Raw genomic sequence first — 288,358 nt, forward strand, 5'->3', positions numbered from 1 at the left:
TAAAAATTTTCCATCTAAAATGTTGTACAGCAGTTATAAAAACTTAACAAGTAGATTTGCGTATTTGAAGCAATACTTTAAAGCCAAAATTGTATTCAATTTCTACTGAAATCAAAATAAATATTCGGAAAATAGTAGGTCTAATCTTTAAACTCGGCGTTATCAGTACAGCCGACATTGGAGCGATCAGTCAAACTTCGCTTAACCCGAAATGCTGGAGAAAAATAATATTGAATCATTCTGAAAACCAATCATTTGCTCTTCTTTTTCTTTCCCAACTTTTTATTCTTTTGAAATAAATGCTTAATTTATTCGGATGAGCAGTGTGACTATAGGTTATGTAAAAGCACAAAACGTTTATTTGTTTATTAGGAAATAACTCATGGAAGAGTAATAAGCTCACCAAACAGTGGCGTAACATGTCAACTAATAAGTGTAGTAAGAAAGAGATCAAAGACATACAAACCCTATTTTAGATTGTGTTACGTAACATTTGAATGTATTGTAATACATACAATTTGCTTAGCATTTATTCTTGTTTTGATGGGGGACCATTGCTTGTTTACATTTGAAACAGCAGGATAGTGGATTTGTTGCCAATCTAGAAAAACGTAGCTTCGTAACAACAAAGATAACGCCTTCATTTATTATTGCGAATTAAATCATGCTTAATCCTTTCTGGAATGTTTTCGAGGAAATAAGTGTTTAAGATTTACTTCGTAATTTTTAATACAGATATTGAGTTTTTATGTATTTTTGCCTTGTCGCGAAGTAAGAACTGAATTAATTGAATGAGAAATACTAAATCGTTGGGAAAAACTGCTTCTTTTTTGTTTTGTTTGCTTAATTTTTTTTTATACATCGTTCTAGCTTTATTATAGTATTTGAATAGAACATATGGCAACGATTAGATAATTCTTTAAGTAATATAAATTTTGGGCATTCTGAGTTATAACATGAACGAAATATAATACTGTTAAGTGAACCCAGCGCCAGAATGTCGCTTTGGTAAACAAATAAAGTGAATTTTAAAGAATGCATTTATTCTATTGTGGTTTATGCGCTGTCGGCGAAGTAGGTTTAATTCAATCCAATAAGTTTAAACGAAATGCAAGACAAAATGCGTATAATTTAATATTCCGTACAAGGAAGTCATGTGGTGTACACATCAGATTTTTTTCTAAAGGCATACTTTAATGCTCATAAGACTTTCACACTTCATATTTGATTCCCATAACGGCAGATAAACAAACTTATCTTCCGGTTGAGGTTTTTATGCCTTTAGTAAATCTGTATGCAATATTTTTACAATTATCAACAATTACAGCAGAGTAGTGGATTTGTTGCCGATCTAGAGAAACGTAGCGTCGCAACAACAAAGATAACGCCTTCATTTATTATTGCGAATTAAATCATGCTTAATCCTTTCTGGAATATTTTCGAGGAAATAAGTGTTTAAGATTTACTTCGTAATTTTTAATACAGATATTGAGTTTTTATGTATTTTTGCCTTGTCGAGAAGTGAGAACTGAATTAATTGAATGAGAAATACTCAATCGTCTGTGAAAAACTGTTTCCTTTTTGGTTTGTTTGCTTAATTTCTTTTATAATTCGTTCTAGCTTTATTATAGTATTTGAATAGAACATGTGGCAACGATTAGATAATTCTTAAATGATATAAATTTTGTGCATTCTGAGTTATAATATGAACGAAATATAATACTGTTAAGTGAACCTAGCGCCAGAGTGTCTCTGTTCTCGGAATAGACAGGGTGAAATGTTACTATAAATAGCTCATTCTCCTTCTGGATAAATGAGGTTCGATAATAAGCGCTTACAAAAGATTCACTTAACCGAGCGGTTTTTAGAATGAGAAATTTAAAGAACGAGTACAAAAGCAAAGAAAAAAAAGATTTTAAAAAAGTCAGGATAAATAGATAGTCAGATGCACTTGAACTATGAAAGTGTGGGACAAATGGATGCAGTGCAAACTTGCATAATATTTAAACATGATGCTTTGAACACCATAATGAAGACCGAAGGAAATATTTAAATATAATATCAAAGAGCATTCATTTTCGACCAACGAAGAAAATAATATTTCATAAAAGAATGCCTTTTTCTTAACCAGTTAACTGTGGCGCCCTCGTTTAAGAGTGTACACCGTTTTGTGTCGCCGGATTCGAGCCATGACGAGTCTATTCGTCCATCACAGAGTAAGTTGCGCTGGTAAGATATTGGATGAAAAAGATGGGTTTTTTTTATAAAATTGAAAATTGCTAATATTTACTTATTGGGTTAACATAAGCATATATTACATACATATTAAACTAAAAACGCAATCAATTAAATTAAATATTATACATAAAGTAAGAATTTAAATTCCTGCTGTGGCGATATTCAGCGAAACAGGGAAATACACAATGGGACTTCGCAAATCCAGTAACGCGATTCCGTCCTGATCTTACGTTTGTACCTTCGCGTAGGGAATTTTTTTCCCCGATCTTCCGGGTATATAATCCGAAACACGACTCCCGCCTAATTGGTTTAATCCCGCCTAAATGGCGAATTTGTGTCGATTTACTTCTTTCAGTTGGATACGTCGCAAAGTGTCTTCCATAAATTTGAGCAAAAAGTTCATATACGCGGTAATGTTCCATTATTATTTTTTTTATATAATATGAATGTATTCAGACACATAATGTCTAAGAAATGGAGAAATATCTTATTGTAGTACTTTATGACTCGTTTTCTTGCTATGGAGTAAGCTACGATATTCGCTCATATCCGTTCCACCCATTTTTTTTATTATAATCAATCACTAGCTCCATTCTCTTTGTTATTATTTTACTTTTCTTTGTTTCTATTACGTTGTCATTATGTACAATACTTACTAAATAAATCTCCCTCTTATCTTTCCATTTCATTACACACATGACGAGTATACTCGTCAATCACAGTTAACTGGTTAAGGAATTTATAAAAAACTAATTATTCAGGACAATGGAAAAAGAATAGTTTCCCTGTTGGACACTGAAATGATGCTAAGCAAGACTAAAACTTGATTCACGTTTCTTGTTAAAGGAAAAAGTATTTCGATTGCAATTTTTCCCGTGCTACTAATACATTGTTCATTAAATATTTATTTACGCGCAGCTTTGGATGTAACGCAATAAAATTTTTACCCTGCTTGTTGTCCGCGGTCAAATTTGACTAATAATCGCGAACAACTTAATTGTCCCACAAAATGAAGTATCCATCATCGAGACGAAAGCGTTTTCTTTATAAAAGTGATATGTAAGAGCAGGGGAAAAAATTCTGCAGAAACTTAAAAACATGTGTAATGGATAAAAAGAAGACGTGCTGCCTAAAGAAAGAAATGAAGTCAAAAAATAGCCTAAAGCTTTGAACCACTGGACATGGGCCGCGAAGTCCGAGGCGTCTAGTGATCTCCCTGCTGGCCGAAGTTAAGAGGGACAGGTAAATCCCCAAATCTGTTTTAAGAGGTCTCGAAGGGCTTAGACAAGATCGGCTGACATCTGGGTTATAAGGCCACCGCAGAGCAGTCACATGACCCATTTGGGTTGTCTGCTCTTTAAAGATCCTTAAGGTGGTTCACACTGGTCCTGCGATTCTCCTCTGCAACTGCCGGTGCCTTATTACAATAGATTCCGATTTTCTAGATCTCGAACATTTTATCAGTTGAATGCGTCTTTCTCTCTTTGCTCCAAGTCATGGAAAGGTAACCGAAATTAATTGGGCTAAAGAATACCGAGCCATTCACTTGCTAAACATAATGAAAGTTTCTTCTGGGCAGCCAGTTTTAATGCAACTAAAGCCACTGCAATTTAGTTTTCTTTCTTAGTTTCGCAAATTCCTGTAGAGATAGCGAAATTCTTCAAGGCCTATTTCTACTTGGAAAGTTCAAAGCTTTTTCTAGTCAGGACGAATACGTTTTCATCCCCCATATACGTTTTTAAACAAAAGAATTACTTCTTTCTTATCTTTTTTTTATTGTACCTTTATCAGAAATTGCTTTTTTATTTTTTTTACTGTAGCTTTATTTGAAAATTTTTCCTTTCATTTTTTATTTACTTCTATTTGAGCTTTTAAGCAGCTTGCACTTTCAGACAAATTTCGAACAGATACCGAAATAGTTCGTGTAAAATTACCCTTTGAATTATTTGAACGTTACTTGTTTAGTTGCTTGTTAGTTAGTGGTCCTAGTGCTGATAAGGACCTCGTCTTTCTGAGACTCCTTTGCTTTATTTTTCTTTTTTTCCCCCTTCTCTAGGAATTTCGTTCTGCTGAGGAGGAGGCACCTTTAGCTGCCATCGAAATCTGTCGAGTGTTTTAATATACTTACGCTAAATACAAGGTTGTTATTGCGATTTTAATTGTCACTGTCACATTGGCGTGTTTCTCTTCTATTTTAAATATAGATTTCATTGTGGGAAGTAGCAGAAGGAGGAGAGAAAATGTAGCACGAGCGCTATCGGCAGGCATTTTTGGTAGAGGAGGGTTTTCAGAGCCAGACGATTTTGATTGGTCCCTTATTATTTTTAAGGGTATTTGGACAAATGAAAAATTAAGTCCAGCTATTAGACAAACCTCTGCCTTCGGTGTCTTCCATCTAACTGAGCTGAATTCTCGTGAACACGGTACTGTACTATATGTAATTTTGTAATTACTCTCTACAGTTGTTTGCACACGATACTTTGCTATATGTAATTACTTATCACTAATATTTATCACTAGTTTCTGATATTCAAAGCAAACTGTACAAGGCTATTTGTGCATACATTATAATCAGAAAGTAGTGATAAATATTAGTGGTAAGTAATTACATCTAATGTATGCACAAATAGCCTTGTACAGTTTACTTTGAATATTATATCTAATCACTGCACTTGATTATACACAGTTTGTACTAATGTCAGCTTTACTTATCCACTACTATTATACCTAATCAAGTACTTATGTTTAATGATCCACCATTACATTATGCAATCATGTTCTGTAACTTCTGAATGCACATTGTAGCGCGAAAGTGCAAAGACGTTTATGTATACAAAAATTGTGACTCTGTAACATTTTAAAGCGGGGCGCAAATATTCGCTATTGACATGAAGGCGAGGTTCAGAGCCATACTTTTAGAGGGTTGGTAGAGCCGAAGAGGGAGAAGGGGTTTACTATGTCACATGATTATCTACATGGACCTACTAACCAGTGGGTCTATGATTATCTACTGCTGATAATCATAGACCCACTAGACTAACCCAGTGGGTTTATGATTATCTACTGCTAGGAATTACAATTTTTTCTAAGTAAGAGTATTAAATTTAAAATAAAATCAATAATAAGAAATTACTGTTAAAAATGAAAGCTGTAAGGCATATTATGAAAATATGTTTCCAGAGAATGCTAAATAAAGTAAAATTAAATAAAATTCTTCATAATCATTAGTTTAATGCCCTTAGAATTTCTCCTGGCCTTCTGGCGTTATTAATTTCATTATAATCGTAGCTAAGTAAAGGAATACTCTCATTCTCAACCTTGTGGATGTTCTTAAAGACTTTTCTGGCAATTTTGGCTATAAACGTTTTAATTTCTAGAACTTTAAGCTCATTGTGAATATCTGCATTCCTGATAAACTGCATTTCTGCATGTAATATCTGCATTTCTGATTCATTAATTAAAAATTTTGAATTCCAAAATCTTGTTCGATAACATAAATATTGGTTATAACTTTGTTTAAGAGAAAAAAGATCGTTCTGACATCTATGAATTGCACAACGATATCAAGTAAAATGTGAGGTCATTTTTCATTTTATGAAATTTAAGTTTGAAACATAAATATAGATGCAGTTTTTCTCTTTTAAATTTAAAGTTTCATATCAGACAAAAAGGAGTTTTCGACCTTTAAATATAAAATTATTTTCATAAATAAAAGGTAATTTTCTTCTTTTAAAGACTAGTTTATGTTTATAGAACATTGTAAAATCATATTTCTTGAGGTGATTTTTGGGCTTTGTAACGAACAGTTAAACTTTTGTAATAAATTAAGAGGTCTTTTATGACTGTTCTAAGTTAAGGTTTTGTACCGCATAAAGATGGTGTTTTCGACTTGTTATTATTTTCTTTTGATATAAATAAAGGTAATTTGATTTTTTTTGAAGCCATTTGTCATCAAAACATGACAAAGCAAAATAAAAAATAAGAAATGGGATAAGCCAGAAGTTAAAATCAGTTTTAAGATGAAATCCAGTTATTCTTTCTCGCATACAATCTCGTTACATGCTTAGGTTGCAACATTTTACCCAGGTTGTGAAGGTAGAGCATACATCAAAGAAAATTTTATATCTTTTAAAATATCATAGAACACAAAACGACCCCGAAGAGCTTTTCTTCTGCTTCGAAGCTAGTCGTTTTAACTAGTGCAACAATGCCTGTTTCATCTTTTCCATGTACTATCAACGCATTTCAAGAGAGTTTATCGCTATGCTGCTAGTGTGTGAAAGTGAAGTATATCTTTAACCAAATTTTTTCCAGTAGCGGGGAGTTGAGTGTAAAATGTCTAAAAAAATATCAGGTTTATAATCTGAAACTCTCTCTTTTAATTCCTTTAACCTTAAAAACTTCTCCTTTCTCTATGGTACTCGTTTTATTTACTTTCGATACAATCTCAGGTGTAAGTTATTCGATTGCGTGCGATTTTGAAACGCTTGCGTGTAAAGAGTGACCTTTTCACTGTCGTTTAAATTAGACATTTCTGAGGACGGATTTCATTTGTTAGTCCAAATCAGATAAATGATTATCTACTAGACGTTGTTCGTGCTCAAAATGTTCATGCTAACGTGTTCCATTGAATAACAAGGATAGTGCAGTTATTGCTGCTGGAATAATAAAACTTAAAAACCCTTCGCTCCTTTGAATCCGAAGTTGACGCTTTTTGTACAATGGAATTTTTCTCTTTCGCTAACTGGCGCAGTTCTTTTTTATAAGGCGCAAAATTCTGTTTCTCGTTTTCAGTCAAAGGAAAATTCCCTTGCAATCAATTCATAACTTATTCACGGACAGCTTTAATTAGAGGATTTGTATAGTTTCGAAGAATATTTGCTTTCCTTTTAACTTTTAGATAATAGCTCTAATTCATGTAAGTGTTGATCTGCACACGTTGGCATATTGACGGAGAAGGATATCCTATATCTTAAGTCACTGGTACTATATATTTGAAATAAATTTTGCGAAAGTAGTTGCCTTGAATAAAGCACAGTGCGAGTGATTTGGAGAATGAAATCTGCATTTAAAGGGATCTGGCAGTAAATTATTCACCTTGGGGCAACAAAAGTTATCCAGATTTAAAATTTATGATATGGCCAATTGTTCTAAAACTTTATATTTTTCAGATCCTTTTACAAATACTCTATGATAGCGATCTAATAAATAACGTAGAATGGCTTGAAGGTTTTCGTAAGGAAATTCCCTAGAATTCCATAGCATTCCAAGTATAGTGCGTTCCACCCATGAAAAACGGTTTTCTGCTTTGTGCTGAGCTTTTCTCATTTTTCTTATTTGTAAAGTTGGTTTTATGCATGGCTGTATGAAACTTTTTATTAAATTACTGAGTAATTACTTTCTCTTTTATTTGATTTTCTTTTTATTCCTTTGATTTGTGTTTTATTTATTTATAATTTATTTATTTATTTATTTTAATTGCTACCAAAACGTTTTAAGATTTTGCACGTAAACTAGAAAACAGAACGATATTTATGTAAATAACCGAAAATGCGTATTATTGTGAGGTGAGGTCATATTTGAAAATAAAAAAGTAATTTTGAATTTTTTACTTCTCTCAGTTTTTTAAAAATAGTGAAGTTATTGCAACAAAGAGTGCTATGATAGAATGAGCAAATTTTTATTACATTTCAAGAAGTATAGTTAAGGTTTCTTTTAATTTATCAATTTAAAAAAAAAAAAAAAAAAAAAAAAAAAAATCAGGTAGAGCACGAGAATGTAAAACAAAAAAACTATCAAGGAAATGGTTTAAACTACGAAGCATTACCAAATTAGAAATAAACTGATGGTAATAAATAAATAATATTTTTCATTTTTGGAGATATGCTGCAGAAAATACTTTGTAAAATGCTACCCTTTGAAGGAAACAATCAAAAAGATAAAATTTTAATGAGCAAGTCTACAAGCCAAAAAGATAAGATAAGCGTTTAAAAGTGTCTGTGAGAATGAGTTTTTGTAAAAATTATTGAAATATGTTGGGCAATTTAAATGATATTTTGTAAAACATCAAGAATACTACCTGATACATAAATTTATGAAAACATTAATCAGGTGAAACGCTCAAAAAGTAACAGCCTAAAAGGAGAAGTTCCTGCGTTGAGAATTTTCTAGAAGTTTCTTACAAAAGAAACTCGAATATACGTTTACCCACGGGCAAACCCGAGTTGTAAGCTCCAGATGCAGCCAACTGCCTTTTCTGTAATCGGAATTCGACACTAGGACATGATAGTAATTGCTGGGTAGCTTCAGTTGCTTCATCAGTATGCGTGTGAGGGGGGAGGCTTTATTAATGAGCAGGTTAATTAAGAAAGTGAAAGGGTTCCCTGTGATAATACAATAACATTAAAATTAGTTTAATGACTGTTTAACTAATGACAAACAACTCTAGACTGCATTAACAATGAAAACTGCATATTTTCCTATAATTTTACTTATTATAGGCTATGCTTTTGGAAATGATAATATTTATATTAAGAGCGCAAGACTAATATTGATTAAATGACTATACTTCTCTCTCTGTTTATTTATTTTTCTAATTATGGTAAATGTTTTTATCGTTCGTACGCTGACTTTTTTCACTATGTCTTGTAAAATTGCTTTATTTTGAGCAATTGTTTTTTAGTGAACTAAAATTATTTTAGTAACGCAAGTGACAAACTTATCTCGCATTCATTCACTAAAGATAAATTGAAAAATGTCATTTGTATAATGAGTGTAAAACTTAAATGTAAGAAATAAAATACCCTGCCATATTTTTCAGGTTTTTTCTGAAGTTCTTCTTGAAGTGCAATCAGAATTGTCTAAAAAACGCAGAGAATCCCAAACACATGCGGCGATTTCAGGTAAAGATTTTACCTCTTTTCTCTTACTATGACTAGAAACTCAGTGCAATAATAAAAAATGTAAGATTGTAAGGTAGGAATGCATACAATTCCACTATTGCCAAGTAAATAATAATGATAGGTTTATATCGAAATGCTTCTCAGTGAAATTCGTCTCAACGAATGTTCCATTAATGATATTTCGATTCGCTGAAATTGGGGTTAAGTGTCGCTCATTTCCGTGTTGTTGTCTCGTACTTCGGGGGTCTATCTCTACTTGTACAAGTCTAACATTTACTCGTAAGAGTGAAATAACAGGGAAAGAAACGGCGAACACAGGATTGGATGCTGTCATCATGCTTATTCCCGCTACTTTCTTACGCCTAGGGCTGCGCGGAAGAAAAGAGTCCGCCCACCCAAGAAGATGGATGAGCAGACGCTAGGTTTCCCAGTAGGGCTGTGAAGCTTCGAGATAAGAGCTCTGTTGCGGCTAAAGAGGTTATCTTCTGAGAACTGAGATTCTGGTATCACTGGTTTAAACGGGAGGATTCCTAGAAAAAAGATCCCCGCCTGAAGCGAAGTCCCGCCTAGCTACGAAAGCAATGTTGCGGCTACGCGGGATTTTTTCAAACCTCACCGAAAATATCTCGGGTCCCGGGTAGAGACAACCAATCAGACGAAAGTTCTGCTTCTGAAGGATCACGTGACCCCGCTTTGAGCGATAATCGATTACTGTTTGGCGTTCAAATCTTTGTAGTAAGTGAGAATGGTAACCTAGCTACATGTGTTTCCTGGAATTGCGCTGGTTCTGAGAATGGTTCCTTTCGACGTCAAGTCCCGCGTTGCCGAAACATAATGTGATGCGAAGTAGGGAGAAATTTGTTGCAGCCCCCTCCGAGAGTCTTTTCTCACTTATTCGACCGACGATCCAAATTTCCCAGGGCGTTCATCGGCACCCTAGTATCCTTGATTAGTAAACGTAAATTTTAGAGAGGTCCCGCAGGTAGAGCCTAAGCTGTCAGCAGCGGGGCTGTTTATTTATGCGTTTCTTCCCCTTATTGGCGTCTGTGTCCTTACGAGCCACAAGGGAACAAAAGGCGGGAGAGAAATTGTTGGCGACCAAACTGGGAGTGGGAAGGGATGGGAAGTGCCTTTGTATGCTGATGTGTCGTGCGGTTTGCGCAAACGCTCGCATGCCATTGAAAGTGTCGAAAAGAAACACAACTTGGGATCGAACTCTTCATTACAGATGCCAACGTCGTGCCGAGAAGACTTCCCCAAAGAATCCAGTAAGTAAAGAACAACTATCGCTCTACTCGTACGAAAAAAACACAATGATGTTTAACATTTTTCTCCTTATCGTATTTCGGCAGTTGCTATATTGAGTACGCTCTGCCTATCTGGCCTCTTCTTCTCTTTCCTTCCCTTCTGGCCCCTTTTTTTATCTCCTTGACGGGCGCTCTACGATAAATATGTGCCGAATGGAGACGTGAGTATTTACAAAAGCAGACCCGCCATGCTAAGAATTGATAGAGGAGGGACAAGAAGGAAAAAAAAAGAAACTTGGAGAAAGATAGAAGAGTGTAAACGAGTTGCGAGTTAACAAGAAAAACGCCTCCAGCTTGGGGGCTATTGTAAAGGCTGCAGTTAACAATAGCTGTAAACAAATCTGGATGTATAATGAAGAGATTTTTCGGACTCATATTGCTTACTTATTTTACTTATTATTTCAATTTAACCAAGAATTTATTTAGTACTGTGTAGTGCTTTATAGCAAAGACTTTGCTTACAGTGAAAAATTTTAGTTCGCGGTCTTATGACTCCTTCACTCGCTACTGGCCTCCTCGCATCACATAGTGGTACTCTGCAACTTTAAGGAAGACTCAGGTGTTAGAAACACTTGTGAGCAGGCACCTGGGTTATAAAACCACATCCTGTGTAGAACTCGTACGAAAAAGGCATATCTTTTCTAACCTAACGTGACAAAGTTCGTAATTGAGATAAAAATCCCGTGAAAGAAAGTTTAAGGAAATAAATTTTCTAGCATGATTTATTAATTGTACAGTACCCGAATTGTGTTTCTGAAGAATAAGGACATTATTATCTCTTCAAATTCACCTTTTTGAGCTTCTACAGTCCTATTTTACGTTTTATTTAGCAGTTTTATAAAACTTAGGACTTATTTTGCATCAACCCTCACGTGACCTAGCACTCATCTCCTCGCTCACTGATGCCTCTCTCTCATCTCAACTGTTGCTGCTATGAATGATGATACTTGCCTCTTGGACTGCTACTGACATGCCATTTAATTGCATTAAAAATTACTATTTACTGAGTTTATCTCATGACATCGATCTCGCTTTCGGGCGTGGTGTATTTTTTAATACACCTCTTATTTTATTATGATTACTAAGGGCCTTTGGTAAAATGTTTAACTACTGGTTAGAACTCTTAGAAGTTGATGCCAGAAGAAAAGATACGATGCTAGATCCTCTGATGCTTCGATTTTCAAAGCTGAAAATTCACTATTCTCAATTGAAATGGATTCTTCTTTTTATCTATCCATATACCCAGATTGATTTTTAAAGCAAAAGTGGACGATGTACTCACCATGTTTTCTTTTTATTTCTTTGTCGTTCGCAACAAGTACAGAGTATTCTGATTTCATTAGTTCAGTAATAAATCTACATCATATTTCTGAAGCGAGAATATGTTTCACTTTATTTCTTAAGAAAATTTAAATAATCGCCACCATGAACCAACTCCTTTTGAAGCACATATTTTTTTAAAGTATTTTCGCAATTTTCTTTCTTATCAAAGGCTTTCAGAAATCACTTTTTTAGCCATAAAATGTTTCAAAATGCAAGACATCATGTTTTAATTTTAATTTTTTATTTTTGGTTTGACGTTGAATTCAAGAGAAAACTTATTATGCATTTAAAGTAAGCGAAATTAGTTTTATTGGTCACATCGACTCATTTTATGATTTCAATTTCAAATCTTTTTAACAAATGAATTAGTATTTCCATATGTTTGGCTATTTTGGAGAACATGATTTACATGTAGTTATCATATTTTCTCATGTACATTTACTTTCTGTTCTTTTGCCGTTACTTTAAAATTTTCTTTTGCTCCATCTTGCTAGGTTATTTCTAAATGCTAAAGCGACAGTTAAATGCTAAATGTTAAAATGCTAAGCAACAGTTATTTCAAAATGCTAAAGTGACAGTTAAATGCTAAATGTTAAAATGCTAAAGCAACAGTTATTTCAAAATGCTAAAGTGACAGTTAAATGCTAAATGTTAAAATTCTAAAGCAACAGTTATTTCAAAATGCTAAAGTGACAGTTAAATGCTAAATGTTAAAATGCTAAAGCAACAGTTATTTCAAAATGCTAAAGTGACAGTTAAATGCTAAATGTTAAAATGCTAAAGCAACAGTTATTTCAAAATGCTAGAGTGACAGTTAAATGCTAAACGTTAAATTGCTAAAGCAACAGTTATTTCAAAATGCTAAAGTGACAGTTTCAAAATGTTAAAGTGACATTATGTGGCGTACATTTATCAGAATATTTCTATATAGCATGAGCCCATTGCAATAAAAAAATTAGAATACATTTTAGTATAAATCCAGATAAAAAGCATATATTTCCACCTATTTAATGATTTTAAGAAGCTGTATTTATGACAAAAAGATTAAATCATGATGGGCTAGCTAAAAAATGCCTTTCCGATCCAATAGCTGCTCAAGAATTTCTCAGCCGTTATTTACCTGGATCTTGTAAATCTTTATTCCATCTACAAACCATTAAAATTAAAAAAGAATCATTTGTTTAGGAAGATTTAAAACAAAAATTTAGTGATTTAGTGTTCTCTATGAAGACGAGAAATATTCAGAAAGCTTATTTGTTTATGCCTTGATAGAAGCCGAAATTAGCCCAAAGTATTGGATAGCGTATAAGTTATGGAAATACAACTTCCTCTTACTTAAAAGGCATAAAACAGAAGAAAAATCAAAATTATCAATAGTAATTCCGGTGGTGGTGTCTCATGGAAATAAACCCTTTAATGTACCAAGAAATCTATGGGATTTGTTTAGAGAACCTAGTCTTGCTAAAGAGTTTATGGGTGGAGATTTACTTTATAAGAGAATCCAGTAATAGTCCTTTATAAAAAAAACTTTCCTTGTTTTCTCTGAATCAACATATTAAGTATTTTTTCTTCTAAACAACATATTAAGTCTTTTTCTCCTCTTTTTCGGTAGTAAAGCGATCTTTTCCTATTGCAATCGGATAAAAAGTATATTCAAGCGTTATCAATTATATACAGGGGTTGGACAAAAATATGGAAACTCCTTTAAAAAAAACATGTTTCTTTGCTTAATATGGTGTAGGAAACCCGTTGGCATCCAAAACAGCTTGCAGTCTTCTCGGAATGGATAAATACAGTTCCTGTATGTTTGCCAAGGGAATATTATACCATTCTTCCTGCAAAACGGTGGCAAGTTCAGATAACGATGTTGGCGGTGGTAACGAGAACGCACTTTCCGTTCCAATGTAGACCACAAAGGTTCGATAATATTCAGGTCTGGTGACTGTGGTGGCCAGGGGAGATGGGACAACTCATCCTCGTGCTCAGAAAACCAGTCCTGGACAATGTGAGCTGTGTGAACTGGGGCTTTGTCGTCTTGGAAGACACCATCACCATCGGGGAACAAAGTTTGTACCATGGGATGAACTTGATCGGCCAAAATGTTCACATAAGTCTTGGCAGTCATGTGCCCTGACACAGTTATCATGGGGCTAGCAGAGAACCACGATATGGCTGACCAAACCATAACAGAACCCCCGCCATGTTTCACTCTTGGCAACAAGCAGTCTGTATTATTATAGGCTTGAGATGGCGTTCTCCAGACGTAAACTCGGCCAGAAGTGGGAAACAATGTGAAAGAAGACTCGTCAGACCCTATTACTCGCTTCCACTGCTCTATAGTCCAGGCTTTATGACTTAAACACCACCTTTTCCTGTTACGGGCATTAGCATCACTGATGAGTGGCTTCTCAATTGCAGCACGGCCAGCAATTCCCTGTTTATGAAGCTCCCTTCTAATTGTTTTGGTACTCACAGGGTTCGGTAACACAACATTCATTTCACCAGTAACTTTTGAAGCTGTGGTCTTCTTATTTTTCGTCACAATTGCCCTTAATGATCGTCTGTCACGATCACTCAGGACACACTTTCGTCCGCGCTGTGATTTAGCAGATGATGTTTTTCCGCTTTTCAAATATGCGGAATAAATCTTCGATACAGTACCTCTTGAAACACTAAACACCTCGGCTACCTTGCTTACGGAAGCACCTACCATACGTGCTCCAACAATTTGCCCACGTTTGAAGTCTGTTAACTCTGACATAATGCAATGACAACCTCACATAACAGTACTCCGACAACAACTGAACTGTTTAGCACATTTACGAAGTTGTATAGGTGGCGTCAGTAGTCAAAAACGCCACCTACATATTTCATTAAAATCAATCTTTCTTCTCAAACATGCATTTCACAAGGTGTTTCCATATTTTTGTCCATCCACTGTATGTGTATTTTTCACTTGCCATATAATTTTCATACGTAGTCTTACGCCAAGAAACATGTTTCGGCGTTACGCGATTATTATTATTTTGTTTATTTTGAACATTATTATTATTTTGTTCTGATTAGCTTTACATCTGATTTTATAATTTTGTTTACGGTTCCTACAGAGATATTTAAATATATTGCAATAGCTCTTTGGGGGGGGGATTTTCCTTTCAAACATGAGTACGTATAAGAGCAATACGTACCTTTGTTGGGTATGCATATTTTGCCTTCTACCCAGTTATATGCAAACGTTGACGTTTCGTATTAATTGCGTCACTCATTTTACGTGTAGAACTTTAAAATCGTGATTTTCACATCTTTTTTTAATAGTTGAATAAAAGTATTCCTCTTCGGACAGCGCAAAAATTCTTTCAATCGCGTAGTGAAATCCTCACAATTGCTTGGATTTGATCTAATTACGCAATGAAAAGTTTCAGAAGAAATCGGGGATGCTTTAATTATTTTGTACAGAAAATTGCGTGGCAAACTATTTTCAACCATCTTGCTTAAATCTTTAAGCACGTGAAAGGTCATGTTGATATGACAGAAATATAACTGGATGCCCTTTGGTCCAACCTAGAAGCCACTCCTTCGATGGCTACACAGATGTGCACTTGCAAAATATGCTAACCGTCAGACCACGAAAATATGCAGAAAGGAGGGAGAAAATATCTTATAAGTTTCCTTTTTTTTTCGAACTTATGCTATATGCAATTCAAGAGGAAAATTACAATAATTTTAAAAGCAGCATGTGTTTAGAATACCTGATGCAGTGTTAAGTGCTGGTACACATTATTTTTTTTTTGAAGTATTTTCTCCGTTTGTCCTGTATTTTATTGCTTCCAGAAGCTTTACTGATTCCGCTTGGAATAGTATAAGTGGAACTTTTTTTCAGAAGCTTTTCATGCATGATGATGCTTAACCCTTTGCGGCACAGTGTGTCCGGTCTGGGCACATCTAAAATTTTCCTTCTGTACGCACAGAAAAATTGAATGAAAAAGAATTTATAGGTTACTCTGAACCTTCTTTATTTAAAGTAGATGGCAGTTCAACACAAACCAGTCCATATATTTTAGCCATGTTTAGTTTTTTAAGAACCTCATTTTTCAAAGAAATTTTCCAGATTTATTTTAGGGTATAAAAAGAATTCTTTGAAAAGAAATTTCTATGTTATTTTTTTGCCTGTATGCTAATCTCCTTATTCTATATTAGTTTTAAATTTTTACCTTGAAATCTTTTCTAAAATCAAACGGCGAACCCTAAGTGTACCCAGACCGGGCTCACCGATAATGTAGGACAACTGAGAGTCTGTATTCTTTGTTTCTCCGCATCTCATCGGTCAGTTCATTGACAACAGTGCTCGTTTCAGCACTCTTTTCGAAGCTCTATTCAATCAGTGTATGATGTTGCGTGGCCCCAACTGGTCAGCAACAGTAGTAGTGACTGCTATAACTGCAAATTATACAAACTCGTAAGAAGGGTTTAAATCCCTTTTTATTTCACTTTAGAAATCACAGTTGCGTTCACTTGACGCTCACAAACTACGCCGACCCGGCGGTGTAACAAAATAGAAAAATGCAACTAAAAATAAATGACAGGATGAATAAATAACGAGGTCACTACCCACGAGGCTCTATAATCGTAACTAACTTAACCGCGTTCTAAGATACAGCTGAGATTCAGCAAACGTTCTGATTAAGAAGTTGAAAGATTCAGCGAACTGCCGAAACAGGCACACAGGCCGAAACGCGCGGTTCTTAAATTTCTACCTAGCAACCTTCACGCTCGTGATTCAAGAAGCACACTTACAATCTCGTTTCCCTTCTATTTAACTCAATTTAATTTACTTCTGCTAAAATTTGAATACTCTGTGCGTTTCTACTACGATTTACATACTCTGGCATTGGCAGTTCTAGGGGAAAGTAAAGGCTTGACAGGAAAGATAGCTTAAAATAAATGTTAGTTAAAATAAATATAAACCCTACAAGTGTGCCACTTTGGGCACATCCACAAAATTAAAGGATAAGTGCTATCTTCACAAAATTTTACTTGTCTACTCCTCTAAGCCTAATTAGACTGCCTACCTTTTTTTTTTTTTAAATCAAAACTCCAACTTTAGAAGGTAACGTGCTTGGAAAGGGTTAAGTATTTTAGAGAGTTAACCATTTTCATTCTGCCTCCTTCGATTTCGAATCCTGGAAGTCTTGCTACGTTTTACGAGGGTCTGTGGATAATTAGGGCGTGGGTTTTTTTTCAGAAATTATTAACTTTTACTGTTTTCGTAGAGAATTGCAATTTTCTACTTTGTTGCTTACATTTCTTTGTAACTCGGCTCTCGAACAATCACTCATAACAAAAGTCATCAGTCAAAAGTTCATCGTCCATGAAAGCTATGCATTTAGAGTGTTAAGGCCATTTGTGCTTAGTGATTTTGTCAAAAGTTCATCGTCCATGAAAGCTATGCATTTAGAGTGTTAAGGCCATTTGTGCTTAGTGATTTTGTCAAATTCCAGATTCTAAAAATCTGCACTTAGGCATGAGGCCTGTGGACAGACTCTGACATTTTCAGTCATACCGTGGTTGTTAGTTATAATTACACTGCGTTTGTTAGTGAAGTAATCTTGAAAACTTTCATAATTGTTTTTTTTTGGACAGTTTATATTTTTTAATGTTCCTAGAACCTCCGGCCAGCAGCACGAATCGAAGGTTTTTTGGATGTGTAGGCACATCAAAGCCGATTCTGCACTTTATTTTTTCATCTGCTGTAGAACTTCATTGATTGCAGGTACAGTGCTTTTATTGGAGAACAAACGGTATTGGTGTGGGCTTGCTGTGTTGGGCTTTCAAATATGATGCCTGAACTGGTACTTGATATCCAGATTAGGCTTGTCATTTCGTATTTAATTTTAACTGCTACTTCTCCTGGCATTAAAAAAAATTAGGCATGGAAAGATATATTCAGTGGATTAGCTGTTTCTAGAATATTTGTTAAATTCTAAATAACGTTCGAAAATCCTGCGAAAGACCTAAGGAATGCAAATTCCCCTCCCCCCCCACTCACAAGAAAGGACTTAATAAGCATTTTAAATACCGAACTAAAACAAACTGATAACGATACAAAATGTTCATTTCCTAAAACTTGAATAACTTGCGTCTGCTGTGCCTTATGTTGGAGTAATATTAGTAGAGCGAGTTTGACATGGATTTGCAATGGGGAATTCTACTTTGACTCGAATTCTTTTTGCTTTTCATTTAATGTTTCAGTTTGTAATTTTGTTTTTGTTGTTTTACATTTATTATTTCTTCATGAAACTGGTTCAGGAAATCCTACTGGTCTAAGAAGAGATGTAGATAAGGTTGCATTTCATCCTTAATTTAGAATTAAGGATGTATTTGGGTTGATGGTTGTATTTTTATTTTATATATTTATTTATTTTTATTGCTTGGAAACGCCTTATGCATTTTATGAATGTAGAAAATTTTATTCTTCCCAAGCTCCTCTTTTCTTAAAAAGCAAAAATTTCCGCCATAACATCAGATTCAGGGCTTAATTTCTAAAAGTAGAAGTACCGGAGCCCTATAGAAGACCGGCAGGAAAGAGAAACCAAGAGTAAATAAAGGAATAAAATGACTATTAAAATCATTAACAATTTAAAAACTGAATAGTTAATTAATAATTATGTAATTGTAGAATGGATGTTAACAATGAATATTTATTAATAATTATTTAATTGATAATTATTATTGAATTCATAGTTAATTTAATATTGTTTATTAATTGAATAATTAAGGATTAAAGTAATTAAATAAAACGCAAAGAGGTATATTAGAATTTAATGATCAATTTGTAATATAATTTTGCTAAAAAAATTTTTCGAGATCCCATTTCTACTGAAATTGTTGTTCAGTTATATAAAAGAAGTGAAGCCTTCTTATTTAGGGCTGCGGTGCACTCCGGCTAAAATTAGAATTTATCCCCAAAACTAAGAAGTATCGGAGCTGACCTCCGATGGGCTCCGGCACAATTTGAACTCTGAACAGTTTTGAACAGAGATCTGTGTGAATAGCTTATCCAAGCACCTTGAATGGAATGAGAGATCCCATTCAAGTTCTTTTGTGTCGCAAACTGTGTTTACTGTGTATTTTGGTTCTCCAAAAACCAGATGTTGTATCTGCTCAGTTTAGCTTTTGTTTGGAATGTATAATCCGGTAATTTAATTTTGGGAGGGGGGAGATGTGCCTCCTAACATTCAAAATTTAGATGATTTTTAAAGAGTAAGAATGCTTTACTTTAGTTAAAAGGTGTAGAAATTCTGAAAAAAATCATAAAAAAATTTCATTCATAGAAATCCGCAGAGTTCTTTAAATCTTATTTTTATGCAATGGAAGTTCGGTATAGAGGTGACGTAACTTTCATAAAAAACAAAGCTGATAAGATAAAGTTCATTGTATTTTTATATATATTTCTGAATATCATGATTTGCACGAACGTCAGTAATTATCAGATAACATTAGACAGCGGATGCTCTTAATAAATGTTTCGTAATAAATGGAAGACCTCAATATGCTTACAAAGGTAATTTGTTTTAATCATTAAATTTCCTTAACCCCTTGGCCTACACGATATCTGCCAATTACGCGAGCTATAGTAAACAAGAAAGTCGGTCCTGCGCCGTGCCTTTCAACTGTTGAGCCGTATATCCGAAATACCTTTCATGGGCTAATCTTTGGAATATGGTAACAGGTAGTTTGGCGACATTTTGGTAAGGCGATAAAGGTTACTAGCTAGGACTTTAGCAGTGTACATGGATAAAGTAAAGAGTATGCGTAATGCCATTTTTGTGCAATTCTGGGATATTTTTTTAAGTGAAAATAGGTCGACGTCTACATGGATGATACCGTGTATGTGCAATTCTTAAAAACGCGGCAAGCAGTGGGCGATTCTGCACTTTCTCCCAATTTCGCACCTAATCTTCGTCATGATTAAGCACTTTTGTTCCATAAAAGTTCTAGTATAAGTGTAATTCGGCTAGCAGATTGTTGGAAAAAAAAATGTTGAGTTTAAAAAAAAATTGCCTTTACTTCGTGAAAACAAAATGGCGTCCAAACAAAAACTAGCAGTTGCTGTAGCAGGGTTGGTCGCCAAAGTTTCGCCAAAAAATCTCCAAGTTACCATAATTCAAAGATTAACCCTTTCATGATATATATATATTTTCGTGTAACGAAAGGAATTGTGAAATAACAAACAATGTTTAGGTACAAATAATCATTTTAAGAAGTCTAGGGTGTAATCATAATCAATTGATCAGTTGAGAAAAATAATTGCATGATGGTATGAGAGTTTGGCATGATGGGTATAAGAGTTTAATTCTTTATACGAAATTATACCTGAAACGTGTGAACGTAACGGAGCTATACGAGGAAGTAACAGATCATCCAGTTTCGTCAGAAACAATTGAAAAAAAAAAAATACGTTGCAATGAAATGAAAAATATTCGATGTAGAATAACTCCAATTGCTTGGCATTTTACACACAAATTCCTCACCACGAGTCAGACTCGTCGCTTTTGCTTATGGCAAAATTCTTTATCACGAATCAGCCTCGTGATAGGCTGTTATAGGCCAGAGGGTTAACAATATACAAAAGAGCTGGATTTTTGTGAAGAATGAATTGAATTATAGGAAAAATTTAAATATTTCGAGTTCATAAAATTAATTTATAATTATTTTCATAAATAAAGCAAGTTAATATATTCTACAAAAATGAAGAGGTTAGAGGCAAAAGTCTAAAATTTTTAAACGACGATAAATTTAACTGATGACTTGATTTTTAAACACCACAAAAATATCTTGATGAACTGATTTTTAAACGGCTAAAAAATATCTTGATGAACTGACTTGTAAACGCCGAGATGAACTGATTTTTAAACGCCGAGATGAAGTGACTTTTAAACGCCGAGATGAACTGATCTTTAAACGGCAAAAAAATATCTTGATGAAGTGACTTTTAAACGCCGAGATGAACTGATTTTTAAACGCCGAGATGAACTGACTTTTAAACGCCGTGATGACCTGATTTTTAAACGCCACAAAAATATCTTGATGAACTGACTTTTAAACGCCTAGATGAACTGACTTTTAAACGCCTAGATGAACTGACTTTTAAACGCCTAGATGAACTGACTTTTAAACGCCGAGATGAAATGACTTTTAAACGCCGAGATAACTGATCTTTAAACGGCAAAAAAATATCTTGATGAAGTGACTTTTGAACGCCGAGATGAACTGAGTTTTAAACGGCAAAAAAATATCTTGATGAACTGACTTTTAAACGCCGAGATGAACTGATTTTTAAACGCCAAAAAATATATTGATGAACTGACTTTTAAACGCCGAGATGAACTGAGTTTTAAACGGCAAAAAAATATATTGATGAACTGACTTTTAAACGCTGTGATGAACTGATTTTTAAACGGCAAAAAAATATATTGATGAACTGACTTTTAAACGGCGAGATGAACTCATTTTAATACCAAAAATTATCTTAAAGAACTATTTTTTAAACGCTGAGATGAACTGATTTTTAGACGGGAAAAAATATCTTGATGAATATTTAAACACAAACAATAAAGACTCACAAAACCGAAAAACAAATTTATTTTTACTTGTACAAACCAGGTTACTACAACATTTGTAGTAGAAATAAACTTCAAAATAAAGTCTAAAGCTTGCGAGCCCCTTCCCGGGTGGCACCACTTTCCTCTTAAATTAATCTCCTTCTCTCTTTTTCGGGGCTATTTCGTGTGCCACCCGGATGTTTTCTTCTTTCGTTTCCTGCCTTCGTTCTTCTAGTTAGGGGCTCCTTTTCTTTTCTCAGCTTCCTCTTTCGTTGAACCTGTAACTTACAACAATTTTCATTATTATAACCCATGCCCTCGTATATTTATATTACCTACTTTTTATCACGCATTATTTTACATCTAACAGTTATAATACAACATCTCTTACTTACCGAAGTCAGAACTTGAGACCTTTCTGTAGAAGCGAAGTGTCTTGCCAACCTGTCTCTGGGGCCCCGGAAGAAATTGATTCTCTTACATACTTCAGCTTAAACCGCTTCATTGTCCTTATCTTTCGTATTTTCCCTCAATCACGTGTCTAATTCTTCTTTTTTTTCTTCCGGTTCCCGTCGTTACTTTGAACAACAGTACGTCCTATAAAAGAACGAACATGTCCTCTTCTATACAGGTGAAATCTACCCTACCCTAACGAGGTTCCCGCTTCAAGAGCTCTGCATATAAAGTAAGTCCTTTTTTTCCTTCCACTCTTCAGCAATCTGAAAAAAAAATGTTATTAGTGGTTAAAGTTATAAACGAATATCTAGATTGTGAAAACCGGACCTTCTTCCCCTCCGTACTTTAACGCTCAAAAGTACGCAGCTAACATGTTCCGCAAAGCACTAATACCGAAATCTCAATGTATAACCATGTTTAATTTAGATTTTGAGCATTGTCATTTATCCTAAGCTGTCAAATAAAAGACAAAACTCGCACTTCATTCGTACGCACATAGAGGTGGTATTTCAGTAACTTCAAACCGCAATCATTCAATTAATAGACAGATGCATCAAAGATGTACGGTGTTAACAATTTAATCCGAAGAACATTTGCTTTCATTGTCGAAGCGATTGAAAAAGATTTGGTGACACCGAAAATTCCAATCAACTGTCCTATCGCTGCATGAAGTTTGACGTTGTGCTTGAAAAACCGATAGTTTGCATCTCACTCTCTCCATCTTCTATAACTACCCCTTTAACATGGTACCCTCATCATACTCAGTACAGTCAAGAGGAATGGGAGCTTGCACTGTTTATTAACGACTCCAAGTAAAAACCTGAATTGCAGCTCTAGGCAACTGGAAAGAACCAGAAACACTCAACTTGCCTTACCTTGTTCATACAAATCCAGGGAAGCCGTTGTATGGTTTGCAGTGGAATCATCAAACATATTTCTTTCATACATCAAATATATGAACGACGTCTTGGAATCATATGTAAGGCTTTTTAGGGATGCTATTGGCTCAGAGTTTTGGTAATGACTAATAATGCTGTTCTCAGAATTTTCGGAAACGGAAGATATCTCTCCAGTGGACTGAACAGTCTATTCAACACACTTCAGTTTAACTAAGCATGCATTGGATAACAAAACTGCACCGACCCCGATGTCTGTCAGGATCTAAATAGTGCACATTCTGAAGACCGGCGTGGAATTCCAAAGCAATTCACTAAACTGTCTGAAGATCCCATATCCTGTCCGAAGTCACCATACCACATATTGAATAAAGATTTCTCTGTCGGTTCCTATAAATACGACTAAAAATTTAATGTTTTGAGATTGATCAATTGGCAAACATGGTGATTTAAATCAAGTACTATAAAATCCCTCATAACTGCCAATATCAAAATAAAGGTACTTTCGAAGATCTAAATTTAAATCCGAAATTTAGGCCTGTGAGATAAAAAATATATGAAATGGGATAAGAAGAAAATAAGCTGGCTACTAATATATAAAAGAATGGGCTAAGAAACATGGAAAACATCTGTGTTGCGTTTCTGTCGCCCACCATAACAAGTCTATCCAACCAATGAATTATCCAGATTACAAAGGAACGAGCGACCAATTCCATTTTTGCTCCTTGATGTACGAACTCTGAAGGAAGAAATTTTATCTCAACTGTAATAAAAGACCTTTGTAATTTACTCCGCATAGACAAAACCCAAACGACTCCTTTACACCCACAGCCATGGTAGAGAGGTTTGACCGAACTACCTTTAGTAACCACTCGCTAATTGTTTCCAGAAATCAACAGTACTGGGACCACACGTTAACTCTGCTTATACTGGCCCACCGTAGTGCTATCCCGATCTCAGACGCTCTTCGGTCGTCACCTTCGTCAGCTTAGTGATTTATTGTTTGATTGCCCTTCGTATCGCCTGAGGTGCCATTCTCCAGACATGGTTTCAAATGATGCTCAATTTTTCTCGACAGCAAGTGACGGAGAAGATAAAGGCCCAGTTCGACACGAGAGCTACAGGACATCAATTTAACAAAAATGACAGAGTGTGGTTATGGAATCCAATTGAAGGAAAGGAGTTTCTCCTAAACTACAGTCACCCTCGGACGATCCTTACACAATCCTGAACAGGTAAACAAGTAAAAGTGCATGGGAGCACCAACAATTTCACCACCGAATCAAACAGGTATTGCCCAAATACACTAACCAGCTAGAGTATGAAATACTTGAACTATTTCTAAGTAATACTGAAGTTATACATCGGAGTTGTTAATTTAAACATAAGAAGATAATAACATAAAATTACATACAAAGTTACACAAACTGTTTAGAATACTCTTTAAACTATTTGATTACGTAAATATAGTAGAGCTGATATTTTGAAGATCGTTGTACTGGAAATTTTACATTTTTATGGAAGTATACAAACAAACGCGATTTGATTTTGCTAATATATTGGGAGTCTGATTCTTGTTATGTGACATTTGTTACAGGTAAGTAATTAGATCTGAGCTCAAATCTTTCAAAGTTTATAAATAAAGCTCATGGTCTCAGCTCAGTAAGTTAGGTATTTTGGAGCAATATGGAAATTATTAATGTATCGCGGAGTCAATTATTCGTGAGTGACTTAGACATTGCTCTTTCGTTTCGGCTTTATCGTTTTCGGACTTAACTTGTGACTCGGCATAGGTCCAGTCCTAAAGCACCGAGCTTTCTTGCGTACCTTCATGATTTTTGGATATAGGTTGTGTTGAGCTATCACCAGTCTTCTAAACTTTTTTTTTCCAATGGCAGATTATGAACAGTAACAGGAAAAAAAAAACAAGAACATACAATACAGCAGCACAATGGAAAAAAAAACAGCTGTAACAGAGTCCATTAATCTAACATATCTCTTGCCTCCCCGTAACGCTCGGCGAAAAAAGTCTTGCGCAGAGTAGGACAATGAGATAGATCTGCGGCATCCATCATCTCTCCAAAGCTGCACAGAGTGCATATCGGAGAAGGAACAATTTTGAAACGCAGTCATGTCCGGTGGCTAGGCGGAATTCAACGACGGGGCGGAATTCAACGACGGCTATACGCCTTGAGCCATTACACAAATTCGGGATAACATTCTTCCAAGACTTATGAGAAACACGATTGTAGAGATCTTCCTGAGCACGTACTTTGATAGATCTTTTAATCTTTTAATAAGGTCCCTAATAGCATGGAAAGGCAAAGGACGAGAAATATTCTGCATGATTAAAGCACCCTTTTTTGCCGAGAAGTCGGCTTTCTTGTTACCTGGAATCCCACAGTGGGTAGGAACCCACTGCAGGACTATAATTTTCTCAAGCGAAGCAGGGCTTGTAGATAATGTCGACAATCCAATATATCCTGTGATATAGGATTTTCATCTGAAACGATAACCAACAGAGCAGCTCGGGAATCACCGAGTATAACAACTCTTGTGAATTTTTCCAAGTGGCATGGTAGCTGGTACAGAGCTGTGCGAATCGCAGAAATTTCACTGTCAAACGCAGTACCTGGTCCCATAGGGATGTAAAAAGAGAAAATTTCCAGTCTTTTAAGGGGACTCTTACACCTTAAAACCCACAAGATCTTCGATTATCTAACTGTTGCAAGAATGGGGATAACTTATTTATTTTAAAAGCAATTACTTCCAACTTTGTACAGCTGACTACATAATATAGCTGCTCTCTGAAATAGTAATGAGAAAGTTTGTGTTGCCACAAATATTTTTATAATTTAATACGCTTTGTGACACAATTTTTCGTCATGTTTCCACCTTGCGCGCACAGTTTAAAACATTCTGTTGCATATTTTAATTCCATATTTAATATATAGCTTTTATAACATTTGGAAATTACTATGAACCAAAAATTCTAAGAATATCATATTAAATTTTTATTTTTTTGGAGTCGAGTTTATAAAATGTATTTTATTAAAAAAATTGTAATGTTTTCGTCCATAAAATTTTTTAATATTAAAATATTCATCAGATTTTTGGTTCCGTTAGAAAATAGTGTCCATATAAAGAATTCCATCCAATTTCAAGTATGTACCATTAGCCATTTTTAAAATATCATGCGCACGAGGTGAAAACATGGCGAAAACTTTTGTCACAAAGCGGATTAAATTACGAAAATATTTGTGGCAACACAAACTTTCTGGTTATAGCTCCCAAAGCAGTTATATTACGTAGTCAGCTGTAAAAAGTTGGAAGTAATTGTTTTTAAAATAAATCAAATATTCCAATTCTTGCAGCAATCACATATTCCAAGATCATGAGGGGTTTAAGGTGTATGAGCCCCCTTAAAGTTAGAATTTAGATTGGTGGGTTTCCGAATGTGTGAGACGGCAGAAGCATAGATAATGGTCTGCATCTCCTTTGTCTCTACACACGCCATTTTCGCTATTGGAGAGGTTCCTTTTCAGAAAATAATCTGGATATGGGACATGACCGGTGAGATAATAAGTTAGGAATGACTTGCAGCTTCTAATTTCTATGCCGATGTTTGGGAACAACCAAGCTGAACGGCGACGTAGTTCGGATCCATATGTCATCAGATTCTAAGTATAAATCGTTCATTACGAGAGGCTTGTCCCTTTCTATGGCCATAGCGTATATAATGTAAATAGATCATGGTCCTTCGGTTATATGAATTTGTAAATGTGTGCATTTATTTATTGACTTGGTGTTTGATTTGTTGTACGTTATTTACTGAAATTATTATTTTAGTATCGCGTTGGTGTTCAGTTATTGATTTTCCTTAGTTGTAATTATGGCTACTTGTCCGGGAGTCTCACTGCCCGGGATATGCAGTCTTTCGGAAGGGGAAATCCTATGAATTTTGTACATATGGTAAATAATTTTAATGAACCTATGCGTAAATTGTAGTACTTCCTGTAAAATGTAGCATGAAAGGCCTCAGAGGGCGAAACATCGTCGTTCGGCTGTCTTTCCAAACTGGCGAAATAGCGCGAAGGTGGGATATTGTCGTCAAGCTTAGCGACATTTTGGTCCGATTTTTGTGTAACTGTAACTGAACTCTTAACTGTCTAAACCTTCCAGCAATTTCAAGAAATCGAAGGTACTGGAAATTTTTCGGCGGGCAGAGGAAAACTATATAAAACTGGAGAAAGCATTAGTTCTTCAATATAATTTAGAGTTTTGTTCAGATCACTCTGCGAGCTTGTAATATTAGCAGTCATAAAAGTGGCTTGCAATCTCAATGATAATAATGGATTTACCTTTTGTAATATTATTTTATTATTTAAATTTTATTCCGCTAAATCAGCAGGAAAAGCTGAAGTTCCAGTAAATTGCTTTTGAAAAAATTAATTTCAACAAGCTATCATCGGTGCGCACATAATAATATAAAGAAGAGTGTCCTTTTGTTTGTAATTCACACAAATCTATAATTTTATTCAGTATTTCGTATTTCTACATGGCTGAATTTAGTTGGTCAACATGTTTGATAAGCGAGAGCTGTCAGGCCAGTCAAGGACATGTTGAAGACATTGTTGGAAAGTCATGCTGTATGTGGCCGAGCATTGCCCTATCGAAAAACAGAACCTGGACCATCAGCTAGCACAGGCAGTACGATCGACTGCAAAATTTAATCAACATATCTTTGAGCAGTCAGAATACCTCGCAGCATGACTAATGGTGAACGGCTGTCTTATCTGATCGCTTCTCAAACTATCACACCCTATGTTCTGCTCGGTTATAAATGGTGCATTAGATCACTCATCTCTCCGTCTTCGGACACATACACAGCAGTCATCAGTCATTGACAAAAAGTGGGATTCATCACTGAATATCACTTTCTCCGATCGGCCACTGTCCAGCTTCAGCGACATCGGCACTATGTAAGACGATATTGCTTATGGTGGACTGTCAATGGTAAGCATCTTAATAGACGTAAAGATCGTAACACGTTGAGCGCGGTGCCGAATTTGTTGCCCTTTCCGTTCAGCCGGCAGCAAGCTAAGCCGTATTTTTGTTTAGAATGTTTCAATACATTTCATTAAAACTAAATTTTATCACATTTCATTAAGACTATATTTATTTTTTAACTTTAATACTGTCGGTCCCGCGGGCCGTCGCCAGTCAAACGAAAATTCCAGTTCCGGTCCCCAGGGACCGACGCCGGCCACGCGGAAAGTTCACTGCCAGTCCCCAGGGACCGGCGCCGCACCTCAGCGTGTTAACCCCAGCGTTCTAGTCTCCTGGTAATTGTATCCCTGGATATCCCAGAATCCCTGCGAGTTTCCAAATGGCATTTAATCACTGATAGCATAACATAGCAACGACCACATCACTCTGACCAATATTCAGATCCGTTTATTCAGCCAACCTGCCTCTTTTAGCCCTATGATGCGACCCTTCTCAAAGTCTGACAAATGTTTGTAACGTCGTCGAGTACGTCTCAAAGGCATCTTTCATTGCAATGCCACATTACAAATTTATTACAATCTCTATCCAAGACGTCAGCATAGCAGAGATTGTAAATGCTCGTCCCTCATCACACCTACCCTTTAACATTCTACCAGCTGTAAACTTCAGACGCGCACTGTATCGCTCCTCAATTCTGAATGATGCTGCAAGTTTAATCATTTACTTAACTTAACAAACCACATTTGCATGCTGTGTTTGGAAGTTCTGGCTCTGTTTTCCCTCGATTGCTTTTATTTTTTCCAACAGTTTTATGTTTACAATGTTCCCACTGAATATAAAGACATCGCTATGTGATTTCTTTTAAAAGAGATGACACATATTTTCATGAACCAGATTTCTGAACCAGAAACTATGGAAGTTTCCTGAATCGTAGCTCTCGAAATAACAAACAGGGGGGGGGGAACATACAGAAACTGAGGAAAACTTAATCAAGCCGTGCGACCTGAAAATTGATAGACTGAGGATGGGGTGGAGTTCTTGGTGCATAACCTGAAAGATTATATATGCCGAATAGACGTAGAGACACTAGGTAAATTTGAAGTAGGAAAGAAGTGAAAAATGAGCAGTGCCCTAGCGGGGACTCGAGCCACGGACCTCTCATACGCGCCGAGTGCGCTGGCCATTACGCCACGAAGGAATAGAAATGCGATTGTGCATGGAAGATGTATATTATTGTTATTATATACTTTTAATTTTTTCCTGGTTCTTTTTTGCATAACTCCATAGAGCTAATGTTAATTTTGACCCCTAGAAAATGTTGTTATCAATAAGTGACTAATTTAATAACTATATAAAATTGTTCCTTAGCACTCTTGGATTAAATTATTATAACTAAATTTTCTTAGTTCTTTGTTTGTCTGTAATTCTCAATTTATTGTTTTTCTGCTTTTTTCCTGTGTATCATAACTCTTTTCCTTTTCTAATGCATTACTACTACTGGTATCTGTCTTTTTGAACTTCTTAATTGACTGTAAAATTGTTCTGCCGCATATTCCCATATATTGCGGGAAGCCGACTTTACAGGTATTTTTACAGGATTTATTCATAGTATTGGAAATTCATAATTTAGTTTTTCACTCTTATATTCGGTTTTTCACCTTGTATTGTAATCTACTATAAATATTTTTGCTACATGTACTGATTTTAATTTTTCATATATTCATTAAACTTTGATGATTAGGTATATCTATAAATTTTTACTATACTTAACATACGAAATATTATAACAACATTTACATCAACAACATTTTAAGTGGTTTTTTTTTTTTTTTTTTTCCATATGATGTATATTTATTATAATTGCACTATATATAATATATTTTTGTTCCATGTACTTTATATTTTCGTCTTTCATATTTATTAATTGCTGGTGTTGCTGATTACGTATCTCTTGAGTTCTTATATTGTTTTGTATCATTCTCTTCTTATTGCACCTTTGATCCGCTCCAGCAATGCTTGTTTTATTACTGATATACCTAATTTTGTTATATGGCTACAACGTTGCCATTTTACTATTTTATGTTTTTAAGTCTTCTCGGTTCGTTCAATATGTAGGTATTACTTATTTTAATTTCTTCTTCTTGCCATTTTATTATATATTGTACCTTGGATACTTAATACTGTGACATGTTTGAATATCAGATATCGTATTGAATACTATATTGTAAATGTAATGTATTCTCTTTGTTAGTTTAGATTTTATATTTATTTTACTTCTATTATTTTTAATTTCTTTTATTTCCTTATATTTAATCATGTATTTATTCTCAAGTCATATTCATTGTGCTATTGCTGTGCAGTTTTAAGCCCTTGTATTATTTGTCTTTAATAAATGCCCGGACTTTGGTTTAGTTTGTCTGGAGGGCGCTTTTGGTCTGTTGGACTGCCTTCTGGATGGTCCGGGTTCTGGGCTTCGGTTCCGGGTGCGGGGCGCCCGTGTGATCTCATCTTTCGGCTCTAGACATTGGTGGGCACGGTGCTTATACCGATTAACCATTATGATAAAGGGACAGTGACCGTGCCCTCCGTAACCTGTAACCTATATACTTTCCCCTTTTAAAGGGCGACTGGAGATTAAGGGACCCAATCGCCAGATCCTGGTGGCGGAGAATCATCATCCACCACCTTTTTTAATTCGGGCGCCACTGCAGTGACAATAGGTAAGTTTTGAAAGTAGGAGAGATGAAAAATGAGCGATGCCCTCGCCGGGGCTCGAACCACGGACCTTTCGAATACGCGCCGAAGAATTGAGGAATGAAATGGTATAAAACGTGCACCAGTTTCATTATTAGACAATACAGACCAAGGAACGATGAGCGGTATGGTCATGGGTATCAAAATGTTGTACAAAAGACGAAGGCCATTTGGCTTATTCTTTATTTCAAGATGATGACAGTCGTAGAATAAATTTAGTTGTATGTGCACTGCTTGTTGATATATCTTTGCGGATCAGACGTTTAAAACGGAATTAGATATAACTAGCTTGCAAATGAAAATGAAGCAGCAAAGTAGACTGGAACTTAAACATACCTACTACGCCGTCTCAGATTTGGTCGGAAAACAATAATTGCAAATTTCCATTAATTTATCCAAAAATTTAAAAAATAAATAAAACAAATGCAAGCATAAACATAAATAAGAATCTCATCCTCCTCCTTTAGAGGCTGCAGCAGAGTTGATCGGCACAAGCCTTTTGTTGTTGTTATCAGATGTAAAAAAACAACTGCAAACGAAAAGTTACGGACGCCTTTAAAATCACTGAAATGAACTACAAGTTCTCCAGATGAATGAATACGATAATTTTAAAGAATAACAGCTATTTTATTCAGTTAAAATACAGCCTTAAATTAGCATTGCTAACATAAACATCATCAAAATAAGAGAACAATGCGTTCTAAACATTGCGTAAAAAGGGAGGAGGAAAAAAAAAAAAAAAAAAAAAGAATATTTTTCTTAACAATAGTCTTTGCCATTCAACCACAAGAAAAGTAATAATAAAAGTAAGTTGAAAATCATAGGTGAAGTAGTAATTAAGTTTAAATAAGTTAAGTTCTGAAGTTGCACAATTTCGCTCTTTAGGAGGAATTCTGTATCAACCGACAGACTCGTTTCGACAATGTTTGTCATGGACATAACTTGGCAAACTGCCAGTTTTCGAAAGGCCTGCCATTCGACGCCCTATAAGATCTTTAATGCGTGTGTGCGACTTACCTAATTTGCTGATTTAAATGCAATGTGGTATACTTATTAATAATTTTAATTTAATCTTTAGTGATATCTGTAACTGTGTAATTTATAATACATGGAAGTTACATGAATCTCTCGAGATTTGTAATTAACAGAGTGAAAGTATTCATAAACATTTGCATTCTTGAAATAAATAAAATATGATTCTTTAGAAATAAAATATTTTTCTTATACCATCTATCACATACTTTTGTATGGAATAATTGTTTGCACGCCCATTTCCAACCAAGTTAATATTAACCCTTTGACAACTAACGGAACATGTATGTCCCACTGAAAGTTTAAAAATGACTGCTGACATGAAAAGTACTTAGAATCTTCTCACTGTTGGGGATCCTCTTCCAATAGATGGAAAATCGAGACGACGCCGCACAAATGAGCGTAGCGAAAAGAACAAATATGAGCTGCCCAATGTTGGTTTTTGCAAAGAATGATTTTTACCCTGTACCTTACAATGTAAATCTATTTCATATAATAATGTTTTCCAGAATAATAGGTGTGCTTACAGTAAGTTGAACGCTACGTGTGGGACATTAACTACGGCTGTGACGGTAACCGGAAAAATGCTCACAGAATCATTCTCACAGGTATAAATGCTCACAGGAAAAAAGCTCACACAGAAATATGCCCACATAGAAAAGAAGCTCACAGGGAAAAGTGCTCACTTAGAAATATGCTCACAAGGAAAAAAAGCTCACATAGATGTATGCTTACACGGAAATAAGCCTACTGATAAATAAAATACGTAGAAATATCGTTAGATTAATCAATCAATAAGTAATCGATTTGAATATCGTACATCTACGTGAATTGCTCATAGAAAAAATATTTAAATTACCAAAATATCTATGGTATATATATATATATCAAAATCTGTATAACTTATGTGTATATAAGATTATCTGTTGCTATATAAGATTATCAGTTGCTATATAAGATTAAGAAATGGGCCGTTTTGAATTAGGAAAAGGAGAAAAATTAAACAGAATATAAGTGAAAAATTATTACAATTTTAATTGTTAAAAAAAATAAAATATTAGTAAATATAAGTTACACATTAAATTAGCATTGCTAACATAAACATCATCAAAATAAGAGAACACTGCGTTCTAAACATTGCGTAAAAAGGAAAAAAAAAAGAATATTTTTCTTAACAATAATCTTTGCCATTCAACCACAAGAAAAGTAATTATAAAAGTAAGTTGAAAATCATAAGTGAAGTAGTAATTAAGTTTAAATAAGTTAAATAGTAGTTAAGTTCTGAAGGTGCACAATTTCGCTCTTTAGAAGGAATTCTGTATCAACCGACAGACTCGTTTCGACAATGTTTGTCTTATTTAGAAGAGTAAGCAAACATAAATAATTATTTTATTTAAATTACGAAAGTACCTTATTATATATAAATCACAAATATATATTTCAAAAGTTATGAATACATAAACGTGCTGAATATTAGCTAATATATGTCAATATTTAATTTTATCATCGATTTCATCATATTTTTTTACATGGTTCGCGATTAGCAAATATAAATTTTCATATTCCCCCCCCCTTTTTTTTTTTTTTTTTTTTTACTTCAGTACGCCGTGTATTCACAAAAGCTAATAATAAACGTTGACAGACTAAATCTTTTATGAGTCCGTCAAATAAAAACCACATACTGGGATGGATACAATTAAATAATGAATTTAGTACCTTATGAAAGCTTTCGTAACAATTTTTGGTTTTAGGAGATTTTCCGAAGGCTGCATCATAATGAATCCACGCTTCGATTGAAAACTGTGGTCTTCTAGAACTTTTTTGGCTCCAAACTTAAATAACTACATTCAAACACCAATTTCTATAGATACATATCAAAACTATGCAAAAATAGAGTAAAAAAAAAAAACAAAAATTAATTGTTGGCGGTTAAAGGAATAAAAATGTCGTACAGGGGCAGTAGTATAAAATATTATAGTACATGCAAAAGTTTACTATAGTTTTCATTCTTTTATATACCGCCCCTGAAAAGGTTTATGTGAGCATTTGTCCAATAATTTTTTCAAATCATCAAATAATTTTTCTTTAAACAATTCAAGTATATGTACGATGTTCAAGATTGATTAATGTAAGGATATTTATTTCTACGTATTTTATTTATCAGTGGGCTTATTTCCATGTGAGCATATATCCGTGTGAGCATATTTCTAAGTGAGCATTTTTCATTGTGAGCTTTTTTCTACGTAGCCATATTTCTGTGTGGGCTTTTTTCCTGGGAGCATTTATATCTGTGAGCATTTTTCCTGTGGGCTTTTTTTCCTGTGGGAGTTTTGCTGGGACATACATGTCCCCAGCCTTTGGCTTCAAAACTATTTGTCAAAAAAATCCTAAATGCTAAATTTACCTTATTTATCACATATTTTGTCCACTTGGATAGAAAACGAGATAAAAACAATTTTTTTTTAAATGTGTAGTCAAAGTAAGAGAAACACCCAGCAAATAAATTCTGACATGCTTAAACTGAAATTATATTGATTGAGTGAATCTTGGTTAATCAATGCTTAGTTTTCTTTTACATGAAATATTATGAAGCAAATTTTTATTTTTTGTAGGTTGTACTAATACTGTCTCATTTGAGGACTTAGTACAGCTTCTCTAACGGCAGGAAACAGAGATCAGCAAATGTGACGGAAATGGTGACCATGACCTTTACCTTTACCTTCTATCAACGAAGTAAGATTGGAGAGCGATATGTTCGTGACGCGTCTCGCGTTCGAATTTCGAGTGGCAAGCTGTGACCCAGATAAAGCGGAACTTGAAAATAAATTTCAGTAGTTACTGTTGCCAAAGTTTTATTCTAATTTTTCATTATTTCTTTCCAGAGTGTCAGAACTGTTGGATTACACAGCAGACGAACTGACGGGTAAAAGTGTGTACGCACTTTGTCATGGACAGAATGCACAAAGATGAAGGAAATGTCACATTGAAAGTGGTGAATAAAAGGTTTTTCTTGACTCGAATCCATTATTTCTTTACAGAAAAATATACGTAGAAAGCTATAGATTTTTGCGTATTATCAGTTCATTTGTAATTGTATTAAAATATATTTTCGAAATCTTTCTCATTACTTTAATAGAATACAAAATGAATGAAGTCAAGTTAAAACTAATACAACAAACAACGGTTGTAATAGCGGATGCCTTCTGACCCTGCATAATTCTTTTTCACATATCTATAAGTTCGTGCGCATTAAGAGTGTGCGTGGAATTCACTATGACGCATTTACTAAAACAATACAATTTTCAACCTGTTGAAACTTGTCATCGTTTCATTAACATATTATTCAGTTCATCACCAACTTTCGTAAATATCGAACGCATTTTAGTACCCCTAGTTGATGAATATAGATAATCAGTACAAACCTGCCGTGCTACATTTTTTATTTTCGTGTGGTGAATCGGCCAGGTTTGCAGCGATAAAAATTAATAGTGTGCATGGTGAACATGCTATTAGTGTAAGGGCTGTCCAGAAATGGTTTAAAAAAATTTAAAGTTGGAAAAAGCAGCATTAGTGATGAACCTCGTTCAGGACTTTTTGAACTCTTAGAACCAAATCAAACGATTCATTCAGTAGTTTATAGTGAACGACTTTGCCGTCTAAATTCAGAATGGATCAAGAAACGCCCACGATGGGTGAATATCAAGAAAGTGTTGTTTCATCGTGATAACGCTAGTCCGCATACGGCTCGAACAACGTTTCAAAAAAAAGAGTGAATTTAATTGGGAGCTTTTGCCACATCCTGCTTACTCCCCAGATATTGCCCCAAGTGATTTTTCACTTATTTCGTGCCTTACAAAATTTTTTACGGGGAAAAAAATTAAATTCTAAACAGGATGTACACAATGAAATTTCAAGTTTTTTTGTATCAAAACAGCAATGGCTGTCTTTCTACAGCAATGGCATAAAAAAGCTGCCTGTAAGATGGCGAGACACTGTAGATAATGGAGGAAAATGTATAATTGATTAAAATGTTAAATTGTGTTTTTTTTTGCCAAAAAATGCGCACAAATTTATGGACAAACCCAATATATTTTTTGTTAAGCTACTGCATATCTTTCTTGAACAATCCATATAAAAAAAAATTGCTGATATTTTGAAATGAACACGTATGTTGTCAGGGTGTTTCCTTGAACTATAGTCAAAATCTGGCCGAATGTCTAAAGCAAATTTTCAGTAAAACATTATATACTAACTATTATTACATCATAAGTATTATACACTAACTTAAATTGTAATAATTTTTAATAATAGAGTAAAGCATTATTATCTGGGTACTAAAAGAAACTTAGATATAAATATCATAAAATATGCAAAAAATAAAAAGAAATTTCGGTCTTTCAACTGAGTCTCATGAAAAATATCTCACGAGACAGCTAAAGTGTTTAAGATCTGCAATAAAAATGAAGTGCTTTGATAATTTTGAAAGTTTCATAACCTAAGATTACAAAAATAATCTAGAGGAGCGATTCTCAAGCGGTGGTATGCAAGAGAAAAATAGGTTAAGTATTTTTATCTACTAAATTACAAAATCTCGTGAAGATTTGATAGACATTTCCTATGATCTGAAGATTTCAAAAATAGCACACATTTTAACTTTTGGCTGAACCGAAAAAAATAATTTATAAGCATTTCAAATAAAGCTATTAAATTTTTATTCCCTTTTTGCACAGCCTATTTATGTGAACGAGGATTTTCTTCCATGTTATATTTAAAAAATAAATACGGAACAAAATCAAAAGCGGATCCTAGTTTATGGTTAAAACTAAGTGAAATAACAAACATAAAGAAATTGAACTCTCTTTTTTTGATTAGGCCCAAATTTCACAGTGAATTTTAGAATTAAATTATCATAACTTGAATTTTGAGAGTAAAAATGGTAATCACTTTTTAATCTAATATTTTTTTATTCAAATTTAATATAAATAGCCAATAGGTTGTACAAATGGCAAATTATTTTTTTTAATATTTCTATTCAGAAATTGAAAAATAATCATTGCTAAATGTACTAGTGGTACTAAAGTTTTTAGTTTTTGTTTAGATGGTACACGTTAGTCAAAAGGTTGAGAACCGCTAATCTAAATTATGATTTCAAGGACAAAAATACGAAATACAGCAGTGCAAAGCAATATCTGAACTACTCACTTTATGAGTTAAAAATTTCAAATGAGATATAAAACAGCACGATATTTTGATTCCAGGCATGACGACAGCAAGTACGTGGTGTAACTGCTACAAACTGTTATCAGTATCTTTACATGGAGTTACTGCCTCAACTGTGGGAGAAAACTTTTCACAAAAAATTTAAGTTTTCCAAAATAAAATCTTCCACACTATAGTTAACTATTCTTGATACATGAGAAATTCCCAGATACACACGAAACAAATAGTCCAAACTCTGAATATATTCTAATGTATTTCTGAATCCCTACAGGGCCCAACTTCTTCAAAATGAAGAAATACTCGACAATGACACGAATTATCGAGTATGATTCTACAATCGAAAATACCGTCAAAAGAGTGACAACTACTCACCATAATGCCCACAAGTCATTTTGTATATATCTGTATATTTTTCATTCTACTCTAGAATCAGTTTATTCTAAACCGTATTGATTCAGCATTTATCATACTATCATGTCAGTGAGATCTTGATGCGGACTTAACAGCGCAGCAGGAAGAGGAGCACTTCTCTAGTAGGTCACGAGTTCTGTACTTGGTCTCGAGAACTTTGTGTTTCTACTATTATTCTGGACGTATTTTTGTATTTTATCTAATGACATAATTTTCATTTATTTATATTCTGCGTCTATGTTTTATTATATATATATATGTGATGTACCAGCTTTAGTCCGGAGCGCCGTAGCCCTGCGGAAAACCGTCAACAGAGAGGAACAAAAGTAAATAAATAAATATATTAAAATAATTATAATAATTAAAAATTATCAGATTAATTTATGATTACTTAATTAAAATTTATCAATTGTTATTTAATTAAATAAAAAATATTTAATTAAATACTAAGGTAATTAAATAATTAAAATAAAAAGTAAAGAGATAAAACTAAAATTAAATAAGCGATTTTTAATAGAATATTATTGTAAAAAAGAAAATTTTCGAGATCAAATTTCTACTAAAATTGTTATTCAGTTGCATAAAAGAAGTGCCGGAGCCTTTATATTTAGAGTTCCCGTGCGCTCCGCCTACAATTATGATTTATCTTAGAAACTAAGAAGTACACGAGTCGGGCTCCGGCGCAATTTCAGCTCTGATTATACCCACAAGTGGAGTACTACCACAATTCACTTTCACGCCAACAAGGCAGCACTAACAATGTCAAGATCTTATCCTGTGCATTACGTTCCTTCACTTTGTCACTCTTATGACATTCTATTTTTGTCCATTTGGATGACTGTACGATTGCGCTTAATTTTTAAATAACCTAAAAGGCCCCAATATGTCTTATACCGCTTTGCCTTTTGAGCCCAAAGGGATTTGAATCCCGAAGGACTATTAGTTTCGTTTTGGCATTTTGCGTCGGACTCATAAATGTCGGTTCACTTTTCAAACTGTTGCCACAAAATGTTAGAGTCTTGCATTATATTTGAAGAAATTAAATAATGAAAAATCTGCATAAATGTATGTATATTTCTCGTATTGTGATAAAACAACGGTACATAGAGTCATCGAATTTTGAATAACGTAATCCTCCAACGAATATGAGCATGTGGAAGATCGAATTTGAAATTTGAAATTTGTTTTATGATCGATTTCCTATTTTTTAAAACTTTGACGAATTTTTGATTAACAAACTCAAGGATTTCAAAGCGAGCAATGGCAATGTTGTGCAGAAAAAACATTTTTATCTCCAGCGCGTGAGTCTCTGTATCGGAAATTCTAAAGATATGCTCGTTTTAAAACTATTTTGCGATATTGCTGTTGCACTGGATCTTATGGTTTAAGTGCGAGGAACATGATATTTAATAAAGAAAGGTAACACACAAAATGTTAAAAAACGCCCCTTTGGACGTAATTTAAAATCTGAAACATTTCAGATTTTGTTTTTATTTTTATTTTTTTATTTATTTATTTATTTATTTATTTTTTTTGGCAGACAAATTGTACAGAGACAAACATCGTGTTTACTTCGAGACTCGGCTACAAGTCTACCTGCAGGGTAATCAGCAACCATTTATTTATTTATTTCCAAGCTGTAGATTTCGTGATATAAAGTATCAAGGACTTTTTCTGTTATTAGACTAATAATCAGTATTCGGAAAAATAATAACTTCATTTTTCGATGTCACATGATAAATATGTCACACTCGAGAATATAAAAAGATTTTTCCGTTTAAACGTTTCCTGTTCATTATACATGTCTGCAGTGTTTCCCGTGCACTTGATTTAAACTTATTCTCACTCAATCAATTCACGTTTTTGCAGTACACAACAAAAAATATGTAAACACAAAATACACAGCACAAATTATACCAAAAGTCAAAACATCTTCAGTAAAAATAATAAAACACAGGTAAACTTAAAAATACTAATAAATACATTTAAAAAATTTTTTTTTCACAATTACAATTAGTTTCAGTCTGAAAACAAGCAACCCATCCAAAGGGCACGAATATAAAATTTTCAGTTCACAAAAATTTAACGTTAACTTCTGTTCCCACTGGACAAAAAGACATTGAAATTTGCAGCACTAGCTAAATTAATTCACTATACTACTAAGCGTTTCAAATGTAACTGAATAGCCACCACGCTAGGGTTTAACGCCAATTTGATATTCATCATTACGATATTAACTAAAGGCACAAAAGCTTAACCCTAATGAAAGAACAACAAATTTCAATCATTTAAAAAAAATCTAAATTAACCAACATATAAGAATAAAACATATAAGAATATACATATAAGAATAAACATATAAGAATAAAAAACAGAGCTCACCCATCCGAATAACAGGGTGAGTACAGCTATAATATTGTAATATCTTGTTATTTAATAAATAAATATAATTATTGTTGAAGTGGCAATTTTACTAAGAAGATTGTCTGTTATGTAAATTCCTGCAAAATACATTACAGTCTTAATTAATTGGAGGTCCCACCGAGATCCTGGAAATTAGGAGTGCAATTATCAATTTCGATGGTGCTGGTCTCCTAATCCCAGAAATTTACTGAATTTTTTAGAACAAGTTTGCTAATACCAATTGCCGAGTTTGTTTATTTCAAGGAGAAATGGATATAAGAAGTCTGCCGTTTTAAAGCCAGATTTGAAGCAGATCATTCAATGGTTATCTTCTGTGCTTCTATAACTTGCGTCCGAGCAAAAATCTGTCAAAACAGGATACTGCTGATCTCTGAAGATAAGATTAACTTTTGGTTTTCTTAAAAAAGCTTTTATTGAATTTTAATACTTTATTTCATAATTATAGTTTATCGTGTAAGATTTTGTTTAAAATAACTGACCCCAAATTTATTCAGCTTAAATTTATAATTGATATTTGTGGTAAAGAAGTATTTTAAAATTATTATTTATGCTTTACTTTTATTTGTATTGAATTTTTATGTTGATAATTGATATGTCTAAGCCATCCCGGCGTTTATATATATATATATATATATATATAAAAGAACTGCTAGCTGAATTTTGAATTTGTCGCCAAGCAGGCGCGTGGAAAATAAGTAGAAACGTCAAACTGACGTAGTGTGATTTGATTATACTGCAGAATTGCCAAAAGGTTTTTTCTTAGTTCTCGCCATCCAGGCGTGTGATAGATAGTAACGTCATTCCGACGTATTATAGATTGTATATTCTAAAAGTTGTATTGCCAAACTGGCAAAAATTGTCTTTGTTATCGCCAACCAGGCGTGGAGATAGATAGTAAAGTCGTCAAACTGACGTGGGTAAAATTCCATTGTATTGCCTAACTGGCAAAGGTGTTTATATAGTTATAGCTAACGAGGCTTGTGAATAGTGAGTTAAAACGTCAACCCGACGTAGTATTATAGTATTTTTTGCCAACCTGGCAAAGTTGTTTAAATAATTCTCTCCAATTGGTTAGTGTGAATTTCGTATTTGAGAAATTAAGTCTCGCCAGAACTTATACATTTTTAGTACAAGTACGATCTTTTAGATTCCATTTCAAAAGGAAGCCTAATAAAGGTAACTTGTGTCAACATGTCATTCTTAGCTAGGAGTAAAAAACAGGATTTAAAAGTACTAGCAGAAGAGTTGGGTTTAACCGTGAAACCTAAATTTAAGATTGCTCAGTTGCATAAACTGATTACTGAAAGTCCCGATTATGATGAGGAGTTTACTCGAGAAGTACTGGCTTCAATTAGAGAAGAAAGGGAACGAAAAGAAGAATGTGAAAAAGAAGAAAGAGAAAGAGAAAAAGAACGCTAAAGAGAAGAAAGAAAATAATAGAAGAACGCGAAAGGGAAGAAAGAGAAAGGGAACGCGAAAGAGAAGAAAGAGAAAGAAAAGAAGAGCGTGAAAGAGAGGAGCGAATTAGAGCCTTTGAGCTACAGAAACTTCAGTTGGAAGCAATGGCTGCAACAGCACAGCCGGTAGAAACTACGCAGTTACCTGAGCAGCCTTTAAAAATCAGAATTCACGATGTCATGCCACGTTTCAACCCTAAAGAAGATAAATAGGTTTATTTCTGGTGTTATTTCAGCATCAAGCTAAAATAATGAATATATCTGCTGAAAATCAAGTGACTCAACTTATTTCATTGCTGCCTCCCGACATTGTTCAGCTTATTGCTAGAGAACCAGAAGAGGACGCGAAAAAGTATGAATATGTACAAACTTTACTGTTAAAACGATTTAAATTGAGTGCGGACAAATTTCGACAACTATTTAATAAATACCAAAAATCTACTGAAAGTACTTCGTATGATTTCTACTATGAATTAAAGAATTATTTAGAAGGATGGCTTAACGGATTAAACATTAAAACTTTTGAACGGCTAAAAGATCTCGGTCAATGCTGGTTGATCAAATAAAAAATCGTACTTCTCCTCATTTCAAAGAACATTTTATGGATCAATGGACAACCATCATTTCACCTACTGAAATGGTTAAGAAAATTGAAGATTTTGAAGATGTGAGAAAAACAATAAAACCAAATTTTTTGCCAGTCAAACTGAGAGATTTAACAAAGGATCAGTTAAACCTAGTTCCGATAAATTTGCGAAAAAAAATAGAACATCCGCCTCATTTTAAGCATTCTGATAAATGGGATGATTCAAAATACCAGAAAGATCATCGGCATAGAAACCAGTTCCAAAACAAAAACCAAGAAAATTTATATGACAAAAGATATCGACCACGTTGTTTCGAGTGTGGGTCATACGAACATTTTAAGCCTCAGTGTCCTCCCTTAAAACCAAATGAAAAGATAAATTGCGTATTTTCGAATCATGATTTATTAAAGACGTATACAATTAACGGTTTAGTTAATTGGTATGAAATGACTATTCTTCGAGACACAGGAGCCACAGTAGATGTTATTTCTCGAAAATACGTAGATAAAGCAAAAATGATTGGAGAACATGTCTGGGTACAATATCTCTTAAATGACCATTTTAGTGTGTCTACCGTTAGCTGAAGTTGAAATTAATTGTGAACTTGGTCATATAAAAACAAAGGCAGCTGTTGTTACAAATGATCCTGGCAGATATGTATTGCGTAAGAAAACTGCTCAGTTGTTCAAAGATAAACAGTTCTTAAATTTAGAAAGGATAAATGCGGTTTTGACACGATGTCAAGTAAAAAGATCTCGTGAAGAAGATCGAAATAGAGAAAACGAAATGGAGAAACTAGAAGTAAATTAAGAAAGTGATTAATGTTAATTCAAAGGAATTAATTGAATCTCAGCATGAAAGCAGAGATCTAGCGTCATTGCTTAACGAAGCTAAAAATGAAAATTCCAGCAAGACAAATGCTTTCAAAGTAAAAGAAAACGGATCGTTGGTGAAAAGGAAAATAGATAAAAATGGAAATGAAAGGGAATTAATTGTTATTCCTGAAAAATATAGGGATCAAATGCAGAACTACACAACTTTGATTCAGAACCAAACAAATAATAGTGCTAAAGCTCAGGGTAATTTGGTCAATACTCACCCTCTTAAGAGTCAAGCCTCTGTCAATGGTTCACAGAAATCAGGCAAACAATCTAAGCGTTCATCTACTAATGAGAAAATTGAAGTTATTAATATGAAAGCTGACTCACCTTGTTCACCTGGTGAACCACCTTTTATGGATAGTGTGTATGATTATTCCTCTACAAGTTCATCAGTTCCTTCTTCCCCAAAAAGTAAAGATGTGTTTGACAGTTCGTTAGCAGCAGATCGAAGAAATTCTTATAAAAGAACTCATGAAGATGCTTCTAAAGCTGAGAAATTAAAAATACATTCAGAATACAAGCTCGCGTCAGAAAACTTAGCAAAGAGGCATAAACATGATAAAATGTACTCAAAGTTGCCCCATTCAATGAGAATGCAAGTAACAGATAAGAACAAAGGTTCATCTCGCAACAAGCAAAGACTATCTGAAAAGAAAGAACTGACAAAATTAAACGATTCTCAGTTAAAAGCTCTAGATGAATTGCCAAGTTCTGGAGTTGATATACAAGTCAAGGAGAAGTTTTCAAACAGACAAGAGCGAGTTGTTGAAGTAGTAAAACTGCCGCAAAAGCCTCTATTACACTCACCTGATTTCAATAAGGAGTTCGGTTTGCAAATTGATGTTTCGGACTCTGGTATAGGTGTCATTTTAGCTCAAAAAGATGAACGAGACAATGAACATCCAGTATTATACCTCAGTAAGAAGTTTACAGAAACTGAAAAAAGGTGCTCTACCACAGAAAAGGAATGCGCCGCCATAATATTTGCTGTAAAGAAACTTCAATGTTATTTAGACGGGCATACTAAATTCCTCATCATGACCGATCATAATGCCTTAGTTTGGCTCAAAAATAATGTGAGTCTAAATCCACGACTTATGAGATGGGCACTAGTACTGCAACCCTACAATTACTCGATCGTTCATCGAAGTGGTAAAAACCATAAAAATGTAGACGCATTAAGTCGTACTCCCTGGCCTGATTAAATAATTTGTTTCTCTATATAGATAAAAAATATTTTGTTCCTTCCTCTCTTCCTCAGTGTATGTTATTATGTTACATCTTGTATTTCAATTCTGTATTGTGCTGATATTGTTGTTTTGGGAAAAAAAAAAAAAGACCGTAAACTTTAATTTATAAAAATATAAATTAAAGTTTATCTGGAGGGAGGAGAGGTTGTAATATCTTGTTATTTAATAAATAAATATAATTATTGTTGAAGTGGCAACGCCGTATTTGTATAAAAACGTCAGCAACGTGAGATATTGTTTTAAAAGATAGAATTCTGAAGATTTTTACAGCTAGGAGTAGTATAAAAATTTTGTCACTTAAGAATTGTATAACATTTGTTTATCACCGTGAACAAGAAATAAAATTTATGTTCTACTAAGAAGATTGTCTGTTTTGTAAATTCCTGCAAAATACATTACAATATATATATAAAAAAGACAGAGCAGATATAAAATTCTGTATTCGTTTATAAAGCAAATATAAAATTAAAATTTAATTACGAAATTTTAATTGCAAAGAAATAAAAATAATAATAATTATTATTGCTGCGACCTAATTTACAATATCATTTAAATTCTAAGAGCACATGTAAATTAATTGCACTTACCTAAAACCATGAAAAAATATATTATTCCAAACAATTTTTATTATTCATAAAAATTGCGTAAGTGAGTAATTGTTGAGCAGGCTGGAGACAGACTTGTCAAGGGGAAGTTGCCCCCATTACTCAATTCAATTCTCATTACTCAGTTCAATGACTCAATTCGTGTTTCCTCGTACAGTGGAGCCTCGAGATGCTAATTTAATTCGTTTCAGCATTGAGCTCGTATGGCGAATTTCTCTTATCTGAAAACAAACTTCTCCATTTAAAATAACGGAAATCCATTTAATCCGTTCCACACCCCCAAAAATATGAACATCCATTTTTCTAATATATAACACTGGTAAATAATATAACCGTCGTTTACCTTTATGATAGCTTCCGACCTTAACTGCTTCTCATTAAAGACACACCAGCAAAAGCTTCTAGGAGTTTTGGATGGTGCTAGGAAGTAATGGTATCTTCCTTGACTACATCAAGTTTCTTAATTCGTTCCTGCTTTCTCAGAATAGTGCAGATCGTCGATGTCGAAAGGCCGTAAGTCTTCGCCAATTCTCTCACCCTACGCTACGTTTAATTAACGATTTCTTCCTTTCTTAATTTCAACGGCCATGGCTTCCTTACTTTTCTTTGCAGCACTACCCAAGGCAGTCTTGGGAGGCATCGCGAAATAATTATTTTCACGTTAAATGTCACGTTAAACAATTAATTCACAAGCGCACAAACACGTAGATCAACGAACATCGAGTGATCTGGCGAGGGGATTACCCGAGTCGAGACGGATCGGGAAATGGCACCACGCATGCCCACAGCCTGTCTCATTGCTCGTTACTGGAGTCAATGCTCGTATTTAGAGACAAATGTTTCGCTCATACTTTCCTCGTATCCCTAATTTCCCGCATATACAGGTGCTCGAGGTTCCACTGTATATACTACATACACTGGCGCAAAAGTACCTTCATGGTTTTAATTTCAATAATTCTTTCTGGCATTAATTAATATTTATTGAGTTTCTCGTTTTTTAGGTTAAAAGAAATATTTGGAAGTTTCGATATAGAGCGAAATGGATAAACATCATAGCAATTTTGTTTGGAAAACTGAATAAGCATTATTTCTATGCAGAAAAACTTTCGTCGATATTGTAATGTCAAATATGCTCCTTCTAGCCATACGATATTACAACTAGTAGTCAAATCTGAATAGACAGCATCAATATGCGATGAGGGATGTTACACCACCCTTTATCATTGAGTTAATTGGTACAGCGCCACGTCCACCTTTATCTTGAGTTTGGCTATTAGAACAATGGGAAATTACATAACATATTTAACAATGGTATTAAGGAGTGCGCAGCCAAGAACATACAATACTCATTGGTAATACATATAAATCATAGGTAAAGGTTCAGTTGGCCTGTATATATACCACAAGACAATGACATATTCGTGTATGGTATGATAGATTCACATAAAGCTGCGCCATATATATCTGCGCATTAGGATATAAATTACTATATTGCAAATATCTAGCGGTAATTAACACAGACAGAGGAAAGTGGACAATGATTCTGACATTACAACGTTCATATTGACAACACTAATTAGCTCGGCATAGGGAAGTGAATAATACTGTACCTTGATAAATCACATTCACTGCAATTAATATTAAGAAACATATGATATATAATAATTATGGTTGAGGAATTGTGCTGAGATTACATTGAACACAAACATTGCACTACAGATACGCACTAATATTAAGAGTACTGGTATAAAATATTGCCAAAACAATGCGGCATAGGTCATAACTCATACATGCAAGTACATTTGTGAGAACTGTTTGTTACACATGCATTACATAGTATGTAGTACACGTGCAATTCCATTAATATAAGGGTTCAAGTAGCTAATGATAAAAAGTAATGTTTATTTATGTGCATATTGATGCGATTTCGTTCCAAGATTCCGTTATCGTGATTACACTTGTGATAACCAATTTCTATGTTGACATACACAAAACTTTTATGTTGATATACACAAAACATTTATGCAATAACAACAACAACAACAAAAAAAAAAAAAAAAAAAAGGTTGCTATTAATAGTTATAAGATGCATGAAATTTGACATTAAATGTGTACTAAAAACATAAAAGGGGGTAACTTGCCTTGCGGTTGTTACCACATCGCAGACTTACAAGTATAAATGCTAGGACAACAGAAATCGTATTTAACATACACATATATATGGCAGTTAATGGAGTGATTATAATATCAATAGATAGCAAGTAGTAGTTATTAAATATCATTACAGTCACATAAATATTGTGGCAGCTAATATTTATGTTGAAATGCACCAAACACAATATAAAATTTTGTAGATAGAAAGTATTGACATTCACACTACTTCCCCAGTGGAGCGGTGTTTTGGTACACCAGGGTACCTGGGCCGAAGGCCCTACCCCTTGTAGAATATTTTAGACATTACGAACAAAATTACAAAAAATTAACCTGACATGAAATAATATATATATATATATTTATATTTTTAGTTTTTTAATTTTTTAAAATTTTTTTTCCATAACAATTGAATTGCATAACTAATCCAAGCTGAATTCTACTTATAGCTGTTAAGAGCAGAAAGCCGCTGAGCTGTGTGTCCTGAAAGATAAGGTGTTAGTGGCACAAAGAGTGCAAAAGTGTTACATGCCCTTGATCAAAATGGAGAGGTTGCAGGTAAACAAATAAAAGATATATATATATATATATAACAGTGCAATACAGTATTAAAAAGTAATTATAGAATAATGCTATACAGTAGATAAAAGTAAGTGAAGGTGCTCAAAAACAAAACACATAAATATGATATCAGAAATGCATTACTATGCTATGCGCTTACATTATCCATTCGTTGAGAATGGCCAGTGGTCTGTCTTTATTGTCAAGATCATACTGGTCGTAGTTAGGAATTTTTATGGCTGGGTTGTTAATTGCTAGCTGCCTGCTATGAAATCTCTTGGCAATTCTATAGTAAAAAGATTTGAGGGGGAGTACGCCCAGTTCCTGGTGTATTCTGTTATTACGTACATACCATGGTGCGTCTACAATTTGACGCAGCATACAATTTTGAGCAACTTGAAGTTTGCCTCTGTATCTATTACATGAGTATGCCCAAACAGGGCATGCATAGTATAGTAATGGACGCAAAATGGATTTATAAATGAGTAGCTTATTATCTATTGATAAAACAGTGTTTCGAGCAATTAAGGGGAAGAGTTTAGCTTTACGTGCTCGAAACTTGTTGATAATATTTGTAATGTGTGTGTTCCATGACAAAGTTTTACTGAGGGTCACCCCAAGGTAAGGGACTTGCTTGGCCCAGGGAATAGAATTGCCATACATCACCAGATTTTTCTTAAATTTCTCCTTACGAGTAAGGAGAATGGCTTGTGTTTTGTTTATATTGACTTGTGCATTTGCTGTGATTTTCCATTTTACTAGCCAAGCCTCTAATGCTTGTATGTAATTTTGTAAGTGTTGGATAGCTGAACCAGCAAATGCACATTGTGTGAGGATTGCTGTGTCATCTGCATACATAGCCAGTGTTGTGTCGTGTGTTGTAGGGATGTCGTTCACGTAAATATTAAAGTAGGTGGGCCCTAAAACGGATCCCTGAGGTACCCCAGCCCTTATGGGATGCACAGTAGAATTTGTTCCTGAGACGTGAACGACGAAGTTTCTACCTGTTAGGTAGGACTTGGTGATGTTTGTGATGTAATCTGGGAAGCTTAGATTGTGTATTTTGTAGACAAGTGCCTCCAGCCAGACCCTATCAAAGGCCTTGACTATGTCAATAAACAGTTCTCCCGTAACTTTTTTCTTGTGGAAGCCATCTGAGATCATCTCCACCACTAGGTACAGTTGATTCGTCGTTCCCAAGCCTTTTCGGAATCCAAATTGACTTGGGATGAGGATGCTGTTGCTGTTTATGTGGCAGTTGATTCTCTGAAGAAGGGTTGTTTCAAAGAGTTTACTCAGAGATGATAAGAGACTTATCGACCGATAAGTAGTTCGACATTCACAGTAGAAACACTGATGTTAATATTTGTAAGATTCATGCAATTTGACATTAGATGTGTACTATATACATTAGAGGGTGAGTTTGCCTGAGTAATCCAGCTATGCAACTTAGGCCACATCTCAGACTTACTAGTATAAATGCTAGGACAAAGGTACATCCTATTTAACACATACATATGCAAGGCAGTTAATATTGTGATTATAATAACAATAGATAGCATTTAGTGGTTATAAAATATCGTTAGGACACCGTCACATAACTACATTGTAGCAACTAATATTTATGCGAAAAGGGAGTATTGACATTCACAGTAGAAACATTGATTTAGTACTTAAAATGTGCTTGACATTAAATGTTTACTATATACCGGGTGGCCATAATTAAACTGGCAGTGCTCACAGTGTTCTGTAGCGCGATCTATTTGCGAGAATGACGCCACATTTTGTAGGAAGATTAAACAAGACGGGGGACGAAGGATTCCGCGAAAAACAAATTAGTTCCAAAAGTCACGGCTATGGGAATATTTGGCTCTGTGTAATAGAAAATAGAGTGTTAACAAATGCAAATTAATACGGAATAAAATTGCCTTTTATTATGGATATGCCTTACTGTACGGTATGGAAAATCTTACGAAAGATTATCAACTTCTATTCGTACAAGATCAGCCGTGTACAGGAGTTACTGTACCCCGACCATGATAAGCGATTGACTTTTGCTCTCAACTTTCTTGCCAGAATGGAGGTGGATGATGCTTGGCCGTGGAAAATCTTATGGGGAGAATAGGCCCACTTTTACCGGAATGGAACTGTGAATACCCAGAACTGCAGAATTTGGGATGACAAATCACCACATGCAGTCACAGCAATTCCCTTACTTGTGGGTAATTCCCTTACTTGTGTGTACAATTCCCTTACTTGTGGGTAATTCCCTTACTTGTGTGTACAATTCCCTTACTTGTGGGTAATTCCCTTACTTGTGTGTACAATTCCTTTACTTGTGGATAATTCCCTTACTTACAAAGGTAACTTGTGGGTTCACAGCGGAATTTATCGTAGGTCCATTCTTCTATGAGAACATTACCCCGACAGGACCGGAAACCTGTTCTGTTACCGGAGAGAAATATCGCCACATGTTGAACAGCTTTGTTATTCCGACACTTCAGCAAAGACAATGCATGGGGGGAATCATTTTCATGTAAATTGGAGCCCCTTCACACGTTGCTCTACGGGTGCAACAGACGCTACGACACAAATTCACAACAGACAGAGTCATTAGCCGCTACTTTCCAACTGCATGGCCACCTCGGTCGCCTGATCTTACCCCATGTGACTTCTGGTTATGGGGTTATCTTAAGTCCAAGGTCTATCAAGGAGTGGTCCAGGACCTGGCTACGTTGAAGGATAACATATCACGGACTGTACGGGAGATTCCTGCAGACATGTTACTTTCTGTTGTTGTGCACAGAATGCAATATGTGGTCCACAACAACGGCAGCCACATTGAACCTCATTTAAATGCAAAATAAAAGGTAGTTTCCGTGTTGATTTGCATTTGTTAACACTCTATTTTCTATTACACAGCGCCAAATATTTCCCTAGCGGTGACTTTTGGAACTAATTTTTTTTTCGCGGAATCCTTTGTCCCCCGTCTTGTTTAATCTTCCTACAAAATGTGACGTCATTCTCGCAAATAGATCGCGCTACAGAACACTGTGAGCACTGTCAGTTTAATTATGGCCACCAGTTGCATTAAAAGGAGAATTTGCCTAAGTAATCAAATTGCAGAAGTAAAAATTACATTGTCACATCGTAGCTGTGACCAAAAATTCATGATTATAAATATATACTGTATAACAACAGATACAGGTTATTACTATTACATTGTCACATCATCTCTATGACAACTGAAGTTCATTATGATAAATATATACTACAGTATAACAACAGATACAGACAAATATTAATAGGATTAGTTATGATAGACTACTATATGAGATATTACCTATGCGATGCGGCTTAGGCCACATATCAGACTTACAGGTATAAATGCTAAGACAGTTATATATCATATTTAGCACGCAAGGCATTTAATGTACAGATTAACGGGAGATAGCAAGTAGTGGTTATTTAAAACATTATGACACTGTCACATAGTTGTCACATAGTGACACGCTGCAAATAAAATTTATATTCACATAAACTAAGCATAATATACATTTATTAAAAAGGCAGCAATGATAGGAGGACGATTGAGAACAGCAAGAATCATTCTGCTATTAAAGAGCTGGTTGTTTGTTACCATGAAAGGGTACATCATTTTTCGTAAATAAAAACTTCAAGAATGACGCTTTCTATTATGAGTTTCAAAATATAAATTTACTTAACTTTCGATACTCTTCTTTAATTTAAAACTGTGGAGCTACTTTTGGGTCATCCTGTATATATATATATATATATATATTTACATATTAACCTTCGTTATATGTTTATATACGTTTAGTATTATTTTTACTCTATTTTTTTATCATTCTTTGATTAAACCATCGATTTATATATTGGTTATTTTATACTACTTCTTTTATTATTTCGCGTTCAAATTTCTTTTTAAAAGGCGCTCTTTTAAGTTTTTATTCGCAAAACATTTTTCCTTATATGGTAATTTTCCGTTTCGCCGGCGCAATTGGCGACAACACACAGTATACACATAAAAATGTTAACAAATGTTAGTTCTAAGAAATTTTTATTTCGAAGGCATAAACATTTTAATATCGTTTAAAATTTTGTAAAAATACATTAATTTAAGAATATGCTATGTTTTCATGGTACTAAATCCCGATTCGCCGTTTTATATCACGTGATCCGAAGTGATCTCATCTCACGTAAACTACGCTACAGAAACCTAATTCTCTCCAAGTTAAATCTGAATTTGGGTTACAAGTTTAAATGCAAGAATTATATCAATTCGTAAGACGTAAACAACGTAGCTTACTCAGAAATTATGTAAAACTGCAGTGCTTTACTTTGCTAGTGCATTCTCATTAGAACTGTTCTTTCTGTCTGAATTGAATCTTTCTGTCTGAATTGAGGATGAATTTAACCCTTGACTTTGCCTTTTCCATATTTTCGAGTGAACGGTGTGATTGCATCCTAATTGACTTAATTACTGCGAATGGCCTTAGGGCATAAAATTGAACTATCTGGTAAAAATTCTATGTAATTGTATGACAGTATCTAATTAGAAATGGATGCGACTTGTTTTGAAAATGATGCGTAAAAGGTTACCAGCGAGGAAATTCCGTTTGGCATCGGTTGTACCATATTTGGCGACTTACCGCTTGCGCCGGCAAAATAGAAAAGTATCCATTATATTTATACCCATAAACTTCATTATCTTCGTATTTTACCCAAATGTCCAAATTTTTCTTATTTCAACTGTCTATGCTTATTACGTTATTATTATTTATAATCTTCATAATTTCTTTCATAACATTCTTTCTTTTTCCAAATTTCGATTTAACTCCTTACACATGCAATACGTATAATAAATCCATACGTATACCTAATTTCCTGAAATTTCAACAACGATAATAAATCCAATAGTATAATAAAAACACTTATGTATCTTATCACACTAATCTAGTTATCTGAACACTATCTAAAATCCTGCAATTTAACGTTTAAGTTATAAACTCAGTAACAAGGGAGGTAATTGCTAACGAGGTTAAAATACGAAAATAAATATAACGAGGCTAAAATATAGGCTAAACCTAATCTTTAACAGTTTAAGTTGAATCCTAATCTCATCTTAAATATGAATGTCTTCGTTCAAGGGCTTACGTGTGAGCTCATTTTTCTTCTTTATATCTGCTTCAATTCCATGTTTTAATCCATCTTTTTTTTATTTTTTATTTTTTATCTTCCTTCTCCCTTGAATATCCTGAGTCATTTTCGATGTTTTCAATTACTCCAACATCCTTATGTATTTAACTGGTCTTCTTTTATTTTAAACAAGTCTATTTTCATTTGATTTGGGTTATTTCTAGTCTCCCAATTTAATACATTGGTTTAATCCAGTATTCAATACCTCGACTACACATTTCGAAATCCTTTTCTCCCATAAGATTTCTGCCACTTTATCGAATTCATTAATTATCGCAAAAATGTCGTCCTTTGAAGCTGGAACAAGTTAAAAATATAAAAGCTCATAATAACTTGACAATAAATTACAAAATTTTTTTTTAAAAATACAGTACAAATCCAGTCCAACTTTTACAATAATCAGTTAATTTTTGTTCCAAGAACCATATGATTAATAATTTCGAAAAAAATTCTCTGCAGGCATGTATAAAATACACAATAGTGAGTCCAAAGGACTATTGTTTTCCATTGTCCAAAGGACTATTGTCCCTGAAGGACTATTGTTTTCATTTTGTCATTTTGTGTTGGTTCACTATAAATGTCCGTTTCACTTTTCTAACTGTTGCCACTAAATGTTGAGAGTCCTGCATTATATTTGAAGAAATTAAAAAATGAAAAATCTGCATAAATGTACGTATATTTCTCGCATTGTGATAAAACAACGGTACATAAAGCCATCGAATTTTGAATGACGTAATCCTCCTACGAATATGGGCGCGTGGAAGCCCAAATTTGGATTTGTTTTATTATCGATTTCATATTTTGTAAAACTTTAATGAATTTTTGATGAATAAACTCAAGAATTTCAAAAGAGCCATGGCAACACTGTACGGAAAAAAACATTTTTATCTCCAGGGCGCGAGACTCTGTATCGGAAATTTTAACCCTTTGCAATAAACGCGCTTTTCTGTTCACACTGTCCATTCTGAAGGTTCAGTCTCTTCTGTACAATCACTTTGGCTTCCAGATTCACTATCGATTATTCGGATTTTTGTCTTCCTGCTCCCCTAACGTCGTCACTATCTTTATCACTTCCGTCTTCGTTCTCATGGGCAAGCTGTCTATGTAGTGATGTAATTTCGTTCGTTATTGCCGAAAAATTAAACTCGTCTTCGCTAGAAGTAACTTCTTCGTTGTGTTCCATACTTATTGGGCTCAGTATCTTTGAAAGAAATACTGCGATTGGCAAGAAGGTTGAGTTCGAACTGATGTCGAAGACAGAGTCCTACCCGCGGTCGCAAGTATTTTTGAGATAAGACATTTAATCGCGTAAGCATTGCGAAGACAACCTTTATTTGAGATAAGACATCCTTATAGCTATTCAGACATCTCGTAATATGATCTACAAAAGGCCAAGTAGATCTCTCAAGCGATATTCCTTAGGTCAAACACAAATAAACACATCGATTTGAATGGTGCCTCTCAGGCACCGCTCGAGTTATCGAATCACATGCAGTGGTACCTGAGAGGCACCGCTCGAGTGCAAAGGGGTAAAGATATGCTCAATTTAAGACTATTTATTATTAAGACTCTTGAACTGAATTTTATGGTTTAAGTGCGAAGAACATGACGTTTAATAAATAAAGGTAACAGACAAAATGTTAAAAAAAAAAAAGTCCCTTTAAACGGAATTTAAAATCTGAAACCTTTCAGATTTTTTAAAAAATTATTTTAACTTATTTTAGTTAAATCAAATGCAGTTATGCTCTTTAAATTCTTTAAGTCCGTTTTCTTTCTTTTCAGCAACGACTGGGACCATATGACCCGTTCATAGTATTGCAACAAGTATGGTTTGGTTTGGTTTGGTTACCTCGGGAGTGGGGACCGACATTTCAGACATTATCGTTTGTTTAAGATGCGGCAGGGGTAGCGTCCGGTAACAGTGTCGCTGTTGCCCAGTGGGTGCCGCGAGGGTTGCGTCCGCGTGGATTCTCTCCGGAGTATGTATTCCGATTCCTCAAAGGCTAAAGTGCTGGTGCGGGAGTCCATCTCTGCTGTTCTGCTTCTAAACCTAATCGACTCTACAAATCGAGCATTAAACTAAACAAACTGAAAGAAAATCTCATACAAAATGGTAGCCAACTCTGCTGAAGATCGATTATCAATAAAATAATCAGTTAATAAATTTTAAATTCCGTTAAAGAGATTATTGTCTAAATTTCTCTTTGAAAATGTAGCAATTTCTCTTTGAAAATGTAGCAAAAAATATTGTACACTGGAATCCATTTACATTTTATGCTTGTGGATTTTAGGTTTCTCGTTTAAAAAACATTTTGAGTTAAAATTACGGTTTAAAATTGTAAAATTTTGAAATTATTAATGATTTTGTTCATTAGCATGAAATTTCCCAAGATTATTTTTCACCTTACGGATGTTTAAACGAGGAAAATATTTTAGAAGGAAAATTATGCTTTCCTTTGATGTCGTGATTCGTTAAGAATGGCTACAATGTTTCAACAGGTATTGAAGTGATTCAACAATACTTTGCAAATGTATTTCTAGCTTATTTAACCATTAAATTTGGTTACGTTAAGAAAACGAATATAGGGCGAAAACGCACTCTTTTCCTTGTTTTCAACCATTCGCCCTTTTCATCAAATGAAACACAGGCAGCTTGTTTGCTTAGCTTTCTTGCGAAACGCATGAACTGTAAACGCATTATAATAAATGACAAAAAAACATAATCATTTCAAATCAAGCCCTACAAGTGTTTAACCGGAAAACCTGATGCTTGATCTAAACCCGACAAATTTAATTTTGAACAATAACGAAGCACATTTGTACTAATAAAAATCTGTCTATTTGTTTGTGACATCATCTTCGAAACGGCGGGGAGTTGAGTTTCGAGAAAAGTACTCCCGAATTCCAAAAATTCGTTGGAAGCCATTTCGATCATTCTCATCTTTGTAGGGATTGAATCAGCGGATAAATTAATTAAAAGCTCTCATTTTCGCACTCATTTATCCGAGTGGCAACGGTCTCGTGCGCTGAAGATAAAATTCTGCTTTATTTCGGAAAGTGTTGCCACTGCTCGCGTTCAAATTGTAGAGTTTGTTAAATAAAAATTTGTATATTCTACAAAATATGAAATAAAAATAGAATTTCCAAACATTAAATATATTATTATAGAAGGTCTTTTTCTAACGTCGAAGAAAGCATGTGAACTGTATGTCGAAAATGTTTTCTTGTCAGCATTTTAAATAAATAGTTGCTGTTGGCAGCTTTTTTTTGTTTCGGGTTAGGATAATTGACACGGTACGTTATTGCCACTTTAATTCTTTTATCGATATTGAGAAAAAGTTTAGCACATTAGATTTAGCTATCTAATGTTATATTCCATTAGATTTAAATCATGATGTCATACGTACATCTATTAACCTGTGTCATTTTTTTTTTTTTTATTTTGGTTTGGCAACAAAACATTATTTAGAAATGGGTTGTTGCTTTTGAAGAATAAGCGGATTTCATTCATACTGAGATGTTTTTAAACATTTTCTTTTCATGTACACATAGAAATGGGCCGCTAGTGTTGTTATACCCCAATGTGATTTCATTTTAAGTCCTTTTCGTTGTTACATATTAAGCATTTTAACTACTTTGTGTAAGGTTCCCTATTTTCATACTCTAACGCTAAGCATATTTTATAATTAAACGTATCAAAAGCAATTGTCCACCAAAGCTGAAGGAATTAATTTGAAATGAGTACTTTCGCCTTTTCTCTCTTTGTAATGTGAGTCAGTTTTCTTCCGTACGTCTTCCATAACAGCATCTTTTGTCTTTCTATTGTGCTTTGCTATAGTGTAATAAATCCAATACACCCTTCATAAGCAAAGATGTAAGTAAATAGTGACCCATTAAAACAACCCTTGCCGAAGGCGGTCTTGAGGAACCTGATTTTGCGAATACGCGTTATTTTAGTTGTTTCTCTTTAATTTGGCCAACGCAAAAATTTCAGTTACACGTTATTCACTGTTACAACAGCTCTCTTTAATAAATGGAAAAAAAATAAATAAATAAAAAAATAAAATAAATCATTCTTTAACGAAGAAAAACATTGCTTAGAACTGCAAAACCCGAGCTTTAACCCTTTCGGTCCCACAGGTACATATAGATCCCAACGCACACCAAAATATGTACACCGGGTCATCTACGTTCTGTTTTACGCGGAAAACAGCGGGTGTTTCAACTACTGGTGACGTTTTCGAAATGTTTTCAAAAGAAAGCAGAGACACCTCTGCGCGAGTCAGTATGTTTGTAAACAGCAACGGAGCTGCATATGACCTACTTTTTATCCTGTATTTGTGCATATATTGCAATTCTTGTGTCATTTTTTTGGAACGATTTCCTCGGGAAAGTTGGTCGTCTCTTTGAGTGACATGTTGTGACATTTATTTATTTTTGATTTACCACATAATTGGATGTGTCCCAGAGGCTATGTGCCTAAGAGACATGTGTCCAGACTTTCATTTTGTAATACATAAAACCTCTATTTTGCCATTGGGACATATATAGCCCAGTTAAAAATCCCACTGGGATACATTTGTCCCATCCTTATTTGCACCTGAAATGTAAATATTTTCACTTTTTTGAAATATTTTACCATATTTATTGTTAAAAATCCATATTTCCAAATAATCTAAAACCAAAGAAAAAACATTGGGTCCCAAAGGGTTAAGGTTCTCTAAATTTCCGATAATATTCCAGGACATGGTATTGAAGCTTTCAGGTTTGGTTTGGTTTATTTAATTATGGCAAAGCACACTAGGCCTATTTGCTTAAGGGGAGGGATGCTTTCGTGGAGGACTTTCTAAGGGGAAAATGGGTCGTATACACGTTACACATGGGGAAAACCACGAAAACGCCCATGCAGCCAGCCCGTTTGCGGGATTCGAACCTCGGACTGAATTACCAGCGTTCAGATACTTTACCGCTCGGCCGCTGGTGGGCCCACCGAAGCTCTCGGAACAATGCGCCTAAATGCAGAGGTTTTATTCCTTCCACCAGACGCCAATCCAACCAATGAATCGAGGAGCCGTAAAAGAATTTAACGTTTACTATGTTTATAAAACACTAGACGAAGGAAAACATGACACACTAATGACATTTGGAAGAAATTCATCACTGCGTACAGAGGCGTAGCTAGGGTTTCCGGCGCCCGGGTACAACTAAAGATTAGGCGCCCCTTTTTCTGCGCCAAGAAGGGAAAACATTTCATTCGAAAATTTCGTAACATCAATTTCGCACCCCCTGAATGCTGCGCCCGGGTACAGATCCCCCTTGCCCCACCCTAACTACGGCACTGACTGCATAGAAATGATTAAACTCGCACGAGAACATGCTAATTCGTCAACAATCAATGATTACTGGCATCACTTCTGCTTAGAAGTCGCCAACAATTTTAGGGAATTTCCATCGACTGAGCTAAAGAAATCGTACAACCTGCAAAAGCAATAGAGTGCAAAGAATTTTCAAATATGGAAAAAGGAGAAACCAAAGAATGAGCCGAGAAGGACGATCGTGAAATAACAAATTAAGAACTAGATGATCTTATAACAGCAGCCAGATGAAAGAAGATAAAGAGCCTTACAAGAAGTTAAATGAATTTTAAAAAAGTAACAGGCTGATTTTTTTAATAGAGATTGACCCAAATAAAGAAAAAAAGAGATTACTTTTTTTCTTTATTTGGGTCAGAGTAGAGAGTAGTCATTAGGTTATTTCGAAGCATGAAATATCAAAAATGTGCAATGCCTTCGTCGGCTCTCGAATCTGGACTTCTCGAATGCGCACCCAGTGTTCTACCGTTACTCCACGAAGGCATGCTGGAAGTACTATGATATTACTTTTTTAGTCTCTTTTTGTCAGCGTCTCATTTGCCCCATAATGGGTATATCACGCGTGTTTAACCTTTTTTTTTATTTTTCCGCTAATGGGTAAATTACATGAGAAGCTTGCTGGAATACTCCTTATATATTCCCACTTTTAAAGGACGACTGGGTATTAGGGTACCCAGTCGCCAAATCCTGCTGTTGACGAATTATCGTCAACCACCTTTTAGTTCGTGCAAGAGGTCATTAGGTTGTCATGATGTGAAAAATGTGCAATGCCCTCGCCGGGATTCGAACCACCTTAGAATACGTGAAACCTTAGAATACGTGCCGAATGCGCTACCATTGTAAGGATCCGAAGTTTTACTAACGTTTATTTTATTTTAAATCTTTACTATCACTTCTTATTTTCTACTTCCGGCCAGAATTAAAAGCTTTTAACTTATTTATGCAAATTTGTCTTGCTAACGCCAAGTACTTAAGTTGTGGCTTTTTGCCAAGCAAGAGAGAGGAAGGAGTTATTAGAAGCAGGCCGCTTGCCATAGTAGTTTTACTCGGTTGCTGGTTGCCTTCAAGGCCAGAGGTTTAATCCTCTTGATAATTTTTTTAAACATATCGTAGTTTTAGCAGCTCTCTGTACTACATACGGCTTTTTGTTAATTTACGGCCAATCTTAAAGTAGGCACTTGTATATTAATCCAAAGTTAGTTTAGTTAGTAAATCTTTGGATTATGGTAACTTGGCGATTTTTCGGCTGAAATTTGGCTTCCAACCCTGCTACAGCAACCTGCTAGTTTTGTTTTGGTCGCCATTTTGTTTTCACGAAGTAAAAGCTTTTTTTTTTTTTTTTTTTTTTTTTTTTTACTCAACATTTTTTTCCAACAATCTGCTAGCCGAATTACGCTTATGCTAGAACTTTTATGGAACAAAACTGCTTAATCATGACGAAGATTAGGTGCGAAATTGGGGCAAAGTGCAGAATCGCCCACTGCTTGCCGCTTTTTTAATAATTGCACATACACGTAATCATCCATGTACACGTCGACCTATTTTCACTTAAAAAAACATCCCAGAATTGCACAAAAATGGCATTGCGCACACTCTTGACTTTATCCATGTACAGTGCTAAAGTCCTAGCTAGTAACCTTTATCGCCTTACCAAAATGTCGCCAAACTACCTGTTACCATATTCCAAAGATTAGCCGTATTTTGATCGGAGGTTGGAATCCCGCGAACGTGCTAGCTGCACAGACATTTTCGTAGTTTTCGCCATGTGTAACTGGTTAATACGAGCCAGTTTACCTTAGAAAGTTATCCACGAAGACATCTCTTTCTTCCGTGCAGGGAGAGATGTTCTTAGGGGGGAACACGTAAATAATAATAGAAAAGGATTACAAAAATATTAAATATCTTAACGAACACAATAATAATCTCAGAATTTCATTGCTTGTGCCATTGAAGATAGCAAAGATAAATCTTCTAAATAAATTATTTGAAATCGGCAGATTAAATTAATAGGTTTGGCTATTTTTTGAAAATGCAGAATCATCAAACCAAATATTCAAATTATTAAAGTATATGTTAATAAATGCAAAAATTTGGTATTCAATATTCCAAACCAACATTGAAAAATTCAAAATTACCAACTAAATATTTTAGCGATTTTTTAAAAAATTCTCGTTACAAGTTCCTAAATTTAAAATTTCAGAGTAGGAATAGTAAAAAATAATTTAGGGGGGTCATTCCTTATTCCGAAATTTTTTTTCTGCTTTATACTATTACCAATGAATCAATTCTTTTAATAGTTAAATATTCTCATATTCATATAATTAACAGAACAGTGAAAAAAGAAATACATAGGAGGAGAAACAGGAGTAACAGATAAATCTGATGATTGATTCATTAATTTTTAGTCCAAAGGGGCGATTTGCCTAGAAAGACTATTAATTTCATTTTGGCATTTTGCGTTGTCTCACTTTTTAGATTGTTGCCACCCAATAATATAGCCCTGTATTATATTTAAAGACACTAAATAATGAATCTGCATGAATGTATGTATGTTTCTCGCATTGGGATAAAACAACGGTACATAGAGACATCAAAATTTGAATAACGTAATCTTCCATAGAATATGGGCATGTGGAAGACCAAATTTGAATTTGAAATTTGTTTCATTATCGATTTTATATTTTGACAGACATTTAAGAATTTTTTTTTAACATACTAAAGGTTTCAAAGCGAAGAATGACAACACTGTACGAAAATAAAAAACATTTTTATCTCCTACGCGCGAGACTCTGTATCGGAAATTCTAAAGGATATGTTCATTTTAAAATTATTTTGCGATATTGCTGTGTGACTGAATTTTATCAGTTAAGTGAGAAGAATATGATATTTAATAAATAAAGGTAACACACAAAATATTAGAAAAACGTTCCTTCGCACGTAATTTAAAATCTGAAACCCTTCAGATTTTTTTGCTATTTTTTTAAAAATGTTTTTCTTTGTTCAAAGTCCACATTTTCCCAATGCTATACACCGCGAAAATGACATCCGTCCTAGTTCGTGCCGTACGGAATTGAACGTTATTTCTGCGGAAATCAGTTACATTGGCATACAAGGCCTGTACATATTATTTTCTTTTGTTACAAGATATTTTGAATAGCACAATATTACATATGAACACTCTTATAACATAAATCAATACTATATATAAATGAAATTATATTGTTTGTATACACATATATGCTTTTGGCAGTGCATTAAGTGAGTACTACATTTGGTGTATAAATAAGTCAAATGGGATACATTTAATACGGTTGCATTTTCAGAAAGTTAACTTATTTTTCTCAAAGAAATTCGAAATCAAATGCATTTAGAACAAAAATAGGTAGTCTGCTCTTTCGCTTAATTTTCATTCCATTTACCAAATTGCAATTTTTATCTTCTTGCTGCTATATCTGTGAGCACCATAAGAATATTTTATTTGCTTTTAGCTTAATGTTTACGTTGTTTCCGGAATTTTCCTTTTATATATGCATATGTTTGCAATAACAAAACAGACACTAAAACTTCATTAACGACTCGCGATCGACGGGTACTAAATTTATAGCTCATATGATGTTTTACTCAAGTCAACTATACTAATTAAAACTCATACGAAAAGTTTGTTTCTTAAGACAAATTATATAAGAGAGTATTTAAAATTTGGGAATAAGTACCTTTTCATCCAATTTCCTACACCATATTTATCTGTTACTCCTGTTTTTTACATCATTGTATGAAGTAAAAAGGAAGTATTGTAATTGCGAACAGTTTCAGGTAGCATATTTCAAAGAAAATATCTATTTTGACCTCTTTACAATGCAATTTAACGATGTTTTTGCGTGATATTTGTACGTAGCGACAGAATAAAAGATTCTTTTCCTCCAAAAAATTATAAAACTGCTTTAAAATTTCTGAATTCTGAAGAGAACGTTTCATGGTGTCTACACGTACGTACGTATATACGTATCTCGCATAACTCAAAAACGAGTACCTCAGAACGTTGAAAAAACGGCGGCACCAAAGTATATAAATATGTATATATATATATATATGTATATCCACTCTGTTACCCGGCTCAGTTCAGTTTCTTTACTCTTATATGTTTGTAAATTGGGCGTTTTTTACTGTAAAAATCATTGAATTATGTTGTTCTTATCTTCCGATTAAGGTTTTTATGCCTTTAGGAAAACTGCCAGCAATATTTGTAGAATTATCACACTTTAAAAGCAATATTTCTAGAATTATCACACTTTAAAATCACTTTAAAGTGCGATTAAGACTGATTTTCAAATAATAACATGGCGGACATATATGTTTACATTTGAAATAGCAGAATAGTCGATTTGTTGCCAATCTAGAGAAACTTAGCTTCGCAACAACAAAGATAACGCCTTCATTTTATTATTAAGAATTAAATCACGCTTAACCCTTTCTGGAATTTTTCGAGGAAATAAGTGTTTAAGATTTACTTCAAAATTTTTAAGATAAATATTTTATGTATTTTTACTTTGTCGCAAAGTGAGAAATGAATTAATTGAATGAGAAATACTGAATCGTCTGTGATTAACTGTTTCTTTTTTGTTTTGTTTACTTAATTTCTTTTATACATCGTTTTAGATTTATTATAGTATTTGAATAGAACATGTGGTAACGATTAGATAATTCTTCAAATGATATAAATTTTGTGCATTCTGGGTTATAATATGAACGAAATATAATACTGTTAAGGAATCTAGCGCCAGAGTGTCGCTATGGTAAACAAATACTAGAGTGAATTTTAAAAAATGCATTTATTCTATTGTGGTTTATGCGCTATCGACGAAGTACATTTATTTCATTCCAATAAGTTTAAATGAAATGCAAGAAAAAATGAGTATAATTTAATATACCATACAAAGAAGTCATGTGGTGTACACATCAGTTTTTTTTTTTTTTTTTTTTTTTTTTTTTGTAAATACAGTGCTTTTTACTTCTTTGCACGAAGTAAAAAGGAAGTATTGTAATCGCGAAAAATTTCGGGTATCATATTTCAACGAAAATACCCATTTTGACGGCTATCAAATGCAATTTAACGATGTTTTTGCGTGACATCTGCACGTAAGAACAGAATAAAGGACTCTTTTCGCCAAAAAAAAGTTCTAAAACTGATTTTAAATGAATTCTGAAGAGAATTTTTCGTGGCTTCTCTGCGTACATGCAGTATGTATGTATCTTTCATAACTCAAAAACGATTAGTTTCAGGACGTTGAAATATTGTATATAGAACTGATATAACATGTAGATGTGCACCTCCTATTTTGGTTACAATCGACCGCACCAAAGGTATATAAATATATGCATATATGCACTCTGTTTCTCTGCTCAGTGATCTCAGTTTCTTTATTCCAATAGGTTTCTGAATTGTGATAACTATTTTAAAAATGATTGAATTATGTCGTTCTTATCTTTCTATTAAGGTTTTTATGCCTTTAGTAAATCTGCATGCAATATTTGTTGTCAATAATTTAAAAGTTTTTTAAGTGGGGCTAAGCCTAATTATTTTTATAATAGCGGCTATATTTGTTTACATTTGAAACTTAGCAGAATAGTGGATTTGTTGCCAATCTAGAGAAATAAACTTCGTAAGAGCAAAGATAGCGCTTTCTTTTATTATTGCGAATTAAATCATGCTTAATCTTCTCTGTAATTTATTCGAGGATTAGTGTTAAAGATTTACTTCGTAATTTGTAATATAGATATTTTGAGATTTTGTGCATTTTTGCCTTATCGCGAAGGGAGAACTGAATTAAATGAATGAGAAATAGAGACTCATCTGTGTAAAACTGTTTCTTTTTTGTTTGCTTAATTTCTTTTATACATCGTTTTAGATTTATTATAGGAGTTGAATAGAACATGTGGCAAAGATTACATAATTCTTAAGATCATATAAATGTTGTGCAAATGAATGAAATGTACCGCCAGTGTCGCTATGGTAAACAAATATAGTAAATTTTAAAAAGTGCATTTATTCTATTGTGATTTATGCGCTAACGACGAAGCAGATGTAATTTAATTCAATAAGTTTAAATGAAATGGAAAAAAAAATCGTATAGTTTAATATTCCGCACAAGAAAGTCATGTGGTGTACACATCACATTTTTTAATTACATGCTAGAATTTAAATAACCAAAATATTATTTAGGGACCATTACTTCAAAGATCTATAATTTTATCACAAAGATAAAAGTGCAAAGCTTGATTTTCCGAAATAGAATAAATCAAGCATATCTCTTTTGAACGAAGATTTATTATATATATATGTTACCGTGAAAGACCGAAATTGGAGAATGTCGACTTTCACCGGAGAATGCCAACATTCACCATATGCGTTGGTGAAAGATCGAATATTGCACTACATTCTTATACATCCGGACCCTCACCGGTGTATGTCGACAATCACAGATATGCTCTGGTGTAGGTCGAAAAGAGAGGAGTATATGTACATGCTGTCATAGCAAAAGGAAGTGTTCCACAAATAAATGCAGTTGTAAAAGCAAGGAGCTCTAGTGCAATTCAAAGTGTCATAATAGTTTATGTTGTTGCAATAAATAAGATTGGAATCACATAATTTATTAAGTTTTTAACTTCTATTATTTTCCTTTCTCATTTTGAATGTACTGTGTGTTTTAAATTCTTATATTCTTAAGTTCTTATTTTAAGTTTCAAGTGCTGTTTTTCGAGACTGAATTACGGAGAAAAAAATATAATATTCTTGTATGTTCAACATTCACCATTGGCACATGGTGAATGTCGCCGTTCACCGGTGTAAATCAGAAATAAGAGTGTTTGGAAAATATTTCGGACATATACCAAGCGACTATGTAAATATCGACATTCTCCAGGTTTCGGTGTTTCACCGTAACATATATATATACACAAGGATCTGCTCGTAAGCGTATGTTTCCTGTTTCACAGATTTCTTTCTAATTATGTACAAGCCCGCGCGAAGCCTATTTGGTGCCGTCGTGGAAATGTCTTGCGACGCCTTAATGCAGTGACGATATTAAAGGATTAGGTTAGGTTATTTAGTTACGGCAAAGCCTCGAGGGCTATCTACCTAAGGGGAAGGATGCCTTCGTGGAGGACTTTCTAAGCAGAACTGTCTCGTATCCTGGTTACACATGGAGAAAACCACGGAAACACCCACGCAGCCATCCCGTTCGCGGGATTCGAACCTCGGACCGAACTACCAGTGTTCAGCGACTTTACCGCTCGGCCTCTGGTGGGCCCGGTATTAAAGGGAAATTGCTTATATTTAACACTTAAAATGAAAGCATTATTAATATAATATGAAAAAAAAATACATTTTATCTTTTAATTTGTCTAAATATGCAAACATTTTGTGCTTTATTAAAACCCACACTCAAACATATTTATTGAAGAATTTACACTAGGTTATAAAAAGCCGGACAACCGGTATAGAGGTTAACGTTGCTGACTGCCGTGCCGAAGGGGCCGGGCTTGAAACCCGGAGAAGACATGGATGTTTTTAGTTTCCATGCGACACGGGCGCGCTCTAAATTTATGACGAGCCCAAAAGTCTTCTCGAGAGGTTGGGGGTAAGGGAAGACGGTTACGAGAGGTTCGAATAACACAAGAACACGTTCAAATAACACAAGAAATTTCCTGCTCAGACAGGCAGAGAAACGGACTGCTTGTTTGAATGATTACCCAACGCCATTTTGACTCGGCGCCGTCCTGCGCCGCACGACCCTGCAGCTATTGTCGGAGCGGGCCTGATCGTGGCCTTCGAGAACTTGTTTCCCTAAGGTCACGGCCTGATTATGTAAAGCATCTATTCCCCGAAAACGATCCCCTTTCAGTTTTTATAACTGAGGTCTACGGATAGAACGAGTCACTGTCATAAAGCTATCGCAGAGCCACTTGATTTACTCGTATGGAAAGAATACTGCTTGGTATACAAATTTCATAACGAGTTGCCTCATGGCTAAGCGTTAATTTGGCTAAGTGGATCGCTGCAGTCAGTCAAATCTTTAAAACACTAAGTCACAACCTATTGTGAATTTTCGAAAGCTTTTGACCAAAGTGTGGGTTTACGCTTTCCTCGGCAAATAAATGCTTGGTTGAAAGTAAAATTTAAAGTGAACGTTTAGCAATAAACCTCAATTATAGCTGTATTCAGAGTTTTAGCACATTTTTCAGACGATTTTGCTTTGCTGTAAAAAAAAAAGAATCTTCTGCTTGTGATTATATTTTTTAACTGAAACTATAGTTTTGAAGGTAGAAATTATCGTCTGCTTGTTGACAGTTGTTGTCATGCAAAAAAAAAAAAAAAAAAAAATGTCACTTTTAAAGAAGCAATTGACAGAAGATTATGTTTGTGTTCTTTCCAAAGAAAATTATTCCTGTCTAGTTATTAAAAAACATTGTGAAAGCCATGGCTTTTCGATAGCTAAAGCTTCGAAAGGTAATGTCAGCAACAAAAGAGAAAAATGTCAAAATGTGTCAAATGCTTCAAGTGGGAAAATTGCTCTAAATACCTATCCAAGGGAAAAAAAAGGAATGTTTCGAATGTTTCAAAACAAAGATCTTTAATGTTAAAAGGAAATCCTCCAAGTTAACCCTTTGCGGGACAGTGTCTCCGGTTTGGACACATCTAAAAATTTCCTTCTGTACGCACAGGAAAAAAATGAATGAAAAAAAATTTATAAGTTACTATAAGTTACTCTGAACCTTCTTTATTTATAGTAGATGGTAGCTCAACACAAACCAGTCCATATATTTTAGCCATGTTTAATTATTAAGACCCTCATTTTACAAAGAAATCTTCCAGATTTTTTTAGGGTATAAAAGGAATTGTTTGAAAAGAAATTTTTATGTTATTTTTTGGCTGTATGCTAATCTCCTTATTTTATATTAGTGTTAAATTTTTACCTTTAAATTTTGCCTAAAATCAAACGGCGAACCCCAAGTGTGCCTAGCACGGGCTCACGAATCACCTAGGACAACTTAGAGTCTGTATTCTTTGTTTCTCCGCATCTCATCGGTCAGTTCATTGACAACACTGCTCGTTTCAGCACTCTTTTCGAAGCTCTATTCAATCAGTGTGCCCACTTTGGGCACATTCACAGAATTAAAACGATAACTGCTATCTTCACAAAATTTTACTTGTGTACTTCTCTAGGCCTAATTATACTGCCTACCTTTTTTTTAAATCAAAATGCCGACTTTAAAAGGTAGCTTGCCGGAAAGGGTTAAAGGACAGTTGCCAAATCACTAAAATGCTCGGTGTCAACTTTAAACAAGTGATTAATGCTAATTTGAATCTTGAAAAGGCGAAAAAACATAATGTGCATAGTCTTTCTCCACCACATATCGCCAAACTCAGACCCCGCTGCAGAATTCTTTATGCTAAATATCTATCCGGACAAAAATGAAGAAGCATTATCATAACAGACGAAGTTTTAGTACGCTTAAATGACTGCACTAAAAAAAATCCATTTATTGTCATCAAAGATAAGAAAAACTCTTAAAACATGATTCAAGGAATTTAAAGAAAGTTTTTGTAAGGAATTTACGATTGTTGTTGAATTTTCATATAACGGCAAATTAAAAATAAAGAGAGGAGAGAAAAATGTTAAGATCAACTCCACATATTATCAAAAACATATTTTATACCCAATTTTCAAATATGAAATACCTGCTCTTTACACACAGTGCGATCCGTTAGTAGAACTGCAGCAAGACAAAGCAAGTAGTCACATGTCAAATTCTAGTGCTAATTTCTTGGGAAAACAATGGAACAAGAAATGGGTATCAAGGCCAAATCCCTTCACTCCTATCCGTACTAAATCTCCTAATCTATCACCAATGTATTTTTGTGCTTTTGGATTTTAAAAAAGCAGGTTGTCCAAACATCAACCTACAACCTCTGTCGCGCCACTATCGAACTCCATGAGAGGTAAGTTTCTCTGTTACGGAATGGCAACAAGAGAGATTGTTGTTCAGAAAAAGATGGATGATCGAACTGCGTTGTAAGGATCATTTTTGTGGATGTTGCGTATTGTAAAATGAACCTATTACACTGTGCTAAATAGTATTAAAATACTATATGTTAAAAGATCTTTCATCTGATCTAAATTTTAATAAACCGTTCATTATTTTCTCTTAAACTCACAATGTTCACGACAACCTCCTTAGTCTTTGGAAAGCTGTTCGAAAGCAATATCTCTTCCAATACTACAAAAGGCTTTATTGTCTTGGAAATTACGATGTACGAAGATAGCGAAGAATAAGTATTATGTAACAAAACATATAAAACATAAAAATGTTGGGTAAAATATTTTTGTAATTACAATGAAAATCGTCTAAAATTGTGCGAAAAGCATCTTATTATATTAGTTTGCTTTCAATATAGGGTGCAGGAACTGCTCTAAAAGCTGTAACTCGGTTTTATGAAATGGACAAATTAATAATATCAGGTTGTAAGCGAAAATTTAGGCACAACTCAATTCTTTAATTTTATTTAATGAAATATTTCAATTCTTAAGCACACAGAGATTGCCATTACATGCAGCCTTTCGGCACGAACCAGTAAAACGCTTGATTCAGCAACAATCGAAGGAGGTACCTGATAAATTTTGGACAAACCTTATTTCAAGTTTATCCAAATGCCCAGAACGGATGGAACCACTCTTCACAGTGCTGAATCAGAGCGTTTTTTCCCTTACCAGATCTGTATGAATTTTCGCCAACCACATCATCGCCATCTACCTTTATTTGTATTCATTAAGCACTCGTAAATGTAACTGCATTTATTGACGCATCAGATCTATTTTATAGCTAATTCTTCGTTAATTTTGGTATTTCGTAAATTATTTTAATTTACTATTTTCGGTTTAATCCTCAGCCCTCTGTCTCCAATTCGCTTTTCGCAACTCCTGACAGGAATTTCGCCAAATCCTTTTTTAAATTCAATTAGTGTTTTATAATTCCAATGAATGACAGCCGATTAGAAACAACATACACCCTCAGATGTTAACATAGAAATTTCTCGGAAATTCTAAATAAGTGCGCAAATTCTCACGATTGGTTGATCGATTGATTTTTAGTTCCTGGCACAAAACCCAACGAGGTTATCTGCGCCAAACAAAAGGTAAGAACAATGAATACAAGGTAGTTATAAGTTTCGGACGAACAATCACTATACATTTGAGGTGAGGTAAGAACAGATCACAGTTTATAACTTCAATAAAAGTCAGTGCCCTTTAAAAACTGGAACAATTTGTGATGATGGCTTTTCTCTATTTTGGTTTAAATCCAATTTTAATCATTTAAAATGTTTTTGGAGAAGATAATTAAAACTACGACATTCTAATAAAATATGGCGAACTGTCAGATCTTCATGACAGTTTGTGCAGCGAGTCAAAATAACTTATTTCCTTTGCTGTGGACGGCCAGCAATCAATTGTGGGTTCAACATTTCGGAACTTATTATCATTTATTGATCGTCCTAATGCCTCTGCTATTTATTAAGAATTTTATGTTTAATCATCGTACTGATATCTGTAAGTGGAATCTGGAGATTAGATACTGTAGTATCAGTTTTAGCTGTAATGTCCGAAGTTCATTCGCTTTTATGCCAACCCGGCCAAGGATCCAGGAATGAGAAATCTGATATCCTCAATATTTTAAAGTCTGGTTAAGCTTCAGAATCCTGGTAATGCTGGGATGTGAGTTAGGCTTTTTGAATGAAGTTAGGACATTCAAGGAATGTGTATAGATAATGAAATTCTTATAACGATGTTCTGACAGAAACGTTAGAGCATTCAAGGAATGTGTACAGATAATGAAATTCTTGTGACGATGTTCTGACAGAAACGTTAAAGATACTGATAAAGTGTATAAGTTTAGAGGTAAAGACAGAGCAAGCCGGATATAATCGAAACCCCAAGAATAGTTTTTTTACTACTACAAAGGCTGCACTAACGTGATCTCGGTATTTTGAGCCATCTGTATAGAGAAGGATATAATTTCTGTATTACTGTCTATGTTAAGCAGAGATCTGCCCGTCAGCGACATCACTTGTACTAGATTTATCGCAGTGTTGGAAGGTAGCTAGAGACTGAATTTTCCTGTCTTCCCATAATGACATCTCAAAGGGATTCTCCAGCTGTGTAATAGTCATATTATACTGTTCTAGTAAGGTGCTAACTCTTAAACGAAACAATGGGATACATGATGGGCGTGCCTGGTTTAAACAACAGCATGAATCATTGAGTAAGCAAATTCTCACGGAAGAGCTAGATATTAATAATAGCCCTGGTTATTCCTGGAAATTGCCCACCAGCGGCCGAGCGGTAACGTCGCTGAACACTGGTAGTTCGGTCCGAGGTTCGAATCCCACGAACGGGCTGGCTGCATGGGTGTTTTCGTGGTTTTCCCAATGTGTAACTTGGATACGAGACAGTTTCCCTTAAAAAGACCTCCACGGGGCATCCTTCCCTTTCCGTGTAGTGCCTAAGGGCGGAGCACGTAATAAGTAAAAAAAAAAATGCACTACATAAACCTGCAAGTGAAAGAAACCAGTTTGAGGTATTGCTAAGTCCCATTGAGTAGCGACGTACACTACTAACAAAAAATTAAAGGATGACCCTCTTTTTACAAACAAATCACAGTTACTGAATATGAAGTCTCAAAGTAATCAAAAATAGGTTTTTTCCCTAGATATAACATCAGTGATCTCATAATACGTTAAATATCGGAGTTTAAAATTATGATTCTGGAACGAGAATCCCATTTCATATGCTTTTGCTTCTCTCTTAACGACGTCGTAATTGCAGAAGAAGTTGGAACTCTATCTCAGCCTCTTGGCTCCCTAGTGACAGAGCGTTAAAGTCACCGAAAACTGGTAGTTCGATCCACGTTTAAATCCTAGCGAACGGGCTGGTTGCATGAAAGGTTTCGTGGTTGTTCTTCTGTATTAATGTAGATAAGAGCTAGTTTCACTTAAAACATACCTGCACGAAGGTACTCCAGCCCAGACAGCGATAACCCTCGAATGGCTTTCTCTTAATCAATTAACATAACCTAATTTACATCAGCTTCTTGGTTTACAAGGATCCATGATTGGCGAGATCTGGAAATTCATGAATCATACAAGCAAGTAACGAATTCGTTTGGCGTGACTGAAAGTATTTGCATTCGTGGTGTATTTTCTAAGGGAGTTAGCTCGTATTTATACGTTACACATGGTAAAATCCAAGAAAACGCCTAAACGCAGCCAGCCCGTTTGCGGGATTAGAACGTCGAACCTAACTACCAGTGTTCAGCGACTTTACCACTCGGCCGCTGGTGGGCCCAGACATCGATCTTAATTCGGCGCATTGAAGCAAAGCAAGAAAACCTGAAAAAGGAGATTCAGGGCTGCATGAAATTGTACAAAATCGCCATTTGTATACATGTAGACCTACATTTTTTTAAAGAAGGAAACCGGGCCAGTAAAGATTCTATATGTTATACGTAGTAGAGTGGAATCAATTCGCTTCTAAGACGAATCAATATTCTGTTTCGAGCCCGACGTTTATCGTATCTTCATATCGTTTTCCTCCTCCAAAAGACACACATCAGCAGCTTAAGCGTTGTTAGCACAGCTACTTTCTTAATGGGACTGCAAGTTGTAGAAAGGGTGAGAGATGAAATGGTGAAGGAAATACTTCGGATTTTATAACTGAGTTTCAGGCGAATATAAATAATAATGGACCTCAGGCGATCTTTGCAACGAAAAACGTTGCATAATGAATATTTTTGCATTAACTCAGCAAACTAGACTTAACACTAGTAAGAAAAAGAAAATGACACATGTTTAATTTTCAGATAAAACCGACATTTTTCACTATAAAAATAAAACTACTTTTTCCGTTTAAAATCGCGGAAAATTTCTGGAATGAAAAGATGCGCGTCATTCTGTAAGGCACTGAAATTCCGTAAACGAAGCATGAATTTATTTAAAAAAAATTTCTTAAACCTATGAACCTATTCGCTATTGTTCTAGATACCTATAAAATACCAACTAAGTGTCTTATCATAACTGTAGTAATCTTAAGGAATAATAATTACGAACTTGGTGGCTACAGAACACTGGAGGAAGATCGTTGTATACCAGGGTTTTTTAAACTTTTTTCAGTCGCGACCCCTTTTTACCACAGAGATTTTTTCGCGACCCATTTTGTGGGACCCCATAAGTATTGCGCAAATCCAACACACGCGTGAGTGAAACTGTCAACGTTTTCTCTTGTACTGTAATATACTATTGCAGTTTTAAGTCATTAACTTTCATTTCTAATTTTAAGAAATAGAACAATGTGAAACTTTTAAATAAGTAACAGACGAAATGACCACATCACATGCAAAGCAAGAAAAAGGAACGTTTATAAAAAGAATGCGTCGAAGCGTTTTCGTTTTTTTCTTTGTCTGTATTGTCTTATCTTTATCTATTTTCAGATACATTGTGTCAAAATATTTGGTAATTGTAAAATTATCATAATAAGTTAAAGTAATATCAAAACTGCTGAAAGTTTTGGCGACCCACATATTAAGAAACGGTTGGACCAAAGGACCTCTTTTATACGGTTGGACCAAAGGGGCTTCCCAGTCTGGTGGTATCGGTAGCGGCAGGCCCATCCCTAGGCCATTGTCTGCCCGCGTACTTTTCGAAGATTGTCGCCCCCCAAACTAAAAAAAAAATGCTCAATGATGAATTAAATTTTTATTTCATATTCATTAAGTACTTACATGTGACAAATTGTATGAAAAGTACTGGTACTATTCAGTTTTGAGGACCGTAAAAAATCGCCAAACTATTGTTGATACCAGTGCTGCCAAAAATAATTGTGGCAACCCTAACGCAAGAAAGGAAGTATAATAGTAAACTATTTAAAGATTATTGTTTTAATTTATATGAAAGGTTAATTTCATATAATACCTTTTTATTATTATAATTTATATAAAAAAAGGCTAAACATAACTGATTGGAAGCATAAGAGTAAATAACTATTTCAGATCATCATTATAATGTATATAAAAATAGCTAAACATAACTGAATGGATGCCTGCATCGCTATTTCGCTACCGAGTTATCGCTAAAGATAATTTCATCTCGTTAGTTGTTCAAACATAATTTTCTATAATGAATGATGCCTTTTCTTTAAAAAAATTCTATTGCAGACTTTTCGTCATGGGCAATTTCGAAATTGTTAAATTCATACGATATCAAAAAAGGATTTAAAAATTTAACTAGTATTTCAATGGCGACTTAAGAAGTATAGAACTTATGCAATCTGAAATCAGCGTGTATGCTAGATTTCGCGCACTTTAAATGGGACGTTTGGTAGATTTGGCGCTTTTGCGTGTACATTTTTGCTGCAATTTTTCACGGTCCTCAAAACGGAATAGTACCAAAGTACTTACATATACATATGAATTTAAAATATTTAGTCGCAGTACCGCGAGAGTCCAGCTGCCGTGTAGTTTTACGCCCTACACCCCCGCTAAGAGCGGCCCTGGGTAGCGGCCATAGCTTGCCATTTGATCCGAATTCCGTGTAGTCCCACGTTATCAGCAGCGATGAAACGGCCATTCCATTGTTTAACACCGTCTTTCCTTCAGTGCAGAGCTGCCCGCATAGAACTGGCAGGAACACTTTGACGACAAGTCAAATCTTCAGGCCAACACAGCCGCATTTCTGGTGCCTGATCGCCAGGAATGGTGATCGCGGTCGACCAGTTCAGCCATGAGTTTTCAGAGATGGCGGCAGTGTAATGAATTTTCTTAAGCTTTCGACGGGAGCTAATTATCTGACAGATCCACATCCCGCCCAATACCGAAGTTATAATTTGGGGTACGGCTTCGTTGTGCGTCTACCTTAGATCGCCGTAGCAGCTGTACATAAACATACCTATAAAACTCAAAGAAAGAATTGTATTTACTTGAGCAAAATTCACATGCGTCAAAAAATTCGATTGAGCCGTTTTAGTTTACCTTCATTTTCAATTAAGGAATTAAATTATATTGAATTTTAATAAACTTTCATTCTAAAAGTACAAATGTCACGTAACTTATTTTGGTAAATTAAACGTGAAATTGCACGAACTATAAAAACACCATTAAATATTGTTTTAAAAGAAGGTCACCCTCCTTTTCTCGTAAATTAAATACAACTTACATCCTATTTAATTATTCTAATGATATTATGAAATAATTTCTAACAAGGAAGGTTTTCTAATCTTGATTTCTCAATTTTTCTGAAAAAATGTTTATGATTTATATGTAACAGTAAAAAAACTACCTGCTCATATTCTATTGATGAACAAAAAATTACAAAGAATAACGAGATTTGAAGACGCAGCGCTCTTTTATTTTATTCTCTTCTAATAAATTTTAAAATTTTCAAAACGTAGGTTTGAAAAATCATCCTTAAGTTGATCGATTCACGCAGGATAAAAAAAAAAAAAAAAAGTTTTCAGATTTTAAATTAGGTCCAAAGGGGACTTTAAGGTTTTGTGTGTTACCTTTATTTATTAAATATCATGTTCTACGTACTCAAACTACAGAATTCAGTTCAACAGCAATATAGCAAAATAATTTTAAAATGAGTCTATCTTTAGAATTTCCGATATAGAGTCTCGCACGCTGGAAATAATTTTTTTTTTCGTACAGTGTAGCCATTGCTCGCTTTCAAATCGTTTAGTTTTTTTTAATCAAAAACTCTTTGGAAATGTTACAAAATCTGAAATCGATAGTAAAACAAATTTCAAATTTAAATTAGGACTTCCGCATGCCCATATTCTATGGAAGATTACGTTACTCAAATTTGGATGGCTCTAGGTATTGTTGTTTTATCACAGTGCGAGAAACATGCCTCCACTTATGCAGATTCTTCATTATTTCATTTCTTTACATATAAGACAGGGTGATAATATAGGGTGGCAACGATTTGAAAAGTGACACAGCCTTTTAAAGTTTTCGACGCGAAATGCCAAAACGAAATTAATAGTCCTTGAGGGCAAATTGCCCCGTTGGACCAAAAAACAGATTTATTTTGGCGGTCAGTTCATACAAAATAAAAGATTTAATAGAAGTGATGAAAATTTAATCCTTGAAATATTAAGTCAAAATACTAGAAAATCTGGAATCATTTTACTGTGGAAAAGATGACTCATATTTTGTCATTTTAGCACTACCACTACGATTCGTAATGTTAAATATTCTAATGATGGATCGAATGTATAGCTCAAAAGAAAATGCAATAAAAAATTTATCAAAATAGCAATCTGTTTTACATCGGTTGACACCGGTTGGTAGTTAGTGAACTGAATGAAATTACAAAAGTTTCAAAAATCAACGCCACCAGCAGTCGAGACATTTGATGAGACATTTTTATGTTTGGCAGTGAGAGACATTTGCCCGGTGAGTAATGTAAATACTAGCCATCTCCTTTAAGAATTATTTTTTTTAAAAGGCTACAATTTTTTTCACTTATATAATTTTATTTTGAACACATTGCACGCTACAATTTGAATTTTTAAAATAGTTTCTTTTATTATGTCTCAGAATTTCACTACTTTTTCCCTTATAATCGCGTAATACAGAATTAAAGCTGTCATGCTTTTAGCCCGAAAGAGCTCTTAATCTTCAAACTGTATTTTGCGTAGAATCACCAAAATCGTTAAATCACTTTTCAAATTGTTGCCACCAAATATTACTGTCCAGTATTGTATATAAGGGGTTCATACACCTTAAACCCCTTAACACCCTTCGAATATGTGATTGCAAGAATTGGGATATTTTATTTATTTTAAAATCAATTACTTCCAACTTTTTACAGCTGACTACATAATATAGCTGCTTTGGAAACTAGTAACCAGAAAGTTTGTGTTGCCACAAATATTTTTGTAATTTAATCCGCTTTGTGACAAAATTTTTCGTCACGTTTCCACCTTGCGCGCACGATATTTTAAAAATGGCTAACGGTACATACTCGAAATCGGATGGAATTCTTTGTATGAGCCCTATTTTTTAACTGAACCAAAAATCCGATGAATATTTTAATATTAAAAAATTTTATAGACGAAAACATTACAGATTTTTTTAATAAAATACATTTTATAAACTCGACTCCCAATAAAATAAAAATTTAACATGAAATTCTTAGAATTTTTGATTCACAGTAGTTTTCAAATGTTATAAAAGCTATATATTAAATATGGAATTAAATTATGCAATATAATGTTTTAAACTGTGCGCGCAAGGTCGAAACATGACGAAAAAGTTGGTTACAAAGCGGATTAAATTATGAAAATATTTGTGGCAACACCATCTTTCTGATTACTATTTCAGAAAGCAGCTATATTATGTTGTCAACTATAAAAAGTTGGAAGTAATTGCTTTTAAAACAAATAAGTTATCCCAATTCTTGCAACAGTCACATATTCGAAGATGTTATGGGTTTTAAGGTGTACGAGTCCCCTTAAAGAAATTAAATAATGAACAATCTGCATGAATGTACGTATGTTTCTTGCATTGGGAAAAAAAACAACGATACCTAGAGCCGTTCAGTTCTGAATAGCGTAGTCCTCCACCCGAACATGAGCATCTGGAAACCCAAGTTATTTTTTTAATTTCGAATTTGTTTTATAATCCATTTTATATTTTGTAAAGAATTTTTTATTTAAAAAGTCAACAATTTTATAGCGAGCAGTGGCAACACTACGGAATAAAACATTTTTGTGTTCAGTGCGCGAGACTGTCTAACGGTTTGGTTTGGTTTATTTAATTACGGCAAAGCACACTAGGGCTATCTGCCAAAGGGGAGGGATGCCTTCGTGGAGGACTTTCTAAGGGAAACTGGCTCGTATACACGTTACACATGGAGAAAACCACGAAAACGCCCATGCAGCCACACCGTTCGCGAGATTCGAACCTCGGACGGAACTACAAGTGTTCAGAGACTTTACCGTTCGGCCTCTAGTGGGCCCTGTCTAAGGGAAATTCTACAGATATGCTGCTTTTAAATATTATTAGCCCAAACGTGTAGGTGTATGTAAATGAAGAAAAGCCCCTTCGGACGTAATATAAAATCTAAAGGCTTTTAGACATTTTTTCCCAAATTCATTATTTGACAAAACAACTGCCGATTCCCTTTTAAATTTGCCACCCGAGTTATTTTCAGAACCAATCACTCCGGTTGATTTGGCGAGAATGGGTCCTATAGCTTCGTCAACTGCAGTTCCCCTTAGACTGTCATATTCTTTTAAAGTCTCAGCAATAAGATTTCTCTTTCTAATATACCGTATTTGCAAGCAGAAGACCGACAAGCAGATGTTCAGTCGTTAGAGCTTGTTTTCCTCGAACAGGACATGAGGAAGCCACTTGCCCAGTTCCCATATTATCTCAAGTTTATAAAGATCGAATGGTTTCGTCAGATACTACAAATCTGTATTCAAGCTCCTGGCATTTTTAAATGGGATTTTACTTGATTTTGTCAGCTGGACTTTACCGAAGACCAACACAAAGTTTGTCTTCAAGACTCTCGTGTCCAGATGAAAATCAGCTGAATCACGTTTCAGCAGTCTATTATCTCTCTAACGTCTCTCGAAGTACGCATTATATTCTTTTAACGGCCTCTGCAGCTTTACTTCCGAATTTGTACTTGTAAAGCAAAATAGGCTTCAAAATCTCCTTTTCCAACGACGTATTTTTTCGAAGACTGCGATTCCTAACAAAACCGATAGCGAAACGTGCGATACACTGAATCTCTACTAAATAAGGTTTGAAAGGAGTATAAACGTATGACGTCATCAGAATCAGTTTGATCACACTAAGCACAGAAAGTAACTGTTCTTAAAAACCGCACGAACTTTCTTGGTTACTTGCTATAATTTATAATTATGTAAAGAAAAATATTAAGTTCCTTCATTTACATTGAATAAACACTTATTTTTCCTATTCAAAAGGCAATGCAGTTGTCTGGATTGGTTGTCATATTAAATTCGAATGTTATAACTTTATATTTCTCTAGGAATGTTACACATGAAATAATTTATAAATTATTGATAGTGTGTTTTTCTTATTAATTTGTTTTTCCTTCAGTTACAAGTTTTATATTCCAAGAATTTAAAATAAAAACTGAAAATTGAGATCTTTTATCATTTTGCTAAAACTGCCCATTTGTTAAGAGATTCAGTTCTAGTTTATATTTAAATACATTAAAGGATTAGGCAATTTTTTTATTAGTTAATTCAGACATCCATGTCCAGATTTTAAATGTAATTCGGGAAATAATCCCACAAAATAATATCTATTCTAGTAATAGTTTTTATTTTATTCGATATCTAATATACGTATAAAACTATTTACAATTTAACGAAAGCAGTATAAATAATTCATGGCTTTATAGCCATGAATAATAATACGGACAATAACTTAACTGTTAAAATTATTTTAAATAAGTACTATTCTATATTATGAGTGCTAGATTTTAAGTTTATAAATTTTCACACCCAGTGATTGGCTTCTCAATCTTTCCTATGAATAAACATTAAAAAATTTTAAATCTAGATCGTTGCATGACGGTAGGAAGAAAAATCTATTGAGATGATCTAGTTATTAATTTTCAAATATAAAACTCCTAACTTATCTAGAAATAAATTATATTAAATTGCATTTTACTTGATGTAAATTTTTCACTCTAAAGTCATAGCACATTCGGAACTTGAATATTAACGCAACCACCTTGGCGCAATTTGGAAATATTTTTACACATAAGAAAGTAAAACACATGGGGTGAAAGTTCGTGGTTTTCACACCTTATTAATAGAAAAATTCGAATAAAATCCATAATGATCATAAGTCGATAAACATTATCAATGTATACATTATCATTATCTTCTACATCATATTATCTTCGAGATACATTATCATATAAAAAAAATTAAAAATATATTTACGGGTGCCCCTTAGCGATTTTTGGCGGAACATGGACACCGAGTTTGTGCAATTCTTGGACTTATTATTTTAGATTTGTATAGCTGCAATTTTTGCGCCAAAAATCGCTACTACACAAATCCAAGATAAGAACCAATTCAGAAGTCAAACAACAAAAATCAACAAATTGATTTTTGTTGTTTGACTTCTGAATTGGTATTTATTCGGCGTGTTATTGTGTCCAAAATAAGAAGTCAAAGAATTGCAAACTTGGTATCCATGTACAAATCAACCTATTTTCACTGAAAAAACATCAGAGCGTTGCGCACCCGTTGACTTTGTCTATGTACACATCGATTTATATTCACTTAAAAAGTCAAAGGACCAGCCAACAAAAAATATATAATCTCAATAAACTACATTTTAAATCAAACAATGAAATAACATAAAAAAGGAAATTCATCTTAGCACTACATGAAGGAAATATCCACTTACCTTATTTACGTGTTTTCTGCCAAACAAAATTCTTTAGCAGCATCCAAAAACTTTCTTCTTATCTGAACTAGAATCTGTACTGGCTAAAAAAATAGCACAAGTAAATTAAACGAGATTCTTGCATGAAGAATGTTTGTTCAGTTTTTTCTTATTTTTTATTCACATCACATACAAAAACACATTATACTGAAAACTCCAAGTGCAATTAATCCGAGAAACAAGAAATAAAGAGCTAGCCTAGTAAGCCAAAACTACGTTACATAAAATTCTAAAGATTCGTTTACATAAACATTTACCTCAAGGCTTGCCGGGAAAGAATTCAGACGACCGTTAATCACGCCGCCTGATTACATGATCCCTTTATTTTTAACAACTTCTCGCCCTCCATGAATCACAGGCGTTCATCAAACTTGTATATAAACAGTATACACGCGTACAAAAAAAAAAAAAAAAAAAAAAAAAAAAAAAACACGAGTTCCAGACACAAGGGAGAATTTAAATGGAACATTAGGCAATTTAAATATAACATTATCCAAATTCAAAAAAGCAATATTCACCTTTTTTAGAAGATTATTCAATGACCCCGTAAGAGAATACTCACAAACAATGTACTCACAAAACATATTTGTAAACACTGAAGATGAAACTTTAGTTCTGAAGTTCTAAACTGTGCAAAAGTTGTACACGACATCTGATAACCGATGACTCTGTTTTTACCTAGCAAGCCCTATTCGAGATACAAAACGTCGAAAGGCAAGCAAAAAATGAATCTGCCGTCGTATTACTAACCACTTCCCAGATGAGCAATGGTTATCAGTAGAATATATTGTTGTTTTTATTCTTTCGTTTAGGAGGAAAAAGTTGAACAGCTTTTACCCAAAACTGTTCAGCACGATTATATTCATCAGCAGTAAGAAGACCCATTGTACTAGTTTTCCTTCAAAGAACATCAACAAACCGTAATACCCAAGAAGTCACCTTCAGTAGTTTGCGTAGTAGTTTGCGTAACAGATAATTGATGTTAATAAGCAATTAACTTATTAACATCAATTATCTGTTTGGAAACAATTGCGGAACTACTACTTACAACACAAGCTTTATATTCAGCTTCAATCTCCTGGTCTATTGAGTCATATTCAAATCTCTTCGGCTGGAGCCAAGTATTCTACTGGTACAATAACCATTTTGGGTCCTGCCACCATTTTTTGCAGATAGCAAATCTTTACTAGTTAATTCTCCTGTTAACAAGTCCGCAGGGTTATCTTTACCTATACAATGTCTCCATGCACTGGGATCTGTAGTTTTTTGAATTTCTAATACTCTGTTTGAAACAAATTGCTTCCACTTAGATGCCATGCCTTTTATCCAGAGTAGCACAATTGTTGAATCACTCCACAGAATAATCTTTCTAAATTTTTAGGAAGATTTTTACAATATTTGTCTGTTCTTGCTGCAATTTCTGCACCCATTAATTCTAGTCGAGGCAACGTCACGTTTTTAATTGGCGCTACTCGTGGTTTAGAAACCATGAAGCTAATTTTAAAAGTGCCATGCGGTGTCTTGTACTTAAAGTATGCAACCGCTCCAAAAGCTTTTAATGAAGCATCAGAGAACATAACCACTTGTGACAAAGGCTCTTGCCAACGGGCGCAAATCTTGACTCCTAACCACCTTGAATTTCGTGGGCGTGCTTTGATTTCAAGAAAAGGGAAATTAGTAACAACAACCTCGCATAAAATATTTGAAATTTTAAGCAAGAATTATTTACTCAACAGAAAACAAAAAGAAATTTCGTAATGTTTAGCCCGAAAGGTGTTAACCCAGAAGGGCTATTTTCGTTTTACTGTTTTGCGTCGATTCACTCACTGCGTTGATTCACTTTTCGAACTGTTGCCACCAAATATTATCGCCCTGTATTATATTTAAAGAAATTAAATAATGAAGCATCTACGTAAATGTATGTATGTTTTTCGCATTGTAGCAACGGTACCTAGAGCCATAAAATTTTGAATTTCGTAATCCTCCAGCGAATATGGCCATCTGGAAGCCCTAATTCGGAATTTGTTTTATTATCTCTTTCATATTTTGCCACATTAAAAGTTGTTGATTAAGAAACTCTGATTTCAAAGCGAGGAATCGAAGAATGGAAGTACTGCGGAAAAAACATCTCCAGCGCCCGAGACTGTGTATCGAAAATTCTAAAGACAGGCTCATTTTAAACTTATTTTGCGATATTACTATTAAACTGAATTTTATCGTTTAAGTTCGAAAAACATGATATTTAATGAATAAAGGTAACACACAAAACATAAAAAAACTTCCCTCTGTGCGTAAATGTAAAATCTGAAAAAAGCTTTCAGATTTTTTTCTTTTTTAAAATATGATTTTAATATTCCTGAAGAATAAAAGAATAAAAATAATTATTTTTACCTTAAAACACATTTTTTTTTTCAGAATTGCAATGCAATGCAAGATCCATTTGCTCTCCTAGAAATAGTAAGTGTTTGCAGAATTCCTTTAAAAAAATAAATTTTATAAATATTTTCTGAATTTTATTTGCAGGAGAGTGAGTGAGTGAGTGAGAAATTATGGCGCAAAAACCAAAGATGATTATAGCACGCCAAACATGAGATGGGATGATTACAATTGATGATTTAAAATTCAATAAATAAACAAGCAGACAAATCTACCAAACCCAGAGGATGGAGTCATATAAAAACAAATTAAAAGCACATATTAAAATTCAAGACACAGTCTTCAAAACAAATTAAATTTGGTAATAAAAGCCAGTCTCTTTCAAATAATAAAACAAACCACAATTGACCTCTCTTCCGATTAAACGGTCGAGAGGCAAGTCACAGCTATTAAAATATTTCTGGCGAAGCCTATTAAAACATTGACACTCAATTAAAATATGACGAACAGATAAACAAACATTACAGTTAAAACAAACAGGCTCATTTTCAGCTTTTAAAAGGTAGCTATGTGTCACTCTTGTGTGACCAATTCTGAGGCGAGTCAAAAGAACTTCCTCCTTACGATTTTTGGTTAATTCCCAGTGCTCAATTCTAGGTTTTACATGTCTTAATTTATTATGAAGCTGAACATCCCAAAGTTGCTGCCATTTTTTTCGGATCTTTTGTTTCACAACACAACAGATGTCTGCAAAAGGGATGAGACGACTGGACAGTTCAACAGCACATTTTGCTGTGATATCTGCCAGCTCATTCCCTTTTATTCCCACATGCCCGGGAACCCAGCAGTACAGGATTTCATATCCACGATTCATTAAGTTTATATGTATTTTGAGAATATCCACTATTACTGGATTTTGAGTATTAGGAAAAGCTTCTATTGATTTAAGAGCACTATACGAATCTGTATAAATTATAAACTTTTTGTAGCAGAGCCTTGAGATGTATAAAAGACTATAATATATCGCAGTTAATTCGGATGTTAAGACAGAGAAAGCATTGTGCAAGCGTCTGCCCTCCATGTGGTCTTTAATTACATATGCCATCCCCACATGATCTTTTGACTTGGACCCATCTGTATAAACTGGAAGATAACTGCTATATTTGTTCCTGTGCTCAGCGAAGAGTTGTCTGTAAATAATCTCGTTAGTGCTTGCCTTCACATGATACTTAAAAACATCAAGAAGCTGAATCTGTGCATTTTCCCAAGGTGGGATTTCAAAATTCTGTACTGCTTGGGGGTGCATATCAGAGAGGGAAAGTTCCTCAATGACAGGGCGAACTCTTAAAAGAAATGTAGGAACACAAGATGGACGTGTTTCAAATAAAGCGTTACACACATCATCAAGTAAGTACAGCTTATTGGGATGTTCAGGTTGGGATAGAATATTAAAATATTGCAGAAGGGACAATTGTTCACGCCTCAGATGAAGTGATGGTTCATTACAGTCAACATACAAGCTCTGGACAGGAGAAGTCCTGAAAGCTCCTGAACAGATCCGTAGAGCTTGATGATGAACAGGATCCAGTTTTAACAATACTGATGACCGGGCGGATCCGTAAACAACTGAGCCATAGTCCAGTCTAGAGCGAATTAGAGCTCTGTAAATGCGAAGCATGGAGCAACGCTCTGCACCCCAGGAGGTGTTCGCCAAGACTTTTAGAATATTTAAAACTTTGGTACACTTTTTTCTCAAGTTTAAGACATGAGGAAGGAAAGTCAATTTTCGGTCGAACATCACCCCTAAAAATTTTACTTCTGATGCAACTGGAATTACAGACCCATTGAGGTATAATTCAGGCTCAGGATGCAGACCTCGCTTTTTACAAAAATGCATGCACTTCTTCTGTTTTGAAATGCATGCACAGTCTTCTGTTTTGAAAACGTAAATCCTTGTCTTTTTGCCCATTCCTGGATCCTGTTCAAAGCGATCTGGAGCTGCCTCTCTACATGTCTCATATCCGCACCCCGACAGCTAATTTGTAGATCATCAACATATAAAGATCCTGAAATGGTGGGAGGAAGTTCTTTTAATACAGAATTTATTTTTAGGCTGAACAGAGTTACACTGAGCACACAGCCTTGAGGCACACCCTCTTCCTGTTCAAAAATATCTGAAAAAACAGAGCCAATCCTTACTTGAAAAATCCTAGTATTCAAGAAATTCTGAATGAAAATTGGTAGGTTGCCGCGCAAGCCACTCTCGTGAAGATCCCGAAGTATACCGTATCTCCATGCTTTATCATAAGCTTTCTCAATATCAAAGAATGCCGAGACTAGGTGACTTCTTCTTACAAAAGCTTTTCGAATGGATGTCTCTAAGAGGAGCATATTATCTACGGTAGTCCTCCCCTTTCGAAAACCACTTTGATAAGGCGATATAATATTATTCTTTTCCAAGAAGTAGACTAGGCGGCTGTTTACCATTTTTTCAAACAGCTTGCATAGGCAACTCGTAAGGGCAATTGGCCGATAGTTCGAGGGATTCCTTGGATCTTTCCCTGGCTTGGCAATAGGAATTACAACAGCTCTCTTCCATGCACTGGGAAAAGTATGCTCCTTCCACACTCTATTGTAAAGCGTGAGAAGGGCATTCAGTGACTTATAGGACAGATGCTTTAGCATATCGTAATTCACGCCATCGAGACCCGGAGACGACCTATGTGTCTGTAACAAAGCTCTCTTTAACTCTAGCACAGTAAAATCTCTATTATAAGGCTCAAATTTGGAAGAGTTGAAAGCGATGGGATTTTTCTCAGAGCGTTGCTTGATAGAAAGAAATGCAGGTGAGTAATTTCGGCTGGAAGAAACGGCAGCAAATGTCTCACCAATAATATTAGCAATTTCTTCTATGGAGCTAATCACTCGGCCATCTTTTTCCAAAAAGGAAAGTGAGTGGTCTTTATATATTCCGCATGCTTTTCGAACTCTTTCCCAAACCCGCTTACTCGGCGTAGAGGATGTTATTGACGACACATATGAAATCCAGGAATCCCTCTGGTTCTGCCTTCTTACTTTTCGTGCATTTGCTTTGGCTCTTTTAAAGGCTATGAGGTTTCGCAGGGTAGGATATCTACGAAAAATACCCCATGCTTTTTTCTGTTTTTTCAGTGCTTCATGACAGTTGCGATTCCACCATGGTCTCGTATATTTAAACATTTTTCCTGATATTCTAGGAATCGAAAGCATAGCTGCCTGAATAATAATATTAGTAACAGCTTCAACAGCGTCATCGATATGCACACCTTCTACCATTTCCTCTGTCAGCTCTGCAACGGAAGAGAAGAGTTCCCAGTCTGCCCTGTCCAGGATAAAACGAGGGACTCTCGACACGGGGTTTGCTCCTCTTCGTGCAAGAGACACAAAAATAGGATAATGATCGCTGTTGTACAGGTCATTTCCGACACTAAAAGTGCAAAATGGCAACAGAGATGGTGAACAGATGGCAAGATCGAGAGCGTGGAATGTCCTTGAAGGCTCATGGAAGTACGTATCTTGCCCATTATTCAGGAGACAAAGGCTGTGATCTTCGATCATCTGCTCAATTTGTCTTCCTCGGCAATTTGTATCTTTACTTCCCCAGAGTGGACTATGGCCGTTAAAATCTCCTATTATGATAAAAGGCTCAGGCAGCTGCTCTATTAGATTATTTAAATCTTGCTGATAAATGTGCTCATTTGGAGGCAAATACAAAGAAACAAATGAAACAACCATATCAAGATTTATTTGAGTAGCGACAACTTGGAGGGATGTCGTCAAAGGAAGTACATTCGAGGGATAATCCAGTGAGGAGAGGAGACCTACACCTCCACTGGCACGCTCACCTGCAAGGTTATCCTTCCTGACGAAAGAAAACCTCCGAAGTTTTGCATGATGTTCGGGTTTCAAATTTGTTTCCTGTATTGCTAAGCACACAGGATGATACACATTTATTATAGATTTGATGTCCAGCAAATTTCGGTGGAAACCGCGACAGTTCCATGAGACGAGGGTGGCCATTATGACTGATTTTTGTTCTTTCTGTGCTCTTGTTTGGTTTTTCGTGGAAGTAGATGCCTGGGAACTTCTAAACCCTCTTCTACTTCCATACCGTCTGAATCCGCAGATTCAGAAATCATATCGTCAAGAGAGCTATTGCTAGGACTTCTATTTTTATTAATTATTTTGTGACTTTCAGTTTTAGGTTTACTTTGAATGACTGTTTCTTTTTTTGTATTAAATGAGTTGCATTTTCCGTTTTCTTGGTGGATGTGGTTGGTTGGGTTTTATTTGGTTTAGTGTGCGTGCCTATTGATGTTTGGGTGGCAATGCTACGTGTTGTTTTAACTGCACTGGCATAAGATTTGTTTGATTGGAGCTGTGTGCTTTGAACTAGTTTTCTGGCTTCAGCATACGAGATGTTCCTGGTAACTTGAAGAGTCTGTACTTCTTTTTCGGATTTCAATTTTGGGCAGAGGCGTGAAAATGCTGGGTGCTGACCCTTGCAATTTATACACGAAGGCGCAGCGGTACAATTTTCAGAATCGTGGCCAATCTGTGAGCATCGGGCGCATGTGAGGCTGCCACGACAAGACGTCTTAGAATGGCCGAAACGCTGGCATTGGAAGCATCGCATAGGGTTGGGAATATAAGGTCTTGCAGGAAAATTTAAATATCCGGCCTTAATATTCTTAGGCAGATCAGGCGTGTTGAAGGTAAGGATCACGTGTTTCGTATCGATCAACTTACCTTCCTTACGCATCTTGATCCGCCTAGCACCGCATACATTTTGGTCGGATAGCTCGGAAACGATCTCTTCTTCAGGAACGTACAGAAGGTCGAATTCCGATATTACGCCACGACAATAATTCAGTGTCTTATGTGCTGTTACAGTGACATTCGCTTGCCCAAGTTTAGTTATTTGAAGTAAAGAAGCAGACTGGATGGCTGAGATTGTATCAATAAGCAAGTCTCCGGAGCGGAGACGCTTTATATTTCTCGGCTCACCAATACAAGACTGGATGTATTTGTTTATTACAAAATGAGATATCTTATGCATTTCGCCAGAAGGACTAGAGATGACTAGGAAACGGGGACTATTATTATGATTTTTTTCATTTGTATCTGTTCGTAATTTTTTTGCAGTAGACTTTTCAGAACTAGGTTGAGTGACTGGTTTAGCAGTAGTCGTTTCAGTACTAGGTTGAGTGACTGGTTTAGCAGTAGGCATTTCAGAACTAGATTGAGTGACTGGATTGACTTGAGTGACTGGAGTGACCTCGAAATCTTTTATTAAGTATATATGTGAGTTAGCCATAGTGAAAGAAAAAATGATTCGGGTCCGACGGCCCCGCCCACCACGGAGCCCAACAAGGGAACACAGATTCCTGTGTTAGGGCTAGCTGGACCTATACGCAAACTGAAGCCCCACAGTCGGCTTTCCCGAAAGCAGGTACTCCCGAGAGCTTGACCCCAAGCCACTGACACAAGGACTAGTGACCAGCCGATTGACACCCGTGAGGACGACTAAGGTGCCTCCCGTTTAGCTGAAGCAGAGGCCAAAGCAGTGTGTTGGGGACAGTACCTCGCCCCTCAACTACCAGGACCCTCCTTTCCAGCGACACGGGTCTCCACGCACGGCAAACACGTGGACAGTTTTCTCGCCACTCGAAAACTAGAAACAAGGTCTGTTCCAGCCTCTCGTGACGAGCCCCAAACTCCGTAGAGAGAAACCACAAGGGAGAAGGGAAGGGAAAAAGTACCAGCCAAGAGGAGAGGAGACGGAAAAGAGGATAGATCACTGGGGCTCCAGGATCGTGACACCCGTCTCACCAAGAAGATGATCCCCTGAAGGGCTAGGGTACCTCGGGATTGCCACACCCGTACTCACAAAAGTGAGCCCCCTGAGGGATTATTTGCAGGAGAATTATTTAACTTAAGATAAATCTCTCTAACATGAATTAGCAAAATACACTTCTGGCTGAAGCAAATTATTACAAGAAAAGAATATGGTATTTAATCATTAAAATTATTGTATTAATTATTAAAATTATTGTATTTAATCATTAAATACAACTGAAAAATGCTCTGTTGAAATTACTGTGTTGAAAGATAAAATTTTACTATTCCTTTGTTATGCAAGCCGCGTATATGATGAAATTTTGTATCAATACTAAATTTTTCAGATTCTACAATTTTATTGTTGATTCATTATCTTTGGAAAACTTTAGGAGTTTGGGGTAGATTAAAATCTTCTGTTAATTTTAATAGCCATAACAATTCTTGCGATAGTGCAACATATTCAGCTTCTGCCGAGGGTAATGAGACGCATTTTTTTTTAAACCACGAAATACAATTTTTGCCTAACAAAATTACACTTCCTGATGGGGATATTTTCTATCTTCAGTATCTTGTCCCCAATCAGCATCTGAATAAACTGTAAGATTAGGTTCTACATTCGACGAAATTTGCACAGATAAATGCTTTGTCGTGTTTAAATAGCTCATGATTCTTTTTACAGCATTCCAGTCTTTTTGACGTGATTATTACACTTTCTGCTAAGTATGTAAGTTGAAACTGTGATATCTAGTCTTGTGAAAGACGATATATAAAAAAGACTTCCAATAAGCTTCAAATTTCTCATTTGAAATTAGGAAATTTTCTTCCTGATTTAGACTATAATAATTTGTTTCCATTGGTGTAGTGTAGCGAGTTTCGCTTCTTCAAGTTGAAATTGCTCGACTAGTTGATTTATTTTGTTTTTCGGAGATAAGAGATAACTTCCATCTTCCTTTCGATTTATTTCCATGCCTAAGAAATATTTAGCTTCACCAAGATGTGTTATTTGATAACGTTTCATTAAATCGTTAATTACTTGAAGAATGAGTGCTTCTTCTGTAGAACTTATTAGAAAATCAAGATATACAATTCAATTGATTCTTCGATGACGATCCTCTTTTGTGAAAAGACACGGATCTGCTTTAGTTTCACTGAACCCAAGATTCTTCAATGTAATTTGAATTTCTGCATTCTAGCCCCTAGCTGCTTATTTGAGACCATAAATCGACTTCTGCCATTTACAAACTTTATGTCTTTCTTCCGGAACTACGAATCCGTCTGGTTGTTCCATATATATTTCTTCATTTAAGTTGCCATTCAAAAACGCTGTTTTAATATCTAGTTGATGTACCTTGGCATTATTATATGCTGCCCATGCTTAGAAAAATCGAATTCTAGTGTGTTTTGCTACTGGTGAAAACGTTTCATCATAATCACTGCCGTATTTTTTCAGTAAATCCTTTGGCTACTAATCGTGTTTTGTATTTTATATTTTTACAAGTTTCAACATATTTGGTTTTAAACACCCATTTGCTGTCTACTACATGTTTTTCTGGTGGTAAATCTGTATAAATTTCGTTTTCTTTTAGAGAGTTTATTTCTTTTCCCGTCGCCTTGATCCAAGCTTCTTGTTCACATTTTGGTAAGTTTAGAATTTCTTCAAAGCTTTCTGGATCTTTATTTTGAGATAATGTCGATTCTTCGTCTTCTGCTTTGCAGAAGAATCTTTCCGGTGGAACCCCTTTGGTTGATCTACTAGAAACCCTTCGTTCCACATTTTCTTTACATTAACTCTTCAGATCATTTTGAATCTTCTGTAAAGTCATCACAAATAGACATTTCTTCATAATTTTTTTCATCGTTTTGAGAGTTGTCGAGATGAATTAATTCCAAATCTTCAGCATTAGTTTCTACATGTTTGTCAAATATAGGTGAGTTTTCTGAAAATTTAACAGTTCTACTTACTATTATTTTCCTTCCAATTACATAAATCCTGTTATCCTTTGCTTCATAAAAATCGTATCCTACGAATATTCCTTCTTGCGCTTTGTTGGCGAATTTCCGCCTTTTTGTTTTTTCACATAATAATAGGCTGTGATAAGGTTACATAAAAGAAGAAGAGACAGAAGATTTATATGGACAAGGATGTCTCGTGAGAATAAGCTGAAAATTATTTTTTTTTTAAACTTACGAATACGTTTTCAATAGTTGTTAAAATAGTCTTTATTAAATTAATTAAATCGTTGGCAATGTTAAAAACGCAAGCTCGAGAGCCACGAATTGCTCTCGCACGTAAAATGTATAGAATTTGATTTTTGAGTTAGATAGGTTTTTCTCTGCAGAATTGTATGTAGCCATTTTTTTTTGCGTTCAATAAAATTTTTATGCCGTGTTTTGTTTTGAACCTGATGTCACAACCCAGGTTTTGCATAGCGGTTTCGGCCACTAAACCACAACAGTAAATATTAAAAGTTGGTGGCAGCTTTTAGGGATTGTTCCTGAGAGTAAATTTAGGAACGGACTTTTTCGCCTGTGAACTCGAGTTTTATGTAAACAGTCAAGACTTTCTTCTCCTCAAGAAGATCTAATTTTGCGTGCAAGGACAGTTCGCGTGGTGAAGCCTCTTCAGTGACAAGTGACAGTGTGTCAGAAGGGAACGTCGGCGGAAGCGTGATCTAGTGCCGCAAAATAGTGAAATTTCCCGGAAGAATATCCAAGTAGTGCCAGGAGAGTCAATCTTTTTAAACAGCTTCCATTTAGCATTCCAGCTTTAAAACAGCTTCCATTTTAGCAGAGAAAGGCGTCTTCAAAATTGGTGAGTACCATTTTTGTGATTTTGGAGAAGTTATGCCAGTTATTCGAAACTAGGCTTATTTTGGATATAGAGCAGGAAAAGGTTGCCTCTTAATTAGCATTTTTTCATATACGCTTTGTTTGTAGGCATAGGTATTATCATTAAGCGTTGTAAGGCAATTTTTGTTCAGAATTGTTAGGGAATTATTCAGTTTTGGAGAGATAAACCTGTTGTTTTTGTGTTACTGTTTTTCGGGGTAGGTTATTTTTCTTTAATTTTCCATAATGGGTGAGTTAATGAGGAAATTTACTAAAACTCTGCTACTGGAGTTAGCGGAGGAGTTTGAAACAAATGTGACTCAGGCAAATAGAGTAAGAGAAATTAGGCAGGCTATTCTAAATGCCAAGGACTATGAAGAAGCTGCGAAAGAATACGCGGCAAGAATTTGGGCTGCGGCTGAGCAGAGAAAAGCAGAAGAAAAAGCCGAGCAAGAGAGAGCAGAACGGGAACGGGAACGTGAACAAGAGAGAGCAGAACGGGAACGTGAACAAGAGAGAGCAGAACGGGAACGTGAACAAGAGAGATCAGAGCGAGTTTTTGAATTGGAAAAGTTAAAACTGATGAATGTGGAATGAATGATGACTAATAGCCTAGCTTCCACAGTTTTGAAAGTTGAACAATCTAGAGAAAAAAAGGTTAATTTGAAAGACCTAGTACCGCGTTTTGAACCGAGTAATATAGATATTTCATTATTCTTTATGATATTTGAGAAACAAGCTCAAAAAGAGAACGTTAATGAGATTGATTGGGTCTCGCAATTAATTCCTTTATTACCTTACGATGTATCCCAGTTAATAGTGAAAGAACCAGCGGATAAAGAAGATGATTATCAGCATGTTAAGAAATTACTCATGCAGAGATTCAAGCTTAGTTCTTGGGCACTAAAAACAAAATTTGAAGAACATTCTAGAAAAAACGGAATGTTATGGGTGGATTTAGTGTATGAATTGAGAGCGTATTTAGAGAGTTGGTTGGATTCAGTAGAAGTTCAAGATTTTGAAAGTCTTAAGGAACTTATGCTCACTGAAATTAAGCGGCGAGTCCCTCTAGAAATAAGAGAGTACTATTTAGACAATTGGGAAGAATTTAAAACAGCTTCCATTTTAGCAGAGAAATGCGACAAGTATGAGGCTTTGCGAAGAGATACGAGGAAGTTAGAACAGAGAGCGGGGTTAAAGAAACCATTTGAGAAAGATAGAGAGCGGTATGTAAATTCTAACTGTAGTTATAATCAGAAAAGTAGTGGTCATCAAAGAATTAAATCAGAGGAGCATAGAAAAGTGGAGGCTCCTAAAAAAAGCAAGTTTTCAATGAAGCAGGTTTCGAGAAAAAGCGGAAAATGAGGTGTTACCAATGTGGAAAGGACGTACATATCCGACCTAACTGTCCTTCGCTGGAAAAGAATAAGGCTAATCTGGTGAATAATCTAGGAACAGAGAGTTTAGGAAAATGTTTTGAGCCGTATTTCAAGAAAGCGTTAATTAATGGGATAGAGAGAGAATATCTGAGAGATACTGGAGCTGGTATAGATCTGCGTAATAGTACTTGGATTGATACTAATGACTTATTAGGGGAAACTGTATGGATGAAACAGCCTTTGGACACAGAATGTAAATGTTTACCTTTGGCGAAAGTCACCATTGAAGGTGATTTTGGTGTGATCACTACAAAGGCAGCGGTTACTCTGGTAGAGTTAGATAAAGAGTACTATTTGTTAGGGAATAAAACTGCACAGTTGATTGAGGAAATTAGGAAACGACCAGTTCTCTTGAATGTTGTGGAGACTCGTAGTCAGACGCATGCGCGCAGGAGTTTAGAGAGAGAGAGAGACTGCAGAAGACTGATTTCAGATTGGAAGAAGAGATAGAAATTGAAATGGTTGTGAATAATGAGCTTTCGGAAGTAAGGAAATTAACTAGTAATACAGAGGAGGCCATTAAAATTCCAGACATCAGTATAGAAGAAAGGGCTATCCTTGTGGATGTTTCGCCAGCAGAATTCTCGGAAGCACAAGCAACAGAAACTCATGATAATGTTCAACACCAAACAAAATTTATTATATCGCATACTGAAGGAACACAAGATCTGCAGAATTCGATATTCGAAAAACCCACAACCCACTTCTATCAAGACGTTTTCTTCTGAGAAATTGCTTCCAAATAACCTTGCTGTAAAAATGATGTTCAATTATAATGCTGAATAAAATGCATATGCTATATGGCGTACAATGTATAAGGAGACATTACCAGCCATTGGCGAGTTTTCTTTGGATGAACTGACAAATCATAATGTCAGGAAAAAGAAATTGGGACCTCATCCAAATATAGTTGTAAATGTTGAAGAGTGTCCTATCTCAGTGATTAATTATTCGACATCAGATCTACGGACAGCAGGAACTTTAGCATATGAAGTATATGGAGGAGTCAATCCTTTTTGTTCTGTAAACTGTTGTTTGAAAAATGATTTTTGTAGCGTTTTGAAATTATATTTTTGTAGATTTAAATTTGTTTGCATTGTGTGTTTCTTATTCAAAATGGTTAGAATCAAATGTTTTGTGTTACGTATTAGCATTTTGTAAACTGAAAAGGTACTTTCAGATTCAAAATTTAAATCTTTTTGTTGTATTTATGCAATTTTGTTATCTAGAAATAAGTGCAGGGTAATGTAACTGGCTTCTCTGTTATCATTTAAATGGTTACCACTTGTGTTTTGAAAGCAGTGAAATGTATTTAGAATTTTTCCTTCCATAGTCAAAAATTTCTTTATGAGGGGAGGAGCTGTGATAAGGTTACATAAAAGAAGAAGAGACTGAAGATTTATATGGACAAGGATGTCTCGTGAGAACAAGCTGAAAATTATTTTTTTTTTAAACTTACGAATACGTTTTCAATAGTTGTTAAAATAGTCTTTATTAAATTAATTAAATCGTTGGCAATGTTAAAAACGCAAGCTCGAGAGCCACGAATTGCTCTCGCACGTAAAATGTATAGAATTTGATTTTTGAGTTAGATAGGTTTTTCTCTGCAGAATTGTATGTAGCCATTTTTTTTTGCGTTCAATAAAATTTTTATGCCGTGTTTTGTTTTGAACCTGATGTCACAACCCAGGTTTTGCATAGCGGTTTCGGCCACAAGGCTTTACAGCCAAATACTCTTCAGTAACTTAAGTTTGGTTTTCTACCATTCCACAGTTCATACAGTGTTTTATCTGTGGCTTTAGTTGGCAACCTATTTTGGAGATAGGTGGCAGTGGCTGCTCTTTCAGCCTAGAATCCTTTTGGTAATTTGGAATTTATTATCATAGCTTTAGTCATTTCTATTATAGAGCAATTTTCCATCTTGAGACGCCGTTTTGTGCCGGACAATAAGGAAGTTAAGTTTGATCAAAAATACCAAGTTTATTTAAGTAATTTTCAGTAGTTTCATTACAGTAGTCTCAGATGTAATAATTTTTATCTTCTTTCTAAATTTATTTGTTGTCGATGCTTTATACTATCTAAGGTCTGTCGAATACTTCATCCTTTGAAATAATAAAATAAATTTGAGTATAACGCGAATAGTCATCAATGAAGGTTACGAAATCGTTTTTTCCTCCTGAGCTGTTAACTTCAATTGGCCCACACACATCTATGTGCACTAAATCTAGTGGATTTTTAGATAAGGTTTATCTGTTAGTTTCGCTTTTATACAAATAGAACTTTCAACACCATGAGTGTATTTATTAAGTTTAATACCGTCTGCCAAATCATTTTTCTCGAGTGTTTTTATCGCATCTATATTTCTGTGGCCTAATGTTTGATGCCATTTCAGTATGCAGTTTGTGTTACAGCATGAAATGCCATTAGCTATGTATCCTCGTCAATTGAGCTCGCTGTCAATTTATATAAATCTTGTTGAGCATTGCCGTGGGCTATGAGTACATTGTTATGCTTTATGTAACTAACTAACTAGGATTTTTACCGCAGCTCGTGAACCCAATCACATTCTGGGAACGGGAAAAATCCCGAAAGCGTCACCCACCGATGACTTGAAACACTCCTGCTGGGCCCAGGCTCCCACACCCCCGAGACACCAACAAATTTATGGTACCCTCTATTAATCGCTCAACGATTAAAAGCCCACCGCTAAACACGGGCCGGTCAAGACCACCATCCCGGCCGGACCGAGACCACGGTGGGGTGGGAGATGGAAACTTAGGGTCGATGACCGGCCGTTAATTTGGGCTACCTGCCAGTCCTACACGGGATGCCCCTCTCCTTAGGCTTTTACATGGAATACCAAGGACAGCAGGGACCAGACGCTCAATGGCCCAGTTTGCTATTTGGCTACCAATACCCTGGTGGAAGGGTCTTACACCTCCCGGCCCATGAAGAGCAAGTATAAACCTACCCCATGGACCATCGGGAACCGCCAAGTTCATAAATTATATACCCCCGTGGCCGAGACTGCCTAGGTACAGATCCTAGCCAGTAGCTTCGCAGAGTTCTCTACGTCGACCCCCGGGGGGATGCTTTATGTAACACTTACTACTATCAAATGTAACAATACAACCTTTATTCGTAACAGATTGAAAAGAAAGTAAATTACAATCTAAACCTGGTACATGCAGTACATTTTTTTATAATTTAGTACATTTTATAATTTTAGTTGGGTAACCTGATGCTTTAAAGTTTGAACTTTAAAATAACCCTCACCAATACCATAAGAATTTAATTTAGTACTATTAGCTACAGTTACAATTTGCTTATTAGAATCATTTAACTGAGAGAAAAAAACTCATCACTCGTCATATGAGTTGAGGCTCCTGAGTCGATAACCCATTCTACGTTCGTGAGTTTTCATGTTTATATTCCACTTTTAGAACTTGATTAAACTGCACTTGTGATTTTCCAGTTTCAATACTTTTAAGATTCTTATTTTCTTTAACTTCTTTTATGTTTTCTACACGTTGTGTATTTGCTATTTGCCCTGCATTACTTTTATAACTTTGAGAATAACTTCTTACCTTACTGTTATTTACATCTGTTTTCGGGGAAGTTCTAGCATTGCGTTTTAAATTAAAACAGTCATTTATCGTATGATTATTTCTATTACGATAAGTACAATATCGTGTAACATAATGCTTTGATTTATTTTCGCTTTTACCTTTCAAAGCAATTGAATCGTATTTTTGAACTTGCTTAGTTTCCACACGCCTACAGTACTCATCTATTAATTTATTTTTAACATTCTATCGACAATTCAGCTTCCGATTTGCGGTTATTAAAGAGTTGTATGAATTTGGTAAGAAGCATAGTAATATTGCTATTAAGTTATTTTCTTTAATCGCTTCACCTGTACTAAGCAGCATTTCAGCCAATTCTAGAACTCCTTTGATACGTTCCTACATTTTAGAACTTTCCTAATATCTAATAGAATATAATTTTCTAAGAAGAGTGTCCGTTAAATTAACACGTTCATGAACACATTTTAACTTCTGCCATACGTCTTTTGCAGATTTACTATGAAAACGTGGATGATTTGCGAATCTAAAATGTTTTAGGCACATTAAAGCTTTAGCTTTACGGTCGTTTTTCAACTAAGTATCAGAAACAGTTTCGGATTTTTCTTCGAATACGACAGAATCTAAACTTTATTTTATCAAAAGTTGGTTCTATTTTAAATTTACAGGCTGAATAATTTTCGTCGGCTAACTTCTCTATATAAACTGTTTCTTTTACATTATTATATGTATGCACGTTATTATACGTATTATATAAACTTACATTCTTTTACATAATTATTCGTTACAGTTATTCTTTTAAATTTTGTAAATTGTATTTTCAAAAACAAGTTTTAACACTTTATGCCAGTGGAATCTTACAATATTTCAATTCTAGAATTTCAATTTTTAGAAGCATTTTCACAGGGCAATTTTCTCAAGCTTATTAACTTACTCAGTCTCATAATCAACTGCTGTCTTATGCATGTGTACGTTTCCTCTATTGAGCGCAGTTTTAATCAAAGAATTAGAAGTCAAAATAACTACGGAATCTGTATTTAACATGTGTGAGAATTCTGCTTAACTTAAGTAGAACACCAATTAAAGATAGTTTCACAGACATTAAAAAAATTGAAGTATTGAAAGAATTAACTTACATAGAATCATCATCAGTCCTCAATCATCAGGCTTACCTATTTAGGCAAGGAGAAACACGAACAATACTTCAACACATTACCTGAAAGAGAAAGTAACTGAATTAGACCTTTAGCCAAGTACCTTTGGCCAGGTAGCTAAGGTGAGAATCGAATACCCCGACCTTTGCTTTCTCTCTCACCAATATATATTTTGGTGCACGTTCGCTTTTATGTTTTTGAGTTTCATTATGAAAAATTACCTAAATTTATGCTAACAGTCCTGCTTCCCTTAGCTTAGATTCTAAGAGCCGTATCACACCTTCAAAACATTTCAAACTGTAGTTATTGTCTCTCATTAAATTGATTGACTGTACTTACAATTTCGCTATTTTTTAAATATATTGTTGAGTGCTGTGATACTTCTTTGGCAATATGAAGCAACTCCAATGTTGGAACACAGAAAAAACTTTATTTAGCACTCAAAATGGCGACATACAAAACAAGAAGAAGAAAGAATACTAACATTTAAAAATAAAATTACATTCTTCATCGAAAGTCGCACGTGGCATTCGAGTCTGGTTTCAAATATTGCCATTCACAAATACATTAATGTTCATCTATTTAAATTATTTAAACTACAAGATTTTAATACTATTTAAAGCTGTTACAGTGCATACGGGTTCGTAATGGGTTGAATGCACACATCTCCGATGAAAGGTTGATAAGATTTATTTTATCGAATGAAACGTTTCAGAAATCTGGAACATTCTACAAAGATAGTCATACAACTCTTCACGATATCACAGAGTACAATCAGTAGTTGCATTTCAAAGTACTATGAATGTTAAACACAATGCAATGCAAAGCGCAGTTCAAGAGAAAGCTACCCGGAGCTATCTCAGTACTCCGAACTCACGCTGAGCTAACAGCCAACAACAACATCTTCGGAGAGCAGACGCTCTCTCCGGCAGAAAAACGTTAGCTATCTTACTGCTGGTTTCAACCAAACCACTCTCTTGACTAAAAGAAGGAAGTTATTTAACTCAGAATTTTCGATTACAGCTAGTAATAGATTAGTGACACATAAGAAACAAATAGCGTGATTGTCGATAACGACGATGCAATGCTGCAGAATTTCGAATTCAGCAGAAGAGTTTCGAATTCTAAACTAAACGAAAGCTCAAATGGGAAAGAACTTTTTCCTTTAGCTAAGTGCTACCTTTATCAAATTAAGTGCTACCTTTATTTTTTTTTAACTAAGTGCTACCTTTATCAAGAGTTGCAGATAGATCTGAATCCTCCACAAACTTATGTGCAGCTAACAACTTCATTCACAGCCAGACTAAACAAATCTCTAGATCAACTGTAAACCTCATATTTTTAACTCTAAGCCACTGTAGCTCTAGTCGGCTTTCATTATGTTGGTTTATGAAAGCTCTGATTTCAAAAACAAGCCAGCAGCTCTTCTATCACCAATAACATTTCATTTATCAAGCTTTTAAATTTGGACCATAATAACCTTTGGTAAGCTAGAAATCAAAAAGGAAACTAACAAATTCGTCCCCATGGCTTATATAATAGAAAAATGTTCCAAACTTCGGGCCGAATAAAACCAGAAACATTCTGACAAACCTCTGAATGCCAATGGTCTTGCTGAAAAGAAAGAAGACTTAACAGCGAATCAAAGAAGTATTCGCGTAGAACAAGACTTCACACACTTTTTGAAAGAATAATTAAATTTTAATTCTGAATTATTTTTTATTAAATGGAATATCGTAGAGACGAACGAAACCGAGAAATTTTGAAATGAACTAAAAATAAAAAAAATATTAAATTTTGCACTTTTCGCGTGCAAACAAAAAAGTAATGGTCAAAATTTTATCGGGGCACACAAATATATTTAAAAATAAAAACTCTGTAAAAATTTCTATGATGGTATTTAGAATGGTATTTAGATAGAGAGCAATAAAAAAAATCAGTTTGGAAATAATAGCTGAATTTTTACCACCATTTCTTCGAAATTTTCTTATGGAGAGATAATTTTTTTAACTCACATTGAAATACATTACACTAAAGAAATAAACGAGATTCTCGCATGAAGACCATGTTGTCCAAGTTTTTCTAATTTTAGTTATTAACACATGAACATATTAGACTGAATTATAAACCAAATATAATTAATCAGGTAATCCAGAGAAAAAGAGTTAAGAATAAACTAAACGTAGTAAGCAAATGTATGCGTTACATTCAAAATTCCAAAAATTCTTAACCAACTTTTAACGCAAGTTCTGCCGGGAAAATGATATCAGAACGCACGATCGCCCTCCCCCCCACGATCCATAGGGGTTCAGCAAACTTCTATATAAGCTGTTTAGTTTAGTTTACGAGTATGCTGCAACCCTCCTGGCCGATAATAATCGGCCTCATGGTTAACGCAGTACACCCCACGCAGAAATAATCGACTGCGAATTTAAATGGAACACCAAACAATTTAAATATAACATAACTTAAATTTAAAATTTTAAATATAACATAACCTTCGAAGGTTATGTTATATTTAAAATTTTAAATTTATTATTAATTTAATTAAATTTAATTAAATTAAAAATTATATTAATTTAATTAAATATTAATTTAATTAAATATTAATTTTTTTAAAGTGGTCGATGTGTACATGGATACCGAGTATGTGCAATTCTTATAAAAACGCGCCAAGCAGTGGGTGATTCTGCACTTTCCCCGTGAAGTTCTTCCAAGTAATCGAAAATATTCAAATATTCATGTTATGAATCTATATATCAGGGAAGAAAGGATAACGTGGCGATGTAATGTATGGCTGCCGGCAATAGGCAAACAGTTTCCATGTGAAATAAACACTAAATGACATTAGCAACGTCACTTCTAATTTTTTCATTGTCTTATTAATTATCGAGTGCTATCGTATCATATTATATGTTCTTATACGATACTGCGAGGAGATAAGCGGGAAACTACCGAATTTAATTGCTGAACGTTTGGAATCAAGAATAATTCAGAATTATCAGAAAACTTTTAAGTTAAACTTTTCAGTCATCCCCTACATAGCTTGAGTAAAATCCTAGCAAGGCCCACACCCTTGGCAATAAACTGGGAAAGTTCGCACTGGTTCGCGCGTTTCTCAAAATTGCCAACTTGAAAATAACAAATCAAACAATTGCAAAAACTCAGTATCCATGTACGCATCGACCTATTTTCACTTAAACAAAAATCAGAGAATTGCACAATCTTGGCATTGCACACTTCCTTTGTCCATGTACACATCGATGCGCGCTGTAACCAAATTCATTCGCGCCAAGGGTGTGGGCTCTGCAAGGATCAAATCTATATCTTGTATATTTAATGAAGAGAAAATATAGAAAGAATTAAGCAACCTTTCCTAAGAAAACTTCTAATAGACCGCATCTTGATATTTACAGAGTGTAAGTACTTTAGCGGAGTTCTGTTTTACTTTAATTATAAGTATATTAATATTAAAAAATTAATACAGACATTGGTGGCATTTCAGTTCATGAAAATGAGCGATCACTTAGAAGCACTACAAATCAAAATGTACAGTACACTCTAACATATTTGTACTTTTTACAGAAAAACACATATGTACCCTTTTTTATAACACAGAAAAATTACTTCATTTTAATCGTCTGCTGTGAATGTAAATTTGCAACAAATAAATTTTATTGAATAAAATTGTTTTCTTCTAATTCATACAGTGGCTCCTGAAAGTGTCCGTACACTTACGAGTTTCAGTGAAATATTGCTTTGTTCATTAATAAAAATGAATATTTGAGAATGAGAAGTTTTTAATAACATCTATAAATTTCGCTTAGCAAAAATACATTAGTTATTTTATGAACACAGAAAAATTTGTTTGGGAAAATTAATAATCAAAAAGTAACAGAAAATTTACCTCTTTGTATTCTTTAAGGAAATCTGCACATATGTAGTATTTTTGTTAACATTTTGTGGGTTACCTTGCAGCATTTATGGCATCTTTCAAACGTCTGGGCATAGAGCTGACCAGATTTATTTTAATTTTATTACTGCAAAGGGGCTTTTGTGCCTGAAGGATTATCGCTTTCATTTTGTCATTTTGCGTTGGTTCACTATAAATGTCCGTTTCCCTTTTCAAACTGTTCCCACCCATTCTTAGAGTCCTGCATTATATTTGAAGAAATTAAATAATGAAAAATCTGCATAAATGTATGTATATTTCTCGCATTGTAATAAAATCACGGTACATAGAGCCATATAATTTTGAATGACGTAATCCTAGTGCGAAGGCCAAGTTTGAAATTTGTTTTATTATCAATTTCATATTTTGTAAAACTTTAACGAATTTTTGATTAACAAACTCAAGAATTTCAAAGCGAGCCATGGCAACGTTGTACAGAAAAAACATTTTTATCTCCAGCGCGCGAGACTCTATAGGAAATTCTAAAGATATGCTCAATTGAAAACTATTTTGCGATATTGCTCTTGAACTGAATTTTATGGTTTAAGTGCGAAGAACGTGATATTTAATAAAATAAAGATAACAGACAAAATGTTAAAAAAACGCCCCTTTGGACGTAATTTAAAATCTGAAACTTTTCAGACTTTTTTTTTCTATATATTTTTTGTAATATCTGCATCGCAAGTTACTGAAGTGGTGCTTTCAGAACTAGTGGACAATTTTAGGCGCACCAAAGGCAAACGTTGATGGCCACGCCCTTAGGATCTTTACCCTGATAAAAAGAAGTTGTTTCCAATACCCAAATTTTGGGTGGGTAATTTTAAATTATCTTCCAATATATTTAAATAAAGAGCATGGTTCATGATGCCATCAATAAGTGCCAAACTATCTAATCCTGATGCTGACATGCACCCACACTCCCACCGCCATGCTTTACTGTTCCAACCATGTTCGTGGGATTAAGTTTCTCATTTTTTCTTCTCCATACACTTATATGCCCATCGGAAACAAAAATGTTAAATTTGCTTTCATCTGCAAATAAGACATGGTTCGAATACGCTTCGGGCTTATTTACCATTGAATTTGCGAATGAATATAATCTTTCTATTTTTTTCACTTACCGAAAAATTTTCATCGAGTAAAGCCTCCATGTAAATGAGCTGATCTAAGTATTCGTTGAACAGTTTCAGATGAAACTGAAGTAGAAAAGTTTTCAATAAATTCTGTAGAAATCTCTACAGCACTCAAACGTGAGTTCTTCACAAATTTTCTAATTACAAATCTCTGATCACGTTAACTTTGCCGGACGACCTCTTCTTACTTTATTTTCGATCCGATTTTTTTAAAGCGTTTTATCATATACTGCGTCGTAGAATGGGATAAATGTACTAATTTAGCGATATCCCGGATCGATTTTCCACCTCTTATGATGAAAAAATTGTCCATTTTCGTATGACATTTGTTGTTTCCTTACGACTACGACACTTTTTAAATATTAAATAAAATATAACGAAGCAAGCAAGCAAAGAATAAAGACAAGCGAGTTTTTAAACGTCATCAAACTGCAAAAATTAAAAAATAAATTAATTTAAAAAAAATCTGGAGGTCTCAGATTTTACGTAACGTTGAAAAGGGCGCTTTTTTAACGTTTTGTGCGTTACCTTTATTTATTAAACATCATGTTCTTCGCACTAAAGTCATAAAATTCAATTCAACGACAAAATCGCAAAATAATTTTACAATGAACATATCTTTAGATTTTCCGATACTTGAATCAACCTTTGCGCGCTGGAGATATCCCCCCCCCTTGTGCAGTGTTGTCATTGCTCGCTTTGAAATCGTTGAGTCTGTTAATTAAAAATTCGTTAAAGTGTTGCAAAATATGAAATCGATAATAAAACAAATTCCAAATTAGGACTTCCAGATGCCCATATTCGGTGGAGGATTACGCTGTTCAAAATTAGATGACTCTAGGTACCGCTGTTTTCTCTCAATGCAAGAAACATACATACATGCAGATTCTTCATTATCTAATTTCTTTAAATATAAGATAGGGCGATAATATTGGGTGGAAACAATTTGAAAAGTGAACTGACGTTCATAGTGAACTAACTGAAAATGCCAAAACGAAATGAATAGTCCTTTGAAGGGGTAAAAAAAAAGTTGCAGACAATAATTTTTATTTATGAAATTTTACGAAAATATTTCGGTGTACGATAACTTTTGTGGCATGCTTTTATCTGCGCCTTCTTATATTTTTCAGTTTTAGAAAAAGAAATTAAGTCGGTATTAAAAAAAGTTTAGTTTTATTCAAAATCACATGGAGGTGATATGAAAAAATATTGGCCTTTACATTCGAATTCAGTTCCAGGCTACAACGTTTTCAACAAATTCTTTAAGTGTACGAACACTTTTGGGAGACACTGTATGTGTAATAACATTTAGTAATAACTTTAATAATTTTTAACTGTAATACTTAACTGTAATAACTTTTGCATATACTTTCACACACTACATATAAACAAGTAAGCCAAAAGGGGAAGAAAAGCACTTATTAAAAATGAGATTGATTTTATTGTACGGTGAACGGTGTTTAAAGTCATTCTATTCTCTTTTGTTTAATCTTACTATCCGGTCTTTTTATGTTGCTTTATAAACAAAACTTCACAGTAAAAAGAATCCGAGAGTGACACTTTTTTGACCCGACTAGAAAAAAGTTATCGCATCATCGTTTGGACGAATTTTCGCCGGCAAGCGTAACTGTCAACCAAACGGAAAGCCACAAATTTAGCAGCTCATGGCAATGCACTTCTTCTAAAAATGAGTTCTTTATTTTTCATACTTCTATATTTGTCCGTTGAACATGCAATCTTAGAATCTTGATTACGAAGAGTGCACTTTCAAGTATTGGGGAAAATACTGAGCCTAGATAAGGAGCCTAAGCTTTGAATATTTTATAACAAGGATGATTTCTTTCCTCAAAAGCACATGGCGTGCTATTTCATACCTTTTATCATAAAACATATAGCGTCTACAAAACTTTAATACCAAGTTTCGTGAAAAATATAAAATTGAAGAAAACATTCTTACTTAATCTTCATTATACAATCTTTGTAAATCTACACGCGCTACACTTCATATAATAATTGCTTAATTCTTTGAACAACAAAAACAGATTGCATCAGCTTTATACATTTTATAAGCACTTATCGTATTGATTTTGCTAATTGTATATAATAAATTTTGACACATTTAAACAACCTTAATTCAAACATTTTTATATTAGGTTTAATATATGATTACGAAAGATGTTAGAGCTATTTGCGTAATGACAGAAGAAACCTTCGCGGAAAGAATTCTACAGGAAATTGTTTTGTATTCATTTTGCCCCTAAACGTTGGTGATATTTTTTAAAAACAATTCCCAAATTATCAATATTTATCTAAGTTGACAAACATTATTAACATATGAAAAGTCAACACATTTCAGAAATTTTAAAAGTAAACTTTAATTGTTAACTAAGCATTTCATAATTGATTTAAAAGTAAAAAACTTACATTCGTCTCCAAATCTTTCCGTACTTCTTTTTGCGATATTCTTTTCCGTCAGTAACAGCGATCTGTTTTTGCTTAAGAAACATCAGAGAATTGCACAGACTCGTGCGCAAGCTTCGCAACGCGTCTCTTTGATGTTCTGTACAGATTTTGGGGCAAAATCCTGTATTACTGCAGAAATTTTACTTAAGTTCCTTCCATTACTCGTAAATTCCACAAGCACATATTTTAAAACAAAGTTTAAGGAAAAAAATATCACCGTTTGTTTATAAAAACCGTTAGAACTTAGAATACAACAAAAAGAACACATACTAAAATGTGGAAACGTTGCTTGACTGAATGATTGATATAAAAATGGTTACTTGAAGAGTGGTTAAGCGCATGGTTACCAAAGTTTGACACATTCTGAAGATTTGGTGACTATTACAGTTATTGCGAAGACACGGTAAGTACCTACGAATATTTCTCGTCGGAAAGCGTATAAACATATTCTTCAATCTGCAGCTTGTTTGCATGCGGCATTTAGAAAGAAAAGTAAACTTAACAGTAGCAGACGATATTTCTCATTTCTTGCCAGAAATTGTTATTCCAAAATATCTTTTTATTTTTAATTCTTTATCAAAATCATTCTAAAAAAATGTGTAAACATCCTTTGTATTTCGCACTTATTCATTTAGCAGCATGAAATGTAGTACATCATACAATATACTTTATTATTACTTTATTTAATGTTGATAATGTATCAATAAAATTTGATGGATTAGTTTACTCAAATAGTCTGTCTTTTGCAGTATTCCATATGATTTCAGCTACTTGTGTTAAATAGGTTACATTAGTTGTGGCTACAGGGGCACCAGAGTAATTTTTTCTCAAAATAAATCGAGGAAATAAAAGTCTGTGGCATAAAATTTTTGTTCAGCATCCACAAATAATTCTGTGATGCTATGAAGAGTTTGTACATAATAAAAAAGATTCTTTTATCCCCCAGTAATAAGCAAAGCATTTTTAATCAATTCCTGAACCTTAAAAATATTAAGCCACTTAAAGCTCAAAATAAAATTGTGCAACAAAATATACTATTAAACAATAAAATAATTATCTCTTATAAATATTGGCAGCTTTATGACATGAATTTTGAAATTTTAATGAAAAAATAACGTTTATAAAAACACCAAAATGTTTATTTCACAAGTCAAACAATACTTAATAATCAGAGTTTTTTTCTCTCTAAGTCACATGTAGTCCAGCTCTATTTCAATAAATGCAGGAGTCATATTCAAGTTTCGATGCAGATAATGCTTAACAACACATATTTAATATTTTACAGTTAGGTTTGCCAACTCATTCAAGCTTCCAATTTGTTCTGCAGCCTGGAACGTTCAGTATCAAGGACTCAAATCTGCTTGCCAACAGTAATTAAGAAATAAAATATTTTATCGCCCCCGCAAGTAATGCATAATAAATGCTAAAAAACAGATAAATTCATAATTATTGATTTGCATAACATATTTAATATTACAGCATAACAAATCTTATTAGAAGAAAATACATTTAGAAGAACTAATAAAACAGTACCATTTAAAACCTTTTTAACGTAAAGTAAGGCAAATTATATTAACTTCCATTGTCTTTATACAACAACGTCTGGATGAAATGATGGTTATGTATATAGATATACTATATATTTATACTTACTTATATATTTTCTTATATATCAATACTTTGCCAATCACTTCAGCACAGAGATAAAAACAATGATTAAAAAAATGCATTGTATAATGTGTATACTCTTTACTGCTGTAACCACAGTCACAATATGCTTCGGGCATATCTCATTTTGATTTATTGCACACATATATACTACATCTGTCAGATACCCAGACAACTCCTTAAAATGAAATCATAGATTCAGCCACAACAGAAAATGGTTCATTTCAACAATCATACCACGATCAACAACAATTATCTGGTGAGACAATTCGTCTCACCAGATAATATATATATATAAGAGGATTAGATAAATTGCATCAATAAAAATTTAACAGCTCATAAAGAGCACGAGATAAAAAGAGTTCAATGTATTTTGACATCATGGTGAAAAATATTGAAAATCAAGGCACAATCAAAAGTGAAAACTGCACAAGAGTTTGATTTTCATTACTTTGTAAATGATAAAAACTTAATTATAAATAAGAACAAATTAAAAAACTTCATGCTGTAGCAAGTTCACCATAACTATCTATAAAACCATAATATCTTATAAAATTTTTGCTTTTGATTTTACATCTAGAGCGAGTTCAAAACTTAAACTTTTAAATAGCAAACTCTCACTTTTAAACAATGAAGACCTATTAACACAATTTGAAGCAATAATCTAATCAACAGACTAAAATTTATTTTAAGAGGAAGATAGAAATGGTTTGGTTTGGTTTGGTTTGGTTTGGTTTATTTAATTACGGCAAAGCACACTAGAGCTATCTGCCTAAGGGCAGGGATGCCTTCTTGGAGGACTTTCTAAGGAAAACTGGCTCGTATACACGTTACACAAGGGGAAAACCACGAAAACGCTCATGCTACCAGCCCGTTCGCGGGATTCGAACCTCAGACCGAACTACTAGTGTTCAGCGACTTTACCGCTCGGCCACTGGTAGGCCCTAAATAAAAATGGCAATAACTTGTTACAGAAAAATACACTTATTACTAATTTAGAAAGTTACATAAATATGTACTTTAAACACAATTACTATAAACGTAATTTCTGTACTCTAAACAAAAGATTTTAGTTTGGTTTGATTAATTATGGCAAAGCCTGGAGGGCTATCTGGCTAAGGGAAGGGATGCCTTTGTGGAGGACTTTCTAAAGGACACTGGCTCGTGTACACGTTACACGGGAAAAAACAAAAACACCCATGCAGCCAGCCAGTTCGTGGGACTCGAACCTCAGACCAAACTACCAGTGTTCAGCGACTTTACCGCTCGGCCGTTAGTGGGCTAAACAAAAGGGAATTTAAGCTGAAAAATGGAAAATTTTATTAGTTAAATCTATGGAAATGTTAAAAGAATAGCAATACTTTTCTTTGTTATATTTAAATATAATAACTGCAATAACAAAAATCTCTCTTGTAAGTTTCAGTATATAAACACTGTTTTAAAAATACAATGCATTATAATTGCATATACATACAATACAATTTTGTTTAATACTATTTGTATGTTTTGAGACTTTAAATGCTTTATAATAAAAATATAATTGACTTTTTAATTTACGTAACATTCAGTCTCGAATATTATTTATATATTTCAAGACTAAATGCTTTAAAATGAAATGAAGATTAACAACTAATTTTTTAATTTATTTATGTAACATTCAATCTCAGAAGTAAAGCATATTAATAACTGCAATGCTGTACATAGATGTTTTCAAAATATTTTATACCTTACACAGCTTCGTTCAATATTCTAAACTGAAATTATCTAAGAATATTTTTCAAGTACAATATCTTTTGCTAAAATTAAAATTCAGTGAATACTTTTTTTTAAATAAAAGATACAGACTGCATTTCATTTGAAGAACTGGTGAACATATTACACATGAAGCTTTGTAAGTAAGTGGTATAACATATCATTCTATACTTAATGCTACTATATGGAATGGTAGTCATAGATGTTTCTTTTGGAATTATTCATAAAACACTCATCTACTCTGCTTTTATAAAGTTTAAAAAAGAGCTTACAAAAATTTAGCCTAATAAATATTCATCTATTCAACATAAAATCTATACACATGAAATCTCACAAAATATTTTCAAAAGAAAATTATACCTAAAAGCCACAACAAAAAAGGTACTAAAAAGGTAAATAATCTATTAGTAAAGAAAAGGTGGATTCAAAAATTTGAAGCAGATTTCTGGATTCAGGGAAATTTTCTTGAACAATATTTTCTACAATATATGGCATGCCATAGAACTATTTGAGACACACAAAGCAGTTTCAAACTAAAGCACACTTTGTAATGGGAAACTGAATTGCTATATACAAAACTATCTATAGATTTATAAAGATGAAATTTTACAAAGAAAGATGAAACGAAAAATGTACAAATATGATAAAATGTATTTCTTAAGACATGTCAAATAAATGCCCATTTCAAATAGTGCAAAATATTTGCTAGAATAATTGTTCACGATGACATACAAGAAAATCAATTCTATACATGAAACTATACATGAAATGATATACAATCCATTAAGATTGCATACTCTACGAAGTGTGTTCCTCGTTTTATTGATATTTATAAAGAAAAAGCGTATGCAAAGAGAAACAGCCAAATCGGAACAAAGTGAGTTAAATTATTATCTTTTTACAATCATAATTTAGTGTATTTTTATGTCTACAACATTGGACCCACAAGTAAAAGATCAACAAGACAGGGAAAATAATTAGCATTTTTTAAAGTTCTATGAGTAAAAAGGTAGGGAAATAGCATTAAAGTTCTGGAGCGATAAGTTAAAATTCCTACTTACCATATAAAACATTACCTCTCTGCAGTTTCATCACAAGTAAAGGCAAAGATAAAGAAACAAATCATGTGCCTACATATTTCATTATAATTTCAGCTCTTGATACAAATGTATCTGAGGAACAAACTAAAAAATACGTCTTAAATTATTGACTGACATTTTTAACAGTGAAAGCTGTTTGAAACAGAATACTATGCAAATGAGAAAAATCCCTTTTTCACTACAAAGGGATTGATATATATTCCTCAGTTTATATGATACCAGAATGCTGATGAATGACATTGTAATTCATCTTTTACAAATAGTTATTAAAAAGAAACCTTCACTTTCATTAAAGTTCTAGAGGATTTTTCTTCTAGAAATTTCTAGGATGTCAAATATTGAGGTAAAAGCCTGCTTTTCAATGGGCATTTGCAGAAGAATGTTATGATGCTAGAGCCACAATGACAAGAAAAAATAGTATTTTGTGCGAAATAACTGGCCCATTTGTCCACAGGAAAATCACTTTCATCTAGAAAGTTCTAAAATGTTCACTTTTCTTGGTCTTCTTCCATGGGTTCTTCAATTTCAACGGTTTCTTTAGTTTCTGCACTTCTGTAAAATCATACGATGATAATTGTACTGATTAATGCAATCATATTATTAAAAAAATCAATAAATGGAAAACATAATTGAAGTTTTAAATCTTTTTTTTTAAATACATTTTTTTGAAGAATGCTGATGAAATTGGCTTAGGAAGTTTGAATATGGAAAAGGACTACCTGCTTATGGAAAGGTATGCTTTTGTGGAGGACTTTCTAAGGGAAATTGGCTGATCAAACATTGCTCATGGGGAAAAACACAAAACCAAATTCAGATAACCCATTTGCCTGGGATCCAACATGGGCTGAATGCCACTACTTAGTAGTCTTAACAACATAACCACCGACAGGGCCCTGATAAAATTTAAATAAATACATGCAGGGATGCTTGTGAATGAAAGCCCTCTTGCTTAAAATAGTTAATAAATACCTGTAAAATGCTATGTTAAAAGAAATCATGCTCACTGAATGAAGAAATGCATAACTCTAATTTAACTATTTTTCACTATATCCTTCCATAATTTATTAAGTCATAAGGTATTTCTCCCACCTTCTTGCCATGTCTTCGTGGTGTGGTGGTCTGCACACTGGGCGCGTATTCCAGAGGTCCGTGGTTCGATTCTCGGCGAATGCGTTGCTAATTTTTCATCTTGCCTGCTTCCAAAAATACCTAGTGTCTCTACAGTGGCGCCCGAACTAAACGTGTGGTGGATGTTAATTCTCCCCACTCAGTATTTGGCGATTGGGTCCACTAAAAACTCCAGTCGCCCTTTAAAAGGGGGATATATAAGGTATTTCTCCCGCCTTCTTGGCATTCCTTCGTGGTGTGGGTATATTCCAGGGTGGGGTATTCCAGAGGTCTGCGGTTCGATTCCCGGCGAAGGCGTTGCCAATTTCTTATCTTGCCTTCTTCCAAAAATACCTAATGTCCCCACAAGGTAATTACACCAAAATTAAAATTTCAATTAAAGACATACAAATATGATTTTTCTATTACACAAATAGAATTTTCCTGCATTTTTTAGATAGAAGGCTGTATATAATGTAGTTAGAATAATCTTTTATTTTCTCTTCATACTATGTTTTCAACTGCAAAACCTTTTCTAGTTTCCCTACAGTTCTGCAAAAGTCATCTTCTTAGTAAATGTATCAAGGCAATGTTCAAAGTTTCCCTTCTTTGTTTGAGAATACTTTTAGATGCCTTTAAGATAGTAATTTTTCTCTTATATTATCTGTGACTTATTTTATAAAGGCATAAGAGCAGATCCTTTATTAAGCATATAAATCAGGAAACAGATGGTGATAAATTATGAATTTAGCCTCTATTAAAATGATATTTGAGTCACATTATTTAAAATTCACTGGATCTTAATCAAAAATAGGCTGCAATTAATAAACTGCAGTAATTGAAAGCCATGATAATCGAAACCGTCTTAAATGAGGCAATCCCGTGTTTAAAGCAGAACTCAAAAAGACAGCAATAGTTGAATTTCAGATTTTTAGAGCTGGACTTGGAACTGGACTTCGTGCAATCTTTCCGCAACAGCGGCTATCTAGAAAATGAATTCCCTCGTAGTCCCTTTAGAAAATGCTCAGTAAGATTCTGTATTACTGCCGAAATTTTACTTAGCTTCTTCGATTGCTAGCGAATTGCACACACTTATATTTTAAAACTAAATTTAAGGCAAAAAATATCACGATTTGTGAATAAAAGTCGTTGGAACATTAAATACAGCGTAGTAGCAATCATAAACCAAATAGAACGAATGCGAAAATGGCAGCGTTGCTTGATAAATGATTGTTATGAGCATGGTTGCGGAAGAATGGTTATGCATAATAGTCGCCAGAGTTTGGCACATTCTGAAAATTTGGCGACTTCTACTAAGATGGCTGCGATAGTACGTAAGTACCAAGGTAAGCACTCAATAGTGAAAACACTCTTTCAGCTACTTCAGTTCTTTTGCTACTTCAGTTTAAACACATTCTGTTTCGGCCTTACTCATTTACATAATGGCAAGGAAACACGAGAAAAACAAGGAGTGATAGGAGAGCCTTAAAAATTAAAATTATCAAAAATAATACAAACCCGATATCTTAAATTAAATGAAAGCCATCAAGATTATTAAAACCAAAATCATTTATAATGTATTTCATTATATGCCAGTAGAGAAGGCAGCATTCATCAATTAATTAATCTAAATTTTTAATAGTTTAAATCAGGGGTTCTCAACCGGTGGTACGCGTTACCAGGGGTGGTACACAAGAGAAAAATAGGTGGTACGCAAAGAAAAAGTATTTTTAACTATTAAATTTAAAAATCTCGTGAACAAAAAGAAAAATTGATAGAAATTTCCTGTGTTCAAATTGAAGATTTAAAAAATTACACACTTGTTGACTTTAATCTAAACCGAAAAATAACTTTAGAGGCATTTCAAATGAAACTATTAATTTTTTATTCCCTTTTTGCACAACCTATCTGTGTGAACAAAGATTTTCCTCCATTTAATTCAAAATTAAATGCAAGACAAATTTAAAAGTGGATCCTAATTTCCTGTTAAAACTAAGGGAAATAAATTAGGTTAGGTTAGGTTAGGTTATTTAATTACGGCAAAGCCTCGAGGGCTATCTCGCCTAAGGGGAGGGATGTTTCGTGGAGGTCTTTCTAAGGGAAACTGGCTCGTATACACGTTACATATGGGGAAAACCACAAAAACGCCATGCAGCCAGCCCGTTCGTGGGATTCGAACCTCAGACCGAACTACCAGTGTTCAGCCCACCGCTCAGCCGCTGGTGGGCTCCTAAGGGAAATAGGACCAGACACAAAGAAATTTGTCTCTCTTAAACGGACCCAAATTTAGCAATAAATTTTAGAATTAAAGTATTATAACATTAAATTTTGATAATAAAAATGGTAACCCATTTTTAATCTAATATATTTTTTATGTATGCATATTTAATACAAATATCCAATAGGTTGTGCAAATGGCAAAATATTTATTAATATTTCTACTGAGAAATTGAAAAATAATCATTGTAAAATGTGGCGGTGGTACTTAAGGTTTTCAGTTCTTATTTAGATGATACGCGTTAGTCGAAAGGTTGAGAACAGCTGGTTTAAAAAATTCACAATAATAATATTAGAGAAATAGAAAAATTCGCTTCAGTGAATTTTGAAGGAACTCCGATTCCCATTTACTGTTATTTATAAATACAGCAATGTTTTATTTAATATTCTAAACGCCACTGAGTTTTACTTCCTTGTACGAAGTATTGTAACCACGAAAAATTCCGGGTACCCCATTTCAACGAAAATATCCATTTTTAATGCTATCGAACTTCTCTACGAAAGGACACAATAAAGGACTTTTTTTTTTTTTTCTCCCCCTTTCAGACGAATTATAAAGCTCATCTAAAATGGATTTAGAAGAGAATTTTTTTCGTGGCGTCTGTACGTTCGTACGTATCTCGCATAACTCAAAAACGAGTAGCCTCAGAATGTTGAAGTTTCGTATATAGACGACTATAACATGTACTTGTGCATCTCCCTTTTTGGTTGCAATCGGTCGCACCAAAAATATATAAATACATATATACCCACTCTGTTACTCGGCTCCATAAGCTCGGTTTTTATTCTTATATGTTAGTAAAACGTGCAGTTGTTTGCTTTAAAAATGATTATGTTGTTCTTATTGTTCGGTTAAGGTTTTGATGCCTTTAGTTAATCTGCATGCCATAGTTGTAGAATTATCAACAATTTAAAAATTATTTAAGTGCGGCTACGCCTAATTTTTGTTTATTTGAAACTTGGCAAAACAGTGAACTAAATCTTTCTGCACTTTCATTGTCGTTTTGCCGAGTGGTACCAAAAAGAAACTTAGTTTTATGTACCGAAAATAGGCCTGCAGGCCGAATTGTTTGTTTTTGCGTAGAAACTGCGATTTTAAGTGTAAAAATTGTTTCTTAATTGTTTTAACTGTATTTGGTGTTTTATGTTTTTCTATAACTTTTTAACAATTTTTAATGAAAATATTTTGAGTTTTTATGTGTTTTTTGCCTTACCTCGAAGTTAAAACCGATTTAATTGAATGAGAAATGTGTCTAAAGAAATTCGAGGAAGTAGGTTTTAATGAAATGGAGCAAAAACTGCTTATAATTTAATATTCTGTACAAGGAAGTCATGTGGTGTCCGCACCAGTTTTTTTTTTTTTTTTTTTTTTTGACAATAAAGATTAGTAACAAGAAATAACTACTTAAGTTAACATAATACCTTTAAAGCCTCATTAAACATTTCACAGTTTAGATGTTCTTTTCATAAAATTTGATTTCAGGTAAACCAAAGAACGATTGGTTAGCAAGTGCTACTCTGTTAAGAATTTCAGGTAGTGTTCTCTAATATTAATTACAGAGTTACGATATGTGAACGACTTCAAATTTAGAAGACTAGAATTAGTATTATACTGCATTTATTCCTTTGCAAGGCTTATTACAGTAATTTGAATAATTAATTTTAGCATGAAATATCACTTGCAAGTCTTCTTTTAAGGGGACTCATACACCTTAAACCCTTCATGATCTTCGAATATGTGACTGTTGCAAGAATTGGAATATTTTATTTATTTTAAAAGCAATTACTTCCAACGTTGTACAGCTGACTACATAATATAGCTGCTTTGGAAACTAGTAACCAGAAAGTTAGTGTTGCCACAAATATTTTTGTAATTTAATCCTCTTTGTGACAAAATATTTCCCCATGTTTCCACCTTGCGCGCATGATATTTTAAAAATGGCTAATGGTACATACTTGAAATTTGATGGAATTCTTTATATGGGCACTATTTTCTAACTGAACCAACAATCTGATGAATATTTTAATATTGAAAAATTTTGTGGACGAAAACATTACAAATTTTTTTAATAAAATACATTTTATAAACTCAACTCCAAATAAAATAAAAATTTAACAATAAATTTTTAGAATTTTAGGTTCACAGTAGTTTCCAAATGTTATAAAAGCTATATATTAAATTATAAAACATAATGTTTTAAACCGTGTGCGCAAGTTGGAAACATGACGAAAAATGTTGTCACAAAGCGAATTAAATTATAAAAATATTTGTGGCAACACAAACTTTCTGATTACTATTTTAGAAAGCAGCTATATTATGTAGTCAGCTGTAAAAAGTTGGTAGTAATTGCTTTTAAAATAAATAAGTTATCCCAATTCTTGCAACAGTCACCTATTCGAACATCTTATGGGTTTTAAGGTGTATGAGTCCCCTTAAAAGGATATATATTAAAATGTTTTCCATTACCGAACAGCACCATCTGTCATTGGAAATATGAACTAAAATATAACGTATGGAAAAATACTCTAATTCTTGATTCTTCAATTTCTTGATTTCATAAGTGTTTCTTTTAATGTGTTCAAATTTATGAAACGTGGCATTCTTTTAATTAATAACTTATTTATAATTTTTAAAAATCTCTTATTTGTGGAATTCCTTACGAAACTTATATATATTCTTCAGCACCATGAGCGTTATGATAAATGGTATCTTTTGTTAAAGAAATAACGTGCCATTTTTGGCAGCACTTCAAAAGATTCTAATATTTGGAAAGTGCACAAATGTACACCTCCTTAAACGACCTAATAAATTACACACATTCTTTTTGCTACACTTCATTTGACTTATTTCCTCGAATTATTCTAATATTAAATTAGGAATCTGTTAATTAATAACAGATTTCTTCAGATAAGTTTAAAATGACATCAAAAATTGCATAATTTTAAATTAAATATCCATGTCAATACCTGTCATATGGGGGTCAAACACCCAATCATATTTAATCATTTTAACAACGAGGTTCTAAATCAGTACTGTACGATTACAGTATAGTACGAAGCTTCTCTTTCGATCATTAAGAATTCTTTGTGTTCCTAAGAATAAGACCGTCAATATGAGCATTTCGGAACCACTCGGTGCCGGTGTTTCTCATTTTCGATTCATCGATTAAAATACACCCGTGCTTTAAAACCAGCCATATCAATTCAAATGTAGATATATGAATGTAAACAATTAATGTATCATTAAAGCATCTCTACACGTATAGGAGGATTAATGCAATATCTATGAGAAAAACGTCTTCCCAGTATAAGCAAAAAAAAAAAAAAAAAAGGAAATATGAATGTTTTTTCTGCTTGCATTTTGAATGAGATAAAACGAGGATAAGAACCTTCATCGGTTTCATTCACTGCACATGAAAAACAATGAAGCATTTTTAATATGAATTTTTCAGCCTATACCACATTTATTTATATTAAAATCTTCCGTTTTGAGGACTCCGTTTTGCATTTAGGCAGAGATTCCTAAAATAGAGAGATTCTGTTTTCTGTAGCTACAGATTTTATAAGTTATTTTCTCGCTGCTTTCCGCGTGTAGCTGGAAGCATACGCGTACGTATTCGAGAGCTGCACGTTTCGAGTCCCGGTGAGGTCATTGCATATTTCTCCTGCTTCAAGATCACTTCATGACTCTATAGAGCAGGAGTTCTCAGCCGGTGGTACGCGTACCACTGGTGGTACGCAAAGAAGCAAAGTATTTTTAACTATTAAATTCAAAAATTAAAACCCCAACATCCTGATTGAATTTTTTTTTCCGACACTTTTAAATTTATGCGATTTGAGCTTCGTTCAAGATTGGTGGTGGTAGTAGTACTTTGTAGAGGTGGTACTGAAGGTTTTCAATTTTTAACATGATAAATTACATTTTTTCCTGATTTTTATGAATACGCAAATCGGTATCAAATTTACAATCTATTTCATACCAACATTTATTTAAATTTTATTACATTACCTCTTGCCACTTACATAGACTTTCTAAAAAACGTTTTTATTTTTCAGTAAAAGTTTCTATTTTAAAGAAAGGAAGTATTCATGTTATAAATCGAAAATGTTTTTAAAGAAAACCGTTCCTGTTAATTTACCGTTTTTCATAAGATTTATTCACGAAGTTACTCAATTTTCGCATTTTACTTATTGGTACTACGGACAGAACATAAAAACAATTTTTCGGGGGGAAAATACCCATAATTTTCCCCAAGCGTTGTTTCCTTAACGCTTCGAAGCAATCAGTTGAAAACACATAGTTGTCCTGTATTGCTTGGACAGAATCTGTTCTTGCCAATGTGCGAGTCATCTATCACTATTGCTGGACAATGTAAATAATATTTTAGCTGTAAGCAAAACATTTTATTGCGTTTTCAATGAAACCTGACGGGATTCGCTAGTTTATTACTAATCGGGGAAACTACCTAGTTCTTTTTGTACCAAATAACTCAAATTATCTTCAAGATATTCCATGTTGGTATATTTCTTTCTTACATTTCGTAAAATTTCAAGTCCAGTGTCATTCGATTCATTTTCAAGTAGTAAAATGTTTGTTATTTTTCGAATCAAGTAAATTTTCAGTTCTGATTTAAGTTATTTGCGTATAAAAGCGGTGTTATCGTGTTTTATAAACCGTGTTTGGGAAGATCTTTATGGAGAAACTTTTGAATACTTCGAATACATTAGCTTTTTTTAGATTGCAAATCATTCCATTTTCAAATATTTTCCAATTTCTCTTTTACAGTGTCGTCTGAAGAGTTGGGTGAGTGAGTGAGTGAGTGAGTGATTATGGCGCAAAAACCAGAGATGATTATGACGCGCCAAACACAAGGTGGGATGATTACAATTGATGTCATTAAAATTCAATAAATAAAAACAAGTAGATAAATGTATCAAATCCAGAGGATGAAGTCATATAAACACAAGTTAAAAGCACATATTAAAATTCAAGACACAGTCTTCTAAATAAATTACATTAGGTAATAAAAGCCAATCTCTTTTAAATAATAAAATAAATTACTGTTTGGGTCTCGTCCCAAATAACACACACTAAATAAATTCGCTGGTTCGATTTTTTATTAATTCTCATAATTAATTACAATCACTCATTAACTCATAGCTGTGACCAGCCCTCATACACCGTCGATGGCGATTCTCAAACTCGTTAGATCATCACATTACAGATGCGCATGCGTGGATTACATTACAGATGCGCAGGCGCGAACATGCCGCCCCGCGTTGCAATGCTTAGCATTCAACTATTGTAATTAAGATATAGCATAAAAAAATTAAATAAGTATATCATAAACAATTTTGAATAAGTACTATTACATAAAAATCATTATTATAATTAGACATTTACCATATACATAAGCGTACAACTCAAAGCAATACAATATAACATTTCAGTTACATAATGACATTTTATGTGAAGCACATTCAATACTGTACAATAACTATAAAGACAATACTCATTTTTGTATTGGTAAGACACATAATTTGGTAATTGGTCGTTTGAAAGTTCCAGTTTTAGGTTTTACATTACACACGCGAACCTTTCCATCTTTACCATAAAATACTTCTATTATACGACCAACCGCCCAATTACAACAAGGCAAATTATCTTTAATTAAGACCATGTCTCCAACTTGTATATTGTTTTTAGAACTTTGCCATTTAGATCGATTTTGCAAATGACTTAAATAATTGCAGTTCCATTTTTTCCAGATAATTTGTACTAATCTTGTGATCTGTTGCCACAATTTTAACATGTTAATGTTAACTTCCATAATATCTGGCTCAGGGATCGAATTAATTGCTCTACCAATTAAAAAATGCCCAGGTGTTAGAACCTCTTTAATTCTGCATTTGCACCTACAAAATTTGTAGCGTTATCACTAAATAGTGTTAAACTTTTACCTCTTCGTGCAAAGAAACGTTTCAAGGTAGCTATTAATGCTTCAGATGTTAGGTCTGTTATCAGCTCTAAATGAATGGCCTTAGTAACCATACAAATGAATATACACACATAAACTTTTTGATATATACCTTTTCTCTGGTTTTTGTACTTAATTAAGAATGGGCCACAGAGGTCAACTCCAGTACAATTGAATGTAAGATTAGCTGTGATTCTTTCCTTGGGTAAATCACCCATGATTTGCTGAGCTACAATGGCATTGGCTTTAAAACATATTATACAATTTTTTACAATTTTTCTACAAACATTTCTACCACTTACAATCCAAAATTTTTCTCTTATATGATATAACAAAGACTGAGGACCCACATGCAAATATTTTAAATGATAATAATTAACTATTAACTCTGTTAATTTATGTTTAGAAGGCAGAATAATAGGAAATTTTTTCTCATAAGTTAAATTGCTATTTTTTAATCTACCTCCAACTCTCAACAGTCCATTACTGTCAATGAAAGGGTTAAGACTTTTAATAGAACTATTTCTTGGAACAATACCTGATTTTTTAAGATCATTTATCTCATTTATAAAATACTCACCCTGTACTAATTTTATTAAAGTTTCTTCAGCTGCTCTCAATTCTCCCACTTGTAAATTACCTACCTGCCTTTGTTCTTGCTTACAATTCTTGTAAAACCTAAAACAAAAACTTATAATACGAATTAATTTTAAATACTTATTACTGCAATTCAATAAATCATTAACAAAATTTTTCACATTCAGATTTAAACATGTAGATAGTTCAGAATCAGCACAGTTTTTAAGTTCATTACTGTCCTTTTCAGTAATTGCTTCATGTATAACTCTAATAGGGTACTCATCCTTCATTAAGAAGTCAGGCCCGTTCCACCACAGTTGACTTAGTTGCAGTTTTTTGGCAGACATACCTCTAGATATGAGATCTGATGGGTTTTCTTCAGAAGCGATATGATGCCACTGTGCTATTTCAATCAGATCCTGTATCTTTGAAATCCGGTTTGCAACAAATGTCTTGAGCAAGTGTGGCTCTTTGTTGATCCATGACAGCACAATCTTAGAATCGGTCCAAAGGTGAATAGTAGTAAGCTCCAATTTTAACGATGATTTCACTCGATGCATCAGTTTAGCTAATAGCACTGCTGCGCAAAGCTCAAGTCTTGGGATTGTAGTCTTCTTTAGGGGTGAGACACGCGATTTACTGCACACCAACCTCACTGATGTATGTTTTGTTGCTGATGTTGTTTTACAGTAGATAACTGTGCTCCATAGGCGGCCTCTGAAGCATCACAGAAACCATGTAATTCAATCTTGATTCTATGCGGTAATAAAATACATCTAGGGACTTCAATGTTGTTAATTAGCTGCAAGGTAGTGGAGAATTCTTTCGATTCTTTAGCTTCCTTTTCTGGCAAAACATCATTCCAGTTCAATTTCAACAGCCATAATTTCTGCATAAATATTTTTGCTACAATTATAACTGGAGAAATTATACCCAATGGGTCAAAGATGCGAGATATGACGGATAACACTTGCCGTTTCGTAACCTTTACGTTGTCTTCGATTTTAACGTTGAAGCTCAAACAATTTCCTTTTGACTTCCATAAAATACCCAATGCTTTAGATTCTTCTGATTTACCAAAGGGATATGTTTTGTCGTTTGTTTGACACAGTTCAGTAGCATTATTACACCACTTATGGAGTAACATGCCTCCACTCTTCAAAATGCCTATTAATTGATTTTGAAGTTCTAACGCAGAACTTAACGACTCAGCTCCAGATAGAATATCGTCCATGTACATGTCTTCTCTCAGTACAGGCGCTGCTAAAGGAAATTTATCTCCTTCGTCCTTTGACAGCTGTACAAGTGTTCTCATTGCTAAAAATGGTGCACTCACAGTTCCACAGGTAACGATGGTTAGCTCAAAGTTTTTAACTGGCTTATCAATGCCTTCTTTCCATAAAATCCTTTGCAACTTCCATTGATCTGGATGGATAGAAATAGCTCGATACATCTTTTGTATATCAGCAGTGAAAGCAAAAATATATTTCCTGAATCTCAGCATAATTGAGAATAAATCATCTTGTATCACACCTCCATTATACTGTATAGAATTTAGAGAGTTTCCTTTGCTTGTCAAAGAAGAAGCGTTAAATACTACCCTCAAGGGAGTCGACTTACTTTTCTCTTCTCCCCTATATACTCCAATATGAGGAATGTAATATGAACCTCGTTCCTCCTCGCTTTCACTCACCTTAACCATATGTCCTAACTGTTGATATTCTTTTAAAAAATCTGAATATAATTTTAAATATTCGGGATTCTTTACTAAGCGTTTCCATAAGGAATTTAATTTACTCGTTGCAATTTGTTTAGAACTTCCTAAAGTGTCCGGATCCTCCTTTAATGGCATTTTAACAACGTACCTACCGGTTTTATCTCGTGTATAATTTTCTACGAAATGTTTCTCACAAATTAAAAATTCTTTGTTTTTGGGTTTATCAGTTTCAATATTTTCTAATTTCCAAAATTTTCTAAGAGTTTTATCTAAGTTATCTTCTTCCTTTATCAACCCACAATGAACCCTGTTTTCAGTCTCTGTTGGAATACTTCCAGACACGATAAAACCAAAAACTGTATCTTGAAAAATAAGATCAGGATTATTCATTCGAATTTGACTCGGTTTCAAAAGTTCATAAAAAACTCCCGCTCCCAACAACATATCTACTCTTTCTGGAACATTAAATCCTTCATCTGCTAATTTTAAATTAGGAAGATCTTGCACTGAAATTTTAATTTTGCGCGAAGGTGTTAAATCAGCAGTTATTTTTGGAATTACTAAAAAGTCCAAATTCTTTATAAAAGTTCCTTCTTTATTGCATATCGAAGCATTAATTTTATGCTTTATTGTTAAAGTAGCATCATTTATTCCCGAAACGGAAATGTTTGTTTTTTCTTTCTCTAACTGCAAATGTTCAATAAGATTCCGTGTCAAAAAGTTCGACATACTGCCCCCCGTCCAGCAAACACTTCACTCTGTGTTTTTTCCCCTCGTTATCAATTAGAAAACATACGACTGTTGAAAGCAGAACTGTACTCTGTTTATTCGAAAAATTGCTAATGAATGCCTTTTGAACGAACTCTTGGGCATTAACATTCAAGGTCGATGAGTCATCTCGTTTGGGAACGTTGCAGTCAGATGCATTTGTTTTGTTTTTGTTTTGTTCCGATGAAGAACATTCTTTCTCCTTTACGATATTATTTGCTTTCGGAAAGTGAATAGTTTTGTGGTGCCGTTTTTGACAAAAACAAGAATATTTCGATGGGCAATTTGATACTGAATGCATGTGTAGACAGTTAAAACATAATTTATTAGATTTCACAACCTGTACTCTTTCTTGTACTGGTAATTTTAAATACGATGGGCATTTTGTCAATCTGTGATTCTCGTGGCATAAAATACAGTTCTCAGTTTTAACATCTGATAAAAACACTTTAGCTACACTTTTTGGGCTATTATACTTACGATTAACATGAGAATTCTCAGTAAGAGGTTTTCCTCGTGACGTTAAATATAAATCTATTTCTTTACCTAACTCACTAGGTGAAAACCATGAATCACCTTGCCTCACTGCAATGTGAGAAGCTGTTCCCGCATCTAAAGATTGGTATAACCTATCTGAAACTATTAGTTGTTTGAGGGTCTCGAAGTCAGTTACCTTCCTTAATTTTAAATAATAATCCCAAGCAGTTACTAAGCGAGAAGCAAACTGCACATGAGTTTCATGTGGTTGTTTAACAGTTTTTCTGAAGTTTTCTAAACACGAATATGGTGTTGGCTGAAACTCCTTCAGAACTAGTTCTTTTACTTTTTCATAATTCGCGATATCCTTATCATGTAAATAGGTTATTATATTCGAAGCTTTGTCTCCTAACAGATTTAACAGAATTTCTGCTTTATAGTCCTCCGAAACATTTTTTGTAATAAACGCTCGTTCTAATGACGAAAAGAAAAATCCCCAACTCTCAGGCCGTATAGGAATTTTTACAGTTAAGGTTCTGATACTTTTTATTAATTGATCTAGTGACTCTCATTTTGTTTCGGTTTCGCTTACACCATCAAGTTTAGTTTCTGCTTTAAGCTTAGCCAACTCTAACTCATTCTTTGATCTCTCAAGTTTTATTTTTTCTAACTCGACAAGTTTTTGTTCTTCCTGTTTTCTATTTTCGATAATAGAGTTTGCTATCTCTTTTACTAAATCTTGTTTAGTTTTAAAAATTTCACTATTTTCAATAATATCAGTCAAATCTGCTATAGTCATTTTTTCGTCAACATTTAGATTTATTTCTAAGGCAATAAGCCTTAAATCTTCTTTTTTAGCACCCTTAAATAACATTGTTATTTATAACAGAACAAGCACAGAAAGTACAGAATTAACAAGAGAGGAATCACTTACCTCTGCAGTGATTCACTTTTGATGAATATCCGTATCCAAAATCAGCGATATTCGTTGAAAAGAACAAGCTGCGAATACTGGCAAACACAAACACTCCTGTGTTCTCAAAAACGAAACACTACTTATTCATGCACAAACTCACACTCCGGTCGACTACGACCAGATATGTTTGGGTCTCGTCCCAAATAACACACACTAAATAAATTCGCTGGTTCGATTCTTTATTAATTCTCATAATTAATTACAATCACTCATTAACTCATAGTGACCAGCCCTCATACACCGTCGATGGCGATTCTCAAACTCGTTAGATCATCACATTACAGATGCGCATGCGTGGATTACATTACAGATGCGCAGGCGCGAACAATTACAATTGACCTCTCTTCCGATTAAACGGTCGAGAGGTAAGTCACAGCTATTAAAATATTTCTGGCGAAGCCTATTAAAACATGGACACCCAATTAAAATATGACGAACAGATAAACAAACATTACAGTTAAAACAAACAGGCTCATTTTCAGCTTTGAGAAGATAGTTATGTGTCACTCTAGTGTGACCAATTCTGAGGCGAGTCAAAAGAACTTCCTCCTTGCGATTTCTAGTTAATTCCCAATGCTCAATTCTAGGCTTTACATGTCTTAACTTGTTTTGAAGCTGAACATCCCAAAGTTGCTGCCATTTTTTTCGGATCTTCTCTTTGACTACACAACAGATGTCTCCAAAAGGGATGAGGCGACTGGACAGATCAACAGCACATTTCGCTGTGATATCTGCCAGCTCATTCCCTTTTATTCCCACATGGCCGGGAACCCAGCAGTACAGGATATCATATCCACGACTCGTTAAGTTTATATGTAACTTCAGAATATCCACTATGACTGGATTTTGAGTATGGGAAAAAGCTTCTAATGATTTAAGCGCACTACAAGAGTCTGTATAAACTATAAACTTTTTGTGGCAGAGCCTTGAGATGTTCAAAAGACTATAATATATCGCAGTTAGTTCCGATGTTAAGACAGAGAAAGCATGGTTCAAGCGTCTGCCCTCCATGTGATCTTCAATTACAAATGCCATTCCGACATGATCTTTTGACTTTGAACCATCTGTATAGACTGGAATATAACTGCTATATTTGTGCCTGTGCTCAGCGAAGAGTTGTCTGTAAATGATCTCGTTAGTGCTTGCCTTCGCATGATGCTTAAAAACATTAAGAAGCTGCATCCTTACATTTTCCCAAGGTGGGATTTCAAAATTCTGTACTGCTTGGGGGCGCATATCAGAGAGGGAAAGTTCCTCAATGACAGGGCGAACTCTTAAAAGAAAGGTAGGAACACAGGATGGACGTGTTTCAAATAATGTGTTACACTCAAACAAAACTGATGACCGAGCGGATCCATAAACAACTGAGCCATAGTCCAGTCTTGAGCGAACAAGCGCTCTGTAAACGCGAAGCATAGAGCAACGCTCTGCACCCCAGGAGGTGTTCGCCAACACTTTTAAGATATTTAGTGTTTTTAGACACTTCTTCCTCAGGTTTAAAACATGAGAAAGGAAAGTCAATTTCTGGTCGAACGTCACTCCTAAAAATTTTACTTCGGGCGCAACTGGAATAATTGTACCATTTAGATATAACTCAGGTTCAGGATGGAGACCTCGCTTCCTACAAAAGTGTACGCACACAGTTTTCTGTTTCGAAAAAGTAAATCCCTGTTTGTCTGACCATTCTTGGATCTTTTTCAGAGCCATCTGCAATTGCCTCTCTATGTATCTCATGTCTGCTCCTCGACAGCTAATCTGTAAATCATCTACATATAGTGATCCCAAGATGGTGGGAGGAAGTTCTTTTAATACGGAATTTATTTTTAAACTGAAAAGCGTTACACTAAGAACACAGCCTTGAGGCACACCCTCTTCCTGTTGAAAAACATCCGAAAAAACAGAACCAATCCTTACTTGAAAAGTTCTAGCGTTCAGGAAATTCTGAATGAAAATTGGTAGGTTGCCGCGCAAGCCACTCTCGTGAAGATCGCGAAGTATACCGTATCTCCATGCCTTATCATAAGCTTTCTCTATATCGAAGAAAATTGAGACAAGGTGATTTCTTCTTACAAAAGCTTTTTGAATGGATGTCTCTAAGAGGAGCATGTTATCTACGGTACTTCTCCCCTTTCGAAAACCACTTTGTTAAGGCGATATAATATTATTTTTTTCCAAGAAGTAGACTAGGCGGCTGTTTACCATCTTTTCAAACAGTTTGCAAGCACAACTGGTAAGCGCAATTGGCCGATAGTTCGAGGGATTCCTCGGGTCTTTCCCTGGCTTCGCAATAGGAATGACAACAGCTCTCCTCCATGCACTGGGAAATGTACGCTCCTTCCACACTCTATTGTAAAGTGTGAGAAGGGCACTCAGTGAATTATAGGACAGATGCTTAAGCATTTCATAATACACGCCATCCAGACCCGGACAAGACCTATGTGTCTGCAACAAAGATCTCCTTAATTCAACCATAGTAAAGTCTCTATTGTACGGCTCAGATTTGGAAGAGTTGAATGCGATGGGATTTATTTCAGAGTGTTGCTTGATAGAGAGAAATGCAGGTGAATAGTTTCTGCTTGAAGAAACGGCAGCAAATGTCTCACCAATAGTATTCGCAATTTCTTCTATGGAGCTAATCACTCGGCCATCTTTTTCCACAAAGGAAAGTGAGTGGTCCTTATATATTCCGCATGCTTTTCGAACTCTTTGCCAAACCGCCTTACTAGGCGTAGAGGATGTTATTGATGACACATATGAAATCCAGGAATCCCTCTGGCTCTGCCTACTTCCTTTTCGTGCATTTGCTTTGGCTCTTTTAAAGGCTATGAGGTTTCGCAGAGTCGGATATCTACGAAAAATACCCCATGCTTTTTTCTGTTTTTTCAGTGCTTCATGACAGTCGCGATTCCACCATGGTTTTGAATATTTTAGTATTTTTCCTGATGTTCTAGGAATCGAAAGCATAGCTGCCTGAATAATAGTGTTAGTAACAGCTTCCACAGCGTCATCGATATGCACATCTCTACCATTTCCTCTGTGAGCTCTGCGAAGGAAGAAAAGAGTTCCCAGTCTGCCCTGTCCAGTATAAACCGAGGGAGCCTCGACATGGGGTTTGCTCCTCTTCGTGCAAGAGATACAAAAATGGGATAATGATCGCTGTTGTACTGGTCATTTCCGACACTAAAAGTGCAAAATGGAAACAGAGATGGTGAACAGATGGCAAGGTCGAGAGCGTGGAATGTCTTTGAAGGCTCATGGAAGTAAGTATCCTGCCCCTTATTCAGGAGACAAAGGCTATGATCTTCGATCATCTGCTCAATTTGTCTTCCTTGGCAATTTGTATCTTTACTACCCCAGAGCGGACTATGGCCGTTAAAATCTCCTATTATGATGAAAGGCTCAGGCAGCTGCTCTAAAAGACCATTTAAATCATGCTGATCAATATGCTCATTTGGAGGCAAATACAGAGAAACGACTGTAACAACAATATCAAAATTTGTTTGAGTAGCGACAACTTGGAGGGATGTCGTCAAAGAAAGCATATTTGAAGGATAATCCAGTGAGGTGAGGAGACCTACACCTCCACTGGCACGCTCACCTGCAATGTTATCTTTCCTGACGAAAGAAAACCTCCGAAGTTTTGCCCGTTGTTCTGGTTTTAGATTTGTTTCCTGTATTGCGAAACATACAGGATGATAAGCATTGATTATGGCTTTGATGTCGAGCAAATTTCGGTGGAAACCGCGACAGTTCCATGAGACGAGGGTGGCCATTATAATTGATGTTTGTTGTTCCTGTGTTCCTTTTTAGTTTTGCGCGGAAGCAGATGATCGGGAACTTCTAGACCGTCTTCCACTTCCATACTGTCTGAATCTGCAGATTCAGAAATAATTTCATTTGCAGAACTATTGCTGGGACTTCTATTTTTGGTTTCTATTTTTGGAGGCACAGTTTTGGGTTTGTCGGGATTGCTATTTCTTTATTTTGTATGATATGTGTTGGATTTTCTTTTTTCTTGCTTGCAGGCTGCTGGTTTTTATTTGGTGGAGTCTGTGTATTTATGGAAGTTTGGGTGGCTATTGTGCGGGTTGATTTCACGGCATTGGCATATGATTTGTTTGATTGAGGCTGTGTGCTTTGAACTTGCCTTCTGGCTTCGGCATATGAAATGTTCCTAGAAACTTTTATGGTCTGCACTTCCTTTTCTAATTTCCATTTTGGACAGGAGCGGGAAAATGCTGGATGGTCGCCCTTGCAATTAATACACAGTGCTGCAGCAGTGCAATTATCGCTGTCGTGGCCAACCGACGAACACCGAGCGCACGTCAGGGTCCCACGACAGGACATCTTGGAATGGCCAAAACGCTGGCACTGGAAGCATCGCATCGGGTTTGGAATGTATGGACGTACAGGACAATTGAGATATACAGCCTTAATATTCTTAGGCAGATCAGGCGTTTTGAAGGTCAGGATCACGTGTTTCGTGTCAATCAACTGACCTTCCTTACGCATCTTGATCCGCCTGGCAGCACTGACATTTTGATCGGCTAGCTCGGAAACGAACTCTTCTTCAGAAACAGACAGAAGGTCGACTTCCGAGATTACGCCTCTACAAATATTAAGTGTTTTATGTGGAGATACTGTAATATCCATTTGTCCTAGTTTGGTTAATCTTAGGAGGGAGGCAGACTGTACAGCTGAAATTGTATCGATAAGCAAATCTCCGGATCGGAGACGCTTTATGTTTTTTGGCTGACCAATGGAGGAATGAATATACTTCTGAATTATAAACGGAGATAACTTTTGAATTTCGCCAGAAGGACTTGAGACTACAACGAAACGAGGGCTGTTAGGGTCATTTGCATTTGCATCGGTGCGTGCTTTTTTAGTAGTAGATTTATCTGAATTGGTGTTTTGAGTGACGGGACTGACTTCAAAGTCTTTGATTAAGAATATATGTGAGTTAGCCATATTGGAAAGAGAATAGATTCGGGTCCGACGGCCCCGCCCACCACGGAGCCCAACAAGGGAACACAGATTCCTGTGTTAGGGCTAGCCGGACCTATACGCAAACTGAAGCCCCACAGTCGGCTTTCCCGAAAGCAGGTACTCCCGAGAGCTTGACCCCAAGCCACTGACACAAGGACTAGTGACCAGCCGATTGACACCCGTGATGACGACTAAGGTGCCTCCCGTTTAGCTGAAGCAGAGGCCAAAGCAGTGTGTTGGGGACAGTACCTCGCCCCTAAACTACCAGGACCCTCCTTTCCAGCGACACGGGTCTCCACGCACGGCAAACACGTGGACAGTTTTCTCGCCACTCGAGAACTAGAGACAAGGGCTGTTCCAGTTTCTTGTGACGAGCCCCAAACTCCGTAGAGAGAAACCACGAGGGAGAAAGGAAGGGAAAAAGTACCAGCCAAGAGGAGAGGAGACGGAAAAGAGGATAGATCACTGGGGCTCCAGGATCGTGACACCCGTCTCACCAAGAAGATGATCCCCTGAAGGGCTAGGGTACCTCGGGATTGCCACACCCGTACTCACAAAAGTGAGCCCCCTGAGGGTCTGAAGAGTTGGGAACAAATTTTACTTGCATGTTATTTTGTTACATGCTTTAAAGATTCAACATCAACAACATTGCAATTTTGAAGGAGTGATTTAGAAAAGAAATGGAATATTATCTTAGTATACTACTGTGAAAAATTAATCTTCTCTGACACTGATGTATTCGTATGTCGATAACGGAGATTTTTAACACAGCTATATGGACTCTGAATAATTGTTTTAATTAATCATGATCACCGATTTGTTTTAAGAAAAACTCCATTGAATTTAAGAAAATATTTGTACCTACTTTCATAAGAAATACGTAATCCTCATATATATATATATATATAAAACAGATTGCTACTGCGAGGATAAGAATCATTGTTTTGTCAAAATGCTTTATTTTGACTCAAAAACTAAAGTCTTACCATACCTTGTATAACGCTGTTGAACCGAGGTCATGCTTTCATTTTTATTACATATAAAGGAAAAGCATTTTTTCTTCTCTTAGAACAATTTGAATCTAAATTAATGATTTAGTAATTGATACCAAAATAAATCGACGTAATGTAAAAAAAAAAAAAAAAAAAAAAATTGTACAACGTTGCCATTGCTCGCTTTGAAATCCTTGAGTTTATTAATCAAAAATTCGTTAAAGTATTACAGAATATGAAATCGATAATAAAACCAATTCCAAATTTATAATTTGGGCTTTCTGATGCCCATATTCGCAGTAGGATTACGTCATTCTGGATGGCTCTGGGTACCATTGTTTTATCACAATGCGAGAAACATACATACATTCATGCAGATTGTTCATTACTTAATTTCTTCAAATATAATACAGGGCGATAGTATTGGGTGTCAACAGTTTGAAGAGTGATACAGCCTTTTAAAGTTTTCAACGCAAAGTCCCAAAACGAAAACGATAGTCCTTCAGGAACAAAGCACCTTTGGACTAAAAATTATACCAAGAGAAGAGTGCGTAGATGAACTGAAACCTATTTAACATGTGAGAAAATTGCACGGAGTACAAACGTAAAGAAAGCAAAACAAGCCACCATAACAACACATCGAGTTTCAATCCGATGGCTCTGTTCCAGAATACCGTTGCTCTACAGCAGAGATTTTTAATCGGAGTTATGTCCGTCTCTGGAAATATAAATTACCAAATTATAAGATAAGAGTAGAAAGAATCATACGCGTTTTTAATAAACATAAATAACATATTTAGAAAAAGAGAAATGAAATGCGACACTGTAAATTATGTGTGATTGAAGGAAACAGAAAGTCATGCCTTCTGTCCTCATTGGGGAATATATTATTTATAGAGCTCAATGTATACTCGACTCTTGCGTCTCCGCAAACAATTTGAATACCATGAGCGACGAGTTACCGATGTATATGTTTCGTGGTTTTCCTCATTCGTTTTGGAGACTTGTTTTCTTCTTGCTCTGTATCGCATTTTAGCTGCTGTATTTCTATAGCGAAATTTTTAATTTTTTTCCTTGTTAGTGTATCCTTACTAGAAGAACCGAAATTCTGTAGGAATTTGATCTCGTGAAGAGTTCAATATCCATTCTTAATGCGAACAATTGATTGCATAAGGTATTTCTCTCGCCTTCTTAGCGTGCCTTCGTGGTGTAACTGTCAGCACGCTTCGCGTATTCCAGAGGTCCGTGGTTCGATTTCCGGCGAAGGCGTTGCTCATTTTTCATGATTCCTGCTTCCAAAAACATACCTAATGTCTCTACAGTGGCGCACGAACTAAAAGGGTGGTGGATGCTGATTCTCAACATCCAGGATTTGTAGATTGGGTCCTCTAAAAACCCCAGTCGCCCTTTAAAAGGGGGAGTATATAAGGTATTTCTCCACGACTTCTTAGCATGCCTTCGTGGTGTGGTGGTCTGCACGCTGGAAGCGTATTCCAGAGGTCCGTGGTTCGATTCCAGGCGAAGGCGTTGCTCATTTTCATGACTCCTGCTTTAAAAAAACCTACTGTCTCTACAACATAAGACAACATTTTTTGCAAATTTCGGAAAACTGTAATTATTGTTTACAGTAACTCTCCAAGGTCGAAAAATGATTATGTTTCTCACGGTTTCGCTTGCAGAGCGATCACAATGAGTTTTACGTTGCAAGATATTTTCAAATCCCGATTCGAACTTGTTAGAGCTTTTCTGAACTCGGCGTAATAGTGAATCTGCAGGACTTAACATCTTGCAGCACATTTCAGTACTAGCAACAGCAATAAGCAGAATGTGGTACTTCTCCGTTTTACCGGCGCAGGCGATAAAGTCGCCAATAATGCTACAACTGATGCCAAACGGATAATTCGTAACCTTTTACGCCTCATTTTCAAAACAAGTAGCAGCCATTTCTCATCAGATTGATTGTTTCTTTCAATACTGGCATACAGTTATATAGAGTGTTTACCAATTTTACGCCAATTTTTTAATTATATAGAGTGTTTACCAATTTTTTAAGTTCAATTTTACGCCCTAAGGCCATTCGCGGTAATTAAATCAATAAAGATGCAATCACACCGGTCACCCGAAGGCGGAAATACAGAAAAGGCAAAGGCCATCAGTTCTAATGAGAATGCACTAGCGAAGTAAAGCATTGAGGTTTTACATAATTTCTGAGTAAGCTATTCGTACGAATTGAAATAATTCTTGCATTTAAATTTCTAATCCAAATTAAGATTTAACTTGAAATTAATGTAGATAATTACTGAGAAAATTAGATTTTTGTAGTGTAATTTACGTGAGATCACTTGAGATAACCTGATATAAACCGGCAAATCAGGATGTTGAACCGTGAAAGCATAGTAAGTTCTTAAAGTAATGTCTTTTTACAAATTTATTGTCTTTATTTATTGGCCTTTTACAAAATTTTAAACGATATTAAAATGTTTATGCCATCAAAATAAAAAAATTCTTAGAACTAACATTTGTTAACTTTTTTATGTGTATACTATACATTGTCGCCAATAAATTCTGCTTGGCCAGATTTGCGCCGGCGAAATGGAAAAGTATCCAGAATTTAGTACCAGCGGCAATCACAAACTTTGACGTTGCAGCAATTCGAAAGCCCTATCAGAATCTTCTTATAAATTGGCAACTATATATATTAATGGCAGAAAGTAACACAGTAGCTGAGAAATTCATGAAGGAATGTACTGTTAAATTCTCAAAATTACGTTTAGTCTGAAGCACAAAAGAGAATCATCATATTTCGTTGTCGAACGAAGGAGTCAGATTGCAGTGCTGAGATTTTGCTACAAGTATGAGAAGATAAAAAGGCCAGTCTCCAAGTGCTACAGTATTAGGCAAAAGGTCTGGACTCGAACCTTTTGCCTAATCACAAATCTGACATCAAAAATCTGAGCCAGATGATTTAAAACAACATCCAAATATTGCAGCAAATACAATGAAGTTTATCAGAGGACGAGAGTTTAAACATCCTATCTTTCGTTCTGCAGCTCCCTAATAACCAAAACTGTAATTTACTTAATGCTTTTGAAAAGTCTAACTCATTTGACAGGCCACAATAGCAGTGAAACATTATGTAGAGTAAAACCAAAATTTTGAAACTTCCATGTGAACGGGGAAAATTTGCAAACTTTTCCATGCTTAATTCGATTATTCTGTGAAATGAGAAAATATTAATTATACCTGAAATTGCAATAAATTTACAAACACGGAATGACTCGTTTTGTGAATACTTTACCAAGAGAAATATAAGAACATTTTAGAGTTGTACGGTGGATTAATTTTTTGTTGACATCAGTTCGATGAAAGACGATCTTGCATAAATATGAGTCAACGGACGTATTCAAATGGAATTTGAAACACTGGATTTAGAATAATTTTCGTTCACACGGTTAAAACCTTGCAAAAGCAGCAATGTACATTCTTACACAAGCCCGTCAACCCCCCACAACCTCCGTCAAACAGGATTTTCATCAATTTCGCGCATACAAAATCTAGAAATCTTCGCGTGCAAATATTGACACACGTATGAATCTTTAAAAAAAAAAAAAAAAAAAAAAAAAAAAAAAAAAGGAACCTCACTGCAAAAGTATTTTGAATAAATATCAAAAGCGTAGCCATTAAAATTTGATATATTGTTTTGCGTATGTACGTAAATGTATGCACTTATTTTTCAATAAATGCATACATTTATTTTCAATAATAAATTGCAATAAATGTAATTTCTTGAATAAACAAAATAGGAAGTTTTTCAAGCGGAAGAATATATTTTTAGATTTAATGGAGTAACGACACTAAAAAAGCTTAAGAACCCCTACTCTAGAAGGTGAGTAATTACCTTTGGTGCGCTTCGGAAAATTCGCTTGGGTTTGATTTCATGTTTATTTTCATTATGGCAGAGTACTCGAGGATTATCTGCCTGGCGAAAGGGATACAGAAGTGAAGGACCAAGCGCTAAGCGTTTTATAAAATATACTGGGAATTCATTAAGTTGGCGAAACATTTCAAATGTCTCCAGCTTGCCGAAAAGAAAACTTATATCTTACATACTATTAGTGTTATCCCTTCAATTCCAGTGTCACTTATTTCAGATTTAAAAGCTCTGCAAATTCTACAACTTAATACTTTGCACAGACACCTGTAAATACGTGTTACATGGAATTTTAAATAAAATTCGAAGCCAAATTATATTAATGTATAAACAAAAAGTGCAATAACGGCTTATTTGGTTATGACGAAGCACGCCTAAGAGTAACCCCGTGAAGGATTTCCTAAAACGATTTATACAATATGATTTAACATTTGTATGTTTTAGCTACTTGTATAACAAATGCTGTTTTTACCTACGGAAGGCAGTTTTTAATTATTACAGAGTTATTAGAATTATTTGTATTATGCAAAGTACGCGAGGGCGACCTGTCTAAAACGAGAGATGCTTTTCAGGGAAAACCTCTAAAGAGAATGGTTTCGTACCCACGTTATACATGGAGAAAACATGAAAACTCTCCTTTAGCGAGCCTGTTCGCCGGGAGAACTCAGGTGTTCCACTGTCTTACCGTGTCGGTATGTGCCAACAGACCACTAGCATAACAATCCACGACTGCTTTCGCGAAAGCGTTACGGGAAATGCTGTTCTGAACATTTTCTGGAAAGACTTTTATTGGTTTATTAGATTAAAGCAAAGCATGGCTATCCGCGTAAAACAGAGTTTCTTAAACCTTTTTCAGTCGCGACCCTAGAACCTCATAATATTTACGAAAATTTTGACCCTATAAGCATTGCGCAAATCCGACACACGCGTGAGTGAAACAGTCAATTTTTTCACTTGTACTGTAATATACTTTTGCAGTTTTAGGTCACTAACTTTAATTTCGAATTTTAAGAAACCGAATAATGTGAAAATTTTAAATACGTAACCGACGAAATGACAGTGTCACGTGCAAAGCAAGTAAAATGAACGTTTATATTATAAAAAGAGTGTGTCAAAACGTTTCTGTTTTTTTTTTCTTTTGTCTGTATTGTCTTATCTTTATTTTAAGATACATTGAGTAAAAATATTTGGTAACTGTAAAATTATTATAAGAAGTTAAAGAAATATCAAAACTGCTAAAATTTTTGCAACCCCCTACTGCAAGTCCCGCGACCCCCGTGGAGGTCGCGACCAACAGTTTAAGAAACTCTGGCCAAAAAGAAGGAATGCCTTCGGGGAGAGCTTTCTAAGGAAATCTGAATCATGTGCACGTTACATACATTGGAAGAACCACGAAAACGCTCATGCGCCAAGAATGGAATCGAACCCTGATCGAACTTTGCCACTGGTGAGTTTCTGGATAGATGCGAGTTTTCATCTTTTCAGGTTCTAAAGAGAGTGAGATTACTTCCTTTTTTTTTTTTTTTTTTTTTTTTTTTTTTTTTTTTTACTTTAACGTCAACTTTGAAACGCTAGATCTAGCGCGGATTTGGATTGTTACATTTTGTGAGATAACCGTTTTAAAATGCAGTACTTAGAAAAGGACATTTGTGTGCCTCGTGTTAATTTTTACTACATATCGCAACAAGTTTTCTACTATGCCAAGGTGAAGAAAACGAACTCCATTATTTACAGACATTTCGCAGTTTGCAAAACTCGCTACCGATATACACTGGTGTGCAAAAATTAAGGACGAGACGGTTTTTTCAATATAACTTTGTACAAAAGCTTTCCAAATCAACACATTTAATACCGTAAGATCCCCAATACGTAAGGACATGAGTAATGTAAGCAACACTTACTAAAAGAGAAATCAGAGGGATAAAAAGAAGCTTTATTGAAAAAGTAGCATGGAGCGCAATGCGACTGAAGGCCGAAACATCCTTGTGATGGGTGTCCAGCAAGAAACATCCGGTCTTTAATAGGAGATATGATCTCCCCTGACTGCTAGGCAGGTTTCACAGCGTCTGCCCATGCTGAGAATGAGGGTGTCAATGAGTTGTTGAGGCATTGCTGCCCATTCGTCTTGCAGCGCCAATCGAAGCTCCGGAAACGTTACTGGTGGAAAGGTACGAGCTGCCAAGCGTCTGCCTAGAAAATCCCATACATGCTCGATGGAGGATTGAGATCCGGAGATCGTGCCGGCCAATCCATACGTTCAATATCCTCACTCTCTAAGAGCTGTTCGGCAGCTACTGTGCGATGACTTGGTGCATTGTCGTCCATGAAAAGGAACTGCGGACCCATAGCGCCTCTAAAAAGACGCACATATGGAAGAAGAATCTCGTTACAATAACGGGTCCCGTTGACTGAACCTGCGTCGAAGATGTGAAGGTCTGTACGACTACCAAGCATGATGCCTCCCCAAACGAGAACACCGCCACCTCCATACCTGTCCCTTTCAATGATGTTCGAGGGATGATTGCGGCTTCCCCGCTCTCTCCAGATGAGTATGCGATGAGAATCGCCACTCAGACTGAATCTGCTCTCATCTGTAAAGTGTACTCGTCCCCATTCATTGTCTCTCCAATTCCGGTGTTCCCGGCACCACAGAGAACGCCTTCTCCGATGGGCAAGCGTTAGAGGTACACACCGTACAGGGCGTCGTGCAAACAGACCACCACCGTGCAGTCTTCTGGCCACGGTAAAACGCGATATCGGTCGTCCAGTCACCTGTGTCGTGTGTCTAGCGATTTCTCCCGCTGTCTGCCGCCTGTTTCTTCTGGTCTGTAAGGCAATATACCGGTCATCTGCGGGTGTGGTTCCTCGTGGACGACCACTACTAAACCCCCGGATAGCTGTTCCTGTAGTTTGAAATTGTCTCCAAAGTCGTGAAACGATGCTGTGAGCAATTCCGAACTCTGCAGCCACACTTGTCACACTGCGGCCTTCCTCCAACTTCCCAATGATTCGACCTCGGGTAAAAGCATCCAGATGTCGTCTAACAGATTTATTATTCGCCATTTCTCGCTGAGGCAGCAACTAGGTGTGATTTTAACTGCTATACGGCGTGCAATCTCTTTGCCAGAAATACTGATCTTACACCGACAACATGCTTTATACTACTCAGACACTCCCCCATTACGTCTACCTACATATCTGCGCATGTGCTACCGTACATCACCTTACTTAATCTCCTGACTGGTCGTTCTGTCTGCTCTGCCTCGTCGTTCAGCTGATATGTTAATTTTTCGACTTCGTCCTTAATTTTTGCACACCAGTGTAATTCTTATGCAACTAAACTGTGCATAACGGAGCACGTACTGCAGAAACGTAATTTTAACAACTACTGTAACTAGAACTCATTCTTGGAATTTCACCCGCCTTCTTATTAAGCACAACTCGTACGGAAATATAGATCAGCTGCGGGGAAGAATAATTTATTTAATACGATTTTGAATATGATTGCATTTACTTACGTAATGTCCCGTTGGCCAGCCAAGTAGCGCGATTTAGCCCCAAATACGGATGGCCTTTAGAATTTCGCTGTAATGACTCCCGTTGGTGAAATTACTGTCAACGATTCACGGGATAATACGTAAGTACCCTATTGTGAAACAATATCTGATGAAGATTTAAAAATTAATAAATCTGACGACATCCGAAATATACTTGAAGACCAAAATTTACCAATAGATCGATTGGCGGTGTATCAGTCCGATAGGATGGTATCCAAGTAATATGTACTTTGTATGTTGCGTAATTTTTTTTTTCGATTTACTACTACCACTTTCTTTAAAATCGCCAAACGCAACAGATTGCCTTTCATAGTTCGTTCCAGTAAAGTTAATCAGCTGATAGAAGTTTCAAAAGCTTTCAATAACCGCGAAAGCATGTTGCGTAATAAGTTTCCTCTCATTTTAAATAACACGTTAAAAAGGTTTACCCCTGAAAAGCGCCATTGACGTTTGGAGAAACATTGTAACCTGTAATGTTTTAAGATTTAAAATTTATCTCATTTTATAGAAATGCGTAGTAGATTTCTTATCAGCATTTCGAGAAAAGCTTGCTGTTTTCAGTTAACGTGTAAAATCAGGTCGTTAAAAAGAAAACTCGTAAAAATTATTGGCTCAAGCTGAAATAAAGGTCCAAGTTTTCTTTCCATGAACGCAGACCTATCACGTAGCAATATATTAAGAGGAAAGAATACTTGTAAGCGATTACTAATCACATAATACAGCTCGAGGTATTCTCAGAGTATGGTTCCTCCTCAGCACATATTCTCAGACATTCGAATGTATCATCCGAACACCTCGCCGAATGCACATTTCGGTACATTTAGAAGACGTCTTCGTTAGACTTCCTTGCCACTCCTACTTAAGATATCCTGAAGACATCCGCGAATACTTCTTTAGTGTGTACGGGGATACAGGGAAGATTTAAAGACCTACTTACCAACCCCAGTTCTTGAGTTTACCAACTCAACTCGAGGATTACCCTCAAATACTCCTCATATGATTACTATGAAACATTAATGAACGTGCGAGAATTTAAGTAATTTTTTAGATTCTTTAATTTGAATTCCAGTTTCTAATTCAGTTTATATTCACAAAAGCGCACAAAACTGAAGTAAATCTACAATACAAAACGTCACTAGGAGAAACGGGAAAAATATATTTCTGGTTATAAAATTAGCTGAAAATTTTAAAATAACGCGTATTATTTTAAACGCGTAACGCTCTCCCAAGCGTCCAAACATAGTGCTAGAAAACAAAAAAATCACAAGCTCAATCAACTGCCTTTTAAATCAAAATCAAAAAAGGAAATAACATAAAAATGAAAATGCATTTCATTTAATCAGCTCACTACAAAAATCACTACAATATCGACTTACCTTATTTAGAAGTTTCTGTATCTTTCTATGTGTTGCAAACATAATTTCTTAACAGCATCCAAAAAATGTTTCGGTGGCGTTTCTTTCGAAAATCCTTTTTTTATGAGCTCCGGTTTCTAAATCCTTAAATTTCACTTGTTTTCTTTTCCAAATCGTTCTAAAGTACACTAAAACTTCATATTATCTTACCACCGACAGCCACTTTACAGTGTAAAGCATAAAATAAACCACGTACTTTGTAGCTAGCATCCAACGCAGAAACAAGTCCTAAGAAATATTCACCCAAATCCAAAATCAGCGCGATTATGCATTTCAACCAATTACGTTATGATAGGGTTTCTAAAACATTCACCGTAAAATACTCAGGTTACCATAAGTGAAACATTTTGGCGATAAATGAAATAACAAATTGACGATCATCGAAAAGGTTACTCTTAAATACAGACTACGGGAAAAACTTTGTAGTTTCTCAATTTTAAGTTTAAAAAAATCATCTTTCAATAACTAAAAAAATCCTTCGATAAGCACAAAATGTATTTATGCCCACACCTTCAACTGTAAAATCAGTTTTCTATTTAAATAAAATTTTACTCAAAGTTACATAAATAAGAGAAATTATTCAATAATTTTTAAGAACCAATGACTCATTTTTCTCTAATACACGTACACGTAATTGTCCGAACATATCTCAAGAAGCAATTATATCTCGGGATATAATTATAACCTGACATAATTGAACAAGACATAATTGTAACCCAAGTAGCATGTAAAGCACATGCTCCAAACGTTTTAACAAAGACCATTTTTTAACAAAGACGTTTTAACAACACTGCAATGTTATACATTAAAATGTACATAAGAAAGCAGGTGAAACACGCACGTCACGTAGAATGCACTTGATGGCATGCTGTGAGTGATTCGAAAATTACCAGTGGGTGCTCTAAAAAGAACATCCTAAGTAACACCGTGTAATTAGTTTTAGCACGTTCTGTATAATGTAATTTATAGCACATGTTTTTTTTTATTATTATTTGCGTTTTTACGCTCTTAAGCACTACTTGGAAGAGGGATGCCTTCGTGGAGGTCTTTCTAAGGGAAACTGGCTCATATATACGTTACACATGGGGAAACCACGAAAACACCCATGCAGCGAGCTCGTTCGTCGGAATCAAACTTTTGACCGAACTACCAGTGTTCAGCGACTTGACCGCTCGGCCGCTGGGGAGCCCTATAGCACATATTGAGAACGTTTTGAAAAATACCAGTATTGTATGTTGTAATGTACATTATAAGTATACAGTTGTAACACACACCTCTTTAGCACGTCATGCAGAACGTACTATATAACACATTTGGGAACGTTTCAAAAAGTACCAATGTTGTATTTTAAAATGTACGTCCTAAGAACACGGTTATAATACGCACCGCTTTAGCACGTCGTTTAGAACGTCTTTCATAGTACATATTGAGAACGTTTCGAATTGCACCAGGATTGTACGCTGAAATGAACATTTTAAGAATACGGTTATAATACGCACCGCTTTAGCACGTCGTTTAGAAACGTTAAAATTTTATAGCACATGTTGAGAACGTTTCGAAAAGTACCAGTATTGTACGTTGTACGGCCGAAAGTACGACGAAAGAACATGGTTTTAACACACACTACTAACACACACGTTATGTCGAACGCATTTTATAACACATTCTGAGAACGTTTCAAAAAACACCAGTGTTGTCCGTCGAAATGTACGTTCTAAAACACACGGTTGTTACACGCACCACTTTAGCACGTTACGTAGAATGTCCTAAATAACCAAACACAGTTATAGAACGGTATGACACGGGTTTTGAACATTTTCGGAACGTTCCGGTGCTTCTTGGGAAAGACTTGAGCAATACATCATCAGAATTTTAAATTACGGACTCTCAGTACATATGTGTGTGTGTGTGATTATGGCAAAGCCTCGAGGGCTATCTGCCTAAGGGGAGGGATGCCTTCGTGGAGGACTTTCTAAGGGAAACTGGCTCGTATACACGTTACACATGGGGAAAACCACGAAAACGCCCATGCAGCCAGCCCGTTCGCGGGATTCGAACCTCGGACCGAACTACCAGTGTTCAGCGACTTTACCGCTCGGCCGCTGGTGGGCGCCTCAGTACATATGAGAAACTAGACTTTCAGGATATCCCGAACGTCTCGATTTAAATAGGACGTCCTGAGGATAATGTTGTTTAATCTTGCTTTAAAGTACAGTATAACCTGGATTCATGAAAGTAACAAGAGCTGTAATCCCATCGAAAATTGAAAATTCGGTCAGCAGAAATTAACTTTGAAATCATAACAATTTTTTCTGAGATTGTTTACTTGAGATTTTAAAAATAAGTGTACAGTTACAATTACAAATATTTTAACAAATTCTTTTATCACTCGATCATTTTTATCCTTGTAGCATACACAAGACTTTTTTTCCACATAAAACAAAAGATTCATTAAGAATTACATAAACGAATACGAAAACTGTCAATATGTAAGGAAATAAATAAACGCCATCTAAATTCCTTCTAATTTTAAAATTTTAACGAATTTATTCTATGTGTTTTCTTTCAGTTGCATAAGAGTGTCAGCCGGCCAGTGATTACCCCAGTTTTTAATCAACAGAAGATCCTCAGGTAAAAACATCAGGAAGATGATTTGGTTTATTTAACTAATGGCAAAGCCCCGAGGGCTAGCTGCCTCAGGCGAGGGATGCCTTTCGTGGAGGACTTTCTGAGGGGCAACTGGCTCGCATACACATTACACATGAGGAAATCCAAGATAACGCCCATGCCAGCCCGTTCGCGGGATTCGAACCTCAGACAAAACTACCAGTGTTCAGTGACTTTACCACGCACCCGTTGGTGGGTCATCAGGAAGTTGCTTCTAAATAATATTAGAATGCCAACACGAAATGAATAGTACTTCTGGGCAAATTTCCCCTTTGGACTAATAAACGATTTTATCCTGCCAAAATTACAAATTTTGTTCTTGTCATTCACAGTACTACGTTTAGCATTCGAAATATTATTCTGCCGTGACTGATTTTTTTCATTGCTGAAAACTAGAATCGCTGTTTCTAAAGACAAAGTAATTAAAATTATCACCTGGTTATTATAACTACTTAATTAGTGCATTTATTTCTATAAATGGTACAACTTCGCTAGTTAACCAATAAACTCACTACGTACGATGGTCCGACGAATGAATATCTCGCGTTTTTCGATTTCGAAAAAAGACCATATCTGCAAACCATAATGAAAAGAGACATGCCTATATACAGTTAGTCAATAAAGTCTGCGTACATCAAGAAAAGTAATATCAAATCCAAATTTTAAGGTGCGAAAAGGGTAGTTTCTTAAAGTTTTATTTTTTAAATGTTTAGTTTCAATAAGGGACTTTGAAATTATTTAACTGTAATATTTTCATATCTAATAATTTATGCACACTAATTTTTAAAAGATAAATGGCCAGAAATCAAAGCCAGTAAAGTTTACGTACAACGCGAAGGAGACGGGGGATTTCTTATCTAATTTTTAAACTTCAAATTTCAGAATGCAAAGTAGGTTACGCTTTTAAGGTCATTGACTTCCGAAGCAAATTTCACGTTGATTGGAAGTTGCTATTTCTATTTTCTTTGACGAAAATTACAACCAATAAAGAAATTCCTTTAGTTACGAGACAATTAATTATCAAATTGAGAGATGAAGGTAAAACTCTTCGTTATATTGGTAAAACTATTGGAAAAACATTTTCTAGTGTGCAAAGAGTTATTCAAAACTATCTTGACACTGGTAGTCTTGCTGTAAAACCAAGATGTGGGAGACCGAAGAAGCTAACGCAGAGAGAAGAAAGAAAAATTCTTTTACGAATTAAACAAAATCCTAAACTTTCTGCTGCAAGCATTGCAAAAGACATTTTTTTAACTAGCAACAAGGAAATGTCTCCTGAAACTGTACGAAAAGTGCTGCGAAAGTCCGATTATCATGGATGCAAACCTAGGTCTAAGCCACACATTTCCGAGACAAATAGAAAGAAAAGAATTGCTTTTGCCAAAACATATTTAAACTCTTCGCAGGACTTCTGGAACAATGTAATTTGGTCAGATGAAAGTAAATTTACAATATTTAAAGTTAATGGCCACCCTATTGTATAGAGAAAACCAGGAACAGAACTGAATCTGAGAAATTTAAATCCAACTGTCAAACATGGAGTTGGCGGTGTGATGGTATGGGGGTGTATGTCGTCGAAAGGAGTTGGAAATTTTCACATTATTGATAAAGTCGTGGATAAGTATGTTTATCTGGATATTCTGAAGAAAAATCTACGAGACAATGCCCGAAATTTAAACCTTTCTAATACCTTTATTTTCCAACAAGACAACGACCCGAAACATACAGCTAAAATTGTGAAGGAATATCTCCTCTATCACACTCCAAGACAGTTGCGTACTCCTCCACAGTCACCAGATCTCAATCCAATCGAACATTTGTGGGCAAAATTGGAGAAACGAATTCGAAAACGCAATATTACGTAGCGAAATAAGCTAATTAGTTAATTGCAGGAAGAATTGGCGAAATTTACGTCGGATGACACTGAAAAACTAGTTCAGTCAATGCCCAGACGTCTACAAGCTGTTTTGAAGAATAAATGGTATCCTACAAAGTATTGAAGTAATGTAAAAAACTTATATTTCGCTTTTTTTTTAAAGTGTACGCAGACTTATTGGAGGGAATTTCTGAGTATTTTTGACAAAATATATTTTTGAAAAAATGTAAAAAGTATTACACTGATATTATTTACTTTTTATTTAAGCTTACAATTTAAGCTAATAGAAGAAAAAAAATGCAATGATTAAAATACATTTTTCTATGCTTTAAGCGTTTTTTTAATTTAAAATTTAGTCTGTACGCAGACTTTTGTGACTGACTGTATATATATTATCTCTCAGAAAATGGAAATCGGCAACTAATAGATTAAACTGTTCTTTCTTCATAAATATATGCGATATCTGTCAGTCGTAATTTTGTAACGCAAGCTGTGTTCGTTTGCGCAGACTATAGCGAGTACCTTTAATATCAGCTAATCACTTTAATAACCATCAAAAGATTAATGGATGCTAGTTCATATTCAAGTTACGCCCACCAGCGGCCGAGCGGTAAAGACGCTGAACACTGGTAGTTCGGTCTGAGGTTCGAATCCCGCGAACGGGCTGGCTGCATGGGCGTTTTCGTGGTTTTCCCCATGTGTAACTTGTATACGAGCCAGTTTCCCTTAGAAAGTCCTCCACGAAAGGCATCCCTCCCTTTAGGCAGATAGCCCTCGTGTGCTTTGCCATAATTAAATACACCACACACCATATTCAAGTTACACATAGAGAGAACCACGTAAAACTACCATACATCAGTCCGTTAGCTTGGATGCGAACCTCGATCGAAATACTAGCATTCAATCATCTTGAACCATTTGGCCACTGATTGGGCAAAGCAGAAAGTTTTCCGTTTGCTTGATTACGGCAAAGCACGCGAGGGACTCCTCCTTGGAGGACTTTGTAAGAGCGACTGTTTCCCACGCTACACATGGTAAAAACCACGAAAGTGCCCATGCAGCCAGCCCATTCACCGGGATTCGAACCCCGTACCTAACTACCAGTGTCCAGCAACTTTACCGGTCAACCTTTGGTTAGCGGTATAGCAGAAAGAATTAAAGAATATGTAATCAAGTTTATTAAATGTCATAAATATCGCTCCCTCTTCTAAAGCAAGGGAGAAATGTTAAGGCCTTATTTTATACCTTGGATTATAACGTAAATATGTTAAGCACGTAAGAGGAAAATTACAGTCAAAATGTGATGAGGTGAAATTAATGACTTCACATATAATCTTTCCCTTCCTTACTAACAAATGTCGCTTAAAAAATTTAGAAGATTATTTTAAAATAATTCCAATTCAATTTACCTTCTATAATCTATATATTCTATAATTATATATATATATATATATATATATATAATTTAACAAACATTCTCTATTCGTAAAAAGCAAATTAAAAGTTAATGAAATTTAATTGCAAACAAATAAGTGATTAATTATTGCTGTGAACTAATCTATAATATCATTTAAATTCTGAAAGTATATATAGTTGAGAGTAGATTAATTTGAACCAATTTTGTATTTTTCACTATATAGAAGGACGGAAGAAGTGCCAATAAAAATTAAGTAGTAGAAAATAAACTCACTAAGTGTACCTGCAAAATAGAACCATTTATTAAATTTTAAAAATTATTTATAACGGTGAAAAATGAATTTAAAGAAATCGTGTCATCGGTTTAATTTAGGAAACCGGTTTCCATATTTGGTCCGCTATTTCCTAAATTGGACCATGAGCTTTCTTAACGGAAATTACAACAAAAGAACCTTTTAATTGCAACATTAACTCCACCACACCGAGTGTGTATCCAAGCGTGACATTTCATGCATTGTATCATTTCTTCTTCCTTCGTTTCTTCACATAATATACAAAAACATGAATCACCAGTTTCTTTTTTGTGTTTCTGCATACTACAGATAAGAACTTTCCTTCTTGCGGAAATATTTCTGCAATTAGCTTTTAAAATAAGTTTTTAGCACGCTTACGCATACTTCGTCTCGCAGACGAATGGTTGCCGTAAGTTTTTCGAAGGGTAGCATTCTAGGGTTAATTATAATTTATCCATGAAAAAAATGACGTTGCCGAAATCGGGCCGGTTCAGTTTCGGCAACTGTTTTCGGTCCAACTAGGGAAACTTGAATATTTAATGCTCGATATTGTACAGAAACGTCAAACTAACATAACCTCCCAAAATTATAATTTCACGTTGTAGATAAATAAGCAAGTTTTGTGACGGTATAATAAGACATGCAATTACCTACGTTTAGACGAATTAACTGCTTTCACACTTATGTCGAAATAACAGTCTTTGTATATCATAGCTGTCCGAATAAGGCTACAGTCCAAATTAGGCTACCTTCGCCTATATATTACACAATTTAAACCCAACTAAACGATTTAAACCAATAAAACTTCTTTACAGTTACACTGCAGTTCTTTGCAGAACATTTACAAATTTCGTAGCTTAATGCATTATTAGGCTCCGATTAAACCAATAAAGCTTCTTTACAGTTACACTGCAGTTCTTTGCAGAACATTTACAAATTTCGTAGCTTAATGCATTATTAGGCTCCGAAAAAGTTAAAATTTGCATTTCTCCTCGAAAGGTAAAAGAAAACATGAAAAATCTACTGAAAACGTCACTTAATTCAGTACAGAAAAAGCTATTAAGCTTTATCCTATTTTTCTGCAGTATCTCTTTCTCTTTTTTTTTTTATTTACACAAACAAGATTCGTCTATTGGCCCAATAGTTTTCCATTTTTGCAGGGATATATGTTTCTTATAATGAATTATACAGCGCTTTCAGCGTTGAGAAATATGCTGTAGAGGAAAACGAGGCACAAGAGGCCTTTTCCGCCTTTTCAATATTCAAATCGGCATTAATCATGTTGTTTACAGTTGACACTGAGCATTTTTATGATTTTGCTACTGTCTTTTGATTGGGTGGATTTTCGTTTAAAGATCTTACCTTTGCAACATTCGAAACATTCCGTTTTTCCCTCGGATATGTATATGAAACACTTTTTCCACTTGAAGTCAAATTTGATATCCCCGCTTTTGGTATTGTCGATATTACCTATCGTAGCTTTAGCTATCGAAAACGCTCAGTTTTCACAGCGTTTGTGACTAATTAGATGCCAATAAGTTTCTTTGGAAACTGCACAAGCATAGTCTTCCATCCATTGCTTTTTGTAACGCTCTGTTTCGCAAGAAAAGAAAACTGTCAAGCAGCAGACGATAATTTATGCCTTCAAAAATAAAGCTGCAATGACTAAAAATTTCCAGGCGGACGGCTGTTTTTTGTAGCAAAGAAAAATCGTCTAAAAATGGGCAAACATTCTCTGTAGGACCCTAAAAGCATGATATAAAGTGATATCATTAGCATAGGGCTCGAACAAAAGCGAATTTATGCATTGGATTTTGCAAATTGTTCAAATGAATAAATGGCATTTTCTGGCTACTTAAATAATAAATGTGAAGGAATAATAAAACAAAAGGATGAGCAATGCGATCAACCAAATTGCATCCGTAACTTCACGTGTTTATTCGTGGCAATGCAAATTTTACGTTCTCGATTTACTTTGGGATATAAAAAATATACATTTTCACAGAACAAAAAGGTTTCGAGATCAAGTGCTTGAAATTTTAAAGCACGATCCTACATATTACAACCATGAGTGTAGATTAACAGTGGATGATATACAGCTGGACCAACTAGAGCAGAAATAATGGTAGACTTCTTTTTGAGCCAAGGTCGTTCTGTCAAGAAGTGGTCAAACCATAGTTCGCAATTCAAACTTACTGAAAGTGTAACTGTAAAGACTAAAACTGAAAGTGTAACTGCAGTGTAACTGTAAAGAAGCTTCGTTTAGTTGGACTTCGAAAGACCTGTGTCCACAGCCTTACATATTCATTCCCAAGTACTTTTAAAACAGCTGGAAATTGGCAATACACGTGAAAGGCACTTTTTACTCTCTGCTACTCTTTATAAGCTGATTGAAGGTTCAAACACAGATGAGAAATTTACATAAAAAATAAAGCCGGTTACATACCAGACCAATATTTGTCAGTCCAGTTTGCGTGACATTTAAAAATTTTTACTTGCTTGTACGAAGTAAAAAGGAAGTATTGTAATCGCGAAAACTTTCAGGCAGCATATTTCAACGAAAATATCCATTTGGACCGCTATCGAATGCAATTTAACGATGTTTTTTGTGATATGTGTACGTATGGACAGAATAAAAGAATAGCTTCCTCCAAAAAAATTATAAAACTGCTTTAAAATGAATTCTGAAGACAATTTTTCGTGGTGTCTATACAAACGTATGTACGTACGTATCTCGCATAACTCAAAAACGAGTAGCCTCAGAACGTTGAAATTTTGTATATAGGACTGCTATAACATGTAAATGTTCACCTCGTATTTTGGTTGCAATCGGCTACACCAAACGCATATAAATATATTTATATATATATATTCATTCTATTACCCGGCTGATTGATCTCAGTTTCAGTGTTTGTAAATTCTTCGTTTTTTGCTTTAAAAATGATTGAATTATGTTGTTCTTATCTTCCGGTTAAGGTTTTTATGCCTTTAGTAAATATGTGTACAATAGTTTTAGAATTATCAACAGTTTTAAAGTTGTCTAAGTGCCACTAAGCCTATAAATTTTTTTGATGGCGGCCGTTGCTTGTTTATATTTGAAACAGCAGACTAGTGGATTTGTTGCCAATCTAGAGAAACTTAGCTTCGCAACAACAGAGATATAACACCTTCAATTATTATTGCGAATAAAATCATGCTTAATTCTTTCTGGAATTTTTTCGAGGAAATAAGTGTTTAAGATTTCCGTCGTAATTTTTAATACAGATATTTTGAGTTTTTATATATTTTTGCCTTCTCGCAAAGTAAGAACTGAATTAATTGAATGAGAAATATTCAATCGTCTGTGAAAAACTGTTTCCTTGTTGTTTTGTTTGCTTAATTTCTTTTATGCATCATTCTAGCTTTATTATAGTATTTGAATAGAACATGTGGCAACGATTAGATAATTCTATTCTTTAAATGATATAAATTGTGTGCATTCTGAGTTATAATATGAAAGAAATATAATACTGGTAAGTGAATCTAGCGCCAGAGTGTCCCTATGGTAAGCAAATACTACAGTGAATTTTAAAGAATGCATTTATTCTATTGTGGTTTATGCGCTGTCGGCGAAGTAGATTTAATTCAATCCAATAAAGTTTAAATGAAATGCAAGAAAAAATGCGTATAATTTAATATTCCGTACAAGGAAGTCATGTGGTGTACACATCAGATTTTTTTACCTGCATTAAGCAAAGCTTAAATTGCGCCGGAGAACACTGGAGCCCCGCTCCAGTACTTTTTACTTTTTGGGATAAATCATAATTCTAGGCAAAGTGCAACGGAGCACTAAATAAGAAGACTCCGGTGTTTCCTTTATGTAAGTGAACATCAATTTCAATAGAAATTTGACTTCTAAAATTAATTTTTTTGCAATAAAATTATATTAAAAATCTCTTAATAAATTTTAGTTTATCTCTTTGCATTTTTTTAATTACCTTAATCTTTTAATTACTTAAATAAGTAATTAATTTTTATTTAATTAAATAATTGATGAATATTAATGATTTTAATAGCCATTTTATTTATTTATTTACTTTTGTTCCTCTTTGACGACTATCTTCCATAAATAACTGATGAATATTATTGATTTTAATAGCCATTTTATTTATTTATTTACTTTTATTCCTCTTTGCCGACTATCTTCCATAGGGCTTCGGCACTCCTCATTTTAGAAATTAAGCTTTGGTATTAAGTATAAAAAAAAAAAAAAAAAAAAAAAAAAAAAAAAGGACTTAAAGTGTTAAATAAAGGAATATTTTGTTTTACTTACTTGAACGCATCCTTGAAATTTGGAAACAGATACACGTTGAACCAAGGCGGCACCTGTACGTGCATCATATGTAGGCATATCGAGTACACCTTACGAACTTTCACCCCAGCTTCGAATTTCGCGAAAGAACACTCTGGGTGGAGGGCGATCGAAGGGTTTCTTACTCCTGTTACTCTACCACCAAACTTTACAGAGGATTTTCACTTCTTGTGTACTTTGATTACCCCTTTGCCGCGCAGACACTATACGATTACAACCTTGACATTCAAACATTCTTTTGTTACACTGTAAAATAAGGACTGCTGATTTTGTTACATTTGTCGACTGCCAGGACAGCTTCATGACACTAATGTGACACTTGAACCGAAATTATACATGTATATGCCCCAACACTTGCAGAGCAACATTTTGCGTTAACTTTAGTTCATTGTGCTCAATTTCTGTTAGGCAATATAAAGTATGCAGATATATTTTGTAAATTAATGCAGTTTTAATACAAAATATAAGACGGAACGAAAATAATTAAAAGCATTAAATAATAAATAAAGATAGATTTATTAAATAATAAATAAAGATAGATTTATTAAATAATAAATAAAGATAGATTTATTAAATAATAAATAAAGATTTATTAAATAATAAATAAAGATAGCACACAAGTTTAAAAAAACGGCCCTTTGGACGTAATTTAAAATCTGAAGCATTTGAGATTTTTTTTTCCTTTAATTTTCGTTTTTTGTTGAATCATTTAATGCTTTTAATTATTTTCGTCCGTCTTATCTTTAGAATTTCCGATACACTGTCTGACGCGCTGGAGATAAAAATGCTTTTCTGCACAATGTTTCCATGGGTAGCGTTGAAATCCTTGAGTTTGTTAATCAAAAATTCGTTAAAGGTTTACAAAATATGAAATCGATCATAAAACAAATTCTAAATTAAGGCTTCCAGATTGCCCATATTCGCAGGAGTATTACGTTATTCAAAACTGGATGGCTCTAGGTATCATTAATTTATTACAATGCGAGAAACATTCATACATTTACGCAGATTCTTCATTATTTGATTTCTTTAAATATAATACAGGGCGATAATATTGGCTGGCAACAATTTGATAAGTGAAACAACGCTTGTAATGAATCTACGCAAAATGCCAAAGTTACATTAATAGTCCTTCTGGGCAAATTGCTCCTTTGGGCTAACAAAATGGTACAATAAAAGGAAGTGAAATAGGCCTAAGGAACTTATTTTAAAATGTCAAACTTGCATTCTGTCAAACCTGAATAATATAAACTGCTATGCCCTATTGTTATTGCACGAGTTTCGCTGAGAGTGAAACGTTGTTGTAATGCAAAAGGATGGAATTTTCTCAGTTGCTTCGCTTAGAAGAACACAAAGGACGAAAGGCTCAAACAAATATTAAACCATGACAATCTGCAATGAATGTAGCACGAAGTACGTGATTAGTGAAACCAGAATGACTCTAAATACGTAAAAAATGGGTCAAGATTCCGCCACACTGTTGCTCCTGTTGTGAAAGAAATGACTGCACTCAGGGCAGGAAACGGAAAGGATTAATGATTCAAGAATTTTAACTCCTGTGACAGTGCATAGTAACTTTGTAAGGAAATTTTAATTTATTATTCCTGCAACAATTCATATAGACTTTCGGCGTGAGAAGATTATGAGCATGACTATGAATGAAGCGTTTATGTGAAAAAGTTCTGTTAATTATTGTATTTTCATAAACTTTAATCAGGTAATGAAAATCACAAAGTTGAATTTCGCGATTCCTCTAGCCTATGCTTGTCCCTCGCTAATAACTATACATTTGAGAAGTCCTCACTCATTCTCGATCCTTCGAAAGTTCCTGGAATCTGCTCAAAGCTCCTCGAAACGTAGTCCATTTAAATGCAGGTGACCTGTCGATTTGGAATCAATTCACAGGGAAAGTTCTTGCCACAAATATTACTATTACTTAAAGATTGATTGAGGCTTCGGCGAATTTGATTTCTTTAGTTTAGTTGTGTAACTAGAAAGTTTTTATTAATAAAGCTGATAGTTATACGATATAAAATCGCTATTTCTTAAAAGCAGATTCTATGTACTAATATGTGAATCCACTATGAAAACGGAAAGCATTACGGAATGGTTTCATGTGTTCTTCCAGCTGCACGCTGAAGTAGGTTGGTTGTGTGCAGACTTTGACATGGGCACAAAATGGCGACAGCTGGTGTCTCATTAAACGTTACGTTATGTCTTAATATAGGCTTACAGTGCCCTACAGTTGCATAATGATAAAACTAAAATGTAAATAGCCTTCTTTAATGAGTAAAAATAGTTTAAAATAACATGTAAATATCGAAGTGTTTGAATTGAACTCCATACAATTTCAGCAACCGAATTGATTCGGTTCATTTATTGTAACAACATTAATAATGTTCTGAGGGGCTGTGTAAAATATTTGTTGAAACGGTAAACTGGCGCGTTTCATTGAACTTTGGAAGAAACTTTATGTACGGCTAAATTTGGACAGTATGACATTGAGTAAAAATTGAGATATTAGAGTACAGTTGAAAATATAATTTCGTTTCAAGGATACTGGAGTTTAGATATCTATTTACTTTAGATTCCCTTACTAATTGTATCTTTTACCCACCAAGGTAATAAAGCCATCGTACGTTTTGCCATATTCAAAACACCATGGAATATAATTCTTAAACATCATTAACTTGTAACATAAAGGACGTGCCTAAGGTAGAGAAGCTGATTCTACAAAGCTCTACGAGTCAAAAGGTCTAGGAACCAACTGAAACGTGTAATCCCGAGAAACAAAGTTTATAAAAACCTAAATTTTCTAAACTTTTTTTTTTTATTATTTTCGTAAATATATCCGCGCAAATACTGTCCTGATAATGCTGTACTGGGACAATACTTACACCTTTATATGAACATCTCCTTCCTCTGCAGCATCAGAACACAAGCAGAAACGTGGATTTTACCCTTAGCATAACTTAATTTTCAGCAGTTTGCTCCATTTTAGGATAAACTTTATACTCGAAACACAATCTTTTCAATGTAGAAGGATGTGGCAAAATAACATATGCACTTTTTCTTAGAAATTTACAGCAATGCTAAAAACATCAAACTTCATAATATTCACAGATTAGAACTATACCTATTACTATTTTTAGACAAAATGGAGTAATAATTGCTGCTCAGATAAAAACTGAATTGCGTTATTTTATGTTCAAGACAATATTACTTTAAGAGTAAAAATGCTAAAACCATAAAGAAAAGAAAATTTTTAACTTTGCAGACCTTATTTTAATTTCATGCCGGTCACGTTTATATTTTAAAATTGATATTGATTCATGGAGAAAATCAAAATCGTTACAAAAATGTGTGAACACCCTGTGTAAATTCTAGACTTATTGATATTATCACGATCTTTCACAGCATTCGCATTTCGTTGATTTCATATTCCTCAAGCCACAGCTGCAGTCGTGAGTTCCACTTTGGAAAATGTGTTTAGTTTTAATACGCAATTAATTTTAATAAATTTGTTACAGATAAATTAATTCAGTATTAAATCAAAACGAAAGGTTTCACCTTCGTTTTTTTTTTTTTTTTTTTTTTTTTTTTTTTTTTTTTTTGCTAATTTTAGTTTTTATTCTCGATTAAACTATAATAAGGCCCTTTCCCCAGCTGTTTCATAATGATGTAACTAGAGATCAAAAACGTAATTTTAAAGTTTTCCGAACGGACTCCTACCATAGTCTCTGAGCACTTAACATAAATTCTATAAGTATTTCTGTGTAAATGAACACATGAATTAATTCGTATAGAAGAGTATGTTTTATTGAGATTACGGCAAAGCGCACTAGGGCTATCTGAAGGAAGGTATGCCTTCGTGGAGGACTTTCTAAGAGAAAAATGGCTCATGAACACGTTACACAAGTAGGAAAACCCAGAAAACACCCCATGCAGCCAACCAGTTCGCCTGGGATCGAACCCAGGTTGGAAATACCACAGTTCAGAGACTTTACCGCTCGACCGCCGGTGGGGTTTTACACAAAGCAATTGAATTCGATTTCAGTTTAAATATTGGGTAGTTTACTAAAAGTGTAAGCTCCCTTTTTCCTGTTTATCGATAAATTCTATAAGTATTCAACATTAAATAAAGTCCTGTGTTAATTACACGAATTAATTCGTACGCAAAAGTTGTTGTTTTTTAGATTATGGCAAAACACACTAGGCACTCCTTTTTTTTTAAGAACTCGTCCCCCACTCGAAGAAGGGAAATCTGCGTTCGATGGGCTTTCGAAAGTTTAATTGGAAAAGAACACGAGTAAAATAGTGCCTTTCGTGTGTCCTTTAAGAAGGCTGAAGTTTTTATTCTCGATAAATATTAACTCTTTACATTATGGTAACTTGGCGATTTTTTGGCGAAAATTTGGCGAACAACCCTGCTACAGCAACCTCCTAGTTTTTTTTGAACGCCATTTTGTTTTCACGAAGTAAATGCTTAATCATGACGAAGATTATGTGCGAAATTGGGAGAAAGTGCAGAATCGCACAAGTTCTTTTACCCAATCAAGTTCTTTTTCACAAGTTCGTTCTTTTTCCCAAGTTCTTTTACCGAAGTTCTTTTATCCAAGTTCTTTTACCCAATCAAGTTCTTTTACCCAATCAATTTCTTTTTCCCAAGTTCTTTTTCCCAAGTTCTTTTTCACAAGTTCTTTTCCCCAAGTTCTTTCCTAGTTTTTTTGGACGCCATTTTGTTTTCACGAAGTAAATATTTAAATTAATAAATCATCTTCTGTGCCATAGTTTTTTTCAATACGGAGTATAAACTCTGTTGTATACCATTACTTATCTCTGTTAAGCTCTGCTCTTATTTTGGCAGTTTCTTAAAAACACATTATATATCGTTTGGCTGAATAGTATATCAACTTGTTTAGATAGATTCATGACGAAGATTATGTGCGAAATTGGGTATTGCGTTATTTTATGTTCAAGACAATATTACTTTAAGAGTAAAAATGCTAAAACCATAAAGAAAAGAAAATTTTTAACTTTGCAGACGATAACTAAACCTTCAAGTTGGAGTTTACCCAAGTTCAATTGGAGTTTACCCAATCAATTGGGAGCTTACCCATTTTTTTACCCAAGTTCTTTTAAAGAAAACCAAGAAATTTTACCCAAGTTCTTTTACCCAATCAAGTTCTTTTTCACAAGTTCTTTTCCCCAAGTTCTTTAACCCAATCAAGATCTTTTACCAAAGTTCTTTTACTCAATCAAGTTCTTTTTCACAAGTTCTTTTACCCCATCAAGTTCTTTCTTACAAGTTCATTTTCACTAGTTCTTTTTCACAAGTTCTTTTACCCAATCAAGTTCTTTTACCCAAGTTCTTTTACCCAATCAAGTTCTTTTTCACCTTTTTCACAACAAGTTCTTTTACCCAATCAAGTTCTTTAACCCAATCAAGTTCTTTTTCCCAATCAAATTCACAAGTTCTTTTACCCAAGTTCCTTTTCACAAGTTCCTTTTCACAAGTTCTTTTTACACAAGTTCATTTTCACTAGTTCTTTTTCACAAGTTCTTTTTCACAAGTTCTTTTACCCAAGTTCTTTTACCCAATCAAGTTCTTTTACCCAATCAAGTTCTTTTTCACCTTTTTCACAACAAGTTCTTTTACCCAATCAACTTCTTTTACTCAAGTTCTTTTTCTCAAGTTCTTTTACCCAATCAAGTTCTTTTACGCAAGTTCTTTTACCCAAGTTCTTTTACCCAATCAAGTTCTTTTACCCAAGTTCTTTAACCCGATCAAGTTCTTTTACCCAAGTTCTTTAACTCAATCAAGTTCTTTTTCCCAATCAAATTCTTTTTCACTACTTCTTTTTCACAAGTTCTTTTACCCAAGTTCCTTTTCACAAGTTCTTTTTCACAAGTTCCCAAGTTCTTTTTTCTTTTTCACAAGTTCTTTTACCCAATCAAGTCCTTTTACCCAATCAAGTTCTTTTACCCAATCAATTTCTTTTACCCAATCACAAGTTCTTTTACCCAAGTTCTTTTTCCCAAGTTCTTTTTCCCAAGTTCTTTTTCACAAATTCTTTTTCACAAATTCTTTTTCACAAGTTTTTTTACCCAAGTCCTTTTACCAAATCGAGTTCTTTTACCCAATCAAGTTCTTTTACCCAATCAAGTTCTTTTTCTTGTGAAATCAAGTTCTTTTTTGTTCTTTTTCCCAAGTTCTTTTACCCAATTAAATTTCTTTTATCCAAGTTCTTTTACCCAATCAAGTTCTTTTTCACAAGTTATTTTTCACAAGTTCTTTTTCCCAAGTTCTTTTTCACAAGTTCTTTTACCAAATCAAGTTCTTTTAAGTTCTTTTTCCCAAGTTCTTTTTCCGAAGTTCTTTTTCACAGGTTCTTTTTCACAAGTTCTTTTTCACAAGTTCTTTTTCACAAGTTCTTTTTCACAAGTTCTTTTTCCCAAGTTCTTTTCCCCAAGTTCTTTTACCCAATCAAGCCTTTCGTGTGTCCTTTAAGAAGGCTGAAGTTTTTATTCTCGAACTCGGCTGAAGTTTTTATTATACTCATTATGGTGAATCTTTACATTATGGTAACTTGGCGATTTTTTGGCGAAAATTTGGCGAACAACCCTGCTACAGCAACCTCCTAGTTTTTTTGGACGCGATTTTGTTTTCACGAAGTAAATGCTTAATCATGACGAAGATTATGTGCGAAATTGGGAGTTTACTCAAGTTTTTTACCCAATCAATTGGAGTTTACCCAAGTTCAATTGGAGTTTACCCAATCAATTGGGAGTTTGCCCAAGTTCTTTTAAAGAAAAATTTTACCCAAGTTTTTACCCAAGTTAATTTTACCTTAGTTAATTACCAAGAAATTTTACCCAATCAAGTTCTTTTTCACAAGTTCTTTTCCCCAAGTTCTTTAACCCAATCAAGATCTTTTACCAAAGTTCTTTTTCACAAGTCCTTTTTCACAAGTTCTTTTTACACAAGTTCATTTTCACTAGTACTTTTTCACAAGTTCTTTTTCACAAGTTCTTTTACCCAAGTTCTTTTACCCAATCAAGTTCTCTTTCACATTTTTCAGAACAAGTTCTTTTACCCAATCAAGTTCTGTAACCCAATCAAGTTCTTTTTCCCAATCAAATTCTTTTTCACAAGTTCTTTTTCACAAGTTCTTTTACCCAAGTTCCTTTTCACAAATTCCTTTCCACAAGTTCCTTTTCACAAGTTCTTTTTAGACAAGTTCTTTTACCCAATCAAGTTCTTTTACCCAATCAAGTTCTTTTTCACCTTTTTCACAACAAGTTCTTTTACCCAATCAAGTTCTTTTACTCAAGTTCTTTTTCACAAGTTCTTTTTCTCAAGTTCTTTTTCTCAAGTTCTTTAACCAATCAAGTTCTTTTACCCAAGTTCTTTAACCCAATCAAGTTCTTTTTCCCAATCAAATTCTTTTTCACTAGTTCTTTTTCACAAGTTCTTTTACCCAAGTTCCTTTTCACAAGTTCTTTTTCACAACAAGTTCTTTTTCACAAGTTCTTTTTCACAAGTTCCCAAGTTCCCAAGTTCTTTTTCCTTTTTCACAAGTTCTTTTACCAAATCGAGTTCTTTTACCCAATCAAGTTCTTTTACCCAATCAAGTTCTTTTACCCAATCAATTTCTTTTACCTAAGTTCTTTTTCCCAAGTTCTTTTTCCCAAGTTCTTTTTCACAAATTGTTTTTCACAGGTTCTTTTTCACAAATTCTTTTTCACAAGTTCTTTTACCAAATCGAGTTCTTTTACCCAATCAAGTTCTTTTTCTTGTGAAATCAAGTTCTTTTTCGTTCTTTTTCCCAAGTTCTTTTACCCAATCAAATTCTTTTATCCAAGTTCTTTTACCCAATGAAGTTCTTTTTCACAAGTTCTTTTACCAAATCAAGTTCTTTTAAGTTCTTTTTCCCAAGTTCTTTTTCACAAGTTCTTTTCCCCAAGTTCTTTTTCACAAGTTCTTTTCCCCAAGTTTCACAGGTTCTTTTTCACAAATTCTTTTTCACAAGTTCTTTTACCCAAGTTCTTTTACCAAATCGAGTTCTTTTACCCAAGTTCTTTTACCAATACCCAATCAAGTTCTTTTACCCAATCAAACAAGTTCTTTTTCACAAGTTCTTTTTCACAACAAGTTCTTTTTCCCGAGTTCTTTTTCACAACAAGTTCTTTTTCCCGAGTTCTTTTACCCAAGTTGTTTTACCCAATTAACAAGTTCACAAGCACCCAAGTTCTTTTCCATCACAAGTTCTTTTTCACAAGTTCTTTTTCACAACAAGTTCAATAAATTCCCACACAAGTTCTCTTCCACAAGTTCTTTTTCACAAGTTCTTTGACCCACTCAAGTCATTGACCCACTCAAGTTCATTGACCCACTCAAGTTCTTTTGACCCACTCAAGTTCTTTTGACCCACTCAAGTTCTTTCTTCTAACCCACTCAAGTTCTTTCTTCTAACCCACTCAAGTTCTTTGACCCACTCAAGTTCTTTGACCCACTCAATTTCTTTTGACCCACTCAAGTTCTTTCTTCTAACCCACTCAAGTATTTTTGACCCACTCAAGTTCTTTTGACACGCTCAAGTTCTTTGACCCCCACTCAAGTTCTTTTTTTTCCACTCAAGTTCTTTTTCCCCCCAAGTTCTTTTTTCCCCAAGTTCTTTTTCCTTAAGTTCTTTTTCCTATCACGGATCCCACGAAAACTTCACAGACTTGGCCTATGAAACCAAAACTAACATAAGTTTTTGCCTATAATGTCAACATTTTAAGATACGGGATACTTTTTCTTTGTCAGACAAAATATAAATATAAACGAAATCTTACCAAAATTTACAAGGAACAGTTTTATTCATATGTTCTGGACGCAATTAAATAAGTGTACCAGAACAAGTTAAATTAGTTAACTGGCGGTAAAATTAATCCGTAGCCTTCTCATAGGATTCATTTGGCTAATTCTAACTGGTGTAAAGTAGATTATTACTTTTACATTTATTTTGTTGCGTTTAATCTGTACTATATACTCAATTTGGAATCTAGGTATTTATTATGATGTAAATTGTATACAGTTTGTATCGCACTAAAACGACTAAAATATGAAAATTCGTTCTAAAATAGAACGGTTTCAGAGTTTTTGAATTTTGATTAATTTTTAAAGACTAAATTCCCATCAACTATATTTAACCCGTCATTTTAAGTTGCAACAAATTATTAATAAAATTATTAATTAATTAAATATTGGCAACAAAAATATGTTTTTTTTTTGGTTTTGGTAAAAGTGTATTTTGGTAAAAGTGTATTTTTTTTTTTTTGGTTACGGGTACACCTTGGCGAAAATTGGCGATTTTTGGCGGTACATGGATACCAAGTTTGTGCAATTCTTTGACTTGTATCCACGTACACGTCGCCCTATTTTCACTTAAAAAATATCAGAAAATTGCACAAACTTAGCATTGCGCACTCCCTTTGTCCATGTGCACATCGATGTATTTTCACTTAAAAAGTCAAAGGAACACCTAGTTCTAGCTAAATGTACATTTACGGAACATTCAACTACACAGGTTACCATAAAGGAAGCAACAACTTGGCGGTAAATGAAACAACAACTTCGCGATAATACAAGGGGTACTCTTTAGTCTACTCTAAACTGGTTTAGAGTAGACTAAAGAGTACCCCTTGTATTATCCCCTTGTATTACCTCGAACCTTGGTTTTTATCTCTTAATTTATTATTTTATAGGCTAATCTTTGGAATATGTTAACAGGTAGTTTGACGACATTTTGGTAAGGCGATAATGGTTACTAGCTAGGACTTTAGCAGTGTACATGGATATAGTCAAGAGTGTGCGCAATGCCATTTTTGTGCAGTTTTTTTTAAAGTGAAAATAGGTCGACGTGTATGTGAAATTCGTAAAAACGCGGCAAGCAGTGGGCGATTCTACACTTTGTCCCAATTTCGCACCTAATCTTGGTCATGATTAAGCACTTTTGTTCCATAAAAGTTCTAGCATAAGCGTAATTCGGCTAGCAGATTGTTGGAAAAAAATGTTGGAAATGTTGAGAAAAAAAAAAAAACATGCCTTTACTTCGTGAAAACAAAATGGCGTCCAAATCAAAACTAGCAGGTTGCTGTAGCAGGGTTGGTCGCCAAAGTTTCGCCAAAAAATCGCCAAGTTACCATAATCCAAAGATTAAACATTTTATATTCCAGTTGCATTAATAGATTAGCTTGGTGAATTTCCAAATGTTTAAATCCTCATTTTGAAAATTTTGAAAATTTTGAAATAGCGTTCTGTCCCCAAATCGTGTTATTTTTCACAATTTCTAGATTTTTTTCCCCTCATATATCGAAAAATTATAGAAAATAAGTTGAGGTTTTTTTAGTTCATTCCGAAACGAATATTAAAGATCAGAAGCGCAACTAAATCATGAATGTCAGCCACTGCTTTTCACCTGATATATGGTTATAACATTTGTGAAAACTCTTGATTTGCTAATGCCACATACCAGCTTTCTTGACGTCATCGTCTCATGAGAATATATCATGCAGTGAATGTTTATCTCTGAGATTATTTTCACTCTTCTTCGCGTATCTCCCACATATTGAACCAACAGTTATATTATTTTGTCAAATTAAGGAAGATTTTAATAATAATACTTGCTCTACTCCTTAACTCCTATTTGATGCGCCATACACATCGATGCTAAATAATTAAGAATGTACTATCATATAAAGGATATATATAGCAGGAATCACTGTTTATTAATAAATGATTGAATTCTCTTGCCTCATAAGCTCATATTAAACATTATCCTTAGCTTTCCTATGATAGTTTCAGGCAAGTACTTTGCATGAAATATGCATGATGTTATAATATCTCACATGTGTATGTATAGCAAGAGAACATAATACCTTATAGGTAAATGATGAGTGATCAATAGCAAGAGCCAATTGAGACAAACCGTACGGTGCTGTTTTAAATATGTACATAATAACACGAGTTACTAATTTATACGATTTAAGAGTTAGGCAATATCCTGATTAATTTAGAATTGTTCGAAGTCATATTATTGACAAAAATGCATTGATTGGTAAGATAATTCTCGAATATCTTATCAATTGTTTGTCCCTAACTGAATAATTAATGAGATTGGGAAATTAGCATGTCTTCGTTAAATTCTAACTCGTACTCCAATCAAATACGAAGTATCTTAACTTGGATACATATTTAATTAGAACAATGTCGTATTATCAGTCTGTGATGATTTTAAGGCTTCTTCCAATGGCTCGAATAGATCTTCTTTCGTGTGTGTTACTTTCTATTGCATTTAAATACGTTATGCTTATAGTACATGTATTTGTTAATGTGAAGTATTTGTTAATGTTGAAGTGAACACTTTAATTTCGATTATTAGTCCAAAGGAGCTTTGTCCTTGAGGGGCTAATGTTTTCGTTTTGCGATTTTGCTTTGTATCACTCTGAATGTCCATTTTACTTTTCAAACTGTTGCCACCAAATGATAGAGTCGTGCATTATATTCGAAGAAATTAAATAATGAAGAATCTGCATCAATGTATGTATGTTTCTCGCATTGTGAACGGTACTTAGAGCCATCGAATTTTGAATGACGTAATCCTACTGCGAATATTGGCATCTGGAATCCCTAATTTTAAATTTGGAATTTGTTTTATGATCGATTTCATATTTTGTAAAACTGCAACGAATTTTTGATTAACAAACTCAAGGATTTCAAAGCGAGCCTTGGCAACGTTGTACAGAAAAATCATTTTTATCTCCAGCGCTTGAGTTTGTGTACCGCAAATTCTAAACATATGCTCAATTTAAAATTATTTTGTGATATTGCTCTTGAAGTGAATTTTACGGTTTAGTGCAAAGAAAGTGATATTTAATAAATAAAGGTAACACACGAAACGTTAAAAAAACGCGCCTTTGGACGTAATTTAAAACCTAAAACCTTTCACATTTTCTTGTTATTTTTAATATATTTTTTCATATAAATTGTATTGTGTATAAAGTGTTTTATGGCTAATCTTTGGAATATGGTAACAGGCAGTTTGGCGACATTTTGCTAGGCGACCTAGGACTTTGGCAATGATGTGAGAAGTGTGAGAAGTCCAATTACGCATTATTTTGTGTGAGAGAAATGAGAGATCATGAGATATGTCATGTGACATTTATGGACGAATCACAGTTCTTTACTAGGAAAAGGAGGGAAATTTGGAAAAATATCTGCAGTACTTTAAGTATTTTTTATTTAGCTTCATTGTGTGTTTTATGAAAAAGTGTTGCTTAATTTTTGGATCGTATGGCCCTATGAAAATGTGAATTCGAAATTTTTATTGCGTTTAGCTTCATTGTGTGTTGTGTGGGAATGAAATGAGATTGTATGAAAGGAAGGATATTACAGATAAGTTTGAATGGCGGTGCAAGAAATCTGGTGAAAATGGACATTTTGTGATCCGCCATGCACTCAAGATTCTGTAGAAGATTAGGTAAGTTAGTATTTTTAATCATTTGAGGATATTATTTTTATGTATTGTTCTAAATATAAGGAATAAATAAATTAATATGCTATTATTGGAAAATTTTTATTAGCAATGAATTAGTTTAAAGTAATTAAGATTTTAAGTTAATTTTTATTAATTTAATGTATGTGTTTATTTATATTTTAAGTAGTGTTTTTAATTTAATTATATTTTAATTAAATGGTAGTAGTTATTTTGTGAATTTTGTGAATATGAGTTTGTAGCATTTTGGAATATGTTTCTGTAGAAGTAGACGTGCATGGAAATAACTTAAATATTTGACACTAAGTATTTGCAACCATTTTTAATGTTTGCGTTATAAATTCGCAGGTGACGTTTATAATAGATAATTTAGAGGGAAAAGTTTTTGGATATTTTATTTATTTTATACGTGCAGATGTTCATCCTTGGAAAGGGTATATACTTTTTCGCGATCAGGTAATTTCATATTGTTATTAGCTCTTTAACAGAAGGCATCATTTATGTTATGTTACAAATCAAATCTAAATCACTTGTTTGTTGGTATTTGAAATGACATACGTAAAATTTAAGTTCCTTCTGAGGCTTTCTTAATCTGCTTCATTTCGCTTTCTAAACATGGCCCTCAGATAGAACTCAACAAGATATAAGACTATGCCGAAACCGAAATTCTCTCCTTTAAACTCATCGAATTACACCGCGAAAGCAAGGGAGAAAATACGTTACACGTCCAGCTAACCGCCAGAAGATTAGTGCGTCGAATTCCAGTTATTACACAAACTGTTTCTCATTTTCCTGGCTTGAAAAACCTAGTAGTCTCTACCAGGTTGCCAATAATCATAATTTAAAAGGAGGATTTTGTTGCGAATCCGTAAACCTAAAGAAAGGCTTTTGTAATTTCTTTCCTGTCTTGCACATGCGCTTCTGATAAGAAAGATTTGTTTAATTTTTTATTTTTCGAAACCTACAAAGCTTTACTTAAATTTATGCAGATTATTTTATCTAAATTTGGGCACATTAATTTATCTAAATTTACGCAAATATATTGTCAAAATTAAAAGCACTTTCAAAATTATGTCTTCCTCCTAAAACAAAAGAGATAGAGAGATGAAAATCTTTTTATTAAAGCTGTATTCCGGCTTAATGCCTCCCTTTTTATTTATTCTAAGAGAGATAAGTAGACAAATTAACGAAGTTTTCCAGACTCTCTGTCGAAATTGCTTTACTGAATTTTCTAAGATGGAGATTCTTTTCGTGCATCCTGCTCTGGTACATCAAATTGCCAATTTAACGGTAGATATATGAATCAATCAACTCATAATATGAGTTTGGAAATACGACTAGAGACCTCATATTTTTATTCTCGATAAAGAGCAACATCTTAATTAAATACTTTTGAGTAGCGAAAATAGATGTTTTACAGTAAATACCCTAATTAATTAAATACCCTTGAGTATTTACAGTAAATACCCCAATTAATTAAATACCCTTGAGTAGCAAAAATAGAAGTTTTACAGTAAATACCCTAATTAATTAAATACTCTTGAGTATTTACAGTAAATACCCTAATTAATTAAATACCCAAATTAATATAATACCCAAATTAATATAATACCCTTGAATAGCGAAAGTAAATGTTTTACAGTAAAGATAGTGAATCAGTTGGCATAACCAGATCCATATTTCAATACCCTTGAGTAGCGAAAATAGATGTTTTACAGTAAATACCCTAATTAATTAAATACCCTTGAGTATTTATAGTAAATACCATAATTAATTAAATACCCTTGAGTAGCGAAAATAGATGTTTTACAGTAAAGACAGTGAATCAGTTGACATAACCAGATCCATATTTCAACAGTGTAAGGCAGCGATCATCCATAAAAGATAGTGGTTATCCGAATATTGCAGATCATGCAAGGGTTGCCTTCGTGGAGCCCTTCCTAAGGAAAAGCTAGGTCGTATTTACGTAATTCACGCGGAAAAATCACAGAAATCAACCATGCAGCCAGTTTGACCCGGGATCGATTCGAGTTCACTTAAAATCGATTCCAGGTCGAACTCCCAGTATTGAGCGCTCTAGCCTCTCAGCCACTGGCGGGATTTTGTAGAGGATAAACAGGGTATTTGACGGAATGTGAAATGAAATATCTCTTATGAATTGCTTGCTGAAAACTGAAGCCTTACGAGAAATTTACAAAGCCAACACTTGAAACAGATAGATAAGGCTATTGAAGAAAATACCAGGTCTACTGACAAAAATGTCGTGTTTCTTCATAAAAAAAAAAAAAAAAAAAAAAAAAAAAAAAAGGAGACGTAATATAAGGATAATTTCTATTGAAAAGAATTATGACACACTCATTAAATCTTCCTAATATCGGCCACCATCAAATTACCATATTTTACAAATCATTCAAAACCGCTTTAATGGCTAATATAGTTCAAATATAAAACACTGGCTTGTTGGAAAGTTTTGTATCTGAAATGCATTTTTCAATTTGTTGATTCATTCTTTTGAATAATGAGCTTCTTATCAGTTCCAATGCTAATTTTATTAAAATTTTAAAATCATTATGAAAATAAGTTGTAAATCAAATCTGAGAGTTTTCAGATTTTAAATTACGACCAAGGGGCGTTTTGTGTGTTACCATTATTTATTTAATATCCTGTTTTACGTACTCAAACTATAAAATTCAGTTCAATAGCAATACCGCAAGTTAATTTTAAAATGAGCATATCTTTAGAACTTCCGATACAGAGTCTCGCCTTCGCTGGAGATAACAATGGTTTTTTTTTTTTTTTTTTTTTTTTTTTTTTCAGTACACTGTTGCCATTGCTTGCTTTGAAATCGTCGAGTTTGTTAATCAAAAATTCTTTGAAGTGTTACAAAATATTGTTACGAATTTGGTATTTAAAAAGATAATGTTAGTTCAATTATAAATCAAACGGTTTTATTTCTCGCGTAGTGCAGCGCGTGACGAATATTAAAAGAAAGCTAAGCTGGAAAATTGAAACTACAAGAGCGCGTGCACTAAATAAATAAATATCTCTTTTTGATTTCGAGAAAGTACTGGAAATTTCTAGTGCGTGATTTTAAAATCTTATAAAAGGAGGAAAACATCTCAGTTTGTAGTAGTTGCTTAGTTTGTTGTTGTTTAGAAAACTGCTCTTGTTGATTGTAGCGAATTCGCGGATTAGTGTTCTTTAGCTGTTTTGAATTACGTTCTATTGGATATTTGAGTAGTTAAAAGATAACTACTGTGAGATATTGTAATACTGCATGATAATTTGAGAAAATTTAAGCATTTTTGTTGTGATAATAATAATTTTTTTTTTCATTTTTCCTCGGACTTGTGCATTCATTTCATAACGAACCCGTACGCACGCAACAATATGGAATCGATAATAAAACAAATTTCAAATTAGGGCTTCCACATGCCCATGTTCTATGGAAGATTACATTATTCAAATTTTGATGGCTCTAGGTATCGTTGTTTTATCAGAAAGAAACATACATAAAGAGTGCACCAATGTGTGTATGTAAGAAACATACACACATTGGTGCATTTATTCAGATTCTTCATTATTTAATTTCCTTACACATGGCTATAATATATGGTGACAACGATTTGAAAAGTGATAAAGCCTTTTAAAGTTTTAGACGCAAAATGCGGAAGCGAAATTAATAGTCCTTCAGGGCAAATTGCCCCTTTGGATTAATAATATTAATAGGAAGGTTTGCAAAGAATGGGAATAGTAGCGATTCATAAGATTGAAGTAGACTGTGCATATGTGAGAGTTATTAATAATAAGTACTCGAAAAAGTTAATTATTTGCAGGATTACTAAAAAGTAATGTTGCGTTTTAGTCTTATGGAGATATTGTTTTTTACTTCCTTGTACGAAGTAAAAAGGAAGTATTGTAATCGCGAAAAGTTTCAGCAGCATATTTCAACGAAAATATCCATTTTGACCGCTATCGAATGCAATTTAACGATGTTTTTGCGTGATATCTGTACGTAAGGACAGAATAAAAGACTCGTTTCCTCCAAAAAAAAATTATAAAACTGCTTTAAAATCAATTCTGAAGAGAAATTTTCGTGGCGTCTGTACGAACGTATGTACGTACGTATCTCGCATAACTCAAAAACCAGTAGCCTCAGAACGTTGAAATTTTGTATATAGGACTGCTATAACATGTAGATGTGCACCTCTTATTTTGGTTGCAATCGGCCGCACCAAACGCATATAAATACATTTATATATATATCCACTCTGTGACCCGGCTCAGTGATCTCAGTTTCTTTACTCTTATATGTTTGTAAATTGTACATTTTTTCCTTTAAAAATGATTGAATTATGTTGTTTTTATCTTCCGGTTAAGGTTTTTATGCCTTTAGTAAATCTGTATGCAATATGTTTAGAATTATCAACAATTTTAAAGTTGTTTAAGTGCCGCTAAGCCTTTTTTATGGCGGCCATTGATTGTTTACATTTGAAACAGCAGAATAGTGGATTTGGTACCAATCTAGAGAAACTAAGCTTCGCAACAACAAATATAACGCTTTCATTTATTATTGCCATTTAAATCATGCTTAATCCTTTCTGGAATTTTTTCGAGGAAATAAGTGTTTAAGATTTACTTCGTAATTTTTAATATAGGTATTTTGAGTTTTTATGTATTTTTGCCTTCTTGCGAAGTGAGAACTGAATTAATTGAATGAGAAATACTCAATCGGCTGTGAAAAACTGTTTCTTTTTTGTTTTATTTGCTTAATTTCTTTTATACATCATTCTAGCTTTATTATTTATTATAGTATTTGAATAGAACATGTGGCAACGATTAGATAATTCTATTCTTTAAATGATATAAATTTTGTGCATTATGAGTTATAATATGAACGAAATGTAATACTGTTAAGTGAATCTAGCGCCAGAGTGTCGCTATGGTAAACAAATACTAGAGTGAATTTTAAAGAATGCATTTATTCTATTTTGGTTTATGCGCTGTCGGCGAATTAGATATAATTTAATCCAATAAGTTTAAACGAAATGCAAGAAATCATACGTATAACTTAATATTCCGTACAAGGAAGTCATGTGGTGTACACATTAGAATTTTACATATTGTATTAGCTATAACTAATGATACCGTAATTTAGCATAATACAGAGGCTGTTCGCAAGTTTTTTAGACGATTTTGGTAAGCGGTAATAAAAACTCGGTTGCTGCAAAAGAAGTAATTGAAATTGTACTATGTTTTTAAAAGTCAAAATTATCATCTGTGGCTTGAAAGTTTTGTTTTTATTCAAAATGGCGAATTTAACAAAGCAGTGGTTCGAAGGCTACATTGACGCTCTTTCCGAAGAGAAATATGCATACTCCGTTTTTCAAAAACGATGTGAGAGTCATGGTTTTGTGATATCTAAAGCGTCGATAGGTAATATCATCAACAAGAAAGGGAAAAAAAAAGTCAAATTCGAGCCTCAAGTGGGACAAAAATTCCAAACAAATATCCAAGGAAAAAACGGACGTCTTCGACTATTGCAAAGGCACGTTGTTTAATGTTGAAAGAAAATCCTCGTAGTAAAAAGGACAGTTTCAAAATCATTCAAATTCTCGGTGTCTACTGTAAACAAAATGATAAACGTTGATTTGAATCTTAAGAAACCGAAAAAACGCAATGAGCATCGTCTTCTTCGGAAGCATATCGCTCAACGCAGGACACGCTGCAGAATTCTATATGAGAAACACTTATCCAAAGTAAAATGGAAAACAATTGTCACAATAGATGAATCATGGGTGTGTTTCAATGACTGTAACAAAAAAAGAGCCATTGATTATCATAAAAGGGGAGAAAAAAATTTAAGTACATGGTTCAAAGAATCGAAAGAAAGTTTTTCTAAGGGATTCATGATTGTTGCTGGTTTTTCTTATAATGGCAAGTTAAAAATAAAGAGAGTGCAAAAAAATGTCAAGATTAACTCCAATACTATCAGGAACATATTTTATCGCCAATTTTTCTGAATGAAATACCATCGCTTTACCCACAGTGCCATCCATCTGTAAGACTCCATCAGGAAAAAGCTAGCAGTCACACATCAAGATCCACTGTAAATTTCCTAAAAGAAATGGATCAAGAAACTGGTATCAAGGCCATACCCTTCACTGATATCCGTACTAAATCTCCCGATGTGTCACCTATGGATTTTTGTGCTTTCGGACTTTTAAAAACTGCATTATCCAAACGTTGTCCCGGAACCCTAACAGGACTCTGGAAAGCTGTTCGGCAGGAATGGGATAGAATACCTCTTCTGCCACTTCAAAAGGCATTATTATCCTGGAATTTGCGGTGTCGAAAGATAGTTCAGAATAAGGGATGTCAAATAGAACATTTAAAACACAAGAATTTTATGTAATTTAGTTTTGTGAATACAATATACGTCGACTAAAAAAATACGACCTCTGTAGCTGTGCAAGCGTTTTTTTTTTTTTTTTAAATATATGGTGAAGAATGCATCCTTCATAATTCCTCTGCATTACATGAAAAGCAACAGTTTTAGAATCCGAGCGTAAAGCATTTCTCAATATGAATTTTAAGAAAGAGTGCACTGTTTGAAGCTAAAAACATCCATCCGGTGCTCAAATTCTTTATCCACCGATAAATTTTAACTATGAAATAATTTCGAAGAAGTTCAAAGACTTAGCAATGAAATTTTCAAAAAATTACATGAAACGACAACCGGAATTCTCGTTATAAGCCACAAAATTGGTTTTGAAATCGGATAATGGACAGCTTTCTGTCCGATTCAATGTTGAGCTTGTTCATAGGCAACTAATGTGAGGCATATATGTCGGATTGGATTTTATTGAAAATAATTGAATGCTTTCCTCTTTCGGATGCTATTTATCTTGTTCGATTTGATTTCGAACAAAACACGACCCTTCGGCTCTGTGATCCAATACATCTTTTAAACAAAAATGGAGAAAAATAATTCTGAAAGCACATATCTGATATGTAATCTATAACTGAAAAAATGGCTATTAAATTATTAGGAGTTTTATCTCATTACGTCATTTTCTCTCAAGATCCTACTCCATAGGTTATTATATATATTACGCTTTTCTTGAGTAAAATTTCTCGCAAACAATGAGGCGTTAAAATAACACGATTTGGAACCGTTTAAGGACAAACCTGAGTGTACTTAGGAAACCTAGGTTAAGTGAATTTCTTCATCATGTGACACATGATAATTTAATTTTATTGAAAAAGAAGATGGAAAAATGACAGCTAAAACATTCTAAAATGCATCAAAAGAATTTTATAAAAATGTGGAAATGTAATACATGTAATAAGTCTATACAAATGTTACAGGCGGTTGAATTTGATTAAATATACAAGGTGATTCCAAAGGAAGTGATGCAGAAGTGCGTTTCTAAAGAAATTTTATTACATTATAAGGCATCAGAAGTGAGCGCAGGTCGACCCACCTAACCAAGCAAGCTGGTCTTATGGTAGGGTCATAGCAGACCATTACATTATAAGGTATTTTTCTCCTTTCTTCCAGAATGCTTTTGTGGTGTAACGGTAGCACACTCGACATGTAATCGGCAGATCCAGGTTTGAGTTCTTGCGACAGCTTTACGCATTTTGCGCCTCCGGTACCCCCTTTCCCAAAACTTAATGACTACATTGGCGCACGAACTAAAAAGTGGTGGATAATAATCGTCACCATCATGATTTGGTAATTGGATCCCCCATCCCCAGTTGCCCTTTAAAAAGGGGAGGCACGCCTTCGTGCTGCAACAGTAGCACGCTTGTTGCCCATTGTAGAGTTCATGGTAATAAGGTCGCCGATTTCTTAGCTAAGAATGGAGCTCCTGTCCTTTAAACATCACAGCCTGAACTTCCCTACAACTCCATTGAGTCAGTTGTTAGGAAAGACTTCACGGTCATCTTTTTGCAAGAACTCTCAGACAGAAATAAGAATAAAGACATTGTTTAGACAGATTATTGAAGTACCCGAATGGCCTAGGAAGAAAATCTGTAGCATTGTTTCGTCTTATATCTGGTCATGACTGTCTTCGTAAGCAACTTCAATGCATCAATGTTGCTCCCGATTCTCTTTGTCCCTTATGCAGTCTTGATGAAGACATGGAATTGCCACATCTCTGCAAATGTCCTGCAGCTTCTCGTATTTCGAATCGGAAGCTCTACTAGTAGGAACACTATAAGCTTATAGATATATTGATGTCGGTTTTCTTACCTATGTCTCGTATTTTATTTGATATTCGCTTGTCTTGCAACTTGCCATTAGAAATTTTAAAAAATAAAAAAGAAAATCCGAAAGGTTTTGGATTTTAAATTACGTCGAAAGGAGCCATTTTTTTAAAGCTTTGCGTGTTACCTACCTTTATTAAATATCATGTTCTTCGCGCTTAAACCATAAAATTCAATTCAATAGCAATATAGCAAAATAATTTTAAAATGAGCACATCTTTAGAATTTAGTTTCGTGCGCTGGAAATAAAAATGTTTTTTTTTTCGTACATTGTTGCCATTCCTCGCTTTGAAAGTGTTGAGTTTGTTAATCAAAATTACTTTAATATTTGACAAAATATGAAACAGATAATAAAACAAATTCCAAATATGGTTTTCCAGACTCCCATATTCGCGTGGAGACGTACATTATTCAAAATTCGATGGCTCTAGGTGCCGTTGTTCTATCACAATGCGAGAAACATAAAAACATTTATGCAGATTCTTCATTATTTAATTTCTTTAAATGTAATACAGGGTTGTAATATTTTGTGGCAACAGTATGAAAATTGAATCAACGAAGAAAGCGAATACACGTAAAATGCCAAAACGAAATTAATAGCCGTCCTGGGCTAAAAAAAATCTTACAATGGGATGATATTTAATATAAATGAAACAATTGATATTTATCAACAGATAAATTTAGAAAAATAGTTATAATTCGATAAATTAGTTTAATCTAAAAATTGAAAGAAGGGTCAAGACAAAGGAAAGATATCGTGAAACATTGGTTTTGATTGAAGGCTTCTCAACTTTGCGCTACAACATAATTTACATCTGCCTCCTCAAATAATTCCCGTTTAACTATTGATTTGCTAGTATTATTATGGCACAGAGGATTTAAAACAATGAAAAGTCATTAATTTTAGAAGTAGGATGATTTTAAGTGGTCTAATTTAAATCTCATTTTTTCCAGTGTAAATTACTAACCTCCCTCTCATATTTCCTTCTTTTCATATATTGTACCAGTTCACTTAATACTTTGTTTTCAGAATCATTAGGTTTTTTCGAAGACGTAAAAAATGAGCAATACCGCCGAGACTCGAATCCCGGACCTCTCGAATACGCGTCGTGTATGCTTCCAGTTATACCACGAAGGCATACAGAAAGAAAGGAGAAAATACCTTAATCCCCAATCCCCTTTGTAAAGGGGACTGGGGATTAAGGGGCCAAACCCTGGTGTTGACGAATTATCGTCCACTATCGTTTTGGGTCGGGCGCCATCTGTAGAATCATTAGGTTTTCTTGAAGCAGGAGACTTGATAAATCCCTCTCCGGGACTTCAGAAATTTACTTCTCGTATACGCGTCTAGTATGCTTCGAATTACACCACGAAGGCATCCGGAAGGAAGGGAGAAAAAGTCTTATACATTGTAAAATATAATAAATGATTTCCGTAGACATTAAATAAATGAATATGTAAAAATAATCACTTATTTGAGAAGCAAAGTTATGCGCATTTTAAAAATTTCCATTCTAAAACTGAAATTTTCTGTCACTAATCTAGGATTCCGTATAAATATACACGGTGGAAGTGGTTTGAAGGATACATACACGGTAACTGAGACAAATATTCATGTTATTGGGGGGGTGCCCTGCCGTTTTTATTACAGTTTTGTGCTACTAGTTTATTACCACGACGAAATCATTTAACATTTCCTTTTGTTTGCATTAAATTACAGACTCTCAAATACTTCTCGCGTCATTATGACATATATTATGCATATTTAACTGTAGCAGTAATATAATAATACTAATTAGATGTGATTAGTAAAACTAATTACGTTTGCTTACGGCCGATTTATAAAGCTTGTAAGGATCCTAAGTTTTACTAACGTTTATTTTATTTTAAATCTATCCTATCACTTCTTATTTTCTACTTCCGGCCAGAATTAAAAGGTTTAACTTATTTATGCAAAGTCTTGATAACGCCAAGTACTTAAGTTGTGGCTTTTTGCCAAGCAAGAGAGAGGAAGGAGTTATTAGAAGCAGGCCGCTTGCCATAGTAGTTTTACTCGGTTGCTGGTTGCCTTCAAGGCCAGAGGTTTAGTCCTCTTGATAATTTCAAACGTATCGTAGTTTTAGCAGCTCTCTGTACTACATACGGATTTTGTTAAATAACGGCCAATCTTAAAGTTAGGCACTTGTATATTAATCCAAAGTTAGTTTTAGTTAGAGCTCTTAGTTAGTAGTTTTATATTCTTACGTTCAGACCACAAGTGGTTGGTCTCTGTATTCCGAAGTTTCGGAAATCTCTGTAAAGATAGAAAAATAAAGGGTTTCGTATACCCTTCCTGTGTGTATTGTCTACTTCACAATTTATTGAACATAGCTTGAGTAAGCTCCCTGTTCCGAGTCAGGACAGTTCATGTTTCCAAGGCAAGTAAAGAGGAACACAAGTCCTGATAAGCTAATTAAGATTGATGCAGATAATTTACGAAACTAATTAATTCTCACTTATAACTAATATTGAGTGATTAGTAAATCCTAAAGGATGCTTCTAAAATTGTTATTTATAGTTCACGCATCTACTCCTTCGTGATACGAAATACTAATATAAAGCTACTATGGACAGTGTAAAATTGACAAATATATATGGAAATGGATGGCATTTCATATCTTGATTACCTCTGTGAATTTGAGGTGAAATTGTTTCTGAAGGGGATAATAATTTGAATATTGAACTGCAGATGAAATTGTTTAAAAAATGTTAACGTTTACAATTGTTTATAAATTTTATCATCTCTTTCTTTTTAATTTTTAATCAAATCATTTTTATTGAGAAGAGTTTTAGAGTAAGCAGTGTGTCTTATTGGCAAACGCAATTTATGGAAATATTTAAAGTTTCTTAATTTTCATTGGTTCACCTTTACTTTACAAAATTACCACTTTTGCAAAATTATTTTACTCGGAATCCGTTTCAAACTAACTAGCTCTGATATTAAATTTCACAAGCGAAGTTGGGAAACAAATTTAATAATTTTAAAATTATTTATAAAGCGACATTTGTGCAGTTATATGTGCTCAAATAACATCATTAAAAAGGCATTAATAAAATCTCTAGGCCTGCTATGACAATCGTCATTTTTTTATATTTGGTTAGATATTCATCAGTAATATTGTACTATCACAGTCTAAACTGTTCTCTTTCTCCTTCTTTCTCTTTGTTGATCCCAAAGGGGTGTTGGACCAAAGAACTATTACTCTCGAAACGATATTTTGCGTCGGTTCACTACTAATGTCCATTTCACTTTTCAAATTGTTGCCACCAAATATCATAATTTTGTATTATATTTAAAGAAACTAAATAATGAATAATCTGCATTAATGTATGTATGTTTCTCGCATTGTGAAAAACATTGGTACCTAGAGCCAGCCAATTTTGAATAACGTAATCCTCCACGCGAACATGAGCACCTGGTTTGGTTTTGGTTTATTTAATTACGGCAAAGCACACTAGGCTATCTGCCTAAGGGGATGGATGCCTTCGTGGAGGACTTTGTAAGGGAAACTGGCTCGTATATACGTTACACATGGGGATAAACGCGAAAACGCCCATGCAGCCAGCCCGTTCGCGGGATTCGAACCTCGGACCGAACTACCAGTGTTCAGCGACTTTACCGCTCGGCCGCTAGTGGGCCCCATGAGCACCTGGAAGCTTGAATTTGGAATTTATTTCATATTTTGTAAAACTTTAATGAATTTCTGTTTAACAAACTCAACGATTTCAAAGCGAGCAATGGAAAAACTCTGCAGGAGGGAATAATAAAAAAAACATTTTTATCTCTAGTGCGCGAGACTCTTTATCGGAAATTCTAAAGATATGTCGTTTTTAAATATTCTAGGCCACGTACTCGCAAAACATGTATGTGTATTTAAATAAAAAACCGCTCCCTTGGGCGTAATATAAAATCTGAAAGCTTTCGGATTTTTTTTCTTTGTTTCTTTCCTACTTTTCTTTTATTTCAGCAAAGTATTTGGGACCATTATAAATCCAAGTTCAATAATTTAAGGATGAAGGAAATGTAAATTTTACTGGTTATTTTAATAATAACCCATAATGGTGTATTAACTGATACAACTATATTTTACATCCAGAAATTGTGATGCTCTTATTCCCTGAAATTTTGATTTTCCTTTCGTTAATTATCCAGTTAATTAGAATAATTAATGATACAAATTTAAATCGTAATAATTTTGATGCTTCAGTATATAAAGAAGTTTTATCGTTCGCATTTCGTCTACTGAAAACAGTGGATACCTCTGCCGTGTATGCATTTTATGAAGATACAATGTGTCATCGAGTACTTGTTAATACGTTTCCAAAGTTTCTTCTGATTGACATTACAATCAGAACCCAGAAAATTTCACGGCTCTCTGTTAGGGTTCTGATTAGTTAAAATTGTAAGGTTTATTTTAATTAACATAACCAGTTATTTGACGTCTGTACTATTATTTCTCCCTTTCCGTTTCCCTCTCACTCGGAATGCAAATTAGTTCGCGTATTTAAGTGATAGTTTGAGATTGCTTACCCAGAGCGTGTTCTAACTGCTGAACGCCACATTACTAGACTGCTATTAAGGTAAGAGATCCTGTTTTCGAGGTTGCCTTATTCTTGCCGGTAGTGATTTACACGCCGTTGTTAAGCTTAACAACCTACCTTTGCGGTTAATTAATTTAATTTGTGTAGCCTTTGGCTATTTGATATTTTGATTAAATTTTAAATTTAATATTCTGTTTCTGATTTGTCACGAATGCTGGCTAATTTCTAAGCACCAGAATTACCTTCTGTTCAACTTACTGAGTTTTAAATAAAAGGCTCTTTCACACCCTTTTATAAGTGTCTGCAATCCTTCTGAAGAGGTAGCGGTAAGTGGCTGATAGACTTTAAAAGATTAGCTCTACATTATTATTAATGAAAGGCTCATTCCTTATAAAAGTAAGCTGACATTTACGAGCGTTATGTTATTTATGAGGGTTATGTTACGTTATTGATCAATGACGATTTCCGCATGCTTTTCGCCAGCAGTTTCGAACATCAAAGAAAAAAGTTTACTTTACCTTAAATGGTTTTTTTACTTCCTTGTACAAAGTAAAAAGGAAGTATTGTAATCGCGAAAAGTTTCAGGCAGCATATTTCAACGAAAATATCCCCTTCTGACCCCTTTCCAATGCAATTTAACGATGTATTTCCGCGATATCTGTACGTAAGGACAGAATAAAACACTCTTTTCCTCCAAAAAATTATAAAACTGCTTTAAGGGGACTCATACACCTTAAACCCCTCATGATCCTCGAATATGTGACTATTGAAAGAATTGGGATATTTTATTTATTTTAAAAGCAATTACTTCCAACTTTTTACAGCTGACTACATGGTATAGCTGCTTTGGAAATTAGTAACCAGAAAGTTTGTGTTGCCTCAAATATTTTTGTAATTTAATCCTCTTTGTGACAAAATATTTCGCCATGTTTCCACCTTGCGCGCTTGATGTTTTAAAAATGGCTAATGGTGCATACTCAAAATTTGATGGAATTCTTTACATGGCACTATTTTCTAACTGAACCAACAATCTGATGAATATTTTAATATTGAAAAATTTTATGGACGAAAACATTAAAATTTTTTTTAATAAAATACATTTTATAAACTCAACTCCAAATAAAATAAAAATTTAACATGAAATTTTTAGAATTTTAGGTTCACAGTAGTTTCCAGATGTTATAAAAGCTATATATTAAATATGGAATTAAATTATGAAACAGAATGTTTTAAACTGTGCGCGCAAGTTGAAAACATGACGAAAAATGTTGTCACAAAGCGGATTAAATTATAAAAATATTTGTGGCAACACAAACTTTCTGATTACTATTTCAGAAAGCAGCTATATTATGTAGTCAGCTGTAAAAAAATGGCAGTAATTGCTTTTGAAATAAATAAGTTATCCCAATTCTTGCAACAGACACCTATTCGAACATCTTATGGGTTTTAAGGTGTATGAGTCCCCTTAAAATGAATTCTGAAGAGAATTTTTCGTGGCGTCTGTATGAACGTATGTACGTATCTCGCATAACTCAAAAACGAGTAGCTTCAGAACGTTGAAATTTTGTATATAGGACTGCTATAACATTTAGATGTGCACCTCGTAGTTTGGTTGCAATCGGCCGCACCAAACATATATAAATATATTTGTATATGTGTCCACTCTGTTACCCGGCTCAGTGATCTCAGTTTCTTTACTATTATATGTTTGTAAATTGTACATTTTTTGCTTTAAAATGATTGAATTATGTTGTTCTTATCTTCCGGTTAACGTTCGTACAGACGCCACGAAAAATTCTCTTCAGAATTCATTTTAAGGGGACTCATACACCTTAAAACCCATAAGATGTTCGAATAGGTGACTGTTGCAAGAATTGGGATAACTTATTTATTTCAAAAGCAATTACTGCCATTTTTTTACAGCTGACTACATTATATAGCTGCTTTCTGAAATAGTAATCAGAAAGTTTGTGTTGCCACAAATATTTTTATAATTTAATCCGCTTTGTGACAACATTTTTCGTCATGTTTTCAACTTGCGCGCACAGTTTAAAACATTCTGTTTCATAATTTAATTCCATATTTAATATATAGCTTTTATAACATCTGGAAACTACTGTGAACCTAAAATTCTAAAAATTTCATGTTAAATTTTTATTTTATTTGGAGATGAGTTTATAAAATGTATTTTATTAAAAAAAAATTGTAATGTTTTATGCCTTTAATAAATCTGTATGCAATATTTTTAGAATTATCAACAGTTTTAAAGTTGTTTAAGTGCCACTAAGCCTTTTTTTATGGCGGACATTCATTGTTTACATTTGAAACAGATTAGAGGATTTGTTGCCAATCTAGAGAAACTTAGCTTCGCAACAACAAAGATAACGATTTCATTTATTATTTAAATCATGCTTAATCCTTTCTGGAATTATTTCGAGGAAATAAGCGTTTAAGATTTACTTCGTAATTTTTAATACAGATATTTTGAGTTTTTATGTATTTTTGCCTTGTCGCGAAGTGAGAACTGAATTAATTGAATGAGAAATACTCAATCGTCTGTGAAAAACTGTTTCTTTTTTGTTTTGTTTGCTTAATTTCTTTTATACATCGTTCTAGCTTTATTATAGTATTTGAATAGAACATGTTGCAAAGATTTGAGAATTCTTTAAATGATATAAATTTTGTGCATTCTGAGTTATAATATGAACGAAATATAATACTGTTAAGTAAACCTAGCGCCAGAGTGTCGCTATGGTAAACAAAGTGAATTTTAAAGAATGCATTTATTCTATTGTGGTTTATGCGGTGCCGGCGAAGTACGTTTAATTTAATCTAATAAGTTTAAATGAAATGCAAGAAAAAATGCGTATACTTTAATATTCCGTACAAGGAAGTCATGTTGTGTACAATCAGATTTTTTTTATCGTAGCGTCCACTCTACGTTAGAGGGATTCAAGCGCGGTGCTTTAGCCAAAGTGCACATTCAACTGTATACGTTACACACATCGGTTTGATAATAGTTTTCAAACTTAAAAATATTTTCACAGCAGTGTCTTAAAAAAAGGCTTTACTTTAAATGAGTCTTCGTCAGGACATTAAAAATGCGTTGAAGAGATATACAATATAAAATAAGAAATGAGGCAAGGCTAACGACTTTAGATTCTTACAATTTTTTTTTTTTTTTTTTTTTTTGTTTTTTTTTTTTTTGTTGGTACAAAATTCTATCAATTTTAAGGACGATTTCTCTTCTCAGTCCTTTTAAGTCTGTATTCTTTGAGAGAAAAGAGTATTTTGTTTTTAAGGACGAAGAGAAAAGTGAAATAAATAAAAATAATCAAATGAATGAGGCTAATTGCTCGTAGCGCTATCTACAAAGAAAAACTAAAATCAAAAGGAAAATTAAAGCAGGTTTAAAGAATTTCAAGTGTAAAGTTTCAAGCTTCAAAGTAATTTCATCAATAACTATCAATAATAATGCTTCAAGTAATTTAATTGACAAAATTGAAAAGAACGTTTTGGATAGTTTCAACGAAATTAAAGGAATTGTGTTTAAATTTGTGATTAAGGAACCAATTACGATGACTGAAGATTTATTTATTTTTCGTTTTCAACATAAGATTCATTTCCCTTAAAGCAAAATTTCTTGGCTGATACATATGAAACCAGGCTGACAAGATATGCTATAAGTTCCCTCAAATAAAATCTGAAATATATTTTTATTGATAACATCTTTGATTGATAATGAACAACAATTTTCATTTATATGCGAGATAATAATCTGAAAGTTGAACTAGTTAAACATTTCGAGTAATATTACTGTTTACTCAAACGGAATAACAGGATCTTATTTCAGTTATAAAATATCATTTATGCTGTAAGACGACTTTTCAAGAGGTGATTAATACTCATGGGAGACAAGTTTCTCTTATGGCAAGAATATAAACATGTTGACCGTTTTCGAATCTATTTGAACGAAGTTTTCACGTGACATCCGTACGTACACACAGAATAAAGGACTTTTTTTTTTTTTTTTTTTTTTTTTTTTTTTTTTTTTTTTTTTTTTCCAAATCAGATTTTAAAATAGATTAAAAAGAGATTTTTTCGCGAGTCTGTACGTACGTATGCATGTATGTATCTCGCATAACTCAAAAACGAGTTGCCTCAGAAAGTTAAAATTTTGCATATGAAAATTGTGTACCTCCCTTTTTCGTTGCAATCGGCCGCATCAAACGTATATTTATATATATGCACTGTATACTCTCTCTATTATCCGGAGTAATGAGCTCACTTTGTTTATTGTTGGTAAATTTTGCGCTTTAAAAATGATTGAATTACGTTGTTCTTGTGTTCCGGTTAAGATTTTTATGCCTTAACCGATGCAGGCTATTCAAGGGGCTGTAACGAAGGAACTTTACAGCTTGTGCGTTCCTGGGAGCGTTGAGTAATTGTCAGAGTCGCTGGAAAAGCTATATTGATGCAGAAGGGGCATAGTGTGAAAACTATGCCCCTTCTGCATTAATATAGCTTTTCCAGCGTCGTAAGTCGATGTGTCAAAACTAAGAATAAATTGTTTTGAAAATATTCAGCCCTACTACTTTTCAGACAAATCCTGTAGGCTTTCGAACACATATATACGTTATAAAAAAATCTGATGTATACACCACATGACTTCCTTGCACGAAATATTAAATTATACGCATTTTCTCTTGCATTTCATTTAAACTTAGAAATAAATGTAAATTAAAGAAGTAGTTACCGAAAACATAAAAGGAATATGGGTAAAAGCAAATGTTATCATCAGAGAGAATTTTATAATACCTTATTTATATTAATTAACATTGCTTTTTATTTATTTACAATAGATGTTCTATAGCCACAACTGCATTTTTTAATATTAGTTTCATAAGATCTTTTCATTATTTGAAAATTAGAGTTCTGCGTAAAAGACGTCTTTGACTTCTATTCAAGTAACTGCGCTATTTTCCACTTTTGCGAGTAGGATCGCTGAGTGAAAGTGTTCCTTTTGCAAGATTAGTTTTCGCAGGCAACACTACGATTTTTAGAATAATTTGACATTCTACAATGTGGGCTTTGATCTCTCAAAATGAACCCATTTCCCAGATCCACCGCTAATGTGTTTTTGTATTCTCCGTAAACTAAAGCAGTATTTTCGCAGTTCACAAACTATTCGGTTTATGTTACAGCAAGAGTTTCATTAATATAAAAAGGAGGTATGCCTTCCAGGAGGACTTTCTAAGGAACACGGCTCGTACTAATGAAAGCCGTGGAGAAAACAGAGAAACGCCGCCTGTTCTTCTAAGTTTGTTCCCAGATCTAACCGGTAATTTTCCCTGATTTTACTCTTCCTCGGCTGGTCAACCTGTATGATTCTTGCTAAAACGGGGAGATTTGATTTGGTTTATGTGATCACGGCAAAGCCTCAAGAGCTATCTGCCTAAGCTATATGCCATCGTGGAGGACCTTATAAGGAAAACTGGCTCATTACACATTGGAAAACCACGAAAACGACCGTCCAGCCTATTCGTTCGCGGGATTCGAACCTCGGACCAAACTACCAGTGTTCAGCGACTTTACTACTCGGTAGCTGGTCGGCATCTAAAAACGGGAAGGAGATTCGAAGCCTCTCACCAAATGTTTTTCTTTGCCGGAGGCCAACATTTACAAAAACGCTGAGTACCCAAGAGTCTCCCAATGAACCAATTTCCCAGATCTACCCACCACAATGGTTTTTTGCATTTTCGTAAACTGAAGCAACATTGAAAACTTAAAGAATGCTTTCCATTTATAGCGTGTAAAAGCAAATCAAACTTGGACTCTACGCAATTCATTTTGGAAAGTAATTAATGTAATATAGGAAATCCAAAATGGATATAAGTTAGACAGATTATTAATTTTAAAGCATTTCTTTAAATTTCACTAAAAACTGAAATATCCGTTCGTTAGTTTTAAATAGTCAAGCAAACAAAATTTTCCATTTAATAGGACGTGAAACCCTAGAGTAATGTAATCAAAGCTCTTAAATAGTTTGGTGCAATAAAATTTAACTTGGAAGAAATATGCCAGAGAAGGGTGTTTTCAATAGCATTCAACGAGTCCGTACATCTAACAAAAGCCTTATATAGCAAGAGCTGCAAAGCGATTTAAAACATTACTCGTTCAATCCCAATTACGAATTGGAGTAACATATTTATTATATGAGAAGTAAAAATTATTTTTCATGATAACGCATAGATTTGTTTGGCAATTTTCGCTGAATTGAAAGATACATAATAACGTCTAAATTACTAAAATTATTGTAGCATGTATTGCATATGAGATTATTTCTAAAATGTCAAGTTTCCATGAACTAGCGAGACATCAACAACGGGATGTCACAACGGTGTCTCTAACAGAAAAGATCATAGCGTATTAGATACATATATAGATGATTTGCTTTGATTTATTGAGATTACGACAAAGCACACTAGGGCTATCTGCCTAAGAGAAAGGATGCCTTCGTTCAGGGCTTTCTAAGAGAAACTGGCTGGTATACACGTAACACATAGAAAAAAACACAAAAAGGACTATGCAGCCAGCGTGTTCGCAGAATTCTAACCTCGAACCGAACTACCAGTGTTCGACGAATTTACAGCTCGGCCGCTGGTGGGCTTCTTACTTACGTAGAACAGAAACATATATTTCTAAATAACAGAAAACCAAAGAGTCATTATCTGTAACAGCAATTCTGTATTAGATGTAATGCAAACTGTGACAGCTAAAAGAATTTTGTCAACATAATATTGAATTATTGTTATTCCAAGTATATCAGCAAACTAAAACCACTGCGATGGTGACTATGGTTCAGACTATCCTAAGTAAAATAATAAAAAAACGGACTTTATTCTTCGAGCTTTAACTCAAAAAGTTTACGCTTATATAATGTCCTGAAATTTGACTGTAAAACGAGAACACAAAGTTCCATCTACTACCATCGCATGGGACAACCATTTTCTGATTTCAAAAGCATGCGCTCATATGTCAATGAAAAGCCTCAAGACAAAATATGTGAAATAAAATGAAAATTCGAAGTTCTTGTATACGCACACATGCAACTATCAACAATTCTTATTAAAATGAGCAAAAATTATCTGGCAGTAGTTTTTAGGAATATCTTTTAAGCATGTTATTTAACATAGATAGTACTGTTCACAGATTTGTGTGAAAATATGCAAATTCCGTTTATAATTTGTACAACAGTATTTCTTATATTTTAGTTACTCAACACTCGCCACAGAAGACGAATTGCATTTAGCAACGGTTTGTTGATATTTTCTTAAAACACATTACCTAAAACAGACTTTAGTATTTATGGCCTGACAAAAAAGCACACAAAGATTTTCTCATCGTAGAAGTTCTGATATTTCCTACAATATTGAACAACTAATTCAGAAGTCAAACAACAAAAATCAGCGTTAATTTACAAAATTTTCACAGGACTAGTTTCGATGGTTTTACCGAACCATCATCTTCAGCTGCAAAACCGCAAATGAACAAGATAGGAAATAATGTTTAGATAAGATAAGAAAAAGCAAGTGGCGCCATCTGTTGGCGAAACCAGAACTAAAACATAATTTCCCTAAAAGCCGAAGGCAAATTTGGATTGGAATTAGGATCGTTAACTAGAACAGAAAGATTTTTATGAATGTGAAATGCCTCTAGAAAATCCAATTCTCCAATGGAAGATGTTTTTTGAATAATTTTGGCAGCAGAAAAATTGAAAGTGTGATTTTCGGACCAACAATGTTGAGCAACAGAAGACTTCTGTGTTTCCTTTTTTCTAACATATGCCTCATGTTCTTTGACGCGAAATTTTAAGGCTCTCTTAGTTTGGCCAATGTAAATTAAACCGCACTGGCAAGGAATCCTATAAATACCCCAGGAATTCATATCCGGAATGGGGTCCTTGAGTATAGAAATTGGAATTTTATTGATGGGAGAGTAAACAACCCGAAAGTTAAATTTCTGCAAAATATGTGCAACTTTATAGCTAATTGATGGAAAGAAGGGAATGACAACAGAATTTGTATAATCTCCTAAAATAAGAGTGTGGCTTTTAGTGTGTTGAGATGAGAATTTTTTAACTGCTTGATTAATAATGTTGGGTGAAAAGCCCCTGTCAATAGCTATTGCTTTCAAATAATTTAGTTCTTCATCAAGGGCTAGTTTGGAGGAGCAAACTTGAAGAGCACGGAAAACATAGGAATAAAATGAAGCTAACTTTTGTTTAGTCGGATGACATGATTTAAAGTGTGGTGGAAGGCAAACCGATGAAGGTTTACGGTAAACTGTAGTACTGAAGTTGGATGTGTTACGTGTGACCAGAATGTCGAGAAACGGAAGAGAATTGCAAGTCTCAAGTTCAAAAGTGAACTGAATAGCAGGATCAATAGAATTCATTGTTGAAAGAACTCTATTTAAATCATCTTTATTACCTTCAAACAGGGTAAAAGTATCGTTTACGTAGCGGAACCATGCCGGGAAGTTTAAAGTTTCAAACAATTTTGATTCATAATAATGCATGTAGATATCAGCCAGGATGGGACTGAGGGGGCTTCCCATGGCTAATCCCTCAGTTTGCTTGTAATATTTATTTTGGAAAACAAAATGTGTTTGTTTCAAACAGAGTTGAGTGAGAGAAATTAGCTCATCAATTTCGATGCAAGAGAAATGAAATTCGCGAAGTCTGGTTTCTAGACATCTTAATGCACCCTCCACTGGGACATTGGTGAATAATGATTTTACATCAAAAGAAACCATGAGTAAATTACGAGGAGAAATGTTTTTAACCTTTTTTACAAACTCTATTGAATTTTTTATGGTGTAAATGTTATTGTCTAATAGAGTGGAAAATCTAGAAACTAAATATTTAGCTAATGGATACGAGGCAGTACCTAAATTTGATACAATAGGGCGGAAAGGAATACCACTTTTATGAATTTTGGGAAGAGCATATAATCTGGCACAATTCGCAACAGATGGGATAAGCGAATGTTTTAAGTTGCTTGAAATGATTTGCGAAGATTTGATCGCAGTTTTTATTTTGGATAAGTCCGAAGGTGAAGGATCTTTAGGGATCGGATTATATGGTCCTTCGTTTAAGAGTTTAGTGACACCAGCGATGTAAGTGTTCTTATCCATGACGACTATCTGGCCACCTTTGTCGGCCTTTGAAATGACAATATCCGGGTTAGAATGAATCTCGCGCATTGTAGCTCTTTCTCTCGCAGTTAGATTTGGTTTCAAAGGTTTATTATTGAATTTCACATTATGAGCGATAAGATGCCTAATCATTTCTTTCTGTGAATCTGAAACTTTACTGAACTTGAAAGCTTTTTCGATAGGAGCCAAAATCTTTGGAATCGAGGGTTTACAGGTTTGTGAGAAGTTAAAATTATATTTTAGAATTCTCTCTTGTTCTTCTGAAAGACTAACATTAGAAATATTAACTATTGGCTTCATGTTTACAATGGGAAGATTTTTTGAACTACTTGAACTGGAAGACTGTAAAAGAAGTTTTTCGAATTTAACTGCAAGGGTGTTTTTATGACGGTTAACTGCATTCTCCGTTCTAGACCAAGACTTTTGTTCAAGGGCAGTGAATTTTGGATATGTTTTAGCGAGTTCCAGATGAAGCTTATAGAGTTCATGTTCAATTTTGGACAATTGTTGACGTGTATCCCTTATCACGGACCGAAGTAAGGCAAGTTTGCAATTTAACAGAATTCTTGAAACGCGACTCGAAGGTTTTTGATGAGATTTGATTTGAATAAAATTGGGGATCAATTTTTTACATTTACATTTAAGTAAAAAGTCAAGATGATTCAGGAATTTTTGCCGTTTCAGGCGTAATTTAGTGAAACGATTAACGGATGAAGGCATGATAAACAATGCAGAAAATCAAACTAAATTAACTGAGCAATAATAAAGTACACACAAAATAGCAGAAAAATCCCTCACTGAAATGAATAGAAAACAAAATGTTTGTAAGCAAAATGCATGAAATCAGACAAGCAAATGTACAAAACATAAACATAACTTGAAAATTGCAAAAATGTACTCACCGAAACTCCTACAATCACAAAATGGCGGCCACACCACGTGCAAAAAAGAAAGCAAAATGTAAGCCTGTTTGGGGCTTCTATAATTAAGACACAATGACACGCCGAATAAATACTAATTCAGAAGTCAAACAACAAAAATCAGCGTTAATTTACAAAATTTTCACAGGACTAGTTTCGATGGTTTTACCGAACCATCATCTTCAGCTGCAAAACCGCAAATGAACAAGATAGGAAATAATGTTTAGATAAGATAAGAAAAAGCAAGTGGCGCCATCTGTTGGCGAAACCAGAACTAAAACATAATTTCCCTTACGCGTTTTTCAAAATAACACATACACATAAACCATGTACACGCCGACTTATTTTTACTTAAAAAAAACATCCTAGAATTGCACAAAAATGGCATTGCGCACACTCTTCACTATATCCATGTACACTGCTTTTTTCTCATAAATTAGAAAAATTTCACGAAAATACATGACAATTTTCTCAATTTTTAAACCCGGTAAAAAGAACATATATGAAATTACCTGATCGCGAAAAAGTATTTACCCTTTACAAATATGAACATTTCCACATATAGAATAAATAAAATATCCAAAAACTTTTACCTCTAAATCATCTATTACATTATACACGTCACCAACGAATTCATAACGCAAGCATTACAAATACTTAGTATCAAATATTTAAATTATTTCCATGCACGTTTATTTCAACTGAAACGTATACCAAATTCCAACAAACATAAAATTCACAAAATAACTATCATTTCATTAAAATATAATTAAATTCAAAAACACTACTTAAAATATAAATGAGCACATACATTAAATTAATAAAAATTACCTTACAATCCTAATTACTTTAAACTAAATCATTGCTAATAACAATTTTCCCAATAATACCAAATTCCTTTCCACCTTACATTTAGAACAATGCATAAAAATAATATCCTCAAATAATTAAAAATACTAACTTACCTAATCTTCTTCAGAATCTTGATTACGTGGCGGATACACTTTTCTAATTCATTCAATAAAATTATTGAAAGATTTTTTCTGCGAATTTTTCCTCCATACTTCCTCCGCTAAATAAAAAGCAAACTTCTCTTTATCACAATGCCTAAATACCCATTTCGAATTCACTTTAGTTAGGGCCATGGGATCCAAAAATTAAACTACACTGTTTCACACAACACAGAATAAAGCTAAATACAAAATTTCCACATTTTTTCCCGATTTCCCCCCCCCTTTTCCGAATAAAGAACCATAATTCGTCCATTAATATCACATGACATATCCCATGATCTCTCATTTCCCTCACGCAAAATAATGCGTAATCGGAACTGAGTACTGCTCACATTATTACCAAAGTCCCAGGTAGTAACCTTTATCGCCCCCAAAATGTCGCCAAACTACCAGTTACCATATTGTAAAGATCAACCTTTTTTTTTTTTTTTTTTTTTTTAATTTTATTTTATTTTTACTTACTCAACATTTTTTCGACAATCTGCTAGCCGAATTACGCTTATGCTAGAAATTTTATGGAACAAAAATGCTTAATCATGACGAATATTAACTGCAAAATTGGGAGAAAGTGCAGAATCGCAAACTTCTTGCCGCGTTTTTCAGAATGACAGGTGACAGGTGACGGAGGACGGGGACGCCTGACGTATAACATAGGTAAACAGGCATATGTCCCACGTCCTCCACTATCTCGAAGAAGCAACTCGCTGGAGCCCCGTGAGGCTGCACCAGGAGTTTACATGGCCATACAGGGGCTAGATGTCGGGTAGTTTTTACATAGGACGTTGTTAATAACACAAAGTAACTTAGAAAGAATATAAAGGATAGCATTAAAACACTAAAACACTCATATAAGCTGAAACACATAGATATACAAAATTAAACGTAAAAGCATAAAAACACACTCGTAATTACGTAACATAAAGACATAGAAACACACACGAAAATACATATTATGACACATAGAATACATATGGAAACACGTAGAGCACATAAATGCAAATATTACACTCAGAGGAAACATATAAGACATAGTAAGGTGTGCGTAAAGCAGTAGTGCTGTGCGGAAATATGCTCAGTTCCCATAATACATAATGTACATACTTTCATTAGGGGCTTCTGTTGCATGAATTACATATTTCGTTGCATACACTACATTCGTGCATTGTACGGATATTATATATTTCGATTTACGATAACACATCGTTCCATTGGGTGCCCAGTGCTTCACACTGATAAACATGTCAGTAACATTATATCTGCAAGTTGGTGGCTATTGAAAGCAGATGTTAACACGAGGCTCGAAATTGAATGTGGAATGTGTATTACAGAATGTGTACATACTGCGAATATCTAATAGTTGAGTACATTGTCTGCAGTACCATGCTACTGTGGCTCGCAAATGTCTTGCCCTAGGGCGTTGATTTGCTGTACAACTGCGCAGATGCTCCTTATAGCTGGCGGGTGTTTGATTATGAAACGATAGTAAAGTGTTCTATCATTCGTTGGATGTGGTAAGTGATGGTTTGTTGTTAGACTGCAGTCAAATAGATAGTGCTCGGGAGAACCTAGCATGCCACAGACACAATTGTCAGATGCTGAGATGCCATGACGCATAAAATAAGATGGAAATGGGCCATGACCCGTTATGTACTGTGTCAGTGGGGCTATTGTTATAAGACGTTCCGTGTCTACCTTTGGTAGGAAGTTATACGTCCTTCTCCCTGTGTCGCCACTATTCTATTCTTCTTGCCACTTTTCTTTACAGATGTTACGCAGAGTTTTCTTGAGGTGTGAGACGGGGGTAGGGGCACTTATAGTTTGAGCGTGGATGTTGTCGGCAGCCTCATTAGCGAGTCGGTCTGCGACGTCATTCCCTTCGTTGTCGGAGTGTCCTTTTACCCATACCATGTTAAAGCGGGCTTGATGATTATTGCGTAAAAGTTGCTGTATATCTATGATGATGGGTGAAGTGTGGTGATGATCCCTGAGTGCGTGTAGCACTGACATACTATCTGTGTAAAAAGTCGCATTGGTAAGGGAAAGGTTGAGGGCATGTCGTAGCGCATTCAATATTGCTAGTGCCTCTGCTTGGAAAATACTATTGCTGTTAGTGAGATGTCCTTTCCATTCCTTTACTAGTGTGCCATGTTCGTAGTGACCAAACGCGCAGCCCACTCCCTGATCATGTTTTGATCCATCAGTGAACAGTTGTGTAATCGCACAGGAAGTGCGTTGTCTGGAGTGCGATGGCTGATGTTGGATTTTGACATGGATCCCTCTACCTTTGATGGCAGGGTGGATGTGTTGCACACTGCCAGGGAGTTCATAGTCTGTTGTTCTGAACGTAATTCCTGCATATGTGGCTTCTTGTCTGTGATGAGTGATTCGTACATAGGTAGCCTCTGCCTTTATGTGTAATGGCAGCAGGCCTGCAAGTATCGTGGCGGCGCTGGACGCTGTTGTGCGATAACCTCCGCAGATGTTTAATGCAAACGGCCGTTGAATTGTGGTCAGTAGCTTGGTCTTTCGGCTTTCGGCAGTCATTGGTTGTGCCCATATGACTGCTGCGTAGAGAATTATTCTCTCTGCCACTGTCAGATATAATAGTTTCCTGATATGGGGGTTTTGTCCCCAATTTCTCCCTTGAAATTGCCTGGCTTTCCTTGCGATGGTCGATGTTTTTGTACGTATTTCTTGGAGGTGCGGTAACCAGGTGAGTCTTTGATCCCAAGTGACTCCTAGATATTTAATCGTCTTCGTTATTTTTAAGTTCTTGCCCAGTAGCTTTATACATGGTCGTCTTGTGGGATTTGTGCCAGGACGTGGAATTACGATGGCTGCGGACTTTTGCCGAGAGAAGGTTAACTTAAGTTTATTGCATAGGTCCGTGAATATCGAGCAGGTTTCTGTGGCATTCCGTTCCAGTTCATCTCTTGTGCGGCCAGACACCAGAAGGGCTACATTGTCGGCGTATGCTATAATATCTGTGTGCAAAGGCCATTCATGTTGTAGTATGGAGTTAAAGGTGATTATCCAGAGCAACGGACCGGCGCAAGAGCCTTGTGGACACCCTCTTTCCTGCCGCTTGATAGTGAGGCCATTGTTGTTGGCTACTATGAGGCTACGTGCATGTAGATAGTCCGTGATGATGTTAAAGATGTTTTTGGGACATTGTGCCTCTCTAAGTGCTTGCTTTATAGCAGGCCACCAGAGGGTGTCAAAGGCGCTTTGCAGGTCCAGGGATATGAATGCCATGTGAAGATTTCTGCCTCTATTTTGTTCTATGCTATCTTTAAGATGACTCAGGGCATGCGTGGTTGACAAGCCAGTTCGGAACCCGTATTGCCGTGGGCTGAGGAAGTTGGTCTGCTTGAGATGGAATTTAAGTCTGTTTACCAGTAATTTTTCATAAATTTTTCCCAGAGACGAAAGTAGGCAAATTGGCCGAAACGAGCTTGGGTCATCTGGGGATCTCTGCTTCTTCAGGAACAGGACCACTTCTCCTTTTTGAAAGCAATTGGGAAGATCTGGTATTTTAAGAGCTTGCTGAAATATTTCTCGAAGAAGGTAGGGCGGGATGTGTAAGCCACCTTTATTATAGCATAGTCTAGACCGTCTGGTCCCGGAGCCTTTTTTATGGGAAGAAAACGGAAGATTTGCTGTATTTCAGCTGAGTCGAAGGGAATGTCGTCTGGTGTGTTAGGAATGAAATGGTTGTCCCGTATCTTCTGTTGTTCTGTTGAATCATCATCCGGGTTATCTGCTGGGAAAACTGCATTAAGGATAGCAGATGCTGTGGTTTCTGCAAGATTGGTGGTGTCTGAGTTATTGGCTGCTTGGGCATAAAGCTGGTCAGGCTTGTAAACTTTATTTGTAGCTAGTTTATGCAGGATTCCATAGACGTTGGTATTAGCTGTGCAAAATTTCCGCCAGCTATTGACTTTGGCTCGTAGTATGCATTTTTATAATGCGCCCTTTCCCTGCGGAATGTGGTCAGCAATGCCATTTTGGTGGCTTCGTCCATTACACCTCGGAGACGCCGTCTTAGGGCTCTGCACTTTTGCCGTAATTGGCGTAGTTCTTTAGTCCACCAGCATATGCCTTGTATGCGTTTAGCAGTGCGAGTCTTCAGGAGCTTGTCGCAAATACATCGCAATGTATTGAGGAGATGATCTGTATAAGTGTCTAATCCCTCTGGGCTATTTATTTGGTCTATTACTTCTTCTTCACTCTGTAGGGTATCCGAGAAAGCCTTTGTTAATGCACGCAGTTTATTGCCTGGGATCTTGTAGCGCTTAAGGATAGTGATGCTTGTGTCGGTATTAATTGCAAAGTGGATATATTTATGATCAGAGCAACTCTCGTCGTCTATGACCCTCCAATCTGTTATATTGTTGGCTATGTTACTTGTAGCTATTGTTAAATCAGGCCATCCTTTGTTGTATGAGTTGTCGAACGTCGGTGGGGCGTTCTGAGTATTTATTAACTGTAGATTGGCTGTCATTATAAATTCTTCTAACGCTGTTCCTTTCGGTGAGGTATTTGGGTATCCCCAAATGACGTTGTGCGCATTTAGGTCTCCACTTATTACGTGAGGAATGGTAGTATGTTTTCTGTGTATTTCTGCTATACTATCTACTGCATTGCTGATGTCTTCTGGTGGAGAGCTGTAGACGGATGATAGGATAATCTGGGAGTTATTATAATTCAGAAGAATTGCAACATGATCTCGTGCCTGCTTGATAATGAGTGGGGACCATTGTGTATTACAACAAATGATCGCCGCTCTCGGGGGTAGTTCATTAAGTTGCGCTTTCCGCTGGAAGATCTTCCATGAGAGTGGTAGGCAGGCTATTGCGCCGTATCTGCAGTAAGGCTCTTGGAGAAGGATGATATCTATCTCATGATCGAGGACATGCTGCACTAGCTGCGTATTAGCTGCTTCTGCCCGTTGGAGATTAATTTGCGTGCATTTTATGGAGCCTGCTGAGGAATGAGTTAGAATCAGGTTGGCTGGGTTGTCGATATTTGTCGGTAGGATCTCTTGTGAGATAGTGTTGCTATCTTCAGACGCATTAGGTAGTAACATAGCATTGGTAGGCTGCTGAGATGTTATAGCTTCAGTATTGTGTGTTGCAGCGTGTGTTGTAGACGGCTCTCTGGTACATCGGGCATTCCGGGTGGTATGCCGGATGTTCAAAGTAGTAGGAGGTGCCGTTGCGGTAGTTACAGTCCCCGCAATTGATACAGGCTGGTGACTCTGCTTGACAGACTTTGGTGTTGTGCGACCCAGCGCAGAAGGCACAGAACTGTTTCTTGCTGCGGCAGAGATCCTGGGAGTGCCCGAATTGCTGGCATCTATAACATCTACGGATTCCCAAGAACTCCGTGATAGTATGAGCCTGCCATGCTGTGAACAGACGTCTGATGTTGATGGCGATTCCAAAGCTCTCCGTGGTACACTCGAGAACCCATTTGACTCTGTTTGCTCGGCGCTCTTTAAGTCGGAACAGGGGTTTGTATACTCTTGCTGATAGACCTGCTGTTGCGCTGAGCTCTGCGATGAGCTGTTCTGGTTTAACATGTTCTGGAACATTATGGATGGCTATTCTCGGCTGCCTCTTTTGCCTGAGACGAACCTCTGCCTGAACCTCAGCTTTTTTGATGTGTTCCTGTAACTTGAGTACCTCCTCGTTTGTATTACAAAAAACTTCTAGTCCGCCTTTTGGAGCCGGTTTGATAGCGTTCACGACAACTGGGATCTCACTAAGTGGAACCTTTTGCTGTAACTGTGTTCTTAGATCACGTGGATGGATACTCCCTAAAGGGTTGATGATCAGACTGGGTTTACTGAACTGTTTAAGCACTGCCGCAAAGGTTGGTTTCTGGGGCACAATCGCTGATGGTGTTGTCGCTGACTTCAAGTGGCTATGCCTTTCCCCGGTGTTCCTGGGAGCCTGCGTAGTTGCTGTTACTGGCAGGGAGTCCGTGTTTGTACTTGAAGTAACCACCTCAGGGTAAGGGGTGTTAGTGCTAGTGGTACAGCGCGAGATTACAGAAGTGTTCACGTCTTTGTTGACTACCTCTGTTCCACGTAATGCGATGTCCCGAAAGATCTCTAGAGTGGCTATGAGGCGTGGTAATATATTTTTATTACCTCGAACTGTATTGGCTATTTGTACGCTCTCGTCGAAGACCGCTTTTATTTTTTCTCTATATGAGAAGTCAGTTGAAACTAAGTGATTTGGCAAATCTAGATCACTGCAGTGTGTGGAGGTACGCATTTCAGACATACTGCATTGAGTCTATTGTATGAAATCACTAATGATAAAAAAAATATTCTGCTATTCCGCAGATTCACTAATTGCTATTGGAATCTTTAAAATTATGCACTAAGTCTCTAATTTCACTGTGTAGACTATCTCACTGAATGCTGTAGAAATCTCTATATTATGGCAATTAGAGGCACTATACTGAGCACTAAATTGTGGCACTATAACAAGGAACTATCTTAAGGCACTGTAATCTCTATATTAAAGCACTGCTGTTGAAGTCTTATATTAGGAAGCTGTTGAGATCTCTATATTAAGGCACTGAGTCTCTAATTCACTGAATACACTAAATTACAAAGCCACTGCGTAACTGTAGTTCACTTGAGCAGTGCTTAAAATTGAGCCCGCAGGAAGAATTACAATGTAAAGTGCACACAAATTATCACTTGCGCAGAACTTGAAACTGAGCACGTAGTGAGAGTTACAGTACACAACACAGCAAATGTGTGATGGAAATAATTAATTATTAATGCACAAAAGTTTCAGTAAGCACAATAAATAGCAGTACACATGATATTTTGTAAGTATACACATATATTTAAGTGATAAACACGTAAACCGAGAGGTTGTAGTGGTATGCCAGAGGCCCGAAGAATGTTAATAAGTCAAAGATAGCAAAGAGAAGAGATGAGTGATGAAAAATGGGGGAGAATGTAAGGAATAGCTGAAACGTGAACAGAAGGAGAATTGCAAGTGCAGAAAGAGTAGTAATAGGAGAGCCTGGACCTTAAAGAGGTTGCGGGTTTACAACAGGAAGAATGTGGAGGTGTTTCCACTAGAGGAAACTGTTAAAAAAAAAAAAATTCTAAAAATACAACAAGTGTATAGTTGCAAAAATTGCTCGAAAAAAAAAGGATTAATTAAAATATAAAAAAAAATGTGAGGAGGGGGTGGAGTGGAAAGAAAGAGGGGGTCAGCAAAAGAAAAAAAAAAAAAGGTAAAGTGTCAAGAGGGGAAAATGAAAAGAGGGCGCTATCTAATGTAGTTAAGGAGAAAACTTAGAAATTAAAAGGGAATAACAGGATAACAAGGGGATGAAAAGAAGAGTTTGAGGCCGCTAAGTTACATAGAAGCGAAGTTATCAGAGAAATAAAAAGAAGGGGAAGTCAGTTAAAGGGGGAAAGGAGAGGGGAAAAGGCTTGAAGACAGCTTAACTAGAAAGTCATAGAGGAAATAAAATTAATGTTGGATTGAGAACTTATACTACCTGTAACTTAACCCACAAAATACAGACATTTTAGTAGGAGAGAGAGAGAGGAAAAAAAAAAAAAAAAAGTTAGAAAGTACAAACACAAAATTATTAAATTTATATCAATAGTCAGTAATTTGTACATAATACAATCAGTAAATTTCATTAATCAATAAATTTACATCTATAAAGTATAAAAAGATTGTAACATAAACATGAATGGGCGAATAAATGACAAAGTTGAAGTTCGAAACATAAACAAAGCCGCGCGGTAAAAAGTTCTAAGATCACAGGTGTCAACAGGTTCTGTGCCAAGCGCGCATGCGCTTTGTAGGTGGAGGGGAAAGGTCGTTGTTAATATGCTAACCCTGAGGGGCTCCTTGAGAAAACAACAACCTTGCAACCCCTGCGTCGAAAAATTCGACTTGGAAGAAGACGAGTTACGGATTATAAAAATAACACAAAAGTGTGCATAGCAGATGAACTAATAAACATAAATTCAAAGCAAGGGTACCGAAATAAAGAGTACAAGAAGACCTACTTTGCCGAGGATAAATGATGATGATATTCCAAATAGAAGCCAAGATATCCTAGACGAAATCCGCAAAAATGACACTTTATGGACTCTAATTAAAATAATTATAACTCTGCTTAAACACACACCACAAACACAATTCTTGCACCGTTAGAAAGCGGAATGCGCCAGCTTTCTCCAGATATCTGTATTGAGAACAGAAGGCAATTTGGTCGCGAGTAATCACTTAACAACGACGGAGCATAAAGCAGCACTTCATTTTCTTTTTCCGGTTCTTCATTCAAAAACATAGGCTCATGCGTTGACAATGGATGAGAATTTAAAAATTTCAATAACTCTGGAATTATAAGACGTAGGAACACAAATCAAGCATCACAATTTGTAGCTTGTTGAGACCTTTACGATGTTACTAACTTTGTAGACACACGACAAATATTACCGCGGTTATAACTCGTTCAACGAGGAGCTCCTAACACACTGCTGCAGCGTTGTCACGGGGCCCGGAGGAAATTTTTTTTTCAGAATGACACATACATGGTAACCATGTGCACGTCGACCTATTTTTACTTAAAAAAAAAAAAAAAAAAAAAAAAAAAAAAAATCCCAGAATTGCACAAAAATGGCATTGCGCACACTCTTAACTTTATCCATGTACACTGCTTTTTTCTCATAAATTAGAAAAATTTGCACGAAAATGCAGGAAAATTTTGTGAATCTTTAAAGTCGGTAAAAAAGACATATATGAAATAACCTGATCGCGAAAAAGTATATACCCTTTCTAAGGATGAACATTTGCACGTATAAAATAAATAAAATATCCAAAAACTTTTCCCTCTAAATTATCTATTATAAACGTCACCTGCGAATTTATAACGCAAACATTAAAAATGGTTGCAAATACTTAGTGTCAAATATTTAAATTATTTCCATGCACGTTTACTTCTACTGAAACGAATTCCAAAATGCTACAAACATATAATTCACAAAATAACTATCATTTAATTAAAATATAATTAAATTAAAAACACTACTTAAAATATAAATAAACACATATATTAAATTAATAAAAATTAACTTAAAATCTTAATTACTTTAAACTAATTCATTGCTAATAAAAATTTTCCAATAATAGCATATTAATTTATTTATTCCTTATATTTAGAACAATGCATAAAAATAATATCCTCAAATGATTAAAAATACTAACTTACCTAATCTTCTACAGAATCTTGACTGCATGGCGGATCATAAAATGTCCATCTTCACCAGATTTCTTGCACCGCTATTCAAACTTATCTGTAATATCCTTCCTTTCATACAATCTCATTTCATTCCCACACAACACACAATGAAACTAAATACAAAATGCTAAACGCAATAAAAATTTCGAATTCACTTTACATAGGGCCCATGGGATCCAAAAATCCAAAAAAGCAACACTTTTTCACAAAACACACAATGAAGCTAAATACAAAATACTTAAAGTACTGCAGATATTTTTCCAAATTCCCCCCCCCTTTTTCCGATTAAAGAACTGTGATTCGTCCATAAATGTCACATGACATATCTTATGATTTTTCATTTCTCTCACACAAAATAATGCGTGATTGGAACTGGGAACTTCTCACATTATTGCCAAAGTCCTAGGTAGTAACCTTTATCGCCTACCGAAATGTCGCCAAACTGCCTGTTACCATATTCCAAAGATTAGCCTGCAAAACTACTGACCGGAAAATGTGGTCTTCATAGTAAATGCGGTACTTTTCCGTTTTGCCGGCGCAGGCGATAAAGTCGCCAATAGTGGTACGACTGATGCCAAACGGAATATCCTCTCTGGTAACCTTTTACGTCTCATTTTCAAAACAAATCGCAGATATTGTTTTATCAGATTCATTGTTTGTACTTACGTAATATCGCAACCATGTTGGCGCGATTTGTAAGTTTGAGTAAAAAGTATGAATGGAAAGAAAATGTACATTTATTAATTACAGATAATTTTAATACAGTTTTTATATTATTTTGTTTTAAAATATAAAATAGCAATTAAACCCTTCCGGTTTCGAATTTGAATAAGTTGCAGAATTATTTTTTCGGCGGAAATCTTTTGGCTATTGCTTTTAGCATTGATTGAAAACCGTCTTTGCCATCAAGAGCTTGGCGCCATATTAATTCGATAAGGTACGAGTCAAGATGATGACGGGCTGTTCCTCTCTGTTTTTTGTTGCGCCATTTGGCTGAGTCCCACATGCGCTCTACATGTTGTGTGTGAACGCCCGTGTTGGGATCCACAAAGTTATATTTGTGATTAACAGTTCCATGCAGAAATCCAGCATTTTCGAACTCACTTGTATTGTATCCTTTCCAGCAATCCGAATAAATGATGCTTCCTTCCTTGATATTTTCGCAAATTTTTTCCATGAGGGTAACGGCGCTTCTGTTAGGTACAGTAACCAAAAAAGTCCAAATACCCATAGTTAAAGTATTTCAGGGTATTCAATCTAACCAGTAAGAAAAATCATTTCTTTACGAAAAACTACGTATAACACGTAGGGTTGTCGTAAGTAGGGTCGCCAAATTTGGCGATTTATGCGAATTTTGGCCTGGTTGCGTTAATACGTAAGTACCCTTTCGGTAAATACTGGGGTAAAATTACATAGAATTTTTACCAGAGAAGCTCAATTTTATGCCCTAAGGCCATTCACACCGGGAAAACGGAAAAGCACCGTTTTATCTAAGGAGCATGAATAATGACATAAAACAAATATACTAAATGCGTCATTTTTAGATTTTATGGGATAATAAATTTCTTCGATAAGGTCATCCATAAAAGCAAAAATTATGTGCACACTGAAACGATATTCCGATATCTGAAGCAAATTAAGGATTTCTTAATTCTGGCAAAATTTGTATGTGAAAAACGAAAATAGAATAATAGGTTCTTTGTACATAAAATTATATAGAATTTTTACCAGATAACTCAATTTTATGCCCTAAGGCCATTCGCAGTAATTAAGTCAATTAGGATGCAATCACACCGCTCACCCGAAGGCGAAAATATAGAAAAGGCAAAGGGTTAAATTCACCCATTATAATGAGAATGCACCAGCGAAGTTAAGCAGTGCGGCGGTTTTACATAATTCCTGAGTAATCTATTACTACGAATGGAAATAATTCTTGGATTTTAAACTTCTATTCCAAATGAAGATTTAACTTGAAATTAATGTAGGTAATTCCTGAGAGAATTAGTTTTTTGGAGAGTAGTTTACGTGAGATGAGATTCCTTGGGGTCCAGTGATATGAACCAGCGAATCAGGATGTTGAACCATGAAAACTATAGTAAATTCTTAAATTAATGTCTTTGTTGCGCCTGCGCACGCATTTCATTACTAGCGTCGGCGCATGCGTCTTGAGCTCTTGGAGTTTGTGACATGAGATTGTGAGCTAAGAGCGTGTGAGAGAATTCGTGGCTTCGAGTGGCCATGAACTATGTAAATTAATGAGAATTAAAGTGAGATATAATACAGTCCATTGTTCCTGAGTTTATTGAATTATAGTGTAGTGCCTGTGCAAAACATCGTGGTCCGTCATGGGCCAGAGATCTATGGATTAAGAGTTATTTACAAGTAACAAGTAAGTCAGCAGTTTCGATTTAAGAATAAAGTGCCATTTGGTTATTTTGAGATACTGTGTAAGAGTTTTGAGAAAATTTATATACTGTGTTACTGTGTTTAAGTAATTGAGAAGAATTACTTACTATCTTGTGTTATTTCATTAAGAGTATAAATGTTGATAAAAGGTGCACTTAAAGAGGATTTAAAGCTATTGGCTTTAGAACTGAATATAGAGTTAAGTGAAAAGATAACTGTTACAGATTTAAATTTAGCGATTAAAAGTAGTGAAGCTTTTAAATCCGATCCAAATTCGGTAATAGAGTTGGGTAATTCCATAGTAGAGCATCGTAAATCTGAAGAAGCTAAAGTATTACAGTTAGAACAAATTAAATTAGAGAGATGTAAAACAGAACTGGAAATTGCTCGATTGCGAGCTGAAACCAAAAGTGTTAATAACGATCAAAACGAAAATAAAAGAGAAATTTCCGATTCCTTAGATTCTCTTATTAAAAGTATAAGAACACTAACATTGAAGGTTCCGAGTAGACCTGAAAGCTGGAGTTATTTTTTCTCATCTTTAGAAAGAGCTTTCGCGACAAAAAATGTGCCTGAGAAATCTAAAGCGGAAATATTGTTAAACTTGTTAGGGGAACGGGCTTCGAACATTATCGTGTATATTAGAGATGAGGAGCTAAGTGACTATGAAAAAGTAAAAGCTATTATTCTAAAAGAATTCGAACCTACACCACAAATTGTTTTAGAAAATTTTAAAAAGGCTCAACGCCTAAATGAGTCCCATGTGCAGTTCGTGTCGCGATTAACCACAAATTTCGAATATTACTTAAAATTGAGGAAAGTGTCTGATTTTGAAACTCTGAAGCAGTTAATAATATCAGACAAATTGTTTGAAACATTAGATCGAGAAACGTCAGCCCATATTTCTATAAGGCAAGCTGAAAGTTGGTTTCCGCCTCAACAAATGGCAAAGGAAGCAGATTTATTTTTCACATCTCGCGGAAAGTCCCTTGCCGCAAGTGAGCACAGTTTTCAAAAACCTCGCAACAATTAGAAAACGTCGAAAAATGTTTCAAAGGTATTCCTTGCCGATGTAAAAGGCTTAAAGTGTGTTCTTTGTGAGGAGAATCATTTTTTGGCAAAATGCCCAAATTTCTTGAAACAACCGGTGAATGATCGGGTTAAAATCATCAAAAGTCATAAATTATGCTTTAATTGCCTAGCATTAAACCATTCCGTCAAAAACTGCAAATCAAAGTTTTCGTGTTCCGTTTGTGGGAAAAGACACCACATGACATTGCATTTTCCAGTAGAAAATAAATCATCGAAAGAGAAGAAAAAAAATAAAAACGAAACAGCGAGTAGTTCCAGTGTGCTTTCCCCCCTAGCGCCAGACTTTCTGCCTAGCAGCGGTAATACTCTACTAACAGCGACTAGTGTAAACAGATCCAAAAAAAGTGTTCTTCTGAGCACGGCTATTTGCTTTATTAGTGATAGTATGGGTAATCCAGTCAAAACATTACTTGATGGCGGCAGTACTTCATCGTTTATAAGCAGAGACTGTGCGAATAAATTCAACTTTGATTATGAGAAGGTAATCATTGCGATTTCCGGATTAAATGATGCCTTGTTTACAATTCGAAAAAGAGTTTCGGCATGCATTAGTAATAAAGATAAAAGTTACGTGAGACATTTAGACTTATTAGTAGTACCAGAAATCACGCAAGATTTGATTTCTTCAAGGAAAATTGATATTAAAATGCAGGATTTTTGTAACATAAAATTAGCTGATGAGAATTTTAATGTTCCAGAACGTATAGAGATGCTTTTAGGAGCTGAAGTCTTCTTTGAGATATTAAAATCTGAACAAATTCGCTATGAAAACACGGGTCTTATTTTACAAAACAGCGTGTTCGGGTTTATAGTGTCGGGAAGCGTTACAACAGAAGAACAGAGCCGCGTACATTGTGGGTTAATGAAAACATCTAATGACTTAGAACAAACAATGAGAAAATTTTGGGAAATAGAGAATGTTGAAATAGCCATTCCAAAAAATAAAGAAACAGCAATATGTGAAGAACATTATGTGCAAACTCATAAGCGTGATGAAGAAGGGAGATACATTGTAACAATGCCATTAAAGGAAGATCCTATTTGCTTAGGAAATTCAAAGGATGTTGCCCTTGAGAGATTAAATTCCCTATGGAAAAGATTAATTAAAGACCCTGAATATTTGAGTCTGTATCAGGATTTTTTAAAGGAATATGAAGAGCTAGGGCATATGACTGAGGTTAAAGAGAAAAATGAGCCTAGGGTAGTGTACTATATGCCACATCATGGGATATACCGACCTCAAAAAACAACAACTAAATTGAGAACAGTGTTTAATGCATCGTGTTTAACATCAAATGGAATTTCGCTAAATTCTTTACAACGTAATGGAGGGATTATTCAAGATGATCTCTTTTCAATCATGCTTAGATTTAGAAAGTACCAATTCGCATTTACGGCGGATATTAGAAGAATGTATAGAATGATTAAAATTAACCCTGAACAGAGATGCTTGCAGCGAATCCTGTGGAAAAAGGAAAATGATGCACCTGTGAAAATCTACGAGCTTAATACTGTGACTTACGGTACAGTTAGTGCGCCATACTTATCTATGAGAACTCTTAAACAATTGTCGATTGATGAAGGTCCAAAATTTCCATTAGCTGCGCCAGTCTTACTTAAAAACTTTTATATGGATGATGTGCTTAGTGGAGCGGAATCTTTGAGTACAGCTAAGGAACTTAAATCTCAGTTAACTGCAATATTGAAGAGTGCAGGAATGACGCTGCACAAGTGGTGCAGTAATCATGCTGAACTTGCGGAAGAAGATCACTCCTATTCCTTTCCTAATGAAGCAGAATCTACAACACTTGGAGTGTCTTAGAGGTCTAGAAGAGACTGTTTTTGTTTTAGAGTGAAACTCGATAATGACATAGTTGTTACCAAACGACAAATATTGTCCACAATTGCAAGATTGTTTGACCCGATTGGTTTACTAGGGCCAATCATAAGTAAAGCCAAAATATTCCTCCAACGGTTGTGGTTGTTAAAGCTGAATTGGGATGAATCACTACCAAAAAAGGAAGCTGATGAGTGGAAGAAGTTCTCTACTGAACTGGAAGTTTTAAGTAAAATAGAAATTGAAAGGTTTATTCTTATTGCAGAAGTAGACTATGTGGAACTTCATGGATTTGCAGATGCCTCTGAGGTAGCATACAGAGCAACCATATATTGAAAGTGCCGTTCGAGAGATGGAGAAGTGAAGACAAGGCTAGTGACGAGTAAATCCAGAGTCTCGCCTATTAAACGAGTTACTATTCCGAGACTGGAGCTTTGTGCGACAGTCCTACTTGCAAGGTTGATGGTTAGAGTAATATCTGCATTAGAGATTTCTGTGAACAATGTTTATCTGTGGAGTGACTCCATGATCGTGCTTTCATGGATACAAAAGGAGCCTTACCAGTTGAAGACATTTGTTGCAAATCGAGTGGCAACAATTCAAGAGTTGACTAATGGTCATCAATGGCGTCATGTGTCATCAAAGGAGAATCCCAGTGACCTTATATCCCGAGGCTTGGATCCCAGTAAACTTCTACGAAATGATATGTGGTGGAAAGGCCCTCTGTTCCTGAGATACGACGACTACCCAAATAGAGAGATTCCGGTGAAAGTCATTGTGAAGGACTTTCCAGACGAACTTAAAATCCTTAGTGACTCTAATATTTTTCTTAATGTGAAAACTAACCCTTTCATTGAGAATTTCTTAAATTTAAGTAACAATTACACTAAAATTATTCGTGTTTTAAGTTTTATTTTTAGGTTTGTAAACAACTGCAAGGGGAAGGATAAGGTTTCAGGTCCTCTTCAGAGCTCAGAATTAAAATTAGCTGAACTTAAACTGATTAAGCTAATTCAAGATAGTGAATTTAAAAAAGAAATCTCAAGCCTTGAAAAGGAGGGTAAGGTACCTCCAGATAGCAAGGTAAGAAGTGTTTTTCCATTTTTAGGAATTTTATGGAATTTTAAGAGTTGGAGGTAGATTAGCTAATTGTAAGTTGAATTTTGATAGAAAATTTCCTATCATCTTACCAAAGGATCATAAGTTGACTAATCTAATTATTGTGATGTTTCATAAGAAATACATGCATATTGGTCCACAAGGCTTACTGTCTATTGTAAGACAAGGGTTTTGGCCCTTAAACGGGCGCAACACTTGTAGAAAAATAGTCCATGAGTGTGTCGTATGTTTCAAAGCAAAACCAGTGCCCTGTCAACAACATATGGGTCAACTTCCTCAAGAAAGAGTCAGCCCGAATTTTCCATTCAATTGTGTTGGAGTTGATTTTTTTGGTCCTTATTTTATAAAATACCCACATCAGAGAAAAGGTCGCCTTAACAAGGTGTATGTGTGCATTTTCGTTTGTTTTGTTACCAAAGCTTGTCATCTTGAGTTGGTAACAGACCTGTCTAGTCAAGCATTTATTGCAACCTTAAAGCGTTTTTTCCGCAGGAGAGGCAAGTGTGCTCGCATATTTTCAGATAACGCAACCAATTTTGTTGGTAGTAACGCAGAATTAAAGAAATTGAATAGGCTAGTCAGCAAACCAGATGATGAATTAGGTAATTATTTATCGAGTGAGAGTATTGATTGGTCGTTCATTCCCCCTAGAGCTCCCAATCATGGAGGTCTTTGGGAGGCAGGTGTCAAATCTGTTAAGTTTCATTTGAAACGCGTAGTAGGCAATTTGAAACTAACCTATGAGGAGTTTCTTACAGTAATTGCTCAAATTGAAGGCATTTTGAATTCTAGGCCCTTGCAACCTTTATCATACGAACCAGAGGATTTTGATATCTTGACACCAGGCCACTTCCTGATAGGCAGACCTATCACGGCTATTGTAGAACATAATATTTTAAACGTTAAAGATAATAGATTAAAGAGCTGGCCAAAATTGACTAAAATAGTGCAAACAATTTGGAAGTATTGGAGAAATAACTATTTGAGTGCAATGCAAGGAAGAACTAAATGGTTCTTTGAAAAAGACAATGTCAAGGTTGGAACTATGGTAATTTTAAAGACTGATAATTTTCCTCTATGTAACTGGCCTCTTGGCAGAATCGTAGAGATATTCTTAGGTAAAGACAATAAGGTTAGAGTAGTTTCAGTGAAAACGAAAGGAGGTATTTTTAAGCGACCAATTAATAAAATTTGTCTTTTACCTATGCCAAATTAAACAAAAAGTATGTTTGTAATTAATTATTGTATTTTCTTATTATAGTAGTTTGATTTTGTTGATGTTATTATTTGATGTTTACAATTATTTACCTGTATTTCGTATTGTCACTCTGTGTAATTTTTTATTGTAAGATTTAATTTTGAATGATTACATCATATCAAGGCGGGCGGTATGTTGCGCCTGCGCACGCATTTCATTACTAGCGTCGGCGCATGCGTCTCGAGCTCTTGGAGTTTGTGACATGAGATTGTGAGCTAAGAGCGTGTGAGAGAATTCGTGGCTTCGAGTGGCCATGAACTATGTAAATTAATGAGAATTAAAGTGAGATATAATACAGTCCATTGTTCCTGAGTTTATTGAATTATAGTGTAGTGCCTGTGCAAAACAGTCTTCTTACAAATTTATTGTCTTTATTTATTGGCTTTTTATGAAATTTTAAACGATATTAAAATGTTCATGCTTTCAAAATAAAAATTTCTTATAACTAACATTTGTTATGTGTATACTGTATGTTGTCGCCAATAAAGTCTGCTTGGCAACATTTGAGTTGGCGAAATGGTACCGTAAATGCTAATGTTTAACGTAAACCTATAGTCCAAAATTTTGCATACCCAGCTCAAGTAGCGACAATCGCATCTGCGTAATATCGTAGTATACGGTACGGCCCTGGCGCGATTTTGAAAATTGTTGCCAACACCAACATTGACTCGTTTACTGCTCATGGTAAATACCACGTTTACTGCTCATCACAATGTTGCCAAAAGGTACATTATAATAAGTCAAAAGGAGCATTATTATAAAAACTACTGTTGTACAAAGGTCGGCAAATCCCGTGTGTACCGTATACTAGGAAATACTCTCCCATTTATCAGTGCAGTTCAAACCTAAACGGAGCAGCAGTATCAGGAGCTAGATTCTGTCCAAAGCAGGCGTAGAGGCTCTGTGAGACTTCGGCTTTATTCCAGTTACTCTGGAATAAAGCCAAAGTCGACGGCTATAAACATAAATCTAAACTCAACTTATAACCCATACCGCCGATACTGGCAAAATAATCAAAGAACTAAATAAACTTAATTCTTAACCAAATATTAAAATACTGGGTAGCTTGCCCTTAAATCGTTCTCCGAGGTAAATTCTTTGGCCTCGCCATCAGTATCACTTCGACTTTTATTCTAAATAAATTCAACATAACAGAATAAAATACGATACAACTAAATATTTTGACTTCACAATTTTGGGAGTGGAGATTTTCCACCTTTCTAAAACACTGAATTACTTATTAATTGAAGTTAACCAATTTTACATGACTTGTAACATAAATTCACAGTTACGAAACACATTATTGCTTATTATACAATTTTTCTAACTAAATTACATAAATAATCACAAATATACGAGTCAACTTAGTTTACAATTTTAGAAATTTACTACATAATCTACTTCAAAATATTCATATCCAATTAGATTATTTACAATTTTTATATTTACAATTTTTATAATTTCTAACCCGGGTTGTTTTCGTAAATAAATTATAATTAAGATACAACAACACACCGAACAAGTATTGATTTTGAAGTCAAACAACAAAAATCAGCATTAATTTTTCAAATTTTCGCAGGACTAGTTTCGATGCTTTAACCGACCATCATCCTCGGTAAAATCCTAGTATACGGTGCAGCCTTGGCGCGAAAATTATTGCCAACAAACACCAAAAATGATCCGAAGAACGTCTATATATATATATATACTATATACATAGTACGAGTATATACTATGTTTAACTATATATTTTCTTTGAATGACCCGTTAACTACTCATCGTATATGTCCTGTTTTTACTGCTCATCATAAAGTCGCCAAAAGTAGCCGAATTCCGTGTGCACCGGATACTAGGATTAAACCTCATCCTCTATAAACACTTTATATTTTTTGAAGTATTTTAAAAATATTCTCCTGTAATAGAGATTGTCTGTTTGCATTCACAGAAATAGTGTGTAAAGTCTGCATTTTGTGCTTCACAATCACATTTACATTTTAGTTTATCTGTGACCTGTCAGTGCTTGATTTATTCTTTTATCACTAGAGAGCCTTTTTGTCTTAACTTTAGGAAAAATCTGAAATAAGTTTCTTCCATTATTCAATCGGTCTTGCCATTTTTTCATCATTTGTTTTTGCAATAATGTTTTCACGTATTCTATTGAGAGGGTGAAACAAATATCTATGTTGTCGCTCTTAGTTGCTTCCTTCGCAGTGTTGTCTGTTGTTTCATTCCCAACACTCCTATGTAACCTTTAACCCAATTTATTTTCAAGTTATGTTTTTCTATAAGTTCTACAGTTTTATTTCTGGAAGTGCTTGATTTATAAACGGCTATAAAGCCGTTATATAAAGCCGGCTATAAAGCCGACGACATTTTGGTAAGGCGATAAAGCTAGGACTTTAGCAATAATCTGAGAAGTACACAGTTCCAGTCACATATTATTTTGTGGCGACTTTTATAATGGATAATTTAGAGGGAAAAGAAAATTGCCGTAATGGTTAATCTTTGGATTATGGTAACTTGGCGATTTTTTGGCGACCAACCCTGCTACAGCAACCTGCTAGTTTTGTTTTGGACGCCATTTTGTTTTCACGAAGTAAAGGCTTTTTTTTTTTTTTTTTACTCAACATTTTTTCCAACAATCTGCGGTTTAATCCTAGTAACCGGTGCACACGGGATTTGGCTACTTTTGGCGACTTTATGATGAGCAGTAAAAACCGGACATTGCGATGAGTAGTTAACGGGTCATTCAAAGAAAATATATAGTTAAACATAGTATATACTATGTATATAGTATATATGCTATTTATATACACACATAGTATATAGTGTATAGTATATATATATATAGACGTTCTTTGGATCATTTTTGGTGTTGGCGATAATTTTCAAAGTCGCGCCAAGGCTGCACTGTATACTAGGATTTTACCCAATCGGCTAGCCGAATTACGCTTATAATAGAACTTTTATGGAACAAAAATGCTTAATTATGGAGGAAGATTAGGTGCGAAATTGGGAGAAAGTGCAGAATCGCAAACTGCTTGCCGCGTTTTTAGAATTGCACATACACGGTATCATCCATGTACACGTCGACCTATTTTCACTTAAACATCCCAGAATTGCACAAAAATGGCATTGCGCACACTCTTGACTTTATCCTTGTACACTGCTAAAGTCCTAGCTAGTAACCTTTATCGCCTTACCAAAATGTCGCCAAAGTATATGTTACCATATTCCAAAGATTAGCCGAATCCTCATCAGTATTACAGTTATGAACAACACTGTTATTGGTAGAATTATTAGCGTTTAAACTTAGATCACTATTACTAGACGCAGGATTATTTCCAAGAATAAGAGAACTAATAACATTGTTGACAACATCACATCTATTCGATAAATCAAGGTTACTTATAGACTTCAAGTGCCCAAGCAGTTTTATTAGGTTTTTTTTTATTATTATTTTTATTTTTACCATTGTCAGATATTTCAGATTTACTAGTACAACCATTTCTTTTACTTTCAGAATCACTATTACCTAAAACAAAGGAATTTGGCTCAGGGCCTACGTTGGCGGTACCATCATTACATTTGTCATTACCTTTAACAAAATTTGAAGAATGCCAGGTAGAATTTTCACTTACCTTCTGAAACCTCAATATGCTTGGTTAGCATTCGGGCTGCAGACATATAATCATCAGTAGAAATGCCAGTAACCCATTGTCCCGAAGTTAATTCTTGGTGCGTGCAACACGTTTGATCCTCAGTAAATGAAAGTCTTCTTCACACGCACCAATCTCCAAGTTCATAAATCTTGAGTGGAATGTTCGTTACCCAAAGAACGTCCATGTCCGTCCGTTAGAAGTGACGGGCGCTAAATACTGATTCAAATCTGAGTTATCCATCAAGGCTGAAGCCGAAGTTCCAAAAGCATCACGGGACAGAGTCGGGAAATCTTCGGCTTCCCGAGAAACTACGCTCGTGTATCATAAAAACCACTCTACCCAGCAGAGTAGAGAAATCTCTTTGGATCTTGGATCATATCTTTACTGCTGGCTTTAGCTACTAGGAGCTCTTAGCAGTATATTATCCTTTTACCATAGGCCATAAAGTTAAAAATTTACACAGCGCCCAAGGCGAGATCAAGAAATGAGAGAACTCATAAAATAAGTTTTGCTAAATTGCATATCATGGCATAGCATGGGTGATTATATAAATGGTGGCGAGAAGCGAAATGAAAGTCTAACCTTCTGGGTGAATCAAGAAGAGCAGAAACACGTGATCAGCGTCCAGCATTTAGATTAGCAACATCTATCTGTGAATTTAAGAGTCCTATGTCTTTTGAAACACTTGAAAATCTTCTAAACTTGCGATATAATCGTTAAATGAATAAGAAATTGTAAAAGGCGAAAATGAGGTCATGTAGCTCACTAGGGCTAATGAGTGAGAGTAAGCACTTGGTGTTACCACGAACTTTGATTTTAAAACACACGATACGAAATAGTAAAAATGAAAATTAGGTGCGAAATTGGGAGAAAGTGCAGAATCGCTCAGAATAGTGCAGAAGTAAAAATCTTGGTTAAATAAGTAGAAAAACGAAGAATTCGTCGATGAAAAATAAAGTCCTAACTTTGCAAAGTTCATCTTTCTTGAATAGTAACAGAAACCTCTCACAAATACAGTAGGCGTCTAACACACAACTACCTTCGGTGCCAGCCCGTTCGCTGGATTCGAGCCTCGAACCCAACTACCGGTGTTCATGGTTCATGTTCTGCTGACTATATTTAGAAATTTCTTGCTTCGTTTACAGAACTTATAAAACATGTAGTATTTTCCCGTCTCCTGCCCCCTGTTTCGAATTACGAGACTGTATGTTATTTACCCTTCGGGGAATGTATAAAAATTAAAATTCAATTTCGCACTTCGTGATTAGCCTCAAACCACTGCAGTAGGGTAACCAACGTGTTGGCGACTGATTTTTTGCCATGATAATCAGGAAAATGAACTGCTAACTCAAATAACTTAGCACAAATACGCTAACAATCCAAAGGCAAGGAAGCGCTTAACAGTGATATGAACAAATTAATTACAAAAAAAATTAATATGAAACTACTATTAAAAAAATTTGAAAGGTTTCAGATTTTAAATAACGTCCGAAGGGGCTTTCATTTTACATTTTGTTCGTTACCTTTATTTATTAAATATTGCGTTCTTCGCACTTTAAAATTTAGTTCAAGAGCAATATCGCAAAATACTTTTAAATTGAGCCTACCTTTAGAATTTCCGATACACAGTCTCGCGCGCTGGAGATAAAAATGTTTTTTCTGTACCACGTTGCCATGACTCGCTTTGAAACGCTTGAGTTTGTTAAATCAAAAATTCGTTGGAGTTTTACAAAATATGAAATCGATAATAAAACAAATTCCAAATTAATTCCAAATTTAGGCTTCTACAAGCCCATGTTCGGGTGGAAACGTACGCTATTAAAAATTGGTGTTTGCAGGTACCCCTGTGTTTTCACAGTACAAGAAATATACATACATTTATGAAGATTTTTCATTATTTAATTTCTTCAAATATAATGCAGGACTCTAACATTGGGTGGCAACAGTTTGAAAAGTAAAACGGACATTTATAGTGAACCAACGCAAAATCCCAATACGAAAACAATAATCCTTCAGGTGTCAAAGCCCCTTTGGACTAATAAACAAATAAAAAAATGTGAAAGAGTTCAGATTTTACATTACGCCCAAAGGGACTTTTATTAACCGTTTTGCTTTTCGTTTAATTATTAATTATCACGTTCTTTGGACTTAAACCATAAAACTAAATTCGACGGCAATACCGCAAACTAATTTTAAAATGAGCCTACCTTTAGAATTTCCGATACACAGTCTCGCGAGCTGGAGATAAAAAGGTCTTTTCTTCTTCGTACATTGCTAGATTTGAAATCGTTCAGTTCGTTAATCAAAAATTCGTTGATATGTTATAAATATGAAATCTTTAATAAAACAAATTGCACATTTAGGGCTTCCAGATGCCCATATTCGGTGGAAGATTACGTTTTTCAAAATTGAATGGCTCTAGGTACCGTTGTTTTATCGCAATGCGAGAAACATATATACGTTTTTGCAGATTCTTCATTATTTAATTTATTTAAGTATAATACAAGGCTCTAATATTTGGCGACAACTATTTTAAAAAGTGAACCGACATTTCAACGCAAAATGCCAAAACGAAATTAATAGTCCTTCTGGGCAAATTGCCCCTTTGAATTAAAAATAAAACCGTAACTATTAAAAGAAAAATGAATGTCTAAACAGTGGATAACTAGTAATATTGTTTTAAAATTTTCGCCAAAACTGAGATATGTAATTAAAATGTCTAAGAATCGAATTATAGTCCTTATCTTACGGAACCGATGGAGGCTGAATTTGTGATGACGTCAAGGTCATGTGAGCATACATAACTATGACGTCACAAAAATTACGTAATCTCTAATGTCATGTGCTACCTTTTCATCTAATTTTTGATTCTGCTTCTGCTACATTAGTTGAAAACTCTTTGACAACGCTGAACTCATGTTTAATCTTTAATCCTTTTTAGGGTCAAAGTGAGTTTGCTTTTGCCCAGTACCGGCTAATTTTACTTTGATTATAATGGTAATTGCATAATCGAAACGCAGAATATAATCTGTTTACGCATATCGACAGATTTCCATGTTTTATAAGGACTTCCGCAGAAGAATATAAAAACTTAGGACTTCAAGATTTTGTAGCATCTATTTCTTGCAGACGAGAAAACCCATAAAAACATACTATCAGCTCATTCGCCAGGTTTTGAAACGAGGTCTAACTATCAGTATTAATTGCTCTTAGGTCATCTGCCACTACGGGGTCGCTTGGAGTCCAAAGAGAAATGTTTCCAATCCTGTAAGAAAACTGGTTATTTTTTTCATATATTTTTTTAAAATTTTAATGGTTTTAAAAGCAAAATCTGGCAGGCTATGTGTGAAAACTGCAGTTTTTAAATGATTCTAAAAACAACGTAACAATTCGTAGCTCAAATGAAATATTCCTACAACAAGTAAGCCCACTAGCAGGCGAGCGGTAAAATGGCTGAACACTGGTAGTTCCGACCTGGGTTCGATTCTAGGGTAAAGAGCTGGCTGCATGCGTGTTTTCGTCGTTTTCCCCATTGTAACGTGTATACGAGCCAGTTTCCCTTAGAAAGTCTTCCACGAAGGCATCGCTCTCCTTAAGCAGATAGCTTAAGGGACTGTGCTTTGTCAGAATAATAAATAAAATAAGTAAACGTACAGAAAATAAGCGCTTGCAAGATTATTGTAACAAATCATCTGCAACCCTGGCAAAATTCATGTTTACCTGTGGAGTGTAGCATATCTGTGCCACTCGTGTTCAATACATTAAAACATAGCTCAAATTTAGTGTACTGTGGAAGTTTCAAATTTCCTACAAATGCGGAACAGGAAATGACAGACCCCCGTCGATTTGCTTTTCAGTTCTTTGCAGACTGAATAGTTGACTAAACGGCTTTAAGTAACTCCTACCAGTTGAACGAGCGGTTAAGGCCGCTGAACACTGGTGATTAGCTCTAGATTCAAATTTCAGCGAACGAGCTGACTGCTTGAGCGTTTTGTAATTTTTATGTTGTATCACAAGAGTACAAGCTATTTCCTATAAACTTCCTCCTCGAATACCTTCCTTTCCATAGAGAAACAGTCCTATTATCGAATTTTATGGTTTAACAGCCTATTATCGAATTTATGGAATTTTATGGCGCCATTGAATCGAATTTTATGGTTTAACTGCGAAGATCATGATATTTAATAAATAAAGGTAACCGAAAAAACGTTAAATAAAGCCCCTTTAGGCTTAATATGAAATCTTAAAACTTTCAGACTTTTTACTTCCTTGTACGAAGTAAAAAGGAAGTATTGTAATCGCAAAAATTTTCAGGCAGCATATTTCAACGAAAACATCCATTTGACCGCTATCGAATACAATTTAACGATATTTTTGCGTGATATCTGTACGTAAGGACAGAATAAGTGACTGTTTTCCTCCAAAAAATTCATAAAATTGCTTTAAAATGAATTCTGAGGAGAATTTTTCATGGCGTCTGTACGAACGTATGTACCTACGTACGGTACCTCGCATAACTCAAAAACGAGTAGCCTCAGAATGTTGAAATTTTGTATATAGGACTGCAATAACACGCAGATGTGCACCTCGTATTTTGGTTGCAATCGGCAGGACCAAACGTATATAGATATATTTATATATATATCCACTCTGTTACCCGGCTCAGTGATCTCAGTTTCTTTACTCTTATGTGTTTGTAAATTGTACATTTTTGCTTTAAAAATGATTAAATTATGTTGTTCCGGTTAAGGTTTTTATGCCTTTAGTAACTCTGTATGCAATATTTTTAGAATTATCAACAATTTTAAAGTTATTTAAGTGGTCCTAAGCCTAATAATTTTTTGATGGCGCCTATTGCTTGTTTACATTTGAAAGAGCAAAATAGTGGATTTGTTGCCAATCTAGAGAAAGTAAGCTTCGCAGCAACAAAGATAACGCCTTCTTTTATTATTGCGAATTAAATCATGCTTAATCCATTCTGGAATTTATTCGAGGAAATAAGTGTTTACTTCGTAATTTTTAATAGAGATATTTTGAGTTTTTATGTAATTTTGCCTTGTCGCGAAGTGAGAACTGATTGAATGAGAAATACTCAATCGTCTGTGAAAAACTGTTTCTGTTTTGTTTTGCTTGCTTAATTTCTTTCATACATCGTTCTAGCTTTATTACAGTATTTTAATATAACATGTGGCAACGATTAGATAATTCTTTAAATGATATAAGTTTTGTGCATTCTGATTTATAATATGATCGAATTATAATACTGTTAAGTGAACCTAGCGCCACAGTGTCGCTATGGTAAACAAATAGAGTGAATTTTAAAGAATGCATTTATTCTATTGTAGTTTATGCGCTGTCGGTGAAGTAGATTTAATTCAATCCAATAAGTTTAAATGAAATGCAAGAAAAAATGCGTATAATTTAATATCCCGTACAAGGAAGTCACGTGGTGTACACATCAGATTTTTTTTTTTTTTTTTCGTTTCTGTTACTTTCTAATTGTATTTATCCTTAGAGTCTGCTTCAAATTGGGTTCGAAGTGTATATTTACTAAATCACCTCATGACGTAGAACCTTTCTTTAGCAATTGAGGTAAAAATTAGAAGATTCGAGACTATTATACTAGTCAAGATTGAGTTCAAGTTTTATAATAAGACTGTTCTAAATCCTTTCGAGATTGACCAGCGTAAACGTGTTATCAAAAATCCAATTAAATAATTAAACAATTATTATAATTAAAATCTGAATGATTTCGGACTTTACCAATCGCCCAAAAGCATTTGGTAAGATTTGTACTCTCTCGTTGATTTCGCAGCGGCTGCTTTTGCAATCACTCGTGCTATCTTTATTATTAAGAATCATTTTATTCGCTCTTACGCCATATACGATTCAACAGCAAAATTACAAAATATTTAAAAGTAGCGTATCTTTATGTTTCTAGGCTGTATTATTATCAAAAGAATATACTAGAATTCCCAATGTAGTGTTAAGTGTTGGCATACGTTTTCCTATTTTTCAGAGTTCTTCATATCAGTGTTCGTTTTTTGTTAGTAAGATAGCTTACAAAACATTTTTTGTGTCTTTTTATTATTAATGTTTCGTGTGCTAACTTTATTTTTTAGATATCACGTTCTTGGCACTTACGTCACATAAACTTCAATTCATTAAAGTTTTAAAGACAGGAAATTTAAAATTTAAAATTCAAATTCTGGGCTTCTAAATGCATATATTCGGGTGGAGGATTACGTTATTCAAAATGCAATGGCTCGCTCTAGGTAGCATCGGATTTTCACAGTGCGAGATATATACATACATTGCGTGAAGATTCTTCATTATTTAAATTCTTTAAAAATAATACAGGGCGATAGTATTTGGTGGCAACAATTGGAAGCTTGAATAGTACTGAAATTGCTATTCAAGCTTCCAATTGAAATTGCAGTTGAAATAGCTGAGTAGCTTGAATAAGGCACTGAAATTTAATTTCAGGTGAAATGTCTTCAGCATTATGAATCTGTTAGAATTGACTCCTAAAGGGTAGCCAATCCTTAATGTCACCACTAAACTGTGCAATTTCTGATTTCGAAAATTAAATTTCTTTTTAGATCTAGTGAGAGTAACAGAGTTCTGAGACTCATCTGCTATTGGCGAATTTGCATGGATTCGCGCAATTCAAGTCATGTTGCCTTCACCTTTTCCCGTTCTTCGTATTCTTTTTGTTTAACTTTTCATCACGTTCTTCGTTTTGTCTCCGTTCACTAACAGTCGTTATCAAAAAATCTGTAATGAACTTTGAATTATCCAAATACTGTTTACTCTGAAAAATCAGTTCTTTCAGTTCTGTTATTGTGATCGTTTGAAGTAATGTCGCTCCAATTTCTTCGGCAACATATAACAAGTCTTTCTTTCTTAAATCTTTTCTTGTCAGAAATATTGTTTCGAATCAGAAGTAATGTCATGACGCCTAATGTCAGAAAATGTAAAGAACAACTGCAAACAAAAAGGTACAGACGAATTTTAAATCACTCAAATGAACTACAATGAATGAATACGGTAATTGTAAAAAAATTAAAAGCTATTTATTCAGTTAAAATGCAGCTTTAAATTAGCATCGCTACCAAGAACAATATAAAAATTGGCCGAAAACTCTACGTTCTAAACATTACGCAAAAAGGAAAAAGAATATTTTTTAAGAACAATAATAATTGTTGCCATTGAGCAACACGAAAAGTAATAACGAAACGTAAGTTAAAAATATTAGATAAAGTAGTAGTTAAGTTTAAATAACGATGTTAATTACTGCACAGTCCTTATCAGGTACCTCGAAGTCCGAATTTTGAATTTTGAGTGTTTTTGTTTCACTTATTTTACATTCTGTTTAGATTTAAAGCATTTTTATTTAGCATACTCAGTGATTTGGAAGCGAGAAGTGGCAGAATTATTCGAAATAAATTATTTGCAACTCCAGTTTGACAGACTTTTACTATTCTGCAAAGTGTAAGATATTTATGTTTCAATTTTAATCCACAAATTCAGTTCTTTCAAAGCAATGTATTTCCGCGACCTCAAACAGAACACTTATTATCCAGCGGTATCCCACCTGCCGATAGACAGTGTTGCTTGTGACGTCAGCCACGATTTTTCTCCGCGCGAAATTTGATTTAATTTTTGAACCTGGCAGCACAAAATAGTAAGAATGAAATGTTTATGTTTAGAACAGCTGAGTGCGTAATAACGAAATTAAAATACTGATATAAACTCAATATTTGGTGCAGAAACTTTATAGATGTAGGATTTTGTATAGATACGTTTGTGTTATCTGGAATTAAGGCAAGTATAGTTTTATTTTCTTTATTTATATCATTTAGAACTTTATTTTTTTCCTTGCACATTTTGAAATGTCATTCTAAAGCAACGCTATGGATGACAGTAGCTTAAGAAAAAACGAAAGCAAATATTTCTCGCTTTATTACGCAAATTAAATATTATTTTTTTTTTTCTTCGAGCAAATATTACTCGCTTTATTATGAAGTTGGCAGACGCTATTAATGATAGTTCCGATGATGTAAATAATGATGATTTAGAATATTTTTTGTAATGGACTTTCGGAGATGTTGAGTGAAATAATTATTGGATAATAATAGCATTCATAATTTATTCTCCGATACTGAGTATGAAACTGATGTTTTATAATGTGAAGAGTATATAAATGGTGCCAAACTCGCTATTTTTAAATCACGTAAAGTTTCTAATTTTTGTACCCAAGTACGCCTCCTATTACGTTATTCACTACTACCAGTATGTAAGTAAAATTCTAGATGTTTTATGAAAAAAAGCGAGCAGCATATTTTGTTAAGGTATAAAGAATAACCTTTGGTGCTACTTTGGTAGACGGTTGCACGGATTTTTGGCGATTTACGTTGGCGCGATTTTTACAATCATCAGCCATCTTGAAAAACGCTGTTTCTACGCATAGTAAAGTATTCGAAACTTAAAAAAAAAAATAAATATCGTTAAAAGTAATGGATTAATTTTTTGTTAAAAATGTTGTTTTTTAAGATGGCAGGCAAGTGTAAATAAATACATTTACTATGAGTATAAAATACTAAAGTAAGGCTATTATTACTTTCATATAGCGAAAAAAAGAATAAAAACACCGCTATAAAAATATTGTGCCAACGTTTAATTACATTAAAATATTACTGAAATTGAATATCGAATTAAAAACCATCCTACCAACATTTAAAAGAATTAGAATATTATTAAATTCAAATACTTTAAAATACATTATATAAAATATAATTAACATTAAAACATATGTGACAATAATTATCTCAGCAATTTTTGAAAATAGTATATTAATTTTTTTAACAAAAATTGAAGTATACATTTATAAAATATTACATATTTTTCTTTTATTTTATAACTACTTTTCTAAGCGACTTGTCGGCTCTGACGTGTCTGGGAACTTACCCCGCCTATCCGAACAACCGCTTCTAGAGAATTAGTGCCATCTATCTACACTCTAGGGGCAAAGTATTTCCTCCCCAATACTTGCTTTTCAAAAGGCTGATGCTTATACCCTTTGTTTCGATACACCTTTGTGTATAAAATTTATCTTAAGTTTCTGTGTTCAATATTTTTCACAATATATCCATTTTAAATGGGGTGATTCTTTGTGAAACACTCTGTATTTACTTCTTTCATATTTTTTCTTAATTGTACGAAGTAATCGCGAGAAATTCCGGGTTTCATATTTCAACGAAAATACACATTTTGATTTGACCGCTATCGAATGCTATTTAAAGATGCTTCTGCGTGACATCTCTACAGAAGGACAGAATAAAGGACTCGTTTTCCGAAAAAGGGCTGCAAAAAGGATTTAATATGGATTCAGAAGATATTTTTTGTTGCGTCTGTATGTACATATGTATCTCGCATAACTCAAAAACGAATAGCCTTAGAATATTGAAATTTTGTATGTAGGACTGCTATAACATTAATTGTGCTTCGTTTTTCCGTGTGTGTGTTAACGTTTTTGTTTGCAATCGGCCGCAACAAAATTATGTAAGTATTTCTATATATACCCACTCTGTTACTCTACTCAGTGAGCTCAGTTTTTTATTCTCATATGTTGGTAAATTGTACATTTTTTGCTTTAAAAATGATTGAATTATGCCGTTCTTATCTTCCAGTTAAGATTTTGTGCCTTTAGTTAATCTTCATACAATAGTTATAGAATTATCAACAATTTAAAAGTTGTTTCAGTGGGACTGAGCCTAATTTTTTAAGACAGTTTCAGCACCTTCAGTGTCTTTCTGTCGATTGGAACCAAAAGTAAACTTTTGAGCACCGAAAAATCTTCCTTCTTAATCTCCCTTAAAATCCACCGTCGAAAAATCCCCCTCAAAAATTGTTTAAGTGCAGCTACGCCTAATTTTTTATTAACATAGCAGCCATATTTGTTTACATTTGAAACTTAGCAGAATAGTGAATTAAATCTTTCTGCACCTTCATTGTCTTTTTGTCGAGTGGGACCAAAAGGAAACTTAGTTTTCTGCACCGAAAATCTGCCCGCTGGTCGAATTGCTTGTTTTTGCGTAGAAACTGTAATTTTAATTGTAAAAAAATTTTGGACTGTTTATCTGTATTTGATGTTTCACGTTTTTCTATATATTTGAGTTTTTAATAAAGCTGTTTTGAGTTTTTATGGATTTTTTTTCTTTCCTAGAAGTTTATGCCGCGTCCTCCTTAAATTATGAAATTCTACCCTTGGTTGAAAAGCTCTGGTCTAGGTTCTAAAAGTTTCAAATTTTCCTTCTTTTAATATATAAGTGAGATGTGCATGTTTAGCGTATCCAAATCATCAATGAAATGTTTTGCGCTTTCTTCGTACATGCAAAATATACAAATGCTTTCCAAATCAACGCTCTTCCTCTTTTTCTTATTAGATATATTGCAAAAATTCGGTTTGTTTTTACCGGAAAAAATCAGTATGCTTAATAATGATCAAACAGAAGACATCCGTGAATGCACAGATACCATTAAAATTCTATTCTTCAGTTTACTTCTTTTTTAACACTTTTTTTTTCTGTGCGTTAGGGAACCTCTTTTTAAATGTGTGGGGAAACTCTAGCAATCCATCCTAAAAGACGTATTTTCCGACTGATGCCCCACAGAATTAGCCCTTAATAGATTAATAAGTCCTTCCGAGGTGATCAAGACATTCATCGAAAGGAAATGGGAGCGAACTAAAGAGGACATGCTGGAGATGACAGGATTCTTTGTGCCATGAAAAATCTCGTATCCGAAGGATTTCTTCCTCGTTATCACTGCATTGGGTGAGATTGAGTGCATGATGGCAAAAGAAATCTTTTATTTTTATCTTAAGACGCAGAAAGTGAAGTATTGTGGAAGGAATGAATTGTTTTCAAGTTGAAAGCTTTAATGGCGTAAGGAGAAGAATGGTAGGACAGAGAAGAAAAGTATTTTAGGAATTCTTTGTTAATACTTAGATAGGAGCAGAAGGAAATATCGTAACAATAGAAAATATTTCCCATTTCATAAAAAAAGATGTTTTAATAGATTTATTATCACGTTGAAGACGTTGATCACCAGCGGTGGCTCACACTCGAACGGTTTACCTGGAGGGCGTTACTACTGGTGGCTGACACGCGAATGGTTTATCTGGCGTCGTGTACCATCGATGTATCACATCAGCTATAGTTGTATAATATTTTGTTGGATTAAAAAAAACTTCATGTAGTATATTTAACTACTGTATCATATTACGCTACTTTGCTAAACCCATAATAATGAGTATGCCAATAAACTTTTTTATTTCTTCTATCGTAGCAGGCATTCAAGATTGTTGGTCTTTTCTGGTGGTGGATAAAGAACTATTTTCAAAGTTGTATTATTCAGCATATCTATTTATTTCATTCACTATTAATTCTAGAACATTGTCTGACAAAACTAACTGTTACAATGAAAAAGGTTCATCAGAATTAACATTTTCATGCATAAAATGACTCGTCTTTCGTGTACTGACATATCATGCTGCTTCTTCCTGTGACCTGCTGCCATTCTGTTTCCGCATCACTTTCTTCGGAATCAGCTTCTAAAAACTCTGGCGTTGTAGTATATTTATCAGATGTCCTAAACGAGTGTCTTTCCTCCAAATCATAAATGTCATTATTACTCTCCTCTGAAGGAGACGAAAGTATTATCTCCCTTCATCTTTGTCTGTGGAACACATTTGTGGACTCATGTGATGAGTTATCTATTATCGTATCGTAAAATCCAGTTCATCCGTTTTCTAGAGGTGAAAATTCTAGTATATTACAAATTATATTGGCTATGTCTGTAGCATTAGGATTATTTTTGGAAGCCGAAGAGATGAAAAATGAGCAAACGCCTTCCTCGGGAAACGAACCACGCAACTCTAGAATACTGACCCAGCTTGCAGAATTACTACATCACGAAGGCACACTAGGAAAGTGGGAGAAATACTCTATATACCCCCCCTTTTAAAGGGCGACTGGTGTTTTTAGGAGACCCAATCGCCAAATCCTGGTGAGGAGAATCGTCATCCAACACCCTTTTAGTTCGGGCGCCACTGTACAGACATTATGTATTTTTGGAAGCAGGCAAGATGAAAAATTAGCAACACCTTCGCCGGGAATCGAACCAAAGACTTCTGGAATACCGGATCAGCGTGCTGAACCACTACACCACGAAGACAGGCTAGGGAAGTGGGAGAAAATACCTTACATGTCTTATAATTCTGCTTACCAGAAGAAATCAACTTTTAATTTTTTTAAATTTCAAATTATTGCGTGCAAAATGAAAACGTTACACGCCAACAGCAGTTCACTATCATTTAGTAATCCGTAAAGAATGAAGAATTACTATTTACCATTACTCAACTTTATATTTACAGAACCAACTTAGCGCACGTGCTTGCCAAACATAGAATAACAGAAAAAAAGAAAATTCTCTTGTAAAGAGCGCTGCATAGACTAAACGCACAGTAAAAGGAAACTGCGCTTCTGCTTCTGAAGGCTTGTTACACAACATTGTGTGTAAGGCGCCGCCAGGTAAAACATAAGCATATTCTGTGCCGTCCTCAATGTGTTAAAGCATTCTAAATGTAGCCATGACAATTTATTTCTTATATGTAGCGTTTTCATGACTATTGATCATGGAATTCACCTCAGGTAAAGTTTTCGGGATTGCTTGGTTTGGTTTATTTAATTATGGCAATGCACTCGAAGGATATGTGCCTAGGGGAAGGATTCCTTCGTGAAGGACTTTCTATAGGAAACTAAGTCGTATACAAGTTACATATGGGAAAATCTACGAAGACGCCCATGCAGCAACCTGTTCGCTAGGAAATTTGAATCGATTTTTTTGCACCAGTTTGAACACTATAATATTGCTTAAGTTCTTTTGAACTATTATTCTTTAACACCATTTATAATTTAACTTCTTCATTTGTAATAGTGGCTATTCTTTGGTTATTCACATTATGTACTATCATTTAATGTAAATCATCTAACCAAATGAACTTAATAAAGCTGGTTTAATTAGATTGCTAAAAGTATTTTCTTAGCATATTCTATTGAACACTCTCTTCTGATATTTCTTTGATAATTTTCAAGCTATTTATCTTTCAATTGTTATAATTTATCTACGAGCAGCTCGTGTTTCTGTGTGCCCTACTTGCTCATAACATGTCTTTTCATGAGATCCCTCGCGTATTCTAGTCGTCACTCAATTTGTAAATTTCTTTGATAATTTCGGAGCTAACTGTAATTTAATTATTATAATTCCTTTTCCAGAAATGTTTTGAAAGGCACCAGAGGTGTCACGACGACCATTTGCTCATCGAAAAGGAGCACGAAGGGCAATGTTTATTCATTTGCAGTCATCCTTTATGAAATTCTCGTCAGAAAAGGACCATTTGGAGGGTTGCCCATCTTCCAGCAGAAGGTAAGTGGAATTTATTTTCTTTGCCTTACCATTAGATTTCCTTTCAAGATTTATTGATTTCTGTCGTGGTCGTTTAGTTCGCTTCAATGTAGAAAATAACTTAACCGTGCAAAAATTTCGCTCATGGTCGCAGATGAGGTGGTCGAACTATACCAACTTTTTGGGCGTATGTAATCAAAAGGCAGCTTAAATGACTCTGTGAACTCTTAAACAAAATGAAGTGCAATGAAAACGCTGTTCCCGAACTGCTTATTTACTAAAAATAATTGCATACAATAAAAAATCGATTTGAAAATGAAAATAAGAATTTAAAAATGTTGAAAATAAGTACCGAACTACAAAGTCTTCCAAAGCTAAGAAAGAAAATTTAAATATTATAAGCCTTGAAGGAATTAAAATTTATCTTTTAATGCACGAATAAAGTGCTATTCAAATTCTTTAAAAAATGTCTCAAAATTATTTTCTACAAATACGAAAACACTCCTTACTAAGTGTAGTATTTTATTAGTAATTTATAAAAATACGTTAAAATTGTTCTGCTTTTGATCTGAGCACAGTGTAAATTAGCCTGACTAAAACAGTGTGGCCAAATGCCTGTAAAGCGTCTTGTTGGTTTAAGTCTTGAGAAATTTACATACGACAGTATAAACTTCTCCAGCTTTGTCTAGGTTTCGATAGAGAATACCCACCGGGATGGATTCAAAGGTCTCTTACCTTTTCTCTCTCTACGGAAATTCTTTCGAGACGAACAGTACTTTAAAAATGCCCCCATGTCCCATATATGACATTTATGCCTTCTCTACAGCAATCCACGTAATGATATTTATACCTTTCCTACTAGTATGCCAATATGATGGCAAATTTTTATTATATGTGGTTATAGCATATATATATATATACGTATAAGAAAGTCTGTTTGCTGTTATCTAAGTCACTACTATAGCTATCGTCACCAAAGTTTTTACAATTCTTTTCTAGATCCTGAAAAAGGTCTACGTCTACTTTTTCCCACAAAACAAGTAGCTAAAATCACAGATATCAATTAAAAACTCAGAAAAACGCTAATTTTCGGGCTCATTTTTACGAGTGGCAACCGTTCTCGCAAGCTGGAGATGAAAATCTGCTTTATTTCGAAAAGTGTAGCAAGTGCTCCCTTTCAAATCCTAGAGTCTGTCTAAAGCAATAGGTGCAAGTTGAGGAGCTGCAGAATCTTTCTGGTTATAAAGGAGCGCCTATCTAATACAAATGGTGCAAGTTGAGGAGCTGCGTTATATTTCTGGTTATAGAGGAGCGTCTATCTGATACATTAGGTGCAAATTGAGGAGCTGCACAAAGCTTCTGGTTAAAGAGGAGCGTCTATATAATACAATGGGCGCACGTTGAGGACCTGCAGAATATTTCTGGTTAGAGAGGAGCGACAATCTAATACAATAGGTGCAAGTTGAGGAGCTGCACAATACTTCTGGATACAGAGGAGAGCCTATCTAATACTATAGATGCAGGTTGAGGAGCTGCACAATGTTTCTGGATACAGTGGAGAGCCTATCTAATACAATAGATGCAAGTTGAGGAGCTGCACAATGTTTCTGGTTACAGAGGAGCGTCTATATAATACAATAGGCGCAAGTTGAGGAGCTGCAATATATTTCTGGTTATAGAGGAGCATCTGTCTAATACAATAGGTGCAGGTTGAGGAGCTGCACGACGCTTCTGGTTACAGAGGAGAGCCTATCTTTTACAATAGGTGCAAGTTGAGGAGCTGCATTATATTTCTGGTTACAGAGGAGCGTCTATCTGATACATTAGGGGCAAGTTGAAGATAACAATGCTTCTTGTTATAGAGGAGCGTCTATATAATACAATAGGTGCAAGTTGAAGACCTGCACAATATTTCTGGTTATGGAGGAGTGCTTATCTAATAGAAGATCCGCAAGTTGAAGAGATGCAAAATGTTTCTGGTTATAGAGGTGCGTCTATCCAATACAATAGGTGGAAATTGAGGAGCTGCACAATGCTTCTTGTTACAGAGGAGAGCCTATCTAATACAATAGGTGCAAGTTGAGGCGCTGCATCATGTTTCTAGTTATAGTGGAGCGCTTTTATTATCCCATATTTCTAAGTTGAGGAGCTGTACAATGCTGGTTATACAGAATAGTCTGTCTAATACAATATGTGCAAGTTGAGGAGATGCAGAATTTTCTCGTTATACAGGAACGTCTATCTAATACAATATGTGTATGTTGAGGAGCTGCACAATATTTCTTGTTATAGACGAACGCCTATCTAATACAATATGCGCAAATTGAGGAGCTGCAAAATGTTTCTGGTTATAGATGTGCGTTTATCCAATACAATAGGTGCAAATTGAGGAACTGAACAATGCTTCTGGTTACAGAGGAGAGCGTATCTAATACAATAGGTGCAAGTTCAGGAGCTGCACAATGCTTCTGGATACAGAGGAGAGCCTATCTAATACAATAGTTGCAAGTTGAACAGCTGCACAATGCTTCTTGTTATAGAGGAGCGTCTATGTAATACAATAGGTGCAAGTTGAGGAGCTGTACAATATTTGTGGTTATGAAGGAACGCTTATCTAATACAAAATGTGCAAATTGAGGAGATGCAAAATGCTTCTGGTTATAAAGGAGCGTCTATCTAATACAATATGTGCAAGTTGAGGAGCTGCGTAATGGTTGTGGTTATAGAGGAGCGCCTACCTAATACAATAGGTGCAAGTTGAGGAGCTGCACAATACTTCTGGTTATAGAGGATCGTCTGTCTAATACAATATGTGTAATTTGAGGAGCTGCACAATATTTCTGGTTATAGAAGAGCGCCTATATTATACGATAGGTGTAAGTTGAGGAGCTGCAGAATTTTCTGGTTATAGAGGAGCGCCTATGTATTAGAATAAGTGCAAGTTGAAGAGCTGCACAATGTTTCTGGTTATAGAGGAGCGTCTGTCTAATACAATAGGTGCAAGTTGAGGAGCTGCTCAATGCTTCTGGTTATAGACGATCGTCTGTCTAATACAATGTATGCAAGTTGAGGAGGTGCAGAATTTTCTGGTTATAGAGGAGCGTCTAACCTAATACAATATGCGCAAGTTGAAGAGCTGCAAAATGTTTCTAATTATAGATGTGCGTCTATCCAATACACTAGGTGCAAGTTGAGGAGCTGCACAATGCTTCCGGATAGCGTATTTCCAAACCCTACTCCACTTTTCGAATTTTTGACGTCATGGACAAATCGACTAGTTTCGCCTGAATGGTAATTCTTGAGCATGCGCTGAAGGGCGTGAAGTAACAGAAACAGAACTTTTGTTTGCACTTGTAAACAGTATTAAGTATAATCTCTGAAAGTGCATTCGTTTATGTAATTGCATAATTTTACTGTTTCTGTAATAAGAAAACTTCATTCAGATAAAATTTATTTTAATATTATTATTATCTGGTTATAAGATTCTACGAAATGCTGAATACTCTAGGTACTATCGTAATCTTCGCATAACCTTTCACATTGGATTTTGCCATATCATTGTAAAATATATTGTATTATAAAGATTAAATCAAAGCAAATTACTTTGTTAGAGATGTGAACGTTCTAACTGAATTTTCTTTTTATCACTTATTATTTATTTCTTCTTTGAAAACACATTCATATTTGACAAATAATTATCTCCGCTGAAAATTTTTTGATTGTTTAAAACTATATTTGTCAATAATGTAATAAAAACTCACTAATCTAGTGCTTCATAGATCAATATGACAACGAATTTAAAATGTTTTAAAAACAGTTCTTTAATCTTTATTTTGTAGTAGATGCAACTAATGTCACAGAGAAAAAATATTTCAATAAAAAAGTTCTCCATGTTAATTCAATAGCAAAATTATTTCTATTTCAGTGAGAAATCCACTTTCAATGCTAACAGAAAAATGTAACATACGTATTTTAGGAGTTTTAAATGTAAGCTAAAGGTTTACAGTACAATTTTATGTAAGAAACGTAATAATTTACTTTCATTCCTTTTAAATCGGCTTATTAGTTTCCAATCAACTAAAAGTTTTGGCAAGTTAGAGACTTAACACACAGTATTCATCACTTAAAATATCAATTAATTGTTCTTTTTCATTTAGAGATACATTGGAATTGAAAATACCAAAGGCAAAATGGATCACAGATCCAACCTAATTCCTTATTTGGAAATTTTTCAAAAAAATTTGTGTCAGTTTTATCATATGTTATTTTAAACAAGAAATCTGTATTATTTTCTTTAGTAAATTCTGAAAAGCATGTTTCTGTTTTTTTTTTTTTTTTTTTTTTTTTTTTGTTCAATTCTCCTTGCCAAAGTATTGGCTTAGTTTTAAAAGCTTACATTAGTACAAACTGCGACACAGCGTGTCTAGGTGAGATTATTCGTTTCAAAGTGTCTGTGAATAATTTCAAATATTTTCTCTCCAGTTGCTTTTCCTTCCCAAGTATTACAACATAAAAAATATTCTATTGTGTCGTCTTCAAAAACACATCTCACATAAACGATGAATTGAAACATTTTAGTAATGTCGGTAGTTTCATCAAGTTTTATAGTAAAGACTAGATTTTGTATTCTATAGTGTCTGATATGACAAAAATTTGGTGAGAAAGGTATCTTTTTTTAATGCTATTGTGTTTAAATCGTTATTATAATTTTCTGCATGCATAAATGATGTCATTTTAATTGCTGAAGGAAGAATGAGCGATTCTCCAATTGTATGAGGTTTTAAATTTTTTGCAATTAAATATGAAACTTTTAAGGATGCCTGTAAATCTTTCTCAGGAAATGTTGTATATTTTTCAAAAATACATTTTAATTTTTCATACTCTCAGCTCATTCCTTAAAAAAATTCTTCAGATTTATTTACTTAATCTTTATGTTTAGTTTCTGAGGTACTTTTCAGTTTCACTGGCGCAAATCTCGCCAAGCAGACTTTGTTGGCGACAACATACACATATATAAAAAAATGTTAACAAATGTTAGTTCTAAGAATTTTTTATTTTGAAAGCATAAACATTTTAATATCTTTTAAAATTTTGTAAAAAGCCAATAAATAAAGATAATAAATTTGTAAAAAGACATTAAGAATTTACTATGTTTTCATGGTTCAACATCCTGATTCGCCGGTTCATATCACGTGATCTCATCTCAAGTAAACTACGCTACAAAAATCTTATTCTCTTAGTAATTATCTACATTAATTTCAAGTTAAATCTTAATTTGGAATAAAAGTTTAAATGCAAGAATTATTTCAATTCGTACAAATAGCTTACTCAGAAATTATGTAAAACCGCAGTGCTTTACTTCGCTACAGCATTCTCATTAGAACTGATGAATTTAACCCTTGATTTTGCCTTCGGGTGAGTGGTGTGATTGCAGTCTAATTGTCTTAATTACCTCGAATTGTCTTGGGGCATAAAATTTAATTATCTTGTAAAAATTCTATGTAGTTGTATGCCAGTATTAAAAGAAACAATCTGATAAGAAATGGCTGCGACTTGTTTTGAAAATGAGGCGTAAAAGGTTGGCAGCGAAGATATTCCGTTTGGCATCAGTTGTACCATTGTTGCCGACTTTATTGGTTGCGCCGTCAAAATGGGAAAAGTACCGTTTCTAAATGTGTTTTTTATTTCGCAGGTTTCATACTTTTCATGTGCCAAGTTTTCACTGCATTTAACACACAATGGATATTCAATTTCCATTGATAATGCAACATGTAAAACAGTATAAAATAAACTCTTCTTGATATTTACTCAATTTTTTTAGAAGTAGAAAGAGAGCCAATGGTTTCATTTTTGTTTGCATTTTCATTAATAGTTTTTCTCTAAGTTTATTTGATGTTGGTGCATCCATCCCGTTTCTCTTACAAGAGAATTTGGGCCATTTAACCATCATGAAGAAAATTGCAACTAAAACAAAATTGTTTTTATTATCCTTTGAGACACTACTGAATTTTCCAATGCTTAGAAAATGTTATGTGCTTAGTTGACAATAAATTTGATTAGAAATAAGAAACATAGTTTATAAATGATGCGTATTACAATTACAAATTGCATGCAAGACACTACTAAGATAGCCGAAAAAAACTAAATCTTAGCTGCGCGTATGCAATTGCTTTGAAATTTGATTCAAGCTGTTTGGAAATCATCAAACATAACACATAAATCAAGTGAAAAGCAATAAAATCAGAATTAAAATACGGAAATGTTTAATTTAAAATTCCTGGCAAATGTTAAAAAACATCCAAAATTCTCTTCAAATTCCGTATATCTTTTATTGTCAAATAAATTTCTTTGAATTTGGTGACCCCCCACAAATTTGTTCATGACTCCCAGGTTAAAATTTTGTAAAAAAAATAATACAAGTTATCAATTGCATTTTGGAAAAAAAAAAAAAATGATTTCAGGTTTGTCTTCAACAGAACAGCATACAATAGAGTATTTTCAAATTTACGGGAAAGTACGACTGTGAAAATTGATAAACATTAGCTGTCCAATGTGAAAAGTGAATTACGGTTTAATATGTTATGTTCATAGCTTGTGTATTTTGATTATCTAACTAAATACAGAGTGATCCGTTCTTTCAAACTTCTGCTGGAATAATTGCTAGAATATCTATCCCATTTCAGATGAACAGAAAGCAAGTGTTGTATTCTTATTCAACAATTACAGTACTCTTGCATAATACTTACAAGGAATGAGTTAGGTTATTTAACTAAAGTACAGTCAATTTTCTTATTTACATGAATGATGTATCACACAATGCTGTGTAGGCTGGTGACCTAGGGATGATGACTCAAAATGCATCTCTTCATTCAGACATACACTCCTTATAAGAATATAACCATGCACTAGAGTCCTAGCTTCAGCAGGTACATTTTGTTGTGCTATGCAATCTCTGTGGGTCCTAAATTCTAAATTCCAAAAATTTTGCTACTTGATATTTCTGTAAATTCCAAAATTTTGCACGCCTGCCATAACTGCACTCGCTGTGGCCTCGGTTATCCAATGTTCCAACAAAATCAAATATTGTCACGTTATTTTAGACCAGACTTTCTTAACCTGTAGATCGCAACCCCCATATACAGCAGGGTGTCGCAAAAAATTTTAGTAGTTTTGGTATTTCTTAATATAATAACTTAACAATTACCCAATGTTTTTACACAATGTATCTGAAAATAGATAAAGATAAGACAATACAGACAAAGAGAAAAACAAAAATGTTTCAACGCATTCTGTTTATAATATAAATGTTCATTTTACTTGCTTTCCACGTGACGCTGTCATTTCGTCTGTTACTTAATTACAATTTTCTCATTGTTCTATGTCTTAAAATGAGAAATTAAAGATAATGACCTAAAACACAATCAATACAAGTGATATCTTACAATCAATACAAGTGAAAAAATTGACAGTTTTACACTTGCGCGTGCCAGATTTTCGCAATTCTTATGGGGTCCCACAAAATTTTCGTAAATATTTTGGGGTCGTGAAAAAAATATATGATAAAAAAGGGTTACAACTGAAAAAAAGTTTAAGAAGCTCTGTTTTAGACCAATCAGTTTCCTGACGCTAATCCATTTTTTTGCCTCTTTGTTTCTCAGCCGAATTATGTTTCTGTGGGAATTTTTCTATATTTTTACTGTTTCAGCTAAATGGAAAAATACGCTAAAATGTTTCAAATGACTATTAGGGGAAGAGAATCAAATATCCCACATTAGTATTATCTCTATTTATCTCCTGTTTCGATTCTGAGTTATGTTTTTTGATAGAATTTTTCCATATTACATATTTCAATTCAACACAAAATCAACTTTTAAAATATTAAGGAAAAGCATATACTAAAATGTTTCAAAATGAAAATTTTGGATAAATAAATATATAAATTAGTTTTTTCTAGGAGTGTAGGACTTCTTATATATAGTATATAAAGAAATTTAGAACCAACTTTTCACAAAGACTAAAAAATTGAAGTTCAAATGGTCTTCATAAAAATCCTATAAATGTAGAACAAGAATAATTTAAAATGTAAAAATTAACACGTAGCCGCGTGCATTTTACGTGATTTGCCATTGACGCCAACTTGAAATTTTTATTATGCGATATATATTATGTCGAAATATTGTCTACAGAACATAATGTTATATAATTGTGCTTCATGTTGGGGATCACCAGCGACCTCCAAACATCTGTAGACCATTTTTGTGATTTATAATTTAAATTTTTATGATTTATTATTCTTCAAACCATTATAGTAACAATGGTACTATTTAAAAATTTTATCAGTATTGATATTTATTCTAATTATGTATTTTACTATTGGTCGCGTTGCCGGTGGCACCCACGTCGCTGTAGCCAAGTCGAGTGCAGGTCACCGGTGACCCTCATGGCAGTCACATGTTAAAATAAACCATCACAAGAAAAACCAAAAAAGTTGTATAAAGAAAAGACAACTTTAACATAATATCGTCAAGAGGAGGTATGTCGAATTTAATCACATTTTCCTTCTAAAACAAAATCCTTGCTTTTCTGTATCCAGAATCAGCTAATGAACAGTTTCAATATATTTTTTATCTTAATAGTTCACTCGAAAATTCTAGTCCTCCTCAAAGCGAAGGAAAATCATTAAAAATATTTTTCTAATCTAAAAGGAATCTTTAAAAAAAATGAAAACTTGCCCTTAAAAATGTAGAAAAAATTAAAATCCTACAGTGGAAAATCTTTGAGAGTTCAAAATAATTTTAACACAAAACTTTACTAAAACCTTTTATCAAATAGCAGTAGCAAAAGAAAATGGGGGGGGGGGGAGTAAAATCATTAAAAATATCTTCAAATTAAAAAAGATTTTACTAGTCTAAACAGGATTTTATCAAGTTAATTTGAATTTGAATTTTTATTCTTCCTGAAAAATTGGTTCTAAATTTCTTTCTTTATAAATTTACTGATCAATTTTTAGCAGCATAATGCACAAAAGTTTTTGGAAGGATTATAAATTTTCCTTTTAAAAAATTATTTGTATAGTCTAAACATATCTGTATACAGTGGAATGTGTTTAACGCGAAATATCGGTTAACACGAAATAATGCAACGGTCCCGACAAACTACTATGTATTTTCATGCAATTTGTTTCTCTTAACACGAAACAAAAAAATAGCTTAACACGAAAAGATATCCTTTCTGGAAATGAAAAAAATACTTAAAACACTGGCATTGCAGGCGAGATTTAAGCAGGGTGTGAAATGAAAGAGAGGTGGTTTCACATGTTTCGTAGAAAGAGGCTAATTTGGCTTTGAAATACCCTTGGAATAGCCTGTGACACGAGCCAGGTTTGTTTATCTACGCTACTTTCGCCTTCCACGTCTACAAACGCCACACAAACATCTCATCTCTCATCAGTTAGCTTTGGAATTCAGTGATGAGTACATGGCAATGTGAGTAAAAATTAGTGAGTTTGGCTCATATGTTGCACTGCATAGAATTCAGCGACTCTAAGGATGAATGAAAATTATTTTCATTGCACACGATTCTCAAAAGTATCAGATTCTTTGGCGCCGAAAGAAATGGAGAAGTAGGGTATTGAAAGTGAGCTGACACTTAATGAAATGTTTGAGAAAATTTCTGTATTAATGAATTGTCCTACTGTACTATCGGAAGAATTCATTGCAGTAGTTTATGATAATGTGTGTACAGCCCAAATTATGGCAGACAAAGTTATTTTGGAGTTTGTTCAAAGCTAAAAAGATATCATTGATGTAGATTCTGATGACGAAAATAAAATAAATGCAGTTCCTGTTCCCACGTCATCCGAAATGAGGAATATCATAAAAAGTATGGACAGTTATTTAAACGCACATTCCAAAGATAAAATGAATAATAAAATGTTCAACATTGAACAATTTGATGCTAAAAAAAGACAATGCAAAGAAAAATATCAGATTATTTTCCCAAAACTCAATAAATGTTTTGTTTTTCAAGAACTTGAAAATTTTTTATTAAATTCCATTAAGTTCTTGTGGATGTTTTTGTTTCATTGGTTTTTATAAAATACATGCATATGTACATATCTATGTAAATAAAATGTAATAAGCTTAATTTTGTTGAATATATGCTTTTTTTTTTTCTTTTCAATATTCTTTAACACGAAAAAATATTTCAGTCCCCTCAGTTTTGTGTTAAATGATTTTCAGTGTATATCTGTTGCACATAAATCCCTTTCTTACATAAAATATAAATTTATGTGTAAAATAACTAAATAAATTGTAAAGGAAGTTTAATTTGCAACTATGAAATCTTAAAATGTACATAGTAGGAAATTTATAATGACAAACATTAAAAATAGATGAAAGTAAATAAAATTTAAATTATATAATGTACTTTATAAAATTAATAATAAGTGGTTAAAAATATATTTTTTAATTACTTAAAACATGGAAGTTATTTGGCAGAGACTGTTGGATATAAAATTACTACTTCAAATTTTCAGATTACTATCGTTCATATTTAAAGTCTCAACTTGCAGTCTTAATCCACATAACAACCATTATAAAAATCACCCGTTATCACATTGCAAAGATCAGCAGCATACATTTTTTTCAAAATCGTGCATAATATTAAATATTGGCTTTTGCTAGTCAAGTTGATACAAATAAGATGAACTGTTTTTATGATTTTAGACTAGTAGTTTATTCTTCCATTCTCTTATTACAATATTTCATTTTTTATATGCTCGGCTATCCAAAATTTCAAGAGCTTTCCGGATATTTTTTTTGTTGAGTTTTTACTGTACACACATTTCAGCATTTACATCGTCAAGACTGCACAGACACGAAGTGAATTTACTTTTACAGCTAAACACAGGAACTGGAAAACAAAAAAGTACTTATTCGGAGATTGTATTTCTTTTTCGTTCATGAAAATCAAGGTTTATTACAAAAACGTGCATTCACACTGCACAAGCATGTATGAAAATTCTTAATACATTTAGTAATCCTGATTATGCATTTAGTAAATAAATCAGAAAATATTTTAATGTATGACAAATGAATGAAGTAGTTAAGCTTTTATAAAACAGATAGTAATACCACAGTTACGAAGATATTTAATGTTATAAAGTTAGGTAATTTAGTAAATTTCACTTGTTCACCAAAGCAGTGAATTATGAAGTTCCTTGCATATCTTTATAAATAAACTTTATTGCTGTTTCAAGCAATTAAACAAATGTTTAAGTTATTTTAATAATTTTGAAATATATACACTAAAAGAAACATTAAAATGTATTAATCTATTTGTACACCTTGATTTTGGCACGAAAGTCTGCAGTATGCTTCGTACTTTTTAAGCACATAGAGGCACTGCAATTCTTTCTTATTCCTTGATCTAAAGTTTACTGCAAGTCATTCAATTAACACAGTGCAACAGTGCAAGTCATTCCATTGCAATTGTTTTTTTTTTTGTAGTTAAATTGCTGTATTGGCACACATACGATTTTTGTATAGTGGCTTCAGATGTGGATAACTTTTTCGAACACTTTCGTTTGTTTTACTGGCGTCGCTGAATTTTGCGATTAAATGCTGCACATTTATTGCCGAGTATCACTTTCCAAATTTTTCACACTGTTAATGTATACATCAGCAGTGAATTATTCTCCTCTTTCCTCAAATACACTACGGCGATAAAAAATAACCATTCACTAAAGATTTTGCTTAAATTCCCACTCATAATAATTTAAATTGCGAAAATTTCACAATTAGCACCTAAACAGACTATTCAGCAGCACAATTCTTTCGAAAGCGTGCCGTAGTATGCAAAAGTGGGGTAGGCGTCTTGCCAGGTGAAACTAGTCGATATTTCCGCGACGTCAAAAAATTCAAAAAATGGGATAGGGGTTGGAAATACACTTCCGGATACAGAGGAGAGCCTATCTAATACAATAGGTGCAGGTTGAGGAGCTACACAGTGCTTCTAGTTACGGAGGAGAGCATATCTATTACAATAGGTGCAGGTTGAGGAGCTGCAGAATCTTTCTCGTTATAGAGGAGCGCCTATCTAATACAATAGATGCAACTTGAGGAGCTGCATTATATTTCTGGTTATACAGGAGCGTCTACCTGATACATTAGGTGCAAGTTGAGGAACTGCACAATGCTTTTCGCTATAGAGGAGCGTCTATATAATACAATGCGCACACATACAGAGGAGATGCAGAATATTTCTGGTTATAGAGGAGCGCCTATATTATACAATAGGTGCAAGTTCAGGAGCTCCACAATGCTTCTGGTTATAGAGGAGAGTCCAACTAATACAATAGGTGCAAGTTGAGGAACTGCATTATGCTTCTGGTTATAGAGGAGCGTCTGTCTTATAAAATATGTGCAAGTTGAGGAGCTGCATAATATTTCTGGTTATAGAGGAGCGCTTAACTAATACAATATGCGCAAAATGTTGAGGAGCTTCAAAATATTTTTGGTTATAGAGGTGCGTCTATCCAATACAATAGGTGCAAATTGAGCTGAACAACGCTTCTGGTTACAAAGGAGAGCCTATATATTACAATAGGTGCAAATTGAGGAGCTGAAGAATATTTCTGGTTATAGAGGAGCGCCTATCTAATACAATAGTTGCAAGTTGAGGAGCTGCACAATACTTCTGGTTATGGAGGAGCGCTTATCTAATACAAGATCCGCAAGTTCAGGAGATGCAAAATGTTTCTGGTTATAGAAGTGCGTCTAACCAATACAATAGGTGCAAATTGAGGAGCTGCACAATGCTTCTGGTTACAGAGGAGAGCCTATCTAATACAATAGATGCAAGTTCAGGCGCTGCACCATGTTTCTGGTTATAATAGAGCGCTTATATTGTACAATATTTGCAATTGAGGAGCTGCACAATTCTTCTGGTTATAGAGGATCGTCTGTGTAATACAATATGTGCAAGTTGAGGAGATGCAGAATTTTCTGGTTATAGAGGAACGTCTATCTAATATAATATGCGAAAGTTGAGGAGCTGCAAAATGTTTCTAATTATAGATGTGCATCTGTGCAATAGACTAGGTGCAAATTGAGGAGCTGCACAATGCTTCTGGTTACAGAAGAGAGCCTATCTAATACAACAGGTGCAAGTTGAGGAGCTGCAGATATTTCTGGTTATAGAGGAGCGTCTGTCTAATACAATATGTGCAAGTTGAGGACATGCAGAATTTTCTGGTTATAGAGGAACGTCTATCTAATACAATATGCGAATATTGAGAAGCTGCAAAATGTTTCTAATTATAGATGTGCGTCTATCCAATACACTAGGTGCAAATTGAGGAGCTGCAAAATGTTTCCGATTATAGAGGCGCCTATCTAATACCATAGGTACAAGTTGAGGAGCTGCATCATATAGGTTGGTTGCATTATATAGGTTGGGGAGCTGCATTATATATATTTCTGATTTTAGAGGAGAGTGCGTCTATATAATGCAATAGGTGCAATTTGAGGAGCTACATTATGCTGCTGGTTATAGAGAAGCGTCTGTTTTATACAATATGTGCAAGTTGAGGAGCTGCACAATTCTGGTTACAGGGGATCGTCTATCTAATACAATATGTGCATGCTGAGGAGATGCAGAGTTTTCTGGTTATAGAGGAACGTCTATGTGATACAATATGCGTAAATTGAGGAGCTGCAAAATGTTTCTGGTTATAGAAGTGCGCCTATCTAATACAATAGGTGCAATTTGAGGAGCTGGATTATATTTCTGGTTATAGAGGAGAGTCTATCTGATACATTAGTTGCAAGTTGAGGAGCTGCACAAATCTTCTGGTTACCGAGCAGCGTCTATATAATGCAATGGGCGCGCGTTGAGGAGCCGCAGAATATTTCTGCTTACAGAGGAAGCGCCTATATTATACAATATGTGGAATTTGAGGGGCTGCGCAATGCTGGTTATAGGGGAGCCAATATCATATACAACAGGTGCAAATTGAGGGGCTGCACAATGCTTCTGGTTATAGAGGAGCGCCTATCTATTACAAGAGCTGCAAGTTGAGGAGCTTCAGAATATTTCTGGTTATAGAGGAGCGCTTATCTAATACAGTAGGTGCAAGTTGAGACCTGCATTATATTTCTGATTATGGAGGAGCGTCTATCTGATACATTAGGTGCACGTTGAGGAGCTGCACAATAATTCTGGTTATATAGGAGCGTCTATAGGCGCACGTTGAAGAGCTGCAGAATATTTCAAGTTATAGAGGACGCATATATTATACAATAGGTGCAATCTGAGGAGCTGCACAATGGTTCTGGTTAAAGAGGAGTGTCTGTCCTCTACAATAGCTGCAAGTTGAGGAGGCGCACAATATTTCTGTTTATAGAGGAGCGTTTTTCTAATTTAATATGCGCAAGATGAGGAGCTGCAAATTGTTTCTGGGTTTAGACGTGCGTCTATCCAAAAGAACAGATGCAGATTGAGGAGCTACACAATGCTTCCGGTTACAGAGGAGTGCCTGTCTAATAAAATACATGCAAGTTGAGGAGCTGGACAATGTTTGTGGTTACCGAGGAGTGTCTACATAATAAAACAGGCGCAAGTTGGTGAGTTCCACAATTCTTCTGGTTATAGAGGAGCGTCTATCTAATACAATATGCGCAAGTTGAGGAGCTGCAAAATGTTTCGTGTTATAGAGGAGCGTCTGTCTAATACAATAGATGCAAGTTGAGGAACTGCACAATTCTTCTGGTTATAGAGGAACGTCTATCTAATACATTATGCGCAATTTGAGGAGCTGCAAAATGCTTCTAATTATAGATGTGCGTCTATCCAATACACTAGGTACAAACTGAGGAGCTGCAAAATGTTTCTGGTTATAGAGGCGCCTATCTAATACCATAGGTGCATGTTGAGGTAGCTGCATTAAATTTTTGGTTATAGAGGAGAGTGCGTCTATATAATGCAATAGGTGCACGTTGAGGAGCTGCATTATGCTTCTGGTTATAAAGGAGCGTCTCTTTTATACAATACGTGCAAGTTGAGGAACTGCACAATATTTCTGGTTATAGAGGTTCGTCTATCCAATACAATAGGTTCAAATTGAGGAGCTGCACAACGTTTCTGGTTACATAGGAGAGCCTGTCTATTACAATAGGTGCAAGTTGAGGAGCTGCAGAATATTTCTGGTTATAGAGGAGCGCCTATCTAATACAATATGTGCAAGTTGAGGAGCCGCATTATATTTCTGGTTATAGATTAGCGTCTATCTGATACATTATGTGCAAGTTGATGAGCTGCACAATGCTTCTTGTTATAGAGAAGCGTCTATATAATACAAAAGGTACAAGTTGAGGAGCTGCACTATATTTCTGGTTATGGAGGAGCGCTTATCTAACACAAGATCCGCAATTTCAGGAGATCCAAAATGTTTCTGGTTATAGAGGTGCGTCTAACCAATACAATAGGTGCAAATTGAGGAGCTGCACAATGCTTCTGGTTACAGAGGAGCGCTTATATTATACAATATTTGCAATTGAGGAGCTGCACAATTCTTCTGGTTATAGAGGATCGTCTGTGTAATACAATATGTGCAAGTTGAGGAGATGCAGAATTTTCTGGTTATAGAGGAACGTCTATCTAATATAATATGCGAATGTTGAGGAGCTGCAAAATGTTTCTAATTATAGATGTGCGTCTATGCAATACACTAGGTGCAAATTGAGGAGCTGCACAATGCTTCTGGTTACAGAGGAGAGCCTATCTAATACCATAGGTGCAAGTTGAGGAGCTGCATCATAAAGGTTGGTTGCATTATATAGGTTGGGTAGCTGCATTATATAGTAGGAGCTGCTTTATATATTAGGAGCTGCATTATATATATTTCTGATTATAGAGGAGAGTGCGTCTATATAATGCAATAGGTGCAATTTGAGGAGCTACATTATGCTGCTGGTTATAGAGAAGCGTCTGTTTTATACAATATGTGCAAGTTGAGGAGCTGCACAATTCTGGTTACAGGGGATTGTCTATCTAATACAATATGTGCATGCTGAGGAGATGCAGAGTTTTCTGGTTATAGAGGAACGTCTATGTAACACAATATGCGTAACTTGAGGAGCTGCAAAATGTTTCTGGTTATAGAAGTGCGCCTATCTAATACAATAGGTGCAATTTGAGGAGCTGCATTATATTTCTGGTTATAGAGGAGAGTCTATCTGATACAATAGTTGCAAGTTGAATAGCTGCACAATGTTTCTGGTTACAGGGGAGCGTCTATATAATGCAATGGGCGCTCGTTGAGGCGCCGCAGAATATTTCTGCTTACAGAGGAAACCCCTATATTATACAATATGTGGAATTTGAGGAGGTGCGCAATGCTGGTTATAGCGGAGACCCTATCTTATACAATAGGTGCAAATTGATAGGCTGCACAATGCTTCTGGTTATAGAGGAGGGTATATATGATACAATTGGCGCAAGTTGAGGAGCTGCAGAATATTTGTGGTTATAGTGGATCGCCTATATTATACAATATTTGCAAGTTGAAGAGCTGCAGAATTTCCTGCTTATAGAAAAGCGAACATCTAATACAATAGGTGCAAGTTGAGGAGATGCGCAATGCTGGTTATAGAGGAGTGGCTATCTAATAAAATAGGTGCAAGTTGAGGAGATGCGCAATGCTGGTTATAGAGGAGTGGCTATCTAATAGAATAAGTGCAATTTGAGGACCTGCACAATGCTCCTGGTTATAGAGGAGCGCCTATCTATTACAAGAGCTGCACGTCGAGGAGCTTCAGAATATTTCTGGTTACAGAGGAGCGCTTATCTAATACAGTAGGTGCAAGTTGAGGACCTGCATTATATTTCTGCTTATAGAGCAGCGTCTATCTGATACATTAGGTGCAAGTTGAGGAGCTGCACAATAATTCTGGTTATATAGGAGCGTCTATATAACACAATGGGCGCACGTTAAAGAGCTGCAGAATATTTCAAGTTATAGAGGACGCATATATTATACAATAGGTGCAATCTGAGGAGCTGCACAATGGTTCTGGTTATAGAGGAGTGTCTGTCTTATACAATAGGTGCAAGTTGAGGAGGTGCACAATATTTCTGGTTATAGAGGAGCGTTTATCTAATTCAATGTGCGCAAGTTGAGGAGCTGCAAATTGTTTCTGGTTTTAGAGGTGCGTCTATCCAATAGAACAGATGCAGATTGAGGAGCTACACAATGCTTCTGGTTACAGAACAGAGCCTGTCTAAGAAAATACACGCAAGTTGAGGAGCTGCACAATGTTTGTGTTTACAGAGGAGTGTCTACGTAATAAAACAGGCGCAAGTTGGTGCGTTCTACAATTCTTCTGGTTATAGAGGAGCGTCTACAATATGCGCAAGTTGAGGAGCTGCAAAATGTTTCTAGTTATAGATGTGCGTCTATCTAATACAATATGTGCAAGTTGAGAAGGTGCACAATATTTCTGGTTATAGAGGAGCGTCTATGTAATACAATAGATGCAAGTTGAGGAGCTGCAGATATTTCTGGTTATAGAGGAGCGCCTTTGTATTAGAATATGTGCAAGTTCAGGAGCTGCATAATGTTTCTTGTTATAGAGGAGCGTCTGTCTAATACAATAGCTGCAAGTTGAGGATCTGCACAATCCTTCTGGTTATAGAGGATCGTTTGTCTTACACAATATGTGCAAGTTGAGGAGATGGAGAATTTTCTGGTTATAGAGAAACGTCTATCTAATACAATATGCGCAAGTTGAGGAGCTGCAAAATGCTTCTAATTATAGATGTGCGTCTTTTTAATACACTAGGTGCAAATTGAGGAGCTGCAAAATGTTTCTGGTTATAGAGGCGCCTATCTAATACCATAGGTGCATGTTGAGTAGCTGCATTATATTTTTGGTTATAGAGGAGAGTGCGTGTATATAATGCAATAGGTGCACGTTGAGGAGCTGCATTATGCTTCTGGTTATAAAGGAGCGTCTGTTTTATACAATATGTGCAAGTTGAGGAACTGCACAATATTTGTGGTTATAGAGGTGCGTCTATCCAATACAATAGGTTCAAATTGAGGAGCTGCACAACGTGTCTGGTTACAGAGGAGAGCCTGTCTTTTACAATAGGTGCAAGTTTAGGAGCTGCAGAATATTTCTGGTTATAGAGGAGCGCCTATCTAATACAATATATGCAATTTGAGGAGCTGCATTATATTTCTGGTTATAGATTAGCGTCTATCTGATACATTATGTGCAAGTTGATGATACATTATGTGCAAGTTGCTTCTTGTTATAGAGGAGCGTCTATATAATACAATAGGTACAAGTTGAGGAGCTGCACAATATTTGTGGTTATCGAGGAGCGCTTATCTAATACAAGATACGCAAGTTGAGGAGATGCAAAATGTTTCTGGTTATAGAGGTGCCTCTATCCAATACAATAGGTGCAAACTGAGGGGCTGCACAATGCTTCTAGTTACAGAGGAGAGCCTATCAAATACAATAGATGCAAGTTGAGGCGCTGCATAATGTTTCTGGTTATAGTGGAGCGCTTATATTATACAATATTTGCAAGTTGAGGAGCTGTACAATGCTTCTGGTTATAGAGGGTCGTCTAATACAACATGTGCAAGTTGAAGAGCTGCATTATATTTCTGGTTATAGAGGAGCCTCAATTTGATACATTAGGTGCAAGTTGAGGAGCTGCAAAATGTTTCTGGTTATAGATGGGCTTCTTTCCAATACAATAGGTGCAAATAGAAGAGCTGAACAATGCTTCTGGATACAGAAGAGAGCGTATATAATACAATAGGTGCAAGTTCAGGAGCTGCACAATGCTTCTCGATACAGAGGAGAGTCTATTTAATAAAATAGGTACAAGTTGAATAGCTGCACTTTGCTTCTTGTCATAGAGGAGCATCTATATATTTATTTTATTTATTTACCATCAGATGAGCAGCTGCACCGCCTTTAAGACATTCAGCTTTTACGCTCAACTGATGGAATAATCTACCAACTGTGTTGTTATGTAAAATACAATAAAATTTTAGAATTTTGATAATTACATAATAAAAATAAAATATCAAGAAATAAATATATAAATAATACAATAAATAATAAACATAAATAGATACAATAAATAAAAGTTAAACATTTAGAATAAGATAAATACAATGGTGTTATATATGAAGCCAAATAAAGTATCAGAATTTGAGAATTATATAATAAAATTTGAAGAAATTAAATATATAAAAACATAATACCTAAAGAAATATGAAAGTAAATGAAACGTAAATAGATAAGTAAATACTTAAGAAGATCATTACAAATTTTGAAAATGAACAACATAATGTATAAGAATAGTAGAGGCTGAGAATGTAAGATATGTAAAGAGTAAAGTATTTCATTATGGAGAATGAAGAGCAGTAATTGAATAAAAGTTGATGAGAAATAGTATTTGAATGAATTAGGATGACCTGAATGAATAGTTCGTAGAAATTCTTGATAGAGAGTCATTCTTGAGTAAAAGACTTGACTAAAAATCTTGAGTTGAGAATTTATTAATATATTAAGGAGATGGAGTTAGAAAATATCCTTAAATTCTTGATCGAGCTTGAGAGATCTTGAAGGTTTAAATAAAGATAGTCTTGAGTAAAAGCATTAAAATGAGGTAGTAGAAAGAATGGCTTATTAAGTAAGGTAAATGAACAAAGAATAATGATTTCAAGTTCCTTTAAGATTATCGATGTTTGCGGAGATATAATTTATTATATTATGAAGATTATTGAGAATATTACTTTTTAATAACTGTTGAAACCATAACTGAGCAGAAGTTAAACTGTATGCTTTAAGGTGATAATCTTTAGTAAGGTTGCAGTGAAAGAGATAATGATCTATTGTGCCTTCATTACCACAGGTACAGAGATTTGTATGCTGAAGTCCGAATCTATGAAGGTATTCTGGAAATGGACCATGAGCTGTTAGGAAAAATGTAATTGAACGGTTGGTAGATATTAATGATCTTGAAGGTTTTGATATGAAAGTAAACGTTCTTCTGCCGGTAGTTGCTTCAGTCCAGGTTTGCTTCCATAAGTGCATTAATTCTGTTTCTAATTTTGTTTTTAGTAATGATATTGGATATGGAATTGAGTAATTTGGAAGGGAAGAATTGTTTGCAGCCCCTTTTGCTAGTTCGTCTGCGAGCTCGTTACCACTATTACCGATGTGTGCTTTAATCCATTTGAAATGTGGTCTATTATTGTTTTGAAATTGAAAAATGGATTGAAATTGGAAATGGATTTCTCGTACAATAGGCGATCGATTGTGTCCAATTATAGCTTGAATACCAGATGCACTATCAGAGAGAATTAAGGATGGTAAAGAAAGTTCTTTTGCGAAGCATATGGCTTCTTTGATTGCAAAAAGTTCTGCTTGAAAAACTGATTTGTTATTGTTTAAACGAATATTCCAGTTTTTAATATTTGAATTTTTTCGGAATGCGCAATATGCACTACCAACGACTGCTTCAGATTTCGAACCATCAGTATATATGGTGAGTTCACATTTATTGAGTTCAAAGGTTCCCAATAGGGATTTTGTGTAAAAATATGTAGGATGTAGCTCTAAGTTGTGTTTAAGATATTCAAAATCTGTGGGTTGAAATACATTATTATTCATTATGCTTTGAATTCTTAGTTTTGATATTCTTACTTTATTTGCTTCTTTTATTAGAGATAAAGTAATTGGAGGGATGCCTGTTATTATTTGTAGCGCACTAGTTGGAGTAGTTCTATATGCTTTTGCTAGAGAGAGGAGGAAAGGTCTTTGGATTGAAAGTAAATGTTTTTGAGCTTGGGAATTCAAGGTTAAACCCCAGACGGAAGCACCATATAGTAGTATTTTTTCAATAACTGTTATGTACCAAATTTTTTCTAATTTTGAGGATATACCCCAAGTGCTGGCTGTTACAGATCGAAGAGAATTGTGAAGGGTTAAAGTTTTGTTTTTGAGATATTGAATATGGAAATGCCAGGATTGCCGAGTATCTAATACTATTCCCAGATATGTGATGCTCTTGTCAATTTTGATTTTTTCTTGAGAATTTTTAATTATTGGCTTTCTTAGGTTTTTTATAGAAGTACCTCTTTTTGGAATGCATAGTGCTTTACATTTCGTAGTAGAAATTTTAAGATGAAATTTATCTGTCCAGTTGCGGAAGATATTTAAAGAAAAACTGGAGTTAATTTCTATTGATTTCCGGCTACTTGCGTTCACAATGAGAAGAAAATCATCTGCATATGCTTGGATATGGGTATGATTAATATTGTCGTATAGTTTTAAAACTTCGTTTGCTATAAGATTCCAAAACGTAGGGCTTAAGCAAGATCCTTGAGGACAACCTTTTGTTAATTTATAATTTATTACACCGGAATCTGAAGAATATTGTAGAGTTCTATTGCATAGGTAGTCTTTGATAATATGAAGGATATCCTGAGGGCATGGTATTATTTCTAGAATTGTTATGATGTCTTTCCAGCGGATAGAATCGAAGGCTGCTTGAATATCTATCGAAATTATTATTGAATGAAGATTCTTTGATTCATTCATCTTTAAGGCTTCTTGCATTTTTTGAAAAGCATGATCCGTTGATTTATTTGGTGTGAATCCATACTTATTTTCATGCATGATTTTATTCTTATTTAGATGATATAAAAGTCTTGAAAGGATTAGTTTTTCAAGGAGTTTGCCCAACGTGGGAAGAAGGCATATTGGTCTATAAGATAGAGGGTTTGTGGCTGGTTTATTTTTCTTGAGGAGCAAAACAACTTCTGCATTTTTTAATATATTATGAAATGTTAAGTTATACCAGCAGGCGTTAATGAATGATATAATAATTTGTTGATAATTATAAAAAAGAAGTTTTAAGATGATGTTGTCGATACCATCGGGACCTGGTGCTTTCCTGTTATTTAGTCTTTTGATGATATGTTCCAATTCATCGATCTTTGGAGGGATGATAACTGTTGGTGGATTAGGACGACGTGTAGAAGAACTGTTAGATGCTTCTGTATCTGTGGTATGATTCGATCTATATTCATCTTGTGTGAATAGTTTTGATAAAATTTCTAACGCAGCTTGGGAAGAGGAAATTGATTCAGAGAAGCTGTACATTGATAATGAAGGAGGAGTGAAAATTTTATTGTGCGCTAATTTGAAGGCGGAGCCATAAATTTTGGAGGTAGAAGTGCAAAATGTTTTCCAACTATTAATTTTTGATATTCTGATATTTCTTTTATAATGCGCTCTTGCTTTTTGGAAAGCTATTTTATAGTGAGTTCTTTCTGTATCTTCTATACAGGCTTTGTATCTTCTTCTAAGAGCTCTTACTTTTTTTCTTTCTATTGCAAGATTTTGATTCCACCATGGAGTACTTAATTTTTTGGTACCTGAGCATCGTTTATATGAGGAGTTGCAGATCTCTGTTATACTATTTATGAGGTATGAAACAGAGGAATTTACTTCCGCTTTTGAAGAGGCTGTTTTTAAGGAATGAAGAATACTGTCAGAGTAATTTTGTAGATTAGCTATAAATTTATTGTGTCCGCCATAATGAGTTTTGAAGCGACGTTTTTTATTAAAAGTGAAATCAGATTGTATTTCAAAAGTGATGAATCGGTGATCACTAAAAGATTCTATTTCAGAAACTTTCCAATTTGTGATTAAGGATGCTATTTTAGGCGTTGCGAGAGTTAAGTCAATCCAACCTTGTGCTCTTAGTGTCAGGAATGTAGGTGGACTATTAGCGTTATTTAAAATTGTAAGTCGTTTTTCTTGAATAAATTCTAAAAGCAGTCTACCTCTATTATTTTCAACCGGCGCTCCCCATACAGGGCTATGTGCGTTGAAGTCTTCTGCAATGATGTGATTTGAGTTTGGAGGCAGTTGAATTGAGTCCAGTTCTATAAGTATCTCTTGCAAGTCTATTGATGGAGGAGCATAAATGGAGGTACAAAATAAAGGATGAATAAGAAATTCTAATTTGATAGTTATTGTATGTAGAGTAGTATGAACTATTATTGGAGTTAGAGGCCCAATGTAGATTATAGCAGATTTATGAGAATGCGAAAGATGATAAAATAGCCCCGATGGAATTTCCTTGTTGAGGAAATATATGGTTCTTGTGCAAAGATGATATTGATATTTTCTTCGTTTGCAAACTGTAGAGCATTCGGCAAAGTAGCACGAGCTCTTTGTAAATTTATTTGTAGTATTCTTATTTGTTTTTGAGAATCCATTAGTAGTATGTTCTTGATATTATTTTCGAGACTTCTAATTGATAAGAAGGGCAGTGAACGTCATTTGCAGCATGATAGATATGAAAATTGGTGTTAAAATAAGAGTTATTAACTTGACAGTTAATGCAGGTTGGAGCTGGAGCTTGACATTGCGAGATATGATGATTATCTCCGCAGTATAGACAATGTGTTGAATAAGTGCAGAATTTGCTTGAATGTGGGAAATCTTGACAATTATTGCATCGACGAATTCCGAAGTGCTCAGTGATTCGAATAGTTTTCCAACCTATTGCAATTGATTTCATGTTGATAAGAAGTTCAAAAACCGTGGGGGAACATTCAATTACCCACTTTGTTGTAGATTCTGATCTTTCTGAAAGTTTGAAAAGTGGGGTGAAAGAGTGGTTGGAAGTATCTATTAACGAAAATATTAAGGCAGAAATGTCCTGATCCGTGTAATGGGCTGGAACATTGTGAAAGTTACATCTTGGGAGTCTTGGTAAAGAGATTCGAAGAGAAATATTATCTATTGGGCTATCTATTATTGTTGTTTTAAGGAGTTTGACATCGTTGTAAGATTCGCAGGTGACAACCAGGCCTCCTCTTTTAAGTTTGGTTATTTTTTTAATTTTCTGTTTCAAATTGTTTAATGGTACATGGTGATCCAAATCATCTAAAAGTTTTTCAGTCGTATTATTTTCTTTTGGATGGATGATAAGTGCTGGAGATTTTTTATTTGAGTTGTAATCGTTCACAGATGGATAATTGTGTGGTAGTGTGATATTCGGAGTAGAATGTGTATGGCAGTTTGATCTCATATGCAAGTGATCTTGATGAAAATTATCAGTGTGAGTTTCATTTAAATGAAAATTAGGAATAATATGAGCTGATTTATTTTGAGTATTGATTTTTTCTTTTTGAGATTGAGGAGACTGAATAGACGGAGTAACTTGCCCCGCTTTGTCTTGCATAGTAGTCTTCTTATTATGAGTATTTGGAGACAGGATAGTAGGAGTGACTTGGCCTGATTTATCAGAATAGTTCTTAATTTCAGTTGATTTCATGGCAATATTTCTTAGATTGTCCAAAATTTGTGTTAGTTGATTTTGTAACTTTAATGGAATAGTGTTCTTTTCCCCCTTTTTGGATTTTAACAATTTCAGTCCTTTGTTGTAAAAGAATTCGATGACCTCCTTATTGCTGACGAGGACATTTTCAGAATTTTCGAGAACGTCAGTTGAATACTCCATATCCAATTCTGAATTTGTGTCCGAAAAAGTATCAATGGTACTTATTATTATTATAAAATAATAGAAATGTAGAGAAGAAAAATAGAAATAAAAAGTTGAAGTCTTGTAAAATTGAAATCTTCAAAACACAAGAGTCAATGCTTTCTGCTATTAAAATGTAAACAATGCGTTAACTTTTATTTCGTATATTACTATTTAATAATATTTAAATATTTAGTGTTTCCAATTACAGAAAACTAAACAATTTCTTAAAACATATTTAAAATGAGATTTATTTATTTTATAATTAAGGATATTAACAATTTTATATATTAGATGAATGTATTATTGCATGCGCTTAGTTAAATTTTGACATATGCATTGCTAGTATTATTCCAATTATTTAAATATGAAAATAAATAGTAAAATATTGAAAAATGTATAATAACTTTTAAAATAATGAATATTCAGAAATTAAACCAATATGAAAAGAAAGAGAAAATTCTTCTTGTTATTTCTATTATAAAATCATTATATTTCAACAAAATCTTAAAATGAAAATATAAAAGATATATGTATTTAGATCAGTTAGAGCCGATACAATAATGTAACTCAATAAATTTTTCTTAAGATAAAAGAGGATAAGTATCAAAATTTGAAAATATAATAATTTTTAAATGCAAATAGGTATAGGAAAAGTATTTATCTTAATGTAAAGAAGAAAATTTCTCTTATAAGAAAATATAATTTAAAACATAATTTTCAAATGAAATCTTGAAAATATCTAGTACATAAAGCTTACACCACCGTTGAAACGGAGTAATGATTGTTGAAAAGCAGAGACCTATTTTCCGAAGTTGTAATTAATTCAACCGTCCACAGGTGATAAGGAGCACCCCTATGAGAGTTATATCAAACTGTTACTCTTATAAAGGGCTGTCGAATGACATATTTTTCAAGAATATACTGTCGATATTTCCGCACTTACAAATCCTCAAACGATCAGCATTAAAACATCCAACAAACAATGTAGCAGTCAGTAGATGATTTTTTGAGGAGCATCTATATAATACAATAGGTGCAAGTTGAGGAGCTGCACAATGCTTCTGGTTAAGGAGGATCGTCTGTCTATTACAATATGTGGAAGTTGAGGAGCTGCAAAATATTTCTGGTTATAGAGGAGCGCCTATATTATACAATAGGTGCAAGTTGAGGAGCTGCACAATGCTTCGGGTTATAGAGGAACGTCTATCTAATACAATAGGTGCAAGTTGAGGAGCTGCACAATGCTTCTGGTTATAGAGGATCGTCTTTCTAATACAATATGTGGAAGTTGAGGAGCTGCACAATGCTTCTGGTTATAGAGCAGCGTCTATCTAATACAATAGATGCAAGTTGACGAGTTGCAGAATTTTCTGGTTATAGAGGAGCACCTATGTATTAGAATATGTGCAAGTTGAGAAGCTGCACAAAGTTTCTGGTTATAGAGGACAGTCTGTCTAATACAGCAGGTGCAAGTTGAGGAGCTGCACAATTCTTCTGGTTATAGAGGATCGTCTGTCTAATACAATATGTGCAAGTTGAGGTGCTGCGCAATGCTGGTTATAGCGGAGCGCCTATCTTATACAACAGGTACAAAATGTGGAGATGCAAAATTCTTTTGGTTACTGAGGAGAACCTATCTTATACAATAGGTGCAAGTTGAGAGGCTGCAGAATGCTTCTGGTTACAGAGGAGAGACTATCTAATACAATAGATGCAAGTTCAGGAGCTGCACAATATTTCTGGTTACAGAAGAGCGTCTATATAATAGAAGAAGCGCAAGTTGAGAAGTAGCACAATGCTTCTGGTTATAGAGGAGAATCTCTCTAATAGAATACAATAGATGCAAGTTGAGGAGCTGCACAATGTTTCTGGTTACAGAAGAGCGTCTATATTATACAATAGGTGCAAGTTGAGGAGCTGCACAATGCTTCTGGTTATAGAGGAGCGTCTACCTAATACAATAGATTCAAGTTGAGGAGCTGCAGATATTTCTAGTTATAGAGGAGCGCCTTTTTATTAGATTATGTGTAAGTTGAGGAGCAGCACAATGTTTCGTGTTATAGAGGAGCGTCTGTCTAATACAATAGGTGCAAGTTGAGGATCTGCACAATTCTTCTGGTTATAGAGGATCGTCTGTCTAATACAATATGTGCAAGTTGAGGAGATGCAGAATTTTCTGGTTATAGAGGAACGTCTATCTAATACAATATGCGCAAGATGAGGAGCTGCAAAATGCTTCTAATTATAGATGTGCGTCTATCCAATACACTAGGTGCGAACTGAGGAGCTGCAAAATGTTTCTGGTTATAGCGGCGTCTATCTAATACCATAGGTGCATGTTGAGTAGCTGCATTATATATTTGGTTATAGAGGAGAGTGCGTCTATATAATGCAATAGGTGCACGTTGAGGAGCTGCATTATGCTTCTGGTTATAAAGGAGCGTCTCTTTTATACAATGTGTGCAAGTTGAGGAACTGCACAATATATCTGGTTATAGAGGTGCGTATATCCAATACAATAGGTTCAAATTGAGGAGCTGCACAACGTTTCTGGTTACAGAGGAGAGCCTGTCTATTACAATAGGTGCAAGTTGAGGAGCTGCAGAATATTTCTGGTTATAGAGGAGTGCCTATCTAATACAATATGGGCAAGTTGAGGAGCCGCATTATATTTCTGGTTATAGATTAGCGTCTATCTGATACATTATGTGCAAGTTGATGAGCTGCACAATGCTTCTTGTTATAGAGGAGGGTCTATATAATACAAAAGGTACAAGTTTGAGGAGCTGCACAATATTTCTGGTTATGGAGGAGCGCTTATCTAACACAAGATCCGCAAGTTCAGGAGATGCAAAATGTTTCTGGTTATAGAGGTGCGTCTAACCAATACAATAGGTGCAAACTGAGGAGCTGCACAATGCTTCTGGTTACAGAGGAGAGCCTATCTAATACAATAGATGCAAATTAAGGCTCTGCACCATGTTTCTGGTTATAGTGGAGCGCTTATATTATACAATATTTGCAATTGAGGAGCTGCACAATTCTTCTGTTTATAGAGGATCGTCTGTGTAATACAATATGTGCAAGGTGAGGAGATGCAGAATTTTCTGGTTATAGAGGAACGTCTATCTAATACAATATGCGAATGTTGAGGAGCTGCAAAATGTTTCTAATTATAGATGTTCGTCTATGCAATACACTAGGTGCAAATTGAGGAGCTGCAAAATGTTTCCGATTATAGAGGCGCCTATCTAATACCATAGGTGCAAGTTGAGGAGCTGCATCATATAGGTTGGTTGCATTATATAGGTTGGGTAGCTGCAATATATAGGAGGAGCTGCATTATATATTAGGAGCTGCATTATATATATTTCTGATTATAGAGGAGAGTGCGTCTATATAATGCAATAGGTGCAATTTGAGGAGCTACATTATGCTGCTGGTTATAGAGAAGCGTCTGTTTTATACAATATGTGCAAGTTGAGGAGCTGCACAATTCTGGTTACAGGGGATCGTCTATCTAATACAATATGTGCATACTGAGGAGATGCAGAGTTTTCTGGTTATAGAGGAACGTCTATGTAATACAATATGCGTAACTTGAGGAGCTGCAAAATGTTTCTGGTTATAGAAGAGCGCATATCTAATACAATAGGTGCAATTTGAGGAGCTGCATTATATTTCTGGTTATAGAGGAGAGTCTATCTGATACATTAGTTGCAAGTTGAGGAGCTGGACATTTCTTCTGGTTACAAAGGATAATATATATATGCAATCTATATAATGCAATGGGCGCGCGGTGAGGAGCCGCAGAATATTTCTGCTTACAGAGGAAGCGCCTATATTATACAATATCTGGAATTTGAGGAGCTGCGCAATGCTGGTTATAGGGAAGCCCCTATCTTATACAATAGATGCAAATTGAGAGGCTGGACAATTCTTCTGGTTATAGAGGAGCTTATATATGATACAATTGGCGCAAGTTGAGGAGCTGCAGAATATTTCTGGTTATAGTGGATCGCCCATATTATACTATATTTGTAAGTTGAAGAGCTGCAGAAATTCCTGGTTATAGAAAAGCGAACATCTAATACAATATGTGCAAGTTGAGGAGATGCGCAATGCTGGTTATAGAGGAGTGGCTATCTAATAGAATAGGTGCAAGTTGAGGAGCTGCACAATGCTCCTGGTTATGGAGGAGCGCCTATCTATTACAAGAGCTCCAAGTTGAGGAACTTCAGAATATTTATGGTTACAGAGGAGCGCTTATCTAATACAGTAGGTGCAAGTTGAGGACCTGCATTATATTTCTGCTTATAGAGGAGCGTCTATCTGATACATGAGGTGCAAGTTGAGGAGCTGCATAATAATTCTGGTTATATAGGAGCGTCTATATAACACAATGGGCGCACGTTCAAGACCTGCAGATTATTTCAAGTTATAGAGGACGCATATATTATACAATAGGTGCAATCTGAGGAGCTGCACAATGGTTCTGGTTATAGAGGAGTGTCTGTCTTATACAATAGCTGCAAGTTGAGGAGGTGCACAATATTTCCGGTTATAGAGGAGGGTTTATCTAATTCAATATGCGCAGGTTGAGGAGCTGCAAATTGTTTCTTGTTTTAGAGGTGCGTGTATCCAATAGAACGGATGCAGATTGAAGAGCTACACAATGCTTCTGGTTACAGAGGAGCGCCTGTATAATACAATAGGTGCAATTTGAGGAGCTGCACAATGCTTCTGGTTATAGAGGAGCGCCTATATAATACAAAAGGTGCAAGTTGAGGAGCTGCACAATGCTTATATTTATTGAGGATCGCCTATATAATACAATAGGTGCAAGTTGAGGAGCTGCACAATTCTTCTGTTTATAGAGGAGCGTCTATATAATAGAATGTTCGCACGTTGAGGAACTGCAGAGTATTCTGCTTATAGAGGAGCGCCTATATTATACAATAGCTGCAAGTTGAGGATCTGCAGAATTTTCTGATTATAGAGAAGCGTCTATCTAATACAATAGGTGCAAGTTGAGGAGCTGCGCAAAGCTGGTTATAGAGAAGCAGCTATCTGATACATTAGGAGCAAATTGTGGAGCTTCACAATGCTTCTGGTTATAGAGGAGCGTCTGTTTTATACAATATGTGCAAGTTGAGGAGCTGCACAATTCTGGTTACAGGGGATCGTCTATCTGATACAATATGTGCATACTGAGGAGATGCAGAGTTTTCTGGTTATAGAGGAACGTCTATGTAATACAATATGCGTAACTTGAGGAGCTGCAAAATGTTTCTGGTTATAGAAGAGCGCATATCTAATACAATAGGTGCAATTTGAGGAGCTGCATTATATTTCTGGTTATAGAGGAGAGTCTATCTGATCCATTAGTTGCAAGTTGAGGAGCTGGACATTTCTTCTGGTTACAGAGGATAATATATATATGCAATCTATATAATGCAATGGGCGCGCGTTGAGGAGCCGCAGAATATTTCTGCTTACAGAGGAAGCGCCTACATTATACAATATCTGGAATTTGAGGAGCTGCGCAATGCTGGTTATCGGGAAGCCCCTATCTTATACAATAGGTGCAAATTGAGAGGCTGGACAATGCTTCTGGTTATAGAGGAGCTTATATATGATACAATTGGCGCAAGTTGAGGAGCTGCAGAATATTTCTGGTTATAGTGGATCGCCCATATTATACTATATTTGTAAGTTGAAGAGCTGCAGAAATTCCTGGTTATAGAAAAGCGAACATCTAATACAATATGTGCAAGTTGAGGAGATGCGCAATGCTGGTTATAGAGGAGTGGCTATCTAATAGAATAGGTGCAAGTTGAGGAGCTGCACAATGCTCCTGGTTATGGAGGAGCGCCTATCTATTACAAGAGCTCCAAGTTGAGGAACTTCAGAATATTTATGGTTACAGAGGAGCGCTTATCTAATACAGTAGGTGCAAGTTGAGGACCTGCATTATATTTCTGCTTATAGAGGAGCGTCTATCTGATACATGAGGTGCAAGTTGAGGAGCTGCAAAATAATTCTGGTTATATAGGAGCGTCTATATAACACAATGGGCGCACGTTCAAGAGCTGCAGATTATTTCAAGTTATAGAGGACGCATATATTATACAATAGGTGCAATCGGAGGAGCTGCACAATGGTTCTGGTTATAGAGGAGTGTCTGTCTTATACAATAGCTGCAAGTTGAGGAGGTGCACAATTCTTCTGGTTATAGAGGAGCGTCTGTCTAATACAATATGCGCAAGTTGAGGAGCTGCAAAATGTTTCTAGTTATAGATGTGCGTCTATCTAATACAATATGTGCAAGTTGAGAAGGTGCACAATATTTCTGGTTATAGAGGAGCGTCTATATTATACAATAGGTGCAAGTTGAGGAGCTGCAGAATATTTCTGCTTATAGAGGAGCGCCTATATTATACTATAGGTACAATTTGAGGAGCTGCAGAATTTTCTGTCTATAGAGGAGCGCCTATCTATTACAATACGTGCAAGTTCAGTAGCTGTGCAATGCTGGTTATAGAGGGGCGTCTATATAATAAAATGGACGCACATTGAGGAACTGCGCAATGCCTGTTATAGAGGAGCGGTTATCTAATACAATAGGAGCAATTTGAGGAGCTGCACAATGCTTCTGGTTATAGAGGAGCGTCTATATAATAAAATAGGTGCAAGTTGAGGAGCTGCAGAATTTTCTGGTTAAAGAGGAGCTCCTATCAATTACAATGAGTGCAAGTTGAGGGGCTGCATAATGGTTCTGGTTATAGAGGAGCGTCAGTCTGATACATTAGGTGCAAGTTAAGGAGCTGCACAATACTTCTGGTTATAGATGAAGGTCTATACAATACAATGTTCGCAAGTTGAGGAGCTGCAGAATATTTCTGGTTATAGAGGAGCTTCTATCTAATACAATAGGTGCAAGTTGAATAGCTGCACTATGCTTCTGGTTATAGAGGAGTGTCTGTCTTATACAATATCTGCAAGTTGAGGAACTGCACAATATTTCAGGTTATTAAGGAGCGCTTATCTATTCAATATGCGCAAGTTGAGGAGCTGCACAATTTCTCTGGTTATAGAGGAGCGTCTATCTAATACAATACGTGCAAGTTTAGGAGCAACGCAATGCTGGTTATAGAGGAGCGTCTGCCTTATACAATATGTTCAAGTTGAGGAACTGCACAATATTTCTGGTTACAGCGGAGCGATATCTAATACAATATGTGCAAGTTGAGGAGCTGCACAATGTTTCTGGTTATAGAGGAGAATCTATATAATACAAAAGGTGCATATTGAGGAGATGCACAATTCTTCTGTTTATAGAGGAGCGGCCCTATATTATACAATAGGTGCAAGCTGAGGATCTGCAGAATTTTCTGGTTATAGAGGAGCGCCTATCTTTTACAATATGTACAAGTTGAGTAGCTGTGCAAAGCTGGTTATAGAGGAGAGGCTATCTACAATAGGTGCAAGTTGAGGAGATGCACAATGCTTCTGGTTATAGAGGAGCGCCTATGTAATACAATAGGTGCAAGTGTAGGAGCTGCACAAAGCTTCTGGTTATAGAGGAGCGCCTATCTATTACAATAGGCGCAAGTTGAGGAGCTGCACAAAGCTTCTGATTATAGAGGTGCGTCTATCTGATACATTAGGAGCAAGTTGACGAGCTTCACAATGCTTATGGTTATAGAGGAGCGTCTATATTATACAATGGGCTCACGTTGAGGAGTTGCAGAATATTACTGGTTATAGAGGAGCCCCTATATTATACTATAGGTGCAAGTTGAGGCGCTTCAGAATGCTTCTGTTTATAGAGGAGCGCCTATCTATTACAGTATGTCCAAGTTCAGTAGCTGTGCATTGCTGGTTATAGAGGAGAGTGTATATAATACAATGCGCTCACCTTGAGGAGCTGCAGAATATTTCTGCTTATAGAGGAGCGCCTATATCATACAATAGGTGCAAGGTGAGGAGCTGTGCAATGCTAGTTATAGAGGAGAGGCTATCTAATAGTATATGTGCAAGTTGAGGAGCTGCACAATGCTTCTGGTTATAGAGGAGCGCCTATATATTTAAAAAGGTGCAAGTTGAGGAGCTGCACAATTCTTCTCTTTATAGAGGAGCGCCTAACTAATACAATAGGTGCAAGTTGAGGAGCTTCTCAATGATTCTGGTTATAGAGGAGCGTCTATATAATACAATGGGCTCAGGTTGAGGAGCTGCAGAATATTTCTGCTTATAGAGGATCGCCTATATTATACAATATGTGCAAGGTGAGGAGCTGCAGAATTTTCTGGTTATAGATGAGAGCCTATCTATTACAATATGTGCAAGTTGAGTAGCTGTGCAATGCTGGTTATAGAGGAGAGGATATCTAATACAATGTGCGCACGTTGAGGAGCTGCAGAATATTTCTACTTATACAGGAGCGCCTATATTATACAATAGGAGCAAGGTGAGGAGCTGCAGAATTTTCTGGTTATAGAGAAGCGTCTATCTAATACAATATGTTCAAGTTGAGGAGCTGCAGAATTTTCTGCTTATAGAGAAGCGTCTACCTAATACAATACGTGCGAATTGACGAGCAGCGCAATGCTGGTTATAGAAGAGCGTCTGCCTTATACAATATGTGCAAGTTGAGGAGCTGCACAATATTTCTGGTTATACCAGAGCAATATCTAATACAATATGTGCAAGTTGAGGAGCTGCACAATATTTCTGGTTATACCAGAGCAATATCTAATACAATATGTGCAAGTTGAGGAGCTGCACAAAGCTTCTGATTATAGAGGAGCGTCTATCTGATACATTAGGGGCAAGTTGACGAGCTTCACAATGCTTATGGTTATAGAGGAGCGTCTATATAATAAAATGGACGCACGTTGAGGAACTGCGTAATGCCTGTTATAGAGGAGCGGTTACATTAGGTGAAAGATAAGGAGCTGCACTATACTTCTGGTTATAGAGGAGGGTCTATACGATACAATGGTCGCAAGTTGAGGAGCTGCAGAATATTTCTGGTTATAGAGGAGCGCCTATATTATACAATAGTTGCAAGTTGAGGATCTGCAGAATTTCCTGATTATAGAGAAGAGTCTATCTAATACGATAGGTGCAAGTTGAGGAGCTCTGCAATGCTGGTTATAGAGGAGAGGCTATCTAATAGTATATGTGAAAGTTGAGGAGCTGCACAATGCTTCTGGTTATAGAGGAGTGCCTATATATTTAATAAGGTGCAAGTTGAGGAGCTGCACAATTGTTCTCTTTATAGAGGAGCGCCTAACTAATACAATAGGTGCAAGATGAGGAGCTTCACAGTGCTTCTGGTTATAGAGGAGCGTCTATATAATACAATGGGCTCAGGTTGAGGAGCTGCAAAATATTTCTGCTTATAGAGGAAGGCCTATATTATACAATAGGTACAAGGTGAGGAGCTGCAGAATTTTCTGGTTATAGAGAAGCGTCTATCTAATACAATAGGTGAAAGTTGAGGAGCTGCACAAAGCTTCTGATTATAGAGGAGCGTCTATCTGATACATTAGGAGCAAGTTGACGAGCTTCACAATGCTTATGGTTATAGAGGAGCGTCTATATAATAAAATGGACGCACGTTGAGGAACTGCGTAATGCCTGTTATAGAGGAGCGGTTACATTAGGTGAAAGATAAGGAGCTGCACTATACTTCTGGTTATAGAGGAGGGTCTATACGATACAATGGTCGCAAGTTGAGGAGCTGCAGAATATTTCTGGTTATAGAGGAGCGCCTATATTATACAATAGTTGCAAGTTGAGGATCTGCAGAATTTCCTGATTATAGAGAAGAGTCTATCTAATACGATAGGTGCAAGTTGAGGAGCTCTGCAATGCTGGTTATAGAGGAGAGGCTATCTAATAGTATATGTGAAAGTTGAGGAGCTGCACAATGCTTCTGGTTATAGAGGAGTGCCTATATATTTAATAAGGTGCAAGTTGAGGAGCTGCACAATTGTTCTCTTTATAGAGGAGCGCCTAACTAATACAATAGGTGCAAGATGAGGAGCTTCACAGTGCTTCTGGTTATAGAGGAGCGTCTATATAATACAATGGGCTCAGGTTGAGGAGCTGCAAAATATTTCTGCTTATAGAGGAAGGCCTATATTATACAATAGGTACAAGGTGAGGAGCTGCAGAATTTTCTGGTTATAGAGAAGCGTCTATCTAATACAATAGGTGAAAGTTGAGGAGCTGCGCATTGCTGGTTATAGGGAAGAGCCTATCTAATATAATAGGTGGAAGTTGAGGAGCTGCACAATGCTTCTTTTTATAGAGGAGCGTGTATATAATACAATAGGTGCAAGTTGAGGAGCTGCACAATGCTTCTGATTATAGAGAAGCGTCTATCTAATACAATAAGTGCAAGTTGAGGAGCTGCGCAATGCTGGTTATAGAGGAGCGGCTATCTGATACATTAGGAGCAAGTTGAGGAGCTTCACAATGCGTCTGGTTATAGAGGAGCGTCTATCTAATACTATAGGTGCAAGTTGAGGAGCTTCAGAATGCTTCTGTTTATTGAGGAGCGCCTATCTATTACAGTATGTCCAAGTTCAGTAGCTGTGCATTGCTGGTTATAGAGGAGCGTCTATGTAATAGAATGGGCGCACGTTGAGGAGCTGCAGAATTTTCTGGTTATAGAGAAGCGTCTATCTAATACAATAGGTGCAAGTTGAGGAGCTGCTCAATGCTGGTTGTAGAGGAGTGCCAATCTAATACAATAGGTGGAAGTTGAGGAGCAGCACAATGCTTCTGTTTATAGAGGAGCGTTTATATAATACAATAGGTGCACGTTGAGGAGCTTCAGAATGCTTCTGGTTATAGAGGAGAGTCTATATAATACAATGGGCTCACCTTGAGAAGCTGCAGAATATTTCTGCTTATAGAGGAGCGCGTATATTATACAATAAGTGCAAGTTGAGGAGCTGCAGAATTTTGTGGTTATTGAGAAGCGTCTATCTAATACAATAGTTGCAAGTTGAGGAGCTCCGCAATGCTTCTGGTTATAGAGGAGCGTCTATATAATAAAATAGGTGCAAGTTAAGGAGCTCCAGTATTTTCTGCTTATAGAGGAGCGAATATCTATTACAATATGTGCAAGTTGAGGGGCTGCATAATGGTTCTGGTTATGGACTAGCGTCTATCTGGTACATTAGGTGAAAGTTAAGGAGCTGCACAATACTTCTGGTTATAGAGGAGGGTCTATACGATACAATGGTCGCAAGTTGAGGAGCTGCGGAATATTTCTGGTTATAGAGGAAGTCTCTCTAATACAATAGGTGCAAGTTGAATAGCTGCACTATGCTTCGGGTAATAGAGGAGTGTCTGTCTTATACAATATATGCAGGTTCAGGAGCTGCACAATATTTCAGGTTATTTAGGAGCTCTTATCTATTCAATATGCGCAAGTTGAGGAGCTGCAAAATGTTTCTCCTTATAGAGGTGCCTCTATCCATTACAATAGATGCAAATTGAGGAGCTGCACAATGCTTCTGGTTACAGAGGAGCGTCTATCCAATGCAATAGGTACAAGTTCAGGAGCTTCACAATGCTTATGTTTATTGAGGAGCGCCTATATAATGCAATAGGTGCAAGTTGAGGAGCTGCACAATGATTCTGGTTATAGAGGAGCGTCTACCTAATACAATACGTGCAAGTTGAAGAGCTGCGCAATGCTGGTTACTGAGGAGCGTCTGTCTTATACAATAGGTGCAAGTTGAGGAGCTTCACAATGCTTCATTTTATAGAGGAGCGTCTATATAATACAATGGGCACACGTTGAGGAACTGCAGAATATTTCTGCTTATAGAGGAGCGCCTATATTATACAATAGGTGAAAGTTGAGGAGCTGCAGAATTTTCTGTTTATAGAGGAGCGCCTATCTATTACAATATGTACAAGTTCAGTAGCTGCGCACAACTGGTTATAGAGGGTCGTTTTTATAATATAATGGGCGCACGTTGAGGAGCTGCAGAATATTTCTCCTTATGGATGAGCGCTTATATTATACAATAGATGCAAGTTGAGAATCTGCAGAATTTTCTCATTATAGAGGAGCGGCTATCTGATACATTAGGAGCAAGTTGAGGAGCTTCAGAATGTTTCTGGTTATAGAGGAGCGTCTATCTAATACTATAGGTGCAAGTTGAGGAGCTTCAGAATGCTTCTGTTTATAGAGGAGCGCCTATCTATTACAGTATGTCCAAGTTCAGTAGCTGTGCATTGCTGGTTATAGAGGAGAGTCTATATAATACAATGGGGTCACCTTGAGGAGCTGCAGAATATTTCTGCTTATAGAGGAGCGCCTATATTATACAATAGGTGCAAGGTGAGGAGCTCCAGAATTTTCTGGTTATAGAGGAAGGAATATCTATTACAATATGTGCAAGTTGAGGGGCTGTATAATGATTCTGGTTATGGAGGAGCGTCTATCTGGTACATTAGGTGAAAGTTAAGGAGCTTCACAATTCTTCATTTAATAGAGGAGCGTCTATATAATACAATGGGCGCACGTTGAGGAACTGCAGAATATTTCTGCTTATAGAGGAGCGTCTATCTAATACCATAGGTGCAAGTTGAGGAGCTTAAGAATGCTTCTGTTTATAGAGGAGCGACTATTTATTACAATATGTCCAAGTTCAGGAGCTGTGCATTCCTGGTTATAGAGGAGCGTCTATGTAATACAATGGGCGCACGTTGAGGAGCTGCAGAATTTTCTGGTTATAGAGAAGCGTCTATCTAATACAATAGGTGCAAGTTGAGGAGCTGCGCAATGCTGGTTATAGAGGAGCACCTATCTAATACAAGAGGTGGAAGTTGAGGAGCTGCACAATGCTTCTGTTTATAGAGGAGCATCTATCTGATACACTAGGAGCAAGTTGAGGAGCTTCAGAATGCTTCTGTTTATAGAGGAGCGCCTATCTATTACAATATGTCAGAGTTCAGTAGCTGTGCATTGCTGGTTATAGAGGAGCGTCTATGTAATACAATGGGCGCAAGTTGAGGAGCTGCAGAATTTTCTGGTTATAGGGAAGCGTCTATCTAATACAATAGGTGCAAGTTGAGGAGCTGCTCAATGCTGGTCATAGAGAAGCGCCTATCTAATACAATAGGTGGAAGTTGAGGAGCTGCACAATGCTTCTGTTGATAGAGGAGCGTTTATATTTTACAATAGGTGCAAGTTGAGGAGCTGCACAATGCTTCTGATTATAGAGGAGCGTCTGTCTGATACATTAGGTGCACGTTGAGGAGCGTCAGAATGCTTCTGGTTATAGAGGAGATTCTATATAATACAATGGGCTCACCTTGAGGAGCTGCAAAATATTTCTGCTTATAGAAGAGCGCCTATATTATACAATAAGTGCAAGTTGACGAGCTGCAGAATTTTGTGGTTACAGAGAAGCGTCTATCTAATACAATAGGTGCAATTTGAGGAGCTCCGCAATGCTTCTGGTTATGGAGGAGCGTCTATATTATAAAATAGGTGCAAGTTGAGGAGCTTCAGAATTTTCTGGTTATAGAGAAGCGTCTATATAATACAATAGGTGTAAGTTGAGGAGCTGCTCAATGCTGGATATAGACAAGCGCCTATCTAATACAATAGGTGGAAGTTGAGAGCTGCACAATGCTTCTGTTTATAGAGTAGCGTTTATATAATAATATAGGTGCAAGTTGAGGAGGTGTACAATGCTTCTGATTATAGAGGAGTGTCTATCTGATACATTAGGTGCAAGTTGAGGAGCTTCAGAATGCTTCTGGTTATAGAGGAGAGTCTTTATAATACAATGGGCTCACCTTGAGGAGCTGCAGACTATTTCTGCTTATAGAGGAGCGCCTATATTATACAATAAGTGCAAGTTGACGAGCTGCAGAATTTTGTGGTTATAGAGAAGCGTCTATCTATTACAATATGTGCAAGTTGAGGGGCTGCATAATGGTTGTGGTTATGGAGGAGCGGCTACCTGATACATTAGGTGAAAGTTGAGGAGCTGCAGAATATTTCTGGTTATAGAGCAAGTCTATCTAATACAATAGGTGCAAGTTGAATAGCTGCACTATGCTTCTGGTTATAGAGGAGTATCTGTCTTATACAATATCTGCAAGTTGAGGAGCTGACCAATATTTCAGGCTATTTAGGAGCTGTTATCTGTTCAATATGCGCAAGTTGAGGAGCTGCAAAATATTTCTCCTTATAGAGGTGCGTCTATCCATTACAATAGATCTTATACAATATGTTCAAGTTGAGGAGCTGCTCAATATCTCTGGTTATAGAGGGGCGGATATCTAATACAATAGGTGGAAGTTGAGGATCTGGAGAATTTTCTCATTATAGAGAAGCGTCTATCTTATACAATAGGTGCAAGTTGAGGAGCTGCGCAATGCTGGTTAAGAGGAGCGGCTATCTAATACAATAGGAGCTAGTTGAGGAGCTGCACAATGCTTCTGTTTATAGAGGAGCGCCTATATATTTAAAAAGTTGCAAGTTGAGGAGCTGCACAGTTCTTCTCTTTATAGAGGAGCGCCTAACTAATACAATAGGTGCAAGTTGAGGAGCTTCACAATGCTTCTGGTTATAGGGGAGCGTCTATATAATACAATGGCCTCAAGTTGAGGAGCTGCAGAATATTTCTGCTTATAGTGGAGCGACTATATTATACAATAGGTGCAAGGTGAGGAGCTGCAGAATTTTCTGGTTATAGAGGAGAGCCTATCTATTACAATATTTGCAAGTTGAGTAGCTGTGCAATGCTGGTTATAGAGGAGAGGCTATCTAATACTATATGTGCAAGTTGAGGAGCTGCACAATGCTTCTGGTTATAGAGGAGCGTCTATATATTTAAAAATGTGCAAGTTGAGGAGCTGCACAATTCTTCTCTTTATAGAGGAGCGCCTAATACACTAGGTGCAAGTTGAGGAGCTTCACAATGCTTCTGGTTATAGAGGAGCGTCTATATAATACAATAGTTGCAAGTTGAGGAGCTGCAGAATTTTCTGTTTATAAAGGAGCGTCTATCTAATACTATAGGTGCAAGTTGAGGAGCTTCAGAATGCTTCTGTTTATAGAGGAGCGTCTATGTAATACAATGGGCACACGTTGAGGAGCTGCAGAATTTTCTGGTTATAGAGAAGCGTCTATCTAATACAATAAGTGCAAGTTGAGGAGCTGCGCAATGCTGGTTATAGAGGAGCGCCTATCTAATACAATAGGTGAAATCGAGGAGCTGCACAATGCTTCTGTTTATAGAGGAGCGTTTATATAATACAATAGGTGCAAGTTGAGGAGCTGCACAATGCTTCTGATTATTTGAGGAGCGTCTATCTGATACATTAGGTGCAAGTTGAGGAGCTTGAGAATGCTTCTGGTTATAGAGGAGAGTCTATATAATACAATGGGCTGACCTTGAGGAGCTGCAAAATATTTCTGCTTATAGAGGTGCGCCTATAGAGCTGCTTATAGAGGAGCGCCGTCGGGGATGAATGGCAATGCTGACAAGGTCTGACGTTACTGGGACCGCGTGGCTAGAAATTTACAATATTCAAAAATTAATAACTCCCGCTGTAATTATCCATCCGTCTTGCAATTAGTATCAAATTAATTATTGAATTTTCCTCTTTCCAGAGATATAAGTTGCGATGGGCGATGGCATCCTGCAGCTACTCGATTGCCGTTTGAAAACCACTGGTCGATCGCACCACGTTGAAATTGATGCAGATTTTACTAATTACGTAATAATTAATGATCCGATCGGCTTGCTCGTAAATCCTTTAATAATCCAATACAACTAGTTTCAAATCTTGAAAATAAAAAATTTCCGCAGAAACTTCTGAAAAACACGGAGCTCCAAATACCGCTGCCTGCTATCTCGGAAGTCGAAGTTGAAGATTTTCTGGTTATAGAGGAGCGCCTATTTAATACAATAGGCGCAAGTTGAGGAATTGCACAATGCTTCTGGTTATAAAGGAGCATCTATCTAATTTAATAGGCGCAAGTTGAGGAGCTGCGCAAAGCTGGTTGTATATGAGCGGCTATCTAATAAAATCTGTGCAAGTTGAGGAGCTGCACAATGATTCTGCTAATAGAGGAGCGTCTATATAATACAATGTGCGCGAGTTGAGGAGTTCCAAAGTGCTTCTGGTTATAGAGGAGCGTCTATCTTAAACAATAGGGTCAAGTTGAGGAAATGCATAAAGCTTCTGGTTGAGGTGGGGCGCTTATATATGCAGTTCCTCAACTTCCGAATACTGTATAATAATACAGTATTCGGAAGTTGAGGAACTGCACAATATTTCTGGTTATAGAGGAGCGCTTATCTAATAAAATATGCGCAAGTTGACGAGATGCAAAATGTTTCTGGTTAAAGAGGTGTGTCTATCCAATACAATAGGTGCAACTTGAGGAGCTGCACAATGTTTCTGGTTACAGAGGAGAGTGTACTAATACAATAGATGCAAGTTGAGGAGCTGCACAATGTTTCTCTTTACAGAGGAGCGTCTATCTAATACAATAGGCGCGTAAACGTAAACATAAAAGAAATTAAATTGGACAGTGGTATTAAAGTAATATATGTTTCCTCCTGCTGGTTCTCCTCCTGCTAATCCTCCTCCGGCTGCTCCTCATTCTGCTCCTCCTCCTCCAACGTCTCCTCCTCATGCTGCTCCTCCTCCTCCAACGGCTCCTCCTTATGCTGCTCCTCCTCCTGCTCCTCCTCCGGCTACTCCTGATTCTGCTCCTCCTCAAGCTGCTCCCCTCCTGCTCCTCCTCAAGCTGCTCCCCTCCTGCTCCTCCTCTTGCTCCTCCTTCTTCCGCGGCTCCTCCTCCGGCTGCTCCTCATTCTGCTTCTCCTCCTATAACGGCTCCTCCTCATGCTGCTCCTGCTCCGGCTGCTCCTCCTCCTCCAACGTCTCCTCCTCATGCTGCTCCTCCTCCTCCAACGTCTTCTCCTCATGCTGCTCCTCCTCCTCCAACGTCTCCTCCTCATGCTGCTCCTCCTCCTCCAACGGCTCCTCCTCTTCCCTAGGCTCCACCTTATGCTGCTCCTCCTCCGGCTACTTTTGATTCTGCTCCTCCTCATGCTGCTCCCCTCCTGCTCCTCCTCCTACTCCTCCTTCTTCCGCGGCTTCTCCTCCGGCTGCTCCTCATTCTGCTCCTCCTCCTATAACGGCTCCTCCTCATGCTGCTCCTCCTCCTCCAACGTCTCCTCCTCATGCTGCTCCTCCTCCTCCAACGTCTCCTCCTCATGCTGCACCTCCTCCTCCAACGGCTCCTCCTTATGCTGCTCCTCCTCCTGCTCCTCCTCTTCCACCTTATGCTGCTCCTCATTCTGCTCCTCCTCCTATAACGGCTCCTCCTCATTCTGCTCCTCCTCCTATAACGGCTCCTCCTCATGCTGCTCCTGCTCCGGCTCCTCCTCGAACGGCTCCTCTTCATGCTGCTCCTCCTCCAACGGCTCCTCCTCCGGCTGCTCCTCATTCTGCTCCTCCTCCTATAACGGCTCCTCCTCATGCTGCTCCTCCTCCGGCTGCTCCTCATTCTGCTCCTCCTCCTATAACGGCTCCTCCTCATGCTGCTCCTCCTCCTCCAACGTCTCCTCCTCATGCTGCACCTCCTCCTCCAACGGCTCCTCCTTATGCTGCTCCTCCTCCTGCTCCTCCTCTTCCCTAGGCTCCACCTTATGCTGCTCCTCATTCTGCTCCTCCTCCTATAACGGCTCCACCTCATGCTGCTCCTGCTCCGGCTGCTCCTCATTCTGCTCCTCCTCCTATAACGGCTCCTCCTCATGCTGCTCCTCCTCCGGCTGCTCCTCATTCTGCTCCTCCTCCTATAACGGCTCCTCCTCATGCTGCTCCTCCTCCTCCAACGTCTCCTCCTCATGCTGCACCTCCTCCTCCAACGGCTCCTCCTTATGCTGCTCCTCCTCCTGCTCCTCCTCTTCCCTAGGCTCCACCTTATGCTGCTCCTCATTCTGCTCCTCCTCCTATAACGGCTCCACCTCATGCTGCTCCTGCTCCGGCTGCTCCTCATTCTGCTCCTCCTCCTATAACGGCTCCTCCTCATGCTGCTCCTCCTCCTCCAACGTCTCCTCCTCATGCTGCACCTCCTCCTCCAACGGCTCCTCCTTATGCTGCTCCTCCTCCTGCTCCTCCTCTTCCCTAGGCTCCACCTTATGCTGCTCCTCATTCTGCTCCTCCTCCTATAACGGCTCCACCTCATGCTGCTCCTGCTCCGGCTGCTCCTCATTCTGCTCCTCCTCCTATAACGGCTCCTCCTCATGCTGCTCCTGCTCCGGCTGCTCCTCATTCTGCTCCTCCTCCTCCAACGTCTCCTCCTCATGCTGCTCCTGCTCCGGCTCCTCCTCGAACGGCTCCTCTTCATGCTGCTCCTCCTCCAACGGCTCCTCCTCCGGCTGCTCCTCATTCTGCTCCTCCTCCTATAACGGCTCCTCCTCATGCTGCTCCTCCTCCGGCTGCTCCTCATTCTGCTCCTCCTCCTATAACGGCTCCTCCTCATGCTGCTCCTCCTCCTCCAACGTCTCCTCCTCATGCTGCACCTCCTCCTCCAACGGCTCCTCCTTATGCTGCTCCTCCTCCTGCTCCTCCTCTTCCCTAGGCTCCACCTTATGCTGCTCCTCATTCTGCTCCTCCTCCTATAACGGCTCCACCTCATGCTGCTCCTGCTCCGGCTGCTCCTCATTCTGCTCCTCCTCCTATAACGGCTCCTCCTCATGCTGCTCCTCCTCCTCCAACGTCTCCTCCTCATGCTGCACCTCCTCCTCCAACGGCTCCTCCTTATGCTGCTCCTCCTCCTCCTCTTCCCTAGGCTCCACCTTATGCTGCTCCTCATTCTGCTCCTCCTCCTATAACGGCTCCTCCTCATGCTGCTCCTCCTCCTCCAACGTCTCCTCCTCATGCTGCACCTCCTCCTCCAACGGCTCCTCCTTATGCTGCTCCTCCTCCTGCTCCTCCTCTTCCCTAGGCTCCACCTTATGCTGCTCCTCATTCTGCTCCTCCTCCTATAACGGCTCCACCTCATGCTGCTCCTGCTCCGGCTGCTCCTCATTCTGCTCCTCCTCCTATAACGGCTCCTCCTCATGCTGCTCCTCCTCCTCCAACGTCTCCTCCTCATGCTGCACCTCCTCCTCCAACGGCTCCTCCTTATGCTGCTCCTCCTCCTGCTCCTCCTCTTCCCTAGGCTCCACCTTATGCTGCTCCTCATTCTGCTCCTCCTCCTATAACGGCTCCACCTCATGCTGCTCCTGCTCCGGCTGCTCCTCATTCTGCTCCTCCTCCTATAACGGCTCCTCCTCATGCTGCTCCTGCTCCGGCTGCTCCTCATTCTGCTCCTCCTCCTCCAACGTCTCCTCCTCATGCTGCTCCTGCTCCGGCTCCTCCTCGAACGGCTCCTCTTCATGCTGCTCCTCCTCCGGCTGCTCCTCCTCGTGTTCCCTCAGCTCTTCCTCATGCTGCTCCTCCTCCAACGGCTCCTCCTCCGGCTGCTCCTCATTCTGCTCCTCTTCCAACGCGTCCTCCTTATCCTGCTCCTCCTCCGGCTGCTCCTCATTCTGCTCCTCCTCCTATAACGGCTCCTCCTCATGCTGCTCCTCCTCCGGCTGCTCCTCATTCTGCTCCTCCTCCTATAACGGCTCATCCTCATGCTGCTCCTCCTCCTCCAACGTCTCCTCCTCATGCTGCTCCTCCTCCTCCAACGTCTCCTCCTCATGCTGCACCTCCTCCTCCAACGGCTCCTCCTTATGCTGCTCCTCATTCTGCTCCTCCTCCTATAACGGCTCCACCTCATGCTGCTCCTGCTCCGGCTGCTCCTCATTCTGCTCCTCCTCCTATAACGGCTCCTCCTCATGCTGCTCCTGCTCCGGCTCCTCCTCGAACGGCTCCTCTTCATGCTGCTCCTCCTCCGGCTGCTCCTCCTCCTGTTCCCTCAGCTCTTCCTCATGCTGCTCCTCCTCCAACGGCTCCTCCTCCGGCTGCTCCTCATTCTGCTCCTCTTACAACGCGTCCTCCTTATCCTGCTCCTCCTCCGGCTGCTCCTCATTCTACTCCTCCTCCTATAACGGCTCCTCCTCATGCTGCTCCTGCTCCGGCTGCTCCTCATTCTGCTCCTCCTCCTCCAACGTCTCCTCCTCATGCTGCTCCTCCTCCTCCAACGTCTCCTCCTCATGCTGCTCCTCCTCCTCCAACGGCTCCTCCTTATGCTGCTCCTCCTGCTCCTCCTCTTCCCTAGGCTCCACCTTATGCTGCTCCTCCTCCGGCTACTCCTGATTCTGCTCCTCCTCATGCTGCTCCCCTCCTGCTCCTCCTTCTTCCGCGGCTCCTCCTCCGGCTGCTCCTCATTCTGCTCCTCCTCCTATAACGGCTCCTCCCGCATGAGGAGGAGCAGCCGGAGGAGGAGCGGGAGGAGGAGCAGAATGAGGAGCAGCCGGAGAGGAGCCTCGGGAGGAGGAGGAGAAATGAGGAGCAGCATGAGGAGGAGCCGCGGGAGGAGGAGGAGAAGAATAAGGAGCAGCATAAGGAGGAGCCTCGCGAGGAGGAGGAGCAGCATGAGGAAGAGCGGGAGGAGGAGCAGCAGGAGGAAACATATATTACTTTAAAACCACTGTCCAACACCAGATTAAAAAGTAGAATTCAGTCTTTGGGCTTCAGTTTAAGACACAACGGGAGATCGAAGAAAACGATTTCAAGGGAAATTTGTGTGTGTGTCTGATTATGGCAAAGCCTCGAGGGAGCGATGGCTTCGTGGAAGACTTTCTAAGGAAAATGGCTCATATGCACGTTCTACATGGAGAAAACCACGAAAATTAACATGCAGCCATCCCGTTCGCGGGATTGGGACCTCGGACAGGACTACCAGTGTTCAGCGGTTTTTACCGCTCGGCCGCTGGTGGGCGAAGGGAAATTTGAGAGCGTTTATAAATATTCAAGAAGATCAAACAAGAGACGTAGAATTAAGAACTCAAGCAAAAGAGTTGATTCGGATGGTTTGACGTTTAAATTCATTTGTTCCATTAACATCTGACGCGATGTTTTGAATTTAGTAAAAGTGGTAAATGAAAAAATGTGACTTACAAATCGTGACTGACAGTTTACAAAATCTTTGATCAGAACTCAATAATCGTAGACCTGATGAAGCATGTGAACACGCAATTGCCAATGCAAGTATCGTTGCTGATGGTTTGGGATGGATACTGAATTTCGAAATAGGTTTAAAAAAACGGCTTTTAAGTCGAAACAAAACAGGGTTTTTTTCAAAACAGGTTTTAAGTCGAAACTGGTTTCAAAAGAAACTACTTCAAGATGAACAAACCAATCAAAAATCTGAAACAAAAATTTAAGGTTGAATATTACAATATAATATTAGACACTACTATTTCTTCAATTATTGAAATATTCAGTCGATTAAAAGAACATTACATTTATTTCAATTCAGTATATACCTAATTTAAAAACTGGAGTGACAAAGAAATTTTAAAGCATTGTAGTGGATTAGAACAAAAGTTAATGGATACTAAAAATGTTAATGGAAAGGATACTGACGGATTAAAATTGTTTGAAGAAATAAAATCTTTGCTACGTTTTGCCACAGAGGATTTGTCACATATTGATGTTTCAAATTATATTTATTAAAACAATCTTACCGATACATTTCCAAATATTGGAATAAATTTTAACCCTGAGAATTTTCGATGACTGCTGGAAAACGAAATTTTTCAAAACTTAAAAGTATTAAAAACTACGATGTGATCTACGATGGCGCCGGAGAAATTATCGGACTGGTCGTGTGTCCAAAGAGAGCCAAATTTTGAATAAACTAAATATAAAGGAATTGATAAGCGCGTTTGTAGCTGCTAAAGCTAGGGGAGTCAATATTTGAATATATTTTTCTAATTTTTATATTTTACTTAAAAAATATTTTATCATTATTTAGTTTTTAAAATTTAAGAAATAATAAAAACCACTAAGACAAACACGTGTCTTGATATTATAATTCTAAAGCTTTTCAGTTCGAAATTCAAATTTTGAATATTATAAAAGAGTATTTCACACATAATTTGCAGCACTTTGTATGAGTGCAACAGAACCCCATAAAGGCGCCAACTTTCAATTTGAACAAGGCGGCTCTGGGAGTAGCTAGTAAACTGGTCGACTGGCTTTTGCGAAATAGAACTGCATTTGATTGATTGTGACTTATCTCACTTGTCTGACAGTAACATCAGAACAATCCCATGAAATACCTCGTGGCAAGGAGGGTAAGTGACGCCAGCGCCCTGAGCACATTTACAGGTGACACTGAGATTAAGCTCAGGTCGTGACATTATACTTCAAGTGTCGTACTAATGAAAGTACATTACTTGACCTGATATCATACATAAGGTTTTAAATAATGTAGTAGTTCTTTGTACCGAATGGGCGAATAGTTAGTAACTCTGACTGCCATGCCGAAGGGATGGGAGTCGAATCCCGGAGAAGGTTTGGTTGTTTGTAAATGTATACTGTCTGTGCGCTATGGAGGTACTCTGAATATGGAATGAGCCGAAAGTCCTATGAAGAAGTTGTTGGTAGGGAAGGGGAGTCGGAGACCCTAGGGGCGCTCTTGCTGAATCTTGGTGGCAAGAGTGAGCTAAAGTCGGACTACCACCTGTATGACGTTGAAGGCTGTTGCTAACGGCAGGCGCATATGAATTCTGTATGCTGTCCAAGGCTCTTCCTAACGACAGGACCCTATGACTCCTTTATGGTGTCCAATGCTCTTGCCAACGTCAGGAGCCTGTCACTCCTTTATGGTGTCCAATGCTCTTGCCAACGACAGGAGCTTATCATTCCTTTATGGTGTCCAATGCTCTTGCCAACAAGAGGAGCATATGACTCCTAGCTACGAAGAATATCATGGGCTTGTGCTGACCATTGACAGCCAAGCGAGATTGGTAACAAAAATAGCAAGTCTTAAAATGCATTATTCTTAATAAACAGGTAATTTCTTTTGAAATGTATTCACGTTTTTTTCTACAGACCAAAAGCTCACGTTGTAAGTATCTTAAATTTTACTAACGTTTATTTTATTTTAAATCTCTACTATCACTTCTTATTTTCTTCTTCAGGCCAGAATTAAAAGCGTTAACTTATTTATGCAAAATTTGTCTGGCGAACGCCAAGTACTTAAGTTGTGGCTTTTTGCCAAGCGAGAGAGAGGAAGGAGTAAGTCGAAGCAGGCCGCTTACCTTAGAAGTTTTACTCAGTTGCTAGTTGCCTTCCAGGCCAGAGGTTTAATCCTCGTGATAATTTTAAACGTATTGTAATGTTAACAGTTCTCTGTACTACATACGGCTTCCTGTTAATATAAGGCCAAAATTCCACGTTTATTATTCCAAATTTAAGTTAGAGTTTAGTTATATTTTTATATTCTTACGTTCAGACCACAAGTAGTTGGTCTCTGTACTCCGAAGTACAGAAATTATTGTAAAGAGTGAAAAATAAAGGGTTTTGTATACCCTTCCTGTGTATCCTGTCTACTCCCCACATTTATTGAACATAGCTTTAGTAAGCTCACTGTTCCGAGTCAGGTCCTTGCATGTTCCCAAAGAAAGTAAGACGGAACATTGAACCTGATAACGTTAACAATCTAAAACGTTTAATGGAAAGATGGTTAATGAAATGAAGCGAAAAGTATAAATTTCTTTTGAGTACTGTATCTTTGGAGAAGCAAAAATCTTTCTGAGCCGTAGAGACATCAACTGTGAAGTGGACATATTTAGTTGTAGTATTTGAAAGTAAAATATATGAAGTAAATACAATAATGTAAAATTCTGACAGTATGTTATTATCCTTAATTCCTTTTCTATATGTTCAGAAATGATAAGAATATTAAGTTCCATTAAAATCATGAGAACAAAAAAAATCATTAAAATCCTGAGGCAAAACATCTGAAATAATACTACAATAGGTTTCTTATAGCATTTTCAGAATATAAATATTTGTTAAGTTATACCAGACGTTTCTTCTATATATCCTTTGTAAGGTAATATTAAGTAAAGTGAAGTTGTAAGCTAGTTACTAAGTAAACTTGCTTTTACTTTGCTGCTAAGCGAAATGATAAGATATAACTTTTTTTGTTCATCAAAGTAAAGAATCACACATTGAAAAGCTGAAACAAAATGTGTGAAAATAGTATGTTGTAATGAATGAAAGCTTCAAATTTGTATAATTTCATTTTGCTTTATTAGACGCAGTTTTTCTATCCATTAAATGAATTTCTTTCCTGATTAAAATTGGAGGCAATTTTACCTTGGGTAAAATAAAACAGGTATTATCTAGTTTAAATAAACGCATCTAAACTTTTTGCTCAATCATATTAGCTGAAAGAATGAAATAATGAATCCTCTTGCCGGGAAGTTTAAAAAAAATTATTTAACTATCTTCTCCGATTTATCTTATCAGCTTCTATAAAGTGGACTTAAAAAAAGAGTAAATACTTATCTTAATGCTTCATAAGCAATTATTTTGTTACACGCTGTCTTATTTCGACTAAAAAACAATTTACTTTCTATTTTAAACTCTTCATGTACGACATAGGATACAAAAATTGCATTGTTTTTGATAGATTGTTAACGTGAGCTAACTGTTACCAAAACCCACGACATTCATCAGGGCAAGAGTCAAATATGCTTGTTGTCGACAAGAGACTTGCGCACCATGCATGTGACTACCCGACTTCAGCTCACCCCCGAATTTTGAAAAATAGCCCCCGGGGAGGGGAGTGAAGAGTCCCAGGGTCTCCCAGTGAAATTTATTGTGGTAATGAAGTGCAGGATTGCGCCTGTCGTTGGCAACAGCCTTGAGCAGCACAGAGGTGACAGCCGGCCCTTAGCTCAGTTCCGCCCCCAATTTTGATGGAGAGCATCCAGAGGAGACCGGTCTTAAGATCTCCCACCACTCTCCTCCTACCAACAAACCATCGGGAGGACTTTCGGCTCGGCGCATATTTAGAGTGCTCCCATTCCGCACAGACACTTTACCACTGTCCTGGTTGGGCGGAACCAAAAGTTGCATTAATAGTAAATTGGAATATATCTGGAGAAATCCAAGTTATAATTAGGGACAAAGCGTTGTAATGAAAACTGTGAATAATTTAGATTCATTTATTTTCAGAACTCCCTTCCAAAATGCAGAATGCAGAATCTACTGCAATAAGAATTAATATGGATACAGAATTATAATAACAATTTTTTTTTAAAATAAGTACAAACAATGGCATAAAACTTGTTTTCATTTTAAGAGCTTGTATGCATCAAAATACTTTCACATGTACTAATTTATTATTAATTATGACTATACCTATTAATTGCTTTAATACCTATATAGCATGCTTGTTTATCTTCATAACGGCCGTCTGTAATTTTCTGTAAAATCTTTAATGTTTCAGGATCGTTTTATATGTATTTATTTAAGGCTATTCAATAAGCACGAATCTTTGGGAATAATGGGAAGACAGTCCCCATGTCCAATTTTGTATTTCTCCAGCCTTCTTGGCATGCCTTCGTGGTGTAATGGTCAGCACGCTCGACGCGTATTCGAGAAGTCCGTGGTTCGAGTCCCGGTGAGGGCACTGCACATTTTTTCGTCTTTCCTGCTTCGAAATAATTTAATGCCTCTACACATTGGTTTGAAAAATATGTTATATACCTGTCCGATCTGTTTATTACGCGAAACTGAACTCGTATTAAGCGATCCATTTTCTGAATCCAGAAGAATAACAATTGATTTGATATCGTTTATTTAATTATGGCAAAGTAGGCAAGGGCTATCTGCCTAAGAGGAGCGATGCCTTCGTGGAAGACTTCCTAAAAATCCTAATGACTCTACAACTTAGGGCGCCAAAACTCGAAAGACTCCGACTATATTGTTTAAGCAAGTTACAATGCAATGAAAGTACGTTTTGCTTTGAAATATTATGTTAATTTATAAGGGTGTGGGTCAGCTAGATAGTTGTGGGTAACGGACGATACCAGATCTGTCACAAAAAGCCGTCCGTGTGTCCGGCCCTACATACACCTCACCTAACCTGACATGCCAGTTCATGATGTACCATTCATGAGTTTCTTCATTAAGTAGCCTGCTCTGCTCAGAAAACTTAAACTCATAATGGAAAAATTGCAGTCTTTGGGACAGGACCTTTGCCATGTAACCTTGTGCACCACTGATTGCTGCCAAAACTTCAGTACTAAATGTCTTACTTCCTGGCGTCTCGTTGTACGGTACTAGTGCTCTTGTGCGACATTTAAGTGTGCTATGTAGTGTGTATAATGGAATAGTGCACATGAATACTCTGAAGTAAATAACGTATCCACAGTTACTGTATATAATGCACCAGGGTGACTTATGTATATATATATATATATATATATATATATGTTTCTTAATTTTATTTTTAACTCAATTAATTAGTTAATACTTTTACTATGTTTTAAATATGATTAATTAGTTTAGCATATAGTTTACTATGATTGTTGATTTTTACTTGTAAATAATCAAATGTTGTATTTTTCTCTTTTAACACATTTCATTGCAAACAATTTGATTTATGATAAAATTTTCACGGAACCAGAGTACTTCAGCAGCTTTTTAGCGTGTGTATTAGAATTTTTATTTTAATTTCCTCAATTTTGCAGAACAATGCGCAAACTTTTTGACCACATAGGTCTTTAATCGTTAATCTTCAATCGTTCTATAACCAGAAGCTCGTCAATCATTGTGTAGCTCCCCAACTTGCACCTATTGTATTAGATAGACGCTCCTCTATAACCAGAAGCATTTTGCAACTCCTCAACTTGCGCCTATTGTCTTATATAGAGGATTGTCTATAACCAGAGGCATAGTGCAGCTCCTCAACTAGCACCTATTGTATTACATAGAAGCTTCTCTATAACCAGAAGCATTGTGCAGCTCCTCAACTTGCACGTAATGTATCAGATAGACGCTCCTCTATAACCAGAAATACATTAGGTGCAAGTTGAGGAGCTGCACAATGCTTCTGGTTATAGAGGAGTGTCTATCTAATACAATAAGTGCAAGTTGAGGAGATTCACTATGCTTCTGATTATAGAGGAGCGTCTATCTGATACATTAGGTGCAAGTTGAGGAGCTGCACAATGCTTCTGGTTATAGAGGAGCAGCTATATAATACAATGCGCGCACGTTGAAGAGCTGCAGAATATTTCTGCTTATTGAGGAGCTCCTATATTATACAAAAGGTGCAAGTTGAGGAGCTGCACAATGGTTCTGTTTATAGAGGAGCATCTATCTAATACAATAGGTGCAAGTTGAATAGCTGCACTATGCTTCTGGTTATAGAGGAGTATGTGTCTTATACAATATCTGCAGGTTGAGGAGCTGCACTATATTTCAGGTTATAGAGGAGCGCTTATCTATATCAATATGCGCAAGTTGAGGAGCTGCAATATTATTCTGCTTATAGAGGTGCGTCTATCCAATACAATAGATGCAAATTGAGGAGCTACACAATGCTTCTGGTTATAGAGGAGCGTCTATATATTACAAAAGGTATACGTTGAGGAGCTGCACACTGTTTTTGTTTAATGAGGAGCGCCTATCTAATACGATAGGCGCAAGTTGAGGAGCTGCACAATGCTTCCGGATACACAGGAGCGTCTATATAACACAATGGGCGCACGTTGAGGAGCTGCAGAATAATTCTGCATATAAACGAGCGCCTATATTATACAATAGGTTCAAGTTGAGGAGCTGCAAAATTTTCTGGTTATGGAGAAGCGTCTGTCTAATACAGTAGGTGCAAGTTGAGGAGCTTCGCTATGCTGGTTATATAGGATACGCTATCTAATACAATAGGTGCAAGTTGAGGAGCTGCACAATGATTCTGTTATAGAGGAGTGTCTATATAATACAATAGGTTCAAGTTGAGCAGCTGCACAATGCTTCTGGATATAGAGGAGCGTCTATATAATACAATATGCGCACGTTGAGGAGCTGTAGAATAATTCTGCATATACACGAGCGCCTATATTATACTATAGGTTCAAGTTGAGGAGCTGCAGAATTTTCTGGTTATGGAGAAGCGTCTATCTAATACAATAGGTGCAAGTTGAGGAGCTTCGCTATGCTGGTTATATAGGATACGCTATCTAATACAATAGGTGCAAGTTGAGGAGCTGCACAATGATTCTCTTATAGAGGTGTGTCTATATAATACAATAGGTGCAAGTTGAGGAGCTACATAATGCTTCTGGTTATAGAGGAGCATCTATCTGATACATTAGGTGCAAGTTGAGGAGCTGCACAATGCTTCTGCTTTTAGAGGAGCAGCTATATAATACAATTGCCGCACGTTAAAGAGCTGCAGTATACTTCTTCTTATAGAGGAGCGCCTATATTATACAATGGGTGCAAGTTGAGGATCTGCAGTATTTTTTGGTTATAGAGGAGCGTATATCTAATACAATATGTGCAAGTTGAATAACTGCACAATATTTCAGATTAAAAAGGAGCGCTTATCTATTTCAATATGCGCGAGTTGAGGCGCTGCAAAATGATTCTGCTTATAGAGGTGCGTATATCCAATACAAAAAATGCAAATTGAGGAGCTGCACAATACTTCTGGTTATAGATGAGCGCCTATATAATACAATAGGTGCAAGTTGAGGAGCTCCAGAATGCTTCTGGTTATAGAGAAGCCTCTATCTCATACATTAGGTGCAAGTTGAGGTGCTACACAGTGCTTCTTGTTACAGAGGAGCGTCTATATAATACAATGGGCGCACGTTGAGGAACTGCAGAATATTTCTGTTTATAGAGGAGCGCTTATATTATAGAATAGGTGAAAGTTGGCGAGCTGCAGAATTTTCTGATTATAGAGGAGCGCCTATCTATTACAATATGTGCAAGTTGAGTAACTGTCCGATGCTGGCTATATAGGAGAGCCTACCTTATGCAATAGGTGCAAGTTGAGGAGCTACGCAATCCTGGTTATAGAGGATCGGCTAATACAATAGGTGCAAGTTGAGAAGCTGCACAATGGTTCTGGTTATAGAGGAGCGTCTATATAATACAATAGATGCAAGTTGAGGTGCTGCACAATGTTTCTGGTTACAGAGGAGTGTATGTCTTATACAATATCTGCAAGTTGAGAAGCTGCAGTATATTTCAGGTTATAGAGGAGCGCTTATCCATTTCAATATGCGCGAGTTGAGGAGCTGCAAAATGATTCTGCTTATAGAGGAGCGTCTATCCAATACAATAGATGCAAATTTAGAAGCTGCACAATGCTTCTGGTTATAGAGGAGCGTCTATATATTACAAAAGGATCAAGTTGAGGAGCTGCACAATGCTTCTGTTTATTGAGGAGCGCATATCTAATACAATAGGTGCAAGTTGAGGAGCTGCACAATGCTTCTGTTTATAGAAAATCGTCTGTCTAATAAAATATGTGCAAGTTGAGGAGAGCGCAATTGTGGTTTTAGAGGAGCGCCTATCTTATACAATAGGTGCACGTTTTGGAGCTCCACAATGCTTCTGGATATGGAGGAGCGTCTATATAACACAATGTGCGCACGTTGAAGAACTGCAGAATATTTCATCTTATAGAACAGCACCTATATTTTAGAATAGGTGTAAGTTGAGGAGCTGCCCAATGCTTCTGGGTAGAGAGGAGCGTCTATATAATACAATGGGCGAACGTTGAGGAGCTGCAGAATATTTCTGCTTATAGTTGAGCCCCTATATTATACAGTAGGTGCAAGTTGAGGAGCTGCAGAATTTTCTGGTTATAGAGAAGCGTCTATCTAATACAATAGGTGCAAGTTGAAGAGCTGCGCAATACTGGTTATAGAGGAGCGGCTATCTAATACAATAGGTGCAAGTTGAGGAGCTGCACAATGGTTTTGGTTATAGAGGAGCGCCTTTATAATACAATAGGTGCAAGTTGAGGAGCTGCTCAATGCTTCTGGTTATAGAGGAGCGCCTATCTATTACAATAGGTGCAAGTTGAGGAGCTGCAGAGTACTTCTGGTTATAGAGGAGCGCCTATCTAATACGGTAGGTGCATGTTGAGGAGCTGCATTATATTTCTCGTTATAGAGGAGTGTCTATCATCAGATAGACATTCCTCTATAACGTTATAGCTTCTATAACGTCTATCATTAGGTGCAAGCTGAGGAGCTGCACAATACTTTTGGTTATAGAGGAGCGTTTATACAATACAATGGTCGCACGTTGAGGAGCTGCAGAATATTTCTGGTTATAGAGGTGCGCCTATATTATACAATAGTTGCAAGTTGAGGAGCTGCCTCATAGTTCTGGTTATAGAGGAGTGTCTATCTAATACAATAGGTGCAAGTTGAATAGCTGCAGTTTGCTTCTGGTTATAGAGCATTGTCTGTCTTATAGAATATCTGCAAGTTGAAGAGATGCACAATATTTCAGGTTATTAAGGAGCGCTTATCTATTCAATATGCGCAAGTTGAGGAGCTGCAAAATGTTTCTGCTTATAGAGGTGCGTTTATCCAATACAATAGATGCAAATTGAGGAGCTGCACAATGCTTCTGGTTACAGAGGAGCGTCTATCTAATACAATAGGTACAAGTTGAGGAGCTGCGCAATGCCTCTGGATATAGAGGAGCGTCTATATATTACAAAAGGTGCAAGTTGAGGAGCTGAACAATGCTTCTGGTTATAGAAGATCGTCTGTCTAATAAAATATGTTCAAGTTGTGGAGCTGCGCAATGCTGGTTATAGAGGAGCGCCTATCTTATACAATAGGTGCAAGTTGAGGAACTGCACAATGCTTCTGGTTATAAAGGAGCGTCTATAGAATACTATGAGCGCACGTTGAGGACCTGCAGGATATTTCTGCTTATAGAGGAGCGCCTATATTATAAATTAGGTGCAAGTTGAGGAGCTGCGCAATGGTTCTGGTTATAGAGGAGCATTTATATAATACAATAGGTGCAATTTGAGGAGTTGCACAGTGCTTCTGGTTATAGAGGAGCCTCTATATAATACAATGGGAGCACGTTGAGGAGCTGCAGTATATTTCTGCTTATAAATGAGCGCCTATATTATACAATAGGTGCAATTTGAAGAGCTGCAGAATTTTCTGGTTATAGAGAAGCGTCTATCTAATACAATAGGTGCAAGTTGAAGAGCTGCGCAATGCTGGTTATAGAGGAGCGCCTATCTTATAATAATAAATTAGTACATTTGAATGTATTTTGATGCATCCAAGCTCTTAAAATTAAAACACGTTTTATGACATTGTTTGTACTTATTTAAAAAAAAAATTTGTTATGATAATTCTGTATCCATATTAATTACTTATTGCAGTAGATTCTGCATTCTGCATTTTGGAAGGGAGTTCTGAAAATAAATGTATCTAAATTATTCACAGTGTAAGGATCTTAAGTTTTACTAACGTTTATTTTATTTTAAATCCTTACTATCACTTCTTATTTTGTACTTCCGGCCAGAATTAAAAGCTTTAACTTATTTATGCAAATTTGTCTTGCGAACGCCAAGTACTTAAGTTGTGGCTTTTTGTCAAGCAAGAGAGAGGAAGGAGTGATTAGGAGCAGGCCGCTTGCCATAGCAGTTTTACTCGGTTGCTGGTTGCCTTCAAGGCCAGAGGTTTAATCCTCTTGATAATTTTAAACGTATCGTAGTGTTAACAGTTCTCTGTACTACATACGGCCTTTCTGTTAATATACGGCCAATCTTCAAGTAGACACTTGTTTATTAATCCAAAGTTAGTTTAGTTAGAATTTAGTTAATATTTTTATATTCTTACGTTCAGACCACAAGTGGTTGGTCTCTGTATTCCGAAGTCCGGAAATCATTGTAAAGAGAGAAAAATAAAGGGTTTCGTATACCCTTGCTGTGTATCTTGTCTACTTCCCACATTTATTGAACATAGCTTTAGTAACCTCCCTGTTCCGAGTCAGGTCATTTAATGTTCCCAAAGCAAGTAAGGAGGAACACAGAACCTGATAACAGTTTTCATTAGAACGCTTTGCCCCTAATTATAACTTGGATTTCTCCAGATATATTCCTTTTTACTATTAATGCAACTTTTGGTACCGCCCAATCAGGACAGTAGTAAAGTGTCTTTGCGGCATGTGAGCACTCTAAATATGCGCCGAGCCGAAAGTCCTCCCGATGGGTTGGTGGTAGGAGTAGAGTGGTGGGAGATCTTAGGACCTATCTCCTCTGAGTGCTCTCCATCAAAATTGGGGGCGGAACTGAGCTAAGGGCGGGCTGTCACCTCTGTGCTGCTCAAGGCTCTTGCCAACGACAGGCGCAATCCTGCACTTCATTACCACAATAAATTTCACTGGGAGACCCTGGGACTCTTCACTCCCCTCCCCGGGAGCTATTTTTCAAAATTCGGGGGTTAGCTGAAGTCGGGTAGTCACATACATGGTGCGGAAGTTTCTTGTCGACAACAAGCATATTTGACTCTTGCCCTGATGAATGCCGTGGGTTTTGGTAACACTTAGTAACAAAAACAATGCAATTTTTGTATCCTAAGTCGTACATGAAGAGTTTAAAATAGAAAGTAAATTGTTTTTAGTCGAAATAAGACATCGTGTTACAAAATAATTGCTTATGAAGCATTAAGATAAGTATTTACTCTTTTTTTAAGTCCACTTTATGGAAGTTGATAAGATAAATCGGAGAAGATAGTTAAAAATTTTTTTTAATTTCTCGGCAAGAGGATTCATTATTTCCCTCTGTCAGTTAATATGCTTCAGCAAAAAGTTTAGATGCGTTTATTTAAACTAGATAATACCTGTGTTATTTTACCCAAGGTAAATTTGCCTCCAATTTTAATCAGGAAAGAAATCCATGGGGCATTAAAATGGATAGAAAAGCTGCGTCTAATAAAGCAAAATGAAATTATACAAATTTGAAGCTTTCATTGATTACGACATACTATTTTCGCACATTACTTTTTCAGCCTTTCACTGTGTGAATTTTTTATGTAGATGAACAAAAAAGTTATATCTTGTCATTTCGCTTAGCAGCAAAGTAAAAGCAAGTTTACTTAGTAACTAGCTTACAGCCTCACTTTAATAAATATTATCTTACAAAGGATATATAAAAGAAACATCTGGTATAACTTAACAAATATTTATATTCTGAAAATGCTATAAGAAACCTATTGTAGTATTATTTCAAATGTTTTGCCTCAGGATTTTAATGATTTTTTTTTGGTCTCAAGATTTTAATGGAACTTAACATTCTTATCATTTTTGAACATATAGAAAAGGAATTAAGAATAATAACATACTGTCAGAATTTTACATTATTGTATTTACTTCATATATTTTACTTTCAAATACTACAACTATGTATGTCCACTTCACAGTTGATGTCTCTATGGCTCAGAAAGATTTTTCCTTCTCCAAAGAAATTTATACTTCATTTCATTAACCATCATTCCATTAAACGTTTTAGATAGTTAACGTGAGCTATTTTTATGCTCTTTGATCTGTAGAAAAAACTGTGAATACATTTCAAAAGAAATTAACTGTTTCTTAAGAATAATGCATTTTAAGACTTGCTATTTTTGTTACCAATCTCGCTTGGCTGTCAATGGTCAGCATAAGCCCACGATATTCATCGTAGCTAGGAGTCATATGCTCCTGTCGTTTGCAAGATCCTTGGACACCATAAAGGAGTGATAGGCTCCTGTCGTTGGCAAGAGCATTGGACACCATAAAGGAATGATAAGCTCCTGTCGTTGGCAAGAGCATTGGACACCATAAAGGAGTAAGGAGTAATAGGCCCCTGTCGTTGGCAAGAGCATTGGTCACCATAAAGGAGTCATAGGCTCCTGTCGTTGGGAAGAGCCTTGGACAGCATACAGAATTCATATGCGCCTGCCGTTAGCAACAGCTTTGAACATCACACAGCTGGTAGTCCGACTTAGCTCACTCTTGCCACCAAGATTCAGCAAGAGCGCCCCTAGGGTCTCCGACTCCTTTTCCCTACCAACAACTTCTTCATAGGACTTTCGGCTCATTCCATATTCAGATTACCTCCATGCCGCACAGACAGTATACATTTACAAACAACCAAACCTTCTCCGGGATTCGACTCCCATCCCTTCGGCATTTTAGTCAGAGTTACTAACTATCCCACCATTCGGGACAAAGCACTACTACATTATTTAAAGCCTTATGGATGATATCAGGTTAAGTAATGTACTTTCATTAGTACGACACTTGAAGTATAATGTCACGACCTGAACTAAATTTCAGTGTCACCTGTAAGGTGCTCAAGGCGCTGGCGTCATTTACGCTCCTTGCCACGAGGTATTTCATGGGATTGTTCTGATGTTATTGTCAGACAAGTGAGATAAGTCACAACCAATCAAATGCAGTTCTATTTCGCAAAAGCCAATCGTCCAGTTTACTAGATACTCCCAGAACCGCCGCGTGCGTATTAGGCGCCCTTGTTCAAATTGAAAGTTGGCGCCCTTTATGGGGTTCTGTTGCACTCATACAAAGGTCTGCAAATTATATGTGAAATACTCTTTTATAATATTCAAAATTTCACTTTCGAACTGAAAAGCTTTAGAATTATAATATTAAAACACGTGTTCGTCTTAGTGTTTTTTATTATTTCTTAAATTATAAAAACTAAGCAATGATAAAACATTTTTTAAGTAAAATATAAAAATTACAAAAATATATTGAAATACTGATTCCCTTAGCTTTAGCAGCTACAAACGCGCGTATCAGTTCCTTTATATTTAATTTATCCAAAATTTGGCTCTCTTTGGATATCAGACCAGTCCGAGAATTTCTCCGGCGCCATACTAGATCGCATGTAGTCTTTTATACTTTTAAGTTTTGAAAACCTTCGTTCTCCATTAGCCACCGAAACTCTCAGGGTTAAAAAAATCCGTAAAATTTATTGCAATATTTGGAAATGTATCCGTAAGATTGTTTTAATAAATATAATTTAAAACATCAGTATGTGACAAATCCTCTTTGGTAAAACGTCGCAAAGATTTTATTTCTTCAAACAAATTTAATCCGTCAGTATCCTTTCCATTATAATTTTTAGTATCCATTAACTTTCGTTCTAATCCTCTACAATGCTTTAAAATTTCTTTGTCACTCTAGTTTTTTAAATTAGGTATATAGTGTATTAAAGTAAAAGTAATGTTCTTTTAATTGACTGAATATTTCAGTAATTGAAGAAATAGTAGTGTCTAATATTATATTGTAATATTCAACCTTAAATTTTTGTCTCGGATTTTTGATTGGTTTGTTCATCTTGAAGTAGTTTCTTTTTAAACCAGTTTCGAAAAAAAATCTGTTTTGTTTCGACATAAAAGCCGTTTTTTAAACCTGTTTCGAAAGTCAGTATCCACCCCCAAACCATCAGCAACGATACTTGCATTGGCAATTGCGTGTTCATACCCTTCATCAGGTCTACGGTTATTGAGTTCTGATATAAGATTTTGTAAATTGTCAGTCACGATTTGTAAATAACATTTAGAGTTTTGCATTATTTCATTTACCACATTTACTAAATTTAAAACATCGTGTCAGATGTTAAAGGAACAAATAAATTTAAACGTCAAACCATCTGAATCAACTATTTTGCTCTTTGCTCTCAAACAAGAGACATAGAATTAAGAACGCAAGCAAAAGAGTTGATTCAGATGGTTTGACGTTTAAATTTATTTGTTCCTTTAACATCTGACACGATGTTTTAAATTTAGTAAATGTGGTAAATGAAATAATGCAAAATTCTAAATGTGACTTACAAATCGTGACTGACAGTTTACAAAATCTTTGATCAGAACTCAATAATCGTAGACCTGATGAAGCATGTGAACACGCAATTGCCAATGCAAGTATCGTTGCTGATGGTTTGGGATGGATACTGAATTTCGAAACAGGTTTAAGAAAAACTCCTTTTAAGTCGAAACAAAACAGATTTTTTTTTCGAAACAGGTTTTAAGTCGAAACAGGTTTAAAAAGAAACTACTTCAAGATGAAAAAACCAATCAAGAATCCGAGACAAAAATTTAAGGTTGAATATTACAATATAATATTAGACACTACTATTTCTTCAATTATTGAAATATTCAGTCAATTAAAAGAACATTGCATTTACTTCAATTCAGTATATACCTAATTTAAAAAACTAGAGTGACAAAGAAATTTTAAAGCATTGTAGAGGATTAGAACAAAAGTTAATGGATACTAAAAATGTTAATGAAAAGGATACTGACGGATTAAATTTGTTTGAAGAAATAAAATCTTTGCGACGTTTTACCAAAGAGGATTTGTTACATATTGATGTTTTTAATTATATTTATGAAAACAGTCTTACGGATACATTTTCAAATATTCCAATAAATTTTACGTCTATCTGATACATTAGGAGCAAATTGTGGAGCTTCACAATGCTTCTGGTTATAGAGGAGCGTCTATAATTTACAATGGGCTCACGTTGAGGAACTGCAGAATATTTCTCCTTATAGAGGAGCCCCTATATTATACAATGGGTGCAAGGTGAGGAGCTGCAGAATTTTCTTGTTATAGAGAAGCGTCTATATAATACAATAGGTGCAAGTTGAGGAGCTTCGCTAAGCTGGTTATATAGGATCGGCTATCTAATACAATAGGTGCAAGTTGAGGTGCTGCACAATGATTCTGTTATAGAGGAGTGTCTATATAATACAATAGGTGCAAGTTGATGAGCTACACAATGTTTCTGGTTTTAGAGGAGCGTCTATCTAATACAATAGGTGCAAGCTCAGGACCTCCAAAATGCTTCTGGTTACAGAGGAGCGTCTATATAACACAATAGGTGCAAGTTGAGGAGCTGCAGAATTTTCTGGTTATACAAGAGCGCCTATCTATTAAAATATGTTCAAGTTGAGCGGTTGCATAATAGTTCTGGTTATAGAGGAGCGTCTACATAATACAATAGGTGCAAGTTGAGGAGCTGCACAATGCATCTGGATATACAGGAGCGTCTATATAATACAATGGGCGCACGTTGAGGAGCTGCAGAATAAGTCTGCATATACAGGAGCGCCTAAATTATACAATAGGTTCAACTTGAGGAGCTGCAGAATTTTCTGGTTATAGAGAAGCGTCTAATAGAATAGGTGCAAGTTGAGGAGCTTCGCAATGCTGGTTATAGAGGAGCGGCTATCTAATACAATAAGTGCAAGTTGAGGAGCTGCACAATGCTTCTGGTTTTAGAGGAGCGTCTATCTAATACAATAGGTGCAAGCTCAGTAGCTCCACAATGCTTCTGGTTATAGAGGAGCGTCTATATAATAATATAGGTGCAAGTTGAGGAGCTGCAGAATTTTCTGGTTATAGAGGAGCGCCTATCTATTACAATATGTGCAAGTTCATTGGCTGCATAATTGTTCTGGTTATAGAGGAGCGTCTATATAATACAATAGGTGCAAGTTGAGAAGCTGCACAATGCTTCTGCTTATAGAGGAGCGTCTGTCTTATACAATATGTGCAAGTTGAGGAGTTGCACAATATTTCTCGTTATAGAGGAACGGCTATCTAATAAAATAAGTGCAATTTTGGTTAGCTGCACAATGTTTCTGGTTTTAGAGGAGCGTCTACATAATACAATAGGTGCAAGTTGAGGAGGTGCACGTTTCTTCTGTTTATAGAGGAGCACCTATCTAATACAATAGATACAAGTTGAGGAGCTACATAATGCTTCTGGTTATAGAGGAGCGTCTATCTGATACATTAGGTGCAAGTTGAGGAGCTGCACAATGCTTCTGGTTTTAGAGGTACAGCTATATAATACAATTGGCGCACGTTGAAGAGCTGCAGTATACTTCTTCTTATAGAGGAGCGGATATCTAATACAATATGTGCAAGTTGAGGAGCTGCAGTATTTTTTGGTTATAGAGGAGCGTATATCTAATACAATATGTGCAAGTTTAATAACTGCACAATATTTCAGATTAAAAAGGAGCGCTTATCTATTTCAATATGCGCGAGTTGAGGCGCTCCAAAATGATTCTGCTTATAGAGGTGCGTATATCCAATACAAAACATGCAAATTGAGGAGCTGCACAATGCTTCTGGTTATAGAGGAGCGTCTATATAATACTATGGGCGCACGTTGAGGAACTGCAGCATTTTTCTGCTTATAGAGAAGCGCTTATATTATAGAACAGGTGAAAGTTGGGGAGCTGCAGAATTTTCTGGTTATAGAGGAGCGCCTATCTTTACAATATGTGCAAGTTGAGTAACTGTGCAATGCTGGCTATATAGGAGAACCTACCTTATGCAATAGGTGCAAGTTGAGGAGCTACGCAATCCTGGTTATAGAGGATCGGCTATCTAATACAATAGGTGCAAGTTGAGGAGCTGCACAATGGTTCTGGTTATAGAGGAGCGTCTATATAATACAATAGGTGCAGGGTGAGGAGCTGCAGAATATTCTGGTTATAGAAGAACGAGTATCTATTACATTATGTGCAAGTTGAGGGCCTGCATAATGGTTCTGGTTATAGAGGAGCCTCTATATAATACAACTGGTGCAAGTTGAGGAGCTGCGCAATGCTTCTGTTTATAGAGAAGTGTCTATCTGATAAAATAGGTGGAACTTGAGGAGCTGCACTATGCTTCTCTGGTTATAGAGGAGCGTCTGTCAGTTGCACAATATTTCTGGTTGTAGATTAACGGCTATCTAATAAAATAGGTGCAAGTTGAGGAGCTGCACAATGTTTCTGGTTATAGAGGAACGTGTATATAATACAATAGGTCAAGTTGAGGAGCTGCACAAATCTTCTGTTTATAGAGGAGCGCCTATCTAATACAGTAGATTCAAGTTGAGGAGCTGCACAATACTTCTGGTTATAGAAGAGCGCCTATACATTACAATATATCCAAGTTGAGGAGCTGCATGCTGGTTATAGAGAAGCGCCTATCTTACGCAATAGGTGCAAGTTAAGGAGCTGCGCAATGCTGGTTATAGACGAGCGCCTATCTAATACAATAGGTACAGGTTGAGGAGATGCACAATGCTTCTGGTTATAGAGGAGCCTTTGTCTGATACATTAGGTGCAAGTTGAGGAGCTGCACAAGGCTTCTGATAATAGAGGAGCGCATATCTCTTACAATAGGTGCAAGTTGAGGAGCTGCAAAAAGTTTCTTGTTATGGATGTGCGTTTATCCAATACACTATTTGCAAGTTGAGGTGCTGCACAATGTTTCTGGTTAAAGATGCGCGTCTATATAATACAATAGGCGCAAGTTGAGGAATTGCACAATGCTTCTGGCTATAGAGGAATGTCTATCTAATACAATAGTTTCTAGGTGAGAAGCTGCAGAAATTTCTGATAGAGCAGCGCCTATCTATTACAATATGTGATGGTTGTGGAGCTGCGCAATGCTGGTTATAGAGGACCGCGTATCTTATACAATTGGTGCAAGTTCAGAAGCTGCACAATGCTTCTGGTTATAGAGGAGCGCCTATATAATACATTAGGTGCAAGTTAAGGTGCTACACAGTGCTTCTTGTTACAGAGGAGCGTCTATATAGTACAATGGGCGCACGTTGAGGAACTGCAGAATATTTCTGCTTATAGAGGAGCGCTTATATTATAGAATAGGTGAAATTTGGGGAGCTGCAGAATTTTCTGGTTATAGACGAGCGTCTATCAATTACAATACGTGCAAGTTGAGTAGCTGTCCAATGCTGGTTATATAGGAGCGGATATCTAATACAATAGGTGCATGTTGAGGATATCTAATACAATAGGTGCTGCACAATGCTTCTGGTTATAGAGGAGCGTCTATATAATACAATAGGTGCAAGTTGAGGAGCTCCAAAATGCTTCTGGTTATAGAGGAGCGTCTACATAGTAAAATAGGTGCAAGTTGAGGAGCTGCAGATTTTTCTGGTTATAGAGGAGCGCCTATCTATTACAATATGTGCAAAGTTGAGGGGCTGCATAATGGTTCTGGTTATAGAGGAGCGTCTATCTGATACGTTAGGTGGAAGTTGAGCAGCTGCACAATACTTCTGGTTATAGAGGAGCGTATATGTTATATAATAGTTGCAAGTTGAGGGGCTGCACAATGGTTCTGGTTAAGGAGGAGCATCTATCTAATACAATATGTGCAAGTTGAATGGCTGCACTATGCTTCTTGTTATAGGGGAGTATCTGACTAATAAAATATGTGCAATTTGTCGAGCTGCGCAATGCTTCTTTTTATTGAGGAGCGCCTATCTTATACAATAGGTGCAAGTTGAGGAGCTCACAATGCTTCTGGTTATAGAGGAGCGTCTATCTAATACAATAGGTTCAAGTTGAGGAGGTGCAGAATTTTCTGTTTATAGAGAAGTGTCTATCTAATGCAATACGTGCAAGTTGAGGAACTGCGGAATGCTGGTTATAGAGGAGCGTCTGTCTTATACAATATGTGCAAATTGAGAAGCTGGACAAAATTTCTGGTTATAGAGGAGCGGATATCTAGTACAATATGTGCAAGTTGAGGAGCTGCAGAATGTTTCTGATTATATAGGAGCGTCTATATAATACGATAGGTGCATATTGAGGAGCTACAAAATTCTTCTGTTTATAGAGGAGCGCCTGTCTAATACAATAGGTTCACGTTAAAGATCTTCACAATTCTTCTGGTTATAGAGGAGCGTCTATATAATACAATGGGAGCAAGTTGAGGAGCTGCATAATATTTCAGGTAATAGAGGAGCGCTTATCTATTTCTATATGCGCGAGTTCAGGAGCTGCAACATGATTCTGCTTATAGAGGTGCGTATATCCAATTCAATAGATGCAACTTGAGGAGCTGCACAATGCTTCTGGTTATAGACGAGCGCCTATATAATACAATAGGTGCATATTGAGGAGCTGCACAATGCTTCTGATTATAGAAGATCGTCTGTCTAATAAAATATGTGCAAGTTGTGGAGCTGCGCAATGCTTGTTATAGAGGAGCGCCTATCTTATAGAATAGGTGCAAGTTGAGGAGCTCCACAATGGTTCTGGTTATAGAGGAGCATCTCTCTGATACATTAGATGCAATTTGAGGTGCTGCACACTGCTTCTGGTTATAGAGGAACGTCTATATAATACAATGGGCGCACGTTGAGGAACTGCAGAAGATTTCTGCTTATAGAGGAGAGCCTATATTATAGAATGGTTGCAAGTTGAGGAGCTTCAGTATTTTCTAGTTATAGAGGAGCGCCTATCTATTACAATATGTGCAAGTTGTGTAGATGTGCAATACTGGTTATAGAGGAGGGGCTATCAAATACAATAGGTGCAAATTGAGGAGCAACACAATGTTTCTGGTTACAGAGGAGCGGCTATCTAATACAATGGGCGCACGTTGAGGAGCTACAGAATATATCTGCTTATAGAGGAGCGCCTGTATTATACAATAGTTGCAAGTTGAGGAGCTGCAGAATTTTCTAATTGTAGAGAAGCGTCTATGTAATACAATAGGTGCAAGTTGAGGAGCTGCTCAATACTGGTTATAGTAGAGCGGCTATCTAATATAATAGGTGCAGGTTGAGGATCTGCACAATGCTTCTGGTTATAGAGGAGCGTCTATATAATGCAGTAGGTGCAAGTTGAATAGCTGCACTATGCTACTGGTTATAGAGGAGTGTATGTCTTATACAATATCTGCAAGTTGAGGAGCTGCAGTATATTTCAGGTTATAGAGGAGCGCTTATTTGTTTCAATATGCGCGAGTTGAGGAGCTGAAAAATGATTCTGCTTATAGAGGAGAGTCTATCCAATACAATAGATGCAAATTGAGAAGCTGCACAATGCTTCTGGTTATAGAGGAGCGTCTATACATTACAAAAAGATCAAGTTGAGGAGCTGCACAATGCTTCTGTTTATTGAGGAGCGCCTATCTAATACAATAGGTGCAAGTTGAGGAGCTGCACAATGCTTCTGTTTATAGAATTACATTCTAATAAAATATGTGCATGTTGAGGAGAGCGCAATTAAGGTTTTAGAGGAGCGCCTATCTTATAATACAGGTGCACGTTTTGGAGCTCCACAATGCTTCTAGTTATGGAGGAGCGTCTATATAATACAATGGGCGCACGTTGAGGAGCTGCAGAATATTTCTGCTTATAGAGGAGCACTTCTATTATACAATAGGTGCAAGTTGAGGAGCTGCAGAATTTTCTGATTATAGAGAAGCGTCTATATAATACAATAGGTGCAAGTTGGGGAGCTGCGCAATGCTGGTTATAGAGGAGCGGCTATCTAATACAATAGGAGCAAGTTTAGTAGCTGCACTATGCTTCTGGTTATAGAGCATTGTCTGTCTTATACAATATCTGCAAGTTGTGAAGATGCACAATATTTCAGGTTATAAAGGAGCGCTTCTCTATTCAATATGCGCACGTTGACGAGCTGCAAAATTTTTCTCCTTATAGAGGTGCGTCTATCCAATACAATAGATGCAAATTGAGGAGCTGCATAATGCTTCTGGTTATAGAGGAGCGCCTATCTTATACAATAGGTGGAAATTGAGGAACTGCACATATCTTCTGGTTATAGAGGAGCGTCTATATAATACTATGAGCGCACGTTGAGGAGCTGCAGAATATTTCTGCTTATAGAGGAGCGCCTATATTATACAATACGTGCAAGTTGAGGAGCTGCGTAATGGTTCTGATTATAGAGGAGCATTTATATAATACAAAAGGTGCAAGTTGAGGAGCTGCACAATGCTTCTGATGATAGACGAGCGCCTATCTATTACAATAGGTGCAACTTGAGGAGCTGCAGAATATTTCTGGTTATAGAGGTGCGCCTATATTATACAATAGTCGCAAGTTGAGAGCTGCACAATGGTTCTGGTTATAGAGGAGCGTCTATCTAATACAATAGGTGCAAGTTGAATAGTTGCACTTTGATACTAGTTATAGAGGATTGTCTGTCCTGTACAATATCTGCAAGTTTAGGAGCTGCACAATATTTCAGGTTATTAACCCATTAACGGTTTCACCCGGATTTTCTCGTTCTTTTATGCAGGTCTCTTAACGGTTCGTTACGGATTATTGTTAGTTTAAATGTACCCTCGAAAACGGACAGTCCCGTGTTTTCGTATTATCGAAAAAACACGTCAAAAAGGACTAGCCCGTATTTTTATATGTCTTCCAACCCCCCAATGCCTAAGGAAACAAGGGTCCATGCAATCCTGACGACAATGGGTAATGGCTGTCATTAGCGTGGGGAGAAATCTCCTTGATGTTTTGGGATAAAGGCCTTACACTGACTCTAAAGAAACAAATTTATTACCAGTTACAAAGTGGATGCATATATAAAGGGATTTAAGAATTTCCGTTTTAGAGCAGTTATTGAATAAAAAATAGAATTTTTTACAAAATGAACGTTTACCTATAAGAGCATTAATGAATTAAAACGAGATAAATAAAAGTAATAAATGCAAACATAAAAATCTGAGAATGCAAATCTTTCAGATTTTACATTACGCCCAAAGGGCGTTTTTTAACGGTTTGTGGGTTACCTTTATTTTTAAAAATCATGTTTTTCGCACTTAAACCATAAAACTTCAGTTAAACATCAATACCGCAAAATAAATTTTAAATGAGCATATCTTTAGAATTTCCAATACACAGTCTCGCCCGTTGAAGATAATTTTTTATATTATTATTTTCATACAGTGTTGCCTTTGCTCGCTTTAAAATCGTTGAGTTTCTTAATAAAAAATTAATTGAAGTTTTACGAAATAGGAAACATATAATAAAACAAATTCCAAATCTCGGCTTCGAGATGCTCATATTCGGGTGGAAATGTACATTATTCAAAATTGGATGGGTCTAGGTACCGTTGTTTTATCACAATGCGAGAAACATACATATATTTATGCAGATTATTCATTATTTAATTTCAAGGCAGATAGCCCTCGAGTACACTGCCGTAATCTAATTAACCAAAATCATTATTTAATTTCTTTAAATATAATACAGGGCTGTAATATGTGGTAGCAACAGTTTGAAAAGTGAACTGACATAGTTTTCAACGGAAAATGAAAAAATGAAGTTAATAGACCTTCTCGGCTAACGCCCTTTGTTTTAAAAATAATGTATCGTGTAATTTAATGGGAATACGAGATTAAATAATTCTCTTTAAAAAATTCTTCTACAAATTTATATCACGAATAATAAAAACGTGAGGCTGTCTTGATAAATTTATAAATATTATACATCTGACAATGCGCTTCAATTATTTGATTTCGTAATTTAAGAGCCTATGATTCTTCTTATAAAACTGTACAGGAATTTAGCAAAGAAGCTATTAAGTAATCTCTTATTACCATTAATCTATGCGATAAATTATTATTATTATTATTATTACTTTTGGTCCAGTCTTTTACTTCCAAGTATCCTTTTATCTCAAATAATCGAAAAAATATATAAATTTAAAACAAAATTCGCCCCCAAATCAGAAATTAGGTTACAAATTTCATGCAAATTTTATTTCAAAAGCTATTTTACGCTCTGTAAAATGATGCAAACTTAAAAATTTAAGATTTTTAGTTTATTCATAAATGGAAATATGCGCAAAAAATTTCTTCGACATTAAATTTTAAAAACTCTAAATCGAATTATTATCATCCGTAAACGTAATTGTACAAAATCTGAATTCAATAGCTTATCGATAAGCAGTTCAAAAATCGACGACGAGCTTTTGATTAAACACCGTGAATAAACTGAATACAATTTTTGGAACAGCTCTAATTTTAAGCACTTTGGAAAGATCGGTAAGATGTTGATATAGCATAACCGTTATTTTTATAACATTCTTGGCATTATGAAACGTGTAAGTGACATTCATAAGCGATTCCCGACAGTTCTGTTCATTTGTCAAAGTGGCTGCTTTTGAAAATATTGTGAAGCTCACTCGATGTGCTCCACTATCTATGATACTCATTAAAGATATTTAACAATGTTTTATTTCTATACAGAAATACTGGTAAAATTAAGAGGTCAAATATTTAATTATTTGAGTTATATAATTACTTATACTGTCTCAAGAAAT

General features: G+C 35.5%; 1 long non-coding RNA gene across 2 annotated transcripts; it reads right to left on the minus strand.

Annotated features, from left to right (window-relative positions):
• Positions 1 to 21,496: 21,496 nt before the first annotated feature.
• Positions 21,497 to 137,490, minus strand: LOC146996618 (uncharacterized). 2 transcript variants are annotated; one of them, XR_015042351.1, is made up of 4 exons: positions 137,269 to 137,490; positions 79,176 to 79,258; positions 21,768 to 22,091; positions 21,497 to 21,650 (listed from the first exon to the last, which is right to left on the minus strand). It is a non-coding gene; the product is annotated as an uncharacterized LOC146996618 (long non-coding RNA). The 2 variants fall into 2 exon arrangements; XR_015042352.1 differs by lacking the exon at positions 137,269 to 137,490 and adding an exon at positions 96,459 to 96,586.
• Positions 137,491 to 288,358: the final 150,868 nt, after the last annotated feature.

This window comes from Stegodyphus dumicola, chromosome 7, assembly GCF_044657685.1.
Source record: "Stegodyphus dumicola isolate Sdum_Otavi_A_Nest chromosome 7, ASM4465768v1".
NCBI lineage: Eukaryota > Metazoa > Arthropoda > Arachnida > Araneae > Eresidae > Stegodyphus > Stegodyphus dumicola.